Raw genomic sequence first — 279,333 nt, 5'->3', positions numbered from 1 at the left:
GAGATTTCAGTCTTTGTTAATGCCTGTAGACCACCAGGAAAGGTGGATGCAGAAGATGAGATGCTAGTGTGGAGGGCAGGGGGTGCTGGCTGCTGGAGTGCAGATGGAGTCGGGGAGTGGAGGCCCCCACCTGGGGCATGGAGGTGTCAAGGTGCAGATCCAGGGTACCCCCAGCCACAGTGTTCTGCACACAGACCTGGCTAACCAAGAAGCACTTGCCCCCCCACCTCAACCCCATGGGAAGTGCACAGCTCCTACTCTATTGTCTGGGGAAGTAGGGGGGCACTGAAGTGCTGGGCAGTTCCAGGTCCAGCTGACTGTGGCCACTTCTCTAGCACACTTAAGTTAGTTTGGTTTTTGTTTGTTTCTTTGTTTGGTTTTGTTTTTGAAGATCTATGCAGTTCTGGCTGTCCTGGAACTCACTATGTAGATCAGGCTGGCCTCGAACTCACAAAGATCCACCTGCCTCTGCCTCCCAATGATGGGATTAAAGGCATGTGCCACTGCACCCAGCTAAATCAGATTCTGAGGAGGTAATGCAGAGGCTCTGAGGCGAGCGGGCCACATCTCTTCAGGACCCATGTGGAGTAAGTCCTGGATTCTTGAGGAAGACCAACTTTACTCTCTCCTACTATTGCTAAAGCAGTGTCTTTCCTAGCATCCTTGCCCAGACACAGCATGTGGGTAAAGCTTTACTCCTCATGGCCTTGAAGTGTGGCTTGCTCAGGCGCCCTGGGAACCTGTACACTATTCGGGGTTTAATTTGCACACACATCCCTCATCACCTGACGTTTTCTTCTTCCTGGGATGCATGAATGAGTTTTTCCAGATTGGTTTCTCTCATTTGGCTCCTTGCCATGCCTGTTCCCAGCCCCGGGGAGGCTGCTTCTGCAAACGAGTCCTGCTGTAGCAGCTGGTAGCTTGTATACAATTTAGATTCCATTTCTCCCCCAAACTGCTAATTTCCCTGCAGGCAGTGACTGTTCAATGTCCATCTTTGTATCACCAGGGAAGGCCTGGCATACCACTTGGCTCAGACCAAAAGCTCAGGAGTGGCCACATGATTCTGTAGCTGCCCTTCTTGTATGAATTTTACCTACAATAAGATGGCACATTCCTCATGAGCAAGTCTCCGTTTTAATTGGCACTGGATTGACAGGATTCTGTGAGTCTGTTTCACTTACTTTAAAATTAGAAAATAAGTGTTAAATAAATAAGGGCAGTTTATAGAAGTGTTTCTAAACAGGGCCCCTGTGGACCTGTGAATAAGAGATTCGTGGTGGATAGCATTCTGGAGGCACTTTGCAGGGAGGCAGAACCCTCCACTTGGACTCAGCTTGGATTTGCTGTGGGAACCCCAGGCCGAGTGTCCAAAGGAAAGGGGTGCCCTCCAGTCCTCAGCGCTGGCTTCCCTCCATGGCACTTACATCCCTTGGGGTAGCTATGCTATCTTGAATATTGTTTTAAGCAGCTCAGCCCAGCAAATAATTGCTTCCCAAACCTCCTTCACAGAACATCTGCAAGACCTTCCTGTGGGGAGAACAGCTAATTACAGCTCTTTCTATTAACTTAATCCCATGAGTCCTCAGTGATTTCATCTGTAAAACAGGAGGGTTCGAGCCGATGATTATTTATTCACTCAAGGGCTTGCTGAGCCCTGTTGTATATCAGGAACTAGACACTATAGTGTCAAGGGTCACACTATGTGCTTACCATGTGAGGAGAGTTATATGATTGTCTGTTGCCAATGGCTGAGCAAACTATAGGGCCAAGATTGTGATAACAAAGAATGGCACCCTGCCCAGGCACGTGACCAGGGAAGGCTGCTCAGAAAATATCTGGGGCTGGGAAGTTGGCTAGGTGGACAAGAGTGATTGCCGTACAAGTAGGAAGACCTGAGTTAGAATCCCATCACCCACAGAAAAAGCTGGGCATGGCTGCACATGCCTGTAACCCCAGCTTTGGGACAGAGACTGGTGGATCTTGGAGTTTGCTGGCCGGGGAGAGACCCTAGCTCAAGGGAATAAAGCAGAGAATGATAGACAAAGTTCATCTGACATTCTTCTCTGGCCTCTGCATGTGCATGCATACTCACACCCTCACATGCATGCAACATGCACACACACACATGCACATACCACATATGAGGGAGGGAGGGAGAGAGGGGGAGAGAGAGAGAGAGAGAGAGAGAGAGAGAGAGAGAGAGAGAGAGAGAGAGAGAGAGAGAGAGAGCGCTAGCTGTGTCCAAAGGCAGGAATAAGGAACTAGGCAAAGCTGGAGAAATGATTTGGCAGTTGGGAGCACTTGCTCTTACAGAGGACCTGGATTCAGTTCCCAGCACCCACATTGAGGTTCACAATTCCAGGTCCAGGGGATCCAATGCCCTTCAGCTTGACTCCATGGGCACTATGTGTGGGTGGTACATGAGGGCACACATTCTAGGAAAATAAAAATAAATCTTTGAAAATTAGGTGGGGGAAAGATGGGAATAAATGGATATTCATGCAGAAGGCATAGCACGTATAAAGAAAGCAAAGGAGATGTAATGTTCTGGAAATCTCTAGAAACTCAGTTTAAAGCATATGGCATGAATAGGGAATGATTGTGACTGGAGAGTGGAGAAGAGGTACTAGGGTGTATCCGTTAATGGAGAGCCCCTCTGCTACATTAAAAGATCTGGCTGGGTCATCTTTGTGATGGGGCAGTAGGTACAGATTTGGCTGTCAGAAGGCTGTTCTGAGTTTTGCTATTCAAAATGTGGTCTGTGGACCAACAGCATTACTCATCCATACAGAGCCAGGAACATTGGGTGAGTCATATGTACACTTAGGCCCTGGTGGCACTCTGCTCCAGAGGATAGTGCAGCGGAGAGATGTTCGCAGTGAGCCCGTGTAGAAAACAGGAATCCTGAAATACCTAAAAGATCCATTGGGGACTGTCTCTGGAGAGAGTTGGTAGGAAGGAATCAAGGATATTCATGGGTCAGCATATTAGGAGGGTGGAGCTTGGAGAAGCCCCTCCACCTTCTCAAGATGCTAGCCTTTAAATAGACCCAAGTCCTTCCTACCAAAACTGACCTTTTGGGCTGTGAGCAGTGTGGACCTCATTCCAGTAATGTGGCCTTGACTGCTTTGTTGAAGTGTAACGTGTGGAGTGTGGGGTGTGTGTGCTCCCTTGGGGGCCGCCATTGTCCACCCTGCAGAATGAGATGAGGAGTGAGCATTCCCAGGTACTGCCCCAGCTCTGCTCCCCTCCTCCCAGCAGCACTTCTTGCCCGGTTCCCTTCCTTCTCTTGTATTCTGCTAGCACAGGCACCGTGCTGTCGTTCTGTGCGTGTGCCTTTAGGCCTCTTAGGTACCTGTCACACTATGCTTTGATGATTTGGCTTCCCCCTGGGCTCCACAGGAAACTGGCGCTTTGAAGGTCAGGGACTGTATCTTTCTGATTTCTGTATCTGCCTGACCTTTGTATAAAGCCTGGTGCAAAGCTAGCATTTATAAAAAGACTTGTTGGGTGAATGAATGAGTGAATGAATGGAGTTCAGTTGCTCACACCCTAGTCTGACATGGAAGAACCCCATTTATAACCTTTCTCAGCATACCAGCAGGCTGTGCCAAATTTGGGGCTGTGTAACAAATCACCCCCAAATTTTGTGACTTAGAACTTGTTAGGATGGCAAGATGGCTTAGTAGGTAAGGACATTTGTCACAAAGCCTGATGACCTAAATTCATTCTCCAGCCCTCATGGTAGAAGGAAAGAGCTGACTCCCTAAAGTTGTCCTTTGACATCCATGCACGTGTGCACATACACACACACACACACACACACACACACACACACACACACACACACACACACACCGGGCAGGGGGAGGAGGAATACATGTGAATTTAAAACAATAAGAAAAAAAACTCCAGAAATTCTTTTTGTTATTGTTTCATGTATATGGGTGTTTTGATTACACATGTATCTGTGCACCATGTACCACGTGGTGCTGGCAAAGGCCAGAACAGGGCATTAGGCCTACCAGACCTGGAGTTATAGATGGTTGTGAGCTACCATGTAGGTACTGGGAATTGAACCCATGCTCTTGGCAAGAACAGTCAGGACCCTTAACTACTAAGCCATCTCTCTAGCCCCAAAACCCAGAAATTCTTCATGTGATCCCCAAACTAGAATCATCAACCTGGGAACTTTCTAGAAATGTGGGTTCTTGGGGCTCATCGCAGAATAACTGGCCTCAAAGATTATCCGTGGCTTAGCTTCTCTTTAACTGACACATCCACCACCCTGTGAGTCTGTCTGTGCTGGCTCAGGTTTGAAAGGGATTGGTTTTGAACAAACTCCGTTTATTTAGCTCATGACTCTGGGCTGGCAGTGCAGGCTGGAATCTGCTGGCACTTCTGATCTCAGCCAGACTCCTTCAAGTTCCACGTCAGCTTGTCCTGGCTGGCTTTGTCCCACGGGGCTTTGGCTGGGGCACTGCTAACCCGGCTGTTTTCTACATGGGCTCTTTTTCTAGAGCAGGCTGGCCTGGGCAGGTTGGCCAGAAGTCCTAAGAGAATAAAGCTTGCATGACCCTCGAGGCTTGTCGAGAGGATATGCAGTGGTGCAGGTCTGAGGAGTGGGGAATTAGCCTCAAGGGAGGAACCACAAAGTTGAATTTCAGACGTGTGGCCCCCTGGAGGACACCCTTCCACCTCCAGAGCCTCAGAGAAGAACCTTTCACCTGGGTGGTTTCTGTGTTAGACTCAGCAAATTGACTCACTACCATCTACCCGTCATGGGGTGGATATTGCTCTTCCCCATAATATCAGGACTAGAAAAACAACAAGAGTTGTTTTAGCGTCTCCTTATGATGGGATGAGAGTCAGAAGGACTCATTGGCATCCTCTTCTGGGGGCAGAGGACACCAAGAAGATTGGTATGGCTCCCTCTGGCCTCTAGATGTCTGGAAGCCATGAGTATGCCCTGTCCTTTCCCACATGTGAGCTGGTAATGTGAACACAGGGGCACAGCTTGAGCTTCATGAAGCCCGGCTCAGCTGGCGACTTTGGACCTGGTATCTGGGACAGCTAGAGATGCTCTGGAGGAGGTGTGATGGTTCCCAGCTTCAGAGCCAGAATCTCCCCCAGCCACCAGATGTACCGAAGGTAAAGAGCATAGCAGTGTCTCTGAGTCCTACCTTCCGGCAGAACCGCACCCCCACCCCCCACCCCGCCCCAGGTATAACTTGGCCTCCTGCAGCTCAGAAGGAGGCCTGTGGATGAGCTTGTCAAGAGTGGAACGTCTCTGAGCCACAGAGTGGAAGGGACCAGCATGCCAGCCGTGGCCCTGTGGTTCTGCCTTGGTCTTCTCTGCCTCCACAGTCAGTCCCCAGTTGGCTCTGAGGCCACACGGGACATTGATGAGCCTTGCTACTAACATCAGCCTTTTCTTTCCTCCCTGCCTCCCTTCATTCCTCTCTCCCTTCCTCCCTTCTCATTTGGGTTTTTTGAGACAAGATCTTACCATGTAGCCTAAACTGGCCTCAAATTTATAATCCTCCTGCCTCAGCCTCCAGAGTGCTGCGATTACAGGTGTGAGCTCAGGCTAAATGAAGGGAAGATGCAGCCCGTTGTCTGCTCTTAGGGCTCTCTAGGTGGAGGACGTCCTGGGCCTCTGGGCTTTCTTCCGGTCCCTGTATGGCAGTGCACACAGTACCTGGAGACTCACTGGGATAGGTAGCTCTGCCCACCTGCAGTAAGTGCCTCTGGGACTGGGGGCTTGGAGTGACTGTCCATGCTCTACAGTGGACACTGCCAAGGCTGGACTGATGAATGAGCTTGGAGCCCCTCAGCTCAAGCAGGGAAGACAAACCTAAGCTTGTTTCCTTGGTACCCTGTGTGCCTCCCCTTCCGGCCCTCTTTCTCCCCACTGACCCCAGCCAGATGCTCCCTATAGGTCAGTGTGCTATTCCTGGTCCTGGGCTGACTGACAGGTGCATAATGTACCTGACATTCTCCCAGTTTCTGCTGGAACTCTGTGGTCTTTTCTCTTACTTCAGCAGCCAAGTGCTGTCCTCCTCATCAGGGGGTGAGGCGATTAAAACTCAGATACTGTTTGTAAAGCACTTTTGCACATGGCCCTGAAAATATGAGGTCTTGTTTTTATTATAAACATCACTGAAATTTTCCCTTCATTATCATCACAGCAGGTCACAGTCCACATCCAGTGCAGGGGCAAGGGTCGGGGGGCTTGAACCTGCCCTCCCCACACCACTGATGTTTTTAGTCTTAGGAAGGATGCAGAGGGCATTTCCATCAACCTCCTGGTCTGCTAGGTGAGGAGGTGACACTCAGGAGCCTTGAGCAACTTCCCAAAGCGTGCAACGAGCTAGCTGTGAAATTGGTCAATAGTATAGTTCTGCCGTTCTCAGTGGCAGAGGGAAAGAAATGGAAGATGATCCTTTTTAATTTGTAGTCTGGTCTTTGTGGTTTTGTCTTGATGAATCAGGGGGGTCCACAGTTCTAAACAAATGTACAGAATCACCTGACCCTGGTGAGCTTGCCCTGCAACCCTGCGTGGGTTATTAAACTGTGCAGAGGAGACCTGCTGTGATGCAAATCACAACACAGGCTGGAAGAGTTTCAGGCTGGGATGCAAACTTCGAGAACATTGTCACATGAGGAGCAAAGTCCTTGGCTCGAATTTGTACCTGCAGTGCCTGGCAGAGCTACTGGACTGGGACAGAGGAGCTTTCTGAGCACCCTGGGGATGAGGGAGCAGGGTCATCAAGTCCTCACTCCCTGCTGGTCCTCTTGCCACTGTCACAGGGCAGGCTGAACACACTACAAGGGCATCTCAGGTCCCCCTGAAGCCCCAGTGCTGAGAGGTGTCCATCCTTGTGGTATTTCTTGCCAGTCCTTGTCCTTACCATCCTTCCTAATGTCTGGTTTTCTGTTTGCAGGAGCTTCCCTGGGTGCCTGTGCAGCCAGCATGGATGAGCCTGGCCCCGAGGGCCTCACTTCCACCTCCCTGCTCGATCTTCTGTTGCCCACTGACTTTGAGCCACTGGACTCGGAGGAGCCCAGTGAGGCCATGGGCCTGGGCGCCGGCCTAGCTCCGGGCTCGGGCTTCCCCAGTGAGGACAGTGAGGAGTCCCAGCTCCTGCAGCCACCACAGTACTTCTGGGAAGAGGAGGAACTGAATGGCACCAGCCTGGACCTGGGTCCCACTGCAGGTAGCTCTGCTCTCTTATCTCTCTGCAGGATACCAGGAGTGGTCCATGTTGGCAGGGGCCGTGGGGCAGTTCCACTCCCATCTTTTTCCCTCTGCTGTCTTCCAGGCTGCCATCCATCTGCCATCAGGGCCACATCTCTGAGACTAAGTTTCTCCTTAATAGCAGGCACTGTTTACCGAGACCCAGGCACCACGCTGGCTACATACAGCCCAGGGGCTGGTAACGAGTGTGTGGACAAGCTGCAGTGCTTCCGGCCCTGACCTCTGCAGTGACATTCTTGGCTTGTGGGGTCCCACTTTAAAGATTAGGAAAAGAGATCTGTGGTATCGAAATTCAGCCACAAATCTTCTTCCTAAACTATGACATACTCAAGTAGGTTTATACTTTGTGATTTAAACATAAATTGGTTAAGAGCGCTGACTGCTGTCCCAGAGGACCTGGGTTTGATTCCTAGTACCTACATGGTGGCTTACAGCTGTCGTAGTTCCAGTTCCAGGGGATCTGATGCCTTCTTCTGAACTCCCAGGGCACCAGGCACCCACATAGTACACAGACAGCCATACATGCAGGTAAAACTCTCATGTGCACTAAAATAAAATATATAAATCTAAAAAAAATTACACAAATATTAGTGCTGTGTGGTGGCCATGTCTTTGATCCCAGACTCAGGAGGCAGAGACAGGAGGGTCTCTGTGAGTTCCAGGTTAGCCTGTGAGTGAGACTCTTGTCTCCAAAGGAGGAGGGGGAGATGAACACTGTAGAAAATTAAAAGATGAAACAAAGTTAATTCAAAGAAAATAAAGCCACCCACAGTCTGACAACAGAAAACTGAAAAACTAGAACCACAAGGAACATTCTATTTTCATTTGAAATATTTCTCCAATATATTTCCAAGTTATTCATTATCTTTTTACAACCTGATTTTTTTTTTTTTTTTTTTTTTTTTTACAAATTTCCTTTACTTTCATTTTATGTGTATGGGTGTTTTTCCAGCATGTATTTCTGTGCACTGTGTTGGTGCTTGTTTGGCAAGGAGACCAGAAGATGGGGATAGGATAGATTGCCCCGAGACTGGATTACGTCATCATGTAGGTGCCTGGAATCAAACCAGGTCCTCTGGAAGAGCAGCCAGTGCTCATGACCTCTGAGCCACCTCTCCGGCCCCTACCACCCGATTTTTAACAGTTTTGTAGCTGCTCACACATGGCTGTCACATGGCCCAAGATCCTCCCCTGTTGTGTCCAGGTTTAGCTGCTGCGGTAATGTTCTCATACCTTTTCCACTCTCCTGGTTATTTCTCTGGGATAAAGTCTAAAATGAAATCACTAGGTCAGGAGATGTCTTGGTCAGCATCCCACCCAGGAACGGAAGACAGGGAAGCCAGATAGCCCCAAGAGACAAAGCAGTGGATTTGCAAAAGTCTGGCAGGGTGTGAGAGGATCACTAGGGATCCAGGGCAGGCCACAGAGGCATGCCACCACCCTCAGGTACAAAGGAATGGGAAGGTGACCACCTGCGGCCTTCCTCCTGCTCCACGTTCAGGATTCCATCTGCCAGTGCCTCTTTGTCCTTACTCCCTGCCTCTCACTGAGGAGCCTGTCAGAGACAGGGCCATGGGAGCCCAGGGCCGTGACTGATGAAGTCAGCCTGGGACAATGGCAGAGGAGAGCTTTAGACAGTTGAAAGGCAAGTGGAACAGCTCTGCCGTCAAGTGTGTGGGTCTTCCAGGGGCTCTGAAAACATCCCCAAAATGACCTCTGGAAATATCACCTTTGCTCCAGCATGCACTCACCAGAGGAACTGAGTTCTGGGGCTTGAGATGCTTCCCACCCTGAGTTCAGTTAGCCAGATGTGATGACCCAAGCAGTCCCTGCACTCAGGCAGCTGATGCAGGAGGATCATGAAGTGGAGGCCAGCCTAGATTATATAGCAAGACCCAGTCTCAAAAAAGCCAAGGTCTGGAGATGAGGCTCAAAGGTAGAGTTACCCCCCACCCCATCATGCACAAGGGCCTGTCCTCCATCTCTAGAACCCCATGAGGGGAGAATTTTGCTCAATTTGATAGGAAAAATTGTAATGATCTTTGTAAATGGCCAAACAATATAAATATATTCATTAATAATATATACACCATTAAATCTCTCTATGTGTGTGTATATATTCTGAACATAGATGATGTAATATATTCTATACGATATATTTTACATATAGAAATATCAAATATCGTTTTCAGGGCTGGAGAGATGACTCAGTGGTTTAGAGCACTGGCTGTTCCCCAAGAGGACCCAGGTTTGATTCCCAGCACTCACAAGGTGGCTCACAACCAATCATCTGTAATCCCAGTTCCAGGGGATCCAACAGACATGCAAATGATGCATATACACGCATGCATACAAAACATTCATACACATAAAGTGAAAATAAATGAAATAAAGTTTTCGTTTTGGACTTGAAGCCTGGGGTTGAGAGAAGGCAGGTTCTGCCATTCCAACCCTGCCCACTAACAGCAGCCTGACATCAGTGAAGAATGCAAGGCCGAAGCTCCATTTCCTCATCCAGGACATGGGGTCTTCACCTTGAAGGGAAGTGCAGCTTAAATGAAGCGACGTGTTCTCAGTACTCAGCACATGTTTGGCGGTGGGAAGTGCTCTACAAGTGGTTACTGCTGTTATTACTTCCACAGTTTTTCCATACTAAGGCGCTCATTTTTTTCTGCCACTGTGCAATCTTCGTATAGAAGAAAGAAAATATGTCTCTATCATTTACAAACAGAAACATTTTTACAGTTTGTCAATTGCTTTTTTTTTTTTTTTTTGGTTTTTCGAGACAGGGTTTCTCTGTGTAGCTTTGCGCCTTTCCTGGGACTCACTTGGTAGCCCAGGCTGGCCTCGAACTCACAGAGATCCGCCTGGCTCTGCCTCCCGAGTGCTGGGATTAAAGGCGTGCGCCACCACCGCCCGGCCAATTGCTTTTTTTTTAAGTTTTAAAGATTTTGTTTATTTACATGCTATGAATATGCTTGTTTTTGTTTTTTAAATGTGTAACATGTGTGTGTAGCGCCCAAGGAATCCAGAAGAGGGCATCATATCCCCTGGAACTAGAGTTCCAGGACGTTGTGATCTGTCCATGTAAATGCTGGGAATGTAACAGCCAGGCTCCAGCCCCTTGAAAATGGTTTTATATTTAAATGTTTTTGTTGCTTTCTGCTGCTTTGTGTTTAGAGAAGTTTTTCCCTTCCTGAGATATATGCCTTTCTTCTGTGTTTTTGTACTTCTATATTTAACGATTTTAGCGTATGGTGGGAGGTAGAGACCCATATTAGTTACTTTTCTTGTTACTGTGACCAAATACTCCCTGAGAAGCTACTTACGGGAGGAAGGGTTTGTTTGGGCTCAGAGTTAAAGGGGATACAGCCCACCATGCCGGGAGATGTGGCAGGCGGCTCCGTGGTGGCAGTAGTGTGCATCCGGGACACCTCACCTGCTCACCTCTTGGAGGAAGAGGCAATGGAGAGTGGAAAGGAAGTGTCCAAGCCCGCCCCTAACAACCCTCTTCCTCCAGCTAGGCTCCACCACCTAAAGGTTTCACAACCTCCCCAAAATCGTGCCATCCGCTGGGGAACAAGTGTTCAGATGGGAGTTTATGGGGACATTCCCATCCACACCACCAGAGGGCCTCATCCTCTTTCTGGGTTTGTGACTCATCTTTTCAGCAGTCCCGCCCATGTTCTGTCCTGGGCAGTCTGATGCCCTGGGCCTCGAAGGCTCTTCCTGCTGTAGAGAGGCAGGCAAGTGGTGGGTAGGAGAGCGGCAGGCGTGCTTGGGGCTGACTCCTGGGGTCACAGCAGGGCCTGAGTCCAGAGGTTTGTGTCTCCTTCCTGGGCTTCTCCAGGCCTCTTGACAAGAAGTCTCACCATCATCCACTGAATTCAAGCCATGTCATGGTTTCTAAGTCTCAATATGGCTCACTTGGTGTTCCTGTCTTCTCACCTCTGCCACACCAAGTGACAGTACACAGTCCTTGCATGGCAGGAAGGGAAGACAGAGGCGGGCAGCCACACCGCTGGCCTCTTGCCTGTGGCCTTGCTGGTGGCCTTCCCTCTCCCATGGTGTCTCACCTTTCTACTCCACATGATCCCAAGGAGCAGCTGCCTTCCTGTGCATACACTGGATGAACCCTAGTAATATACAATGTAGCCTATACGTCCAGCCCACCAGAAACTGGTCTCCACAGTGCAACCTCGCCTCCTCCACTGCCCTCTCCTGCCTGGCAGAGCTGAGCTGACGGGCTATGCAAGGCTCTCCTGTGACTAGCATCAACCCTAGTATCCTATTCTAACTGCCAGTGGCCCGAGTCTGCTCCTTCCGCAGTTCTGGTTCCTCCCATCCCATTGGCTCCGGAAGCTCTTTTGCACCCTGGCTCCCTAGTTGCTAGGTAACCGTCCTTCACTACCCAACTCAATGGGGGACAGTCACTCCATCCTAGCAGATGCTAGGGGCTGTGATGCTGATAGTGCCCTGTCCTTGGTGTGTAGCCTGGCAGGTAACGTGGGGCTAGTGTCCCATGCCATCCCACTCTCCACTGCTGGGTGAAGGTACCCCACTTTCCAATCCACCTGCTGGAAAGGTATCTCTACATGCCATTAGCAGTAGCCTAAGCACAGTTTCCTTGCACTGCCTGGCCGGCATTTCTGTGAGAGGGATGAGGTGGGAAGAGAGTTAGGGTCTAGGCTGGCAGCGGGTAGGCAGGCTGATATTCAGGAGGATCCAAGGGGCAGTGTATCACTCACCACCATTGCCTTGTTCCGCTCTTGCACCTGAGGAGTCAGAGTCCTACACCCCAGGCTTGAGGAGGTGAGCTGTCTCAGAGCGGCTCTTCCGGTCGATGTCCTTCCAGAAGAGCAGACAACAAAGTGGGGTGGGACGGGGGCGTGAATGTATCCACACCCCCAGCGAGCTCGAGGTGGAGTTAAAGCTAGTGATGAACAATGGCTGTTGTTTTGTCCAGCCTTAGCTGCTTTCTGTTGTAGGATTAGAAGGTTCTGGAAGCCAGACCTCCATGGTGGAAGGCCACACCTGGGAGGGCTTTGGCTCTCATGGTCCTGTGGCAGAACAAAGCTGGAGAGGGGCAGGCTGAGCTGCTGTGTGACACTAATGTGTGCTAGTGACACTAAGCCATCCAGAAGGGGGAGCTCCAGCCCTGATCGTTCATTAAAGGCCCATTAGCGCTGTCATAACCACAATTAAACCCTCTCCCTCCCCGTAGGTAGCCCACACTGCTAGAACTCACAATCCTCCTGCCTCAGCCTCCTAAATGCTATGGTTACAGGTGCACAACACCCAGGGCTGGCTTCTGGACAACAAATTTCTTTTTTTTTTTTTTTTTTTTTAATATTTATTTATTTATTATGTATGTAGTGTTCTGTCTGCATGTTTGCCTACAGGCCAGAAGAGGGCACCAGATCTCATTACAGATGGTTGTGAGCCACCATGTGGTTGCTGGGAATTGAACTCAGGACCTCTGGAAGAGCAGCCAGTGCCCTTAACTGTTGAGCCATCTCTCCAGCCCCTGGACAACAAATTTCAAAGTGAGTTTCAGAGGGGTTATGCAGACCATGGCACATCCCAAGATTGCCCTGGCTGTCACCCTGAGTGCACTTCCTACTCTGAGACAGGACCTGCATTCTGAGATGGTCCCAGGGAAGAAGTCAGAATCCTGCCAGAGAAGGGATGGATGACCTGGAGGCCAGCAGGTCGGGGAAATCCCACTCACACAGATTCACAGGCTTCTATGGAAAAGGGACTCCGTGGGCCTATGGAACAAGAAACAGGCTCGCAGTACCAGCAGGAGACACAATGTGCCAGCCTGGGCTGTCTGGGCCACCCTGCTCCATCTTGTTCTATTGGCTTCAATCTGGGTAGACTGCCCAGAAAAGTCGCTGTCCCTTAGTGACCACCATAGAAAGTGAGCTCTGCATTCCCAGGACCAGACGAGAGTCAGGTTGGTTCAGATTGGGTCCTGAACCTTTGCCTGTCCTGTCCCAAGACCAGAATTCTCTGACTGGCAAGGGCTGGGGTAAGCTACCCCTAAAGCCAGTGGGTGGGGGTCCCTTAACTCCAAAAAGAGGGGAGGTGTGTCCCCAGAGGAGAAGTGGAATCACACTCACAGAAAGAGGGGCAGCGGAGGGGCATGAGCAGCAGTGCCTTGGGCAGACCCTTGATTCCTACGGGCTTTCCCTCTGAGCAGCTCATGGATTGCAGGAGCAGGGCAGCTCATGGACTGCAGGAGCAGGGCAGCTCATGGACTGCAGGAGCAGGGCAGCTCATGGACTGCAGGAGCAGGGCAGCCACTATCGCTGTTTCATGGCTAAGGAAACTAGGTCAGAGATTTAAAAGTGGCACTATATTACCCCGAGAAGAAGCAGCAGAGCTAAATCTCAAGTCAGCCACCCTTCCCTAGATGGAATCGCTCTTACTAGACTTCTTTAATTACGCCTGCCTGGAATGGAGCTTGTAGAAACCAGACGCCAAGGCAGCTGTCTGCTGGGGCCTGGAGGTGGTTTCCTACCGCAAATCCTTGCTGAGCCGTAGCTGCTGCTGCGTGGTCTGAGCCTGCAGCATGAGTACTGTACCCGCATGAGTCCGTTCACTGGGATGGACAGGCCCATAAGGCAGAGGCAGCTGCCAGGCACTGAAGGAACACTTGTACCCCGACCGCAGGAATAAAGCTCTTCATTTTTATGCTTGTAATGGATACTAGCATATAAATCCTTTAAAATGCAAATAAAAGAAGAAAATAGAATTGGCCTACATTCTCATCACCTACAGTTACCGAACAATATCATGTTGGTGTCCCTTCAGACTTTATTTCCCTTATAGGAAATAGATTTTTAAAAGGCTTTGGCACTAAACAGCTGTGGTACACACACCTCCGGGGTCTAATCATTAGCATCACTGTCCTGGGCCAGCAAGCACTCCTGAAACTTCGCAGTGAGGGATGATGGTGTCCCGGGGTCCAGCGAGGCGCTTCACTCTTCACCAGCACCCCGCCTTCCACTGCAGGGAGCTGGAGGGTGCGAGGCTTTGTTTTTGAGTCAGGGTCTCACTCAGTATCCCAGACTGGCCTTGAACTCTAGCAGTTCTCCTGCCTCAGTTTCCCAAGAGACCATATCCGTGGGCTCTAAGCTTTCACTGTGTGAACTGAGCTGTGGTAGACCCTGAAAACATAGGTGTGGCCCTTTGATTGGCTCTAGGGGGCTAGAGTTCCAGGTTTAGATTTCTTTTAAATTGTATTACATATTTTACATATTTATTTTGTGTACACGTATGTATTTTGCATATTCACATGTATGTGAGCATGTTTCTGTGCATGTGGAGGTCAGAAAGACAGTTTTCCGGCGTCAGTTCTCTTCCCCTACCTGGTGGTCCTGGGAATAAAACTCAGGCTTGGTGGCACGTGCCTTCACCATTGAACCATCCAGTTGCTATAGACTCTTTTCTTTTCTGTGCTGGGCTTGGAGCCCGGGACCTCCTGCATGTGAGGCCAGCGCACCACTAAGTGAAACCCCAGCCTTGGCTTCTATCTCCTCAAATACTGTTGAGGCTGGTCATTAGAAAGTCAGTTTAGTCGTACTGATGGCCTCTCTCCTTTGCCCCTATGTTCTATACACATCTCTTTTGGCTTTTGGGTGTTTCCATGTTAACACTCGCTTGAATTGCTGGCTGGCAGGTGCACTAAGGGGACAATTTTCAGGGATTTGACATTAACCAGAAAGGACATTTAAAGTGAACTTTCAAGGTCTCTGGCCCTGTTGCCTGTTTTAATTCCAGGCCTTGAATAGGGAGGTCAGCCTATTAATATTTCAGCTAACGCCAAATGTGTTTAGTGCAGACACTCAGCCCTGGGGAGAGGGACAGAAGAAGGTCCAGTGGCCATAGGACATCGAAGGAGGGACTTGTGCAAAGCTCGGATGAAGCCGAGGAGAGACATACAGCACGATATATTTAGAAAGCAAACACCAGCACAGTGGTGAGGTTAAAGGACAGAAATAGAAAGGAGCAGAGGAGCAAGCCGCTTGAGGAGAGCAGAGTTCACAGAGCACGTGCCGGCTGCCAGTGAGCCAGCCCGCAGGATCTCCCGGGAGCGGCCCGGTGGAGCCTGCTCTTCTGCTCCAGGGCTCCCCAGCTGGTGCCTCACACACGGAGGTCAGAACTCACTGGGCAGGCACTGTTGGGTCTCTGCTCTCAGACAGCGCTCTTAGATTCAACTGTGTTGAATCAGAGGAGTGGGGGGAGGAGGGTGCACGCCTTTAACCCCAGCACTCAGGAGGCAGAGACAGGTGGATCTCTTAATGAGTTCAAGGCCAACCTGGTCTACAGAGTGAGTTCTAGGACAGTCAGGGCTATACAATGAAACCCTGCCTTGAAAAAAAACAACCACAAAACAAAACAGAAAAACCCACGGGCTTTCCAAGGACAGGAATATCAACAGGGAAGCTTGAGGATAAGAATAAGTCTAGTCCCTTGGCCTCAGGATAAGGATGGTAAAATTGGAAGCAGCTTGGAGAATATGAACATTCCTCCCCGCAGGACACTTAACAGGTGGTTCTCAGTAAGTAAAAAAGAAATTGGCCTAAGCTGCAAAGCATCCCAGTTGGGGTAAGGAAGGTAGGAAGAAAGAAAGGCAGCAGGAGAGAAAGGCTTTTTAAAGGAGGCCAGGAAAGTTCCAGAAGGCAATTCATTGCAGCCAGTTACCCTGCCAGAAGGTGAGGCTTTCAGCGTTAGAGGCTCGTGTGGCTGGAACCTAGTGGTGACCGTCACAGCTGCCCCTGCTCTCTTTCAGTGGGGCACAAGGGGTGTGCAGTGTGACTCCAGGAGATTTCTGGGAAGGCGAAGGCAGGCGTTCACTACTTTTCCTGTTGCTATAAGAAAATGCCTCACAAAGGCAACATGAAGGAAGGGAGGGTTTATTGTGACCCACATTCAGAGGTTGCAGTCGGTCATGGTGGGGAGGACACGGCGTCGGGAGGCTAGAGCAGCTGGTCACATTGCCGTACACTCAGGAATGCTTCAGCTCAGTTCACTCTGTCCTTTTTATTCAGTCTGGGACTCCTGCCATGGGAGAGTTGGGCCAAATTAACGATGGGTCTTCCCACTCATTTAACCTAATCTAGAAACGCCCCCTCCCCAGACACGTGGTTTATTTCCATGGTGGTTCTAAATCCCATCAGGTTGGCGTGTAAGATGAGCCGTCCCAGACTCCCTCTCATTTGTTATGCTATGAGGTCATCTCGGGAACACTATCCCACCATGGAGGGTGGGTGTGGGGTACATAGACCCCAGGCCATTTCCTGAGGTGAGGACTCCTAGAATTACGGCTCCTGCCTGGATCTCTAACGCAGCCTCTTCTATGACAGCCCCAGCTTTCCACTGTGGCTGTGGTCAGAGACGGGGATACGGTGGACAGGAAAATGACAGTTGGTCACCCCCCTTCTCGTGTGGGTCCTGAGTCTGGGTGTTGAACGAAACAACTCTGAAGCGTCTTTAACTCCACAGAAGCTGGAGCACCACAGTGCTGCCAAGCTTCTTCACACTCAGGTCATGTTTTCCACTCCTGGGCTCTCCATCTGAGAAGCAAGTCTTCAGTCTGTAGGGTTTGGAAACCACGTTGCCTAGGACCTAAGGAACAGTTAGTTTCAAACAAAAGCCACCAGGTGGCGCTGTAATTTTACAGCATTGTTCCCTTGCCATTCCTGAAGAAAGTCGGGTAGCCTCTGTGCCGTTAGGTGTTTAGGAGGTGTCCGATCATTCTGGGCCGCTGTGTCTTGTGACCTAGCTTGATCTTGTTGGGGTGGTTCGAGTCTGAGAGATCATTCACCTCTCTTCAAGTGGCCCCCACTCTGAGGATGACTTACTTCTTGGGCACAGGCTCGCTGGGGAACGGCCCTTTGTCTCCTAGTTGTCTGGCTGTGGCTGCGTCTGGGTGCCTTGGGTACTCTGATGTGTCTCAACCTCAGGTAGGCTTTTGGATTTTGGCTTCAGGCAGAGGGGCTGCTGCAGGGACTCTAGTACCCTGAATTCAGGTGCCTGGAGCAGATGGACCAGGGCAGTCGGAGCCGGCCTGGAGCTGCTGCAGTTCACAGACGTGGTCCTAGAGGGCGACCGTGTGCTGTGTTTGCAGCTCTTCCTCTGGCTAGCCATCACAGTTGTATTTTATTTGGCTAGTTCTTTGCCGTGCTGGGATGGAAGACCCTTGTGCCTCCTAGGGAAACGTCTGCACCATCTCCACCTCTCCTTTCCACGATCCTTTCATCCTTTGCCATAGGCATCCCCTCTTGAAGCTTTAGCGTTTACAAACCCGATTTTCATCCCAGTCTAAATCTTTCAGCTCTGCCAGAGCCTCTCCTACCTCACAAGGATCTTGCTCCACCGTGGGGCGCAGCAAAGCCACTAGAGCGCCACACCAGTTCGTGAGGTCCCAACTTGTCTTGGTCTACTCTCTCTTGCAGTGATGAACACCATGGCCACAAGCAAACTGGGGAAGCAAGGGTTTAATTGGCTTACGCCTTTACATCACAGTCCATCCTTGAGGGACGTTAGGGCAGGAACCACGGAGGAAGCTGCTTACTGGCTTGCTCCCCCATGGCTTGCTCAGCCTGCTTTCTTACACAGCCCAGGACCAGCAGCCTAGGGGCGGCACTGCTCACAGTGGGCGGGGCCTCCCACATCAATCATTAATCAAGAAAATGCCCCACGGACATGACCACAGAACAATCTGGTGGAGGCATTTCCTCAATTGAGGTTCCCTCTTCCCACGTGACTCTTAATTTGTGTCAAGTTGACAGAGACTGCCCAGCATACTGCTGAATCAACTTCTTAACTCTCCTGTGACCACGGACCTATTCAGCCCTCTCATGCCATCAAACACCTTTCAGACCCAATTCCCCCAGTAAAGTCTATCTTTTCCCTCTTGTCTCTCAGTGTCTGGTATTCACAGAGACCTCAGCTAGTGATACTAAGTGTCTGCCAGGGACTGGTTAACCTTGCATTGCTTCAAGTCATCTTACTTTTGTCTGGAGGGATGCATAGTAGCTACATTATTCAGCTTCCACAGCGCCCATGCCTCCTCCCGCCACCTCACAAGCCAGGCTGTGAGGCGCTCTTTGACATAAGAGTCCTTCCTGAATCCCGCAGTCCAGAGGCAGCACACCCCATAAGCCCCATAGATTCTTGGAAGCCATTAGTAAGGCCCTGTCTGCACCCTAAGCACCCATCACACCCTCACACTACTCACCAGGATGCTTGTGAAGCGGCCCTCCAGCCACTTCACTTATGGTTTATACATCGCATTGTAGTTTTCAATAGATCTAGCAATTGTAAGTTCTTGCTTGTATCGAAGTTCTGTTTTGTTTTAAGATGGGGTCTTTCTATATAGCTTAGGCTGGCCTCAAACTAATGGCAATCCTGCCTCAATAGGCACGTTTTGTAACACTTGGCATACAGGTTTTTTTTTTTTTTTAAGCTATTTATTTGCTTATTCTCAAGGCCTAGACTGGCCTTGAACTTGCTGTTTAGCTTGTACTTCGGATCTGCCAGCTTCTAACTCTGGAGTACTGCATTACAGGAGTATCCACTGTGCCTGGCTGTAGTAAGGTGCTTTTATTCTTCCTTGTTCATGCTTTTGAGGGGTTGCTTCCTCTTGGAAACTGAATACAACCTTCTCATTGTCTCCTGTTTGCTGTGTTCGTGCCGTTCTCCAGGCCGCTGCTTTCCTCGCTCACCACTGTTTCTCGGCGCTGGTTTCCCCAAATGTCTTGTGAGTCTTCATGGTTCATTTGTGCTTTACAAAGGCAACACTAGGCTGCTTGGTTTCAGGGGTGCCATGGGTTTCCTCCGTGGGTGTGTGGTCCCTGTCTCCTGGAGGTCATAGATGCCTCCTTGTGTGGGAGCTGGCTACCTTCTCTCCAGGCTGTGTGCTGTGCAAAGCTGGAGGAGGAGGACCTTGAGGGACCAAGGCTCCACTCCTCGAAACACACGTAAGACACAGCAGCCAGGATATTCTAATTGCTCGTATGTGTCTCACGGGGCTTCCCATTGTTGCTAAGATGGCTCAGATTCTAAGCCAGACCTTCTTGGTTGCTATTTTGTTTTTTGAAACAGGGTCTAATTCTGTAGCTTAAGCTGGCCTGGAACTTACTGTGTGGCCTAGGCTGGCCTCAAATTCATGCCAGTCTTCCTGCCTCATTGCTAGCATTACAGGAGTAAGCCACCATATAAGTCATGCTTTTTACTACAAGGAAACAATTTTTTTTGGCAATTGTTCTTCTCAGCTCTCTCTAGATTCTTGTTCTATTTTTACCAACTGCTTCCTAGACCTACAGTACCACTTCTATTCTGAGATTTATTGTATTGACAGTCTTCTTGTGTTTCTTAATTTCCCATGTCTCTTTTTCCCCCGCAGAAGACACCCTTGAATAACTCTCTGAGAACTCATGGAGAGTAAAACATTTAAGTCCTTGCATGTATGAAATGCCTTTATTTGGCAACCATAATTGAAAGATAGTTTAGTTGCGCATAAAATTCCTAATCAGAACAAACTTCCTGGTCTGGGGACATAGCTCGGTGGTAGAGCTCTTGCTGAGCATGTGTGAAGTCTGGGTCCTTCCCCAAACCCATGAGAGAGAGGAGAGAAAGAAGAGAGAGAGGAGAGAGAGAGAGAATATGAATACATGTTCATATGTGTACATTTGGTACATATACATATGTGTGTGCATGTGAAGGCCAGATGTTTGATATTGGGTGTCTTCCTCAATCTTTCTCCACCTTATTATCTCATTTTTCTCTTTTGAGGTGGGGTTTCTGAATCCAGAGCTCAGTGATTTGGCTAGGTTGAATGGCTAGTGAGCGCCAAGAATCTACCTATCTCTGCCTCCCCAGCCTGGAATTACAGATGCGCATCAACAAACTTGGCCTTTAAAAAAAGATTTATTTTTATAAGTGTGTGTGTGTGTGTGTGTGTGTGCTCGATTGTATGTATATGTACCACATGTTCAGTGCCCACCACAGGGGCCAGAAGAGGGTGTTGTATCTTCAGGAACTTGACTCCCAGGCAGTTGTAAGCCCCCTGATGTGGGGGCTGGGAACTGAACTGCTGTACTCTGGAATAGCTGCCAGTGCTCTTAACTTCTGGGCCATCTCTCCAGCCCCACACCTATCTTTTTATGTGGGTGCTGTACATTCAAACACAGGTCCCATTACTACGGAGACCTTCACTGCCATGACCCCCTTGCCATGATGGTCTGTACCCCTTCAAATTATGAGTCAGAACAAATCTTCCTTTAAGTTTCTTCTGGTCTAGTTTTTGGTCACAGCAATGATGAAAGTGACTAATATGTTATTGTAACCTGTTTCCTAAAGTCTCATCTTGTTTTGTTTGGGAGATTTTATTTATTTTTATTATATATATATATATATATATATATATATATATATATATATATATATATATATATATATGTGTGTGTGTGTGTGTGTGTGTGTGTGTGTAGTGGTATTTGCTCCACCCATGACCTTGGGCTATATGGGGCCCAAAGGAGGCGGTACTTCCTGGCCTTGTAAGTAACCTATTATAAGGGGTTGGAGAAGAGTCACATGCCCTGCTCACTGCTCCTGACTGCGAGGTGGATTCACTCAAGATTGCAGAAAGGAGTAGACAGCAGAAGTCGTCCTCTGATCTGACCAGGAGCGAATCCCAGTGAATCCACCTCGCAAGCAGGAGCAGGGAGCAGGGCATGTGATTCTTCTCCAATCCCTTATAAGAGGTCACTTACAAGGCCAGGAAGTACCGCCTCCTTTGGGCCATATAGCCCAAGGTCATGGGCCGAGCACAACACTACATGTATGAGTGTTTTGCCTGCACTTATGTCTGTGCACCAGGTGGCATGCAATACCCTTGAAGGGCAGAAGAACATGTTGGATCCTCTGGAACTGGAGTTCTAGATGGTCGGAAGCTGCAATGTGAGTCTGGGTATTGAACCAGTGCTCTTAACACCAAGCCATTTCTCTGGCCCCTAAATTTATATTATTTTTTTATTACTATGAGGGGAAACGTGAACAGCCAGCTCCCTGTGTCCTGGTAGGCTGGCTTCATTTTCCTCCCCAGCTCACTTCCCATTCTTCTCCAACACTGCCCATCATCTGGCATCCCTATATCCTTCCATCCCATGGCAACACCACTCTTCTTTTACGCCTCAGTCCCACTCGGAGCCACTGTTTGTATAAAGGTCACCCCACCCATGGCCGATGAAGTCTGTGAGTTAGCTCTCCATCTTTCCTTAGACTATGTCTTCCCAGACCTGACTGAGAAGGCGGCTTCCATGGAAGATCCAGGCCAGGTTCAAGACCTGCCAAACCTCCCCTCCATCCTGCCCAAGATGGATCTTGCTGAGCCTCCCTGGCATATGCCTCTGGAGGAGGAAGAGGAAGAGGAGGAAGAAGAGGAGGAGGAGGAGGAAAAGGAAGAAGAGGAGAGGGAGAAAGAAGAAGCAGAGGAGGAGGAGGAGGAACTACTCCCCGTGAGCGGGTCCCCAGAAGGAACCACCATGCAGGCCCATGACTCTTCACCTAGTGTCAGCAGCACCAGCAGCCAGGGTCCTGGGGCCAGCAGACACAGGCAGGAGGATTCTGGGGACCGGGCCACATCAGGCATGGAGGTGAAGAGCAATGTGAAGCCTACTTCCTCAGTGCCGGCAGTTACCCCAAGTACAGTGGCCCTGGGGGATCAGAACTATAGCCAGGAGTTTGGGGGCACTGAGTGGCCAGCTGGGGGGCTGGGGGTACAGTCTGAGGTCACCCAGGGAGCTGGTGAGGAGGCCACCCTGGGAGCAGCTGGCTTAGATGGCCAGCAGGGGGCACTGCCACCCTCCTCGTTCCCACAGACAGTGGCTCCAAGTGGGACTGAGGTCCCCAGTGAGGGTCACCTTTACCCCAGGACCCCAGACTCTTTCCCACCTGGACCCCAAGACACAGAATCAACCCCTTCCTCTGCTCCCTGGGGACAAGAAGGTCTCAGTGAGAAGCCCCTGGAGGGTCAGGCAGCCGAAGCTCACTCACTAACACCGTGGGACTCTACTCAGGTAAGCCGGAGGTACAAGCTACCCTCTGTGTAAGAATATCTACTGTCCCCACGGCCCTCAGGCTGTCGGCAGCAGAGCGATGTGGTGGGGGCTGACCACACCTTTCCCACCTCAACTGTTAGCACTCACATACTCAAGTCATTGTTCATACACTCAGGCCGCAGAGGAGGGGAAGGAGTGTTCAGTCCCCAGAAGTTCAAGGACAAAAGGACATCACAAACAGTGAAGCCTCTGGACAGGCCAAGCCTCTCTTTTCTTTTATGACCCCAGTTTAGTCTTATGCACTTGGGGTGGGTTCCCTGGCAGTTCAGGAGGACATCGTTGTCTTCAGACCTCAGGCCAGAGGTCTCTCCAGAGGTCTCTCCTGAGGTCTCTCCAGAGGTCTCTCCTGAGGCCTCCGTGTCTTGCTTTCTGTTTCCTGCACAGGTGATCTGCAAGGATTGGAGCAACCTGGCTGGGAAGAACTACATCATCCTGAACATGACGGAGAACGTAGACTGTGTGAGTGCTGAGCTGGCCACATGGAAGGGCCAGAGGGGCAGAGGAGGTGCCACAGTGGGGCTGGGAGAGGCCAGCCCAGTCTTGAGCTGAGCCAGCACCTACCACTTAGGGAAAACCAAAAAGAGGTCTTTCCTACTTAAAAATTCTAGGGCTCTTTTCTTCCTTGCTTCCTAGAGTTTTGGGTTTTGTTTTTCCTTTCTAGCCCAGGCTGACCTCAAACATACTTATGTAGCCAAGGGTGAGTTTGAACTCTGATCATCCTGCCTCCACCTCCCCAGCACTGGGATTGCAAGGCCTGGTTTTATTCAGTGTTAGGGATCAGACTCAAGGTCTCATGCGTGCTAGGTAAACACTTTACCAATTGAGCTGCGTCCTTGGCCCCTCCCTCTTCTCAGTTTGAAGGGACTTTTTGTTCCTGTGTACTACATGCCTTATTCTCTAATGAGATCGAGACCTATTCTTTTGTCTGTAGGGTTTTGTCAAGACAGGATCTTGCTATATCGGCCAGGATAGCTTGGAATCTCTGGGTTCGATCAAACCTCCCACACCCACTTTCCACGTGCTGGGACTACAGCCAAGCACCACTGTTGTCCAACCATATCTTTTTTAAAGAGTTGTTTTCATGTGGGGTACAGTGCCACATGCCTGCAATACCAGCACTGTGGCCGCTGAGACAGGGGAATCAGAGGTTCAAAGCCAGTTTGGGCTGCATAGTGAGGTGCAGTCTCAGAAAGGATGTTTACCCCACCCTAGCCACTTTATTTCTTCTTACGCTTTTTCATAAACAACATCTGTCTGTGTTTGTTCATAGCTCTCTAGGGTGAGAGGGGGCGGGCAGACAGACAGACAGACAGACACAGACAGAAATGCCCTCAAAGCCTTGCATTGCTCATGTGCTAGGCCATCAGTCACTGAGCCAGCCGTTTATGGGCCCCCTGATGAGATATGGAACCTCCATGTGATCAAGATGGTGTCCTATCTTATTCTGTTGGGGTGATAAAACATTCAGACAAAAAGCAACAGTCTGTCATTGGGGGAAGTCAGGGCATGAACTAAAGCAGGAACTCAAAGCAGAACCCATGAAGAAACACTTCCTGCTGCATGCCTCCCCCCACCCCCCAGGTTCAGACTTAACAAGGTTTTTTTATACAGCCCAGGACCACCTGCCCGGGGAAGGGTGCAGCCCACAGTGGCTGGGCCCTCCTGCATCAATCAATAAGACAATCTCTCACAAACATGCCTACAGACCAACCTGATCTGGGCAATTCCTCAACTGCGGTTTGTCCTCTTATACCCAAGGCTGTATCAGGCTGACAGTGCTGGCCAGGACTGTGGCTCCTAGGCTGGTGGGCTGCCTGGGCTATTCCATTTGGAAGTCTCTAATGTCAGTGGCATTAGGTCCTTCCTCCTCAGGTGACTAGACTGTCCTACTAGAAATATGAAGAACTGTTGTCAGTGTTCCGGGAGCCAAGGCAGGCCAGAGGTTGGGCGTCTCCATAATTATATGCTTACATGAACACCAGTGCTCATTAGCTGTGGAGTACAGGACAGAAAACCCCCCATACAGTAGTGCTGGACAGCCTCATGGTCAGAGGCACTCTGTTTTACTCTCTTGAAAACATGAACTCCCAGGGCTAGGGTGTGGCTCTGTGGTGCTGCTCAGCACACTCAAGACCTGGTTTATCTCCAGCATGGGGTGGGGCTTAGAAAACAAAACAGAAAAGAGAAGATGCACTTCTCCAGGCAGTGAGACAGTTCGCTGCTGGTGTATCCATCTCCAAGCACCATGTGTAGACTGCATCTCTCTCATCCAGTATTCCAGTATTTCCTTTTGACCTGTGTTTGAAGAGAATGGGACAGTGTGTGTCAAAAGTGGTGGGCCACACTCAGCCTCTCGTCTCCAGGAAAAGATGGGGAGGAATGTACCTGCTGTCCCTCAGAGACGGTTTTACAAGATGCAGCTACAGTTTCAGAATTTTGCATTTGAGATCTGGAGGAGTGGGTGCAGACTAGCCAGTTTCTCTTATTTTCTACCTAAGACATAGGAGGCAGGAAGGGAGCCAGCAGAGATCAGTAGGCACAGGCACAGAATGGTGAAGCAGTAAATGCCAAGCTGACCTTGGCGTTCTAGAAGCCAAGAGAATCTTTGCTTTAGAGATGAGGGATCTGATCCTTTGCCTGGCACAAGACGTACTGGAAAAAGAGACGTTTGGTAGTCGTCAGGGAGGACCAGAGAGTTTGGGCTTTAGTGCAGAGGGTTGGGTTACAAGCAAGGCTGACCCAGAGGGACAGCTACTGTTCCCAGAATTTGTGATTGAGCGACTCCAGGATGTTGGGTAGCCCACATCTCAGATGGAGAAACTGAGGTTCAGAATGTTGCTGAAGGTCAGAGCTAAGAAACCATAGGATTTGAACCCTGGTGCATTTAGTTACAAAGCCAGGGCTTTCCCTTCCCTAGCTAACTCTGAGTCCGGGGGACTTTGCTACACTGTAAGGGGTGGTACATGTGTGGCAGAGCAACTGAGGGCTTCTGAGTCCCAGACAGGCAGGTAGAAGCCTGTCCTGCCCTCCCATATCAGTGAAGACACTGATCACTTACTTGACCCTGGTTTGTCTGACTGTTGTGGGACAGAACTGCTGACCAGGAAGCTAGAGAGTATCTAGACCTGAGAGGCACTGGGCATTCACTATAAAAACAAGGAACAAGCCCAGCATGAAAGTCAACCTGGTGGATTTCAGGTTGGCATGACAACCAAGGGGTAGGTCCTTATCCTAGGCAGGAACCCAAGAGTAGCAGTTCATCTCTGCCTCAGGTATCACCCAGGGTGGCTGTTGAGATCTCTTCTGACAGCCCAGCTCCCACAGCACCCTGGAGAACTGAGCATCTGGGAAAGGGGTCTCTTTCCCTTTTGGGGAAAGAAATGGGACTCTTGGAAGAAATGGAGTCGAGGTTTTCCATATACAAGAGGAAGAAGCTGCTGAGGAGGATCTGAGGACCCAAGGAGGGTCTCTTTTTACAAACAGTAGGCATGAACCCTGTGGCAGCAGCCTGGCCTCTAGTCCTGCTACACTAAGTTCCTGTGGAGGGCTGGGTTTGTCTTCATGTTACATTGTGTAATTATATTTGACACGATCATCTAAACGGTGAGGTAGACAGTCTGAGGGGAAAGAAGCCGCCTCGCCTCGCCCCACACCTTGGCCAGTTCCCAGGGTCCTCTCAGCCATCTCTACTGGCTTTCCAATCCCTGTTGTAAAAGCGCTCCCATCACTCTCTCAAGGCTCAGAGCTGGCCCGTTGTGAGATGACCAGCGGAGGAGCCCCATCCACCGTTGTCAGGCTCCCTGCTCTCTGGTGGCTGTGGGGGACTTAGTGTTGTGTCCTCTGCAGAACTGTACACTTGCCATGGACATCATGGGCACTGCTCCCAGAGGCTTGGGCACTGCAAACCCCAGTTAAAGGTTTGTCATTGTCTGTGGACAAATCCATGTCCTCTCCACCTGAGTGGCCCTGGGACAGGCTCACACCATGGCACCTACAGATGGAAGTGAACCAACAAGCTGTCTCTGCCCATACCCTGCTCTCGGGTGGTCCCAGAGCCGACCAGGCTAGCCAGAGGACCATCTAGGCCTTTGGAAGATGGGTTGAGGGCAGATGGGGTCAGGCTACCACCCTTCCTTGAGCTTGGTCCCTCTGAATCCCTAGGAAGTGTTCCGGCGGCATCGGGGACTCCAGCTCCTAGCCCTGGTGGAGGAGGTACTGCCACGCCACCGCAGTGGCCAGCGTGGGGACTGGCACATCTCTCTGAGCAAGCCCAGTGAGAAGGAGCAGCACCTGCTGATGACACTTGTGGGCGAGCAGGGTGAGGAGGAGATGGGAGAGGTGTCCCTCCACAGGCTCAAACTGGGGGCTCAGGAAAGAACAGATAGGGTGGTAAGAGCTAGGAACCCCAGAGAGCAGCATGCTAGTGTAGGACTCCGGGTGGAGTGATGCCTGGGTTCTAGTGATGAGGAGACAGGTATGGACACCACACACTGTAAGAGGGGACCCTTGGGCTGCAGATGCTTCTAGCATCACACCTGTCATATGGCGTTCCAGGGAATCAACTCGATGGGAAGTAGGTCAGCAGGGAGCATACATGGGCGTGATTAGAACCAGAAGCGTAGCAGAGGAGGCAGACAGTCTGCCCTAGGAGACACCTCAGGGGTGCTGTGGCGATGATGGCATTTCTCCTGCAGGGGTGGTACCCACTCAAGATGTCCTTTCCATGCTCAGTGGCATCCGCAGGAGTCTGGAGGAGGTAAGCATACAGGGACCTGACTCGGCAGCCGCTGCAGCAGCCTTTCCCATCCCTAACTCTCAAAAGTGCTGAAAGAATTCACAGCCTGCTCCAGGACAGGGTTGTGCCTCAGGGCCCTGGCCATCCCCAGATAGGAAGAGCACGTGCAGGCAACCAGCTGAGCAGAAGGGCTGTACACCTGCGGGCCATAGTGGGCGAGTTGCCATGGGAGAGGGGTTAAGTAGGACAGTGTCTGGAGTATCATGCAGGACCTAATGGAGGGGGAACAAGATAGGCCCTGTCCCTACCAGTGCCCCTCCAGGGGAACCTGGGGTGGTGGGGAATGTCTGGAACTGGGAAACATCCCTCCCTTGTTAGAGGTGGCTCTGATCAGGTGTGGTCTTCTGGCCCCTGCTGGCTACAGAACATATAAACTGGAGGTCCAGATATCCAAATATTCCTGATCCTCACCCCTGCCCCTGCTTTCTCTCCTGACCCATGACCTGTGCAGTCTTTGGAGGGTCTCTGCAGAGAGACAATACCCAAGATGTCACACTCTAAAGGTGCTATGTGTTTCTGGACTATACACAAGGTTTACAAGGTCCAGACTACACTGGCTTCTCCCTTGGTCCCCTCTTCCCCTCCGCGGGGTTTAAGGATTAAATGAGAGGTGAGAGCTGAAGCCCAGGGAGGTCAGGTGCCTTGCCTGAGGTCACTCAGGTAGTAAGGACCAAGCCTGCCTGATAGAAAGCTGTGCTGCCTGGATGACTCCCAAAGCTCTTGTCAGCCTTGAAAATTTGGGCTCGTGACCACAGAAGGACAATGGACACTGGCAAGGTTTCCCATAATGCAGGGGAGAGCCGAAGCCGGGCCTCCTCAGAGTTCCCCGATAACCCCCACCTTCCTTGGTCCCCTTCTCTCACCTGAAGCTGGTCTGTAGGGGGCTTTGCCCAGCCCAGCCAGAGCAGCCTGCAGCAGGAGGCACATGCCACCTGCCATCTTACCACTGGGAAAGGGAAGAAGCTGGGCACCCCCGTTGTGGGCTGTAGTTGGCATCCCCACATGGCCCCCAATGATGCTAGGCTGCCTGAATGACACCACCTACCCCTAAAGTGGAAGCTGTGCTTCGGTGCACCGACGGAAGGGTGGACTTGAGTGTCCCCCAGAGACCTTTTTGCTTTGTGTAATTGATGGGGACAGGTGTGGGGCCTCATCTATTTGGGCCACAACTCTCATCAGAACAGTCTGTGGTGAAGTCTCAGTGCTGGGCACGGCAGAAATCCGTGAGGATATGAAGGAAGTGAGATGTGGCCACTGGGAGAGCTTGGGGGCTATTCTTAGATGAACCAATAGGGACAGAATAGAATGCCCACAGCACAGGTCCAGGTCCCAGGCCTCAGGCCTGCCAGGGGTTCCAACTCCACGCCTGTAATGTTAGTAGCTCCCTGGACTTTTGCTGAGGCCCTATCCCATCCCCCCCACCCCCAGATTGGCATCCAGAACTACTCCACCACCACCAGCTGCCAGGCGCGGGCCACCCAGGTGCGCAGTGACTACGGGACACTTTTTGTGGTGCTGGTGATCATTGGTGTCATCTGCTTCATCATCATTGTGCTTGGCCTACTCTACAACTGCTGGCAGCGTCGGCTGCCCAAGCTGAAACACGTGGTGAGTAGGCCAGGTAGGGCTTGGAAAGGGTGGAGTGCTGCCAGGGTCAGCCAGTGCTACTCAGCAGCCTCACCTGGTGACCTGTACCAACTCAGTTGTGATTACTGCCAGGCTTGGGGCCTGCGTCTACCTCTCTCTGAGGCTGGTCCTGTGGCTTTCTTTGTGAGAAGGTACACAGTGAAGGGGTGCCAGTCTCACCAGGGGTCTCCTCCTCTTCTCCAGCTCTTCCTACCCCCAGTGTCCCTCGCTTCAGGACTTCAGAGCAGGTGCACATTTTGAGTCAGTGTCCTGGAGCCAAGAGCTCCTGTAATCTGCGATAGGGAAAGGGGACAGGCCCTGGTCATCCCCCCCCAGCCCAGCTCATGTGCTCTGAGTTTCAGGGAGTCTCATATCTACAATGGGCTGTTGGGAGGGATCAGGTGACACCAGGGAGGTCACAGTTTTAACAGTGCAGAGAATTAAGGCTAGAGCTGCAGGAACTTGTCTGCTGGGCCCCAGAGAGCACCCTGGGGGCGTGGCCAGCCGCCGCTTGTGCCCAGCTCGCTCTCCCGCTGCCGCAGTCGCACGGCGAGGAGCTGCGCTTTGTGGAGAACGGCTGCCACGACAACCCCACGCTGGACGTGGCCAGCGACAGCCAGTCGGAGATGCAGGAGAAGCAGCCCAGCCTGAACGGCGGTGGGGCCATCAATGGCCCGAGCAGCTGGAGCGCGCTCATGGGCAGCAAGCGCGACCCTGAGGACTCGGACATGTTCGAAGAGGACACACACCTGTGAGCGCCTGGCCACGCGCCCACCGCGCGGGACTACCCGACGCCGCGGCCCCGTGCCCCTCCCGGCCCTCCACGCAGGGCCACTTTGCTTCCCCACCGCAGCAGGCGACCGCGGCGCAGCTCCCACCCCGTCCCGCCCGGCCCCGAGCGCTGCCCGAGGGCGGCCCGCTCCCCGCGCCCGGACTCCATTAAAGCCGCCAAGACGCGCGGGCCGCTCCGCCTCCACGCCTGTTTCTTGCTTCCGGAGGGTGCTGCTCTGGGGGGCGGGGGTGATGATAGGGGCGGGGAAATGGGCGGGACACGCGGGGTCATCCGGGTGGGCGTGGCCAAGAGCGGGGGGGCTGGCGCTTCTTGGAGTTTGTGGGCGTGGCTAGGGTCGTGGGTGGAGTCTAGGGAGTGTATTGTCTTCTGGGTGGAACCCCGGTGGGCTGAGCTGAGCCTGGAGCGGTCAGGGAAACGTCCTAGTGGGCGAGGCCCCGGCCTTGTGGGCGGGGCCTGAGCAGCGCAGGTCTCAGGATGGATGGGCGTGGTTAAGGGTCAGCGTGCTAGGGCTGGGGGAGGTGTCCTCAGGGCTGAACCCCTGCAAGGTGGGCGGGGCCTGGAGCGGACTTCCCTTCGGGTGAGGCTCTTCTGTCGAAGTGGGGTTTTCGTAGTGAGCTTTCCTCTGGCGAATGGGCGGAACCTGAAGGTTTGAGTTGTCCTCTAGACGAGTGGGTGGTGTTCAGGCTAGAGGTCCCCTAAAGGCTAAGTGGGCGTGGTTAAGGCTAGTGGGTGGGGCCTTGGTGAGAAGCGTTCTGGACGCGGAAGCGGGGTTCAGGCCGGGCGGTCCTCCGGACGCCAGGCGCCGCTGCGGAGCCGCAATCGGGCATTGGGAGGCGGAGCCGCGAGGGGCGGGGCGGTGAGTGTTTACATCCGGCCCGGCACAGAGGTCTCCCGACATCGCTCGGCCGGGGGTCCAGCCTCCCTCGCCATGGACACCAGCGACCTGTTTGCCAGCTGCAGAAAGGGGGACGTGGGCCGTGTGCGGTGAGGACCTGCAGTGCAGGAGGCGGGCGGGTGTCCGCAGGGTGCGTCGGGCATGGGTGTGCGGGGCAGGCGCCGTGGGGCTCCCGAAGCTGACCGAGCCCTTTTTTCCCAAATCCCCTGACTCTCATCAGAGGAGGTCAAGCTGCAGCTCTGTCCCAAAGCCTCCTTAGGCCTGTCCCCAACACCAGATGCCACCTCGGAGCTAATGATCCCTCCCTCAATGTAACTGCAACTCTGAGAACCCAGGTCCTGCCTTGATATCCTCCTTGGGCTGCCGCGTCCCAGTGATGGCTTCCTAGTTCTTGACCTCTTCTCCTCAGCATCTTAACAATTGTTCTTTCCACTTCTTCTCTAGATCTGCCCCTGTCTCCTGCTCTCCACTCCCAGAGTGCCTGCACCAGCTTTTCTCTGGCTTCTCTGCCTTCACCTCCCCAGGCTGAAGTAGGGGCCCCATCACCTTCTCTCTCCCCAATATTGCAAGACCAAATTCTCAGCCTTCTTAACTTGGGCTTGGCCTCTGTCCCTGAAGCTACCACCCAACTCACAGTTGCTGATCCTTGCAGGCCTGTGCACTCCCAGGTCTCACCCTTCTCAGAGGGATCCCTAGCCCAGAGAAATGTGGCCTCCTTCCCTACCTGGTCTCCTCTCCCAGATCAGAAGCAGTTCTGACCCAGGCTCTGAACTTCCTGCCCAGGTACCTGCTGGAGCAACGAGACGTGGAGGTGAACGTGCGGGACAAATGGGACAGCACCCCTTTGTGAGTGTGAGCTGCGGGGTAGCTGGGTGGGTTAGGGTGGGTCTACCCTACTGACAGCTGCCCCCTTTTAAACCTAGGTACTATGCCTGCCTCTGTGGGCATGAGGAGTTGGTGCGCTACCTATTGGCTAACGGTGAGAGAGGGTCAGGGCCTGACTGTAAGCTCTGACGCCTTGCTACACATTTGCACGCACCCTTGATTTCCTGTTAACACCCCAAAGTCAACAAATGGTACCCTCTAATCCTCTGTCCACTTTCCCATGTCACCTTTGACACCCAGAGCAGTCCCAGGGCTGTGTCTGGACCATACCACCATTGGTCTACTAAACTGATCTCTTGCCCCACCTACAGCCTGATCCTCATATTGCAGGCAGGAGGATCTTTTCCACAGTAGAGCTGAACGGAGTTCAGGAGTGTTTGGGGAAAAAGAGATTGGGCATGGTTGCTCACACTTGTAGTTCAATCACTAGGCAAGAGGAGAGTTGAGTCAGGAGGACTATCTCAAGTTCAGAGCTAACCAGGGCTACCTTGTGTGACCTTGTTTAAAAGAACAAAACAAAAGGATAAAACTAGACTTGCCTGTGAAACTCCACAGGACCCACTCCTTAGGTCTCCCACCTGCTGGTTGCCCGTCAACACCTGGTCCCTTAGTACCCCACTGGAATGAGCCATCTCCTACCTCAGGTCTTTACAGTTACAGTACCTCCTGCTTAGACTGGAGTTCCTACCTAGATCTGTGCACCTCTCACTTAATTCAGGTCCCTGTACTTAGCCACCGTACTGGCCTGCACAGCCTCCCCATGTGGCAGCCACCACCAGTGCCACCCTTGATTCTGTTTTGTAATAATGGCAGCTGTCGCAGACTAAGGTGCTCATGTGCCCCACTAGTGTTCAGTCGGGGCAGAGATCTGCTATAGTCATCGAGATGGATGTATACCGGACCAGCCATCCAGTCTGTACTTAGGCTGCGAATCGTCTGATATGTACTCGTGAATATGCCTACATCTAAGTGTGCATCTAAGTGTGCCCTTGGCCTTCACCAGGACTCAAGGGTTGCCTGGGACACCTTGGGAAGGAAGGAGGGCCTCTAGGGCTTCTGGACTCTACCCGGGAGCTGGGGAGGAGGGGAGGCTAGAGATCAGTGTCCCTTAACTTTGACTGGTGAGCATTGCATCATAGGAGCCCGCTGTGAAGCCAACACTTTCGACGGAGAGCGGTGTCTCTATGGGGCGCTGAGTGACCCCATTCGCCGTGCACTGCGGGACTACAAACAGGTCACCGCATCCTGCAGGAGGCGGGATTACTACGACGATTTCCTGCAGCGGTGAGCTGGGCCAGGAGCTTGCAGCATTGGTGGGGTTGCTGCCCACTCTCAGTGGGTTCGGGTGGGCGGGGTGTGTTGAGTGGTCTTGATGCACCTGCATTTGCCTGAGTGATGCATCCCTTCCTGGCTTTCCCCAGGCTTCTGGAACAGGGCATCCACAGTGATGTGGTCTTCGTGGTACACGGAAAGCCGTTCCGAGCGCACCGCTGTGTCCTAGGTGCTCGCAGCACTTACTTCGCCAACATGCTGGACACCAAGTGGAAGGGCAAGAGCGTTGTGGTTCTCAGGCACCCGCTGGTGCGTCTGTCCGCCTTGAGGCAGAGTGTTGACTTCTGGGCGAGCAGTTAGCTCATGCTGGGTGGTGGCCTCTGATCTCTAATTTCTGCTCTGCCCACAGATCAACCCGGTGGCCTTTGGGGCTCTGCTGCAGTACCTGTACACAGGTGACTGACCCCCTGGGCTGGGACCGCAGTACACCCAGGGTGGCCCTGAGCTGACGTGCCCCTTCTAAGCTACTCACCGTCGGGGAGGAGGGTTGTGCCCGGCATGCAAGCATCCTGACTCTGGCAGGGTGCACTGACTTGCTTGCTTGGAAAGAACACGTCCCATCCACAAACTGAACAGGTCTTAGGTCCTTCTGGATGAAGAAACCCGGGCATTGAGTAGGAATCCCTCTCGGGTCCTGACCCAGGCCCCTGTACCCCCAGGCCGCCTAGACATCGGTGTGGAGCATGTTAGTGACTGTGAACGCCTGGCCAAGCAGTGCCAGCTGTGGGACCTGCTCGAGGACCTGGAGGCTAAATGTGAGAAGGTGTCCGAATTCGGTGTGTACAGGGCCTCAGGCCATGGTCTTGGGTTGCAGCCAGTAGTGCTGGTGGAGCTCTCTAAACCCCTGCTGTCCTCTCCCTCAGTGGCTTCCAAGCCTGGCACATGTGTGAAGGTGCTGACTATTGAGCCCCCTCCAGCAGATCCCCGGTTGCGGGAGGATATGGCACTGCTGGCTGGCTGCGCCCTGCCACCTGAGTTGCGGGTACTGAAGGGCATGCTGGCCTGATGGGCAGGAAGGGTGTCTAGGGATGGGGCTGTGGAGGGTACGCCCCACAGAGTTGGGTTCCCCTCCTAGGCCAGCCTGGGAAGCTGCTTCCCTTTCACGAACGGCTTCGCTCTGATGGGTGCCTTTCCTCTGCCAGGGTGACCTAGGAGAGCTGCCCTTCCCATGCCCCGATGGCTTCAGCAGCTGCCCTGATATCTGCTTCCGAGTGGCTGACTCCAGCTTCCTCTGCCACAAGGTGCCTGTCCCCCTCCTATCCCTACTCGGGTTAGCTCCCTGGGGACAGATTCCAGCCCTGGTACTTTCTGAACTCTTCTCCCTCAGGCTTTCTTCTGTGGCCGCAGCGACTACTTCCGGGCCCTGCTGGATGACCACTTTCGAGAGAGTGAGGAACCTGCAGCCTCTGGGGAGCCCCCAGTTGTCACCCTGCATGGCATCTCCCCAGAGATCTTCACTCATGTGCTGTACTATGTATACAGTGACCATACTGAGGTGTGGCACCCAGTGGGAGGGCAGTGGGGAGTGGAGCCCTGGGCTGTCCAGGTCCTAGGGGTTCTGGGCTCGTGGGTCATTCCTGCCCTTAGCTGCCTTAGAGTTCTTGACTCAGGCCCTATGAGTGGCAGTGGACAGTGCCAAGGTTCCCTGTGTCGGTGTATATGTGCACAGCACGGTAGCAGGGCAGCATGCAGGAGAGAAGTGTACTTTCCATTGTTATTGAGAGACCAGGTGGCTTGTTGGGGACCCAGGTGTCCCTCTGTCTGGCTTTTCCAGGGCATTCCTGCAGACCTTTCCTCAGAAGGTAATGTTTTGGGCCTGGTGGGCCATGTGGTATCTACAGGGCTACTCAGCTGGCCATGCTATGCTCCAGGAAAGTTCTTTGTAGGAATGGTGGCCCCGACTCTCAGGCTATGGCTCCCATCCTGTCCTGGCTTTGTCCTCTACAACTGAGATGGAGCCACAGGAGTGTGCGTACCTGCATCACTTCCTGTTGACCCCTGTCCTGGCCCTCCAGCTCCCGTCAACCTGCCCCTCTGTTAGGTTCTGCCTTCGGCCTCCCTTCTGCCTGCTCCCTCACTTCCTTTCTCATCATCTGCCACTCACTCTGTGGTTGACTCTGTCATCCTGAGTCACAAGCTCCCCCCTGAGGAAGCTTTGTTCCCCAAGAACATTCGTACTAGCTCAGAGTGGGGATTGGCTTCTGAACACAGTCCAATAGGAGATTAGTCTCTGGGAGCTCTGTGATCTTAGTTACGTACCTGCTCAGTGCTTTGGTGTATCCCCTAGGAAGGTGGGAGATAAATGCATTTCCTTGAAGCTTGTGCACATGACCATATGACCACAGGTCAATTAGATGGCAGGGTGGCATTCTGAAGTGTAGTGGCATAGTCCTTTTTTCCCTCTGCTCGATCCCTGAGCCACCCAAGGTCAGGCTGAAGCTGGACCCTTGGTCTTTCTCAGCCAAGGCCTTAGCTGTCCCCTGCTCACATCTGTGTGGTCTCTCAAGTGGAAGGAGCCATGCCCATGCTTGTGGACTAGAAACCAGAATCTCCAGCTCACTTTACTAACAGTTTTCTAAGGCAGACATGAATATCTCTACTCCACAGATGAGGAAGCAGGCACAGAGGTGGAGGGACTCACCTAGAACCCCACAGCTGGGTGTGAGGAGCTCAAGTCTAGGACTGCACCCACACTGCTTCACCTGGAAGGGCTCCAGGCCTAAGCACTGGCCTGCCTTAGGCATGGGACCCTCTCCCCCCAATCTCTTCCACGCATTGCACCCTCAAAGACCTGGGCTAGGCTCCAGAGCTGTGCACTTGTATTCCCACTAGGCCCTTGGAGCCCTTGGTGATCACTGGTGTCCCTATGTCCCTTCTTGTTCCACAGCTGCCCCCTGAGTTGGTCTATGACGTGCTCAGTGTGGCTGACATGTACCTTCTACCTGGCCTGAAGCGGCTTTGTGGCCGCAGCCTGGCCCAGCTGCTGGAGGAGGACAACGTGGTGGGTGTCTGGCACATAGCCAAGCTGTTTCGCCTGGCCCGGCTGGAGGACCAGTGTACTGAGTACATGGCCAAGGTCATTGAGAAGGTGGGCAGGGGTGCAGAGAGGGGAGGCTGTGAGGGCAGGATACAGCCTGTGCTGGGATACAGCCTGCCTTGAGCCTTGTTCTTTTGTAGCTGGTGGAGCGAGAGGACTTTGTGGAGGCGGTGCGGGAAGAGGCGGCAGCTGTGGCCGCCCGGCAAGAGACAGACTCCATTCCACTTGTTGATGACATCCGCTTCCATGTGGCCAGCACAGTCCAGACCTACAGTGCCATTGAAGAGGCGCAGCAGCGGCTGCGGGCACTTGAGGACCTGCTCGTGTCCATTGGCTTAGACTGCTGAGCCCTTGCTGTTCTGCAGCCCTGCAGCTAGGGCTCCATGCAGCAGCTGTTGCTCTTGCATGCTTGGTGGCATTACAGTGGACAGAGGGCACTCATTGGGCTCCTGGGAACCTCACAAGGTGTTCCTGGGACGAGCCTCCTCCCCTAGTGCACAAATAAGCCCCGAGACTTGGGGCTGGCACCACTCAGGGAAAGCTGGGGTATGGTAGGCTTTGAACTCAGTCCCCTCTCGCCCAGCACACCACCTACTCCCTCCTGGTCCTCACCCAGCCCTGGCTGGCTTTGACTGTTTCCATGTATAGAGTTGGATAGGAAGCAGGAAGTGTGTATGGCAATAAAGCTTGAATTCACTGTGGAGACCTGTTCCTGTGTTGGGGGACAGCTTGGGAGGACAGCTTTGGGGAGTGGAGCTGGTAAGGAGGAGAAGCTGGGGACTGTAGGTTGGGGGTTTGGGCAGTCTCAGCAGGACACTCCACAAAGGGTGACCCAGAGGCTTAGAGAACAGGTTCTGAGCCAGTAGGCCTTTACCCCTGCCGCTTAACCACAGCAGATTTGACTCCGTGACCTAACGACACAGACCAAGACGTTAGACAAATACCAATTCCCTGGATGCCCTCAGGTCTACGGACCATGACCCCCCTCACCCACATAGACCCCTGCTTTGGCTCCAGTCCTGAACAACCAGCCATGCTTGTTACCCTAAAATGTTAAAGATCGCCCTGTCTTTGTGTTTCCAGAACTTTCTAGATTTTCCCCCTTTCCTTCACCAATGTCTTTTCATATGTTTTGCTCTTGTATGTTGGTCATATGGAGGAAGATCTGAAGCGGCAAGCTGGGCCAAGTTGCCTTCAGTCAGGTTTTCAAGCAGAGTGTTGCAAAGATGGAAGGCAGGTGCTCCAGAACCCACCACAGGCAAGGGTTTGGTGGGGCGGGGCGGGGAGTAGATGGATGGCGGGGTCTCACTGGCTCTGCCTTTTGTGCCTGTCCCTACCAGGGCCTGGGTTGCTACTGAGCTCCAAGCTGGGGAGATGAGTTCAGTGTGTGCTTATCTAAGAAGGCTAGGGCCACCCCTGGACTGTGGCAGGCCTGCGTGTTTGTGAAGCATATGCAGGAGCCGTCTGCCGGGAGGTTCCAGTCGAGCAGGGGTGTGGCAGTGACTTGCATCTTTCAGCGTATACTTTGAAACCACGGACAGGGAGGACGGGGACTCAGGCCACACCAGGTCAGGATGTGTGGCCTTGATTGCACAAGGCAAAGGGAAAGCTTTAAAACAGCATGCGTTTCTTCCCGTGTGTGATTATTTATTCAATCAAGTCCGTCTTTTGAACAGATGTTATTTGAAATCAGAAAGTTTCCATTTTCCATCAGACATTAGTAACACAAGCGAAGGAATTCCAAGTGCCCTGGAATCCATATTCTCCAGGTTTATTGATGCTGCAGTCAGGTTACCAAGAGCCAGGCTGTGGGTTAGAGTGGAGATGAGTTCCCCAAACACAGCACACATACCCACTCAGAAACATGAGTGTTGCAAGTAGGAGATGTTGTGCCCTCGTTGCGAGACCTCCAAGCAAGACCACCACAGAGCCAGTATCCGATGCAAAACACACAGGGGTTTATAGATAACAAGCAAGCCCGGGCTTGGTCCACGTCCAACACTCGAATGCAACAGTGGAGGAAGACGGCCCTGAGCTCTCAGAGTGAGGGGTTTTTAAAGGGAAAAACCACAAACAGGATTGGTACAAGCCTTTGCATCATATGATTGGGTGAGGGTGTGTAGTCTTTGAATTTACTGGTTGGCGGTTACAGGCCTGGACAAGTCCCAGGCTCTGTCCTTGAGCTGCCATGGAGGCTGGCTGGCCTCGCATGTTCACATTGACCCATGCACATAACTCTTAAGTTGGTGAGGGGTCCCAGACAGTTAAACATCTGGCTGAACCTTGAGTGGTCAGAGTACGAGTATGTGCAGAAAGGGAGCTACTGCAAGGACTATGTCTTTTGTTCATGGCCCTCCCAGAAACTGCTTGCTCAAGTCTCAGGAAACTGAAATTGAGGGCTGATCTCTGAGAGAAGACTGAGCAGCCTGTTATGGCATCTGCTCGGTCCTTTCATCCCCCAATCTTGGAGATGTTTCTTTTTTGGTAAAAAGACTTTATCATCAGGGTAGTAGATTATTTTGGGGACTAATTGGACCAGGATGTAAGTGATTTCCCATTATCAACGTCAAAGTGAGCCTCCCGTTAGTTGTTGCCATCTGCAAGTGTGTCATGGGTTTGGTTCAGGGGCTGATACTGGGATTCTAGCATCCTCAGTTTAGTGGTACCCAGACAGGAATCATCATTCAGTTAAGGCATCAGTGACATAAGAGCCAACAGTGATTAGCAGAAGCAGAAGGGCCAAAAGCCCTGTGATGGCTGACAGAGTTTTTTTGTTTTTTTGTTTTTTTGTTTTTCTGCATGTAAAAGCAAAGAGCCTTTATTTCAAGCTCCGGAGCTTGGTCCCTCTGTCTGTCCAACACAGCGGTGAGAGCAGAGAGCCCTGAGTTCAGGTGGGGCAGAGTTTTTAATCATAACAGAGGTTGAGGTGAGGGGATTTCCAGGGTCCAGGACCCTGATTGGCTGACAGTTGTCTAGGGGTATCTGTAAAACAAAAAAATAGGTGTGTGCTAGACTCAAGGACATCTGGCCACCTTATCTAATGGTTGGACTGTTTGGGATGTCAGGTACTTCCTCACCCCTGGGTGGGTCCCTGGGTGGTATCTGCTTAAGGCTTTTCTTGGATCTGGGTGTTGCCTGCCAGTAAGCCTGTCACAGAAACTGTGTCTAGGCCCCTGTGTGGTCATGGCTGCTGTGTGGTCAAGCTATTTTGGGGCCCCTTCACATTCCCCACTTCACAAGTACCAGTGATAGGACTCAATCATGAGTCCTACCTGTCCAGGGATGCAAGGGTATTGGAACCTACGAACTATTAGCCAACAGGTTTTTCTAGGGTAGTGACACCTGTATCTATTGCCATTTTTTCCCCCTTAGGCATGTGCTGGACAGGCCTGGCGTCTCTTTTATCTTTTTTTTTCTCTCATTTTTATTTATTTATTTATTTTTCTATTATCAGCTTGATACAGTACAAATTCTTATCCTAATAGTGAAATGTTTCATTGAGGCTTGCCTAGTAATTGAGTAAAACCAAAACTTATTATAAGCCACAGTCATCCTAGGGTTGCATCCTAGGTTGCAGTCTGATTGTTCTTTGCTTTATATCTAGTATCCACTTAGGAGTGAGTACATACCATGTTTGTCCTTCTGGGTTTGGGTTACCTCACTCAGGATGATATTCTCTAGTTCCATCCATTTGCCTGCAAATTTCATGCTGTCATTGTTTTTCTCTGCTGAGTAGTACTCCATTGTGTATATGTACCACATTTTCTTTATCCATTCTTCAGTTGACGGGCATCTAGGTTGTTTCTAGGTTCTGGCTATTACAAATAGTGCTGCTATGAACATAGTTGAGCATGTATCTTTGTAGTATGATTGAGCATTCCTTGGGTATATGCCCAAGAGTGGTATGGCTGGGTCTTGAGGTAGATTGATTCCCAATTTTCTGAGAAACTGCCATACTGATTTCCACAATGGTTGTACAAGTTTGCATTCCCACCAACAGTGGAGGAGTGTTCCCCTTGCTCCACATCCTCTCCAACATAGACTGTCATTAGTGTTTTTTTGTTTTGTTTTGTTTTTTAGTGTTTTTGATCATAGCCATTCTGACAGGTGTAAGGTGGTATCTCAGAGTCGTTTTGATTTGTATTTCTCTAATGATTAAGGATGTTGAGCATTTCTTTAAATGTCTTTCAGCCATTTGAGATTCTTCTTTTGAGAATTCTGTTTAGCTCTTTAGCCGATTTTTAAATTGGATTGTTCAGTATTTTGATGTCTAGTTTCTTGAGTTCTTTATATACTTTGGAGATCAGTCCTCTGTCAGATGTGGGGTTGGTGAAGGTCTTTTCCCATTCTGTAGGCTGTCTTTTTGTCTTATTGACTGTGTCTTTTGCCCTATAAAAGCTTCTCAGTTTCAAGAAGTCCCATTTATTAATTGTTGTGCTCAGTGTCTGTGCTGCTGGTGTTATATGTAGGAAGTGATCTCCTGTGCCAATGCATTCAAGAGTACTTCCTACTTCCTCTTCTATCAAGTTTAGTGTAACTGGATTTATGGCTGACTGAGTTCTTTATCCTGAAGGAACTTGGAAGTGAGAATGAGGACCAGTTATTATTTTATTTCAAGTTCCCTATGACAAGAAATTCCCTTTTGATCTAACATTCGGGGGGGGGGGGCGACATTTTCGCTTCTGTAATCACTTTCCTGATGACCTTGGGACATTGTTGTCAGGGACCTGGTGTAAGGATTATGTCCTTATTATGTCACCAGCCTGTAACGGCTTCCCAGCCTAAAAAGCGGACATGCCCTCTCACGGGCCTCTTTCTGTACCCCCCCCCCATTCCCTCTGTCCTCTGTGCGGTCTCTCTCTCTCTGTCTCTCTCTCTCCCTCTCCCTCTCCCTTTCCCTCTCTTTCCTAATAAAGCCCTAGAAAGGTAAACATGGCTCGTGATTCTGCTACCACCACAGCATCCAGTGCTATCTTCTGTTGGCATGGCTGCTGCAGGCAGCCATGCCAGCCACAAGCGCTACTGCTTAACCAACACCTGGAAAGCCAGAATGTTAGTCAAAGACGAGGAGGGAACATAGAAGCGTCTGTCTAAGAGATAGCATTTATATCAGCTGGATTGGTCCACATCAGCTTTCAGCAAGTTCAGGGCTCGTCAGCAAATGATGCTTGGATGTGTCTGTCATCCAAGTGGAAACCTGTTGAGACAGATATAAACTAGGAACAGAAGTTAAAATTGATGAACTTAGGCAGTAATGGCGTTCGCCTTTAATCCCAGCACTCGGGAGACAGAGGCAGGTGGATCTCTGTGAGTTCAATGCCAGCCTAGTCTCCAAAGCGAGTTCCAGGAAAGGCGTAAAGCTACATAGAGAAACCTCCCCCCCCCAAAAAAAAAATGATGAACTTATTTGGAACTTTCAGACCCACAGTCTCAGTAATTGAGGAAGGGGAGGAGCAGAACCTGTTTCTCTCTCTCTTTTTAAAAGAGACTTAGTAGCTTTGATTAATGCCTTGATCAATGAATAAGATGACTGCGACCTTGTGGAAGACTCTGGTTGTTTGATGTTGCTAAGTTGACAAAGCTATAGCTAGCCCAGTCATCAATGCCATCAGAGATCTAAGAAGGATAAATTTTACCCGAGTGCAGACTTCCAAGTCTATTAAAAAACAACAGAGACTCTCCATTACCCAGACTGCCATATCCCAGGCTCCTGTAGTCTTCATAGCATTGGCAGGACAGGTGTCAGGACAGCATCAGTCCTGGCTGCCGGGCCTATAATATTGTCCATTCTGGGCCTGATCCCTGGCAGCAGGTGTTGAGTCTGGGCATCTTGCCCAGTGGTTGGTGTTGTCAGCAATTCAGGTGGCATCCTCATGTTGTTGTTCCATATCTTCTTTGGAGACCTTGGGAGTCATTGCTAGGAGCTGGGAGTCTCTGTTTGTTATAGTAAGCTTTTTATCAAAAAGTTTAAGTACCATAGTCATCAGATCTTTGATGGGTTTGAGGACCATTATCTATTAAATATATCTGAGCCAAACAAATCTAGGCCTAATCTTGAAAATATCTCTAAGTTTGGTAACAATAACCAGGCCAATTTGTTATCTTGTAGATATATTAGTCAAATGGACCTCTCTGGTTCTGTTTTATTTCTCCTTTAAATAGATTATAATTAAATAAGAGTTAACAGTTTATGCTTTAAACTAGTATCTGGATAGCCAGATGACTGGCATTAACTTGTATCCTTAACACAGAGGACATGCAAACTCAGACATTCAAAACCAAACACGCATGTGGCCACATTTGCATCCATACTTACAGAGTAGACAGACGTTTTTAAAACTATGAACCTTTGGAGTCTCAGTGTAACAGCAGAATAGCAAGAGAAAGAAATCTGAAACATGTTTCATTCTCTTATATATCTCAAATCATTTTCTTTTATCATTATTTAAGCCTTTTCATCCTCAGACCTTCATAACCTGCTTTTACACATCCCAATAACTTGCATTTCACACATCTTAAGTTACTTTCCTTCTTCCCGAAACTTTCATTTTATATTCCCATACCTAAAACCTTTACATCTTAGACCCCCACATAAACTTTACTTATACTCAAACCTCACAGCTTACTTAAACTTTAAAGTACTTAAACTTTAAAGTTCCACATTTTTATACCTCAAACTAATTCCTCAGATCCAAAATATCACATACTCAAATACTCACAACATACTTAAGATTTCAAAGTTAAGATTTTTACATCTTAAACTAATTCCTCAAACCAAAAAATCATTTATTCAAACTTTCATTCTCATATCTTAGGCTTTCATATTCTTATAAAAATATTACATCCTAAAATATCTTTTTTTTATTTAATTCATTGAGCTATCCTCTACTTGGAATTTGATACAGTTTTTTTTCTTATCTTAACCAACAGTAATTTGTAACCAATTCTCCTAAATGATGGTAAGTATTTGTAACACATTGAACTCAAATGACCAAAATCCATGTATTTTTCTTTTCCTGTGGAAACAAAAGCATAATTTTTCCCAAACATAATATATCTTTGGCTTGATATTCCACATTTCTTTTAAGCAGTACCGGAACAGAGAGGGGGCTGACAAGGATAGTTGCTGGCCGGCAGACGAGACCTTGAAGTTATCACAGTGAAGAACTTGGCTTAGGAAGGAAGGGAGGGGGATGTGGGCACAGAGCTTGGCTGCCAGTGTTCCTGAAAAAGAGTTTTGTTAACTCCTCTGACTAGAATCAGATTCTCTGTTCAGCATTTACACAGTTTGCCATTTGCAGACAGTCAATTCCCCATCACCCTGCCCATAGCTCCCGTCTCTACGAGCCTGTACGGAGAGCGAGCGAGCATCCTCACCCTCGGGCTGGCTGGCTGCAGGCCTGTTAGCAAGAGAGCTACGGAGGGAGGGAGGTGGCCCTTGCTATGCCTCTCTCTTCTTCTTTTCCGGGAAAATAAGGGAGGTTAGTAGACAGAAACAAATAACATTTACCCAGACAATCCAAGTACTGGTACATCAGCACTGAGACGACGGCCTCCCTCATAGCTAGTGAGCCCCGTCCAACAGATAGCCCGTCTTGCAGTACACAAGCCCCACCTGGCAGAAGCTACCTGCTTATCTCAGTTCAGTCAGGGGGACCCAGTACCCTCTATTGTGGGCAGTGGCTCGCACATCCTTCCAGTGGGCTAGAAGAGGGGGACTGTCCCATAGCGTCCGTCACAGTCAAGTCAACAATGAGAACAGTTCACACACTACATACAAGACCAAAGGTACATGAAAAAACTTTGCCCCAACAAGACAACCAACAAAGCTCCAGAACAATGACAGCCTGATGTGCTCTGGGGGGAGCGACCCTCCAGGCTCACACTAAAAATTGTCCAGACAGGGGCTTCCACATCCCCATCAATTAAACAGACCTCGGGAGCTTCCACATCCCTGTCTCCAGGGTCCAGAACATCTTCAAGGACCCTGTGATCCCGGCCCTCCAGCACATCCTCTGGCTGCATGCCATAGGCACTGACCATGACTGGACCACACCACAGGTCTAGCGCACCTTAGAAAGTGAAAATACAGTCACAGAGAGACAAGGACAAACAGACACAGGAACTAACCGGCCTGTTAGGAACCCTATGGATTGGGGTCTGGGTGCCGCGGGGGATCCTGGACAAGCCCCCAAATGTTGTGCCCGCATCACGAGACCCCCGAGCAAGACCATCACAGAGCCAATATCTGATGCAAAACAGATATTTATTTATTGATAACAAGCAAGCCTGGGCTTGATCCATGTCCAACACTCTGATGCAGCAGGTGCAGGAGGACAGCCCTGAGTTCTCAGAGTGAGGGGTTTTTAAAGGGAAAAACTGCAAGCAGGATTGGGTGAGGGTGTGTAGCCTTTGAATTTACTGGTTGAGGGTTATAGTTATCAGTTTTGGGCAGGCCTGGAAAGTCCCGGCCTTTGGCCTTGAATTGCCATGGAGGCTGACTGTGGGGGCTGACTCAGTGGCCCAGGCTCTGTCCTTGACTCATGCACATAGCTCTAAGTTGGTGAGGGGTCCCAGACAGTAAACAACTGACTGAACCTTGAGCAGTCAGAGTACGTGCAGAAAGGGAGCTACTGCAAGGACTATGTCATGGCCCTCCCAGAAACTGCTTGCTTAAGTTTCAGGAAACTGAAATTGAGGACCGATCTCTGAGAGGAGACTGAGTAGCCTATTATGGCATCTGCTTGGTCCTTTCAAGGGGAAGGAAGCCTGTGAGCTGGAAAGAGTATAGGGAATTTGAGAAGGTGAAAAAGGCTAGGAGGATGCAGAGACTTTGAAATGTGTAATAGGTACTCATGATACTAGGGGACCCTGAAGGCCAGCATGCACTTGGGTATACTAATAGGCACTACAGATAGCCATTTGTCCCTTTTGGAATTTGGGGAAATGGAGTTTCCCTTGGACCTGACAACTCACACACACAAAATAAAAATATTTAAAATAATAACCTTCCAGTGCTAGCACCCATCACTCCTGTACATGTGGAGAAAGGGTTTAGTAGAGTCAGGTTGGCAACACTAGGGTACAGGGATATGCTTGTTTTAGGAGGTTTATGGCCTGTGTCAGTCTCTGGGGTTCCAGCTAATGGTTCATCCTCCATAGGAATTTAACTACCATGCTAAGCCGGGAAATCCAGATTCCAGAAGTTCCTCCATGACCAAGAATTCCCTCAGTTGTTTTATGGCTGCGTTTCCAAGATAAGGAGCATCCTTGCAGTGACTAGAAAGGCTCCTTATGCTTGGGGTTAGCATTAAGACACAGGAACTGGCCGGGCGGTGGTGGCGCATGCCTTTAATCCCAGCACTTGGGAGGCAGAGGCAGGTGGATCTTTGTGAGTTCAAGGCCAGCCTGGTCTACAGAGCGAGATCCAGGAAAGGCACAAAGCTACACAGAGAAACCCTGTCTTGGAAAGAGGGGTGGTGGTGGTAGAAATTGGACCTTTTGAGACAGATTTGGGCCTCAGAGGGGGAAACATTACATTCACATGAGGCTAGTTTTTGAAGAGTTAGAATATGCAGTCTTTAAAAAGATCTTGAAGGACTGAATTCAATTCCTCTCTCAACCATGTGGGAAAACACAACACAGAACCACAGTAGATGGAGAAAGCGGCCCTCACTCCACCCACAGTCTGACAGTCATGGGCCAACCCTCTGAAACTGTAAGCAAGTCCCCAGTTAAATGCTTTTCTTTTACAAACTGCCTTGGTCACAGTGTCTCTTCACAGCAGTAGAACAATAACTAAGACACTGGGTGACTTAGCAGACCCAGTCTGGTGCTGGAGTCCCAGGAAGATCCTAAAGAGCTTCCAGTTTTCAGTCCACACTGGAATCCAGAAGAAGTGGGCTCTAACACTGGCTAAGGAAGGCTCAGACTGGATGAACTTACCAGTGAGAGTGAGGGCAAGCAGACAGAGAAAGTACAAGCTTCCTTCTGCCAGCTGAAGGTGTGGGCCGGATGTAGGGTGGATCTGCTGACTCATATGATCCAGAATTAGGGAGAGTCTCCACCTCAAATAATTCAACCAAGGAAAATTCCTCTCAGGTGTGCCCAACTGCCTGGGTTTCAGTTAATTCCTAATATACTCAAGGTGACAAGATTAGCCATCACAGCATCCCAACGTCAACCAGAGACCACCATCCATTTCTCAATAGTCTGAGTCTAATGAGAAGGGAATTGACTTTCTTGAGTGTGTATATGATGAGTTTTATAAGCAGACAGTTATTAAAGTGTTAGGGAACAAGTGGAAAAGGAACCATGCTGCCTGTCCACTAATAGCTGAATATCAGTGTCCACAACCCACTGAAGGACAACACTCTGGAGCCTGATGCTGGCATGACCACCATTCCCTCTATTATTATTAAAGTGGAAAGTATCCTTCTTATGGTTTTGATGGCAGATGTCCCACAAAGAATCATATGTTTGAACAGGAGTCACTGTTTGGGGAAGGTGTGGATCTTAGGAATGGGGGCCTTGCCAGAAGAAGTCGGTCACTGGCAACAGGGGAGAACTGGATGTAACCAGCTTCCTCAGGTTCCTACGGCCCTAGGTACCTGCCGTTCCTGCTACCATGCCTTCCCTGTCCTCAAGTGCAGAAACTGAGGAAATCAGCATAATTTGTGCCCATACATGGTTAGTTCATCTTTTGCTGCGAAGTCACAAGGAACCATTGTGAGGAATGATAGATACCTGGCCATATACAGAACACACTAGGGCTGGTTTCTGTCCATACAGTGTGGTAGCTGTTGGTTGGTAGATCTCCACACTGGTGAACTCCACAAGGACTCTGCACAGCTGTTGAATCTCAGCAGAGTGAGTTCCCTTCTGAGGCCATGGCTTTTGTGGCTTTCCTGTTTATTTATTCATTTATTGGTTTCAGGAACGATTGTCCTTATTTTTGTTTTTCTTTATAATCTCCCACTTTTATTTTGTATTCTTTCTTGATCTATGTCATTTTCACTTTGATTTATCCCTTTTCCACAATTGAAAAACAGGCATTAGTTTATATTAACTGCACATCATGAGTAAGTAATCTCACAGTGACATTTCCATACATATCCATGAACTTTGAACACATTCCTCTCATCTCACTAACTCCTGCCCACTGATTCCAAGTCTCCAGTGCTTCCCTTTTTATTTCAGGCCCTCCCACTCTATGTTTTATGGACTCCTAGTCCAAGGACTGAGAGGCCACACTGGATGGTCTTTCTTTTTCCTTTTTTGTTCTTTTTTTGGGGGGAAGGGAGGCGTTTTTTGTTTTTTCAAGACAAGATTTCACTGTGTAGCACTGGTGTCCTGGAACTCATTCTGTAGACCAGGTTGGCCTCAAATACAGAAATCAGAGTGACTCCGCCTCCCTAGTGCTGGATTAAAGGCATGCATCACCACTGCCTATCTAGAAGGTGTTTAAGGAAGGGCACCCATTGTGTCTGTGCTTCAGGAAAAAGTCTCCTCCTAGGTGGTTAACTTAGGCTGGCAGGTCAAAAGGCATGGCTCCAAGCAAGGCCAGAGATGAGATTCCGTTCTGTTCATGTTATGTATAAAACAAGGCAGCTGAAAAGAATTCAAGAAGAGAAAAAATGAAAGTCTAGAAAGAGCCTGTTCTTGGAGGAAGAAAAGAACTTTCCTTGGTGGGATTTACCACACCCTGTCCCTCCACCGTCTTCTGTCCTTCTGTCTGATGGAAGCTGTCCTTTCATGGGTCATTTTCATTTTCTAACTTAGGTTGGGGGGTGCGATCACAGGACTAAAGCTGTGTGCTATCACACACAGAGGGTGGGGACAATAATGATTTTGAAGCAAAGGATCAGTTCTGCTGGCCAAAGAGCTCAAAGAACATGTCCAGGAACAAAACTACCTAGTGCTGGAATCATGCCCAGCACTCCACAGACCCACCCCAAACACCTGTCCCTTTGGAAAAGGAGGGGACATTTCATTGACAAGGACAGTCTTTACCTGATTTTCCCAAACCTGGCCTTGAATAAAACTCCTAATCTTTTCTTCGTTTGTTTATCCAGACAGGGTTTCTCTGTGTGTGGCCCTGGCTGTCCTGGAATTCTCTCTGTAGACCAGGCTGGCCTTGATCTCACAGAGGTCTGTCTGCCTCTGCCTCCCAAGTACTGGCATTAAAGGCATGTGCCACCACCTCCAATCTTAATCTTTTCATCTTTGGGGAGAGGTGGTGGGTAGCAGGACCTTCATGGTCCAACACCAAAGCCCTTCAGTCTCCTTCCTGGATTTCCCAGGTGTTGATGATGAGGGAGGGCCTATCCTCTGTGGCTTTCAGAAACCTAATACCTGATAGAGAACTGGCAAGTAGGACTTCAGTGCCCATTGCTGGACGATACCCATGTCTCCCTTTCATCATGTGATGATTTAGTTTGCTAGAATTGCTAGCCAGTGCCTAAGTGTGGAATGTGTAGACACGTGATGCCTTCAGGTGGTGGGAACGTTTTCTTGACAGAAAACATCCTTCTTGACCTCTTGGAAACTTCCATCCAGTTTCTTTGGCTCATGTCACATAGCTGGTTCTGGGTGGGTCCTGTGAGGTCCATCTAATGTGTAAAACCAATGACTTCTGATGGGAGGTGACAGCAGCGTCGCTTCAAGAACATGGAAAAGGCTGCCCACCGCCCTCCCACCTCAGTTGTTGATGTCACACTCACTGTGTCCGTGCCCTGTGTCTCACAGCAAACGATATTTCTGAAGCAGTGGGAAGCTCGATCATGTACAAAACAAAAGCAGTCCTTGCTCTCCTCTTTGCTTTTGCGTTTTGGTTTGGTGAGACAGGGTTTCCTGTAGCACAGGCTAGCCTCAAGACCACTGTGGAGCCAAAGACGACTAGAACTGCTATTCCTCCTGCCTCCACTCTCCTAGCTTTAGTAATTGCATGTGCTCACCTTTATGAGACTTTGGTTGTTTCTCTGTCAGTTTATCGGCCTTGCATCAGTGCCCCGAGGCCCCAGAGGCAGCACCCCTCCATACAGCCTGAGGCCTAGCTGGATTTCTGGTCCCACTGGTACCAGCTCGGCCACAGCTGCCAAATGCAAGTTTTAACTAAGGCTGTTGTTCTATTTACCAATAAGGACTCAGGAATGAGGTGTTAGAGAGAAAACCTGCTAAATGAGAGAGGCTGAGAAGCAACCAGAAGACCTTCCTTTTTGGCCAGAGACCCAAAGAGAAAAGGGTCTCTGCACTCATCCCAAACCATAAAGACCCTCCCTCCTCCGTCCTGTACATCTCTCTATCCATATTCCTGCCTCCTCCTTCCTCTCTAGGCTAATTCCTGTCAACTAGTTGCTGGCTCCACCCCGTGACCCAAGGTTAATTTTATTACCAGTCTCTGAGTTTCTCAGTGCCATCAGAAATCCCACAACACTTTCCTGTTTTTTTTCCCATTGAGCTCCTATATAATGTACATCAGCTGCCCTGAAGGACTCCTCTCAGGCTGGACACAGCTAATTGTATCATGTCTAATTGTGAGAGAGGTGTGTGTGTGTGTGTGTGTGTGTGTGTGTGTGTGTGTAGTGTGTGTACAAGTGTGAGTCTGTGTCTGTGTCCTGCCAAGTCTCTGTTAAAACATCAGTCACAAAACAATAGTATTAAGATCTGGGGACTCACAAGCACCAAAGACTTGCCACACAGCAGAACATGTGGCCTTTAGAAAAGGGCTTGATAGACTGAGTTCATGCTTTTCCTTGACCACGTGAGAACACATACAAAGCACCAATTAGAGTTAGAAAGCAGCCCTGTTACACATTCAATCTGTTGGTATCTTGATCTTGCTTTGCCAATGTCCAGATACACAAGCAACCGATTTCTGTTTGAGAGCAGAAGGCCTAGGGTGCCAGGATATGGCTCCATCGCCTACATATGTTGTCTATAGGGTTCTGGCTGACAAGTACTTTCTTGATCATTTTGGACATATCAGGCCACTGTCTTCTGGGATCCTAGACTTTGGTGAGAAGTCTCAGGAACAATGGGGACCATGTGACAAATGAGGCAGTGGGACCGGGACCTGTCCTTAGTACATGAGCTGGCTGTTTGGAACCTGGGGCTTATGCAGGGATACTTTGCTCAGCCTGGGAGGAGGGGACTGGACCTGCCTGGACTGAATCTACCAGGTTGAACTCAATCCCCAGGGGAATCTTTGCCCTGGAGGAGATGGGAATGGGGGGGGGGGCTGGGGGGAAGGAAGGGGGGCAGAAGGGGGGCGGGAAGGGTGAGGACAGGGGAATCCAAGGCTGATATGTAAAAGGAAAAAAAAGGAAAATGAACTATATTGAAGTAAATGAAAAAAAAAAGTGATGTGAACTTTCTCTCAGCCCCACAGATGTTAATACTAGGTCCTGGGGTGCCATGGAAAACAGTATTTTCTCACAACATCCCAATGTAGTCAGGAGCTGTCATCCTATAGGACCCATCAATCTGAGTTAAAGAAAAATAAGTTGAATTCTTTGAGTGTGACATGATGAGTTATTACAAACTTGTCACCGAAGGCTAGGGTCCAAATGAAGAGCAAAACACTCTCCACCTACTAAGGGAGACTATCAGTCTGTAACCGAGGCAGGGCCAATGCTCTGGAGCCATTGTCATTCTTATGACTCCTTGTTTTATTATTAAAGTGGAAGGGTCCTTGTTAAGGTTTGGGTGTCAATGCCCCACCAAGAATCGAGTGTTTGGACACTGGTCCCACCAGGTGACACCATTTGGGGAATTTTTGGGTCTCGGGAAGTGGGCTATCAGGAAGAGGTGGGTCACTGGGCAACACTGAGGACAGCCATTTGAGTGTAACCAAGGTCCTCAGGCCCTACTGCCCCACTGGCCAGACCAGTGAGCTGTGCCGAGCCCTCTGGTGTAGATGTAACCAACCGTCTTATTAAATAAGATACACAGAGCCTATTCAGAGAAGAAAGCCAAGAGGTCAGAGCTAAGAGCCTCACCCTTCCTGATTCAGTGATCCTCTTCAGCCAAGAGAGCTCTCCGAAAAAAGACCTACTTCCTGTGTGTCTGTCTTTATATAGTCTAGCTGTTCTGCCTTCTCATTGGTTGTAAACCCAACCAACGTGACTGCCTCGTCACTGCCTGTATGTACCACCCTCCAGGTCCTTAAAGGCGTGCGCCACCACCAGCCGCCACACACTTGCTATATCTCTAATAGCTCTGACCCCCAGGCAACTTTATTTATTAACATACAATTAAAATCACATTTCAGTACAAGTAAAATACCACCACATTTCTCCTTTTCTATTTTAATAAAAAGGAAAAAAAAGAAAAAGGTTATAACTAACAAAAGAAAAACTATATACAAAAGTACAATGACTATATACAATATATAAGTAATAAATGTCTAAACAATGTCTAGTCCATTTGTATTTGACAAATTCAGAGAAAATAATTTCATTATCTATCCTATTTTGTTAAGTCCAAAATGTATCTAATTCACTTTCTATCCTAATTAATCTTCAACTATAACTAACTAACCTTCAACTATAACTAACTAATCTTCAACTCCCTCAGAGACCCAAGAAGGAAATAATATTAGCTAACAAAAATAAAAACAGAAAGTGCATGCAAGCAACTTCCAAAAAATTTGTGAGTTGACAGAAACAGCCAGCTGCCTAGACAGTCACCTGAGGTTTCTCCGCAATGCTGGGGCATCATCTTCAGCCTATAGGCTTAGCGTATCTGACAGACTCATTTGTGAAGTAGGATGTACACAAGGTCAGCAGTTCAACCTCACATTGGGTGAGAGCAGTCTATATACCAGAAACACCTGAATTCCACTAGTGTCATGCCATGATTCAGGATTTTAAATTCTGGAAATTGTGGATGGTTTTTTAATTCAGCTGTCCATTCTTCTTGGCTGTGTATATATGGCTTCATCTCAGCATCCCGTTCTTCTCCACATCCCTCTATCAAATTCCAGTCTACTATTGAGAGGCGTGAGCTTAGTTACTCTTCAAGAATAACTGTTTCAGCTGCTGTTCCACTGCACATCAGAAGCCATCGGCCCTGTTCAGCTGCCTTCGAAGAAAAGGGCACTGTACCTTTTCCGAGTTGCAAAGGCCACTTCAGGGATGGTGCCATATTGTCCTGGCCTCAGAAGATGCCTTTTGATAAAGCCATAACCACGCTTGTTTTGGCAAGAATCAGTAGTCCTTTGTTTCATGTCCTGTCTGTCCATTTTGTCAGCAGTTGATTCGAGGATACTTTGTTGTCCAGTGGCTAACTTTTGCCACAATGAAAGTTAACTCCATATGCAGTTTCTTCAATGCCCATATTTTCTCTGAAGTAGATTGGTACTGCCAGGAGCCAACATGTCTCATAGTCATAACAAAAAAGAAAAATTTTCTAAGTTATTAAAACATTTTAAATGCCATATTCTATAGATCTCTGAAGGGTTTGAAGATGACCTGTCTAAAATATATCTGCTCAATTTTAAAACATATCTAATATGACTACAAGTTCTATTGTAATGTCTAACTACTAACTTTCATTTCTTTATATCCTAATAGTTGGTAATAATAACATTCAAGGATCAGAAAATTGCATTGTTAAATGAACGGTATAAGTACAATTAGAAATATACATATAGCATTTTCTAACAATATTAATTTCAATATATATAATTTCTATACAATATAAAACAATCCAATCCAATGTAAAGTACTTAAAACTAGTAATTGTCTTTTTCTTCTTTTCTTTTCTTTCTTTCTCTCTCTTTTTTTTCTGGTCCATTTCTTGCTGTGATGTCACAATGACAGACACTTGTGCACTCACAGCTCTGGCTGAGGCTGCCTCCTGTCCTCACAGTGCAGGAGCTGTCGGTTGGTTGGAGAGGTGGTGTTCGGCACTGGTGAAAGAAAGAGTTGACTTGGACTTTCGGGAGCTGTTGGACCCCGACATTGTGAGTTTCTCTCCAAGTCTGTTGACTTTATTTGGTTTCTTGTTCTCAGTGAATTTGTCTATTGGCTTGCTTTATTTTTGCGCTTACTTTTTCATGTTCTTTATTATCTTCTATTTGACTTTCTATTCTTTTTGGTGTGTATGGGGTAATTCAAGACAGGGTTTCTCTGTGTAGCTCTAGCCTTCCTGGAACTCACTCTGTAAACCAGACTGGCCTTGAACTCAGAGATCTGCCTGCCTCTGCCTCCTGAGTGCTGGGAATAAAGGCATGTGCCACCACTGCCCACCGGTTTTTATTCATTTTTAGGCTACGTTTACTGAGGTAGAATATTTTGATATTTTTATTTTATGGGTATGAGCATTTTGTCTCCATGTATGTCTGTGCACCACGAGCCCGGTACCCGTGGAGGTCACAAGAGGGAGACAGATTAGCTGAAACTCAAGTAACAGGTGATTGTGAGCCACCGTGTGGCTGTTGGGCACCTAACCGGGCTTCTATGAAAGAGCAGGAGGTGCTCTGAAACACTAAATCATCTCTCCAGCCCCTCGGTGTTTATCTTTACCTCTTCATTTATTTTTGTCATGTTTTTCTTGATTTATTCCTCCCATTTCAAGCCTTTTCTTGGTATGGAATATGACACATAGAAGCGATTTAGTTATGACAATCACAGGAACACCTGTAACACATTTTGATCACATTAATCATGTGATTAACCTGTGCTGTTATGCTTTCTTTTCTGCTTCCTCCTCCACTTTCCTAGTAGCCCCTTTTTAAGTTGACGACCCCCTCCTGCTCCCAAATCCCACAGAGGAGAGAAAACAAGCGGCACATTTGGAGGACTGGCTTTTCCCAGGTAAAGCATCTGCTCCAGTCTGTCCTTGTTGAGAGCCCCAGTTTCATCCTGGATGGCTTCCCATGGCTTGACTGTGGCACTCTTGCCCTTCATTCCGTTTCTATATTGTGGTGTTTGTCCTCTAATCATGCAGAGCAATCCTTGCAAGGATCCTTGTGAGTGTGTTTTAACCATCAAGTATGGCCTTATTAATGTGTTGTGGAATTTGGTGAGAAGTGTTAGTACTATTATTAAGGATTTTCACATCCACATTCATCATGGAAACAACCTTTTTTTTCTTAATAGTGTCCTTCCCTGGCTTTGGCATGAATGAGTTTGGAACTGTTAAGTCCTTTCTATTTTGTACAGTTTGGAGGAGTGCTGACATTTGTTCTTTAGGGGCTGGAATGGCTCATCAGTAAGTGCCTGGTCCTGGGCTTTTCTGTGCAGAGTCGTTTTTCATAAATACTTCAATCTTGTTGTTTATCGTCTCTTCTCAAGTTGAATTTGTATCTAGAAGTTTCTCAAATTTATCCACATTTTCCAATCAATGAGAAGAACACTCTGGGTTTAACAAACAGATTAATTTGGGGTGGGGTAGGTTGGAGAGATGGCCCAGCAGGTAGGAGCATGTACTGTTCTTACAGAAGACCTAGGTTTGCCTCCCAGCACTCCTATGACCCACCATAAATGCCTGAAACTCCACTTCTAGGGGATCTGATGCCCTCTTCTGACCTTCTAGGTCATGGAAAAGAAATACAAAAAGTATCAGTATTTTAAGTTATTTGTACTACCTGTGAGTGTGCGTGTTGGCACCCTCGAGTGTGCATGTGTCTGTGCATGTGTCTGTGCGAGTCTGCCAACATGGGCACATGCATGCATTGTATGGATGCCCTCAGAGGCCAGAGGTGTAGGCTCACCCAGAGCTGGAGTTAGGGTAGTTGTGAGCCACCTGACCTGGGTCCTGAGAACCACATACAGGTCTTCTGAACTCCTGAGCCATCTCCCCACCCGGGCACTCTGGATTTGGGGGTGTCTGTTGTCATATCAACTGCTCTTGCCTCTGATTTTATTAGTGCCTTCTCTCTCAGTGAGTGTTGAGTTCAGGTAAGAGGATGATTATCCTTCCCAAGAAGCGGCTCTTAGCTTCTGTGACCCCTTGTTTTATCCTCTGTTTCTGGTTGATTCCTACCAACCCAATCTGTGTCTTATTCTGCTGTCTGCAGCTTTGGAAGGTGCTTTCTTCTCTTCCTGTGCATTGAGTCCCTATTAGGTTGTCTAAAGTACTTCTGACTTTCTTTTCATTTTGGATGTAGGAATTTGTATTGATAAACAGTCTGGGCCTGATTTGGACTGTTTGTAATTCCCCATTGAGAGTTTGGTTCTAGCCGTATCGACGAGGACCTGACCATGGAGCAGGGCAGGGAGGCCCACTGCTCTGCTGAGGAGACCTTGACCGCTGACTATAAGATGATGATGACCCTGGGCCAAGGACAGTTTTCAGAGGTTAAATTGGCCTTTCATGTGCCCACAGTATCCTGTGTGGTTGTAAAAATTCTTAGAAACAAGAAGAAGTATGCCTCATTTATCAACAGTGAAGTCAGCATCATGAAATCCCTTGCCCATGCCAACATCATTAAATTGTTTCATGTGGTCCACATTGGAGAGACCACCTACCTGGTGATGGAGCATGCATCAGAGGGAGACCTGCTGCATCACATCCTGGAACTGGGGTCCTTAGAGGAGAGCGAGGCTCGAAGGTTGTTTATCCAGATATTGCATGCAGTGCAGTACTGTCACGATAACTCTATTGCTCACAGAGACATTAAGGCCGGGAACATCCTCCTGGACTGCAGGGGTAATGCCAAGCTGGGCGATTTTGGCCTTTCGGCTAAGGTCATCCCTGAGCAGAAATTTAGTGATTTCTGTGGTACTCTATATTACTGCGCCCCAGAACTCTTTGGAGAGGAGGCCTATGATGGCCGTGCCACTGATATTTGGAATTTAGGTGTGCTCCTCTTCCTCATGGTCGTCGGGCACTTTCCCTTCAGAGATAGCTCTGTTGCAGGGGTGAAACAGCAGATCCTTGCCGCAAACTTCAAGGTGCCTCCACATGTTTCCATCGACATTTTCAATGTCATCGTCGAACTGCTGGTCATCAACCCTGGCAGGAGGCCCACCATAGGCCAAATCATGAGGCGCCCCATGGTCAGGAACAGTGAGGCTCGGTCACCACCTACTTCCACACAGTCTCTCCCAGGCACCCCAAGCCCTAGCATTGTCAAGGCCATGACAGTCATGGGGTATAAATCTGAAGAAATCATTGAGTCTCTGAGAGACCAGAAATACAACCAGGTGATGGCCACTTACCTAATTCTACAGCACCAGTCACCTGGGGGAGACTGCTACCATCACCAGGAGAAACCCGTGAGAGCCATGCAGCCAGGCCTTGTCCTCAACCTGGCAGATCTTCACACTTTCCCTGTGTCCTTAGGAAGAGCTACCGACCCTGCTCTCCCCACCTTCACCTTGCCATCGAAGACCAAGGAGAAAGATGAGAAGAATGTCAGGCAGGGTGGCACAAGGCACAGCATGCCTGCCACCCTGTTCTGCCAGCCAAAGAGGATGCACCCTCCCTATCTATCCCACCTGTTCTGTCCTGTGACTGATTCCTTCACAAGCAGCAGCCTGGAAAGCATTGAGTATTTCACACAGTCACAGATTGGGTCATTCCGTGGTCACATGGCCAGTGTCCAGCCACCTCTCTTTCTGGACACCTCCTCTCCTAGGCCACACCAGAGTGAGAGGACAGGTGACACAGACAACATCATGTCCTCCTGGAGTCCCCAAGAGGAACTCTGGAGCTCCCAGGAGGCATCTCAGTATTTAACCCCCACAGGCTCCTCTTCTTGGCATACGTTGCAGAAAGAGACCATCAGCCAGGATGAGGCCATAACTCATGAAGCTACCTTGACCCAGGATGAGGTCATCACCCATGAAGGGACCATGACCCAGGATGAGGTCATCATCCATGATGCAACATTGACCTAGGGTGAGGTCATCACCCATGATGCAATCTTGACCCAGGATGAGGCCATCTACCAGGAAACCACCTTGACTCAGAATGAGGCCATCACCCAGGAAACCACCATGACCCAGGATGAGGCCATCACCTATGATGCAACCTTGACCCAGGATGAGGTCATCACCCAGGAAACCACCTTGACCCAGGAAGGGACCATGACCCAGGATGAGGCCATCACCCATGATGCAACCTTGACCCACGATGAGGTGATCACACAGGAAACCACCTTGACCCAGGATGAGGCTAAAACCCATGATACAACCTTGACCCAGGAAGGGACCATGACCCAGGATGAGGCCATCACCAATGATGCAACCTTGACCCAGGAAATGACCATGAACCATGAAGGGACCATGATAAAGGATGAAGCCATATCACAGGAAGCAATCATGACCCAGGAAGCGACCATCATGCAGGTAGAGGCCATCATTCAGGATGCAACCATCACCCCAGAAGCCACCATGACCCAGGTTGAGACCATCATTCAGGAAGAAGCTACCACTCTGGACGTGGCCATGACCCAGGAAGTGGCCATCACCAATGGCCAGCCCCAGGATGCAGGCCCAGCTTCATCCCGAACCCGGAGGCATCACAGCTGGAAGAGGGTCAAGAAAACAATCATGAATTGCTTCAGAAACCTCTGTTGCTGCTGCCTGCTTCCTGCAGAGAGAGGCCATGCCTCTTGCAAGAACCTGGCTCCAAAAGGAAGGGATCATGGAGTCACCCCCAGAACCAGGTGGGTGCACTTACTTCATTTTATTTGTGCTTCTCCTCCTGTCCCTTGTGATAAATGATGCCTGTGCCCACTTGTGGCACACTTGTGAACCTAACAACCTGTCACTTCAGAGAGACCAATCCCAGAGAATCCCCTCAAGTGTGACCTCAGGCTTTTTGAGCTACAAGTGGACAGCAGAGATGCTGATGAGAGCAGGGAGAGCAGGAGGCGGGGCAAGGCCAAAGGAGGCAAAGATCCCATGGAGGACCAGTGAGGTGCTTAGACACTGCAGGGCCAGCACAGTAAGCCCTGTGTGTTCCAAAGCCACTAAGAGTCTCCTTCCTGTGTCTTTCTGCTTTGAAGTCCTCAAGAGGTCAAGCCCCAGCTCCATGGCTTGTGAGTCACGGGTTGGGGACCGGTCTGGCTGAGCATCGGACAGCCCCATGGGGAGCCAGGCCAGATGTCTGGGAGGCAGTGTGGACACAGGCCCCTCCTGCAGAGGAAGAGCTGTCCACCCCAACGCAGATCTCTCCAGGTAATATCCCAGGCAGGAAGGACAGGCTTTTCACAGGGTCTTGCTCAGAGGGGAGGGATGAGGTGCAAAGGGGCCCTAAGCTGTCTCATGGAACAATAGCCCTTTGCCCTCTCCCCCTGCCTGGCTAAACATCAGAGATTGCCCTTTGGGTAGTGACTGTCCTTTGCTCCCTGTTTCGGGGCAGAGAACATGGTCTTCTCCATGAGGTGAGACTTCTGTCCCCAGGGAGAGTATTTCTAGTCAGCCTGTCCCACCTGCCCCAAGATGGGTTCCCAGGTTCAGAATGTGGACAGCAAGCAGCCCTGTAGGGCTCCAATAGAGGGTAGCTGTGGCGATATTGTGTTCCCCAAAATATTGTGCACCCTAATAAACTTATCTGGGTCAGAGAACAGAACAGCCACTAGACATAGAGGCCAGAAAATGGTGGCACACACGCCTTTAATCCTTTAACTTGGGAGGCAGAGATCCATCTGGATCTCTGTGAGTTTAAAGCCACACTGGAAACAGCCAGGCATGGTGACTCACGCCTTTAATCCCAGAAAGTGAGCCTATAATCCCAGGAAGTGATGGCAGAAAGCAAAAAGGTATATAAGGCATGAGGACCAGGAACTAGGCAGGTTAAGCTTTTAGGCTTTTGAGCAACAGTTCAGCTGAGATCTATTTGGATGAGGACTCAGAGGCTTCCAGTCTGAGGAAACAGATCGGCTGAGGAATTGGCAAGGTGAGGTAGCTGTGGCTTGTTCTGCTTCTCTGATCTTCCAGCATTCACCCCAAAACCTGGCTCCGGGTTTGTTTTTATTAATAAGACTCTTTAAGATTCATGGTACAGGTAGCCTTCTGCCAACCTTTTGCAAGAACCCCCAAAAGTCATCACAGCAAGGTACATTGCTAGAGTCCTCAGACCCGACTCAGAGCAAAGCTTGGGACAATCTCTACTGGGGAGTGACTCCAGGGCCGGCTGAGTCTCCTCTCTCCACCAATTCTGCCCTCTAGTTACTCACCTGCTGCCTCTCCATGCTTGCTCCTTCAAGGCCACCATTCCCATTGGGAACTGGATTCCGCACTCACCACCACGTGCCACACTGTGAGGCAGTGATAGATGTCATGATATGGATCGAATCAGAAACCCTTATGAGGGGACGGCAACCTGCTGTGGGCCCTGCCTCGTGCCAGCCCAAGTCTGCACTCAAAGGGGCATATCCCTAAGGTCGCTTGTTCTTGCACAGGTAAGCAGCCTTTTGCACATCTGTTGGGTGAGTTTCCTGGAACCCTCCCCTGTCCATCCCACAGTCACATTCGTAAGGTCTCATCTCGTGTGTTCTTTCTCCTTAGACGGTGCCAACATGCCACAGCATGAGACACAGAAAAGTCTGTGTGACTGATGTGGATGGTACATCTGTCTATGTGTCTCCCTAATGTGACATGAAAACAAGGGTCCTGGGATGATGCTCTTGCTAGGATGGCTTCTGCGTCCAACAGTGTGTCTTGATAGTATTCCACCACTAGGAGAACACATCTGTCACATCTGTTCTGTCCTTTGAGCAACACTAAGCTCCTAGGACAGACATTTTAATGTGCTCAATCTGAAAAGAAAAGAGAATCTTATTCCACTCTGGGGTGGGAAGAGCACCCCAGAACCCCATGCTTCCAACCCACCGACAACAACTCTGGGAAAGTACATTGCACAGGATTCTTTGCTGGCCTCAGCCACTGGATCTGCTCAGACAAAACTGAGGAGGACTTCTCAGGCGACTCTGGCCAGCCTGGTAGGGAGATCTGACTTGACATTGTGATCCCCCTAAGACAACTGTGTTGTTCTCCTGCCCCCATCCCCAGGAATATAAAGCCACTGGTCAGTATCTCTCTCTGTCTCTGTCTCTCTCTGTGTCTCTCTTTCTCTCTCTCTGCCTCTCCTACATGAACAATTTCCAGGAAGGTCAGCAGTTCTGTCTTAAACTGGACCCCCAGAGAATCACCAAACACTGAAGATTGCTATAAAGAGAAAACCCAAAATGCAAACATGAAATAAAAATTGCAATTGATTGAAAGAGATACATGATATTAAAACCGACCAACCAAAAAATAACAAACATAAAACCTTGAATGACCCACCCTAATAATAACAGTCTCACAGAAGCATGCTAAGGGAACACATTGCACCTACAACCAAAGATGGAAATTGGCTTTCATTCCCTGACAGGTGTATTAAGGTGTCACACGCACACTTCCATTTTATTTTCAGACATTTGGTTCTGTCTACTTTGCTACAAACTGTTTTCATCTGCTGTTTTGTTTGTTTGTTTTTGGAGACAGGGTTTCTCTGTGTAGCTTTGGTGCCTGTCCTGGATCTCATTCTGTAGACCAGACTGGCCTTGAACTCACAGAGATCTGCCGGGCTCTACCTCCCGAGTTCGGGGATTAAAGGCATGCACCACCACCGCCCAGCTCCTCTGCTGGTTTTGGTGTTCTCACAGAGTATTGCCCTATAACCCGGGCTGGACTGAATTCAGTATGTAGTCCAGGCTGGCTTTAAATTCCTGAGGATCCTGCGGCCTCAGTTCCTCTTAGGTGCACTGGAACACTGTTAGCATTTGTGGTTTAGTCAAAGTCTCATATATTCCAGGCAGACCACTCTGTAGCCAAAGAGGACCTTGAGCAGGATCCTCATCTTCTTGTCTCTAACTCCCCAAGGCAGAAATTCCAGTTTTGAGCCACTCTGCCCTGTTAAGTATGAAAAGCTCAAGGCCAGTATAGGCAGGAGTGAGTTGCAGGCTGAGTGGAATCCCATCTCAAAAAGAACATGGAAATTCTGAACATTTTGAACTATCAGAGCTGGACATGGGCTGGGGAGATGGGGGAATGGCTAAAGCGCCACAGAGAAAGGAAGGACTGTGTGAAAACAGGATGTGGCCGTGTCCTTATGTCATCTGAGGCCTGGTGCTGAAGAGAGGCAAGTGTGGGAGCTTGCTGGCCTGAGGTCAGTGAGACACCCTGTCTCGAAAATGAAGGTGAAAGCCGGTGGTGGTGGAACACCCCTTTAATCCCAGGACTGGGAGGCAGAGGCAGGCAGTTCTCTGTGAGTTCAAGGACAGCTGGTCTAGAGAGCCAGCTCCAGGACAGCCAGGTAAACTCAGAGAAACCCTGTCTTGACAAAAACAAAAACACACACACACAAAACTAAGGTGCAACAGCATTTGATGAATATTCCTGATCTACATGTGTGCTCAAAGGATTAGAACAGACACACACACACACACACACACACACACACACACACACACACACACACACACATCTCTGTGGTCACACATCATACATGCATCATGCACAAACACATACACTCTGTGTGCAGAGTTCTCCACCCTGTCCTTACCCATACCCCTCACTACTGTCTATTCCTTATACTCATGAACTTTTCTTTTCTTTGCCAAAGCACATGACTCTTAAACCCCACGATGGCATAACTATCAGTCCTCTCTAATGAGGAATCCTCTAATTTTTTTCTCTCCTCTTGTTTTGACTCCGGTTTTCTGTCTTAGTCCAGGCTGCCAAGGACTGGCGACCCTCCTGCGCTCTGCCAACCGATTGGAGGGGATACAGGTGTGCACCTGGTCTTAGTGCATTTGAGGGGTTTTGTTTTTTAAATTATCTATGTAGTGGTGGATGACCTTGAACTTTTAATCTTCTGCCTCCTACCAAATATAGGGAGTACAGGAATTCCCCCACCAAGCCTGGTTTATTTGGTCCTGGGGACCAAACCCAGGGCCCCCTGCATGCTGGGCAAGAGCTGAGTCACACCTGTAGCTCAGGCTAGCCTGGGACTCACTATGTAGCTGAGGAAGACCTCCTGATGGAATTACAGATCTACACCATTGACCCTGAACTTTCTCTCTCTCTTTTTCTTTTAACCTTTCTAGATAATCTAGTTTTCCTATTGAGTGTCTTTTGAAGTACCACAAGCTGAGCTGTATCCAGATGCCGCTCTTCTTCTGAAGCTGGTGAGCTGTGATCTGGGCAGGAGGGAGGGAAAGGAGGCTGCCCCAGTCCCATGCCCTCTCAAGGACACTCAGGTCAGTATGTAGCAGTCCCTGGACTGTCACCTGTGTAGCCAGGCTGCTTTGAAGGATGTTCTGACTAGCGGCCCTCAAGTTGGTCTCATCTAACTCTCTATGCAGCTCCGTGGGACAGGATGGAAGGCACAAGCCTCAATCAGCCCATGTCCAGACCTGCAGATGATGACACTATGAGCTGGAGCCTCATCCCACTGCTTCAAGGTTTAGTCCCCTCACCCCTCGGGAGATCTCATACCCCTCAATTTAGCCAGTTCTAGGGAGTTTGTGCATTTTTCTTAAGACTAGATGCCAGAGCCAGGGTGAAGGTGTATACTTATAATCCCAGGACTCTGTAGGCTTAGTCAGGAGACTAGCCATAAATTCAAGGCCAGCCTGGGCTATATAAGGAGCAGTAGTCTAGCCTTGGTGGCACTGTGATATCTCTCTCTCTCTAAAACACAGAAATCGAACAACAGGACTAGTTCTCGATGTGCCTTGCATGCACACTGGTTCTTGGCCCTGTGTTCTTGCCCAGCATAAAATAAAACCAGGTGGAGCATGCTGGGAATCCCAGTATTGGAGGGTGAAGACAAGAGGATCAGGCGGTCAAGGTCATCTTCCAACATGGAGAGTTGGAGGTCCGTCTAGAAGGAATGACACTATTTTAAAAGCAAACAACCCCTAACCCCAAATCTTAATGCCCAAATCTGAGAAAACAGTGACATGGCAGCCCATAACAACCACATATTCCGTGTGAATCAGACCTTTCTGATAGAGAGAAGAAAGTTGGGCATCTGCATGTGCAGTAACTTTTTTCCCTGTGACTCACATCTGGAATTGGCCTGAGCATTGAGTTCATCCCCTGTGCACAGCACTGAAGAGCTGTTCAACAAGTACTTCCTGCTGGCCCTGTGGGAGGCGTTGGGGAGCTGTGTGAGTAGTGCTCCCTGTTGATCCTGTGGGGGGGCAGTCAGGAGGAAGGTTTGGAGAGCATGGAGACCCCCACCTGTGCCAATAGGAAAGGCAGGAAGGCTGCTGGCCCTGCAACCTGTCAGAAACTCTGGTGTTGTGCTGCCCCCTTGTGGCACTTCTATACCAGTTCCGCGTTGGTGCACCTGGTTGGCTTAGGTCCCCTTCTTCACCTGGTGCCAACCACTGGGGTGGTTGGGTGGGTTTGTGGGTGGGGTGGGGGTAGGCTTGCACCACTATACCCATCTAACATGATCTTGTCCTTCCTTCTTTCATCCCTTTTCCCCATTATCATAATAAAGGAACAAAATACCCTTCATAGCTCTGCTGACCAGGAGATGGCCTTGAAGAAATTGCATAGACACACACTGCTGCTTCTGGCTCTGTTGTTTATTAGGCTAGATGACTGGGCAGCAAGTCAAGAGTGTGAAATCGACACCCTGGGTGAGATTCAGAAGCACAAGAGGACTGGGACAGTGACTGTATGATTTTGCATTGCCTGCTTCCCTTGTGAGATGGGAATTCATTCCCCAGAATGCAAGAAAAAGGGTGAGCAGGCTTGCTGAAGCTTGTCAGCCCAGCACTTGGAGATGGAGACAGGTGCATCTCCTTTTTTGTTTTGTTTTGCTGTTGTGATTTGTGTTTTGTTTTTTTGTTTGTTTGTTTGTTGTTTGTTTGTTTCCCCCCCAAGACAGGGTTTCTCTGTTTGGCCTGGGCTCTGTAGATCAGGCTGGCCTTGAACTCACAGATATCTGCCTGCCACTGCCTCCCGAGTGCTGGAATCAAAGGCATACACCACCATCACCTCCATTTGATGCAGGTGCATCAATCTTACTGGCCTTGAGAAAGCCTGTGTCCAAAACACAATGTGAACAGCATCTGTAAATTGACATTTGAGGGAATACATGTGCTACATACCTACAAGTTTGAGCATACACGTGCATGTATTCAAGGACACACATGTATAAGCACACAAGTGAAAACATACAATGTGTGAGTGATCTGCACACACACACTTAAGTAAAAATAGTGATTAAAGAAGCACAAAGTTACTTGAAGAACCAGGTAGCTTTTTGAAAGACCTGACCTCTTGTGCAGGAGCATCCTGGTCAGCAAGACCTAGGAGAATGAGACAGGGTGATGCTGCTGAGAACACTGGGGTGGTCCTCTCTGGATGCTCTATGGTTGACAGAGCCCAGCAAGCCAAGCTTTGGGGACTCTTATTACTGCTGAGTAGATTCCAGTTGGTGGGCTGACAAGGTGATCCCAGCCTTGTTAGCACTGTGAGTCACCTGGATGTCTCACCTCTCTGCAGCACGAGATGAGGTGCCTCTCAGAAGCCAAGAAGGATGGCCCTGCACTCGGGAGCAAAGGCCACCTTGATCAATTCTACTGGCATTAACCCCCCTGCAAATCATTGCAATATGTTTACTATGTTGGAAATAAAATGGCATTGTTAAATGAGCTTTTTGTTGTTTTGAGACAGGGTCTTTGTAGCTCTGCCTGGCCTGGTACTATGTAGCACGTGGTGGCGTTAAATTTGAGGCAGTGTGCCTCGGTTTCCCGAGTGGCTGGGATCACAGGTGTGCCTCATCACTCCCTCTTCAATACACACTCCTTCCTCTTTGTTTCTGTGTGTGTGTCTCTGTCTGTCTCTTCTGTCTCAACAAGTGTATCACATACCCCAACTTATCCTTGAATTTGTTATGTAGCAAGAGGTGCCCTTGAATCCTGAGTCTCCTGACTCCAGCACTCACTCACACTAGTTTTATGTGTCACTGGGGATCAAACCAGGGTGTGTGCACACTAGATATGCACTCTTCACACTAATCCACATCTTCAGTCTATAATGCTCCCTTTTCTTCAGCTTTTGACAGTTCTCTATTTGGACTACTATCTTTTGAAAATAATATGGCTGATTAAAAATGTAAGCGTAGGAGAGTATAGCAGAACGATAATTCCAGTGTAGGTGGCGCCATTCATGTCTCCTTTATAGGCAGCTTAGTGTTGGGTAGCTGTGTGATGCTGTGCATGTCACTGTTAAGGCTCAGTGGGCCTTGTCTGTCAAGTGATAGTACCTCATCCATTATGGTGTGAGAAATCTGTAGTGGAAATTCATTCCACCAATTAGCTTTGCGGTATAAGTCTTAAGGCATGGCGTCTGATCGCTTAAAAGGAAGGAGAGTGTGTTTTGCCCTGTCTTTTTTTTCCCCCATTCTCACCTCTTACAAGGCAAGGCCTCCCATGGGGAGTCAGCAGAGCCTGACATTCAGTTGAGGCAGGTCCAAGCCCCTCCCCCTGCACCAGGGCTGTGTGAGGTGTCCCATCATAGGCACTGGGCTCCAAAGAGCCCACACATGCACCAGGGAAGGATCCTGATCCCACTGTTAAGGGGCTCCTTAAGCAGGTCAAGTTGCACACTGTCTCGCCCATGCAGAGCCGACACTTCTTGGGGTGGATTCAGATGGTTGGATCCATCTGCTCCCGGCAGAACGGATGACAGCCATTCACTTGGTTCTGTGTTTGTGACTGTATCTCCCCCCCATTATTACCTTAACAAATCCCTGTTACTCTCTTAAACAAACTCAACGCTGATTTTTCATAATAAATCTCTGCAATCTCTGCACTTTTTCCTGTCTTTAGTGCTCTGTGTTTCATGGATGATTATTGTTGGGTGCACAGGAACACCAGGCTGGTCCTTTTCCAGTGCTTGTGTAGGGCACAGCATCAGAGGCTACTTGACTTGGACTCCATTTCCATCATTTTAATGCAGAAAATGTGTCTTATGGTATTGTAGTGGTGACTCGGTGGTTAAGAGTGCTTACTGCTTTTTCACCATAACTCCAGCTCCAGGGGGTAGAAGCCCTCTTTTGCTCTTTGCAGGCACTCACATATGCACACAAGCACACATAAATACAATTCCTTTTTAGAAGGTGGGGGTGGGGAGTGGGCTGGAAAGATGTCAAGCCTGAAGACCTGAAACTGATCCTCAGGACCGGAATGGTGGGAGGTGAGAACAGACTCCTGCCAGATGTAGTCCCACCTCCCCACGCCCTTCTCCCTCATGAGAAATAAGAAAAGTAGCCAGGCAGGAGGATCTCTGTGAGAACAGCCTGGTCTACATGATGAGTTCCAGGCACTTACTCTGTAGATGTAGCTGAGGTAGTTCTGTGATCTCAATACACATTGTCTTTTAAAAGATGATGCACACAGCAAGTTACATTTAAAAAAGACAGAGGACTGGAGAGGATTACTGATTAAGAGCACTGATTGCTCTTCTAGAAGACCCAACTTCAGTTCCCAGCACCCACATGATAGTTCACTCCACCTCCAGGAGATCCAGCGGCATTTTATGGCCAAGGTCACCAGGCACCCATAACAGTTGTGTCCTTAGATGCATCCATACATACATTTTTAAAATGGTAAGTTCAGAAAAAAAGACACATTTTGGGCCGCAGATGTAGCACAGTTTGGAGAGGGCAAGCTTAGGATCCTTAAGGTACTGAATTTGATCCCCATGGTCAAATAAAACCAGTGTGGCAGCACAGGTTTGTGATATGAGTGTGAAAGAGGCAATATGAGAGGATCAGGAGTTCAGGATAGCTTCTGCTACATAGCAAGTTCAATACCAACCTAAAACACATGTGACCCTATATAAAAGCCATGAAACAAAAACATGCCCATAAGAAGCAGGCAGTGATGATCCCAGCCACTCAGGAAGCCGAGGCACACTGACTCAAATTTAAGGCCAACACGGGCTACATAGTACCAGGCCAGGCAGAACTACAAAAAGACCCTGTCTCAAAACAACAAAAAGCTCATTTAACAATGCCATTTTATTTCCAACATAGAACACATATTGCAATGATTTGGGGGGAGGGTTAATGCCAGTAGAATTGATCAAGGTGGCCTTTGCTCCTGAGTGCAAGGCCATCCTTCTTGGCTTCTGAGAGGCACCTCATCTCATGCTGCAGAGAGGTGAGACATCCAGGTGACCCACAGTGCTAACAAGGCTGGGATCACCTTGTCAGCCCACCAACTGGAATCTACTCAGCAGTAATAAGAGTCTCCAAATCTTGGCTTGTTGGGCTCTGCCAACCATAGAGCATCCAGAGAGGACCACCCCAGTGTTCTCATCAGCATCACCCTGTCTCATTCTCCTAGGTCTTGCCGACTAGGATGCTCCTGCACAGAAGGTCAGGTCTTCTAAAAGCTACCTGGTTCTTCAAGTAACTTTGTGCTTCTTTATCACTATTTTTACTTAAGTGTGTGTGCAGATCACTCACACATTGTATGTTTGCACTTGTGTGCTTATACATGTGTGTCCTTGAATACATACACGTGTATGCTCAAACTTGTATGTATGTACCACATGTATTCCCTCAAATGTCAGTTCACAGATGCTGTACACATTGTGTTTTGGACACAGGCTTTCTCAAGGCCAGTAAGATTGATGCACCTGCATCAAATGGAGGTGATGGTGGTGTATGCCTTTGATTCCAGCACTCGGGAGGCAGAGGAAGGCAGATCACTGTGAGTTCAAGGCCAGCCTGATCTACAGAGCCCTGGCCAAATAGAGAAACCCTGTCTTGGGAAACAAAACAAAACAAACCCAAAACACAAATCACAACAGCAAAACAAAACAAAAAAGGAGATGCACCTGTCTCCATCTCCAAGTGCTGGGGTGACAAGCTTCAGCAAGCCTGCTCACCCTTTTTCTTGCATTCTGGGGAATGAATTCCCATCTCACAAGGGAAGCAGGCAATGTAAAATCATACAGTCATTGTCCCGGTCCTCTTGTGCTTCTGAATCTCACCCAGAGTGTCGACTTCACACTCTTGACTCGCTGCCCAGTCGTCTAGCTTAATAAACAACAGGGCCAGGAACAGCAGTGTGTGTCTATGCAATTTCTTCAAGGCCATCTCCTGAGCATCAGAGCTATGAAAAGTATTTTGTTCTTTTATTATGATAATGGGGAAAGGGAATGAAAGAAGGAAAGACAAAATCATGTTAGATGGGTATAGCAATGCAAGCCTACCCCTCTTCCCAGATGATTCAAGCCTATGTCAAGTTCAAAACAAAACAAAAATCCTGCATGGATCCCTTCTGCCTTGACCAGGTGCTTGTGCTGGATACTCAGTGTATTCAAGGCCATACTTTTCAACTTATTAACCATACATACTCCCAACATTAAAAAAAGCCATAAACATCTACCCACAGGAATTCCAAACTGTTACATCCCTCATTCTCATTCTCGTCTGTCTACCTTTACCTCTGTCTACTCGCTATGGGATCTGCACTTTAATTCTGTCCTTCACCCAATTCCCATGGCATCTAGAAAACTTCTCCTTCTGTCATTGTGGTCCTCCACTAATCATGAGATGAGTTTGGTTAAGTCATGGCTGCAGTATTCTCTTATGTAAAATAGGATTAAAATCTACACTGATGCAATATGAACAGATATTAGCATTAAAAGGAATGTTGGAGTTAGAAGAGTGATATTGGGAACACTGGAGATGAAAAATAAAAGGGTTTGCAGCTGAGTCCTGTGGTGATATTTTGTTTGTGCTCTAACCAATCAGAGTGCGGAGCTAGACACTAGTTAACCATAGAAGCCAGGCAGTGGTGGTACACACCTTTAATCCCAGCACTGGGGAGAAGGAAACAGGAAGTGATATGACTGGACAGAGAGAAGAATATAAGGTGGACTGAGACAAGAGCTTGGCCCCCTTTCGGGCTGAGGAGTTGGCAAGGTAAGAAGTGGCTGTGGCTTGCTCTTTTTGTCCTCTGATCTTTCAGCATTTACCCCTATATCTGACTCCAGGTTTTTACTATTAAGACCAATTAGAATTCACACTACAAGTATGAGATTGTCAAGTTGACCAGAGAAGAGAAAGAATGGGGCTCCAGGGACAGAGCCAGTGTCAGCAGGCCAGCTAGCTCTCCCAAAATCTCCTTTCCTGGGGGACATATATGAGGGACCTCTGCCTTTTTACATATTCTTATTTCTGGTGTATCTAATTTCAATAGACTAAATGATAAGTAATAATAGCTTCTAACAGAACACTTCCTCCTCTTCCTGAAAGAAGACCACCCAGACTTCACTGTGGATTAGGAGCAGAAGATGAAGGGACCAAGAAAAGATTGCAGCTTGGTAGCTGTGGCAGGAGTTAGCTCCTTGGTAAACTGCAAGCTGGTCATGTAAACTCAAGAACAAAGAGAGGTTAGTCTAATTACTCTGTTGTGGGATGTCTTTCTGTATGCTGTGAATTTGTGTTACTCCCATTGGCTAATAAATAAAGCTGCATTGGCCTATGGCATGGCAGGATGGAGCCAGGTGGGAAAAATCCAAGAGAGAGACAGGAAGAAGAAAGGCAGAGGCAGAAAGAGAGTCACCAGCCAGACACAGAGGAAGCAGGATGACAAGGCAGAACTGAGAAAAGGTACCAAGCCACGTGGCTAAATATAGATAAGAATTAGGGGTTAATTTAAGTGTGAGTGTTAGTCAATAATAAGCCTGAGCTAATGGCTGAGCAGTTATAAATAATATTAAGCCTCTGAGTGATTATTTTATAAGTGGCTGCAGGTCCATGGGGGCCAGGTGGGACTCGAGAAACCTTCTGACTACGTTACTCCATCAAGGGCTAAGACCAGCAGCACCTGCCAGGTCAGAGAGTAAAACACCCACCAGAGCAGATGGTCAGCAGAAAACCAAGATGAACAAAATAAGTCAGAGAAGGGCAGGGGGGCTTCAAAGTGTGACCACCTCCCTTATTGGTTGAGCATCATGTGATCATCCCCCTGGCTGGGTCAGGAAAATATGCCCAGAGCCTTGGGCCCTTTATTGGTTAGACTTATCATAAGCCCAGAGAAATAACCAGAATCACCTGCATCTTTGTTTAATTTCTCTCATAAGCCCTGTAAAAAGGCCTTGGAAAGCAGCTCTGTGGGTTTTCCCCTCCTGGAACCCCTCCCACGGCCAGGGCTTTCACTTTTCCCTTAATGCTCCTTATAAGGCTTTGCACTCACTTTGCTTAGCTCCATGTCATGTTTTTAATCTTCTTCAGAAACGATGAGCTCAGGCGTCACTGTCTCATGTTCACCTCTGGTGACTGAATGAAAATGCAGACATGACTGCTCTCTGGTACGGTTGAGGAGAGGTTTTTATTATAGATACAAGGGAGAACAACCAGAAGCATCTGGAAGAGTCCAGACTGAATATGGCCAGCAGAGTGAACTGGGAGGGTAGGGGAGAGATGGAGAGAGGAAGAGAAGAGAGAGGGAAGAAGAAAGAAGACAAAGAGAGGAGCCAAGGACCAAGAGGGGAACCAAGAGAGTGCGTACCCAAAGTGGCTGTTACATAGGGACCAGAAAGCGGGAGGGGCAAAGCTCAGGGGCTGGAGAGGTTTAGATCGGGGTGGTGAGAAGTGCTGAGAGGAGCCAGGACTCTGTGACAGGTACTTGTGATGCTGAGACTGGTGGCCAGCTTCCACTCCGATATGTTAAATAGGCATCTCAGTTAGCCACTTGTCCCTGGTTTCTTTGAGACCTAACAGTGACCAGTGAGTGTCTAGCATCCTAAGTCTTGCACATCTGAGTTGAGAAAAGTGTCATCATTCTCAAAAACCTGCATCAATAGCTTGGGTATTAAGAATTAGCAATAGTGAGTTGTGAATTAAAATCACTGAGTTATGAAAGACATAACTCAGTGGTACAGTGCATTTAGCACACCAAGGTACTGTGTTCAATATCCAGGAGGAAGAGAGAAAATCACTCCCATGAAACAACTTGGCAGAGATGATCTTAAATTCTCCAAGTGTCTATCCAAAGCCATGTTTCCAGTCTTCATCCCCTGGAGTTGAAGTTACAGCCAGTTATGAGCCATGCAATGTGGGTGTTGGAAACCAACTTGGGTCCTCTGCAAGTGCAGTATATGTTCTTAACCACTGAGCCATCTCTCCAGACTCAGCCTCAGTTCTCGACATTGTTTTGCTACTGTTCCTTCTCTCTTCATTCTGTGAGACTCCTCTCCAGAGCCACCCTCTCCTCTGGGTGTCTTTTCCTATGATCTAGTTTTCTCTCTTGGCTCAGCCTCCTGTGTATACCCAGAAGCTCTGGTGTGACATTTTTACTGTCTCCACTCTTAGGTCAGCTCTGTCCTTTACCACAGAGGAGCTGAGAGCACAGAGGTTGGTGTCCAGCAGTCTAGATTTTGTCAAGTCTGCAAGGTCCTTGTCTTGTTTCTCAGTTGCTGTGGCAAAATATACTGACAAGAGCAACTTAAGGGAGAAAGGGATTGTTCCAGCTCACAGTTCCAGGTTAAGTCCATCACAGCAGAGAATTTGAGATGTGGAGAGGGGAGTCAAGGCAATGGGAACTTACAACGACTGGTCACGTGACACCTGCAATTAGAAGAAGAGAGCAATGAATTAGCATGTGCTTGCTTGGGCTCAACTTACCCTCTCCATTGTGTACAGTCCGGGATAAGTGGTCCCACCCACAATTAATTGGTCTTCACATATCAGTCAACCTAATCAAGACAATCCCTCACAGATATTCTCAGAGGCTAACCCTAATCTAGACAACCTTTCACAGGTATTCCCAAGGTTTACCTCTTAGGTGTCCAGTTGACAATACTAGCCGTCATGGTTCTAGTCCTGTGAGTGGGTAATTGTTAATCTCTATAGAGCTTCCTCTCCCATTTTATGAGTTGATAATGGTGTCCACCTCATAGGGGTAAACTGATCAGTAGAAGTAAAGTACTTAAGAAAAAAATGTTGATCTTAATATTATTATTCACCTGCTTGGCTCTAACACTTTAGCAAAGGGCTTTTAAGTGACTCAATAACTTGGAATAACTGAACTTAACTACAAGTCTACAAGCCCCACCCCATCGCTTCTTCATCTTTCTCTCAATTCCATTCTTGACCCTGGAGAGGGAATTACAGACAGTTGTGACATGTCCAACCTGGACACTGGAAACTGAACTTGGGTCCTCTGAAAGAGCAGTACATGCGCTTAACTGGGCCACCAGTCCAGCCCCTATTGACATTTATTTTCGACAAGGTCAAATGTAGCCCTGATGGCCTCATACTCGATGTACAGCCAAGGATGGTTTTAACAACCAACTCTATGGTCTCTACCTACAGTGCTGGGGTTATGAGAATGTTGATGTGGGAATATTGGGGTATCTTAGAGAATGATGGAGACTTTCTCTGGATTTCAGAAACTCAACAGTTATCCAAACAACCCTGAGTCAGTACTTTCAGGTTCTTGTCTCAAGAATTCAAATAATGAAATCCACAGACCACAGAGGATGGGTTTTATATAGAAGTTTGTTATAGTTTTATAGGTAGTCACTTAAATGCGGAAGATATAGGAAGAGAGGAGACAGAAAACACACCTAGAGCTACAGTACAGTAGGAGGGTCTCAGGGAACAGGGTACAATCAGTGTACTGCTTTAAGGCTTTGTAAAGGACCTCATGGCAAAAACTGGATGTGCTAGCTAGTTTTGTGTTGAAGTTGACACAAGCTAAAGTCACCTAAGAGGAGGAAGCCTCAACTGAGAAATGCCTCCCTAAGATTGGGCTGTAGGCAAGCCTGTAGGTCATTTTCTTAGTGATTGGTGTGGGAGGGTCCAGCCCATTGTGGGCATCTTGTCGACTTTCCAGTTATCTGACCTTCACAAGGCTGTCCCTGTTTCAGGCTGGAGATTCAAAGTGCTTTATGATATCGTCAAATATTTCTCTGCTCCAATCACTGCTCAGTGTCCTAGAACCTGCAGAGACGTGTCTTTTGGTTTGCTTATCAACTAACTGAGGGCCCCATTAGCTTCAGGATGGGGCTGCTCAAGGTAAATCAGAGTTAGGACTTTCAGCCGGTCCCAGGGGAGCAGGCAAAGGTCTAAGGTCAAGTTGATCTTTAGCAAATCATGATTGAGTAAATCACACCAATGTAACAAAGCTTCCATAAAAACCCAACGGGACAGGCTATTGCGGGAGCAGTCAGATGCTGAATACACGAAAATGCCTGGATAAGTGCTATGTTTGCAGCTACAGAGGGGATTAGCCATGCTTCGCCACAGCTTCTCCCATCCCTGGCTTAAGGCAACTAGAGTCATATCCTTACAATCCACCTTGTAACTTCACTAAGCAGATAAACTCCTACTTCGTGGTAGCACTAAGGTAGGGCAGTACAATCAGTTCGGCTGACAATCAGGCACAAAATAACTCTAGCTGTAACTTGATATCATATCTTGAACCATCACTAAACTGCTGAGCTCAGAGATTCCTTCCTTTAAAAGTTGGACACAGGACATTTCATCTGAAATCCATCTTAATGCTATTAAGCCTGAAAAGAACCTTTTGTATTTAAGAACAGTAAGTGGCTGGGTGCTGGGAGGCCCCAAAACTTGTGCTGAAATATCCAGTGCTATGGAACTGGGGAGATGGCTCAGCAGTTAAATACACTTGCTGTCCTTGCAGAGGACCTAGGCCCAATTCCCAGAATCCACATGATGGTTCACAATCATCTGTAACTCCAGTTCCAGGAAATCTGGTGCCCTCTTCTGGCCTTCAGAGGCACCAGGCATACACATGATACACATACATTCATGTAGGTAAAACTCTTTTTTTTTTTTTGTTTTTGTTTTTGTTTTTCGAGACAGGGTTTCTCTGTGTAGCTTTGCGCCTCTCCTGGAACTCACTTGGTAGCCCAGGCTGGCCTCGAACTCACAGAGATCCGCCTGGCTCTGCCTCCCGAGTGCTGGAATTAAAGGCGTGCGCCACCACCGCCCGGCCAAAGATTTATTTATTTATTATATATACAGCATGTATGACTTCAGGCCAGAAGAGGGCACTAGATCTCATGGTTGTGAGCCACCATGTGGTTGCTGGGATCTGAACTCAGGACCTCTGGAAGAGCAGTCAATGCTCTTAACCTCTGAGCCATCTCTCCAGCCCAGGTAAAACACTGTTATGTAAACTGACAACATATCACTCCATGGTACAGTTAAGGGGAAGGTGTTTATTGTACGAGAGAAAGAGAGAGAGAGAGAGAGAGAGAGAGAGAGAGAGAGAGAGAGAGAGAGAGAGAGAGAGGAGAGAGAGAGAACAAACAGGCATCTGGAAGAGTCCAGAGCAGAAGGAGAAAGGAGTAGATAAAACACGGCCAGCAGACAGGACCTGTCCAGAAGCAGGAGAAGAGAGAGAAAAGAAAAAACATGGAGGGAGAGTGTGAGAAAGCAGAGAGAGGAGGAAGAGGGAGACAGAGGGGGCAAAATATCAGGGTTATAAGGAGAATGAGTAGCTGAGGGTGTTGGGCCTGCATTGTGAGACCCCCGAGCAAAACCACCATAGAGCTGATATCCAGTGCAAAACACACAGGGGTTTATTGATAACAAACAAGCTCTGGCTTGGTCCACATCCAACACACTGGCTAGCCAGGTAAAGGAGGACGGCCCTGAGCTCTCAGGGTGAGGGGTTTTTTTAAAGGGAAAAACCCCAAGCAGGGTGGTATAAGCCTTGGCATCATATGATTGGGTGAGGGTGTGTAACCTTTGAATTTACTGGTTGGGGGTTACAGTTATCATTTTGGGGGCAGGCCTGAACAAGTCCCAGGCTTTGTCCTTGAGCTGCCATGGGGGCTGGCTGGCCTCGCACGTTCACATTGACCCATGCACGTAGCTCTAAGTTGGTGAGGAGTCCCAGACAGTAAACAACTGGCTGAACCTTGAACAGTCAGAGTACATGCAGAAAGGAAGCTACTGCAAGGACTATGTCTTTTGTTCATGGCCCTCCCAGAAACTGCTTGCTCAAGTCTCAGGAAACTGAAATTGAGGGCTGATCTCTGAGAGAAGACTGAATAGCCTGTTATGGCTGCTTGATCCTTTCAGAGACACCAGCCTTGCTACTGTTAGGCAATGGGATCCTTCCTGCTCTGCCCAGATAGCAATTGTGAGCAAGTGACATGTTCTCCAGTGGGCTGTCCCAAGGGGCTAGACTGGCAGAGCCAGGGGCTGCAGAGAGCTGGAGTCTGGCTGCTGCAGGCTGTAGAAACCAGAGGGTCAGGACTCCAGGTGCTTAGGCTGGGGATTCATCACTCTGGGCTTTAGCCCACAGTGGCCTGGATAGCGTGCAGGTTCTGTTAGTATTACTGTCTGTCAGCTGGCCAGGGCCCTTTTGCTGAGTCTACCCAGATGGAAACCATAGGAAAGGAGATGCTCTTCAAGCGTTGGTCTTGGTTGCTCTTCTTCCTCTGTGTTGGACAGCAGCAGGCAGCAGCAGGTGGTGTGTGCAGCCTTGGCTATCAGGACCTGTAGCCCTGTGAGTGGTACAGCTCTGTGTGCGCCTTAGAAATCCGACTCCTCCGCTGTTGGCAGCAGCCAGTGTTGCCCTCTTGTGTAGCTTGGCAAATCGAGCACTTTGTGCTTAACACAGTCTTGGCTCAAGATTTGGGACTCTTGGCCCTGAAGCCAGTTCGTGGGAACTCGTCCAGTGACCTGGGCCTGCAGTTTCTCTTCCCTGGTTCCTTCCAGCTTTTGGTGCGCCTCAGTCTCCACTCTCCAGAGTCTCTAGTCCTCCTCTTCCTGCCCTAGCAGCTCTTGAACTAACTGATCATCTGCTTCTGGTGCTGTGCCCGCTTTGCATGGTAGCCTGTTGACCACTCACTTGTCACGGATGCTGCTGTTGCCTCTGCCTTCTCTCTGCTGATTTCTCTGTTACCACCTCAGCCCACACGACTGAGCACAGACAAGACCACTTTAAAGAAGCCCTTTAAGGGGGACGAATGCTATCCCAGCAGGGGAGGGAGCACAGGAGGATGTCTCCCTGCCATTCATGAGGGAGCCTGAGCAGCCTGCTTGTGCAGCTTGAGGAGAGCCATTTGGGCCTCTTAGCACCAGGCACTGCAGTCGGTCTGCTGAGCACCAGGGCACGTGCCCCTTCCTCCTCTGGCTTAGTGGAAATGGCGACAGGGTCATCTAGAGCTCTCCCAGCCTCACACAGCCCTGGCTGAGGCCGTGCCTTCAGGAGCTGGGACACTCGTATGTGCCTGGTTGGGAGAGAACTTGTATAGTTGTCTTAAGGTGTCTGTGGAATGTTCCAGATGGCTGGTGCCAGCAGAAGGGAGTGGAGCCAACAGTTCTTTTGTTCAGAGCAGCCAGGCATACTTCAGAAGCAAACTAGCTAGTCAGGGTGTCCCATTGCTTTTCTTCGCAAAGTGTCTTTAGGTTCTGTTTATAGGAAAATGAACATGGGAACGTATCACCACTAATAGTAATTTTTTTTTTTTTTAAAGATTGGTTTCTTTTGAGTCTGGGACACATACCTAGAGTGACTTCAAAACTAGTCATGCAGCCTAGAACAGCCCTGAACTTATGATTCTCTTGCTAGGATTAGAAGCACACAGCACTGTGCCTAGCAATTTTAACAGCTACCCAGGGTTCCAGGAAGATGGGCTACACCTCCTGAGTGGGGAGCTTAGCTCCACGGCTAGTGTTACAGCTCAGGTCCAGAGTCTGAGACCTCGTAAACCCGATACCACTCCCAGCACAGTGTGCACTCCTGCTTATAGATCCAGAAAGGGACATTTGCACCAATCAGGGCCACACTTCGGCTATCCTTCCGTTTAAATTCCATTTGAGTCAATCACAGCTTCCTGTCAACCACCAGGGGGCGCACATCTGAGCACCCAGGAGGGTGAACAGGTCCCTGAGGCCCATTTGGTGTGTAACCTGCTGAGAGCAGCCGTGGAGGCCTCAGCTGATGGTGTGCCATTCAGCAGCCCCGGCCAAGGTATGGTCTCAGCTCTGACTCTGCGAACAGTGTTTCTTTTGAGGGGACCGACCTGGTTCTATAGGACAAATATTTTTGCTCCAGGGTACAGCCCTTCCCTCAAGGCTAACTGCCTTCATCTGAGGGATGGTGTGCCCTGGGAGGCTGTCCTGTCCTGAGGGTTGGCCTGACATGGAGGGGCATTCTATCCTTCTGGGCTCTGCAGTTCCTGGATTCCAAAGTCAGTACAGTTTTGGGGCAATGACTATTTCTATGCCTTTGAATTTGAAGTGGGATGTGATTAATATGCTGGGGTACAGAGGTGAGCAGCTGACCCAAAGGAACACAGTCACAAAATGAAGGCAGAGGTGCCAGACTGGTCACCCTGCTGCTTCTCTGTGGGACCAAATGAGGAGCCAGAGCCTTTTTAGGAAAGCGAGTTTCTAAAGACCTCTTTGAAGATCTGAGGGGATGGAGCTGTGTGACACCTATAATGGGGTGTTCGAATGAAGAAAACACACCTGTCTCTCACCTAACAGTTTATATTTTACATTTCAGTGTGTTGGAACCCAGGCCCTGCACTCCTCTCCCAAGCCACAGCCTAGCCCTTTGCTTATGTACTGAATAGTTTTAAGGCCTGTGCGGACTGGGGAAAGTGGCTGGTTTCTCTGGTCGGACATGAATGGGCCTCTGAAAGTTGACTGGCTGCACAGGTTGCTCCCTCTCTGCAGGGTTTGTGGGTACACTGTTAGAACACCTATGGTGGGCTTTTTTGGGTCCTTGGGGAGGGGACATCTGTCCAGTTCTCGGAGAAGGGTGGAGGTCCTCAGGCCTCAGTAGTTTTCCATGATGCTGGCCTTTAGGCCTTGCTGTAGGGGCCGAGAAGTGTATGGCTCTGCCTCAGCTGTGGTTGTAGTAAATCACTGCACCCTTGGGTTTCCAACCAACCACAGAACCCCACCACCCATGGGGCCATGACGGGGCTCAATCAGTCATTCATCATGTGAACCCTGCCTCCCTGGGAAGCAGAACCAGAACTCCAGAAAATAGACAGTGAGCATCGTGGGCTGACTGGCAGTCTCCTTCCCTCCAGTGGTCACAAAGGTGGACATTCTCTTCTCTCCTGGACCCTGATACCCCTGTCACCTACCTCTTGAGTAGCTTTGTCCCATCTGTCGGACAGTGCCAGCTAGGCCCTGCCCCACTGTTCTGTCTTCTCCCTATGCCGCCATGTCTTCTCTCTTTACAGGCCTCCATGCTGCAGGTCATCTGGCAATAGCCCACCATGTCCCGTGTCTGAGTCCCACCCTCTTCCTCTTCGCTGACTGATGCCTCATTTCCCAGCATCCCCAGCTGTGGCCATGCCACAGGCAAGTTGGTTCTAATATAAAGAAGTACTAGATGCAGTTTCTAATTTCTGTCCTGTTCTTTGAAAGGTGCACACCCACTTCTCCTTCCCGGTGGCTCATCTGTTCCCTCTCATTGCTGTGAACCAAAGTTCCTGGAAAGAAGCTGGCCCTGCCACTGAACCTTCTGCAAGACTGACGAGAACGTCAAAGGCTCTAGAGAGGCTGAAACAGGGCAGGGCCAGAACCTAATTACAATTTATCGTGGGTTGTCTCTAGCCTCTTTAATAGCCATTCCTTGCCCACCTCTGTGTCTGACCAAACAGCCTTGTGATTAATAGGAAAACCCTTTAAAATGTGTTAATCTAACAGACCAACAGCTTCCATCAACCAAAAGCTAAGAGTGTCATCAGATAGCACCTAAGGTCTATAGCATAGTGTTGTGGAATACTGTTTTGAGATATGTTACATTTGTTTATGCTGTGGAATACTTGTTTAATGATGCAAAGATGTGTTGCATTCTTTTATGTTGCATTTAACTCTGGAGCTGTGTTATTTTTGCCTGTCTAAAACACCTGATTGGTCTAATAAAGAGCTGAAAGGCCAGTAGCTAGGCAGGAAAGAGAAACAGGTGGGGCTGGCAGGCAGAGAGAATAAATGAGAGAAGAAGAGCGATAAGAAGGAGGAGCGAGAAAAGGAGGAGAAAAGGACACCAGGGGTCAGCCACCCAGCCCCACAGCCAGCCATGGAGTAAGAAGGAAAGAAAGAATATAGACTAGAGAAAGGTAAAAGCCCAGAGGCAAAGGGTAGACAGGATAATTAAGAAAAGCTAAATAGAAGCAAGCCAAGCTAAGACCTGGCATTCATAAGTAAGAATAAGTCTCCGTGCATTAATTCAGGAGCTGGGTGGCCGAGTAAGAGTGAAAAAACTGGCCGGGCAGTGGTGGCACACGCCTTTAATCCCAGCACTCGGGACGCAGAGCCAGGCGGATCTCTGTGAGTTCGAGGCCAGCCTGGGCTACCAAGTGAGTTCCAGGAGAGGCGCAAAGCTACACAGAGAAACCCTGTCTCGAAAAACCAAAAAAAAAAAAAAAAAAAAAGAGTGAAAAACTGCGGCAGACACTTCCCTGATTTGCGCTCACTTGCTATATTAGTTACTTTTTGTTGCTGTGGTAAAGCGCCGTGACCAGGGGTGACTTAGTCCATTCATAGTGACGTACTTCCTCCAGCAAGACTCCACCTCCTAAGGGTTCTGTAGCCTCTCCAAACAGCGCCACCAACGGGGACCAGGTATTCAAATACCAGAGCCTATGGGGACATTCCTTATACAAACCACTCCACCTGTGTCCCTAACATTTCCGTCAGTGTACTTGAGAAGTGCCTTGATTCATGACTTCGTTCGGTTGCTATAAAACTTTATCCTCTTTGAGGTGAGAACTGCTTTATGTTTCATTTTGTCAATCCCTCTTCCCTCCCTTGTTTTTCATTCACCCCTTTCCAGCCCTCCCCCCCCCATTAATTCTCACCTGTTCTCACTCCTGATGCTTATTTGTTTACTTCCTTTTCCTCTGCCCCTCCCCCCACCCATTCATTCCCTCTCCCCATCTGCAGCCCCAGGACACGGTATTTCCGGGGACCCTCGGGACAGGATGGAACATGCGTTTCTCACCTTATAACCCATGTAGGAGACAGAGGGCTGCCCAGAGGACAGTCATGTATCATATCCAATGACACGGGGCAGTGAGAGAGAAGGCAGGGACAGGGCTTGGGGAGGCTGTCAGTGACTGGCTTGGTGGGGACCCCTGAGGGGGCTGCTGTTCCCTAGCAGTCATAGTGATAGTTTTGGGGAAAGTCAGACAGTCCGATTTTGGTGACACTCCGAAGGCAGAGCTGTTAGGTCAGGGAGATTCTGGGGAGCAAGGGGAGGTGCCCAGGACGCCAGCGACAGACGTTCTGGACTACCCTTGGTCAGGGAGCAGACAGGAGTTGAAGACGGACTTTGGCCATGCTGGGCACCCACCATGACAGCAACAGAGCAAGCAGAAAGCCGTTACGGCTGCCTGAGCACTGGGGGTGGGGGGTGGGGGAGGTGCTTCAGCATGACCTCCCCAAGAACGGATGGGAGAAGATAAAATCCACGCATCCAGTTGGCATTGGGCCCTGGAAGGGCTGTTGAGTTGACACCAGGTGACTGGCACATGACACTTCACTGCTTCCAGCATAAGCCTGTGGTTCGCTTAGCAAAAAGGGTTGACACGTAGAACGAGAGGCAGACAGACACGGGTCTCTCCAAAAGCACATGGTTTATTATTGTGAGCTGTAGTGCACATCGGTTTCTTTAGTAGTTCTAAGCCAGTACAGGTTCCCCACTAAGAGTACACGTGGGGTGTGACGGAGCGCGGTGACGGTGACAAACCAGTGAGCCACTGTGATCCCTAGATAGTTACATTAGCAATCAGGAGAGAAAGGGAAGTGTGAGGTGGCCTGGGGGTGGGATATGAGCAGAGCCCTGTGGTATTAGAGCACCCCAACTGCTCTCATGGTGGTCCCCAGGACACCCGGAAGCTGAGGGGCCCATGGTGGAGGGAGGCTGTTCCCCTACCTGTCTCTGCGGAGGAACTGGAGCTGAGTGGTTGAGATGCCCCACTACCTGCAGGTGGCACCCTTTCCTAAAAAGCTTCTCAGGAGCTAAGTCCATCCTTGTTGGAGAAGGTGCTAAGTTCTTAAAGGTGCTTAGTTCTGGTTACCCCCTCCATCACCTGGAGAGGACTCTCATGGCCCCCTGCTGGCTTCCACCCTCTTCAGGAAAAGCCTTATGTGTCTTAGCATTCCTTCCACACCCCAGTCCCTCTGCGTCCTGGGGATGAGGTGACTACGAAGCCCGCTTGTCGGGCTTCCTGAAGTGCCAAGGGCAGAGTCTGAACAAGGCTGGCCCGCCTCTCTACAGACAGCCCTGCGCTGGCCCTGATTTTGTCATGCAGGACATGATGCATTCACGTCCCTGTCCCCTCTCTTTCAGGTTTCACAGGACAGTCCCAATTTCAGATCATCCCCCACCCCTTTAGTGTTAGAGATTCTTTAACCAGACACACATGCATTGCTGTAAATGAAGTCACGCACGAAAGCCACCAGCCCGGGTGCTGGCATGTGGTTTGGAAAATGGCATTGTCAGCATGTGCTTCTGGGAGCAGCCCTGGGTGGCTCCTGGTAAGAGTCACGGATCTGGGCCCGGGGCACAGTAGTCTAGAGTGGGGTCCTTTTTTTTTTTTTTTTTTTTCTTGATGGAGAAGAGAAATACCCCATGTTGGTCTGCTGCTATCCAGGGCTCCCTGAGCAGCCGGGAGTGCTGACTGCCCCCTCTTAGCCCACTTTTTATTTTCTGAAGGGACCCAGAGCTAAGAGGGGGCACTGGACAGCTCCTGGGCCCTGCCTTCCCTGCATGCAGGGCTCCTGCCTGCTGAGGGGGATGGTGTCCTTATGGCCTGTAGTAGGTGGCCAGATTCTGACTGCCATGCATGGTCAGGGCCACTGGCGAGGCCAGAGGGCCCTCCCTGGGTCCCAGGATAAACTCCAGAAAGGACAGGGCCTAGGTTGACAGGTGCCTCCTCCAAGACCACAGGGCCCTGGATTGCAGCTTCCTGGAGGATCAAGGGCCCACTCTCCCCTCCCTGCAGCCGAGCAGTTCTCCCTGGCAGCAGCGCCCCTTCCCAGGGTCCTCTGTGCACTAACAAGACTCCTGAGGTAACAGCAAGCCCCTCTGTAAAGACGAAAGTGCTCCAAGAGGGCAGTGAGCCCCGGTTATTGCTGGCGCTAAGTGAGGCCTGGGGCAGGCCTCTGGGCGGGCACCTGAGAGGTCAGGGGGCTTGGGCTTCACTGCTCCAGGGCAGCCTCTATGAGGCCAGGTGGGCCATCCTGCTGCGACCTGCGATGGGGTGCAGACCGCTGTGGTCCTCATCTGCGGGTGGTCACTGAGTGCTCTTGCTGCCCTGGGCAGGCAGCCAGCACCATGGCTTCATGAGAGTCTTCCAGGCCACCAGAGGTAGCTGTGCTACTGGCAGGAAACTCCTAGTGGCTCTGGACAGAGGGACAGCCCAGGCCACAGTCCTCCATCCCCTGTGTAAGAAGAGCCAGCTAGTCCTCAATTAGGGGACTGGGGCCCTCAGCAGACTGGCCCCATGTGGGGAACCAGCTCTTCCAAAGCGGCCCAAGCTCCATATAGTCTTTACTTTAGAATATATCTTATATATTAAACACCTATCTTCAAAGCCACCCTCCTCAGCATGGAGTACTTAGCGACCTGAGAGAAGGGACCTTTCTAAATACATACAACATGCTGTGGGTAACCCAACTCCCAGCAGGGGGGGAAGAGCTGTGTGGGGAGGAGAGCTTCAGGGCCACCCTCCCTCCCAACAGCCTGGCTTTCATCTGAGACGTCGCTGACCGGGTCATAGGGTGGCTGCCCATTTTGAGGAAGTGCCTTGGAGGGGCACGTAAGCCTACTAAGGAGCTCGCTCTGGGGACACAGGCCACCTCATCACATGCCAGACAACAGCCAGTCAGAGAGGGCTTGGGACAGGAGGGAAGAGACCTCTGATTATTGCAGGCTGGGACAGGGGACTGCAAGAGAGTCCCTGAACCCCACGGGAGCTGGGAGAGGTGGGCAGAGGCTGCATTTTTTTTTTTTTTTAATTCAAAGGACATCCCAACACAGTCTCTGTGTGGAAAATATACTCCCTCTTTCATAAAGTGCCTACCCCCTAGGGTGGTAGAGCCAATGGCCAGTAGCCTTATATATGACAAATTATCTTTTTTTTTTTTTCAGAGTAAATTGCACTAGGGGTCCCTCCAATTTGTGATTCTTTTTTTTTTTTTTAAAGTCAGCCGGCACTGCCCCTCCTCTGCCTGCTTCCCCCAGACCACAAGCTGGTTGCCTGGCCAGTACGTTCAGGGTGGGCACCCGGCTCCTGGTGCTGCTGTCCTGTGAGAGACCCACGTATTTATTTCATGGAGGACAGAGTTGGTCACTTCTGGAAGCTCCTTGTGGAGAACGTGGTAGGCACCTTCATACATCTGCAATCAGAAGAGCCAGGGAGTTAGACCTGGTGTGGGGGACAGGCAGAGCACAGGAGCGCACAAGGTCATACTTATGAGCTCACTCGGCAATCATTCCCAGTGTTCCCCCTAGTTCATTTTCAGGTGGGACATTGCCATGTTGTTTAGGCTAGCCCTAAATGTCTAGCCCTAAGCCATCTTCCCATCTCAGGCTCCTGGTAGCTGAGAAGGCAGGTATGGGTCGTCTCTAATCACAAATTACAATTTTGCAACAGTCTGGGCATTCCGTGCTGTTCCGGGGCTCTCCAGTACAGCTTAGATTCCCCAGAACCTTCCTGCCAGGAAGCTCTGTCCATCTTCACACCCCCATCACTTCCATCACCCCCACCCCCATCTCTACTCCCCTCCTCCCCACAACCCATAGCAGTGGCCCATGGCCAGGTCTCCAGGGATCGATCTCACTTGCCCTACCCAGAGACACTTGATGTTTGGATCACTCTGGACTTACCAGCAGCGTCCAGAGGCAGATCAGCGGCCCTCAAACACACTGTGGTTCTGTTCTGTCCTGGTTAGCTCCCTCCCTTTCTGGTGGCTCCTATAGCTCCAACAGTCTAGTAACCGCTCATGGCTTAGAAATGTGTACTACGAGGCTGACGAGGATGTCCCTCCAGTCAGCCCTCTTCGGAAGTGAGACTTATATACTTGCCATTTGCCTTAGGATTTCTCTCTGCTGTCTGCTGGGGTCACCAGTCTCAGAGGGGCACTGCAGCCTCCTTGCTCTTACAGGCCCAAACCCCAGGAGCAAGCATCCTTCAGTACTGTGTGGAGCAATCAACACAGCCATTGCCCCCGGCCCCTTACTTCTCTGTCTAAGAGCACTCAACATGCCTCTTCTATTTTCAGCTAGTCGACGGGCTACAGAACACCAGGACACAGCCACCTCATTGCATTTGCTCCTGGCCTGCCTGTCCTCCTGCCTCTCCCTCCTCACTCTCCCAGCTTCGGGAATCATAATTTGAATGTTTATAGTGCAGGCTCAGGGATTTAGTTCATGCATGTCCATAAGAGCACGCCACACTTAGCTTTCTGAGCCTGGCTCATTTTGCTTTCCAGTACATTACCATCCTCCAGAAGCCTCCATGTGGTGTGGGCACTAACTCTTGAGGTGGGATTGTGCTCAGGCATCTCGCCTCTGAAGGCGACACGCTTGCTTCCTCACCTCGGCTGTGAACACTTTATCTCATGAGCTCCTCCCCTGGGCCAGCCTTGTTCTCACAGTTCCTCCCTGTGCCAAAACCAAGAGCCTGCCATCCCCCCACTTCCCTTGCTTGGTCTGGAATGTTCCTCTGTGGCTACTCTTCCCTGTAAGTTTTTGGATTGCCTGCTTCATGGGAGGGGAGTGCCCCAGCATCCCTCTGTCTTACAGACCCTGAACCCTATCCACAGCTATTCTGAGCATCCATTTTCTCTTTGCTCACCTACTGGGGTACGGGCTCCAGAAGTGGGGGAGTCTTTGTCAGACGGTCCTTGGGACCTCCACAAAGTCAGAACTCAATGAACAGGAGTTGCAGAAGCGACAGATGACCGCTGAGTGAGTAAAAAGCAGATTCTCCTGCGAGTCTGGAGCTAGGATGGGACCCTGGGCCCCCCGACGAAGCAAGAGCTCCACCACTGAGAAGCCCTTGACAATTTGCAAAGACAATAGTCTCTGCCAGAGTGCTGCAGGGTTGGGAGGGACTGTGGACTCAAGTCCAAGGACCTCAGTTCAAATACTGACTCTACCACTTTTGAAGCATCACCTAGCTGTCTTTGTAACACAGTGAGGATATAGCCCAGATTCTGTGGCACCTTCACATCTGCCCAGGCCAGGAGCCCAACAATGTGGGCAAGGGGGTGGGTGTGCTTCAGTTTCAGGGTTCCACATTGACTAGTACCCAGCAGGGCCTCACCACCTCAGTTGGGGTGCCTCTTAGTTCAGTGGGACAAAAGGTAAGTCTATCTGGACCCAGAAAGCATCTGCCTTGAAAGCCACTGAGTGGCACTCTGTTCCCTGTGTCCAACATGCCACATCATCAAGTTGTGGCCTGTCCCCAGGGGCTCCAACCACAGAGCCAACCCCTGCAGATACCCTTGCAGACCAGACTCATCCAAGTGCCCCAGAACCTGCGCTCCCCGACCCCACGGTCCCTGCGTGTCCTGAGGCCCCAGGACCTGTGGACTCTGAGCAGTGGCAGGTGCAGAGGGCACTGGGGAGCTGCAGGGAGCCCTGCAGCTTGGATAAGACATTGTCTCCTGTGCCCAGCTGCAGCTTTCTTCTTGCCCATACCATCGGATTAGTTTCCTCCTCTGTGAGGTTCATTTTTGTGACGCCACGGGCTGGGGACCCAGGTGCTGTCACAAAGCTCATTTGCCTCTAACCTCTCACCATTACTTCGCAGCCAGGCTGGCCCCCTCAAGACCCCTTGGGACATGGCCTCCTGCCCCTTACCTTGAGTGTCTTGTCCTGACTCCTGGACGATTCCATGAGCAGGTAGGCACCTTTGCTGTCACACAGCCGGTCGGCAGAACCCTGCAGCAGCAGGAACGGCAGCGTCAGCTTGGGCATCGCACGCTCTACCCTGGAGACGGCGTTCAGCAGCTGTATGCCAAAGCACACCTTCACCCCTGCGCGGCAGATGAGTGGGTCGGAGTCATACAGGTCGACCTGAGAGGAGGAGATTCTGTCAGCTTGTGGGCTCCTGAGAGGGTGTCCTGCCTGCCCAAGGGTTGTGGAGACTGGCAATGTGTTCAGCTCCTGGAACATGGGTCTGAACTGTGCTCAGCACCTCTGTGCTCGGACCCTGAACATATTTCACACACAGCTCTGACTCAGCATACACTGGGGAGTGGGTCCAGGATCCCCAAAGTCTGAGATGCTCAGGCACCTCATGGAGCTTGATATATTGTCTGTGTAGAGCCCACACACACCCTTCCCTGTGCTTCAGTCATCTCCAGATGCTTATCAGATGTAGGCCAAGGTCGGTGCTATAGAAATTCGGGGCTGTGCAGGACAGATAAGAAACAGCTGTTCGGATTCTCCCATGTGGAGTCCAAGGGAATGGGGGGGGGGGGCTGGCTGTCCACATAGAAGTCTGTAGAAATTTTCTAATACTAAGGTGGATTTTTACAAATATAAGCAGCAACATAGCCATGCATGGTGACACATGCTTATAATCCCAGCCCTTGGGAGGCCAAAGTAGGAGGAGCTTAATTTCAAGGTCATATTGACCTTGTCTCAAAATATACATACAAAACCAAAACAAAGTACAAGAGCCCCATGCCATCTACTCAGGTTATTTGGCACAAGCAGCTCTGACGGTGCTGAGGCGTTACGGCGGTGTGTGTGTGTGTGTGTGTGTGTGTGTGTGTGTGTGTGTGTGTGTGTGTGTTTGTCCTCTTCATTCCCAGGGCTGTCCCTACGTGGAGTGATGGGCACGCAGATAGGAGGCTGGAAAGCAGGGGCTGGAGCAGGAGGCCCTTCCCCTTACAAGTCTCTTAGGCCCCCCAGAACAGGTGTGAAGCCGTGACACCCACTGCTTACTTTCTCCTTGAAGACAGACTCTGAGCAGATAGACTTTGAGACAACCAGATGGAGGGACCAAAGTGAGGAGAGCTGGAGGCTGCTGGGCCTGTTACAAGCAGGGGGTCCCTGAGCCCCGACTTAAGATCACCCACTTCTGTTGCCTGGATGGTGCTCCCACCCCTCCAAAGGCTTGGCCCCAATTCCAGACCCATGTAAGAAGGGACAGGCTGTCCTGCAATCACTCTGACATCCTGGATCTGAGCCCCTCCAAGCTGACCATTTGTGATGAGCTGCACGAGACGGATTAAACACTTCTTGCAGCTGAGCTGGCGAGAACCCCACAGAGCCAGGCCATCTGTTCGGCAGGCTAAGAGAGGACGCGAGTCTGACAGAGCAGTGCAGGGGCAGTGTGGGGACAGCTGGCCATGAACCCAGGCCACCATAGGTCTCTTTCAGGGTCTCCAGGGAAACTTGGAAGAGAGTTATGTGTAGTGGGTAGCCATTCCAGCTTTGATCTGGAAGTTCCAACCCCCATTGAGACTTCGGCTACTGTCACGCCTACAAGGCGAGGCCAAGGGAGGCACTGAGAGACCTGAGATCTGGATGGGTGGGGCACTCACTTGGTCCTGGGACCTTGGACGGTGAAGGTGGGCCAAGCAGAGCTCCAGAGAACACCGCTGGACTGCGATACACCTTCCCCAGACCCCGCGACCTACCTATCCCTTAACTTGTAAGTTACACCATTAAATAAATCTCCTTTTAACTACATGGAGTGGCCTTAATAATTTCACCAATAGTTATGGGGCCACCAGAAGAGCCCTAGGCTTGAGGTTGGCCAAGTCTTGATGTGGCAGCAAGGCTGTGCCACCTATCAAAAACACGCCTTGGGCATAACCTGGTGTTGGGGGCACCATTCAGGACCCCGTGTGTAGCAGAACAACAGTTGCCGTCTGAGTTCCTCCTACAGGTACAGCGCCTCACAATGGAATCAAGGCTCTTCTTACGATACAGGAGAGGAAACCAAGGCATGGAGAGGTCCAGAGGCCCACTGGCATTAGTACCTCAGCTCCTCTTCTCCTTATAGAGCCCTTGGTATTGGGCAGGGCATATAACCTTCCAGCTAAAGAGTACACATCTCAGCCTCTCTTGCAGCTAGGTGTGGTCATGTGACCAGATCCTGGCCAATAAGAAGCAAGTAAAGGAACTAGCCATGTGCTTTGGGTCAAGGATTTGCTTTATTCTCTAAGGAGTGAGAGGAACTACTAAGGCAAAGGTCACACCTAGAAGTGTTCACTAACAGAAAGGGTGTGTTGACTCTGAGAAGGCATGGGGCAGAGGAAGGAACCTGATCCTGTCAACCATACTGCTACTTGTGAATATGTTCATGCTGCATCTGATAATGGCCTTGGGGGCTCCAGCCTACCTGCTGTACAAAGTCCACTATTAATATCCTTCCAGAGGCTTTATCCTGCTCCCCAGAGTGTTTCAATATGCTAGGTCCCAGAGGAGTCTACTCCTGGGTTTAACTGCTTCCTGGCCCCAGCCACTTCCTGATCTTGGCTTTGTTTCTATTTCCAGGTCACACAGACATTGTTTACACAATGGCACCTTCTAGGGAAGGAGCACCAACCATGCCAAGGAAAGGAATGTCAGTTCTACCAGACAGAACTGTAGCAAGGACAGGAGGGAGGGAGGCACATGTGCCATTCAGGGAAATTGAGGGAGGCTCCAAATCCTTTGGTCTGGTCACTGCTTTTTTCTCTCTTGTGGCTCTAAGGGTGGAGGTAAGGACTTCAGGCATCTCTAGAAAGAGCTGCACTGAGTCAGCTCGGCTAGCATTTTGGAGATATTCATGGTCGTCAGGGTAAGGATGGGATGAGCATGGGCAGGGAGTGACTAGCTATGTAGCATTTATATAGGGTCAACACCTGGAAGGATACCTTCCTTCCTGTTGTGGGAAGTAGGGTCCATGAAATGTCCGTGTATCTCTCACAGCTGTATGCGGCGCACAGCGATTTTAATAAAAGAGCTCTCTCTGTGTTGTGTGTGTGTGTGCTGAGAGCTTTGTTTTTGTTCCCAGTGTGTTAGTGTCAAGTGCACTTGGCCCAGAGACGAACCTGAGCTCAAATTCTGACTTCACGAACTGCTGTTGGGTGAATGAATGATTTGCTCTCTTTTGACCCAAGCTTCCATAACTTCCAAGGTTACAGGGGGACAGAAGGGGCTATGGTGTCCAGAAGGTGTGGACATAAGGTTATTGCTTCAGGAAGCTCCACAGAGAACAAGACTCAGGATTGGCCATTGTAAAGTGGCACCAACAGTGTTGGGTGGGCCAGAGGACTGTGCCACAGCAAACCCAAGTAAACCTCTGTGGTCTTCTGGCCAAGGGAGCCGCCTGCTTCCCCCGACCCCACCTTCTGGCCTTTCCCCCTGTGCTAGCCCCTAGTGCCTGGCTGCAAAGTCCTCCCTCTAGTCCTCCACCATCCTGCACTGGCTAGTAGGGGGAGTATTGTTGTTGGGTGCTTTGAGGCTGTAGGGCACCATGGGCAACATGCCATCTCGAGGATGAGCCTCGAGACTCCCGCTGTATGCTGCTGGGTGGTGCCTCTTCTCACCATTTCCCTTGGGTGGGTGGAGCGGCTATTTTTAATGCTCAGCACAGGTTCAAAGACAGCAGGGAGGCAGAGACTCTCCTGAGGAATGAAGGTGGCTCTAGCCACTTGAAGGCTGAGATCTTCAGGCTGCCCAGCACCTCCAGTTCTATGTCCCCTGAGGGAGACATCTTAAGCTCTCTAGCTGGCCCAAAGGACGCAGGTGGCAACTGGGAGTTGTGGAACCTGAGAGCGGTCCTTCACAGTACCCTCCATTCTCCATAAGACCTCAGAAACGAGGTGCTGTTCTTCAAGGGAGGGGCTGGAATGACTTCATTTCCCTTTCTTCCTCTTTGCCCTTTGCGTAGGAAGACAGATAACCTGCTGTTCGGTGCAGATTTCCAAGGGAAGCCCCTCTTTGTCTCTCCTTGACTGGGCTCGCCAGCCAGCACCCATCCAAGCTCAACACTTGAGCAACATCCCAGCCTTTTACCTGTCTCTTACATCAGCTGGACTCATAGCCTAGGGGCTCTCCACCCTCCCGCAGGATAATGGCATTATCTGCCCCCTGGCCCTGCATGTGCCCCAGGGTAGAACCTGACCAGAAAGCCAGAGTCTGACTGCTTAGGAAAGAAGGCTAGGCCACTGGGTTGTCAGAGTCTCCACTCTGGGGGAGGGGTCCAGGGTCTTTGGGAGCCTGTGATTCAAGCTCCTAAGACAAGAAAGGAAACCGAGGCAGAAGAGTGGCAACCAATTTGCTTAGTTGTCAGGGTAATTCTGGTATCTTCCACATGCCCAGGGTTGCTCCTTCAAGCCTTCAGGTTTTCAGGCTCAATCCATCAGTGGGAACTCCCAGCAGGTTCTCAGGCTAGCTCAGCAGTGGGAACCCCAGGGCAGCTTCTCAGGCTAGCCCAGCAGTGGGAACCCCAGGCAGGTCTTCTCACGCCTATGATAGGGGTCTGTCCTTACTACCTCCACGATCCAGCACCTGCCTTCCTTTCTTTGAGCCCAGAGTCTAGATGGGGCTAGCCCTACCCATTTCCTGGACAGATCCTGCAGGTTTTACACAGCAGACAGAGTCAGCCTGGAATGTCTAAGTGAGTGGCATTGCCTTTGCACTTGGGGTGCTCGGGTAATAAGGCTAATGGTGTCTTTGCCTTAACTAGGGGACAGCCTGGATGGGGATAAAGCCGAGCAGAGGTGCTGGTCGGGGAGAGACAGAGAGAAAGGGCAGATTCTTACAGAAATTTTGATCCCTGATCTAACACTGCCTGAAGCCTTCAGTTCCTGTTACCAGTCAATGCCCTCTTGTGCTTAAATCCCTTCATTTATTTTTTATTTTTATGTGTACATCATGTGTGTGGGGGTGCCGGCGGAGGTCAGAAGAGAGTGTCAGATTCCCTGGAGTTGGAGTTATAGGCAGTTGTGAGCCACCAGTGTGGGGTTCTGGGAACCTAACTGGGGTCCTCTACAAGAGCAGGAAGCTCTCACAATCACTGAGCCATCCTCTGGCTCCTTGAATCTCTTTGACTTTGGTTTCTGTCACTTGCAACCAAGAGAGACCTAACCACCTAACCATACAGCTGTCCTCCATCAAGTTCTCCAGGTGTCCGGAGTGGCGCTCAGATTCTCCACCTTCCCCTAACCCCTAAGGCAAGGACAAAACTTCTCACTGCACTATGTCCCCATCTCCCCACCATCCAGAAATGGGAGCAGAGTGACTAGGATCCAGCCGAGGTCAGGTCTCACTGGGCACTCCCCGCCTTCACCTGCTTATTGTTCCCAACACCTCTCTGTCCAGCCGCACCCACCTCCGACTTGTTCCGAGACAGCACACTGGAGTCGATGCGCCCCAAGGACATGTTTGGCAGGACAAGGTTGAGCACTTTGGCAGCAAGGACCTGGGCAGGGAGGCAAAACGAGAGTCATGAGTGCAGGCCATCCGTACTGGAGGGCTAGGGTACCACCTGGGCAAGGAGCTGACACCCAAGCCGAGTGCGGTGGCCTTGATGCTCAGGACTCAGGGATGCAGGGTCCTGACACAGGGCTGCTTTCCTGCTGGTACGACCACCGGGTCTGCTTTCTGGCTCTGGATCCTGCGCAGATATAACCACGCATCAGATGTAATTGTGAATTACTTTTGAGAGCCACTGATGGGGCTGTGCCCTTGAATGCACCCCTTCCCCCAAGGCACCAAAACGACACAGCAGAGTCAGAATCATTGGATCAGTTGTCAGCAAGCGAAGGAAGCAAGGCAGCTTGGGTCAAAGCGAATCACTTGCATGTTACGTTCTACCACATGGAAAACAAGCCGCCACCAGCCTGAACAGGAAGTCCTGTGGCAGAGGGAAAGAGCCCCCTGTCTGGTTCCCAGCTCCGTGAGCCAGGAACACAGGCTGGGACCTCAATACTGAGCTCTGTTGGCACAGCTGCCAATGGGGGCCCTGTCATTCCCCCAAACGAACCATAGGGGAGGTTAATAACACTCTGTGTGATAAGCCTGGCATTCTATGCATGCCCAGTGAACACGATGAGCCTGCCTCTGGCCTCAGCCCAGCCCCACTTTGGATCTCAGATATTCCCAGGAAGGCAGAAGACCCAATCTTGCACGTCTGCCTTCTGAGAGAGGCTGTTTAATTTCACGTCTGCAGCAAGCGCAGACACTCAGGGCGAAAGAAGCTATTTCAAAAGTGAGCTGTGAAATGCTGAAATCAGAACCCTGGGACCCAGCTGGCAAAGGGTGAGTTCTCAGGAAGTGTGGAGGGTGCTTGGCACACAGGTTGGTCTCTTGATAGTGGGTGAACTGCTTGTGCACGGGGAGCCTCTGTGCTAGGTGGCCCTGCCTTTTGATCTTTACTACATCTTGTGAGTAGGGCTTAACCGTCATCCAGAATTTGCAAAAAAAAAAAAAAGAAAAAAAATTATTGGGACCTTAGGGTATTGGGACAATGGAGGCTTGGCCTCCCTGTGGTCAACAGGGCTGAGCGAAGACCCATCTGTCCTTTTTGTCCTGTGGCTTGGATTGTCCCTCCCTTTCTCTGCCATCTCTCTCTCCATGATAGCACCTGAGAGCTCTAATTCTTCTTTCCAATGACCACAGCAGCCACTGACGTTCTCCAGACGATGCTGTAGCCAGGCCTCCCCCAGGCTCATTCAGCCCACCTGCCTTCTCTGTACTCATAGTCAGCTACCAAGGACCAGGCAGAGCCAGGCCTGCTTTGCCCCTAACGGATACTGTTGGAATGCACTCTGAACTGACTGTCCCTAGAGGGCACTGCCCACAATTCCTAGCTCTGAGAATATCTTAGCTAACTGCACTCTGAATGTACCTTGGTATCCAAGCCAACAAAGCTCACTGGTGTTGATTGCTGCTGCTGCTACTACTGTGTCAGGGTGCCAGAGCCCTGGACTCCAATGGTGGACAGTCCAGTGTAGACACAAGAGGACTCTTATCTGAACACCATGTGGGGTGTTAACAGGTTTCACTCTGTGAAGCCACCTGGGGTGGAAGAGTTGTGTGTGTGTGTGTGTGTGTGTGTGTGTGTGTGTGTGTGTGTATTAGTGTATTTGTATGAGTGTGTGTAAGCTGGGTTTTATGCAGCAGCTCAGCACTTAAGCTGAGAGGGAAGGGCTTAGGAACTGGAAATGCTGACAAACACTTGGAGGAAACATCTGTAAAATCCAAGAAGCAGGGGCTTTCTTGGGAGCCTGAGTTCTGGAGCTGGGAGCTGTGCTTTTCAAAAGCTACAAAATCTAGGGATGAAGTGAAAACAATCAGTAAGTGCAAGGAAGCTGTGGGCTGCAGCCCTGTGGCTTTCGCTGGACTCAACAACAAGGGGTTGTTCAGGGCCACAGCCTCCTTGAGCACTGGGGACAGCAGCAGTATTGCTATGGGGAAATCTTTGCACTACCATAAAGTTTCATGGAACTGACTTCCAGACACTCTGCTGTTCTCCACAATTTCTGCCCCAGCTCCCCGAATCCAGGGCTGATGGTTGGCCCACTCTATCCCAGGTATTCTCAGAGGTTGCAGCAAGGTCCCAGGCAACAGGAAGACAGGTGTGCTGATGCCACTGTCCCAGGCACTGTCCCCTTCCGCTTGATCCAAATGACTTTTTTGCCCACCCTCAATGCCACAGCCACAAGTCAGGGACAGCTGGCTACCCACCGCAGAATCCTTCCTGCAGAATGGATGGATCAATTGACAGATCACTTGATCATCCAGCCTGCCACCGCAGGGAGCATCCGCAGTTGCAGCATGGCTGATGGTTTATGGTACAGATCAGTGCTCTTAGCCGCATTCATAGGGAGACAGGGAGAGAGGACCAGTTAAGAGGGACAGCACAATAGAGGGACGGAGACTGCCTCAGCACCGAGGAAGACCGTAGAGTGCCATTTGCCCTTCAACAGATCCACCACCAGTCCCCTCTCTTGCTGCCATGTCACCTGATTCCATGTGGCCCTGGGCACAGTCCTCTTTAGGATTGCTCAATGCACAGAGACACCCCAACCTGCTGCCGGCCCCTCCCAAACCAAAGCATCGATGCCTCGAGGTGCTGAGGCCTCCACCCCGGGGCTCTCAAGCAGACACTGAGGTTCAAGATGGAGACAAGGACTGGGATGGCTGGGGCCATTTCTAGTTCCCCAGGGGGCTGCGGAGGAGGGGCTCCGGTGCCAGGGAATCTGCCTCCAGGGGAGAATTACAGTGAAGATAATTCTTTGCCAGTCAGCAGGCTTCTTCCTCCATTAACGAGGAACATTTGGGCAGCTAAAGAAAGCTTTTAAGGAAAACTGAGGGGTTGAGGGAGAGGTCACTACTTTCTGAGATGTGTTGCTTTCAAATGGGCTGTTCCCCCACAGAGATGAACTTAGAGGCTGTGTCCTGGCGACCTCTTTATTTCCCCAGCAGCCTAAAGCCCAGTGGGGAGATGTGGTGGGAACACACCCGGCCTCGGCCGGCCTGTATTGGGGAGGTGGTGCCAGAGTAGCCACTGAAACTCAGTTGCTCCTGCCCCCTGGAGTTCCTGTGCTAGCCCTCAGGAGGGGGGGAGTGCACCGCTTAAGCACCAGCTCCTAACAATGAATGTCCAGTGCTGGCCGTGTAGATGAAGATGCTGGTGTCCTAGCAACAGGACCGGCTGCCCACTCACAGACATGGATGAGGGCCATCGCCTGCAGGGATGCAGCCTTTTGTCAGGGTCTGCCCCACGGGATGCCACCCAGAGAACAGAAGTGTCTCAGTCTATTGGTGGCTGTGGGAGACGTGGGTACAAGCCAACCCCGGGGAGAGAATGGTGATATCAACCCGGGGCAGATGCCCCATTCCTGGACGAGCATGGAAGGGAAAACTATGGAAGAGGGGTTCGCCTGTGTGGTGAGGTGACAGTGTTAGTTGTCGGTTTGACAGAATCTAGAATCACCTATGAGATGGGCCCCTGGGGGTGTCTGATAGGGACCGTCTTGGTTGTTACAACTGCAGAGGGAAGACCGGCCTGCTGTGGGCGGGGACATTCCCTTTCTAGGATCCAGGGACTGCGTAATATGGAGAAAGGGAGCTGAGTACTACTGAGCACTGGCAAGCGGGTTTCACTTGACGCTCTCTGCTCCGTGACTACAGATGCAGCGTAAGCAGCTCCCTCAGGCTCCTGCTGCTGTGTCCTTCCTCACCATAATGGACTATAACCTGGATCTGAGCGGCAGGTAAACCCCCTTCCCTTAAGCTGCTTTTGGTCAGGATGTTTTATCACAGCAACAGGAAAAGATACAAAGGGCAGTCATGTCTGAGGACCACTGTCCACAGATACCCAGGCCACCCCAAGAGCTCTGACCTGCCTGGCTCCAGGTAGGGCCCAGCAGATCCCACCTGAATCTCCTGAAATCTCCACACCGACCCCAGTGCACAGGCAGAGTAGGAGTCACAGTCCAGCCCCTCCTGCTGGGCAGGCTCCCATGCTAGCCCGGCTCTGGTCACCAGCTTTCTAACCCTGCAGAGTAAGTTCTAAGTAACGTTTCTAATAGGACCCATTCAGAGGGGAGAGCATCTTTGGACAACCACTACCGCATGGCTTTAAAGAGATGTAGGTACTATAGTAGCTGCTTCCACCAAGGACTCAAGGCAGGCAGAGGGCTGTTCCTGAGACACAGGGCATCAAGCATCTGCAAGAGGCCCTTCCCCACCTGACTAGATGAAGGACAAGAGGGCTGAGCTGCAGACAGGGACCAAATGACCAGGAGGCGCAGAGAAAGAAGACATGCCAGCAGATCCCACACCCGGAGGAGCGAGGGGTCAAGGTTCCCAGATGGCTCCTAGAAGCAACTGTGATCACATCCCTAAGCCTCGGATACAGTAGCAGGCCAGGCTCCTGATTCCCCCAGGACATGGAGGGTGGGGTCGTGCTCACCCACAGGTGGAATGTATATGGTATCCAAGTCATCACCACTTCAGTTGTCTTTTCAATAGGGCGCTTCATGATCTTCAAGATGCCCTGCAGGCGTGGACACAGCTGTGGGCCCAGCTCAGGAAGAGGAAGACTATGAGCTGCCCACCCTCCCCACAATCCCAACAGGCAAGTCAGACCCAGCTTGGTCAACTTGGGTGTAAACTCTGGGGTTGAACCTTGAGAAAATCTCTAACAACTGTTATTAGCATATATTAGCATATAGTCATTATAAGACCTGTTGGATTCTGTAGACATTCCATTCATGTTTACCATGTATTTTGCCCATATTTACCCCATTTTTCTCTCTTGCGCTCGCCCCGCCCCCCATATTCCCTTTTCTTGCTGAGCCCATTCCTTTTCCCCAATAATGCCCTTTCCACATTCACATTATATGTGTTTGCATCCACATGTGTATGTGTGGTACATGCATGCCTGTGTGTATGTATGCATGCATATGTGCATATATGTATGTGCATATGTGTTTATGTTGCATGTGTGTGTGAGATGCAGGTCTCATATATGAGAGGAAATGTGACATTTGTCTTTCTGGGTCTGGTTTATTTCATTTTACATAGTGATTTCCAGGTCCATCCACTTTCCTGTGAGTGACATAATTTTGTTCTTTGTGGCCAAGTAAAAATCCTTTGTATGAACACACCATATTTCCTTTATCCAGTCATCTGTTGACGAGCAGCTAGGCCGGTTTCATATCTTGGCCACTGGCTGACAGCAGTGGTGGACTTGGGTGTGCAGATGTCTCTGTGATAAGCTGACTTGGATTCCTTTGGGTAAGTTCCCAGGAGGGGTGATGTCTGGTTCACGTGGTAGCCTGTTTCTTCATTTGTCAAATGTGGACAGTAAAGCCCACTTTAAAGATTGCTGGGGTGTTTCTCAAGACGGACCCCTGCAGAGCTTGTCCCTTGATCCTTGCTGGTCAATTGAATGAGAAGCAAACAGCACCCCTAGTGGAGACTCTGGAGAAGTGTGGGACCTGCAACTTCTGTGCTCTTTTGAGTCAGGATCTTACACAGCAGCTCAGGCAAGCCTTGAACTCACCACCCTCTGTCTCCACTTTCAGAGAACTGGGATGGCAGGTGTACACCCCCACAACTAGCTCTGTGGCTAAGCTATGAACCCATGACACAGCCCCTACAAACAGGAACACCGCTCGCCCCCGCCACCGAGGCTGCTCTCCTGATGAACAAGGCCTGGAGGAGGGGGATGGCCTGAGTCCCTGTCACACCCAGGGGACAGTTCTGAATCAACTGCAGTGCCCATCACCGTAAACAGTAGAGATGTGCATAAACGCCTTTATTGATCCAAACGGTCTTAACAGCTCCTGCCTGTGAAGACCTTGCTGTGAGAGGTAATTACTGCCCCTTGGTTCTGACGTCGTTCCTGAAAGCTGTCCGGCGTTCAGGAGGCCATAGGATGGCCCATCTGTGATCCGGCAAGGCTCTCTAGGGTCACTTCGGATTGTTCTGGGCAGGAATACATCTCTCTAGGCAGTTGTGCAATAGAAATATAAATGTCTTGTGCTTCTCCACTGATTCGGGGCATGCTCTGATGATTCCAGGGTAGAGGGCTTGCTTTCAAGACACAGGTCTGGAAATCTGAGCTCCCAACTCTCAGAGAGCAGGTGCTCATAGGACTGAGGGGGAGTCACACCTAGAGCTTATGGTGGCTGCCCCGCTGGCCCATGCAAGGCCACTCACCTGCAACACCCCCTCCCCCTATATTCCTTCCAGTCCGCTGGAGTCCAGTGACAAAAACATGCTTGGCGTGTTCAGATGGGAAGTAGGATCCAGTCCCAGGAAGGTCATTTTAGGGTGGAAGGGCCTCCCTGGTTCAGCAGACATCCAGCTGACCTTGAGGAAGACAATGGCCTGCCTAACGGCCTGCCTCACTTCTTCACCTGTGAATTAGGAGTCATTTCCCACATTCAGGTGGTGTGGGAGAAGCAGTGCTCTGAGACAGGTCTCCTGGAGGTAGCCTCTCTCCATACTCTGGCTAGAGGCCCCGCAGAGCCAGAAAATAGGGCACCCCAAAGCCTTGGACTCCAGGGACCTCAGGCAGGGGGAGATGGTTCCCACTGATTATGGTCCTGGCAGCCCCAGCCTAGCCCTGCCTAGGAGTTTTGCCTTCCTTGAGGCTCCTAAGAGAAGAAGGGACCCTAGAAGACACTGAGACTGTTGGGGAGAGCCAGGGCAGCAGGAGCTGAAACGTGTTCTCTGCAATTTTGGTCTTTAAATTTCTGCTGCTGCCGTTTTCCCTGTGAAAGCACTTCCTCAGCAGAGAGTGCTGGGCGATGCTGTCTTTGTCCCCAGTCTCTTCCTCAGACTAAATATATCCCAGCTTGTCCGAACACAGCCTCAGTGTAAAAAGCAGATGGTGGTGACTGGGCATCCTCCCATCCCAGGGGTGAAGCTCGTCACCTTCGCACTCCCATGTGCATATGAAGGCTGATGTACTATCTGGGGACCAGCTGAGGTTAGGGTGCTGGCTGGAGGATGCAGTCTGAGGACACGTGATTTCTCTTCCTGTGTTGGGTTTCATTGTGTGGGTCCCACATTCATGCACCGGAGGCCAGTGTCCACCACCAAGCTGCATGCCAGAGCCAATAAACAAGCCTAGAGATCCATGTGGCTCGGAGACCATTCACAGGACATCGTGGGGAAGCTCCTCTCCACCTCATCCTTTAACTCTGAGTCCCCACCTCCTCCACCCCTCAGAATCCCTTTCTGTGAACCCCACACCTCACCCCCACAGGGGAGAACAAGGCGGCAAGCAGCCAGTCAGTCATTAAGGCTCACAGGAGCAAGTGACTGGAAATGGGCTGACGTTTGCTCTTCTTTTTCTTTTCTAAAGATTTATATTTACTTATTATGAATACAGTGTTCTGTCTGCATGTATCCCTGCAGGCCAGAAGAGGGCGCCAGATCTCATTACAGATGGCTGTGAGCCACCTTGTGTTTGCTGGGAATTGAACTCAGGACCTCTGGGTGAGCAGACAATGCTCTTAACATCTGAGCCACCTCTCCAGCTCCTGATGTTTGCTTTGCAGAGAGCTCTAAGCTAGGATCTGTCCCCACGGGAGACCTTGTTCAGATTTTGATGGGGAAAGACCACCAAGACATATAATAAAAATGACAAAACCAAACCAAACCCCTTCAAAGAACACGCAGACCAACCGAAGGAACACGCAATAATATTCCCCAAGATACGTGGAAGAGCAAACGGCGTGTGTGCACACTAACTGTATTGCGGAAGCTAGCTCTGACAGCCATGGCTGCTGACCCAATCCCCAAGGCAGGCTTTTCTCCATACCCTTTCCTATCTTTTAGCATTTGAACTCTATGAATTATTCTTTACTATTTAAAATTACACTGGGAAAAAAATAAAGATGTGGTGATCCTCTCTCAGGGAGCCTGTCTGAGGACAAGGCCGTGTGTAGCTGCATGCTTCAGCAGGTGAGTCACCCTTTGACTGTGTCAGGCAAAGACATCACAGGCTAAAGCCTAGAGGCAGCAACAGACTGGGACAGGGTTGGCCCTCAGCAGGCCAAGGGAAATCTAATTTGTCTTGGTTAATCAGAGGAGACCTGTGTCTCCCTAGAGACCCCGGCTCCTGATTTGACAAGGTGATCTATTAGTACCAATCCTGAAAGGTCACCAGCTCAGAGGTGAGGCCACTGCTGGTCCTAGATGGAGCCCCAGGGGACCCTGGGAAGGAACGTTGGCGGCCCACCTCTGGGCACAGCTGCTGTGGTACACTTTATTTAAAAAGCTCTGTGGATTGTCTATAAGGGAAAACGTCCATTATTTTCTCTGTGAGGGGCCGATCCCTGGGGCTCACATCCACCACTCAATGGCTAATCCTGGTAAACTACCCCTTCCCAAGTCCCAGTGTCCCTCCCTAGCCCTAGCACCCCGGTCTTGCCTCTTCCTTGGTCTGGGACTGTGTGGGTGAACACCCAGCTCCCACTTGGCAACTCCTGACACAGTTTGGAGACTTCTTGACGCACTGGCCACGGGTCTCCAGAGTGAAGCCGGTAGGACACGGTCTCCAGGGATGGAATGGAGCCCTCCCCTCTAACCTCTGTCTTGCTTACTCTCTTTGGAAAAGTGCCCTGGACTAACTTGGTCTTGCCTCACAGAATCACAGTCACCAGGGCGGATGTGGAGAAGGCCACAGCCTTTGCACCTTCCGTGATACCACTGCACTCAGTGCCTTGTGTGCTGCCTGAGACCACAGACAAGTGCCAGGTTCCACCGACTGGGTCCCGAAAGATAGGGGGACAAGAGGCGCTGCTATTTAAATGACCCCCTGTCATCATTTGGTGGTGAGAGAACAGGCTGCCTGGAGCACCTGGACCCGGGACACATCACCTCACCTTCACTCCCCTCCAAGTCTCCTGAGAGCCGGCTCAGGCCACAGCAGCCTCTGCCAGGGCTGGGGCACTCCTTGGGTGCTCCACTCTCTTTGGGGTTCTCACGCCTCCTAAGGGCAGATCGGCACTGAGGCCACATCAATAGTCCCTCAGGGCTACCGGCTTTGGCTCCTCTCTTGGGGTGGGGGTAGGTTCAGTTCTAGGTGCCCCATTGCCTCATTCATCTTGTCAAAGGGGGTCAAAGCTCTGGTGACAACAGCAGACACTGATCATACACGACACATTATATCCACAATCCAAAGTGATGCATGCATCCACCCATCTGGTCGAGGCTGGAGGAGCTCAGGGATGGAATGGAGCCGCTGGGAACGGGATCTTCAGCTGCAGCTCCATTCTGAGTTCACTTTCTGCTGAGGTTGGCAAACGATCGGTGACAGAAGCTCCCACTTGCGTGGGACTTGTCAGCAAACGTGACTCTGCTAGCTCGAGAACGCCTGTAACCTTTCCTCCTCTTAACTTTGGCCAGTACTACATGCACAAACAGGAAGCCTTTTCTTTTGTGTCTGGGGGGAAGACACACCTGACTTCAACTTAAGCCTCTGACGTCAAACCTTCACACAATGTGTCTGAAGTTCAGGAACAGCAGCAGCGGGCCCTTTGACACAGACTCCATCTGTAAAGGGATGCACCATGTTCCAGAAGCTTCTGGGTCCATAAAGACCGCAACATCCTCTTACCTTCAAAGTTGATGCCGATTCCGGATTGGCAAGAACCAGAGGCGAGATCAGGACCATGCCAGAGAAGTGGGTTGGTCTCTCTGCAGCAGCGAGGATGGAGATGGCACCGCCCTGCGAGGCAAAATGCACAGAGTGGCACCGGCTTCTAACCAGCGTGACCCCGACTCCCTCACCTGTTCCCATGCTGGCCAAGAACCCCAGCAGGGACCTGGAGCAGACTCCATCCACTGGCACGTCACTCGCTCCTTCCTTCCTTCCTTCCTTCCTTTCCTTCTTCCTTTTCCTTCCTGTTTCTCTCTTTCTCTCTTCCATTCCCTTGCTCCTTTCCTCCCTTCTCTTCCTTTTTCTCTATCCCTCCCTCCCTCCCTCCTTCCTCTCTTTTCTTCTCTCTCCCTGTCCCTTCCCCCTTCCCTATTATTATTATTATTATTATTATTATTATTATTATTATTATTTTAGACAGAGTCTTATTCTACAGCCCAGGAAAGCCAGAGATTCACTACCATCCTCCTGCCTCAGCCTCCTGAGTGCTGAGATTGCAGGAGTGAGCCACCGTGCCTGGCTCTGTGGGGTTTGTGTTGCACAGTTCTCTTCTGTGGATTTTCCAAGGGCAAAACAGTTCAGACAGACACAAAGAAGGTTCCTGCTTGTGGGTCACAAATGGAACAACACATTTCTTTCTAGTCTCAAGCCCAAAGCTAGCAGACCCACAATTCATCTATTCTGACAAACTTCAAATGAGTTGTTTCCTTTTTTTCAGCGGAGAGTCCAATTGTAGTAATGGATGTGTGTGTGTGTGTGTGTGTGTGTGTGTGTGTGTGTGTGTGTTCAGTAATGATTCCAAAATTCAAGTTCCATGAATAATATCCAGTACTGAGTGAATGTGGATGGTGCAGGAGGAGGAGGTGGCAGAGGCAGTCAGTCTTGTGTGTTTGAAGCCCAGAGGAAACTGACAGGCAGATGTGCAATCTCCAACATTTACAGGGGCCAAGCAGGCAAGAGATGGTAAAGACAGAGCCAGGCAGAGATTAGGTGCTCTGCAGAGCAGTTCCCTGGGTCTAAGCAGTTCTCAGCCCTCTGCTGCTGGCCAGCTAGCTTTCCTGCTGGAAGGAGTGGCCTGGGGGACCCTGGGAGGGGGTGTCATCTGAGATTAAACTTGGTTGGTTCTTAGAGCTAGGAGACCTCAACAGGAAAGGAACTCACACTGCTTTCAGGGATGCTTCATGAGATGTTCCCACTCACTGCAATCCCTCCAGCCCTGAGCATGAGGAGTGGACTCCAGGACCTGGTTCAACTCCTAAGTGCTGGGAGTGCAGGGGACTCCACAGATAGAGTGTGTGAAAAGGACATTCCATCCAGGCATCTGCCAGAGGCAGAGGAGCAGGAGGTCAGGGGACCTTCTGGGGACCAGGCTTGCTTTGAACTTCTCTCCCTGTGGCCTGCTTACCATGGAGTGGCCCAGGAGGAAGACAGGGACCCCAGGGTAGTCCTTCTGAATGGTGTCCACATGCTGCAGCACATCTCTGACAAAAACTTGGAAGTCCGAGACCACCATCCTCTCTCCTTCGCTCTGCCCATGGCCAACTGGAAAGAAACGGCAAGAGAGTTTTAGTGCCACCCTCGAACGTCAGATGTGCACCACATTTAACCCTGTCCAGTCACTCCTCTCCTGTAAGCACAGAAAGCTTAAGGAACTTGCCTCATAGTGCACAGCTAGCAACAGCAGCCAACACCCTTCCTTGGTGGCAGTTTTTCAAGGAAGAAGGAGGGGACAGGAGGCACACACAGAACAAACCTGAATGAGGCTCAGCTATTTTCCTGCATCCCCAGCTCCTTGGCCCTTAGAGCTGTGTCTCACTGGTGGCCTTTGGCCGGGTGTGCTCTGTCTCCTGTCTGCAGCATCAGGAGATCACACATCAAATCAAACAAGATGGTCAAGGGTGCTTGGCAAGGCCCTCAACGCAGCAGCAATAAAACTAGGCCCCATCCTCTCCCTTTTGGGTTTGTCAATCTGTCCCCTATACAGGCAGCTCATCTCCCCTTTCTCCTCTGCTTAGGGTCGCTGCACTCCCCCCTCCACACACACCCCCCGGTTGTGAAGGGCATCAGTTGCTATAGAAACGGCTGCTGGCAGCGGTGGGGAAAGTTTGGAAACTGTAAGATGGACCAGTTTACAGAGAAGGCGCCAGCGCAGGAGGCCATGGCCGCACCAGGCTGCCAGGAGCTGGCAGTATTGCTCACAGAGCCTGGGCCACCTCTTCAAAGGGACTTGGCAACTCGGGGGCAAAACCACCCTTTCCACAGCACAAGTCGGGGGAGGCTAGCAAGCCCAGAACCAACCGGCTGTCCAGACCCAAACTCAGACCCCTATTTGCCACTGAGGTCCCTGGCCTCCCAGCTACTTTTCTGTCAGTGTGCCTGGACAGCAGCCTTACCACCTTCAGAGGAAAGCCTCCACGTCTCATGCCATCTAGGGTGTCCCCTTGTAAAATGTATTACATTTGCAGTAGATGTGTGTCACAGAAATTGCACCACACCAACCATTTCTAACCAGCTCCAGGGTGTTTACGGCATTTTGAGTCCACTATCTACCACCAGGGCATTGCCACCTTCCCAGCGGCCTTTGCACGGCCTCCCTTATCCCCTCCTCCCAAGCTGAAGCTCTATGTTTGCAGATGAGGACTTTAAAAGGTGATTCAAATTAAAATGATGTGACCTGGTGTGGCTGATGTCCTCATAGGAAGAGGAAATGTGGATGTTGACACACAGAGGGACAGCCATGACAGCGAGACAGTGTCTGTAAGCTGAGGAGGAAGGCCCCGGGGAGCCCACACCTTCTTCACCTTGAATTTCTAGCAGCATGGAAAAAGGAGTGCTTGTTTTGTTTTGTTTTTTTCAAAGATTTTATTTTTAAAAATTCCCTCTCTCTCTCTCTCTCTCTCTCTCTCTCTCTCTCTCTCTGTGTGTGTGTGTGTGTGTGTGTGTGTGTGTGTGTGTGTGTGTGTGTGTGTAGGGAGTGTACACCTGCATGCAAGTGCCCTTGGAGTTCAGAAGAGGGTATCAGATCACCCCAGAGTTGGAGTTACAGGCAGTTGTGAGCCGCCCAACATGGGTGCTGGGAACTAAACCTAGGTCCTCTGCAAGAGCAGCCAGTGTTCTCAATCAATGAGCTGCCTCTCCGGCACCTTAGTTTTTATTTTGAGGCAGACTCACCAAATCGCTGGCCTTGAACCTACTCTGTAGCCTAAACAGTCCTTGAACGTGTGATTTTTGTACCTGACCTCCCAAGCAGCTGGAAACAGAGGCATGAACCTCCGAGTCAAGTCTTTGCTGTGTTTTCTATGTCCATTCCTTAAATAATGCACCACATTAATTCACATATTCATTTTTAAGGCAAACAGTTGCCCTTCAAAAGATCAGTCTCGTGATTCACAAATTAAAGCCGAGTAAAGTTGTGAACATGGAGCAGGGTTCCTCCCAGCCCCACCTTTTTCTGCCCATCCACCCATCTTCCCCTAAATTTTAGCGTTTCTGCCTCTTTGCAACCCTCTGCAGACGTGAGCCTGGTCTAAAGCCTTGTCCTACTCTGGGGCAGCATGAGAAACCCACCTGCAGCTCCCTGCAGAAAGTCAGCCTTGAGATCGAGCCCCTACCCAACCTTTTCCTCAACTTTTCTGTCAAATGTCAAAGTTCAAACGTATAAAAACTTTGGAAGAATATTTCCATAAATATCCACATTCCTACAATCTTTACCTAAAAGTCATTGCCATTTTACTTCCTGTCTGTATACTAATGTCAATTTGGCAGAATCTAGAATCACTTTGTAGATGGGCCTCCGGTGTGGCTGTCGGGGGTTGCTTTGGTTACATTCATTGAGGTGGGAAGACCCGTCTTAACTGTGGGTGAGACGTTCCCTGGGCAGCAAGCTGAGCAGCTGATGACGACATCCTCTGCTCTCAGCATCTGGCTGCAGATGGGACGCGGCAGCTGCTTCAACTTCCTGCTCCCTTGCCTTCCCCACCGTAAGGAACCGTAACCTGGAACTGTGAGCCCACAGAAAGCCTCTCTTCCTTAAGCTGACTTCCCCCCCCCCCCCCCCGACCGTTTTATCACAACAACAGGAAAAGAAGCTGAGGCAAAAACTTTAAATGAAGGACAGTTGAGTCATTCAAAAGTAAGTCACAGCTGGGAAATCTGGATAATGACATCAACACCCTTGACCTTTAGACACGGCCTCGAGCCCTGAGGTTTTCCATCTTTGACCTATTTGGGTTGGTATTCCTTTCACATGAAATCACTCAGCTCAGCAGTGTTTACACAAATGCGGTATTCTCTATGGTACAGTCAACAACTCTCAGTCCCAACACCCAGTTCTCAGTCGTTCTAGCAGAAGGTACAAGAGCAACTTCTCTCAGATCTTAGATTGTGATGCTGCCCTGGCATTACAGTTCCTGTTCCATTTGAATCCAGCCTGTTTCTCGATTTTATTTGTTTCCCCTGATGAGTTCATGAGCTACTCTGTCACTGAGTGGTATGTTACTTATCTCTGCCCTCTACCCAGCAGAGCTCACATCCCACAATCCCTCTAAATCATCCGGGTCTCCAAACGAGGCTGGCTTTAGCTTTGTGCCTCCACCCATCCCACCTTCCCCTGCCCCTTGCTTACTGGACGTCAGCCTCCACGTGACTCGCAGGGTTGGAGCACAGATGTGTTCCTTGTTCTAAGCTACCCATGCCTGTCCCCTCCGTTTCCTGACCAGCTTCAGAGTGGGGGTTCCTGTGCCCTCATCTCTCCCTTTGCTTCAGAACACAGCCCTCATGTTCCAGCCCAGCATTCCTGACTCTGCTGAAGGCTCTCGCTGGCCCTGTGGCCTGCTAGCCAGCACATTCCAAGCCACCTGGCCACAGTTCTGAGACATGCCCACACTTTCCTGCCCCTCTGGTCAGGCAGCCCATTGGTCTTGTCATCCTGGCCAGAGATTGAGCTCTTCGAGGCTGTATTTGCTGGAACCCTTCTTTTTTTTTTTTTTTTTTTTGGTTTTCCGAGACAGGGTTTCTCTGTGTAGCTTTGCGCCTTTCCTGGAACTCACTTGGTAGCCCAGGCTGGCCTCGAACTCACAGAGATCCGCCTGGCTCTGCCACCCTAGTGCTGGGATTAAAGGCGTGCGCCACCACCGCCCGGCTGCTGGAACCCTTCTTAAGAGGAAGGAACACACACTGTCCACCTACCCATTGCTCAGGGTCTGCACAGGCCTGGCAGAGGACAGGTGTGTGATGGACGTTCAAAGTACTGTAGGAAGAGTCTCCCTTGCCGGAGAGACTCGCTGGTGTGTTTTCCCTAACTGACCTGTGAACAGGATCCTCTGAGCAGCAGCCTCTGAGCTCCTGCAATGAGAACTCCGGGCTTGAGCTAGCTCTAAGCTGCAGCCATCCTCCGGGATCCCATGTGCAACCACCACACCCAGCTCAACCACGCTTGCCATTTTCATTTATCATTTCTGTATCTGCAGGCTTTGCTTATCCTGGAGGGCTTGGCCCCGCCCCTTCCAGGACTGGCTGTTACTGGCGAGGTAACCAGCTGCTTGTGAGCTAGCCTTTAAAATGCACCAGCCTGCAGGAAACCACATCCACAGCCACCACCCTTATCAGGTCCTTACGTGGGGATCTCCTTCCTGTAATCATCTGTAGGCAAAGCGTCAGTTAGGGACAGCCCCACACCTGGCAGCCTTGAAGTTATCCCACCCAGCCCATCTGAACCCTGCTCACCCTGGCCCAGCGCTTTTTGTGGAAGCCACAGTGGGAGCTCCCCATGGTGTCTCCTTGCTCCCTCTGCCTCCTGGCTTCCTGTGGGGCCCTACATGGCACACGCTGGTGTTAGGTCTGTGTGCTGGGATTCCGAACTCCTTCCCATATGCCCGTGTGCAAAAGAAGTTCACCAGCTCAGGACATAACCAGAAAGCCAATCATCCTGTGAGTGCCAGAGTAGGAAGACACATTGCCTTATCTCCATCTACTCAGCCAGTTCTACCTAGCATCCAGTTTCTCCCAGAAGGAAAACCTGGTAAAGACAGCCTCAGCATGGGAAGGAAGACCCGACCTCCACAGAAGCACCTGAGATGTGTTGGGGAGTCTAGGATTCACAGATTTCTTAAAGTCCATGCTACTCAATCCTCGTAAATTTGTATGTCAGGGATCCTTACATTTGGCAGCTGAGAAAACTGACCCTGGGAGGCTCAGTATGGAGCTCCAGCTATTGGTTGTCAGGAACCTGGGAGCAGGCCTTGGTCTCCCAAGCTAGTGTCATAGCTCAGGGCCAAACCAGGCAGGAAGTAAGAAACTGGGAGATGGGCAGCATTGAGGATGGAACAGGACCTTGCACGCACTAGGCATGGACTAGACCACTGCTTTTAATTTTTTCATTTTCATTCTCAAAATGAAAATTTACTCCATTGCCCAGGTGACCTTGAACTTTCTGTCCTCTTGCCTCAGCTCCTCCTCATCCGCTTTCTCCTCCTCCTCCTCAATAACAAAGTCTTTCTTAACAGTAAAAATCTGCCTGTGGATGCATACCGATGGCCCAGTCCCCAGTCATGGGGGGCAGTACCTGGAACTGTGCAGGCCAGAGGCTACATCACTCAAGGGAGCTGGCCAGTCACCTTGTGCAGGGCCAGCCCACTACCATGTGGTCTTGCTCTCCAGAGCCTGCAGAGTGCAGACAGGGAGGCTGTTGGGAATACCCTGTAAGCTTTAGGATATCTCTGTGGGTCACCATGAGGGCAGAGGGGATGAGTAGAGATGGCTCCTGGAATGAACTACAGCAAATGACAACAGAGACTCACTGTACACCCACTGGTGATGAGCCCTGGGGCTCTGAGCTGCTGGCCAAGTGCCCCTGGGGCATGCATTGGACCTTGAGGACAGGGTAACTGGGTATCAGAGCTTTCAGATGTCTGATTGAGCTGGAGGACCATTTGGTGGGAGGAGGGTGAGGAAGAGTATTATGGGAAAGGGTGGATGGAGGTCCTGTGGTAAGATCACTGACCTCCACCGTGAGAGGTGGAGAGATGACAGATAGGAAAGATGGGGGAGAAGGAAGACAGAGGCCAGACATACCTGAAATAACAGAAATCCCTGTGTGAGACCTCCCTGGGTTTGGCAGACTACCCAGATCTCACTCTGGAGTTGGCTGCTTGACTTGGTGGTTGCTCTGACTCTTTGCTGCTTTTCCCCAAAGCCAACCTTGACCTTGCCTTACTTATACAAGTCAGAACAGAGACAGTGTGTGTGAGTGAGTGAGTGTGAGTGTTTGTGTGTGTGTGTGTGTGTGTGTGTGTGTGTGTGTGTGTGTGTGTTTGATAGAAAATGTAGGTATTCTAGTAGGCTCTCCCACCTCCAGAGGCAAGCCTGGAGCAAGGAGAAGGGTCCCTAGGTGTCAGAATACCTTACTTAAAATCCACTATCTTCACAGTGAAGGCCTCATCCGCTCTAGGACTCTGCAGTGGACCCACCTCCTTTCCCGGACTCCAAACCCACAGCTCCTCTGCCGGGCATCTGCACAAACCAGTGTCTCCTCATCTCTCACCTCTGTTCTTCTAAAGGGTCCCACTGGACTCTGCAAAGTGGCCTGTCTCCATCTGCCACCAAAGCCAGCGCCACGGACAGATGGAAGGGCTGATGGTGGAACAGGCTCTGGGCTTGGCCTTGTCCCAACTGGACAACTCAGAATGGAGAGAGCCATGTGCCATGGGCTCCCTTACCAGGCTGTCATGTCTGCGTACTTCACCCAGGCCCAGGCCTCCTGTCTGGGTTTATTTTGATGAAGTCCACAGGGCTGGGGCAGCACTATAGCTAGCTGGCCTTGGCTTCCAGAGACCATCTGGTTGTCAAGATGACAGGCATTTCCTGCCCCTACAGTCTGCATTCCCAGACGTCCCACAAGAATAGCAGGCACCAGAGGATGGGATACTGCAGGACATAAGATCAAGCCAGCGAACTGGTCCTGAGAACCTCAAGGGGGACCTAGAAGAGATGGGTATGGGAGCCTTGACTCCTTCAACCCCAAAGGACAGTGAAGTCCTTTGTCCACGAATATTACAGTGTTTGAGGAGCACAGGGGAGACTTGAGTGTGTCCCTGCTTCTAAATCTAAGGGTTGCCACAGACTCATGAGTGTCCCAGGGATGTACCCACTCCACAAATGCATGGTGTCTCATAAGCTTGATGTCCAACCTGGCACTTCACCCCCACCCTGAGATATTCATCCAAGGGAACTTCCTGGGCACTGGCTTCTAGGACTGAGAATAAATCGCAGGCTGCAGTTGTCCCTGGGGCATTTAGACACCACAGCAAAATGATTACTAGATGATGGCCAGGAAAGATGCACGGGGAAAATCTCAGAGGCAAAGCATAAGCAGGTAAAAAGCCATCAGAGAGAACTGCAGATGTCATTCTCCATGTTAGAGAAGCTAAAGTAAAGAGCCTGTGGCTCAGACCCACGCCTCTGAGGAAGCTCGGAACAGAAGGCAAAGGAGCCAGCCGTGAACTTCCGGTCACTTCCTATATTTGTCTGTTTTCTGTTATTGTTATGAAAACCAAGGGCTTGTGTCATCTCACAGCTTAGAGTCCACTATGAAGGGAAGTCAGAGAGGGAACTCAAGGCAGGAACTGAAGCAGAGGCCATGGAGAAGCACTGCTTACTGGCTTGCTCAGCCTGCTTTCTTATACAGTCCTGGACCACCTGCCCAGGAGTGGTACCATCCACAACAGGCTGGACCGTCCCAAATCACCATCAAGAAAATGCCCCACAGACTCGCCTTATGGTTCAATCTGATAGAGGCAAGATCTCAATTGAGGTTCTCACTTCCCAGATGACCAAAGCTTGTGTCAAATTGACAAACAAACAAACAAACAAACAAAAACTATCCGGAACACTTCCTTGTCTGTAAAAGGGGAACAGGGCATGGTGGTACACACCTGTGCTCCCAGCATAGTGGGTCTGAGGCTAGCCTGGGCTCCATACAAACAGATACGGTCTGTGAAGCAGTAAGTGAAGGTGCCCAGCCTGGCTGGCATACAGCAGGTCTCCAACAGCGACAGCTTTTGGCCCCTTCACACTGCTTCCATTCATGAGTCATGTTAGTGGACAGCCTTCTCCCTGGTCAATGGTCTCCTTTCTCTGGCTTGCATTTCAAACACATCAAGTATTTTCCACTTGTTCAGCTCTCCAAACAGAAGAGAGAGACGGCCCCTATCTATGTCCTTGGTCACCCTAGCAGCCTTCTCAGATCCACCTATCAGCTCTGTTCCCTCACAAGAAAAGTGCCTGACAGATCACAGAACAGATCTTTGCGGGGTTTTCCCTTCATAAATATTACTAGATGAGCTGTATTGTCCATGAGATTGCAGAAATTCCCAATTAGTGCTAACGTGGTTCAAGCTTAGGATTGGTAAAACATGAACACACAAATGAGAAAATAAGAATACAGAAGCCGGATCAGGGCATGTTAGCACACGCCTTTACTCCCAGCACTGGGGAGGCAGAGGCAGATCTCTGTGAGTTCAAGGCCAGTCCAGTCTATTAGTTAGTTTCAAGCCAGCCCGGTCTACATAGTGAAATCCTGCTGTCTTACAACAACAACAACAACAACAACAAAAAGGATATAGTGTTGAACACCTGTAATCACAGTACTTGGGAGGTAGAGACAGGAGGATTTCTGTGAGTTCCAACCAGCCTGAGCTATAATGTGAGATCCTGTCTCAAACAAACAAGTAAATAAAAGTACAGAAACCCAAGTTTAACCCCTGTTGAAACTGCAGTCAACGTGGCATTTGAAAAAATAAGGCAGGCTTGAATGTTCCCAACACAAAGAAACTATATTTACCTGAGGTACTAGTGTCTCTGCTCCGATTATTACGCCCTGTATCCATAATCCGCACCACTATGGACAATTGCTACATGCCAATTAAGAGTATTAATAAAGGATGGAGCTGGAGAGACGGCTCAGCAGTTTCAGGTGTGTACTGCTCTTAAAGGAGACCCCAATTTGGTTCGCAGCACACACAACTGCCTGTAATTCCCGCTTCTAGGGATCTGATGGCCTCTTCTGGCCTCCACGCGCACCTGCATCCAGATGTACATATCCACACACGGTGACACACACCAATTAAACATGGAATAAACATTTAAATATATATTAACAAAGGGCTTGTATTTTGTGGTAGAGCACTTGCCTTGCAGATGTCTGGCCCTGGGTTTCATCCCCAGCATCACAAAACACTACTTCTACTAATACTATTAACCAAGTTCACTTCCAAAGAGGGCACATGACTTTTGGCTTCTGTAAAATAATTACTTAAAAGGGGCAGGGTGGGGGGCAAGGGAGATTTCACACAGCAAAGTAAATTGCTTTAGAAATGCAGATTTGATATGGCAGTCCAGATGGGAGACATCGTGGCTTTAATAGTTTAGTAGAACTTTCAGAAGGCCTAGGAGATGCTGGCAGCTACACCCAGTGAGGTCAGGGCTACCACTTTTTCAGTCATAGAGACTCAAAGGACTTTCACATGAGACCACATGTGAGACCACAGGCAAGGCATGATGGAAAACAGAGGACTGGGGTCAAGGTTAGAGGTCTCTAGGGGGCCTTGGGCAGGTGACTCACAAAGCCATGTCATGGATGCTGTGAGATTAACAAGCAAGCGAATGTGAGGTGGTCATTATGATGTATGGCTCACAGTAAATGCTCAGTACAGTCACCACCCTCCTCCTAAGGGTTCCTGTGAAGACGTGGGGCTCAGACAAGCCCTGCATGTTCTGTATTAAACTAAACTAAAAGTAAACTACTCCTGTCCTCCATAAGGCTGGGTGACATTCATGGCCTGGGCAGGTCTCCATTGTGGGAGGAAGGAGCTCAAGTTGCCTGACATCTGACTACTTATGCTTTTAAAACTCACAGGAGGAAAAAAAAAAGCATCCATTTTTAGTGGGCTCATATATATTGTATATTGCACACAACACAGAAGGCTCAAGAAGTTTGTTCTCAATGGTCATAGAGGTGACCCCCCAACCACACACACCCTCACTTTGAACTGGAGATTAAGCCTAGGACCTCGACTACTCTGGCAAGTGAGCTGCTTTTGGGTTTTATCCCAGATATAAAACAAACAACACAAACCAACTGTTTACTTTGAGACAGGGTCTCGGTTACTTGCCCAGCCTGGCCTTGAAGTCACTCTGTAGCCTAGGCAGGCCTTGAGGTTGTGACTGTCCTGTTTCAGCCTCTGGAGTGCTGGGAGTACGGTTGTGCATGGAGTCTGGTGCTCCATGCCTCCTCCTTCCCCTCTACCCCCCTTCTTCCCTGCTCTCCTTCTTGTCTGAGGTGCCTTGAATATGCTAAGCAAGTGCCCCGACTGACAGTCAGCCACAGCCCAAGGCCCACCTCTCTTTTTTTTTTTTTTAAAGGCAATCTATTTCTTTGCCATTGGTATGGCAAGAGAGCCATAGAGTAAATAAATATGACCCAAATAACGGGTCATGGAATACCCCCAGCTTTGGGCCATCTGACCTGAAGTCCTGATGCAGGCAGACCCACAGGACTGACTGCCTGAGCCACATCAAATGCCCCCAAGGGTTTTTTGACAGAAAATCCTGCCTCCGCGCCTTCCAGCTCCAGGCATGGCCCGCCCGGTGACTGTTTTGATTTCTGACGCCAGTCTTTAATCTCGGTGCTTTATAGGAACCAGGACACATCCTGTGTGTCCTTTCTTCTTTCTGTGGTGACTTAGCACTAAGCTTTCAAAATATCAGACGTCACAGTTTCCAACTAAGTTTTCCAATAACGTTTGGGGTGTCTTCTGACCTTCTGCAACATTCAAAAGCGGAGGTTCCAGGAGCACAGGGGGTTACCCACCAATATGTGAGCCACTAAAACCAGTAACAAATCAAAATGCGAGGTGTGCCATATATTCCTTTTTCTGCCACACACACACACACACACACACACACACACACACACACACACACACAAACGGCTGTCATCAGAGGACACACTCAAACAATACTACAACCAACATCCTGTCAGGGTCCGAGAGCAGGGTGTGACTCAAAGTCACAAGTCAGTGGGATAGGAGAAGGGGGCTGGTATACAGAAGGAAGAACTGCGCGCCCGTGTGTGGCAAGTCCTTCTTGCCAGGGCAAGGGATGTTGCTTAAGCAGGCAGGTTGCTTCTCTCTCTGGCTGAAAAACACGCAGATGGCAGAAAGACCAAGGCCACAGCTTGTCGGCCTGGAAAAGGATTTGTTTCCCTCAACAAAAGCCATTTCCTCCTCTCTGTCTGCTGATGGTCCAAGTTTCTGTCCTGGGGCACTCAGCACAGCCTGCTTCGGTCTCTCCATCCGCCGACTGAGGTGCCTTTGCTGGGAGAAAACCGTGTGGCCTTGGGCATCTCCCCACAGCATCCCAACACAAGCTCAGATTTACAACAGAGATCAAGGCAGAAATTAATTTCTTTACTAATTGACAACAGCTTGGGAAAGGTATAAAGATGCCAGAATTCAGCATATGGGCTATGGAAACACATCTCGACTCAGATTTTTTTTTTTAAGCTGTTACAACATGCTTTATAATGTAACCAACTAAAAGGCTGTTATCGGTGCGCATTTTCAGAGTCGTGCATTCTCAGAATTTCTTATTTAGAGGATTTATTTGAAAACATCCTACACTCCACTGTATAAATAAGAGGAAACAACATGACAAAAAGCGTCACAACTGCCATGCTTGGTGTCTAGCAGGACCAGCTCCCTTTTGTGTCGTGCTGTAGGATGGCGGTTCGGAGAACAAGGGAGACAGGATCTGTGGGTTGGGCAGTCACATCCCCACGTGCCATGCACGTCCAGGCCTCTCTCCCATTAGGCCTCTCTTTCATGGAATGGTGAGGCTCTGGGAAACTGTGTGGGCTGGCCAGAATCACCCCAGAAAGCTATCCCTTTGGCTCACATCTCTCAATGGGAGTGGCTCTGGCTTCGGAGCCAGCAGCAGCTGGGAGGTGGAGAGGCGTGTACCACTAGAAACTTCCAGGATGCGACACACCAAGGAATGAAGCCTGCAACAGAATAACAGGATGCTTGAAAATCCCAAATGGGGCTGGAGGCCAACTGCAACATTTACTGTGAGCAATCCCAGCGGCCTTTAAAAATTCAGGAATATATTTAATTATATATGTATCTATCACAAACAGAACTGAATGGGGATGTCAGAAGAACAGGCAACTTAGCATGACCCTGAGGCGACTCACATTTGCGGGGTGCTTCTTTTAAAGTGGTTTCTCGATGGCCATTATTTGTGTCAGGAGACCAGCTAAAGACTATGTTTTGAATATCTGCCCTATGCTGTGAAGCCACTGACTGGCAGTTGCTGGAAGGGCAGCAGAAAGAATATAGGGTTTGCTGTGAGATGCAGGTTCCATCCGCACGGCCGCCTTTTCGCTGTGTTAATTGACACATTTCTTTGCCGCTGAGATCCTTGATATTTCTTTCCACCAGTGACAAGTGACATCAGGGGTGACTGTATTTGTTTGACAGATTGTTCAAAGGGTTAAATGAGAAAGCGCCCTCCACAGAGCACCCTGCGAACCTACCTCAGCATTTACTTCCTGCAGGCAGGACTGAGGAAGCCTGGCTGAGCACTTCTGAGTTCCGGGTGTGGTGGACATACATAATCCCAAATGCAATCTCACTGCTTGGGCCAAACCAGGCTTTCAACGAGGTCTGGACCCAGAGCAAAGCCCAGCCTCAGGGTACCGTTTCTATGGCAACCCACCCTATGTGCAGGCACAGGCAGGGCCGGAGAGGATAAAAGGGGAGGGGTGCTCTAACCCTTACAAGATTGGATGGGAAATGTAAACTTTTTCGTATCGTGTCAATGAAATCATTTTGACTTTTCTAGAGTAAGGGACAGAGACTCAGGAGCCAGGAGCTGAGAGAAGAGGCAGCCCAAGACTGGAACAAGTACAGTAGGAAGCCAGGAGCTAGCAGCCCGCCAGGGCTGACAGAACCAGATGACATGGGGGACTCTGTATGGCAGGGGTGAAGCTGGATCCAGACGGGCGGTAGAATCCCCTTGACCTTCCTTCTGTGGAAAACACAAACCACAGCGGTAGCCATAAGCACTGTTTCTAACATGGACACTACGTACACGTCTTTCCTATTTTTCTGGAAGTTACTCCAACCACTCATCCTAACTCTGCTCTGAGCACCCTAGGCTCCAGGCACTGCCCCACTAGGCACACATGCATGGCTGTTCGGGTATTCTGCCCTGTCTGAACTTCTTCTCAACATTTTCAAACAATCTGCTCCCCCTCGTCCTCCCTCCACACTCTTCTCTGGGCACCTACAGGACACAGACCTAGTGTCATCCCACCAGAGCACGACGCTGCCTCTGGTTCATGACACCACGTCTCACTTGACTATTCCCAGTGTGTAGAAAGTACCAGGAATTAAGCCAGAGAAAATGAGGCAGCAGTCACCAGACAAGAGGTTCACTCCAGGAGGTACGGGCCTCAAGTCCAGCCCAGTTCCCCAGAGGAGACAGTCACAGAATGTTCCACCTGGTGACTGTCCAGGTCCACTCCCATGCACACCCATCTCAGCTCCATTGCGTCTCACTGAAGACTCCAGACACCACATCAGGGCTGCAGCCTTTGCCCCCTCTGTGGTCCCTGAGCAGCTGAGCCAACTGAACCCAAACAAACAAGGCTTTGGTCACAACCCTGGAGCCCAGGGACCTGATTCTGAAAACCAGCTGGAGCTCTTATCTTGTAGAGACACTTGAACTCCACAGGGGAGGGGTCCTGGGTCAACCACTTTGAGTGGAGTTAAAAGTAACCCGCAAGAGCAGGCAGGGTGTCCTCTGTGCTTTGGTTTTGTTTTCCCTCAATGCTGGAGATCAAACGCCTGGCCTCACACAGAAGCGCTGCTGTCCCTGACAAGAGTCAGGAGTAATCTGAGACAAATTCACACTGGGTGGGGGTCCCCAGGGCAGCAGAGTCCCTGCTTCAGTTTTCTCTGTCAGCAGGTGGTCTCCATACCATTCCCATCAAGATGCATTCCCATTTTCTAATCTCAGAACATTAAAAAAAAAAAACAAAACAAAACCAAAAAAACTAGAGGTAATGCAAACACAAAGGAGAATGCCCCAAACAGCAAGTGGAGGCTGGACCCCAGGGCCTCATAAGGGGCCATCTGTCCATACTGTGTTCCTCCCTCCCTCTCTCTCTCTCTCTCTCTCTCTCTCTCTCTCTCACACACACACACACACACACACACACACACACACTTACACACCGTGGCAAATTGGACGATTAAAACTATCTTATTTTTTGGTCATTCCCCCCCCCCATATTTTTCTATTCTAAAATGAAGTGGCAGTTTCTCGTTAGCGGGGGGATGTGTACGTCTAACAGGGCATGAACCTGAGGGGCCATCAGCCTGCAATCAGGGCTGCTGGGTGGCTGTCACTGGAGTCCGATCATTTGTGCGCTGCACTGAGGTGCAGGCTGTGGCGAGGTGTTGAGCATATGAAAATGAGCCAGCTAAGTGAATGTGAGGGGAGGGAGGGCAGGGGAATGGCAATCAGCGTCAAGAGCCCCTTAATAGAGGCAGGATGCTGCTGCTGGCCTGGATTGAAGCCATCAAGACAATTCCCTAACTGCCACAGAGGCATGCCTGGGACAGAAGAGGCAATTATCAGGAAGAGTTTCAAGAGACACCTCTTGTGATCTCAGCCACCCCGGCAAATGCATCATCGGGCATTTGGTGGGCTGAGTGCAGAAATGGCTCAGGCTTTGACCCCCCATACACACTTCTCTGCAATGTGCCCCAGCAAGGCTAGACTGGAGCGTGCAACTTTAGCCTAAGCCAGCGGTTCTCAACCTTCCTAACACTGTGACCCTTTAATACAGGTCTTCACGCTGTGGTGACCCCCAACCACAAATTCTTTTCGTTGCTACTCCCTAACTATAATGTTGCTACTGTTATGAATCATAATATAAGTATCTGATATTCAGGACGGTCTTAGGTGAAAGGGTCATTCGATGCCCCTAAAGGGGGACAGGACCCACAGGTTGAGAACCGCAGGGAATGTAGCACGTTCAAGCCTCGACTGAGAAGGACTTGAAACTCTCGTGTGGGCTCCCAAGACACTGTTATTTCCTTACAGCCATGAAGCATGCCAGCCCGGGACCTCTCTGGTGATCACAGGTGCCCCCACTGGCACTACTCTGCCAGCAGACCCAGGCACCCCAGAACACAGAGCTGCCCCGCCCAGCTGCAGCTGACAACACATGTGTGAGGGCCTGGCTGAGACCCCCAAATTATCCATCCAAATCCTGATACACTCGCTCACTCATGGCATCAAGGGCTAGATAACTAGTCTCCAGCTACTAAACTTCAGGGGTAGCATGTTACACAGCTAACTCATCAGCTTACTGTTGCACAAATAAACTGTGCAACATCTCATTCTGGAGAATTTCATTCTAGAATATGACAGTCTGGCCAATAGACTCTCCTCCTGTGACGGATGTCTGGGGTTTCTGATCTGCAGTGAAGCCTTTCAGAAGTCAAGTGCAAGGGAACATACATGGCAAGTGGTCAACAGGCACCAATGCCTACTGATATAAAATTGGTATGCTTTTTAAAAGACAAAACACCTGGATGGGATCTGGCTACCTCTCTGGTGACTGACCCTGTCACTTCCTCAGATGTTTCTGTATACACTCATACCCCTCTCTGACCTCCATGTAATTCTGCTAAGTGGTCTGCTGCTGCCTTCCATAAGCAGATCTATTTTTCCCCCTAGCTATATGTCTTGGACACCTTTTTATAGCCAAACCACAACTGAGCCAGACATGGTGGTGTACACCTGTAATCCCAGCCCTCGGGTGGCAGAGGCAGGGGGGCTGCTGTGAGTTTGAGGTCAGCCAGAGCTCCACAGGAAAACCCTGTCTCAACTCCTTGTTTTGAATCATGGGGAGATGTAAGCTTGCCTTGGTGTGGCTGGGTTCCTCAGCTGGTCAGCATGTGAGCCATTTCCCAAGGTTTGGTAACAGAGGGGCTCTCCAGAGCAGAAATGGAGAAGAAGCATCAGTAGCTGGGGGATGTTTTGAAGGGAGCCTGACAGACAAGCCTCCCCCAAATGCATGGATCAATGAACAGAGGCATCTACCCCAAACCCACTGAATATTCATGTTTAATGGGTTTGTCTTTTGACTCCCACTTCCCTCTGGGCTCATCCTGCCTTTCTGCACCCACCCCCACCAGCCTTGGGTAGCACGGCTTATCAAGGAGAGAATCAGCCTTGGGTAGCCTGGCTTATCAAGGAGAGAACAAGCCTTGGGTAGCACGGCTTATCAAGAAAGACTGCTCTTTCCAGCTTTAATCTAAGAGGAATACATAGCCCGTGGCTACCTTTTTTCTTGTTTGTTAAATTTTTATTATTATATATGTGTGCATAATGTGTGTGTGTGTGGGGGGGGATATGTCATGTGTGTTCAGGACAGAGGACAACTCTGTGGAACCTGTTTTTCTCTTTCCATTTTCACATGGGTCCCAGGAATTGAATTCAGACCTCCACAGCAAGCACCTTTACCTACTGCGCCAACTGACCAGCCCTGCTTCGTGTTTTGAGATTTTCTATGGAGGTCCGGAGGCTGGAGTTTCCTGTGTAGCCCAGGCTGGCCTTTGAGCTTCCTGAAGTCCTTCGGCCTCCGCCTCCTGAGTGCTGGGGTCACAGGTGTGCACCACCATGCCTGGCTCCAGCGGCTGCTCTTGGCCTTGCTCTGTCCGTGGTTGATTTTTTTTTTTTTTGACCCAAGGCTCTTGTATTGAAAAAGGATAGGAATTTCCACTGATGTGTTACACAATGAACAGCAGGTGTGCCCGTGGGAGGAAGATGAGGGAGTGATGGTAACAAACAAGGAGGCACACACTCAGAAAGAAAACCACAGAGGAGGGGATCCAGAGAGCAAATCTTGATGGCTGATCCTATAGCCAGCTTCACATATCTTGGAAGAGGAGTTGCCTCCATCAGACTGGCCGGTGGGGCATTGTGTCTGCAGGGCATCTTCTTGATTGCTAACTGGTGTGGGAGGGTCCAGCCAGTTCCATACCCTGGGCTGGTGGGTCTGAACTGTGTAAGAAAGGTAACTGAGCATAAGCCGGACAGAGCAAGCCAGTAAGCAACATTCCCTGATGGGCTCCGCTCCAGTTCCTACCTTGAGGTTCCTGCCTTTAGCGCCTGCCCTGGCTTCCCCCAATGGTAGATGCAAGCTGAAATAAACGCCCTAAGTTGATTTTGGTCTTCGCAGAAACTGAAAGGTACCTAGGACACAGATCTCCTTGTGTTTTCAGGTATCACACAGAGGACAGGTGAGTCCTCCTCTGCTCCACATCTGGATAAGGACACATGCTCAGGGCAAGCCAGGGTCTGCAGGCACTGAAGATGGAGGACGCTGTCACCTCTGGTGGTTCCGGGATAGGATGCCTTCACTTTACATTCTCTTAGAACACTCTGTGGGGCTGTGACCTCTCCGCAAAGTGACCTGGGACCCTGAGTTCTCACGCTGCACGGAATCTGCCTGTCTGTATTTATAGAAAACACAGCAGAGCAGGCTAGTGAGCCCCAGGGTCTGCCTCCTCAGTGCCAGATTTAAAGGGAGGCATCACCACTGTGCCCAGCTTTTTCATATGGCTGCTCAGACTCAGGTCCTCGGGCTCGCCAAGGTAGCAAACTTAGACCATCTGAGTCATCTCTTCTGCCCTCCCCAGCCCCACCCTGTGGCATTTTCTGCACGTTAGGCCACCCCAGGCCTCAGGGAAGAATTGGTTTACAGTTACCAGTAGTGTGCAACCTCAGAGAGAAAAACACAACAAAAGCTGATTCAAACCATCGGGGGGGGGGGGGGGCAGACCAGACCAAGACTGTGTTCACAGTGTGGTGTCTCTGAGAGGGGAGAGGGTACACAGGGAAGGTTTCAGAACTCATGCATGGCTCTCCCAAGAGCAGGACAGACACTTCTCCCTCACCAGCCCACTTGGTGGCCTCCCATGCCCAGGAGGGACAGGGAATGACAGGTAAATGCTATAGGGTTTCTTGTCTGTTGGTTTGTTTTTCAACAGGGTCTCACATGGAGCCATAGTTGGTCTGGAACGCCCTATGTAGACGAAGCTGGCGTCAAACTCACAGAGATCCATCTGCCTCTGCCTCTGCTGCTGGGACTGAAGGCGTGTGTCCCATGACCACAACAGCTGTGGGTGTCACTGGGCTTTTGAACAAGCTCTAAGCACAACAGCTGCTTTGGAATATATGTAGGTGGAGGCATGGCCACAGTGTGGAAGCCCTCCCCTGGGAGTGGGGGCTCAGCCACTAGGGTAGAGGCATGGACGAGCAAGTGGAGGCATAGCCATGCAGGGAGGGTATGTCCAAAATGGCAGCCCTCACCACCCCATACTCAAGGTCACCAAGACACTAAGTCCTACTATTGACAGAGAAAAGGAGGTCAATGGAGGAAATTTTCAGAAAGGCGTCTTAAGAAGGCGGACATCACTTCTAGTTTGAAAAGGGAAGGTGACTTATGGCTTGAACTCCTGTACTGTCTTTGGCCAAGATGGAAACACGGGGCTGGATGCTCTCAGGCGGCTGAGCAGAGGAAGAGACTATTTACGACGCTGTGGAGGCATCGTCCGAGGCCGGGTGACACGGGTCTTTTTAGTCTCTTTTGAATGTCTAGGGTCTATGAACACTGGCAAAATGCCAAGGCTTGTGTAGAAGCATTACGTCTCGTCTTCACACCAGCCAGTCACCAGCACCAAGCCAGTGTCACCGCAGGGCAGGAGCCCTGCCCCTTCAGTCCCTCTCATCAAGATCACAGACGGCCTCCTGCACAAGCGCCCTCTGTCCCTCTGACTCCTGACCCACCCAGTGCTCTCAGAGGTCCTGTGTAATACGTCCCTCGGGAACTGTGTGTACCAGACTGCCCTGCATTGTGCTCTGACCCCCCTGGCCTTGCCACACCTAAGCAATTCATGCTCCTGGATTCTCTCCAGTGACAGAAAGCAACTTTCTTCTGGTTCAACTCACAGTTACATACAAGAGCAGCTGTCTGGGCAGGAGCTACGGTCACCAGGATGCTACCTATGGCGGTCTGAGTAGGAACGTCCTCCATAGGCTCAGATGTTTGAACACTTGGTCCTTCTTGGTAGGTGATGCTGTTTGTGGAGGTCATGGAACCTTTAGAGAGTCCAGGATTTCTGGAAAAAGTCCATCACCTGGGCGGCGGTGAGTTTGCAGCAACAAGAAGTAACCAATGCACCCCCCTCGATGATGACAGAGGCTGAGATCAGCAGCAGGGCAGGCCCTCCCGTTTTCTTCATGCACACTCTCTTCCGTCACCACAGGTCCTCCCTGCCCCTCCCCCAATAATGTGGCTCGTGGCCATGTGACTCGGTTTCAGTGGGATGTGAGCAGAAACAATACAGTCTGAGCCCCAGCTCGGGGAAGCACCACTGGACTCTGTCACCCTTAGTGGCTTTTGCCATTGTCCCAGAAAGAACATGACTCAAGCCACCACTGGTCCAAGCCAAACGGGAGACACAGAGGGAGCAGGACCAGCAAAGGCTCAGCGCTGAGCCCAGGCGAGTGACTAAGTCAGCAAGACAAGGAAGACATACCTGTCGTTGCCAGAGGAATTTGTTACACAGCGTTGTCCTGCTCGTAACTGACTGAGTCAGTCAGCAGAGAGTAATCTACCAATACCGACTCATCTCTAATTGCTTCATCATCTACCCAGGGTTCTCTTATTTGTTAGAAACTGCTAGGCAGTTTCTCAGCTGTGCCTTACAGCATGCATAACCTCACTGTGCATCCGGAGCAGCAACCTAGGGCCTTCCCTGGGGGCTGCAGCTCACTCCCTCAGCCCTGCCATTTATCTGACACAAAACCCACAATCCACAATCGGAACTGTAGCTCCTATTGGGTGCACACTGCTTTCCCACCATCATCACAGAGCTGGAAAAAACAACAACAACAACAACAACAACAACAAAAACCCTCAAGGAGAACCACTGTGAGTCGGGGAGCCTCTGTGACGCAGACACAGGATGGTCACACGGACCCCTCTTCAAGCACTTTTGAGTCACTTGTTACCCAAAGCATTCTCTGACAGAGCCAGGGTAGACCTGAGTCTAAGTGCAATGTCACCTAATTAAGCTGTGTCAGCAGAGAGCTGGCTGAGTACCACCCACACACGTGTGTACCTGGCATGTGTTAGTCAATGTGTGCGACACTGGCCTGAGGTCCTCTGTTCCTATTTTATAGACAGGAAAAACGAGGTTTGTTGGGCCCAGGGTGGTTCAGTTTCCCATCACCCCATCCCATCTCCTACCACTTTCTCCTTTTCTCACCCCGTCTGCAATATCTGGATTGTTCCTTTCCTGAGTCAGGCACTCCCATCCACCCATCCCCACCTCCCCCCACCCCCTGTGAACCTCAGGACCATTGCACTGGCTGCTGGCTCCTCTCATCTCCTTCTGGGCTTTGCTCAACTGCCACCTTTTCGCAGAGGGGCCAGAATGAAGAACGGTACCCAAAAGGCTTTGTTGCCCCTTGTGCTGTTTTCCTTCCTGGCTCTTGTTTCAGTGGGAAGGACTCTGAAGTCACATCTTCCAGCTGTGGCAAGGGCTGGGCTTCGCTCCTGTCAGGAGGCAGGAGAAGCCTGCTACAGAGCCTAAGGCCGAGTGTAGCCATGGTAGGTGCCCAGTAAATTAGAGAGTGAAGGAGGCTCAGAGATGTTGCAGGAACCTGCAGAGTCACAGCGAGCCCTGTTCAGCGTGAGGTGGCGCCTGTGGGCCCAGCCTCTGGCAGCAGCCTGCCTGCACCTGTAATTAACTAGCAGCCTGGCTTCTCTCTGCTGGCGCTCTGAGCTGAAAGACACAGTGTCAATCTCATCTTAATAGCTCCGTTGTAGGGAGCGAGGAGGATGGGGGAGTCACCTACAATTTTCTCTTGCTCTTTCGAAAGACCGTCATAAAAAAAATCAGATATATATTATAGCAAAACAATGGGAGAACCAGTCAGCCTGCCATGTTAAGTCAATGACAAGCATTTGTTTGAAAAAGCGCAAAAAAACGCTCTGGCCATGAGGGCAACATCATTCTGGGGGCGCGGGGGGTGGGGGCAGTCCTCGAGGCTCTTCACAATCCCCATTGTAATGAACCAGCCCTTTTTAAGGTCCCAAGATGCAGTGTCTGGGGAGCTCAGAACCATTCCCATCTCTCATTCAGTCCCCTCACCCCTCACAGATGTGGCCACACCTCCCAGACTGTGTACCACACACTTAGTACTCTGCAGAGCTGGCGTGCCTCCTTCTAGACCACGTGTCATGAGCATCAGTGGTTGTCACTGGCACCCAGGGTCCCCTGCTGGCTGGCAGGGGTGGCACTCCCAGGAATAATGGAGGTCACAGAAGCAGCGCCTCTCCACAGAGACGCTTCACTCCAGGGGGCTGACGACCCTTGGTTCTGGGTGGGCCGGGAGCATCAATCAGTGCCGTCTGAGTACCCCACAGATGCTGTAGCCCGTCCTGCTTCTCCATTTGACTCAGGGCTGCAGAATCTCTCCCTCTGCCTCCTGAGAAAACACAGCAAAGGATTCCTCTCCTTTTTTGGTAAAGAAAAGTTTCTACTGGATAAACACCCTTAGCTTCTCCAATCTGCACAGACAAGTAATTGCTAGAATAGTGCTAAGTGGCCCTGTGTTTCTCTGATGGGGACCCAGGAGCTGATCACCCCTGTGGCTCAGCGCTGTGGGTCACCACTGTGACAGGCTTCACCCTAGACACCAGGTCATGCCTGAAAGCCACAGCCAGGCTGGGATATGGGTTTTGGAAGCAAGGCAGAGTCCCTGGCAGACGTCACATCTGCCCTGCTGGGTTTGTGTTGTGCTGTAAGAGTCTAAGGAGGAAGTGTCGGGGCCCCGTCACACAGATGGCCACTAAGGCACAGAGGCCCCGATGCCCCCATCGGCAGAATCAGATACCAGAGAGCCTGAGTGTCAATAGACAACTGGTCCCTCTGGGGCGCAGGCCATGCAACTGCCATGGGATACAAAGGCGCTGAGGATCTGGGGCGAGGACTGTCTTTTCTTTCCGGAGATGGGCCCCGCCTCTGTCTCTGCCCCCCAGCTGGGCTCAGGTGCCACCTCGGAGAGTTGGAACATCTACAGAGCCTTGGCAGAAGATGGGGAGCTGGCACCACACCTCACCAGACTGCCTGTCATGAGCTATTCCTGGAGTTCTGTCACATGGTGCAGAAACCCAAGGCCACTTGCTTGAGGACTGCACCCAAGCCAGGCTTCTCAGAGGCAAGCCCTTAGCGGGGAGCTGTGGCTTCTACACCACATAGCAGCTTCCAAAAATTAATTATAGCAAGGTGAAGCAGTGTAGAGATTTGAATCTGGATTTGCCACACTGTGGCTGTGTCTCCTGGGACAAGTTACTTAACGTCTCTGAGCGTGCTTCCTGAATAGGGATATTGAAGGAGTAAACAGGCTGATTTGTGGAAAGAGTAACGTGTACCATATGATGGAATTTCCAGTCAGGAAATAGTTGTTCGGTTTTCTTTAAACACAGGCCATCTCTGACCCCAATTTATACTCACAGGTGTCTGGTTCACAAGACTGACTTTCACCAAAGCCTGGAGAACCCTCAGCTCCCAAGGCTGTCCTGCAATTTAACAGCAGTCACTAAACAGCTATTAGCACTGGGGGCCTGGAAGGCAGAGAGCAGCAGGCCTTGGCCACTCCACTGTTCCCAGCACGGTGGTGTCGTTGGGTCCGTGAAGGAGGTGGCTCTGAGGCCCACCAACACTGAGAGAGCAGCTGCAGCATGTGGGAGGCACCCTGGAGGCCGGTGACTGACTTCCAGGCTATGCTCGGCCCGCTGGGCAGCTGGCTTCTCCCACAGGCTCTGTTTCCCAGAGCACCGACTGGGGTGCTGGCCTGCACTGGGGGTGAGGTGCTTGCAGCGGGGTGAAGGTCTCTCCAGGCTTCTGCTGTACCATCCCCTCTGGTGCCAGAGCCTACATAAGGAGCTGTGAAACCCCGAGGACACCAGCCACTCGGGTTGCTTGGGCAGCTGCCTCTAAGTTGACTGAAGCAGGCCCGAGTTAGCAAGCTGCTTCTCAAACTTTCTACAGGCTATGTCTGTATTCATACTGAGCAGGGAGAGGCAGCTCATGCCAGCCTGGACTGTGCGTGATCCCCACACGTTCTTCCCAATCACATCTCAGGCAGGGACCCCCTAGGGTCAAGCTCTCTGTAGGCCTTGAGTGAAATCCGTGCCTGTAGCTTCTCTCCCAGACGTCCAGTCAGGCACTCAGGGCTCTTGGCACCACAGAATATCACACGTGAGCCTAGGGTCCTCTTCTCACAATGGGAGCGACAGATGTGGCCCTAGGAGTGCAGCTGCACTGACAGCTGGTCCTTCTCTCCTCCTCAGGTGGCGACAAGGATCCTCCACCTGACCCCCCAATCAGCCTGAGGAACGGAAATCAGAGGGAAGCTCTGAAGACCTGCCGAGCACACGTCACAACAGTGCTACCTCCAAGTTGGTGACATTGTCACCAAGGAGGCCTAGGAAGCAACCTGCCTGCCCAGATGCCAGGCTGTTCCACTTGAGGACCAGCTGGGTACCACCCCACCCCCTCTCTCCAACCCTCCACTCGCTCCTGCTTGTCCTGAGTGTTGGCAGAGGCCCAACTATTTATTTTTAGTTGTGGATGGGCTGGCCACTTCCTGGTCACATGACGCAGTTTGAGCCTTGCCACAGAAAGGCTCAGCTCGCAAACGCCCTATCCCCCAGCGCGTCTTCAGGGTGCACCCCACACAACCATGTGGGCTCCTCAAGGGTGTGTTTAAACAGAGCCAGCCTCAGCATGTTCTTTCAAAGTTCCTTTGAGAGGCTCAGGGCCATCTGCAGCAGAATCTTGCCTAAACCTTTACTTACCAAAGGGGAAGGTAGCAGCTGTTGAGAAGCATGGAGCCTGGTGCTCATACCCAGGGCCCAACCTGTGGCTTCAGTTGTTAGGGACTTGAAGACCATCTCTCACCCCATAGGATGAGAAGTGGGGGGTGTTCCTTGTGGATCCACTCTGGGAGGGAGCTGTACACAGAACAACTCCCCCTGACCTGCCGAAAGTAGGGATACAGGGCCAGGCCTTTGCCTGGTGACAGGAACAGTGGGATTTTCTCCCAGGTTTGGCCTGGGAAGCTGCCCCCGCATCACCTCAGCAGCCCCCCCCCCCCACTCCACCCCCGCCTCCTCCTCAGCAGTGCTAGAAGATCACATTGTGCCCCACTGATTGGTGACTGAGGACAGGACACATGCAGCCACCTTCTGTGACTGTCTTTAGGAAAATATTCAGAATTTAGAAAGCAGCAGCAGAGAGTCCAGGTCCTTGTTACCTAACCAGGATGCAGGGGATTTTAAATTTAGACAGTGTGTGTGCATGGTGTGGAGCCAGCTCTATGGCGCTGCTGTGGTACACGTGTAGACACACCCAGGGGATCTTCTGAGCCATCCCAGCAGCCAGGGGACAGCAGAGTGCTGCAGGAAAGGGCTCCACGGGGCACGGGGCCTCCAGAGTACGCGTGTTTTCCCCGTTATTAATTTGTATTTTAAGATAGGGTCTCACTCTGTAGACTAGACCAGGCTGGCTTTGAACTCCTGACCACCTTGCTTTGGCCTCCTGAGTACCGGGGTTGTAGGTGTGCACCACCAGGCCACTACCAAGAAAGCTGAAGCCCAGCTCCATGCTACACCACCCCACTCCCTCAACACGAAGCAGCTGACCAGTGTCCCACTGCTAAGGCTGCCCAGCCTCCTCCAGAACAAGGTTAGCTCAGATCTGGTCAGAACTTGTAGGCCCAGAGACATACCCAAGAACGCAACCTCTGCTTCCTAAGGCTCCCTGTAGTCAGACTGTCTGATGGGTCGGGTCTCCTCTAGAGACCTATGGACTGCCAGAGTGACTCCATTTTGTTCAAGTTTCAGCTAATTTCATCTTGTACTTTGCCAAATGCTCCTCCAGTCTTCCGCCGAGCACATCCTGCTGAGCAGAGCATTCTCATACATCTGTACTTGAAGTTTTTAAGAGGTCCATTGTTTTACAACATAAATTGTTTTAGTCAACTGAACTGAAACTTTTTAAACTTCTGCCCCTGGCCTGCCTCTGGTGTGATGCAATTGTGGTTTTAGCTTTAACTAACCCTCTCCTCCCCCTCTCTGGAGTTGAGAGGCCTTTCTGGGATGAACCAGCTCTTTCCACCTAACTTTATCTAACGACATTCTCTGTGTCTCGTGTGGACACATTTGGAGGCCGAGTGAGATTTCTGCCACTCAAGGGGGTGGGCCTCACTCTGCATCTCTCTGGCTTGGTGACATGTTACAGAGGAAGGTGACCCCTGAGACATTCCAGGTCCCTGTAATGCTCATACCAGGGCCAGATACTTCCAGAATGACCACTGTGCTTCCTAACACCAAAACTGACCAAGTCCTCTGGGCCTCATAGGAAACAGGTTTTGACATTGTTATCTGGGTTAGTCTCTAGTTCGGGAGTGAGTACTGACAGGGACCCCTCCCAGCACCTTCCTCTAGGAGTCAAGACACTGAGGAAGTCCTGGCTGCAAACTTTTGCTTCAATCCTTTTCTTACATCTCTCTCCTTGGATGACTGAGTGAGTGATTACACAGTCCAGCCTGTTTATTTTCTCTCAGCTATTGTTCTGGGTCTTTCCTTTTGTCACTGTATTTTGTCAGAGTTTTCCAGAGAACAGAACTTATAGAACAAATCTCTCTCTCTCTCTCTCTCTCTCTCTCTCTCTCTCTCTCTCTAATAAATCCATCATATAAAAATATATATGCATATAGCACACACACACACACACACACACACACACACACACACACACACACACACACAGGATTTATTAGAATGGCTTACAGGCTATGGATCAACTAGTCCAACAATGGCTGCCTATGAATAAAAGGTCCAAGAATCCAGTAGTGTTCAGTCCACAAGGCTGGATGTCTCAGCTGGTCTTCATTCAGTAAATGCCAGAATCCCAAAGAAGTGGGCTCTAATGCTAATGAAGGACTTGCTAGCAATGTGAGAGTAAGCAGGCAAAGACAGCAAGCTTCCTTATCCCATGTCCTGCATACAGGCTGCCGGTAGAAGGTGTGGTCCAGATTAAAGGTGCATCTTCCCACCTCAAAAGATTTGGATTAAAGATATGTCTTCCCACTTCAAAGATCCAGTCAGATTAGAAGTGGGCCATGTGGTGACATTTTATTTGTGTTGAAATGTGGTGATTTTTTTTTTTTTTTTTTTTTTGTGCTTTGATAAATAAAGCTTGCCAGCTTGCCTGGAGATCAGAGGAATAGGAACAGCCATTATAAGTAAACAAAGAAGTCAGGCAATGGTAGCACACGCCTTTAATCCTATCACTTAGAGGGCTGGAATCTGTCTGGATCTCTGTGAGTTCAAGGTCACACTGGAAACAGAGCCAGTTGTGGTGGCATATGCCTTAAATTCCAACACTAGTTAACCACTGAGGTCTGGAGGTCTGTACAGACAGACAGGAAGTGACAGAGCTGGGCAGGTAGAGGAAGTGATGTAGCTGGACACAGAGAGCAAATCAGATGGCAGAACAGCTAGGTATACAGGTGTGGGTAGACAGGAAGGAACTCAAATTTGGAAGCTGCCAAGTTGGTGAGGTGAGGTTGGCTGGTGGCTTTCCCTATTTCCCTGATCAAAGGCTTTCACCCCTATATCTGGCTCCATGTTTTTTATTTAATAAGACCATTTAGAAATTCATCTACAGGGTCATCCTAGCCAGGTGGTGGTGGTATACACCTTTAATCCCAGCACTTGGGAGGCAGAGGCAGGCGGATCTCTGTGAGTACGAGGCCAGCCTGGTCTATATAGTGAGTTCCAGGAAAGGTGCCAAAGCTACACAGAGAAACCCTTTCTCGGGGGGGGGGGGGGGGGGGGGGGGAGTGGGTCATCCCACTTCAAATGATTTAATTAAGAAAAAAAATCCCTCACAAGTATGCTCAGCCATTTGAGTTTTAGTTAATTCCAAATGTAATCAAGTTTACAACCAATAATAGCCATCACAGTCCCTTTCCCTAATTTCCCTTGGGGACCAGAGAACCAACTCACTCTCTGAGTTCACTTTGGCTTAAAAGCAACTGGAAGCTGACCCATGGTCTCCTCTCTTTGGGAAGAGTTCCCCTGCCCTTGTGGCCTATATGCCATGAGTGGTGCCAACCTCTTTTCTGACATTGTATTAGTGAGGCTGGTAAACTCCAAGTCTCCCCCTCTGCCCGCTTCTCACTTGGCTCCTCCTCCTTTTCATTGTCCACACACTGCTCTGATCTCATCCCCTCTCTGATCTCAACCCCTCTCAACTCTGGCTTACAATCCTGCCTAGAGCCCAAACCTAGTCAACTCCTGCCCCGTTCTCCCAAGGGCTTCTCCAGCCATCTGGGAGTGGGCCATACAGTCTTGAGGCTGACCCCTGTATGGTAAGGTCCCAACCAGGGCAGGACAACCTGGTGTGCGGGGCACATGGTGGCTGTGGATGGTACTAGGGCAGGAGCTGAGGAGGGGGCAGCTGCTAAAGAGTCCTTTTCCCCTTTCTCTACCCGTGGGGAAACCCCAGACATCCAGGAAGTCCTGCCAGCTGGTGAGTACAGGGCCCCACCTCAGAGTGGCCAACGGGTGTGTGGCCAGTTTTTTTTGGGGGGGTGGGGTGGGGGAGTCCCTTGGCTGCATGGCTTTGGCAGGAGACTGGAGATAAAATCTGTGCTGGGTCCTTTCTCCTGGGTCTCCAACTGGGCTTCCTTTGAGACCGGATGTTCGTTCTGTTCTTGGCTCGCCCTTGCCCTCTGCCTGCTGCCTGCCTCTGTTTCGGCCCCATCAAGCCTGGGTACTCTTGCTTTTGTTCCCACCACTTTCCGGGGTCCTTGGATGTCTGTTTTTTAGGATTTTCTGTTTAATGGCCTAGGTTACAGGTACTTATAAGTTTAAAAGGGCCAAAGCAATATATATATACACGGTTTGACCCACTGAAGAGCCAAGATCTCACTGCTTTACAGAATCATTATGTTATCCTGCAACTTGGTATCTTTTTAAGAGGGAGAAAACTTACTAAACATCTGCAGACACACATAAAATTGGTTATGGATATAACCATCCATGATGGATGAACCATTACTGGGTTCAGGCTTATAGAGAAATAAATGCCCTTCAGGTGTGGATGATACTGAAAAACTGTCACATGCTGATTCAGATCACTGAGGAGCTGGCTCTGCAGACAGGATTGGACCTGCCTGCTTCAGACCAAGTACGTTTATCTTAGTGTCCTCCCAAGGCCCTGTCCTGCTGGCCCCGACTGACTCTGTGACAGGAAAAAGGAGAACAACAGAACAGCCCGGGGGGGGGGGGGGGGGAGCATTGTGCGTTTGGGAACAGCTACAAGGCTACTGTTGCTCATTTCATGTTACAAAGATGCCTATAACAAAACCAGCTGATGAGAGGCTCATAAAAGGATAAAAGGGGTCCCATGTCTAAAAACCTCTCAATAATAACCCCAGTGTAATAGTTAGCCAAATTCTGTGAGACGTTGTCAACATCAATGATGGCTGTGATAACCAACCACATGCTGCGTAAGTCATAAAACCTGTCTTATGTTTTCTATAAGGTTTATCCAGAAACGTACAAGGCCAATGGTTTAACAGTGCATATGTAGGTAATACTAATGTATTGCATTACCTTTTGTCCAGAATCTGGATTCAGCCTTTTATTATTAAGATGATATTGCCTAGAAATTTCTAAGCCGCACAACTGCCATCTTCCTAACTCCAGCTGTGCCTGCGCAAAATAATCACAACTGGGCTTATTAAATGTTAATGTTCCTTTAGGAAAAGAGGAGGTGGGCAAGGTCACTGGACCCTCACCTGAGTGTCCTGTCACACCTCCCAGCTAATGTGATTTGGCCCAAACCACACAAAGCCCCAAGGTTTTCTGGAGAAAGTAGGGTTTACAGGCTAGAAAAGTAAAAACAGAGGGGGTGTGTCCACCTATGCAGCTGTGGGAAAAGCTGCTAAATATACTGGGTAAAGGCCTCCAAAACAGATATTACCTACATTCCTCCCCACTTCAGGGAAAATTTATTATGTAAAGGCTAAGATGTAATTACAGATGTTTAGCTCTTTGAGTGACCCCAACCTCTTCTTGGCTCTTGCTCACAAAAATGACCTCTCATTCAAGGTCATTGATATTGCTAAATCTTACTGAGATGTAAACTTTCTCTCTCTGGATCAGTGAGACCTTAAAAAAATGTTAAATTATTTTAGATAAGATAAATTATGTAAATAAAGATAGAGACAAAACCATAAAAGCTTGAAGCCAAGTCACAAAAGGTATGAATATGTTGTACAGGGTTTATTGGAGATGAGATTTAAGGTTAAAATGCTTAATGTTTAAAATCTGTTAATGTTCCCAACGTTATAATGATATATTTATGTAATAAAAACTGACTTGCAAACGCCTGGTCATTTATGTCTTTGCTAACTTTGTTAAACTTTAGCCATTTGGAGATGCTGAGTCATAACAGCAACTGTGGTTAACTGTACACCTTTTTATTCTTAGAAACGTCTCCTTATGAAAACCCCCCTTCCTGTTCTCTCCTGTAATTACATTCTTTGTGATAAGATGAGCTACTTAATAGTAAAGATCTGTTAAACTGAATTAGATTTTGTAACAGTGCACTATGAGAGGATCAGGAAAATGAAGTTCCCTGTTTTTCCATGGACTGTATATTTGGTTTAAAGTTTGCTTTGGTACTAAAAGAGCATCAGTTCAAACTCTGTAACTTTCAAGACTCAAAATCTTAAAAAGGGTAAGTAGTGTATAAAAATTCTATCCCGTGAGAGTTACTAATTTATCATAAACCATTAAAACATTAAAATAAAAAATAAAAGTTAATTATCACTCACCCTATAAATGACTAAATGCCCTTAATATGCCTAGAATTATGTTTGTGGTCAAGCGAAGTAAAAATGTAATTCATTTACAGGGTCAAAATTAGAGAGAGACAACAATTTATATCTCCTATTATATTTCTTCTGCATATGCTATCAAAGTTAAGCCTAAAGCAGGTAACTCAAAACAAATTTAAAAATTTGTTTAATATAAAATAATATTTAAAATCCAGTGTATTTTAAGAACTGGCTATGGAAATTTTAATACGCGAGTAAAATGGGTAAATTTTATAATACACTTACATGCCAGGCCATCCCCAGGCTCAAGAAGCACCATCTTCCTAGTTTGGGACACGGCCTCAACAGAGTAAATGGCATGCTAGCCTCCTTTCAGGGCAGGGAGGCACAGGGAGCTAAGACTTGCCAGAATCTGCTGTCTCTGGCTGCGTAGGCCTGGCTAGGAAGCCTCCTCCTTATCTATGGGGAGTATAAATGACTCCCCACATCTCACACAACATGGGTAGGGTGGAGGGGAGGGGAGGGGCATGAATTCTCCCACCCAGTGGAGGGTCTGCATCCACATCCTAATGCCTCAACAGCAGAGAAGTGGAGATCACTCTTCACTATCTCCCGAACATGAGGTTGCTGTGAACAGGGGAACCTGGGTCCAAGGCTGCCGCCCAACTGCTATGGGAAATGCTATAGCCATGCCCTTGATCCTGGCTTTCAATTCTCCTCCCCTTAGCAAAGCTAAGCCCAGGGCTGAAAAGTCAACACCTGGTTTTGTAAGGAGTCCCAGGGGAGGTTTAAATAAAAGACAAGAGGTTCTGCCACAGGGCACCCCGTCAGCACAGCAGGCTGAACCTGGGCTCTCACCTAAACACTGGGTTACAGTTGTTATCCTGTGGCTCCACCACATCCCGGCAGAGCAATACCACCTGAAGGGGAGGCCTGGACTGTGAATCCACCCAGACCAGCCTCTCCAAGTCACTTTTCAAAGATAACGGGGGACCAGCTCATCAGCCCTGCTCCCCTTCAAACCTGGAAGCCAACAGGTCTACACATGGCTGAAGCTTGATAATGCTTCCTGTAGGGTTAGTCACACCGGCTCCCCAGGCCTGGACTATGACTCAAGAATTGTTACTAGCTCTGCTCTATCTGGGAATAATAGGTCTGTTTAAAAAACAAAAAACAAAACAAAAAAAACCACCTCATTTTTTTAATGAATTATGGCTGGCTATGCATCCAGATAACAGCTGGTCCTTGTAGATGACATAAATATTTTCCTAAAAATAAACAGAGCCTTATAACTCTGCAAAAGGCTCGAATCTACTAGCTGCTGAGAAGGAGAGGCCAACCATTGCTGATTCCATAGCTGGCTTGATAGGAACCATGGCTGACCACCTTAGGGCCCTCACAGGTCCTCCCCCATGTCTAATGATCGGCCCCTCCTTATTAAACTGGCTGCTAAACTCAGTCAAACAATGAACAGCATTTGTTAAACAGTGGACCTAAGGGCCCAGTGTAACCCCTTGTATAATGAGTCAACGATTTGATTCTCCCTGAGACCAGTGGAAAATGCCCGGAGTGACTCCATTTTGCCCTAGCTTTAGCCAACTCCATCTTGTGCTCCAAGCAACTGCTCCCCAGGCCCCGCTAAGCACATCCTGCAGAGGAGAACACTCTCATGCAGCCGCACCTGCAGCTTTGGGAGGCCCATTGTTTAATAACATAAAACAAATTGTTTTAATCAACTGAACTAAAACTTCTGCCCCTGGCCTGCCTCTGGTGTGTGTGATGTAATTATGCTTTTGGCTTTAGAAACCCTGTCCTCCCTCTCTCCTGGGTGGAACTCTTTCTGGGATGAGCCTGCTCTCAACTACTGACAAGGGCCTCGTCACCTGACTAATCACCTGACCCAGTGGCATCCTGTGTCTCAAGTGGATGCAGCACCTGCCTGGACATGTCCAGCTGTGTGACTCTTACTGGTCCACCCAGCCTCTGCTCTGAGCTCAGCCCCCAGAGCCCTCCCTGCCCCTTCTCCCTCATTGCTCTCCCATTCTCAAACTCATCCAGAAATGGAACCCCAGCTGTGGAAGAGTTGGAAATGAGGGTAAACTGAGGACAGTGTTCCTCACTCAGGTCACAGATGTCCTTGCCACACCTGGCCTCAGTGGCCATATCGAAGTGGTGAGGGAGGAGACAGAAAGTTAAAAAGAGAATCGGGTCCAACACCGGAGAAGCCAAGTTTAGCTGGGAAACGAACACATGGCCAGGACACTAAAAATACACCCTTTGGTAAATGCCGTCCTCAAGCAAACTATGGATGTGAGAGTCAGGAACAGGTGTGTGTGGTGGTGGCAGGGGGGTACTGAGAGAGGTGTGAGCTGAACCCCACTATGCTGGCCAGAGCACAGACATTTCAGGGTGGCCGGGCCATTGGAGAGGCTGCTGCCCAGCCACAGCCAGTGCTCAGCTCTCAAAAGTTCTGACACTTGCACAAAGCAGTGTGTTGGGAAAGAGCTGGGGCACCCTGGTCAGGCACCCCAGCCATCACCAGCAACTGCGTGAGGTGAAAATAGGAATCCACGGCGGGGACAGCAGCCAGCATTCCCCCTGACCCCGAAGCCTTTTCTCTGGGACATCCTGGTGGGCACACCAGCAGAAGTTGGCCAAGCTGCTGGCATCAGCACCATCCTCCTCCCCCTGGGCTGGTTTAGCCATCTCCCAACTTTTGCCACACCTGTGGTCAAGCCCACACTTTGGCACGTCGCCCCTGTAGTGGCCTCCATCACACATGTCCTTGGGAGAAGAACCCTGTCTAACCACGGGGCTTTGGCCTGGCCTTGTCTCTTCCAAGCTGAACTTCCCCACTTTTGAATGGGAGCACACACCCAGGGTGTTTGGCTTGCCGCACCGTCACTAGCTCTGGGCCCACTCTGGGCTGAGAGGCCTCATGCTGTCTTTCTGAGGACCCCTGTCACCGCGCTCTCTGCAGCTCCTCCTCATTCCTCACGTTTTTACCCTGTGTTGAGCTATGACTTTCAGTACTCAGCGAGCCTTCCAGACAGCACTCTTGTTGAGGTTAGTAACCCCTCCCCAGTAGGCCTCTCTCTACTCAGTGCAGAACCCACCTTTGACATGCCCTGGGGAGGGGGAAGGGAAGCAGAGGAGCTGCCCCGGCAGGGGCAAAGGGGCAGCGGAGTCGGGGTGGCTTCTCCAATCTCCTCCACCACCTGTGTGATGGCTCCCTGTGCTGCACAATTGGCCCCTGAGTGTCAGTCACAGGCCTGATATGTAGAGTACACGGACTGAAGGATGGGAAGTGCTAGAAGAGCTGGGGCCACACCAGGCCATAGTTAAGTGCTGAGCACTGCTGTGGAGCATGCAGGCCTGTATTTCATGAGTATGTGTAGGTGCCCCTCTGCCACAGTAACTGGACCTTCTCCAACGCAGTCATAAGTCACATCAAGCAAGGTTTGAAAGGCTCCTTGCCAAGATAATCAGGAGTAAAATAACCATTAATGAGAAAAATCATCGGGGGCTGGAGAGATGGCTCAGTGGTTAAGAGCACTGCCTGCTCTTCCAGAGGTCCCGGGTTCAGTTCCCGGCACCCACATGGCCGCTCACACCTGTCTGTAAGTCTATTTCCAGGGCTTTTGGTATCCTCACATAGACATACATGCAGGCAAAACACCAATGAATATAAAATAAAAATAAATTACATTAAAAAAGAAAAATCATCTGTGCTATGACAGCTCTTATTTTTAATTAAAACTCCAACTCCAGGGTTCAAGTGATTCTCCTGCCTCAGCATCCTGGGGTGGGTGGAGTACAGCACCCAGCTGAGGAATCATGTGAGGACCCACTGCGGTAGGCACCCTTGCACAGACTTGAAAGGGCACGCACCACAAGGACTACCACGCTGTCTAAACTGATGACATGGCAATGGTTCGGCTATGAGGGAGAAACAGGCAGAGGCATCTGGAAGATTCCAGAGCAGAGACTGAACATGGCCAGGAGAAGCAGGAGCAGAGCAGAAGGTAAGAGAGAGGGAGGAAGAGAGAGAGAGAGAGAGGAAGGGTGGCAGAGCATGGGGAAGACAGAGAATGTGGGCAAAGGGGAAGGTAAGAAAGAGCCTAGCTGAGAGAGCAGGGCTCTGAGGAGACTGAGAAGCGGGGAGAGCCTGTGAGCTAGTGGAGTTTGAGGCAAGAAGAGCTGGGAAAAGCAAGCAGGGAGAGCCTGGGAGCTAGGGGAGTTTGAGGCAAGAAGAGCTGGGAAAAGCAAGCATGCCAGCATGAACTCTGAAACATGTACCAGGTACTGAGGGAGCCCGGAGGCCAGCCTGCGCTCTGGTATGCTAATCAACACCGCAGGTAGCCATTGGTCCCTTCTGCCAGTAATAAGGGAAATGGCTCCTTTGGTAGAGGAGAACCTGCTTCACACAGTCCCAAGGAGTGCTGGCTTTTGTCTAACCGCCAGGATTTGGGGAAATGGACTTTCCTCTAGACCTGACACACATGGCTTCCAGAAAAGGGGTCAGACCCCTCCAATCCTCATAAGGAATCACCAGTCACAGCCAGTATCAGAAAGGTTTCCTGGGTTATGGGCATGCTCTGTGAATTAGTGAATTTAATTCCTTCCTAACCTGCTACTGACCCCGGGGGCCTGAAAGAGACTTGGAGTCCTCTGCTGCCGAGGGTGAGAAGATAGGCTAAGAGAGACCAGGTGATCTCCTCAGGGTCACAAAGCCAGCAGTTTAAGGGAACCCACCCTGAGTCTTCTAGACCTCCAAGTCTGTGTTTCTGCTCTACACCTGGATATAACCCATAATATGCACGATAATAGATATAACCCATGATATATAAAAGTATTGTGGGTATAACCCATAATAGGCAAATCTTCCTCCGTTCCAGAACCACAGAGAACATCATCTCTGGAGCAGACATCCCTCTCGACTCAATCTTTGTTTCTAACACAGGACCACGTGTAATCTGGCTTTTTTTCCCCCCTTCAACAAGTGACTCATTTAAACACTTCAGAAACTGCCTCTTCAAGAGCCCCAGAGCGATTCTGTTTTCTTTTCGCCAGGAATCCTTAAATATTTTCATCTGAGGGACCACATGAGTAATTCTGGACCAGTGACTATGCCTTCGGGGTAAATTCCGCTTGAAACACTACCAGACAGAAAAGTCACTTGGCAGCTCCCACAGCTTCCAGGGAAGATGGCCTGTGCCCCCACCTCAAGCTCCAGCTGTCAGAGCCCAAAATCGCTGCCATCAGACACACCCTGCAGGTTCCTGTCACTCCCATGTAGCTGAGCAACAGGTACCTGACTCATGTGCATCTCAAGGCTCACACTGTACCCTTCCTCAGAATCACTTGCTACGCGTGTGTACTCGAACAGAGTTGACGTGGCCAGGTTAGGTGGATACAGTGGATGAAGAAGACACTTGCCACCCAACCTGACACCCAGTGTTCGAGCCCTGGGAACTAAGTGGTGGGAGGAAAGCACTGACTCCCAAAGTTGTCCTCTGACCTCCACGTGAATGCCGTGGCATGTGTGTGCTCTGGCATGAGTGCCAGTATGCATAAGCACAAATAAATGCAGTAATAATAATAATAATAATAATAATAATAATAATAATAATGATAAAGTTTGTGCCAGGCATAGTGTCACACACCTGTAATCCTAGGACCCGGGAGAGTGAGGCACGAGGCTGTGAATATGAGGTCAGGAAGGTCTACCTAGTGAGGTCGAGGCCAACCACCACGACAAAGGGTGGAGCTGGTGACACAGGGATGACAGTGAAAGCCCGCACGAATGGTCCCCTCCTGGTGGGCCGCATCACCCTTCCGGGTCAGAAGCAGCAGGAGGCTTCAGCAGCTTTCCTGCTCCACTTTCAAAATACACAAGAAAGGTTTCCGTTTAGAACCGACAGAAACTGTCACTCCGAGAAGACTGCAAGTAGAAAAAAACAGTTCCTCTGGGTAAAGGCAGTGCCTGAAGTCTGATTAAGAGGACAAAAGGCAGAGGACAAGCCTTCTGCTGGCTGTTAACCAATCCCTTAGTCCTCACAGGTACACACAAGTACTTCAGAGGCCCAGGTAGGGAAACGGAGGCCTGGGAGGCCACCATCATCAGGACCTGTGAAGATTTCTGTAATTCCCCAGCATGGCCAAAGCCCAACACAAGCTCTGCCACTAACTACCCTCCTGAAGTCTGTCTGTCTGTCTGTCCCCTCTGTCACACTGATGCTTTGGGGGTCTCACACCCTGCCACTGGGGACACCTCCACCTCCAGTGTATCCACTCACTGCAGACCCTACACAAGGCTTCCTGTGGAGACCTGACCAGCCTCTGGGCTTCGGAACCCACCCGCCAGACCAGCCCTCTCCCAACAGTCTCCTTTCTGGATCTCCCCAGCTGCTCATCTTGGGCTCTTGGTCATCCTGACAGACAAGATGGAGCAGTGGCTCCGTGGGTTCCCTAGGGAAGGTTCTGGAAGTCAGCTGTGCCACAGTAACAATGTACGGTGGTTTTGTTGTTAATTTTTAGACAAAGTCTTACTATGTAGCTCAGGATTGCCTGGAACTTGCTATGTAGAGCAGCTGGGCCTTGAACTCACAGAGCTCCACTTATCTCAGCCTTTAGGGTGCTAGGATTACAGGTGTGCACCATCCCCTCCCAGAGCATGGCAGTCTTTGTGGTGAGACTTCTGGAAGGAGTCCCTTTCTTTCCGAGACAAAGCCTTGCTTGCTCTATTTGTTGGGCCGGGGGCTATCTGTCTCCGGGGCTTCCTCCTTCACCACTGCTGTCACGGTCATGCTGTGCACGCACTAATGTCCCATCTTATGAGATAAAGCAGGGAGGCTCTGAAATTCGGCCTGAGGTCACCCAGGCAGTAGGCAGCAAGGTCAAGGTTGCAGGGGCAGCCAGCAGTTCACATACCAAAGAGCAGTCATCCAATTCCCTATCTCAGGGCTGATGGCAAGGTTGGAACACTCAGAAACACATGGGAATGGGGATCTCAGACTGCAGGGTCCTGGAGGGCTCCAGCCTAGTCCTCACTGCCCCTCATGGAAGGCACTTCATGGGTTTCCTGTGTGGGCACATGAACCGACTACAGAGATTCAAGACCTTCCGAGTCCTCGGGGCCTCTGTTTTCTAAGACAGAAAATGGTTCCCCAAAGAAAGTTTGCAGCCACTCAGTTTAGCTGTAGAAACAGAGCAACATCAGCAATTTGTAACTTAAGAACTTCAGAGAGATGCCAGCTCAGGCAAGTCTCAGCTGTTAAGAAACAGCATCCGATGTTAGATGTGGTGGCGAATGCCTTAAATCTCTGTGCTGGGCAGGGCAAGGCAGGGAGATACTGAGTTCTGGCCAGCCTGGACTACACAGCAAGGCTCTGACTCAGAAAAATCACATACATTACAATTCAATGTTTAGTATTCGTCGGTTGCCAAGTAGCTGGACCAGGGGCCCTGAGGGTACCAATAATCGCTAATGCTGGAATACTGTGTCCCTGCGGCCAAAGGCCCCAGCTTACCAGCTTACAAAGAGGAGAGGCTTACTTGGGTTCCTGGTTATGGAGGGTTCAGTCAGTCTCTGGTTATGTGGCTTCGTTTTTTGTCCTATGGGAGGTAGCACGTCATAGTGGCAGTGTGTGATGGGGCAAAGCTATTCACCTCCTGGCTGGACAGCCAAAGAGAGGCAACCCTTATCCCCACCCATGATCTCCCACTAGGTTCCACCCTTAAAAATCCCCACCTCCCCCAAGCTGAGGACCAAGCCTTCAACACATGGGCCTTTAAAGACACCCTGGAACCAAACAATAGCAAACACTGTGCCAGAATCTCTGTTAACAACTCCATCAGCTCTAAGAATGGAGATAGAGCCTGCCACCCGCACTCAGGAGGCTGAGGCAGGAGGATTATGAATTCAAGGCCAGATGGTACTATATATGGAGAAACAAAAAACAACAGCGCCCCTTCCATTTATGTGACAAATTAATCAACACTCTAATTCAAGACCAAGACATTTCAACATTCCATTCTCTGATGGGGAAACTGAGGGTTAGCACATTCTGCTAACTTGTCTCTGTTCCCCAGCTGGTGCTGGGCATGCCGTCGGACAAGTAGTAAGTTACCACAGAATGAAAGCCTGGGGTCCCCACCTGAACCCGCCTAACCCACCTCCTCCATGAGGCATCCTTTGAAATCCAGACCCAAATTCTTCCCTGTGGCTCCTCCCTGCCCCTGCTTCCCTCAGCCAGCTTCTTCTTCTTCGGACATGTGCTGAGTCTCATAGACACAAGGTGTCCTTGTATAAGTTCATGGGCTCAATGGTTCCCACGGCGGGTCCAGGGCCAGCAGCACTGGCGTCGTGGCAGCCTATGTCCATTGGCATGCATGTGCCCAGATCATGACAGGCTGGCTGAATCTGAAAATCTGGGGGTTCTGGTGTCCCCTGAGTTGCAGAGCTGGCCTCACTCTGTTTTCTCACAGACTCAGCATTGGCAATTTTTCTTGGTTTTACCCCCGTCTTTTGGATAAGCCAACTCAGGCTGGCGAGGATTTCGTCTCAACCAGGGAAGAGGCAAATAACCGCATTTTCACACAAATTCACATCAGAGATTTACACAAAACTGAGGGTCTGGATATGTGCAACTGAATAATGCGGATGGACATGAAAGAGCGGGGCAGGAAGGCTAAGTCGCCAGGGGGCTGGATGCTCCTGATGCTCTGAGGATGGCAGGGTCAGGTTCCCTGCACCTCATCCTGTTCCCTGTCACCCCAACTTGGCTGGGCCTCTACAGCATCAGCAAGCAACGTCCTCTGTTATTCCACTCTTGTATTTACTAAGGCGCGAAACGGTGCCAACACATCCTCAAGCATTTCTGACAGCCATGTATGACTTGCAGCTGGCGGCCACCTCCTTTATTAACAGAGCACATCTCACAGAGCCCCGAATCAGCTCCGGTTCCTGCGTGGAAACCACCACAGGTCACCTTCGGGCTTGCCCCTGAATTTTCTCAGTACTGTTTATATCCACTCGGGGCCCACCCCTGAGTCATCACCAACACCCACGGTCATTCCCTCAAAACTTCCTCTTTTCTCACACCCCAGCTGAGGGCTCGGTGGTTTTGTTTTTTTAAATCTTCCTTTAGCACTTTCCCTCAAATATTTGCAGATAATTAATTCACTGTTAATTTGCTGAGGATGCTTTCTTTATATTTTGTAAATAGAAAGCTGGGCCCAGCAAACTCCCTTAAGTTTCCTTCCTTCTTTCTACCTTAAGTTTTCTTCCTTCTTCCTTTTTCCCTCCATTCCTTTCTTCTTTTCTCCTTGCCACCTCCTTCCCTTTCTTTCCCCCTCTCTGCCCCTTCTTCCCCCGCCCCTTTTTTGGGGGTGGGCTAGATGGAACCTAGGGCCTCACACACTGAGCAGGTGCTCTGACGTTGAGGACACCCTGGCAACATGTATTTATTTTTATACGCATTGCTGGGAAATGCGAAATGCTTTCAGAGTGAGACATGCTGACCATGGTCTAGGGTGCCATGGGTGGTGGATTCCTGTAGCCCCTCTACGGCAGGAGCTGCACCTCCCTCCTCCTTACGTCAGATGGCCGGGATGCCTGGGTGGAGGGCCGAGGGGTTTCTAGTGAGTCATGGGAGCAGCTGCAGACCCAGTGACTGCATGCACACCCACTAACTATGGCTTTCTTACGCTATGTTTAGAAAGTCACAGGAAACTCCCTTCTGGTGCCTCTACCTGTGCAGATGTGGCTGGAATCCCCCTACCTCTGCCTGCCTGCACTGCGTCTCTCTGGGCCTTGTCATGGATCCCCTCTCCTGGGGAGGGAGCCTGGCTTCCAGGCTCAGAGCTCTTCCCAGCAATGAGCAGTCCTCCCTGCTTACTGCTCCACAGGGATTCTTTACAGGCCTGAGCTCAGCAGTCCAGGGCTCGGCTCTTCTCTTCCCTTCCGCCTGCTCCTCTCTGCTTAGACTCGGGTCCAGCTAAATCAGGAGATGCATGATAGTGCAGATCTCAGAGACTTTGTGGCCTCCCCTGCCCTGGCTCTCAACCAGGACAGCCATAGACTCACCTAGAGTGACTAAGACATCTGGGCTGTGCTGAAGACCAAAGACAGCAGGGTCTGAGGATGAGGGAGGCAGACATCACTCTCCATCCAGGCTCCCCAGGGGTTTCAGTGGTAGCCAAGGCAGAAGCAGGGTTCCCTGTGGTCAGTATCCTTCTGTGCTGGCTAATTTTTATGTCAACTTGACACAGTCTATGGAGTCATCTGAGAGGAGGGAACCTCAGTTAAGAAAATGCCTCCACAAGATTGGGCTGTAGGGCATTTTCTTAATTAATGATTGATGGGGGAAGGCCCACCCATTATGGGTGCAGACACCCCTGGGCTGGTGGTCCTGAGTTCTATAAGAAAATAGGCTGAGCAAGCCATGAGGAGCAATCCAGTAAGCAGCACCCCTCTATGGCTTCTGCATCAGCTCCTGCTTCCAGGTTCTGCCCTGCTTGAGTTCCAGTCCTGACTTCCTTCACTGATGGACTGTGGTGTAGAAGTACAAGCCAATTAAGTTCTTTCCTCCCTAACTTGCTTTTGGTCATAGTGTTTCATCATAGCAATAGTAACCCCAACTAGGACACCTTCCTTTTCCAGTAAGATCCCACTCATGTGGTACGACCTGCTACCCTGCCAGCCCTGCAGGATCTGGGGATACCGGTGTACCTCAGAGACACTGGTCATTGCCTTGGCATCCAAATATCAGGTTCTGTGGTTCCCCCGTTCAGGACACACACTCACATCATTTACAAGCTCCCCTGGCCCCTAGCCACCAGACCCACTCCACAGTGATGGGCCCTGACAGTGATCAGTCCTGCTCCTACAGATACTCAATGTGGAAGCCCCACAACTCTGATCTAAAACATTTCTTTCTCATTTAATGTGAATTACAAATTCCTTTGGCCATTCAACAAACACCAGTGATGCTTCCAGTGCCTGGGCTATGTGTAGATGATTGGGGAGATTCTGTGGCTGAGAGAGGGACTAATGAACAGGATGATGAAATAGTCTGTGCTTGCCTCAACTGAGGGAACCCATCGCTCCCAGCATGACAAGTACCACATGCTTTTGGAGAAGGGCTGCTGGCTTGAGGGGCAGCCCGGGCTATAAGTTACTGTGCCAGTGTACCCCTCTTGGCACAACACCCTATCCAGAGCAAATGTACAGTTAGGAGCTTGAACCCATATTCCTGTTGATGTTTGCAATAGCTGTCCCCTCAGATCTTATAGAAAAGTATGTGGAGGGATAACATGGAAGATGGTCTTGTGACTTAGTAGAGCATCCAGAATGTATCCACAGTGGAAATGTAAGTGTGGCTGTGGCCCAGAGAACCTCCAGCCATGACTATTCCCTCCCTCTTTCTTTCTCAGGCTCCCTGCCTTGCTTGGATCAGCAGTTGACAATTTCATTTTCTTGCCTCCCTTGCAGCTAGCTACCACCATGGAAGCAGGTCTGGCCAGTGGGATCCAGCTGGGACCTGCTTCAGCTCTCTGAGGTAGGCCTGAGCTTAGCCCCTTCCTTTTCCTGGCTTCCTGCTCAGTACTCCTTGTGGGAGAACATGTGGCTGAAACAGGGCCCATGGGGGTGAATACTACAGACATGTAACATCTGTGGGGCAAACCTCTGTACAAAGTCTGGGGTGTTTACAATGCCTTGCCATTCTTGCCCGGCCTGACTCTGCGGCACGGGAAAAACCAGACTTCTCTTCTTTAGGCTGTGGTGGGGTTTCTGTCTTTCACAGTGGACCCATATATGGTTCCAGTGCAAAGGGAATAGCATCCTGGGTTATCCTACCTTAGTTCCTCCACATATGAGATGGAGACGGTAACCTCAATCTTTAGGAGGAGTTCGAGATAGCACAGGGAAAGTGCCTAGAGCAAGGCTGGCAGGCAGCACTCAGTGATGGACAGCATCATGGTTTTCCTTCTGGTAATCTTCCCAAACCCATGAGGCCATTTGGGAAAACTCCAAAGGCTAAAATAGAATAGCAAAGCTAAATTTCTGTCTGCAGGCAAGCTGAGAAAAATGGACAGATAGATAGCCACAGCTCAGCCGCGGGGGATGCCCCTAATGAGAAGCCAGCAAGTGGCTGAGCAGAGAACTATGCATCATTTAGAGACACCAGCACTTCTGTAACTAGCACCGTGGAAGGCAGCGTTGAAGCTGCTGTGGGTTCTCTGTCCAGCTGCTCCATCGAACGTCTCCTGTCTATGCCTTCACTTTATCTCCCCATGGCCTCTGCAGGCCTGAGATGACCCAGCTGAAGGCAGCAGGTCCAGGATAAGAACTTCTCACCCCCAGCTGAGCTGTCCCTGTTCAGAGCCTTGGGGACATGCCCATTTGGGGATGCAGTACAGCAGCTGGTCTGCCCTGCAACTTTAAGAGTCCTGGAGGAGAGGTTCGTCCCCCCCCCCACCCCCACCCCCCGCTGGGTCCTTCCTCTAGGTTATCTCAGCAGTCTGACAGTATCAGGGCCCACATGGAAGGTGAAAAGAGTGAAGGATGGGGATGGCCCAATAAGGTGGCCTGGACCGCCATCCAGAGGGGAATTGGACCCACTGTGTGCGAGGCTATGCCCCTGTGTCTGGAGAGAAAGCACATGTGTGCATACACACACATGCAGCAGTATTTCCAGTGTGTCATTCTGGGAACTTGGAACAGGTGAACACAGCCACTCCCACCCTCCATTTAGAACATCACAGAGCTCTGCCTCAACTTCAGATTTATTTATTTATTTTTGCTGGCAACATCAAAAAGTGGGCTGCTTCTTTTCTCCCTGGACTCTGAAAAAAAGAATCCTTCAAAAATGGTTTTTCTAAGCACCTCAGTCAGGCAATATAAACAAAGCCTCCCATTGACTTAATCTGGCCTAGTTTATCTGATAAGCAGGCTGCTGCTGAGCTGTAAGACAGATGCCTGAGATTCAGGGTGCTCAGTGCAACAATTCTCTCACAGTGTCCCCCAGCACATAACAACAACCACAACTGATTTTAATGGAGACGGATGCAGGAGGACAAAGCCTTCCTGTCTTGGGATTTTCTAGTGAGCAGAGTGTTGGGCTTAATAATGACAGAGTCCCCACAGCAAAGGCCTCAGGGATAACCCTGGAATATTATCTCCCAAACAACAGTCTCACCAATATAACTAGGGCTGACTGCAGAGCAGCAGAGAACATCGCAGCTGTAATAGGGAAGAATTTAGTTAATAATCTCAATTACTGGGACATGTGCATACGTCTAGCTTAAGAGGGGCTCCTGGCAAATCAAATTCGCAGATCTTTGTGGACAAAAATCACCTAGCAGCCTGTCTATCTCACGTGAGCTTCTCTGTGTGTGGCTGTAGCTCTCTCTCCAGGAGACTCAAGCCACTGCCACAGCTCCCCTGTCCCTCCTTCCAATGGCATCATTTCATTATCTACTCTCATATCAGATAGACAAAGTGGCATTTCTGGATCTGGGCAGAATGGCGGAGAAGCACACTGGACTGTGGGGAAATGACCACGCTGTCACTGGGAGCCCAGCTTCAGAGACCACATCTGGAGACTTTCCAGCCACAGGAACACCACAAAAATAACTCAAGGGCTGCATCCTGGGTTGGGGGTATAGCTCAGTCATAGAGTGCTTGCCGACTCTAGTTCAAATCCTAGTACAAGAAGGACTGGAAGTCCTTTCATACTGACCTGGGCAATGAGCCCAGCAATGTTGGCAGTACCGTTTTTGTCATGAGAAAAAAAACCCATTTATTTAGCCTGGAGGTATCTGTGCACGCCTGTATGTGTGTAAGCACATAACCTGTACATACATGTGTGCATATGTGAATGTAAATGCATGTGTGTACCCATGTATGTGTGCTTGTGCATCAACACTCCCACACACATATGGGTGGTAAGTGTGCATTGTGCTGATGTGTTTACATGTGCACACCCATTTGTGGACACTGATCCTCATTGTCAGCTCGCCTGGCTTGAAAACCGTCTAAGAGATGATCACAGTACAACTCTGGGTGTGTCTGAGGGCACTTCAGGGGAGGATGAACTAAGCGGGGAGACACCACTGGGATTGTGGGCGGTGCCATCCCCTAGGCTGGGAACCTGACAGGATAGAAGGGGAGGGGAAAAAAGGCCTCTGTGCAGACTTGTTCTCTCTAGCTTCCTGGCTGCTGTGAGCCACTCTGCTCTGTTCTATGGGCCACATGGGCCAAAATTGTTCCTCCTAATCTGTAACGGTGCTGTGTATGCACAGTTGTGCATATGTGTGTGTATGTATATACACATCTGTAACAGTGCTGCATATGCGCAGTTGTGCATACGTGCGTGTGCGTGTGTGTATGTATAGACACATCTGTAACAGTGCTGCGTATGCGCAGTTGTGCATACGCGCGTGTGTGTATGTATACACACGCATATGCAGACATATTCAAGACTTTTCCTACATGCCCAGCTTGATACTTTATAAACCTCTGCTGGTTCATATGAGATTAAGATTTGACTTAATCTGCCTTACTGCATCCACCTGAAGTCCTGTGGGAGAGAACCAGTGTCCACCTTGAGAGGAGGCACTTTATAGTCGTACCATAGGACTCCTTGGCCCAGGCGGGCTCCTGGATAAACAGGCCCAGCTTTGGTTTCTCAACCAAGCTTCCAATAAGCCTGCATGCAAACTCTGATTTGACAGTGACTCCTGGCCAGACACACTGTCCCATTCATACAACCACATGTAAATTTTAACCCAGAGAACAGACTCAGACAAGAAGACGGCAGGGGTGGGGGTGGGGTGGATAGGACAGAATAGCCAGGGGCCTTTCTACCAGCCTTTGTGGTACACCAGAGGTACTCACCATGGTCATGGGCAAACACCAGAATGTCCAGCCCCTTCAACATCTGAGCCAGCTCATCATAACGGCCGCAGTGCTCCCCAGCGCCATGGGACACAAAGATGAGGGCCCTGGAGGATAAGAAGGGAGCAGTTAGGAAAGCCACAGCTAAGACTGCTGGAGCAGCTGGGGAGCTCACACCAAGGCAGCAATGAGTCACAACTCGCAGCTCCCCGAGCCATCCAGTAAGCCAGGGCTAGTGTTAAAAGGCAGTTCCAGAGTTGATGGAAGGGAGCCCACAGCCTGGCCCTCTCTCTGGATGCGCTCTCAGCAAATGTCCCACCAGGAAAGCCAGTGCCTGAGAGGTCATGGGAGCTGACCTATGGCAGGGTCAGGCCGAGAGCTAACACCCAGGACCATTTGTTTCTAGGTCCCCTTCAGGTGAGGAGTTCCTGCCCATAACGACGACGACAGGGGAACAGCCACAGGCGTCATTTTACCCGGCCTTACTGCTTCCCTGTCCCTTTGATAACTGAGTATGAGAGGGCGGCAGGCCTCTGTTGTTATTGTCTGTGTTGTTGTCTCTACAGAGGACAGCGGAATCCAGAGAAGTTACCTGTCTAAGCTTCACAGTAGGTTAGTAAGATCCCAGTCAGAATATGTCTCCTGGCTTTCAGGTCTCCAGCGCACTGCCACAGGACTCAATACAAAACCCACCCAGCCCCTCCTGCCCAGCCCAGCCCCCACATTCACCACAGGGTGTGGCAGCATTGGCCATGTGCTTGCTTCCTGGCTTCCCTGCCAGCAGAGCTACCCCAGCCTTGCACCCTGGGCCAGCCCCTACACCCAGGCTGGACGAGCGACCAACCCACTCAAAAGCTGTGTTCTTTCCACGACCCCTCCCAGCCCAGCCACGCAGGCTGCTACCAATGTTCCACCCTGCTTCATATTTTAATCCTTGGGAAAACCACCTTTGGCGTATGCGTTTCCTGCCTCTTCCTAAAGACACAGGAGACCTGCTTCCCCGACCTGCTGTGTCCCATGGATATGCAAGCTGCTGTATTCACCTGGACATCAACGGGCAAAGACACCTGCCTGCTTGACATTCCTGGGGTAAGCAGACAAGTGTCTTCCACATTTCTCACAGCTGCTGGGCAGAGTGCCTGGGACCCCAACACCCTCCATCTTCATAGGGATTTCACTTCCCAAGGGATGGCTCAGGGGTGCCCATCCTTGGGACTGTGGGCTTCTGTGGTGACTCAGCCCATGGTTACTAACAGAAAAGTGGTCAAGCTGGGTTTTGCAAAATTGTCAGCACCTTACCAGGGGCCACAGCAGAGGACAGACTCCAGAGGGGTCGTTTGGGGTCTAAGAGAACAGTGCAGGCACTATTTCCATGCCTGTGATAGTATCTACTCCCTGGTCAATATGTGACACTTGTTCTGCACAACTTCCTGTCACTCCAGCCACTCATGACCTCAGCCCTGTCTGAGGATCACGGGGGAGCATCTGAAACCACTGGCATGTGGGCCCCCCTCCAGAGATCCTGGGTTTGATTGGTCTGGAGGTGGAAAGGCTCCTCATGGCTCATGCACAGCCAAGGCTGAGAAACACCTGCTCTAGTCAATGGTCACAATGTTGCTCAGAGGCTCTGTGAGGCTCCATAGAGGTAAAATTGCAGCCACTGTGGACACTCAACAGCTACTTCTAAGTCACAGCATTCCCGGGGTGCATGCACAGCATTTCCGGGGTGCATGCTGGTTGAGCCATGGCTTCTCGTCTGTCCACTACGGCACGAAGCCTTCAGGAGCTTACGGCTGTCACCTTTTGGGAAGAAACTGACTGCATGGCTGCCCATAATGACTTCTCTGCATCTACCAGCTCCTCCACAGTCGCAGTGGGCATGCTCAGCCTTACTCTGTTACAGGAAGTGGGCTCTTGGTAGCTCCAGGTTTCAGATCTGGCACGGACCCCATTTTGACAAGTTAGCATACACACACATACCATGCACACATGCACGCACATATGTTCTATGTTCACTGGGTCTGTCTGTCTGGCTAAGTGAAATTGAGTAAGGCTGCTCTGCTTAAAGCTCTTTAGAAATCTTCTCTGAGGCAAAACAAAGCCTCAGAAACACCATCAACGTCCTCCTCTCCTTTACTGCTCAGGAGCCTTCAGCTTCCTTCCTGTTCCCAGACATGCCAATCGGGGCATGCTACCAAATGCTTAGCTGGGGAGGGCTCATGTCTGACCCTCTCCTTGGTATGAGAACCCTCCCCATGGCTGGTGTCCAGCTATTAATGGATGTCCCTGGACACTCAGTTGGGATGATAACCCGAAGTTCCCTCTCCCAAACAGGTCTGTGCTGGCTTGAGTGTGTTCTTATGGTGTGCGTTCCCACCCACAGCTCTGCACCTGCCAAGACTCCTGTCTCTCAGCTTCCTCCATCCTGAGGTCTCTGAATTGGGAGGTCCCCTCCAGCACTTGTCACCACTGTTTGTCACTCATTTTCTTTTGTCTCCTCAGTCACCTCTGGGCACGGAGGTCCTGCCTGTCTTTCTACTGTGGTCTCCCCAATTGAGATGTCAACGCCTGAGGCAGCAAAGTCGGGACCTGACTTTGCAAGAGGACTCCTCCAACATGCCTGGCTTGGATTCCTCTGTCAGGCAGTCTCGGGTTTAGAAAGCAAGACAAAGCAGGACCTGCCAGAAGCCCCGAAGTTAGCCATCGACTGCACCTGTGGCCCCCTGCCATCTGGCTTTCTCGGGGCACTGCCCCTCTACATACACACCTGTGGGTGCACCTAGAACTCCCTCTGTATGCCCCACTAAGCCTGGTGGTTGTATGCCCCTGGCCCATGGTTCTTCTTTTTGTATGATCATTTGAAATAAAGGGCCAGCCCCCAGCTCCAGGATTGCTAGTGGCACATCCACAGTCACCCCTCGGAAGCATCTCCTTTGGGGTTTCACAGAACACTGGAATTAAACTTCTGCTTGAAGGAGTCTGTGACAGAGCTTGAGAAGCTCAGGCATACAGTTAATATCACCCTGGAGGCTGGGAGGCCGGCGTAAGAGTGGCCCAGTGCTGCGGAGCAATGCCCTCTGGGCCCACAAGACTGAGGTGGTGCTGAAATCGGAGGAGCAGTCATTACCTGAAAGATGCCCTCACAAGATCAGGCCTCTGATCATTTCCTTCAGACCCTCACCCAAGAGCCTATGTCCTTCCTGCTACATCCACATGGCTGCATATAATGCTGCCCCAGTTACACGTGGCCCCGGCAAGTGCCAGAGTACAGAGGTGGAAGGTTACCTGAAGGGGGGACACCATGATGCAGCTTCCATGAGGTCGTCATTCACAGCAGGATGGGACTCTGGGGTGATGCAGTTGTTTTAAGGTCCCCTGTACACCTTTAACTTCTCACACAAGTTCTTGTAACTCCCATAAATTCACTGGTTCTCCAAGCTGGAGTCCGCCTCTTGTGGATACCCTACTTAGATAATCTCCCCAGGAAAAGTCAGTGGTTGGTGGTAACCACTCATGATGCCGGGAAAGCCCTCTGTGACCCTCAGCATGGATAGAGAATGGAAGGGGCTCTTGCTCACAAGACAGACGTCACCATGGTACCTAATATGGCTCAGAAGTATGGCTGGGAGCTTTGAGATAAAAGCACAATGTTGCCCCAGCCTGCACACAGCTTCTTAGTCTAGCAGGAAAGATGCTCAGCAAGAGGGAACATATATATACACACAAAGAGGGAGCAGGCAGGAGAGTCCTATTTGGTCTTGATGGATTAGCCTTTGAAGGAAGGCCTAGGACAGAGTATCTGAGGAGCCAAGTCCAGGCCTGATGAGAAGAGCTCCCCGATTATGGGGACAGGTGCACCAAATCCAGGCCCAGGAAGAAGGCCCAGTAGCAGCCAGGCATTGCTTGGTGGTGGTGGTGGTGGTGGTGGTGGTGGTGGTGGTGGTGGTGGTGGTGGAGAAAAGAGGGTCTCCAAGGTGGGCAACACGGGGGAGCTGGGAAGAGAAATGGTACCAAGCAGGGTGGTGACCTGATATGACTTCTGGGCTAAACTCTCAGGGCTACTGTGCATCATGGAGCCAGGAGGATGCTTGTCAGGGAGCTGGTGCAGCCAAGCCCTGAACAGGTGCCAAGGGAAGCGGTCCAGTGCTGCCCCTCCTCCCCTGGCATCCCATATCCCCAACAAAGGACCAGAGCTGAGCATCAGCAGAGCTGTTTGTGCAGACAAGGCAGGACCCACAGCAACAAAATTTAGGTTGCAGAAGAGGCTGCACAGATCTTTTCCCTGGAACTTCCCCTATGGCTGCAGCCAGACGGGAGCCAGGCGTTCAGGGGGAAGGCAGTGGCTGTGGGAGGGGCAGCCGGCCCCAGAAGCAGATGGCCTGCCTGGCACCCAGCCCTGAGAGGAGGGGCCACCCTGGAAACCATTTGGAACCTGAGATAAAGGAGGCAGAGGCTCAAAGCTTTTCAGAATGAGTGAGCCCTCACTGGGTGGCATGGCTCTTCCTCCCAAGCAAAATGAACTCGCCCATTCCTAACGGTTCAGGTGGTCTAGTCTTGCTGAGTCTGTTTGTCTGCTTGTGAAGCAGAGATGAGCCCACCACCACACACCTCAGATGGCACTGCCGGTAAATGAGACATAGATGTGCAGCCCCTATGCAGTATGAAAGCCTACGTTCAAGTTCAGGGCTCTCCACAGCACATTCCTAGACCTCCATAGACCTTGACTTCTACACCTGTGAAATGGGAATCCCACAACTTTTGAGGCGGAAGGAGATAAGGGCCTTGTGCTGGCTAGGGTTTCTTTTGTTGTTGTTGTTGTTGTTGTTATTGTTTTTTGTCAGCTTGATACAAGCTATGGTCATCGGAGGGGAGAGAGCCTCAACTGAGAAACTGCCTCCATAAGAGCAGGATGCAGGCAAGCCTGTAGGGCATTTTCTCAGTGATGTGGTGTGGAAGGTCCCAGAGCATTGTGGGTGGAGCCACCTCAGGCTGGTGGTCCCAGGTTCATAAGAAAGCAGGCTGAGCCAGCCATGACGAGCAAGCCACTAAGCAGCCCTTCCCCTCAGTTTCTGCTTCAGCGCTTCTCTCCAGGTTCCTACCCAATCTGAGTTCCCGCCCTGGCTTCCCTACAAGGGACTGTGTGATGCTGGATGTACGTCTGTCTGTCTTTATAAACCCTTTCCTCCCCAAGTTGCTTTTGATCATGGTGTTTTCTCACAGCAGTAGTAACCCTAACTAAGACAAGCCCAGAAATGTGCCCAAAGGCTCTGAGTGCCCTCGGTCTTTGAAGTATCTCCTCTGCCTCTGCATGGTAAAAACCACCTGTGACCACAGACCTGTCACATTCTTATCTTCCCGCACCAGGCACCTGCTCCCGGAGGCTGAGCAAGACCCCTGGGAAGACAGGCAGGCAACAGGCAGCAAGCACAGCCACCCGGGGACACAGAGCCCAGGGCTGAAAGGACCGGGACTCTCCCTTCTGTTCCCACACAGGACTTTGGACTTGTGGGCCCTGCTTCATTTGCTCTGCCTATCTGCGGAGCAAGGCCTGCTGCCCTCCTAGCACTGGGTGGGGAGACTGGGCTCCATCCTGCCTGTCCATGTGCTCCAGGACATCAAGGGGAGATACAGTAGGACGGAAGAGATGCTCCGCTCACTCACCAGGACAGAGGCACAGCATCTACAGGAGGGGATGTGGAGGCAGGGGGACGCAGCACCCATTCCTACCCGAGAGCCACTCAGGCTGGGGAAGCGCAGACACCCCTGAATACCATCCATAGTGGCTTCCCCTGAGGAGGGGCGGGGTGTGCTCTTCCTTCTTGTATGTCCCTAGCACCCCACTCACTTAACTGCCTCCTTCATCGTTTGCCTCTTACCCTCAGCTGCCAAACCTTATGGCTGTAAAACATGTAAAAGATGCATCTGCTGGTCCCCGGTGGGCCTGTGAGAGTGAGCTGGACCCCTTCTGGGCTCTGTTGAAATCCAAATTTAACTCCTATCCCTCCTTGGGGATCAGGAGGCCTGGGCTCCTCCCTGCCTTCGGCAGGGCTTCCCAGTAGAAACAGGTCAGGAGATAAGGACAGGCCGGCACCTGCCAAGGGCCACACAATCTAGAGGAAATAGAAATAAACGTGTCCTTTGCCATGTGGATCAGTAATGCCAATCTCACTGAGGTGTGCGACCACTGGTTGAGGAGCTGTGGGGAAAAAGCCCAGCATGATGGCCAGAGCCGAGGGATGGGTCTGTAAAACAGCCATGCTGACAGCTGCCTCTTGTCTGGCTGCATGCTGGTCTAAGAATATCATTACAAGTTAATTCATCGAGCCCTCAAAAAACCACATGAGGTTTTGGTCTCTATTCTGCAGATGAGGGAAGTGAGGTTCAGAAGTCTAACCAGCTTGCCTGAGCTCACATAGCCAATAGGCAAGCCAGAGAGGCTTGCAAGCCTGCTCTCCTGACCACCATGCATACGAATCACGAGACGACATCATACATGTGGTCATGTCACAGTTGGTGACCAGGTGAGGCTACAACCCTCTCCCCCCTCCAGCCTGACCATTTACTCCTCTGGCCTCCTGTCCCTGCTCTCCCCTTTCCCACCCTGTCCTCCAACCACACAAGACATATATTGGTTCTTCAGTGCACCAACTCTATCTATGCCCTCCAACCTCTAACCCTACGAACACTGAAGTCCTCTGCAGCTTCCCACACTAGCTGATCACTCCCTCCAGGGGCTCTAGAACCTCTGTCTTTATTTGGTTCATTCAGCACTGTCAGGACCTGGTATAAGCAGATCCTTTGTTCCTTGAGGAGAAAGACCACACTCCACAGATTCATCTTGGTATCTCATACCCTGGAGCATGGCCTCTGAGCCATAAATGCCATGTGGGTGGATGGATAGATGGATGGGTGGACAGTTGGATGGATGACCAGATATGAGCAGAAGGACAGTTAGAAGGAAGGATGGATGGATATACAGATGAACAGATGGATAGAAGGATGGGTGATGAATGGATGATGGATGGATGATAGATGGATGGATGGATGGATGGATGGATGGATGGATATACAGATGAACAGATGGATAGAAGGATGGGTGATGAATGGATGATGGATGGATGATAGATGGATGGATGGATGGATGGATGGATATATAGATGAACAGATGGATAGAAGGATGGGTGATAGATGGATGATGGATGGACGGATAGATGGATGGACAGAACTCTCAGAGCATCCCCTAGAGTCCTGGAGGCCTCTCCTACTGCTATTTACTCAACTATGCAAAAAAGCACCCAATTCTCTTTGGCCCATCTGCCACAAATGGCTCCTGTCACCATAGATGACCCTGTTTACCACACAGACAAACACTTCTATGGAAATCTGGACAGAGAAAGTGAGCAGGTGGGACCCACAGGCATTGGGGCATTCAAGGCAAGTGTGGAGCTGTGTGGAGATGGGGGCTGGAGCAAAGAAAGGCAGAGGCCCTTAAGGGCTGGCAGGGAGGCCTGAGATTTTGCAAACACGACAGGAATTACATGAATCATCTGATTGAAACCCAACCTTCATTTCTTACTAAAAGGCAGAGGCGTTTTTCAAGAAGAAAACAACATTGCAATGATAGCAAAAACCACAGCCAGTTTTCTGAAAGCATGCCACTACTTAATCCACTTTCAAAACAGCACTTGAAACCTGCAGCAGCCTGGCCTCGAGGATTCTGCCTCTAACACTCCTGTCCACCCGAACTGCCACCAAACACTGACACAGAAAGCTGAGAGGGTCCAAGGCAGGGAAGTCAGCAAGGGTCATTAGAGAAGACACTGAACTATCACCCTGACAATGGTGTTAACAGGTGCATCCTGCTGGCCATAGATGTCACCCCTCTACCTACATCTGCATTAATAGTGACCGTAGGGTTCCCAGCAACGGCTGTGTGAGTCTCCTATTCCCCTTGTCCACTGGAGAGCGCTGCTGAGGTCCCTGCACTGGAGAGCGCAGCTGAGGTCCCTGTGTACCTCCAGCCTAGCGCCCCGTAAGTCAGCAGTGGGTGCCTCAGCATCTAGTGAGGTGCCCTTCTTCTCCCTGAGAGGTGCACACACTGTCCTCACCAAAGTGCTCCCAGAAAGGGAAGACGGGGGTGGTTGACATGCATCCTGCCTTCTGGGGTGGACAAGACACCACGAGCCTCCCTGGAATCACTGAAATTCTAGAAGAGTCTATCCATGGTGCTAGAGTGCTAGAGAATGCTTGTCTCCTCTCCGCCTCCTTTTCCTTTGGTCCCCAGGGCGACCTGCCAGCTCGCTGCAGTTCACATTCCATCTCCCTGTGATTCTACATGGCCTCAGGTGGCTGGCTTTGTATTGATACTGGAAGCTCCTGGACCTCTTTCGATTATTTCTACATTCAGCAAGGGATATTCTGACACATGGGCGCGGTGCCTTGATGGATGCTAGTATGATGAATGACATCACTATAGACTCCTCTCAAGACCAGGGAACCGGACACTCATCTACTTGGGTCAACTTGAAACTCACGAGACTAGTAGAGTCTCCCTCCTCACTTTTTAGAGAAACTCTTTATGCTTCAACTGGTTTGCTTTTGTCAAAGGAGAGCATGAGTCTCTCGCCTTTGCTATACCAGGCCCTGGAAGCCACTCACTAAAGCCCAATCTATTTCTCTCCATAGAGCTCTATACCTGTCAGTCTGGCTTTCAGACACTTATGTGGGCTGGACATGAGCCAAGCGGGACTCTGCAGAACACTAGCCCTGGTGGCTCCCATCTAAGAAACAAGGTAATCAGTGTGCCAGGTGACCTGCGCCTGACAAAGTCCAGCTGCCCTCAGTGCTACCTAAGCCTCCATCCGCACCTACAGTGTCTGGAGAGGCACAGGGCAACCAGACTAGGTAGGCATGGCAGCATCCAGGGGGTGATTAGAAAATGCAGGTGGCTTGGCTCTTAATAAACCACAATTATTAAAACACTAGAAATCCAGGTATGTGTTACAACAAATACAATTCCAATTTTAAAATGATACCGTGTCAAATGCTTAAATATCTTAAATATATACCAGCTATTGGGGTAGGGCCTCCATGGGCACAGTTCATTTCCCCATTAGGAATTCCACATGCTTGAATATGCTTTAAATAAGGGTTGTCCCCTCTGAGGCCACAGTGCCAAGGAGATGTTAGTACTATGCTCCTTGATCCCTGCAACTATGAGCTGAAATAAACCTCCTTCCATTACAAAATGTCCAGGCTTCAGTATTCTGCCGCAGCCACAGGAACCAGACTAAGGAACCATGGGGTCCTTGAGATGTCAGGTATTCTGTCCCTGCTTCCTGACAGCTTCTTCCTGTTCCATGGAAGCCAGGCCGCCTGAGCTGTGCTGGAAGTGACTGGGAAGTTTCTAAATGTCCTCAAATGAGATTATTTCATAAGCAGATGCTGCAATGCTTCAGCCCAATGCCCCTCTTTGAGGCTTTGGTGTTGAGTAAGCCTGCCTGAGGTAATCAACTTCTAAAGAAAAAAGGTTGACTTTGGCTCACGTTTTGGAGGTTTCTGTCCACCAGCTGCGGACCCCACTGCTTTCAGTCAGTGATAACACATGACAGGCAGAAGGCAAAATGGACCAAAGGCATCTACCTCATGGCCATGGAACAACAGAGGAAAAGGAAGAGCTGGAGTCCCACTATCACCCTTCAAGGGCATGCTCTCAGCTCAGAAGACCTCTCACCACCATCCCCAGCAGTTCCCACAGCAGGGGCCTGAGAAAGGCAGAGGAAACCTTCCCTTCTCTGGGAGGACATTGATTCAAACCATGGCAGGTGCCTTTGGATTTCCAGTGAGCTCTCACCTTTTGCTCACTCTTTGAGATCAAGGCTTTAGAACGGGAGGAGGCGACGGCAAAGGCTGCTGTCCAAGTCTCACAGCCCCAGACAAAGCAGCGTTCGGAGCAGCCCTTAATAGCTACTTCAAATCTAAGTCAGGAGGAGTAATTAATAACTCCTGTGAATTTATGAAGTAAAAAAAGCATGCCACCAAATCCCCAAATATGTAATATTTTTTTTAAATGCACACACCCACTCACACTTAATTTATGTATGCTTGAAAAAGGAATGTGGGTCATTGCAGAAAAATAGAGACAAACATAAAGAAAAGAAAATCTACCCACTGTGAGCATCAAGATCTATTTCCTTCCAGTTTCGTCCTTGCTATATATATTTAAATTTGTTTATAATATTTTATGATTCAATTACATAGTCATAAGTAGAAATCACCATGTAATTAATTGTAATTATGTTGTGTGTTTCATTTTTGGCTCCTGCTTTCAATTCCTTCACATCATTCCATGAACATTTTCCTGTGGAAACAGCATCATTACTTATTTCCAGAGTTGCTGCCTCTGAGGACAAAGGAGAGAACATTGGAGAAAGCCCCCCCTAACACAGCATTAAGGAGCCTGGGGGGCCTAGAAAATAGTTAGATTACTGAGATGTGACACCTGAGTCACCAGAGCAGACATCACTTACCACAGCATCTTGAACTCAGAACAGACATCACTAATCTCTCAGAGCAGACATCAATAATCACTCACAGCCTCTTAAGCTCAGAGCAGACATCAATAATCACTCACAGTCTCTTAAGCTCAGAGCAGACCTCACTAATCACTCACAGCCTCTTAAACTCAGAGTAAATATCTCTAGGCAACCACAGCTCCCTTTCCTATCCAGCTCCTATCAGACAGCCTAGGAGTCTTCTTCAGCGCTGTGCTCCAGACAGCCACACGCTGTATTCCTTCCTGCGCTGGGCCCACCTTTGAAAAGGCCCCTTTTAAGCAGCTCCACGTTACACTCTCCCCTTAGGACTAAGTTACCACTGCTCAGAACATCCACTTCTGGCACACAATGAATCCACAGTCAGGTCTTTTGTATTTTGCTTGGGCCTTCACCAAAAAGCTGCATGGAACAGTGGGTTAGGGCCGTGGAAGTCAGGGTCTTGTGGTATCCAGTGGACAAGACTCGTCCCCCCTGCATGACTGGCAGCAGGGCCCTGTTTCATTTGGGACCAGTCCCTCCCAGTTCCTAGGCCTCCGGAACATAAGAATGCCATCACATTACATTCAAACCAACCGCAGGCTGCAGGTAATGAGCCCTGTGGTGACCGTCGCAGTGTCTGGCATTGTCCATTCCTCTGAGCATGGACCTCAGTAGAGCTTCCAGCACACGGGTAATTACATTCCAAAGTAGGCCCACCCTGAAGTCGTTCAGCTAGAAAATTACAAGCCACTGCAAGGACGTGCTTCCATTTGAACGAGCAAAGGCAAATTCAGCATCCAGCAGCCTGAGGTGCCCAGCAGCTCCATGCATTTTACCACATGACCTAGCATGCTGCCAGCATCTCTCAATGAACATTTAACTCACTCCCCGCCATGGTCTGCCTGCCTAATCTAGCCTGCTGAGCCTGCAGGTTCTGCAAAGCTGATGGCCCTCCCCATCCCCCCCACCCCCTACTCTCAGCTCTCCAGAACTAGCCCCAGGAGGCCTGCAGTCAATTGGTATGCCTGTAAGCAGGGTAGCAGAGACCACACCAGACCCACAGTCCCCAGGCATGGGAGGCATACTGGGTCACACTCATTCCTACCACCATTGCCTGTGTGGTACCTATCAACATCATCTCCCTACCCACTTCAGTCTGGTCCCTGCTTCCTTGTGGAGCACCACTTTCAGGGTGGCTACCCACTAGGATCTTGGGACAGTCATTCTGATCCCTGATAAGCCCTCCTCATTGGTTGCTCCATTACTCGTGGCTGTCCTGGGGAAGAACCAGGTACAGCTTCCAGTCTGGCTTTCTGCAAGCAAAGGAAATCCTCAAGATGCCCAAGAGCACTATGTCTCCCAAGCAGTATTTTATCCCAACTGTCCCATGCTCAATCCAGGATTACTCTGCACACAGTGTGCTTCCTGTGCTGAAAAGTTGACAGTAAGTCATGGACCAGCCTGCCTCCATCTTAGGCTTGAAAGCCATCTTACAGTGAAGACAAACTAGGTTTGTTCCTACTTAGGATTAAGTCTGTTTCTCAAGGATTGGGCTATGCTGCTCCTGTAACCTTAACTACAAATGGTTCTGTACTGCCTATTCCAGATAACGGCAACCATGTCTTTGTTTCTAAAAGTTGTTATAACCATCTTGCAACCCTACCTTTGTTTCAAATGTCATTATAACCATTTGTTGTTATGACCAACTTATTATGTTGTGCTCCTGTAACCCCACTTATTTGCCTGACAGCCCCTCCACATTTGGAACCCCCTATCCCTGAGCTATAAAAACCTTGTCTTCCTCACATCCAGTGATGGCCTCTTGAACCCTGCCTTAGAGGGAGGCAGCCCATGTACACGAATACAAAAAAAGCTTGCTTTAATTAATTTGGCCATGATGGTTTGAGTCAATCATTGGATCTTTGGGATTAACACAGGGGCAAAGACCTAGGGCAAGAAGATGGAGTTTTAGGGGCTGCAGAGACAGCTCGGTGGTTAAGAGCACCTGCTGCTTGCTCTTGCAGAGGACTTTGGTTCCCAGCACCCACACGGTGGCTAACAATCATTGTAACTCCAGCTGTAGAGGATCTGATACCCTCTTCTAGCCTCTGGTACACACATACATGCAGGCAAACACTCATACACATTAAATAAAAACATTTTTTAAAGGGTGGAGATTTAGCACAATGCTTTTGTTAAAGCTGTAATTCCTTATCTACACGCCTAAAACTTTACAAATACCCTAAAGCATTTCAGATTAGGAGAAACAACATTAGGGTATCAAAATTCAGTAAAGAAGATGAATCCAGGGTCTTAGATAGGCCAGGCATGTGCTCTACCACTGAGCTACATCTCCAGCTCTCTGTTTACTTTTTGAGACTAAGTTGGCCAGGGTGGCCTTGCCCACCCACAGCCCAACCAGATCTTGACTTCATGATCCTTCTGCCTCAGCCTCCCGGGTAACTAGGCTTACAGGTTTGTACCACCAGCTCAAAATTCCTTATGTAGCCTAGGAGAGTCAATGTGTCCCCAAACCTTATCTCCAACTACACACAGGTCAATGTCCCACAGACTGGCAGGCCTGTGTGATTTCTCAATGTGAAACAGCCATGTATATCAAAAAGTACAAACAGTCCAGATATCCTGCTTGAATGAGCATGACGCAGTAAACACCACCCTCCACGTCAACTGACACAGGCCCGTGCACACAGGTGCCTCTGTCTCCAGCTGGAGCAGCTGGGTCCGTCTTCTATGACAATCATTTTCCTGCTTTTCTGTAGAGTCTCCTCTAGGTATGTAGGTAGATAATAACATGTTTAAATTTTAAACCTATATTTAAATTTTCACACCCAGAGACTTATCACAAGGACTGTTGAAGCCAGCTTCCTTTTAACATACTTTGGGATCTTGTGCATACTGTAGCACATTTTTAACATGGGGCAGTATTCACTCTGTAGGAATAGTCTACAATTTCTCTCTCCATCTTCCCCTCTCGGGACACATGAACCATGTCCAGATGGGTGTGATACAGGTCCATGGCTCTAGACATTTTTGTGTGATTTTGTGGTGGGGGCAAGGTTGGGACATGCTTACCATGGAGGAATCAGAATGAAGGTGCTTGCTTTGTTAAAAGCCAGGGTGTAAAGCTACAAAGTTATGAAAGAAGGTTTCTTAACACCTTGCTTGATAATGACCAATCCAAAGACTCTGCCAGAACCACAAGCTTGCACAGTGGACTGAGCAGCCTCATGCAAAAAGGATTTCTTCAAGGATTTCTGCCTATCAACTGTTTGTTCAACCTGGAGCTGATAACACATGGGTGTTGGTCATTGTGACCAAGGATTATTGCTTTAAAATACCTAAGGTAATCCTCATTCTTATCTTTAAAAATGTGCCCCGTCTTTGCCTCCTGAAACACACACATGGTCCCACTGCAGTGTTCTGTTCTTCCCAAATAAATGCCGGTATCCTCTCGTTGCTTTTTATTTAAGGTGAGGTATAGCAGAATGGTCTACGTGACCAGGTCCTGACAACTGCTTTCTAAAGAGCACCAATTTGCACTGCCGAGGTGAGTATGCCCTTCACTCTCAGCATCAACACCCAATGACACTAGACATTCTGCTCTGATAGTTGCCCCCCATGAGGACAGTGCCACATGTGGTCTGAAGTCCCATTTCCCTAATGCTCAGTGAGGTTGGGCATGGAGGAGTCTTCAGGGCCATGCTACCTAGCATTGCACTATCCTGTGCATCCCGGATCCTGGCCTCAGGTACCCTTTCTTTCCTGTGCCTAGTGAGCATCCACTCAAAGAGCAACACCCAGGGCTCTGGGTAACAACATTCTCTTCCATCTCTCCCAGACAGACCCAGACTCTCTTGCCTCTGGGTTCTCATGCTCCTGGGCTTGTTAGTACCCTGGCTACCCTGGCTATTTCCTTGTTCTTCTTCCTCATTCCTCACTTCCCCTGTACTGGGCCCAGAGGAGCTGCTCAGAGTGCTCCTTGATTGATTTCATCAGGTGTAGAGAAAAGTGCTTCTCCCAGCAGAGAACAGCTCAAGCAGAAGGAAGTGTAGATTAGATAGAATGTCAGGTCTGGACACCTTCCCAGGTCTGCATCAGCGTGATACCCACAATGAATTCTTGGGCTGCCCTGGAATGGACAGTATGCCTCCTTAGATCCTGTCTTGGGATTTTAGCTCTCTGCTTCACTTTGAAACCCAAGTCCCGAGCTCCCGGGTGCCCAGTCTGGACTATGCCTTCTTCTCCCCTCTGTGCCCCAGATCTGCCCTTCTACAGCCCACACGTGAGTTCAGGACTTCTTCCCCACAAAGCTCCTCCCCAGGTCCTCACAGCTCCTGGATTCAGTCTTGCAGTACCTGTGCTTACCCCCATCCCTCCTCACCAGAGCACACAGCCGCCTCCTGACTCCAACCCTTCCCTGCTTCTCCCACTCAAACTCAGACTCCCACAACTCCAGCTCTCCACTCAGCAGAGAGCCAGGCATGGCCAGCACTCAGTTCTGCTTTGGCTTCACTGTGGCCCTCCTCTACGTAGCCTGCCCTTTCCACCCTCACCTGCACAGAAGCCTCCCATCTTAGAAGGTCCTGCCACTTGCACTGAGACCCTGCAAGGGGGAGGGATGAGGCTAGTGGTCCACAACAAGCAAAGATGGTGGGCAATGTGTCCTTGTCGGATGGGGGGGGGGGCGCACCAGAGAGAAGCTCGGGACAGAGCGGGCAGGAGGCAAGATGTGAAGGACCAGGAATTCTCTTGGCGGACTGAGCACCTCAGGGCCAGGCAGGGCCTCCTGCCAGCTGCCCCCAAGTCCACACACCCAGGACTCATTCAGCAAATTCTTGGGACATCATAGAATGTATGGTGCAATTGCCAGGGACCACGAGCTCTGAAAGAGCCAGAAGGGGAGGAAAACCAGGGGGGAATCATCATCTTAAAATCAACCCATCATCCCAGAAGATGTATCCAATCCTGCCACTGTACACACTGTGGGGTACCTAACTAAGGTGACTTAGGACCCAGTAGATGTGCCCAATCCTGTCACTGTACACACTGTGGGGTGCCTGACTAAGGTGACTTAGGACCCAGTAGATGTGCCCAATCCTGTCACTGTACACACTGTGGGGTGCCTGACTAAGGTGACTCAGGAAGAAAAGGGTTTATTTACTTCACAGCTTTAGAGTCTGAAAAATCAAACGGTGTGGTGCAAGCAAGCCCTGGCAAGGGCTCCTGGGCTGCACCATATCATGGTGGCCAGTGATGGTGGGAGAGGAAAGTTTATGTCTCAAGCCAGAAAACCAAGGGCTGGTAATGACCGGGCTTGCTCTTTTTTCATCTCTCTCACAAGAAGGCTCAAGGAGTCCCGTGAGAACTACCACCCTAGAGCACACCCCACAGCCTACCTCTTCCTACCACGACCTCCCTGGGCCCCGAGCCTTCAACATGCAGACCGTTGGGGTAGGTAGAATCAACCAGAGAAGCCCTCTAACACAAGCCACTTTGGCACCAACTTCACAGATGGGGACACCAAGGCTCAAGGAATGATGAGTTGCCATTAGGCACAGGAGCTGGAACTGGAACCTGGATCCGCCTGGCCTTGACTTGGTTCTTTGATTGCTTTGCCAAATGACCTGGGAGATTTACCGGTTCTCGCCTACACCCGTGGCTCTCTGCACCTGCCCTCCCATCTGTAGGGTGAGTGAGAGTCTGAGGGATATAAATGTGTAAGTAGCATTTGTTTCAGCGGTCTGTGTCCACAGATCTGTGCCTCAAGCCCTACCTACAGTGAGGCAGGCATATGCAAATAAATGAGAGCAAAGGAATGATCAAAATCCATAAGCCAGCTCTGTCCTATCTCATGGCTGCTGACCCACCTCCCCACCATATCACACAGACTCTGCCCACCCCGAGGTACTGCAAAGGAAAGCCTTTTGGTATTTATTAAGTGAAGAAATGCCCACACGCATACAGGAGAACAGTGAATTCATAGCACTTTCCTGGTGGCAGACCTTGTCACCAAAGAGGAGAGGGCCCTTTGGGTAGCCTGCCCCAAACCTGGTTTCTCCTCTCTCCCATTTGCTAGCCTCCTTTGTAGACAGGTGTGACCTCGAGACTAAGTGCTGACAACGGACTGTGAGCCGGAGGAAAGGCAAGGTTTCCACGACCCTTGCTTCCATGCTGCCTCAGACCCGTTCATTCCTTTCGCCATGGTTAAGACCAGCTGTGGTCTTTGGGTCATACCCTAAGGAATGGTGGGCCAACACAACAGAAGGAAACTGGGTCCTGAGCGAGTACACAGGACAGAGGTATCTTTCCAACTTCAACAGTTCACCTAGTGAGATCCCTCAGGTGTGAAGGAGCTAGTGTACCCAGGACCACCGGCTTCCTGACAGAGGAAACAGCTCTCATGCTGTCACATGTGATGAGTAGCATGTCTTCCTGCACAACTGGCCTGACCATCCCTTTATCTGTTCCAGTGCAGGCCACTATCAAGTGTGGGAGGAGAGGCTACTCACAGATGGGTCTGGGAACCAGCGAGAGCTTGGCTTCATCCTGAGGGGCCTGAACACTGCAGCTAATGAGAAAGCCTCAAGAAACCAGAGCTAATCAGACCCTAGCTGGCCTCAGTGGATGAAGAGGAGAGGGGAGGAGAGGCGAGGGAAGAGGAGGGCAGGGGAAGAACCCTGGTACTATGCTTGGAACCAGGTTTGTCTCCTTGAATTCTGTGTGTAAACATTCCACCCTGCAGTAAGCTCCTTAAGCAAGAAGGCAGTAAACAACTAAAAAAAAAAAAAAAATCTTCAGGAAGTCCCTGAAACTGACCAGACTCACTAGGCTCCTCCCTGTCAGAGTAGGCAATACAAGCCAAGAGTGCCTCTCAGATGGAAGGAGGCTGAGTTATACTGCAGACTCTGAAAAGCCGCAAAGATTCCTGAGACCAGACCAGCTGCCTGGAAGAGGTTTAGGCCAACTGAGGCACCTGGGACACTCTCCGAGCTGCCTGCAGGCTGTGCAGTGCGCTCCAGGTTCCCAGCTTTGTGAGCTGTCACCATGCTGGGGTGGGCTTGGTGAGGCAGCTGTCTTTGAGTCCTTTCTGCGGCTGTAAGTGACCCCTCACCCATATTCCTGTAAGCAACCCCAAGAGAACTCATTGGTTCTCCAAACTGGGACTTCGGTGGTGTCCATACTTTGGTCTGTCATAGGATCCCCATCTGGGGTGAGCAGACGTGTGTGTTGTGTCTCCCCAGGAAAAGGTTGGTCACACAATAGTGAGGTACTGACTGGGGGGGTGGACACGGCTCGATGCTGGTGTTCAGTTAGAGGAAGGATTAGGTTAGCTAGGGCCAATGGGGTGGGATGAGCAAAGCTTAGGGACCAGAGACAGGGATGCTCCCTGGCTCTGACCCAAAGCCAGAAGCCGAGGCAGCCCTTGACCCTTGGCCTGGAGTCATTAGCCAAGACAAGTCTCCTGTTTAATAAGGTTTGCAGCACACAGTGCTGCAGGATTAGCCACAGCCACAGACTACATAGCAGTTAATTAAAAAGGGTGATGCTTCAGAGTAAAGTTCAAGTGCAGGCAAGGTTTCCTGAAGCAACAATTTCCTCTCAAAAGGATAAAAATACATACATATATAACATGTCTTAAGTGCAATATATGCTCTAATATGGCAAACACATTTTTCAATTACGTATAAGTATTTTTTTTTCTGTCAGAAACAAAGCCTCAGGCAGGTGACCAGAAGGCTGCTCTGCTCCAACTGCCACCTGACACCATGAGCGGAAGAACTCATCCATGTCACCAGCCCGAGCCCTACAGCTCTCAGCCCTTCATTTCTTTATTAATAAAAACTGGCTGAAGGGCTAGGGATGTGGCTCCGTGGTGGAGCCTTTGCCTAGCACACTCGATGCCCCGGCGTCCATTTCTATGACTGAAGGGGGAGAGAAATGAGCCACCAAGGACTTTGTCTGATCAGGAACTGGCCTAGGCTCTAAGAACGTGTTTGAATTAGATAAAGATCTTACTGTGTGGGACACCGCAGCCAGGAAGAGGAGAGCTAGCGAGCTGAGTGTGTTAGGATACAAGGACGTTGTGTCCTGTCCCTCAGGACACAGTGCTGCTTCCTAGAGTAGCAGAGACACCGGAGTTTAAATTTAAAACGACACAGTGGGTATCAAGACACAGAAATTAATTCTGTGGCAGGAAAGGACTGTCTGGTTCAAAAGCACTAGGAGAGAGGATTTAAATGCATTTCCCCACAAAGAGACTCTAAATGTTTTAGGGGAGGGTGTCCCCACCTTGAGTTGAACACTATACAACATATACATGCATCATGTGACATCTCATAGTTTAAATTTCCTTAGTACTTTAAATTTAGAAAAATAAAAACAGCAAAAAAATAAAATTTAAGAGATTCTGTCATTTGTCATTTTACAAGCAGTCTGTCTGAGACAGACCACATAACATGATGGTGTCCCACAAGGAGGCATCACTCAGTGCCATGGTAGCCATTTCTCCTTTGTGAAAGTACACATGATGAAGCCGACTAACAGGTACTTCTCAGAACACGCTCCGTTTGTTAAGCAGCACATGGCTGTACCAGGTCTGAGAGTTTAGTCCCTTCAGGGTCCACCTAGTCACTGTAGTAAAAGGCAAGGGGTGGCCCTAGAGTGCTGGGGCCCAAGAGCTGTAATACAGAGAGGAACTGACATCCGGGTCTTCTCATTAAGCTTAATTATCCTCTCCACATTTCTTTCCTCCTGTAATCTCTGAGAGGTGCAAAAACACGTCAGTTCCAGTGAAGAGAGATGGGTAATTGCCTTCCATAAATCAGAGTTAGAAACTTCTCTGGAAATTATTCATCTTCCAGTACCAGGCATCTCCTGCCTCGAGCCCATTCAGTGTGTTTTGGGGATGCCACCTCCAGAAGTGGTCTGTCTTCGTCGAAAGTGGCTGTGCAACTGACTGGGGCCAGGAGACCAGCCCCCTCATTAGCATGTGGGGTCTCTTCAGAGGGCTCACCAGGGCCCTGGCTGGTTCCAGAAAGGACCTGATGCCACAGGGCTCCTCAGAGCCGCATCCAGATCGATATCGGGAACTGGTCTTCTGGGAAATCACTAATGGGCTGTGGAAAATCACGTGGTGCATTAATGAAGAGCTTCACAGCTGTCCTAGGATCCCGAAAAAGGATAGCCAGAGGCCAAGTGTTTGTGGGACTGACGCGCTCCAATGCCCTTACAGCTCTTTCCCAAGCCAAGTGTCCTTCTTGCTGCATGGCAGGAGAGTGGCCCTTGCTTCTAACGGTAGCTGCCCATCTTCAGGCTAGGAACAAGGGGTGTCCTGGCCCAGCTGTACCTCATTTTCCCCAGACACCGGCCAACCTTGCAGCAAACCACAGCTGATGTGTGACGTATCTGAGATGCTTCAACCCGTATGAACCACACGGGAAGAGAACAACACACTCATGCAGAGGGCAGCTTTTGAGTGGAGAGAGCTTTATGAGGCAGGGCAGAAAGAAATTTGAGGCTCAATCACTTGGAGGGCCCCTGAGCTCTCCATTTGGTCTCGTCCATGTAATAAATCCATGTGGGCAGAACACCATCTCTCGGCCTATAAGATGCTCACAATGGGTTGTATATTGATATGGCATTCAATGACATTGCAACACAGCAGAAGAATGCTGTTTATGGCCAGGTTCACCCAATGCCTAGGCTCTTAGAAAGAGGGCATGGTGGCAGGTGCTAACCACCAGTCTGTCTACTTTCTGGATGAAGGGCCTCAGGCTTGGGGGAGTCTCACACAAGTCCCCGTGCAGAGCTGGAAGCCAGCTCCAGGGTTTCCTTTGTTCTTGTGGTCACCTATTTATGGCAGCCCTCTCACGTCCTGCATTAGAATACAGTTTATTTTCAAGATTTATTTTTAGTAATTTAAATTATGTGTATCTGTGGGGGTTATGGGCACACCAGTGCGCTGTCTGCAGAGGACATGAGATCCTCCAAAGCTGAAGTTACAGGTGGTTGTGCACCACCCAGTGTGGGTGCTGGGAACTGAACTCTGTTCTTCAGCAAGTGTTCCTACTACCACTAAGACATCTCTCCAGCCCCGTTATTTCTTTTAAAAATAGATTTAAGGTGGGGTGGGGGGCGGGAGACAGAATATAAAAAGCAAGCAAAGATGTTGAGCACTGAATCAAAACAGCTGCTGCAAAGATCACAAACAGGCAGGTGAGTGCTAAGGTCAGGGCAAAAGCCACGTGGAGCCATGTGACAAAATGATATGTAAGTGGCTGGATGGGAGTCAAGCCTACCAAGTGGCCTCGGTGACCTCAGTGGGCCGAGGAGTCAGAAAGCCTCATTGCCAATGGACTTCAAGGTCTTGGGACCTAGCTCAGCTCTGGCCAGCAGGTTCCTGTCCAGAGCCAGCTCAAATGTCACTTCTGCTCAAAGCCGACCTGGCTGCCGCAGTTGTCAGCTGACCCTCTCTCCCTCTGCTCGCTGACCCCTCTTCTCACAGCCACCCTCTCCTTTGCCAGCCGCCACCTCCCTGGGAACAACTCCCTTCCCCGGCCACTGTCACCTGTATGCATCTCCATGTGGACATGAGCACGCCAGGCTATCCCCACTGCACTGCTCTCCCACTAGGGATTGAACTAGTTCCATTTTAGGAGAGCTGCCCAGCTTCTCAGAGTGTGGGGCGTCGGCAGTCATTGCCGGAGCCAGTGAGTCTGCCCATTTATCAAGGCTGTGCGATGAAAATACAGAGGGGGTTTTATTTGGCCGCAGTGGAATGAAACCGCCCCAGAGAAGCAGGTGGAGGAGGAGCCTCTGGAAGAGGAAGACGGGACAGCAGTTGGGCCAAGCCATCCTCAGGAGGCCCTGGGAAGAGGTGGGTTGGAATCTCTGGATATATTGGCCCCTGGAGGCCATCCCCACCCCCAGAGAGGACAAAACATCCAACACAGCTCAGAGGAACGCTGGGGAGGGCGGGCCTGTGGGACACAACGGCAGTGCCCAGATGCTGCCTGACGGTTCTGCTGCCGGGGAGGCAGGCCCAGATCACAGAAGCAGTGCACCTCAGAAACAGGACAACAGGAAAGCAGGTAGGGCTACTGAGCCCGATCTCATCAGCAGGAGGCTCCCTGCCATCCTATAAGAAGGCGCTGGGCTTCATCTTATGTAATTTTTTTTTTTTTGTTTTCCTGGAAGGAAAACAGCATGAACTCCCCAAGGCTGCAGATGGCTCCAAGTTCTGGGTGGTGAAATGCCAAGCGGATGGCAGCGAGCAATTAGGAATTTATGGAGCATGCAGGAGAGGTGGGGAAAATGTCCCCATCTAGACATGTGATGGAGCCTCTGAGCTCAGCTGTGACCTAAATGGGCAGCTGCATTAGGCTGGCCTCAAGAGAGCAGATGCTGGATCTGGACACTCATTCAGGGTGGACAGTGTGGACAACAGGTTGTCCAAACTTGCCATCCCTAAGTGTAGCCACCGAGTGTAGCCATCACCGCAGCCACCAAGCCTTTCCAAGCCCCAGTCTTCTCTAAAAAGGGGCTGGAGGACCACAACTAGAGAAGGTGGCTTGGCAAACAAGAGCACTGGCTGCTCTCCCAGAGGACCCAGGCTCGATTCCCAGCACTCCCAAGGTGGCTTACAACCACCTGTAACTCCAGTCCCAGGAGGTCTGACACTCTCTTCTAGCCTCTGCAGGCCCTGCACACGTGTGGTGCACATACATATATGTGGGCAAAACATCCATACACATAAAAATAAAAAAAATAAGAATCTTAAATGAGACTGTAGTGCCCATTTCCCGTCTTGAGAAGAATATGACCCACAGTGGGTCACACACAGCTCTGGGAATGGTTTTAGGAGGCAGAGCCTGGTGTTGGAGAGAACGGGGCTTTTAGCCTGCATCTGAGACTTACTTCCTTCAGCAATAAAATAGAAGAATTATGTTAATCACCTGACAGGCACTGTGAGAGCCGGAGCCACAAGACCCAGGAACCAGCCAGTGGCACAGCATGCACTGGCCTCTGCGTAGCTTCTGTCACTTTGCCAAAACTAACACAGGCTTACATAAAAACTGATACAGAAGGAGCCTAAGAAAGACATGCATTCAAGGAACACATGCCTTCTGCACCTCGCTGAGGTGAACCGTGGAGGCTCTCTGAAGTTGTTATCTCAGTGCAGAGAGCTCAGTCATGCTCGCTTTTGGTGTGCAATGCACCAGATAGGCAGGCAGGGGATGAGTGAGAGGCTGCCAAGAACCCTTCCTTCTCTGTGGTACTCTCCAGCCTCTCAGGACAGATAGCTGGTCTCGACCCCAGATCCTGACAAGGGCAACAGTGGCTTCTCTATCTGCCTTTCTCCTAGCTGAGGGCTCTCGGAAGGTAGGGCTGTGGTCTTTATGGTTTCTACATTCCTAAGTCCCAGAACAAGGTTTGTCATATAGTGGATGACCAAGAAATATTTGTTAGAACCTGGTGAATTTGTTGGTGGCAAGCATATATGTCCATCCACCTCTGGCCTACATTGAAATGGCTGCTGGAGTCCACTGAGGCTGGTGATGGGGAAAATGTCGAAAACAGTCATGGCTAGGCACTGCCTTCCAAGCCAGGGTTGTACTCAGGCAGCAAGCAGCTGTGGTCGCTGAGCAGCTTCCTCAAAGTGTGAACAACAGCAGTGAGAGGGTGTCTGGAGGGTTCCAGAGAGCAGCTGGGTCAAGAACGACACAAACAGAGCCAACAACAACCAGGGACGGCAGAAACAGAGAGAGAGCAGAGAGCTGAGAAGTGCTCAGACCAGCAGGCTGCCACCACATCCATACAACTTGCTCCCCACTATCTGCTGATGGTGTTCCAGCTGAGGCGTCCGGGCATCAGATACACTCATCAATTATGGAGTCAAATTGTTCCAGCTGCCAACATCTTAGCTCACACAAAGAAAACACAAATATCAAAGGAATGCTTATCACAGAAGCTAATGATTAACATTAACAGAGTTTTGACAGTATCTAACAATGCTTTACTCCTAAGCAAATACACTTGGGGAGAGTTAAGCAGGCTTATCTGTCGCAGACAAATGGCCTGAGGGATGGAGTGGGGGGGGGTAGGTACACAGATGAATGCTGACAGCCACCTGTGCATCTCTGCCTAGGACGAGGCAGCAGGCCATCCAGGTGTTATTCATTCAGGGACCAGATGCTGGAAGCCTGTTGATACCCAACACCCTTCTTTCTTCCGAGAGGCCCTAAACCATTTGGGAAGAGTCACCCAAAGGAGTGTTGTGACGAGCCACACTAGCAAACCCACACTGCCTGCTTCGTAGCTAAGGAGAAGAGGCCACAGCTAGGCCAGCTGCTGGCCCGCGGGGTGCCATGTTTGGATAGCCCCTGGTTCCTAGTGATATTCTCTTCTGCCACTGTCCTCTCTGCCTCTTGATTTTGGTTTATCCAGCACATGCTCTGGATGTTAAATCTACTGTGGTCTCACAGTGGTATCTCTGCTCTTCTCTCCGCATTCAGTTCCCCTGGAAGTCGCCAAGGTCTTCCCAACACCGCACAAGGCACACGAAGCCACGTCCAGCCAATCACTGGCTCCAGCCCTTGCTTCTGCCCTAACCAGGGCTTCTGATGCTGCTGTCCAGTCCCCAGCGGAGCACACATCCCCTTTCACTCTGATCCTACCATCCTTCAGACCTGGTTCTCCCTTACTGGTTCTCCCTATACTGCCCTTCAAAACCTTCCCCTATAGTGGTCCTTCGGCAAAAATGTTAGAAATACAGAAAAGTCTAAAAATTAGAGTGAAAATGACCTATCAGATCTCTACACCCCAGAGCGGACCATCTTTGCATTCCCTGCCCGTCCTGCTTGTATTTAAAGCACAGCGATTGTCTTAGACGCACCAGGACAGCGGGTGAGGGGGCCACGTTCCTGAAGCAGTACTGACAAGCTGTGAGGGGTAGCCATCTCTCCTTGCTCCTCACCTCAGGGGAAAGACACGGGTAGGTTTGACATCAGCAGTGGGGTTTTGTGCTGTTTGCTCTCAGGTTGGGGCAGGTCCCTTCTTCCTCGGATTTTTGGTGTTTTAAATATTGAAAAGTTACTAGATTTTGTCAAATACCTCTTCCATATCAAGATGACTATGTAGTTTCTGTTCAGTCGATTCATCTGTTTAGTTGTACTTTTTCAGATGTTAAACCATCCTTGCATTCCCAGGACACACCCCACTTGGTGTATAGATTTTTGTCTGCTTATTGTTTTTCCGTGTTGCTGGATTCAGTTTGCTGGTTTTTTTAAATGTTTATTTTTTTATTTATTATAATTGTGCGTGCATATGTTCACACTATGGCACACGTATGAAGGTCAAAAGACTAACTCTGTAGAGTGAGTTCTCTCTGCACTTTTACGTAGGTCCCAGGGGTCAAGCTCGGGTCATCAAACTTGGATGATCTCTGGATTCATTTCATTTCATTTTTTCTTCTATCTTCACAGGAAATGTTGACCCAGGTCTTTCCAGGTGATGTCTTTGGCGGCAATACCAGCTACTGGGAATGAGTTAGGAGAATTTCCTCTCCTGTTTTTGTTGGTGGTGGCTTGATCTTCCTTTTTAGGAAGATTTGTGAAGGGCAGGCATTACTTATCTGTTGATTTCAACAGTGAAGCCATTTGGGCCTGGGCTTTTCTTTGCGGGTAGATACTTGTTACTTGTTACAAGTCTACTGGGATTTCCTGTTATTTTTGAGTCAGTTTGAGTAGTTTGCCTCTTCCTATAAATTTCTCCATTTTTGACTAAGTTATCTAGTTTACTGTTCTATTTTTTATAATTACCTTATATTTTTGAAAAATTGGTAGTAATGTCCCCTCTCTCACTCCTCATTCCGTTATTTAAGTCTTCTCTCCCTCTCTCTCTCTCTCTCTCTCTCTCTCTCTCTCTCAATTTAACTTAAATTTTGTCAGTTTTGTTGACAGTTTCAAATAGCCAACTTCGGATGTATTTTCTACCTTTTCCTTCCGGTTTATCATTCTCTGACCTAATCTTACCGTTCCCCCTCCTCTTGCTTTGGTTTGCCTTGCTCTTTGCCCGGTGTCTACGATAGAATTTCAGTCCCATGAGTCTCTGGTTAGAGACTCTGTGACAAGTGACAAGGAGAGAGAAGGAAAACACAGGAACACAGAACTGTTAGGGTGGCTCCTCCGGGGCCCCGTAGAGGCCTCAGCATTGACCTCCCCACCAAAGTCAACAGCCTCATAGCGATTCTCTCCACACCTACCGGCTCATGGAACTGTCAGCTCAGTCCTGTCAGAGGTGCGACACGACTCTGACCTGCTTTCCCTTTCCGGTCCCAGTTCTCAGACCTCAGGCTGGCAGACTCTCCTCCGGCAGAGAGCCATGGGGTTGTCTCACCAATGGCTGCCTCACACAGGAGACTTGCCCATCCCTGAACCAATTACCATGGCCAGGAAAATGAAAAATAGGAAAGGCTAATTTTGTTACATGATGAAGCTCTGAGCAGGCCGGGAGTGGAGAAGAGATGCACGCTCAATGTCCTGCACGGCTGTGGAAGAAGGCTCAATGAACAGCAAGGTCAAGCACGGCCCGCTGGAGTCTGTCCTCAGTGTCTGGCATCAACCTGGTTATCTGTGCTCAGCCTCTAACACACGCCAGCTGTGCCCTTCTCCTCCTTGCTCATGCTCCTGGGTGCGTTAGGACCCCTCTGAAACACTTCAAACCCCAGCAGTTCAAACACTCCCCTACACCTCCATCACTTGGTCCATCACTTGGCTACACCTGGCGCAAAGCATCAGAAACCAGTGGTGGCTGCGATGCACAGCTGACTTTCTCATGTCAATCAGCCTGTTCCTGGGACCTTTTCCCACTCTACATAGCACATCAGTCGTGTTCTGTTATGACTGTCACATGGCTACTGCGGCCTCAAGCGGTATGGCCCAACCCAGAGACGAGAAGGAAGGCCGTGTGTCTGGGAACCCTCCAGAAGGCTCTCCTATGTCCTGTCAGCTAGCCCAGAGCCTGAGAGCCAGCCTTGGCTGCAGACGACACTGGGAAAGAGAGGAGAGAACTATGCCTCGTTGAGAGCAACCCAGAGTCCCACTCAGCCCTGGGGCTGAAATAAGTCAGAAGGGATGGGGGAAGAACCCCCGGGAAGGCCAAGTCAGGCCCCTTACTCTCTAGAGACAGGGCTGACTTTTGGAATCTTCTGTCTGCCGCTGCCCTTGTCTTGGACTGAGACAGCACAGCCAGGGACAGCCCCACAGGCTGGGGTTTCCCCCAGGGTCCCCCAGAGAAGCACAGATGTGGGAAGGCAGACTGCTCATCCACGTCTAAAATCTCAGCCATATGGAGCTGAAAAGATCCACCCAGTTGCTTTGGATGCACAATGCCATCCACAACATCCAACCTCAAGTGCCCCGAGACTCTGATCGCTTCCACCAAGGCCCACACACCAGGCCCAAGTCACTGCACACGTTAAACAGGCTGTGAAAATTAAGCAGAACTAACCAAATGTGCAGGGCGAGGACACAGCAAGAAGGCTGCCGTCTGTACACGGGGCGGTGGCCTCGGAGAAGCCAGCCCCGCCCACACCTTGATTTTAGACTGCCAAGCTCCAAAACTGTCAGGAAATCAATTTCATTTTTTTTTTTTTTTAAGCCAACCATCGGTGGCATTTCGATAGTGGGATCCAGGCACACAAATGCATCAACTGTTCCATTCTGGGCCCCCAAATCAGCCACTCCATGCTCAGCCGCTCTGTGCTCACCTGCCCTGTAGTAGGACTTGTTCCCAAAGCCCCTTTCGGTTTCAGAGCGTCCCATGTCTTTTCCCACCTCCACGTCAGCACAAAAGTGGCTCCCTATTGACTAGAATGCTCCTTTTTACCTCTAAGACCCAGCTGAAACCTGCCTGAATTCCTCCCTCAAGACCCAACACAGAATTCCTGACTCTTCTTAGCAGACTCCCCAGGGGCCTGGCACTGCCTCCCTGACCAACATGCAGGGCATCTTCACGGCAGAGATGGCCTCTCTTGTCTGTCTCCACGGAGAAACCAGACACAGGTGAGGAGCCTGGAGGAAGCTGTGTCATAGAGAAGGATGGTCCTCTGCTGTCCTGTGAGTTACACGTGGAGTCCACCCTCATACTGAAATAGGGAACCCAAGTCCACCCCCAGGGCCTGGCATCCATATGGCTCCCAGGCTGAAATGGAAAGCAGCTTCGATCTGAGATCCACACACCCTGCATCTTCCCTGGCAGCCTCCCACACGCGTCATAGCGAGGTGGGTCAAAGTGCTGCTGCCGGGTGCGGGGCTCTTCTGGATGTTTCCGTTCCTGAAACGGCACCCACCTATGGTCTAGGCCCTTCTGGGGACAATGTCTCCTTTCCTAAGACTCCACTGGGGGCTCTGGGAGTTGCCCTCCCCAGTCTTCCCACGGAGAACACAGGGAGGTGGGGCGCGAGTTGTAACAAACACTTTGGTGTCTTATTTGTTCCAGAAGTTGGGTGGGGGAGGGGAGAACAATGGAGAAGATGGAACAAAACATCAAAGATGAATTCTTCCCTGGAGAAGCTCATAAATGATGTGCTCTGTGATCACCATGATGCTCACCCTGACACTCTGGGCTCTCACAGGCCCACAGCAGCTAGACCAAGGAACCCTACATTGAAACCAGGGTAAGCCATAGTAAATTCTTCCTCTTTTAATTTTACTTGCCTCAAATATTTGACACAGCAACAGGAAAATGGCTAACAGACCATGAAATACTGCTATTTGAGTATATCTGAGCTAGTCTGAAGGATAAGGCCAAGTGGGGAAGCACTGGGGTGACCCTACCACAGCCCCCCCCCCCCACACTGCTGGGCCTTTGGGTAAAGTCACCTGTGACCAGCAAGCACCTTCCCAGCCTGCCATACTCACACTCTAGCCGACATCACAGACCCCAGGGTCCAGCCAAGGGCAACAGAGACCTGCCAGGTGGAGCCCGCACAGACCAACACCCTCCCGAAGCATGCACTGAGTCACAGTAACAGAGCATCAGCAAAGATGCTCGCCAACACCCTGCCCACTCGAGACCCGGTGAGTGGCGCTGTAGTGACAGCCTCACCCCACGCATCCCGAGCATTTCCAAATAATGAAGGAGAGAAACTCATGCAGACTGAGAGTGCTTAACACTGGGACCACTAAAAACCAGTCTTATTAAAGCTAGAGTTGACTGCTGGGTACAGCCCTCTGGGAGCTGTCCCATTCTCCTTCAGGCAAGAAAGGCCACACTGGACCCAACAAATGGGACAAATGATAATAACAACAATGGATAAAAATCAACAAAAATACAAACACTAGCCACATGCTCTTGGTAGTAATATAAATTAGTGTGGCCAATAGAAAATGATGTGGACTTCCACAAATCACTAGAAATAGAACTACCATATCACCCATCTATAGACCACTCCTAGGTATATCCCTGAAGGAGGAGAAATCAGTACAGCAAAGAGAGACGCACAGCAAGCTCCTGGTTACTGAATAGAGTGGACAGATAAAGAAAATATGAACGTGATTCAACCATGAAAAGGAATAAAACTGTATCATTTGTGGCAATGTGGATGGAGCTGTGGGACACTGAGCCAGGCACAGACAGACAAGTTCTGAATGTTCCCACTCACATGTGGAAGCTAGGAAAAAAATGTATTTCCTAAAATCACAGACGGGGCTCACTAGAAGCAAGCAGAGGGGGCAGAGTACGGGGAGAAGTGAACACCAGGGTTCCTGAGCACCTAAAAACCACGACAATACACACAGTTTTATAAAGACCCACAAGAGAATAGTCACTACTGTGGTCTCTTTAGGTCTGTGACCAGTGCCCTGGAGGAAGCAGAGGATGATGGGGGACAAATGTCTACAGGCGGTGATGTGTGTGAACAACCCGGGAAACTGACCTGCTCTGACAGGGAGACTTTAGCCAGAAGCTACAGGTGGCCAACAACGTAGTTTCCTCATTTCCTCCACCTTCCTCGCCATAAGCTACAACCCCCAGTTCCTGCTTCACTGTCTATTGCTGTGATAAACGTCACAACCCAAAAGCTTGGGGAGGAAAGGGTTTATCTGATCTTAACTCTCAGGTTAGAATTCCTAGCCACGCCCCCAGCTACATGACCCTGTGTGCACTGTCCAGTAGCCAGGCAAGATGCTTAGTCATCCTAGGGCCTATGTCCTATGCAATCCGTGTGCTTCATGATCACATAATCTATGTGCATGCGTGGTGTAGTTACGTAAGCCCAGATGTGCATGTGCGGGGGGGGGGGGGGGGAGCTATAAAAGTAAGTTCCCCCTATTCCTTCCCTCTCTTCCTGCACGGCCATCCCATAGGCCTATGCACACCCCTTCTGTTCCCTTCCCTTAATAAACTCTTTTTTTTTTTAAAGATTTATTTATTATGTATACAGTGTTCTATCTGCACATATGCTTATAGGCCAGAAGAGGGCACCAGATCTCATTATAGATGGTTGTGAGCCACCATGTGGTTGCTGGGAATTGAACTCAGGACCTCTGGAAGAGCAGTCAGTGTTCTTAACCGATGAGCCACCTCTCCAGCCCTTAATAAACTCTTATAGTGGGTTTTGTTGTGCCTCGTGGCTTCTCTCGCACAGTAAACAGTGCCGCTTAATAAATAACACACACTCCATCACTGAGGGAAGTCAGGGCAGGAACTGAAGCAGAGGCCTTGGAGGAATGCTGCTGACTGGCTTGCTCCCCATGGCTTGCTCAGTTTGCTTTCTTATACTTTCCAGGACCACCTGCCTAGGGGATAGCACCGCCTACAGTGGGCTGGGCCCTCACCAATCATGAATCAAGAAAATGTCCCTACAGACTTGCTTAGAAGCCAATATTATGAAGGCATTTCTCAACTGTGGTTCCTTCTTCTCAGATGACCCAGTTCATGTTCAATTGACAAACTAACCAGCACACTCTATGGCTATCCAGAAGCCTCTGGAAGTCCCCAGTGATTACAGTCAGTGCTCAAATCTGTTGTTTTTCCAGCCTTTATGTTCCTTTTCCCCTTCTTCCTTCTGCATTTCCTCCCTCTCTCCCTTCCCGTCCTTCCTTGTTTCCTCCTTCCCTCCCTCTTTCTTGCCCTTCCTTACTTCCTGTATGCTGACACTGCTAAGATCAACCGAAGAACCTAGTGTGGCTCTCACTGGGGAAGGCGAGGCATGCTCTCTCATCACCGCGCCCACAAGGATCTGTTGAATGAAACTCGAACCGGGTGGCCAGCAGCACCAAGGGATTGGTTGGCGTGGCAGAAGATGCCAGCCTAGGACGGCGGCAGGTGGAGTGGCCTATGGCAGATGGCACTTTCTGAAGCCCTCAAATACACAGAGCACAGTGTCACCCCAGTTTCACCCATGACCGCCATGTCGTCCCATCCCGCCCCCCGCAGTAGCAGGGCTTTGAGAAGTGAAAGGAGCCACCTCCCAACAGGAACCTCAGAGGACTCTGAAATATGGGGCAAGGGTCATCTTGTAATCTCAGCTGTGAAAACTTGCACCACTAAAGACCATTTCCCCCCTTTACACAAAGACATCAAGAGCCTGGCTCCCGGGCACAAAGTGCTCCTGGGACTGCAATCTGAACCTAAAGGTGCCGAGGGATGATGGAGGACAAGGCTTCCATTCACAAAGGGCCTTATTTTGCTATTTGCCCTCTCAGGCTCCATCACCAAACAAAGCCAGATTTGTATCTGCAGAACATTCTTACAGCAACTGGGAGAATTTATCCCTTAACGAAGCCGTTGGGAAAACCAACCCCAGAACAGCAGCAGGCCTCTACTCTTCCCACCAGAAAAATCTCTGCCATTCAAAGAGTCTCTTAAAAAACAGCCCAGAAGGGACGGCCTACTTAAAAGCAAGATGGTTTGCTAACGCACAGGCAAACACCCCAGCAGGGAAATAACAGCTTCCTGTGAGGGAAAGAGACTTGTGGAAATTCTTAAAATAGGCCAAAGAATAGAGAGGTGCTTCTAAACGGAGGTAAGGGAATAAAAACAGCGGCGGCGCTGGTGGAATGTGCACAGTAGGGCCCAGCTTCTCAGGGCTGTGGGCAAACCACAGGTGTTAAATCAGAGGCGGCGCTAAGTCTTTGCTCCTGTGGTGAGGCGGCAGTGGGAACCATGGTGGGCGAGGGGGGCCCACGCTGTTCTCCATTTCTCCCACGGGTTCATTCCAGATCTGCTCCAGCGAGTGTCCCAACACTTTCTGAACCGGGACTGAGTGGCCGGGGGACACTTGCAGGCTCTTACTGTCAAGTGGTGAGACTCTGTGGAGGACCTTTCCTCTCTCCATGCCCTTGGTCATCAGGCAGGGACAGCCTTCGTCTCCATCTCCTCTGGGGTGGCCCTCCTCGCTTCTCACTCACATCACCACCACCACCTCCAGCCGGCCAGCAGTGAAGGCAGACCTGTGGCTCCAACTCTGCCTTGCTGCTCGGCCTTTCTGTGTGACACCTCTGCCCTGTCTTTCCCCCTGGAAGACGGACACCGCTGAGGACACCGCGTGAAAGGGCAAGAGCTGAGACCCAGCCCACACTCTGCTTACCAGCCTTTGCAATGGAAGGCCCCCACCCCCACCCCACCACCCATGGCACGTGGCCTCTCAGGGTCCCTGTCCCTAGCCTTTGCCACACGGTAGCTCTCCACACACACATACCCAGCCTCCTCTCCGTTTGAAAGCCTGCCCTGGCCCTCCCTCTCCCCACCTGCTCATATGCCTGGTGAGTGGAAACGGCCATGCTAAGTGACCTGTGAGGGGGAGCCTGGCAGGCAGAGAAGAAAAGCAGAGAAGACCCAGTGCCAGCCCGAGCAGCCGATGTACATCACAGAGCTCACGTGCCAGAGCTGAGCTATGGAAACCGGGCCATCTTGATTCTCACGGAACAGCTGGGTGAAGGCACCCCAGGTAGGTGTCAGCTAAGTAAAGAGGGTGGAGTGGGGGGTGCCTGGCCCCAGGGGTCACAAGTTCAGAGGAGTGCAGGGAGACGGAGACATTGAGACACAGTCTGCAGGCAGACGCCATGAACACAGAACAAGCAGACAAGAGAGGGGCAAGAGAGGGGTAAAGGCCTGGCCTACAACCTTCTTGGAAAGCCCAAAGGGAGAGGAGAAGGCTGACTCCTGAGAGCAAAACTCCTACAAGGCAGACGTGGTGGACATGGCGGTGCTCCCAATTCTTCATCTCCCCATCTAGCTCCAGATGGCTGGGAGGGACCCTTATCCTTGAGAGCCACATACCCAGTGTGAGGAGGGTGTTATGGGGCGGGCGGAAGGACAGTGACATCTGAATGAGCTTCCAGCAAGCGGCTTCTTCCCCAGATACATTTACATAGGTGGTAGGAAGTGTTTCAGGTTGGCACTGGCAACATCCCAGAGCGGGGAGGCAGAGAGAGGAGGAACCAAAGTGGTCCGGGAAAGGGGGCACAGAGATCCCTCAAGAGAGCCCCACCCTGGGGAGCCGGCCGGGGAAGAACAGCCAGCAAGTGAGCTCCAGCTTACCACAGAGCCAATCAAGGAACGTGGTGTGCAACACAGGCAGCGAGCAAACACCCCCCTTGTCAGTCCATCACCCGGGCCCCGCCTCCCACAGCCCCACCCTACACCCCACAGTAACATGGACAAATCTTGAGCATGGTGCAGATAGCACACGGGCGGAGTCCCTGAGAAGCACCCTGGGTGGGGGCGGGCGCGTCTGGCAAGGACACTGGAAGGCTTGGGTTCTGGAGTCTGAGTGTGGTGGACATCTAGAAATACTGATAACAATGGGAAGGGCTGGGGACGAGAGCGCTGGGGTCTGACTCAACCTTATCCACTTAGCATCTCCTCCAGACAGATGAAGAGAGGCTTTCCGGCCTGGAGCCAGCAGTCAGGGAAGAGCTGGGTAATCCTGTAATTACAGAGCACACTCCAGCCTCAGTCGCGAGAAGCAGAGGAACATTTTAGGGGCGTCTCCATCACCAAATCGGCATTGTTCTCAGAACAACAGAACCACCACCCTGTGTGCTCACTCTTCTGGAGAACAGCGAGGGGACTCTCACTCCTGATTCCAAGTTGAACTTTGTTGGGACTGAGGGCCACTTGGTGAAAGGACAAAAAGGTAACCCCGGGGGCACAGAGCAAACATGGACGCCCAGTTTGGGAGAACTTAGAACCTCCTGACCCCATCCACAAGCCAGGCAGTGTCTGTGACCCTGCCCATCAGAGGGAGCTCGCCAAAGAACCAGTAGTGGAAGTTGCCAGCATATGGAGTCTGAGTGAAGCAGCTTGTCACCTGGGGCAGTCAGTAGGAGCGCTTTGTTCTGCTCTTTCTCCAGAACAGGCGCACAATCTTTAACCAGCACGCCACTTTCGATGTGTAAATAATTGTGGTGAATTACTTTCCCTTTTCTTGTCGCCCTATAAAGTGATCTTTATCCTAAATTGTAAGAATTAAGAAAACACTACCTGGAAGGACAACGTTGGCCATGACTGGTGGTGTGTTCAGTAACTGACAAGGTTTGAAGAGTCTGAAGCAACGCAGCAGGGGCATTCTCCACACAGTGTGTGTGTGTGTGTGTGTGTGTAAATGTGGGTGTATATGCACATGTGCGTATATGTGGGCAGAGGCCAACTTCAGAAGCTGTCCATCTTCGCTTTTGAGACACGGTCTCTCACTGGGACCCGAGGTTCAGTGAACAGGGTGAGGCTGATTTGCCTGTCTCGGTCTCCCCAGCACTAGGAATGCAGGTGCATTGGCCACTACACCGCTCCCAGTTTTTCACAGGGGTTCTGGGCCTTGAACCCGGGTCTTCACTCACGCTTGCACAGCAAGCGCTTTATTATGGACTGCATCCTCTCCACAGCCTGCTGGGCGCTCTATAACCTTGGGTCTCTGCTCCCTCCTGGGAAAGCAGCCAGAGCAGCCGCCACACTGTCCCCTTCGGATTGGTGTGGACATTGCAGAGATCAGGTATGGACAGGGCCTAGTCCAATCTCTGAACCTTCCGAGGTCCTCCACAGGAATGAGATCCACGGTGAGTAACACGTATTTTCATGACTGTAACCACATCTGTTATGATGAGTTAGGCCTGCCTGGATGTGGCCAAAGGGAGCAATGATTAACTGAACCCAAGATTCCAGACTACCTACCGTATTAAAAACAGCATGTTTACACGTTCATCCTGCAACAACTATCCCAAGAATGCTCTCTCCTCCCTTAGGTTCTGGGGAGTGTACCATTTGTAAAGATATAATCACCGTCCACTGTAACAACTACCCCGAGAACAGCTAGCTCTCCGCTTCCTTGCTCCAGCGTCCAGAAGCAGGTTGGGCCGGTTTGCCAGCTTGTGGCCAGCAGACACCTGTAACTGTTGCCTGGGCACCTGTGGGAGATGGGCACCTGCAGGAGACAGGCCCAGGGCTCCAGGGGCAGTCGTCTGAGGTTCAAAGTAACCAAGACACAGGTGCACACCATGTGGCCAGCGGGACAGGCATGGAGATTCAGCCTCCTTGTTCTTCTCCTATTCTTTCTTCCCCTCTCTCCTCCGGACTGGGAGGAGGCTTGTTATGCAAGCAGAGGCCCAGATTGCATTGAGGGAGGGGAAAGGCTCTGGGGTTGGGATGGACTCGGGTACCCTCTCTTCCTATTGGCAAGCGGGCGGTGCTATGTGGGCAACGGTATTTTGGGGTCTCTCAGACCATGAGAGACAGAAGCTTGCCAAGCAGCTCCTCCTGTGATTGAGACCTCGAGACGCCCGGCTACCAGCTGGCACAGTCCCGTGCCCAAAGCCCCACTGCTATTCCACCACTCTGACTGCTCTGACACTTTCTCCGACACCATTAAGACCTCTCCAAGGTCTGTCAACGACAAGGATGTCTCTCTCTCTCCAAAGGAGCCTTCCAGGGCAGTGTTTGTCCCAATCAGTCTGAGCAGGTTGTGAAATGTTTCCAAGACTGGCTCCATCAGAGGCAGACCCCAACCCCAAAGGTAGTTTACCAACTGAATTCTCTCTCAGAGGCGGCAGCGGGCCCGGCGGACGGTGGGCTCCAGAGACAACGGCCTGGGTTATTTGTGAAGCCATGGCGGGCCCCCGGACCTGTCTATCCTCTCTTGCAACACAGAGCTAACAGTATGGGAAGGGGCCAAGCCACAAACGCTAATGGTCCTGTGGCTTTCTCTAGTTCATTCCTCCTGCCCTTGGAGTTGGTTTTTCCTGAACACACGTTTCTTCCAAATCCTTGAGCGCAGTAGCAGCTGCCCCTGTCCAGGCCTGTTCCTATGCCCATCAAATCCCTCACAAGGCAGATGCTGACTTCCAAGAGCTAGCTCGGTTGAAGCCAAGATGTTGGGTTGCTGTCTCTAACTAGAGCAAAAGCGAGTGAGCCGGGGGCCGCCCGCAGTGCAGCTTCGGTGGAGAGATTGTGAAAACCACCCACAGCCAAGGCTAGGGCAGCCAACTTGGCCATTGCTGGCCCAGTCCGCCATCTCCCCCCCCCCCCCCCCCCCGCCCCGCTTGAAGACTGCAGGCCCTCTGTGTCTTACTGTGAACTGGGGCACTGTCACTGCCCCACCAACAAAGCCTCCAGAGGCCGAGGCTGGACATTAACAACGGCTTTCATTCCCCATTTCCCCTCCTGTAGTGATTAAACCGCTCACTGTAGAAGGACTTGTTAGAAAGTAAAAAGACTGCAGTGCTGGTCTTGGTTACGTCAGAGTAAGAATTAATGATTAATGAGGGCAGCAGTGCTCCACACACCACACACCTGCACACCCCAGCGCACTCTCCTCTCCAGCACATCTCTAAGAACAGGCAGGCAGGAACACTTACCGGCCTGCACGCCGCGGCCCACTGTGGAAATACAGGAGACGGTACAACTGGTGTAGTCGCCCTGAAGTTATGATATTAAAAGTCTCTACCTCTGTATTGTTAACAGGACGCCAGCTGGATTGCACACACCTGGTTGAGAAAGCCACTCCACTAGGTAACCCCAGAGCCCCAGTGGGAGACACAACACATACCCACCAGGACCCCTAAGAGACAAGAGGCCCATGGAACAGGTAAACCCTCCTCTGAAACAGGGAACAGGAAGCAGTGACTTCACCAGGCCAAGGTTGCCACAAGCACTCTCTTCCCCGAGTAACACAAACAAGGCAGGGCTCCCCCCCACCCACCCACCCAGGAAGAACAGGGTAGCAAGAGAGCAGGCAGCTGTCTGGGTGTGCGCAGCCCCAGTTTCTGTCCTGGATGGGAAAAGTGAGGAAGGGCCAGAGTGACTGATTGGGAAGGAGCCAGAAGAAACACCAGACCCCTCTCACCCCAGCTAGCTGGGTGTCACCTCTGAAACTCAGACTTAAGCAGGAATAGACAGCAAAGGTTAAAAGGTACATACGCACACATATAATTTTAGTTTTCTTATGAATTCAGTGGCCTTTTAAAAAAATTGTTGGGTTTGCTTTTAAATTGAATGCTTCCAACAGGAAATTAATTCTGGTACCAAAAAAAAAAAAAAAAAAGTCACGTGAATCTCTGAAGACAGTGGAATCCTCTCCTAGTTGTAGTGGAAGAGAACTCTTGATTCCTCATTTTTAAGAAAATCATATGTTAAGTACTTCTCTCAGCTTCACTAACACCACCGTGCCATGGGGTGTCAATGGCATGGGAGGTAAGTCACAGAAAGGGTGGACCCCACGATGATGACCAAGGAAGAGAAGCAGGTGCCATGAAGGAGGAGGCGCAGGGAGAGGACTTACTTGGGTGTGCCACTGGGCTTCCAGTACCTACAAAAGAGGTACTGTCCGTCTGCGTTGACCAGGTGAGGCAGGTCCTGGTAGGGAACATTCTGTGGAGTTCGCCTGGGAGAATTTGCCTCAGGCATCCTGTAGAGGTCTTCTGGCCCTTGGAAAAAAGGTGGACATATTCTAAAGTCAGAAACACACTCATGTCCATTGGGGAGGAAAGGAAGCCTTGTTCAGCATCAGGACTGTGGCTTTTTTTTTTCTAAGCAGTTTTTAAAAAAAAAAAACAAAACACCTCAATTTGATATTTATTTTTAAAATTACATACATCTCTTGCACATCTCTCCAAGACTGAAAAATCCCATTTGTCCTTAAGAAAATGCACACTTTTATTTTTTTAAAGTGCCTCATTGCAGCCCCCTCCCATCTGTGTTTATTTTAAATCATCTCAGGAAACTTCATCTTAAAGACTGTTTTAGCTGTAATCAAGCGGAAATTACAGTCAGTTCCGTGGGTACAAAGCCCCAGCTGCAAGGACCCATCTCTCCTAAAATCTCCACGGAGTGGATTCTAGGGGGCATAATAAGTAGGTGACGCGCCCCGAGCGATTTCTCCTTTCTGAATGCCAAAGATGCCATGACAAACCTGTTTCCATTCCGTCCTGGCTTTCGCATTCCACTACCGCCACAGCCTCGAGTATCAGCGCCAGGCAAACGAGGGCTGTTCCCTCATCGCGGCCGCAGGGCAGCACCGCGGGGTCTGCGCCCTCCCCGCCTGGGCTGCAGGGGTGCGAGCTGCTCCCTCCTGCCGCTCCAGCGCTAGCTCATGTCACCACTTTTCCAGAACACACCCCTGAAGGGGTTCCGGGAGCGAGGGACAGCGGGTCCCCAGCCCGGAGCTGCTGCGAGACGCGCTCCGCGGCACCGCGCATTCGCGCAGATGCGGGTCCCCGAGCAAAGTCACCCCGATTCTCCGACAAACTTTGCCTCCTGCCCGCCCGCCCGCGACCGCTTGGGGAAGGAAGCCCAGCGGCTGTCATCTGCACACCACACACGGGGCGGGGACTTGGCCGGTGTGTCCCCACACCGGGCTGGGAAGATGCAGTTGACGGGCACAAGTCGGTTTGGGGGTTGGTGCGAGGGCGCGAGGGGCGCGCTCACGTGCACACGCTGACACGCGCGCACACTGGTGCGCACGCACACGCGCGCAGGGGACCCCTGGCGGCGGCTCCTATCCTGAGGCAGGGGCGGGAGGCAGTTACCCGGGCCACGAGCGCCGCTGTCACGTCCCCCGAGCACCACGCGGGTCCGGGTCTGCGGCGGGCTAGAGCCAGACTACTGCGCGCGGCCGGCTGCGCGGCGATAGGGCGCGGCGTCTGCGCCGCCACTTTATCCCCAGCCGCTCGGCGGCGGGGGCGGCCCGCTGGGTGGGGACGCGCGGGAGGCGGCGCCGGGGGCCCACGTGTGCCCGGCCCCCGGGGAGGAGCGGGGCGCCGCCCGCCGACCTGCCACGCGCCCTTCCCGGCCCTACGCGGCAGCCGCATGGGGACTGTCACGAGGCCCTGAACCGAACTAAGGGGCCCTTCCAGACCAGGCGCACAGGCGAGAGCACTGACCCACACACAGGTACCCAGAGCAGAAACATGCTCACAAGTACTGAATGCACATGTTTACAGATGCACACGTGCGAAATCCACATTCAGATATCACAGGTGCGGGCACACCCGAACGGACATAAGGAGACATCCTCAGGATCCTTCCCCCAGATGTTAGCTGCACCCAGGGGCACACATGACTGCCACAGTTACTACGTGAATACAGACACACAACAGCATGGACTCACTCCCTAGACACTATGCACACAGATAAAAACATTACACCACATGCACAGTGTAGACACAGCTCCCATTTTCAAGGAAATAAGAGATTATTCTGGAGCCATTTTGAGTGACCATGGCCTGGGAACACAGACTTAGGTTACCCCAAATTTCATGTTCCAATATGGAAGCAGTTTCAGGAAGTTTTTATAGTTTTTACAGAACAGAGAAAGTCATAAATCAAGGCTAGTTTAAAGTACATTAGAGGGTACACCAGAGAGGCAGGTACAGTGAGAAGGGCAAAGCTTTTCTGCAGGTCCCAGATGCTATCTGATGGCATTCTTAGCTTTTGGATTGGCAGAAGCCAGTTGTCCTGTTAAGTCAATAGATTCTAAAAGGTTTTTATCTATTGTCACAAGATGTTAGTTCGACAAAGAGGGGCAAGGGAGGAATGGCTATTCCGGGAGGGCCAGAATTTAGCCCAAGATACCGTAATGTGCCTCTGGACCTGCAGCATTTTATCCTCTCCACAGTCCTGAAATTCTAATCAGCCAGTCTCTGCAGACTGAGACTCCTTTTAGTTTTCCTTCACAGCCAGATGCAGCTTCTTTCCAAAAGTTGTTGTTCACAACAGAGATGAACAATACACCACACACACCAAGACAGGTAAAGACACATGGCATTTCCACACAAGTGCTTAGAACCCTGGAGAAGGAAACAGACGCATTGCACACACACAAATACTGCATGAAACCACTTCCCCTAGGTGCCTCTGGAGTCGGGTCCCACCAGCACAGCTGCCTATGTGGCTGTGGAGAGTCTGGAATCCAGCCCTAAATTTAGAGCCTGTCCACTGTGTCCTAAGCCTGACACTTCGGATGACAGGTGCAGAGGAGCAGGAGGGATGACCCTGACCCATACCCACCTCCACAGGCCTTCCAGAGCTTTCTTCTTAGCCAACCACTTTGCAAAACAGCAGTACTGAATAGTCCCACTGTCGTGGTGGCCCAGTGGTGGTGTCCACGGAAGTGAGGATGCCACAGAGCCTGCAATCTAACTTAACTTGAAAAATAAAAGGAGGCCATCTGAGAGGCCATGCTGAGGGACCTAGCCCACCTGCCGTGGCCGGTCTCCAGGGCTTAGACACAGAGGAGAGGCTAAAGGACTTCTTGGGGCTGTTTTTGTATTTTCTGGCAGGCCAGGATCGGGGGGCAGCAGGCTCAGAGGAGAGGCTGGGAGCCTGGTCTCAAAGCTGGGCTGGGCCTGCTAAGCACACACCACTGTTCACTTCAACTGCGGTTTACTGAAAGGAAAGGTGGCTGAGGAGCTGTCTCGCTCCTTGGTGCATAGCCCTGTGTGTTTACAAAAGCCAGAGCAAGCAGTTAATTATCTTACATTACAGCACTTTTAGAATTTTGGGGAGTGGGGCAAGGAGTCAGAGTTTCTGGCAACTTATCTTTTAGGAACTTAGAATGGGTGCATAGGACAAACGGAGTCTTCCTTAGCCAGCACAGTGGGACCGGGGGAAAGCAAGGGAGAAACTAAGCTAGGTGCTTCCAATGGTAACTTCTTTTTACAAAACTACAGAGCAATATCATAGTGATATTGGATTTACTTTTTTTTTTTTTAAAAAAAAAGATTTATTTATTACATATACAGAAAAGGGCGCCAGATCTGATTGTGGATGGTTGTGAGCCACCATGTGGTTGCTGGGAATTGAACTCAGGACCTTTGGAAGAGCAGCCAGTGCTCTTAACCTCTGAGCCATCTCTCCAGCCCCTGGATTTACTTTTTATTTCTTAATTTACTTATTTTTTTTGAGACAGTGTCCTACTCTCTAGCCTGGATGGCTTGGAACTCATAGACATCCACCTGCCTCTGCCTCCCAAGTGTGGGAATCAAAGATGTATGCTGCCATGCCCGCACAACACTGGATTTATACAATCAAGAAACGGTATTTCCATCCACTGAGACCCCTCACGGCCACATTTCCTTCCCTTCCCTTTCCTCTTTCCCCACAACCTCTGGCAGTCTTGCTTTGTTCTCTATTTCTAAAATTTTTGTCATGCCAGGTTGTTTTGTAAGTGGAATCATGAGGTAGATATGCAACCTTTAGTACTTTTGTCCTTTAGCACCAACTGGATTATCTGGCTTCATGTTTCATGATTAGATGCGCCACAGTACCACACAGTTCACCTGGTGAAGGACAGTTCATCTGTGTGGTTTCCAGTTTGCAGCTAGTTCTGAATAAAGCTGCTGTTGAACGCTGGCTAGGCACAGTGAAGCATGCTCTCTATCCCAGTGTACAGGATTGTTAACACATGATTATCTGTGGTTCAAGATCGGCCTGGTCTGCATAGCTAGACCTTGTCCCAAATAAACAAGAAAGGAAAAGGAAACAGCTTGCTTAGTTTTCTAAACAGCTGATAAAATGTTTTCCATAGTGGGTGTATCTGTTTACATTCCCACTGTTGTTGCAAAAAAAAAAAATAATGTTTAAAGTACCTTTTAAATTTTATGCGTAAGTATGTATGTGTGCCTGGGTGTATGTAATGTGTATCACATATATTCAGGAGCCTAAGCAGGTCAGGAAAGGGCATTAGGCCTCCTGGAACTGGAGTTATAGACGGTTGTGAACTGCCATGTGGATACTAGGATAACTGTTGAACCATCTCTCCACCCTCCCCTCCCTGATTTTTTTTAAAGCCTGACTGTTGTGCACTTTGTGTTTTTATCTGCATTTACGTGATAGCTTATGCTGCTGAATGCCTTTCCATGTGCCTGTCTTCTCTGTCTCCTAGTAAAATGCCTCATGGTGCCCTCTGACCACTGTCTTATTGTATGTTGTTTAACAGTTGAGTTCTGAGTGTTCTGGATGTATTATAGATGCCAGTCCAGTGATTGGCAAGTCGTATTCTCTCCTGGTTTGTAGTTGTCTCTTCAGCCTCTTCAGAGGGTCATTTGCAAAGCAAAAGCTTTAATTTGGGTCACAAACAAATTGTTAGTGTTTGCTTTAATGGATCATGTGTTTCGTGTTAAGAGAAGTCTTTGCCTAGTCCTGCATTTGAGGAAATTTATTCATATTCAGAGTTATATTTTTTATATTTTATGTTTAACCCATTTACAGTTAATTTTGGTTAGGATATGAGGTTTAGTTCAGAGGTTTTTGTTTTGTTTTTGGTCCACATATCAGTTGCTCCTGCACCTTTAGATGGGGGACAGTTTTTCTTCCTATGAATTGTTTTTCCACTTTTCTCAAAATTCGGTTGGTCTTTCTGTATGAGTCTATTTCTGGCTCCGCATTCTACACCGCTGGTTTGTGTCAGCTTCTCTAGCAATACCATTGGTAATACCATGGTCTTGATTGTTGAAGTTCTCTAATAAACCTATAAATTCTATATGCTGATACTCACTTCATATTTCACAATTCTAGTTCCTTCACCTATTAATATAATTTTTTGATCAGTGTTGTCTATAATTATTAAAAAATCTTGTTGAGATTTTGACAGGAAATACATTGAACATGGATATCTATTTGCCAGCCTTGATGTTTTCAAGGTTAAGTTTTACAAACCACAAACATTGGTACAGCTCTCTATCTACTTCTTTCTTTCAACACAAGGCAGGACTTTTAACAACATACAAGTCTTACACAAATACTTTAGATTTATACTTTTTTTTGTTTTTTTGAGACAGGGTTTCTCTGTGTAGCCTTGGCTGTCCTGGAACTCACTTTGTAGACCAGGATGGCCTCAAACTCAGAGATCCTGAGTGCTGGGATTAAAGGTGTGAGCCACCTCTGCCCCACTAAATTTATACTTATATTTATTTTAAGTAATTGTAAATGTCATGTGTTGCTTCTCTCAGTGTGCCTAGGTTAATTTCTAGTTTATGGTGATAAAATTGACTTTTGTTTCCTGGACTTATAATCTGTAACCTTGCTCAACCTACGTATTAGATATAATGTAGGGGGCTTGAGTCTTATTTTGTTTATAGCTTCCTTGGGGTGCTTCTACATATACCATCATTATATTTGGACTGAGTTTCTTGTAGACAACATGTAGTTGCATTTGGATTTATTTATTTTACTTTTATTTACTTGTCTGTTTATTTTTGGTGCAAGGAATCAACAGCAAAGGATTGGTCAGCTGTAGAAATTCTCTTGGAGTGTTTTTATCTCACACATCTGACAATGTCTGGGACTCTTTTCATTCCTGAAAGATGTTTTCACTGAAGCTGGGATTTTATGATGACAGTTCTTCCCCAAAATTTAATGATTAATTAATTTAATTGTTAATTTGTTTTTAAAATGTTGGTTACTTCTGGCCATGAGAGTTGATGCTGATGGTGCTCATTTCTACTTGAACTCCTCTGTTCTTACAGAGAACATCATTTCCCTCTCATTACCTTCAAGATGGTTTTGTGTTTTTAGTTTTCAGAAGTTTCACCGTGTGTCTTGGTGTGGATTCCTCAGGTTTGTTCTGTGTGGGGTTTGTTCAGCTTCTATAATCTGAGGAAGTCAAGGTTTCTGTCTCTGGACAGATTGGGACCCTTTCACATCAGCAGCATTCTTTCTTTATATACACTTTAAGTCCCACCCCCTTTGTTCTTCTCCATGTTTCTTGACTTTCCTTTCCTTAGCCTTTTGTGACTTTGGGCCAATTTTCGTGTTCTTTGGCATTTCTGGGTTACTGGATTCACTGACACCAAGGGATTTAGAAAGCAAAACCAAAGCTGAATGATGTTTGTTTTGCAGACATGGCCCAGGGTGTTCATATTTAACAGGAAGAGTGGGGCAAGCACGTCTCCCACCCCTTTGCAGAGTGCAGCAGAGAAATCACTCCCAGGTCCTTGGCTCTCTCGTGCCCACAGAAGCCTCTAGAACAGGACAGCTGCAGATACAACCAGGTCAAAAAATTTTTTTTTTTTCCTGTGGCAGGCTCCTCTGCAACTATCATGAACTGGCTAGGTGACAGTTCAAGAAGTGGCATCTTTCTACCCTCTCAAGAGCTCTTATGTGACCTGAGATACACCGAGGCTTGAGGAGAGTAGTCACGCTGGGAATCCCAGAGGAGAAGGGGAAGAACGCGTTGGAAGGCAGCTCCTCTCGTAGAAACTTTAGGCTTCCACAGTCTTGAGGGTTTTGGTTGGTGTAAACCCACACTGTAAGTCGCTTGTGCTAGGAGGAAAGAGGAGATCAGGAGTAGAAACTGCTTAAAGGAACCAACAGAAGGAATGTAAGACTCTGCACAGGTGAGGTTGGGGGAAATGAAGCTGAGTGATTTGGGCCTCCAAACCCAGCAGTGCTGGCTAGCTGGGTCACTTCCTGGCAAGTTTCTTCACCGCATAGACTTGCCTTCTCACCTGAGATGGAGATACCCTAGCCACGACTGTGACTGTGGTGCCCGTGGCTCAGCTCCATTAAAACTGGAGCTGCCAAACCCAACACAAGCAGAAGGCCTTTTGCATACAAAGTTTTCAATGTGAACTTTAGAAATTGTTGATTACACACTGCAAACCTAGATTTCCTATACTGGGCATGTGGGGCACAAGATGTTGAGGGGACAGGGGACTTCCTGCTCTAGAACAGAAAGAGGATGTGGCTCTCTGCTGAGGCAGGAGGTGCTAAAGCGGCAGCAGGTCTGGAATGGGAGTGAACTCAGGGTGGGGACTGAGACTGAATTGAGCCAGAAGCAGTCCCTGTGGCCGGGAGGGAGAGCAGTGTGCTTGATTGAAGGATAGCAGCAGAGGTGTGGCCTGGTAGCCTACATACCACACCTATCCCCAGGGGACTTGAACTGTGAGCACTTTTACAGTATTTGCATTGCTAACCAACATCTAACAATGGGGACATTTCACCCAGTAATGCTGGGCTGGGTTTCCTCTAAAGACAGAGGCCTCAGAGCAGGTCACATCTTGCCCACCCACTGCTAGTGGGAGACCACTGATTCCAAGCAGTGTGTCTCCCTCTACTTCCCATCCCTCATCCAACCCACCTCCAAAATAACCAACTCGGATTTCCGGGTCACTTGACTGGGTGGCGCTTTCCTGAGTTGCCTGCATGGAGGAAGGGAGGCGGCTTGGGAAGCAGGGTCAAGTTCAGTGTGGACTTTTGAAAAACAGTCTCTCTGGGGGAAGCCAACCCGGAAGCCCTGATGAGGGCTACAGTAGGAAGTCAGAGTGGAGGTGAAGGTTTAGGAGTTGCCATTTGTGAGCCATGATGTCAAGGGCATGCCTGACACAGGGAGTGTGATCTGGAAGGACAAAGGGTCCTGGGGAGCTTCTTGTGAGAAGGGGAAGGAAAGGGGAAAGAATTTACAAAAGTGATGGAGACAGAAGCCACGAGAGCATGATTCACATTCCAAAGTCACTGCACGCTCCCAGAAAGAGCCTGAAAGTCCCCAGAAGCTAAGCAAAAAAAAAAAAAAAAAAAAAAAAAAAAAAGAATCGAGATACATGGTGGGGTTGGTGACACTGTGAAGTTGGAGAGAACCCAGTTCATGGGTTAATGAGGAGAGACATCGATTTGCATTATTTATGAAGTGATTGCAAAGTAAATCTTCTGTGAAGAAGAGGCAGCACAGGGCAGTGTGAGGCCACTGGACCCTAGAGCCTGGTCACTTGGATTAAGATCCTAGCTCTGCTGGCCTGGAACTCTGAGATCACAAGCAGGTGAATGCTGTGGAATATTAGCTTATGTGGAATATTAGTTTAAGATGTATTACATTTGTTTATACAGTGGAATATTTGTTTAATGGTTCAAAGGTGTGTTGCACTCTTTTATGTTGCATTTCTTAACTCTGTGAAGCTGTGTTACTTTGCCTACCTAAAACATCTGATTGTAATAAAGAACTGAACAGCCAATAGCAAGGCAGGAAAGAGAAATAGGCGGGGCTGCTAGATAGAGAGAATAAAGAGAAAAGAAAAAGAAGAATGAGGAGCGAGAAAAGGAGGAGAGGAAGACACCAGGAGCCAGCCACCCAGCCACATAGCCAGCCATGGAGTAAGAAGGAAAAAAAGGTACGTAGAATAGAGAAAGGTAAAAGCCCAGAGGCAAAACAGTTAAAGAGAAATGGGGTAATTTAAGAAAAGCTGGCTAGAAACATGCCAAGCTAAGGCCAGGCATTCATAAGTAAAAATAAGTCTCCATGTACTTATTTGGGAGCTGGGTGGCAAGCCTCCAAAGAGTAAAAACAAACAAAACCAACTCCAGGTGAATGGCCCACTTCCTGTCCCTATACAATGACAACGGTGGTTTCCGTCTGTTTTGTGGACTAAATGGGACACTCAGACTGAGTACTAAGCACAGCGCCTGGTGCATGGTAGGCAGGTGGAAAAGAACTCCATTAGACTCATAGGTACAGTGGAGTGGCAGGGAAAGGCTGGCCAGCTGGTACAATCGGAAATCAACGAGAAGTCCACTGGTGAGCTGCAGTAAAGTGGGGTGATGTCAAGTAATGTGTGGGGTACGTGTCCTAAAAACACTGGACATGTTCTGTAAGTCTCACAATAAAGAACTGATAAAGGTTTGCAGTGACAGGTATGTTTAACCTGATTTAAACATTACACAATGCATACATGGATTGTAACGTTTCGTTCATGCAAATTTGGTTATTTCTGTTTTCTTTTCTTTTGCTTTTTGAAATGGTCTGTAGCCCAGGCTGGCTTTAAACCTCCTGCCTCAGCCCCCTGATTACAGGTATGTTCCACTGAACTTAGCAATATGCACAATTTTTATGTCTTTATATACTAGTTGAAATACATTGATGGCTGGGGATGTAGTTTAGTGGTAAAGCATTTACTTAGCATAAGCAAAGCTTCAGTTCCATACCCAGCACTACACATACACGGAAAAAAAAAAATCAAAAATAGAAAGGCTGTGGCTGAGGAGATGATTCAGTTGCTAAAGAGCTTGCTAGGAAGTGTGAGGACCTGAGTTTGATTCCTGCCACCTACCTAAAAAGTCAGGCACGATGGTGCCTGCTGGGGAGTGAGTGGGCAGGAGGACTGCTGGTGCTTACTAGCTGCCAGTCTAACAGCAATCAGTGAGCCCCAGGTCCCGGTGAGAAACCCTGTCTTCCCCTCTTTCCCTCCCCCAACCCCCCCCCCCAACACACACACACACAGCCCTACCACCACCAAAAGAAAACCAAGGTGAACAGCCCCCGAGGAACAACACCTAAATTAGACCTCTGACCTCCACATGTACACACACACCTGTATGTACACCATCCATTCTCAGGTGATTCCCCTTAACACCCACTCACACTCACCTATGAACACACCCACACATACATACAAAACAAAAACAAGAAATAAAAAGTCTAGAAGTTTACACATTGAACATGCAAATGAGTACCGGAAAAGTCAGTGGTGATGACCCGTGAGTCTCCATCCCACCCTGTGCTTGGCTCCTGCCCTGCCCACAGAGGAAAGAGGGGCATGCTGGGACACCCTGGAGGAATGGAGAAAAGTTGAGGTTAGAGGTCATTGAGATGACAACATGGTAGGAAGCAAGAGAGGCAGGCTTCCTGTGGAGATACAATGGTGAGGTGACCTGAGCACAGGCTGGGACAAATCTCCTCAGCAGGTACGATCTCTGTCTCTACGCCCCGTGTGCCAGTGTAGAGGCTTTTCTCTTGCAACATGGATTCTGGTTCTCACATCTTGATGCTGCACTGACCTCTGACTTACTCTTACCAACAGAATGTAGTGCAAATGGCACTGTTCCAGAGCTGAGTCCTGGCGTCCAGAGGACTTAGACGTCACACCATCACCCTTGACACCCATATTCTCACTCCTTCTACTATGAACCAGCCTGAACTCAGTGGACTCACGGATGGAGCAATGGCCTCAGCACATGGAGGGAAAAACCCTGGAGGAAACCAAGGCTCTCCAGCAGACAACAGTCAATCCCCAGAGGCAGCTCTGCCCTGTGACCTGCCAGCATTGCAAGAGACCTGGCTATGACTCAGTAACCACCCAACAGAGCCCAACCCAAGCTGCTCTTCCACAGAGCCACAGGATAAATGAGCAACAGTATGTTAAGCCAGCAAGTATGCAGCTGACTAGTTCTGCAGCAGAAACATACTCATGCAGCCAATAAACCATTCCATGTGACAACTATGCATTTGAGTTACCCTGTCTCGATAACCACTGTGAGACTGTGAGACATGGGGATAGGATCCAACAGTTTTAAGTTAAAAAAAAACAAATCAGGTCATTGAAAATTTGAGCATAGGAAGATACAGGGGAAAAAACAAACATATATAATGATAAGATATATCAATACAGATAATACTTATAAAAAGGAAATAGATTTTTAAAATGACTTAACAGTCCTGTTAATGGGCTATTCCCAAGGCTACAACTACTAAGGTTATAAATGCTCTTCATGTTGACGGAACAGGGTGATCATATGTCTTATTGGAGTATTTATACTCATTTTCCCTCAAACCGTTTTGCCTTAGTCCCTTGCTTAGTTTTTCCATACTGTCTTAAGGCTCTTTATAACTTCTTCCAGCCTGGGGGGACTCAGGCTGCTGCCACCCGTAATTAAGAAGGATCTGCTGGGTACTGGATTCGGATGTGAGCTCCTCAGAAACATCCACTCTTCTGTTGAGTGTTCCTGGACATCCGCCTGGTCTCATTTCTTCCTGAGGAGGGTGGAATCTCATTACAGGAAGCTGTGGACATGGAACCCTCATTACAGTATGGAGGTCAAAGGCGCTTTCTTGTCCTTTGTCCTTAAAAGACCATGAGGGGAAAACACGCATAAAAAATTAAATCCTTTTAGTGTGGTTCCTGCAAAAATAGCATCAAGTAGACCTGAAACAGATGAATGATTGGGGCTGGCCTGTACTGCCCAGCTCCCAGCAGTCCTCACGGGGATGCTGCCATGAAACCTGACTGCAGAAGTCCCTGTGCTTGCTCAAGTCTGCATGTCAGGAGTCGTGGCAGGGCCAGTCCTTGGTTCTCTTCTTTCCCAGAGTCCCTCCTTCCTGTACAGACATGAGGCTGCTGTGGATGAGGGCGTTAGCTGTAACCTCCAGGGAACTGAAGAACACAAGCTTCAGTCTGAGAAAGACCCCATGCAGGCCACCTCCATCGTTCGTTCTGATTAGTCAAAGGCCAAGTTTTCCTTGGCATGAGGCGTGCTCATGCAGTCTTCCTTTTAAAAGAGGCAGCCCCGTGCAGCGGGGGGTCCAATGTGGCCTTGCTTCCAGGGATTCTATTTGCAGCATTATCTTTATTTTATGGCAAGTGTTCGCTCTTAAGACACTTATGATGAACTTAAAGTGTGGGCTGAATTAAGGGACAATGAGAAAGCCCATTGCGCCAACATGTGGCAGAGGCATCCTGGCAGTGTTATAGCCATGGCACAGGTTGGGGACATCCAGGGTGGGGCCTCTGACACACAAGCTGTACTCTGGGAACAAACCTGTCCCTCACCAGCCTGATGGTTCACTTCCAGGCTCCAGTTTCCTGTCGGCCTCGATCAAGGCTAGGGGCCATTCATGCGGCTCTCCAGCTAAAAGGACAAGGCCGGCAACCTGAGCTCCGTGCTCAGAGGCCACAAGAAAGTGAAAAAGGAAGGAGGAACCAACTCCACAAAGCTAGTCTCCACCTATGTGCCCCCTGCAACATGCACACACACATAATAAACAAACAAGCAAATAAACAAAATTTAAAAATCAAGGTTGACCCAGCAGTTTTCCTGTGATCCTTCTGGGCTCCGGAATTCTATTTTTGCTATATATTTAAGGCCAAGGGCTAGGCCTCTTGGGAAAGGTCATTGAGTACAATGGAATCTCCTGAGAGGGAAATGAAGGTTCCTACCCACATGCTGCTGTCCATAAATGCATTTGGCAAGTCCAGAATGTCAGCAATTAGTAATTGGGCCCAGGCACCCTAATGAGATTCAGACTGAGCGTCAAAGAAGGAATTCTTCCACTGACTAATCGGGTTAGTGAAGCGAAGAGAAGTTGTATACACTGAAAAGTACTCCGCAAATAGAGTGCTAGCAACTAAAAGTGGTGGGGTGCACACTGCATTGTTCCACTTTATCTTTTAAAAAAAAGCCTCTGACTTAACACTAAAGTGTAGCCTTTGAAGGCAAACGAGGGTGATTATGTTTAGACAGGGAAAGTCCACTGAAGGGCTGGGTAACTGTGGAAAGAGCTGAGGCACAATCGAGCAGGGAGGGCACACTCGACTGCACCTCTGTGTGTGTGTGTGTGTGTGTGTGTGTGTGTGTGTCTGTCTCCCTCCCTCTCTATCTCTCTCTCTCTGTGTCTCTGTCTCTGTCTATCTGTCTGTCTGTCTGTCTGTCTCTCTCTGATGGGAATGGAACCTAGGGCTTTGAACATGAGGTAAGTATCATACGGCTGCCCACATGCCCAGTCCTGGATTTTTCTAATTGGCTGGTTTGGGTCAGGGAGGCCTTGTGGAATGCTGGGTAAGGGGGCACAGACCCTGGATCTGAATTGGCTCTTGGACCTACAAGTTTTGTGATATTGAGTGGGTTACTTAGCCTCTCCACGTCTCCGTTTTTCTCATCAGCAAAACATAGGTAATGAATTCTTCATAAGATTATTAGAACAAACAAATGAAGTAATAGACAGCATTGTTAGGATGATTGATGCACAGTAGATGCTGTGTGTGATTGATGGGGCTGTCATCTGCACACAGTGTCAGTTCTCCCACCAGCCGCCTCTGTCCTACACTGTGTCTCACAAAACGTCTTCCCTTCGGCAATGTCCCAGTCCCCGTCCTAAGCATCCAGCAGACCTCACGGAAGACTTTTTATACCCAAAGTTGTCCTTAGATCATTGAGGCCACAATTGTCATTTTGTAGGTGATGCAACCGAGACATAGCGAGGAGACGTACCCACACTGAGACATAGTGAGGAGACATGATCAAGACTGTGAAGCAAGTTCTAATCCCTCGGCGAATCCAGCCTAGAGCCAGGCCCAGCCGGCGCCGCCTTTCACACCTGGCTTGCCAGCCCCATTGTTTCCTTGTGTTGCCAACAGGTTCTCAGTGTTGCATGTATGAATGAGCTGGAAATCAGGAACTGGAGGGCTTAGGTTTCTTGCCCACACCCTGCCACAGGCCTGAGTCATAGCCTTCAAATACATAAGAAGTTTATGTGGATGTTTATTTTCTTCAGTTTGTCTAGCAGGCAAAGTTACTGAAAACCATACAGTTAGCCTTGTGCCCAGCCTCTCCATTCGAGAATTCAACCACCTTAGGACCAACAGTATTGGTGGGAACAGTGTCCTGCCTATGCTGAACATACACACATGGCTTCCTGTCACTGTTTCCTGTCAATGCAGCATACCAACTGGTGACTCAGCATGGGTGGTATGTTACGTGAGTGATGCAGAGGGTGAGAGGTGACTTGAAGCACACATAAAGTCTGTGAAAATGCTCTGTCATTGTGAACAAATGACCCGAGCATTCTCTGATCTGGTCATCTGAAGAGGAAGGAAGATCTTGCAGACTGTGAGGGGGCGACTCTATTTCCCCTAAAATAATGAAACATCACTATGTGTGTTCTTAGGACAACTGTCAAAGCCACCCAGAGCCCAGGAAGGTTGAAGATTCTCCCTGAGCGAGTGTGGTGCTCATCAACCCCATGCTGACCTGGCAAGGCATGGATTTCCAGGTTCTGGTCCCAATCTGTCATTTCTGAGCCTGATCTTCCGGCCTCTGGTGACTGACAGGTGGTCAACAAGCATCAGGTCCCTTTGGCTAAATTACTCAGGGCTGATGTCTGTGACTTAGACTACTTACTTGCCCTGTTAGTGCTGTTGTGAAAGTCCCTGGCAGCTACAGGTGTCAGGAAACTCCCGGGAACACAGGGGTTTAAGGTAGAGCCACCTGCAGGAAAGAAAGGCTGAGCAGATGGCAGGTGAAACCTGAGGAGTCCCTTTGGACCAGTCAGCAAGAGAAAGACTGTGAGCAGGAACTATGCCAGATCCAAGCTAGCACACTGAAGTCTCAAAGGAGGCAGGGCCACAGGGCAGCAGGACAAGAGGGTCCCCAGAAACAGGAAAATGAGAAGTAGAGAGAGAAGGGAACCTCCAGGGCCTCAGCAAAAGGGTCCCTTATGGAGTGCTCTTAAAAATAAAACCAGGGCTGCAGCTGCAATTCCATTGGTACAGAGCTGCCTAGCATACTTGAGTCCCTGGGTTCAATCCCCAGTACCTCCCTCCAAAAAACGAGGTAAAGGTGATCTAAGGACAGTGTCAGAGACCAAACATGGACCATGGAAAAGTACTAGCTAGGCCAGAGAACAAGCCCCTACCCTAAACCAGATGCCCCCAAAGATAAAGAATAGGTCAGGCAGGTCAGGTAGCATAGCAACAGAACAATGGGCCCTGACCAGTGACCTTACCACCTAGCAGCCTCACGACTTGCAAGGTAGTCCTTCACCTGCACGCCCCCCTTCAACTGCACATATGGCACGTCGTGCACCCCTTCCCTCCTTCCTGCCCCCTCTCATGCTGTATAAGACTTGCTGAGGAGAATAAAATTTGCAGCTTGATCAGAACACACTGTCTTGCTGTCTTCTCTCGTGTCTCCCGTCCCTCTCATTCTTTCCCACAGGTGGGTCGCCCCCATTGACACCCCGCTGGCTGGGGCAGGACAGCCTGGACAGCAGATGCCAGTCATTCATTCTGTCATTCATCACTCGGCATGGATATATTAGGTACCAGCCATGCAGAGTATTATGCAGAGTATTATGCCAGGTGCTGAGATGAACTCAGTCCCTCCACTCTTGTCATTGACATCTGTAGGAGGAAAGGGACAAGAAAACCAAGAGGTGGAAGGGGCACACGGGGGAGAGATCAATGGTTCCTACAGGAAATCATTGCTGGGGCGCCCATCACCAGCAGTCAGAGCAGGACTTGCAAGGCCTCCAGCAAACTGCCAGCCTGTGTACCGCAAGGGCCTGCCCTTTTGCTTGGTGCTTGGCATGCTGCAGGCTTTGGTGAAGAAAACAAGCGAGAAGCCAAGGTGTGTTTCCTTGGGTTCCCAGAGGCCTCCTGGAGACATCCACAGACCACACCCCCACTTCCTGTCTACCCAAGTGTGGTTGCTGAGCCGGCACCGGGACCTGTCTTAGTGTGTTGGCAGATCACAATTTCACATGTAGCAGTGACATCTAGGAGGATAAGGGAGGCCAGAGAACAGGAACCAAGCACCATTAGTGGGGAGCAGTAACTTCCAGTGTTCTTGGCTCCTAACACCCTGTTTTACATTCTATGGATCACTAGAAGAAGGAGCTAAAAGGCTCTCGACGGTGATGAAAGGGAGCATGGAGGGTCCACTTGAGGGTCCTTGAGGGGTCAAGCTCTGCTGGAGTGTGGTGGGACATAAATGTGTTACACTTGACCTAAACAACATCACCATCCTCTCTTTCCTCTCTCTTTTTGCCTTCCAACCACATTAAGAGTGGAAAACTCCTAGAAGATACTGACAAAGGAAATAGCCTAAGTCCCTGAATGGCTGCACAGAGCAGAGAAGCCCCTGCATGGTACACACACACACACACACACACACACCACCCCCAACAACACATGCTTCTTTCTCCGTCACTGAAGTAATGTGAAATAACCTTCCATTGGGTTCAGACACTAAAGCTGTGTTCTGTCTTTGACAGGAGCTAACGTTTCTTGTTCTGACTAATGTGGCATTTGAACTGTTGTTACTGCAGAAGAAAACCCTCCCAACGCTTTTAGCATCTTTTAGCTCCCCTGCCTCAGTCTATTTGTGATACATCAACACAAGAACATGCAAATTTTAAAGCTAAGTCGTAGATGCATGTCAACCCACATCCCAACTCCTCCCTGTCAGTGCTCTAGAGGACGTAGCAAGAGCGGGTGGGAGGACCTGGACATGTGATAAGAACAAAATGCCAGGAGAGACAGAACCTTGGCATCTAAAGAAGATCACAAAGACCAAGTTCAAAACTGTTGGAAATAGTGCGTGGTTGTACTTCTAAGTTAGAACACTCACCTGCTCGGAGCAGAACACAGGGAGCATTGTTAGAGTCACACACACTCGACTGTAAGGAAGCAATAGAACTAAGTGACGCCAAGAAAAGAGGTGCCTGGGTAGGAAGGCACCAGCCAGGCAAAGCCACCTGGGAGCAGGGGAATTTCTACCTCTTTCTTGGGGCTAAGTTGCATCCATGTAGCCACAGCCCCATCCCTGCTATTGATGGGGACCCCGAGTCATCCCTCAGACAGGGAGACATCTTGGAAGCCTTTATGATGAGAGTGACTTTGCTGACACCCCAAGCACATTCCAGAACTTCCCGGGGTAGCAGGAAAACATGGAGGCATCTGTTTCACCTGACCTCTCAACACTGGCAGACACTAAGGTCACTTGGGGCATTTGTGCCGAGTGAGGAAGACCCTGTGAGAGAAGGCGTGCTTGGGTAAGGGTGGCAAGCAGAAGGAGGAGAGGTGAAGGAGAGAAGGGTGCCTGGAGATGTGTACAGCGAGACAGGGGAGACCGTGCTGGGGAAAGGCAGCTCTCGGGGAGGCAGGCTCCAGCCCACAGTACCCACAGAAGGCTCTTGATCACAGCCTTGGGGGCGGCTACTTGTGGTCCCTGCTGTCGGGTGGCACTGTAAATGCCAACGAGTGTTCCTAGTATAGGGCCCTGAGCCCACAGCAGCAGAGATGGGCTGGGTGAGTCAGGCTTCTCCGGTTCAGAGACAGATCAAGACTCTGGAATGCCTGATCCTCAGGCAGAGGTGGTAAGAATATATGCACCCACCTATTACGCATGACCATAAGGCATGTAAAATCAATATAGCTAGGCTCGAATATCTGTGGGTCTGCATCCCGTGGTTCCACTCACCCATGGTCTCAAATATGGAAGCACACTGCATCTATACTAATGTGTGCAAACATGTTTCTTTTATTTGCTACAACACAGTAGAGAAGTCCAGACATATATTTCCATTGCTTTAGGCACTCTAAGTCACTAAAGGTGAAGAAGCATGGAGCAGATGTGTGTAGGCTCTGTGCAAATGTACCATTCTGTGCAATGGACTTGAACACCCACAGATTTGGCTATTTGTGGGAGGGTGCTAGAAACAATGCTTTTCAAATATCAAGGGCTGGCTGTGCATGCAAGGGGCATGCTAGACCCTTGAGATACCAAATGGTGGGAAAATACCTGTGAAAGTGTGCACTGGGGGTCTTGGGAGATGGCTTAGTAGGGAAAGTGTTTGCTGTGTGAGTGTGAAAACCTGAGTTCAGATCACCAACATCTGCAGAAGAAGCTGGGCATGGTGATGCATGCCTATAATTCTTACATTGATGAGGCAGAGACAAGAGGATCCCTAGAGCTCCCTAGTCAGCTAGTGTGATTAAATCAGTAAGCTATAGGTGCAATGAGAGACCATGCCTCAGAAAATAAGGTGGAATACAGTTGAGAAAGACGCTCAGCCCTGATATCTAGCCTCCACATGTGCACATGCACACACATGCACACATATGAAAAGAATGTGCCTTGATGCACAATGTCTGCTAAGCCTCTGACACACAGAAGTCACTAGAATGTAAACACCAATGGAGACATGGAAAAGACATGATAGCAAACTATATCCAAAGCACTACAATCCTTGGTGCACCAGCAAGACTTCCTCTCCTCCATTAGGAAAGAAAACAGAACATCTAAGAAACATGAACTTAAATACAAACAGAAGGCAAGTGATGGCATGAGGCCAGAGGCCTTGCCTGAACTGTGAGGCCCACGGCATGTGGCTTCTGGGTCCAAGCTCACGTCCCCACTCTCACCCTATTGCTCCAGCCACACACCATCTTGAGAACAGTGCTGGGTCCTTATGCAGACCTTTGCTTTTGCTAGGCACTCCTCCAGGGGTTCTTCCTCTCTCCAGCCTTGGCACGGCTTGCTTGCACTAGTTTCTGCTAAGTTCAGCTGCACAGAGAGTTGACTGGCCATGACCAGCCTGGCCAGTGACCCCCGTTTCCCTATCACTTGTTTTGTTGTCACTTTGCTCATGTTGCCTTTACTATTTCCAGCACTGTGCACTATCTCACGTGCTCAATATTAACATTACATTGTTTCTATTTACTTACAATAGACGGCATCTTTACTTGTTGACTGTCCAAATGAACAACTTAACATATGGCTGGTCTTCATTGAGGTATGCTGTGTCAAGTACACACTGGATTTGGAAGACAGCATAAAAAGGAGTGTAGCCGGGCGGTGGTGGCGCACGCCTTTAATCCCAGCACTCGGGAGGCAGAGCCAGGCGGATCTCTGTGAGTTCGAGGCCAGCCTGGACTACCAAGTGAGTTCCAGTAAAGGCGCAAAGCTACACAGAGAAACCCTGTCTCGAAAAACAAAAAAAAAAAAAAAAAAAAAAGGAGTGTAAAAATTGATAATCCTCATATTGAGAACATTTGGAAAGGATATCACTTTCAGGCTTTTGGTGAAATTTTATCTATATATTGGGCTAGACAGTTTCCAAAACAATTTCGTTTTTATTTATATGAAGAAGTGTTTTGCTTGCATTGCATGTATGCACCAAATACATACATGCTTGGTGCTGGAGGAGTCCAAAATAGGCATCAGAGCCCCTGGAACTAGAGTTACAGATAGTTATGAGCCACCATGTAGGTTCTGGGAATGAAACCCAGGTCCTCTGCGTAAGCAGCCAGTGATCTTAACTATCAAGCCATCTCTCCAGTCCCCACATTTTTAAAAATTAAAATTAATTGCATTTGTTTCTTTTGAATAGTGTCTCTCCTAGAATATTTTCAATCCCACCTGTGTTCTGTTTCCACTGGACAGTGGGAATCTAGGTCAGAATCAGAGCAGGGATGGTGGCTGCCTTGTCTCCCCCTCTTTCTCCCTCCTGCCCCCCCCCCACCACACACATACACACAGAGTGCCTGGTACATGGAGCCGGCTAGCACACAGAGGCTAAATGGGACTCTGCTTTATTGAAAACTTAGCAATATTCTCTCTGTGTCTGCGTCTCTTTTTCTGTCTTTCCCTCCCTCCTTCCTTCCCTTCCCAGTGACGTCACTGTTATTTAAGACTCTGCCACCCTTCCTTATCAACTTACTTCAGCCTGGTTTTACTTATATGCTTTTTCAATAGATATTAAACATGTTTGCCACTGTCATCTGAAAACCTTAATTATATTCTAAAATAGTTACAGCATTTTAAGTGGCCCATTGTGTTAGTCTGTCTTTCAAAGCTATAATGAGCTACAAGTGGTCTCGGTTCTTTAGCTCACAGTTTTGCAGTGATGCCTACATCTGCTCAGCTCCAGGGCCCTCCTGCCACAGCACACTGGCAGGCACTGGTGAGAACGTGAGTAGGAAGAAGGATCACCCCTCGAAGCAGGAAGCCAGAGCACAAGGGGAACTCACAATCTCTTCTGGGGCAGTGTCCCCAGCTGACCTAAGGACCCCCCAAGAGCAGCGCCTCTTAAAGGTTCACACCACCTCAACACCATAGTGAGGACCAGGCCTCCAACACAGGGACCCACAAGGGGCAGGTAACGTTTCTGGCCACAGCACCCATCTTGTAGACACACTGGTTAATCCAATTAATGAGAGACTGCTTGAAAAAGGACAGGAAAACAGCACGAAGATGAACACGTGAGCAAAAGCTTGAGTGCCCAGGCCTGATCTCGATTTTCTCCTGATCAGCCCAGGCCAGCCCCACCAGAGCATCAAGCTGTAACAGCACATACCTGCAAGAGAAGAAGCACCATCCGATCACTCTCCCCAGCGGTTTAGTGAGCACCAGTCTATGTGTCGGAGTCTGGGCACAGTGGAGGACTAGATGGACGAGACGAGCCACACAACACCGCTGTTCTACAGGGTTATCTTGCATTCTCAGTCCCTGCTCTCCATTAAGGTTTAAAGCCTACAGTTTGCAGGGGGCAGTGGAATTCTCCTGAGAGTAATTTTAGGATATTTATGAATTACGATTATTGAGAACAAATCTCTACAAAAATAAGACACAGGCTAGAAAGGTAATTCAAGAGACCCTCCCTAAATATGCCAAGTGGGTGAAGATTCTCCAGCAAGCAATTTCTCTGGAGGGTTGAGTCCCCTGCATGACAGGGTGTCTCCCATGTGAATCAGCTCCAAGACTCACATGTTGCACACCCCAACCTAGAAAATGGTAACACTTTATTTTCAGAGGGTGGAAGAAATAAGATTTAGTACCAGACTCCATACAGCATTAGTACAAGATACCCCTGGGGAGATACTGTAGCTGGTGTGCTATTTGGCCCAAAATAAAAGCAAAGTATGAGACCCACCAGAACAGACCGCCCTCCCCTGGAGCCCTTAAACTCTGCAGCACCACAGAGCAGGAAGCACACCGTTCCTTTGTTAGCTTTGACCATGCCTGAGCGTTCTCTAGAAACTGCTAGTTCTGCAGCCCGGATCAGCCACTTGGAGCTGGAAGGAGGCAGGCTGCCTGAGCAAAAGGTTTGCTTTAAATGCTGCAGTCAGTGCAGTACCGGGGCACGGGAGCCCACTGGCAGGACTGTGGCGCCGAGGGGACCCGACGAGGTCAGAGTGCAAGTTTCCAGGTGAATGTATAATCAGTCCCCGGTTTATAAATTATATATCATAAAGTTGTGATCAGAGGGTTTCTGTAGAAGGAATGGGTGTGCTAGACTCAAGTGGAGTCTTAGCAAAGAAAGAAACCTTTTTTTTAAAGAGTGAGGGTTTATATGGGTCCACATATAATTCTATTATCTGCACTCATCCATCCAGTTCATGAAAGTCCATTGGTGTCTTACAAAGTCGGTGTTGGGTTTACAGAAATGAGGAAAATAGGATCCCTGGCTGTAAGAAAACTAGTCTTGTCTGAGAGACGACAACACATGAGCCAATGATTAGGTTGGCACATAGTAAACACGAACAGACAGTTGGAAGCTTTACCAGCACTCCAGGAGGAAAGAATAACTAATCCTACCCAGCAAGGAGCGCGTCAGGGAAGGCTTCCTAAGCAGGGATGTTCAAGCAGGCAGTCCAAAGGTGAGTGAGTGGTTACTGGGCAGCTGAGGGCAGGGGAAAGTTATGCAGGAAAAGGAAATAGTTTGTAGCAACACAGGAGTGGAAACAAAGGCTGTGTTTACAGATTGGTAGCATAAAGGAGGAAAATGGCCACAAGAGGAAGTTGGGTGAGACCTCGGTTATTAGCCTGCGCATTGGTTTGGCTGCCCTAAAAAAGGTCACTGTTCTAGTTTGCTTCTCTGGTGCCATGATAAAACACTCACCAAAACCAACTCAGGGAAGAAAGGATTCAATTCAGCTCCTGGGTTACAATCCACCACTGAAGGAAGCCCAGGAAGGATCTCAAGGCAGGAACATGAAGGCCAGCCCTGAAGCGTGACATGCACAGGACAACACGCTGCAGACACTTTCTAGCTTGCTTATCATGGCTTGTTCAGCCTGCTTTCTTACATAACCAAGGACTACCTGGGTACCACCCACAACGGAGTGGGCCCTCCACATCAATCATTTTTTTTTTCTTTTGGTTTTTAGAAACAGGGTGTCTCTGTGTAGCCCTGGCTGTCCTGGAACTCGCTCTGTAGACCAGGCTGTCCTCGAACTCAGAGATTCGCCTGCCTCTGCCTCCCAAGTGCTGGGATTAAAGGTGTGTGTCACCCCACCCCAGCCCCCAGCATTCCACATCAATCCGTAATCAAGAAAATGAACATAGACTTGCCCACAGCCCATGTGGTAGGGGCAATTCCTCCACTGAGGTGACTTTCTTCCCAAGTGACTCTAGTTTGTGTTAAATTGACAAAAACTAACCAGCACAGTCCCCAAATCAGTGGTTTAAAAACAAGCACATGTTTCTCTCACTTAATAATGTGAACAGGACCAGTCCAGGGCTAGCAGGAGGAGTCCCAGCTAGAGACCCTGCCCACTTATATCTTGGAGCTCAGCCATCCAGTAGCATGGACCTCATTCATGGGATGGACCTGCTTAGCTCTAAGCCACCAGTACATGCTACACCCACCACCCATCTCTATATTCATGGGATGTTTTGACCATCTGCCCACCTTCTCTACTCTAGCTGGAGGGGCAGCAAGCCTCTTATCTCTATGGGAACAAGTAGAGAATCACTCAGGTTGTTCTCATGATGTGTTGGTGGCAGATCAATCTATGAGGAAGCCTGGGGATAGCATTTCTTTTCTCTGGTCACTATCTGCCAAGTGAGACATGAGAGGTCCTGTCTCCAGTAGCAGGAAGAAGTCAGATGAGGCCAGCAGCCTTAGCCTTGGTTTGCTTTGGTGTACTAGGCCGGTGATTTCTAGAATGCTCCTGAGAAAACCCAGTGTAGCCTGATGGAATCTTCTGTCTTCCATAGCCCCACAGAGTGCTTTTTAAAGATTTGAAATTTTCTCAAAATAAGAATTTTCAGGATGTAAGAGGTTACTCAATGTCAAAGAATAAGAAATGAACAAGGATCTGAGCTTGTGTACCTGGGAAGCAAGAATTCTAAGCCCTTTTAAAAGATCCTTTCCATAATTGGCCTGCACACACTTTAAGAACCCTACCACATTCCACTGCCCGAACTGGGCAAGTCATGGGCAGTTTCCACTGTCCAGACTGAAGACCCAGGACGGACTTCTTGGCAAGTTGAGACAGGGAAATGAAGTGGATGCCAACTTTACTCCTTTGCATCTGAAGCCCAGTCTGGACACCCTATGGGATGCCCAATGATCTTCCTCAGCTGCAGAGATGCCACATATAACCACAGAAGCGGCCCAACAAAGGCTCTCTTTCCTTCCAGTTTAGGAGGAATCAGAACTTCCTCCCACCAAGCCCCACACCTTTCTGAAGTGACATGGGCTAGGATCAAGCCTTTACCACACCGCTGGCTGTCACTGGGTCAGGGTGGAAGATTCCAGAAGACACTCACAGGAAGAGGAATTGATAACAGAGGTTAAGAACCTCTAATCTAGAATCCGAAATGCTTCCAAGTAGAAGATGTCACCTCCAATCACCATGGCAGGTCACAATCAAAACACAGACACACGAAAGATATGAAGCTGCCTGCAGGCTGTGTGAAAGGCACTTGTGAAATATATATGAATTTCATGTTTAGACTCTGTGCATACGCAGGGCTGGAGGGAAAATAAACAGTGAAATCCAGGACCTTTCTGACAGCAAGCGCCCCACACAGCCTGGGCTTGCCATGCCTGTGGCCCATTGTGTTGTAAAGAAATGCGGATGAAGGGCATGGGGTTTGGGATTAAGGCAACAGTCAGCACACAGACAAACAAACACATTAGAACAAAAGAATTACTAACTGCAAGAAAAAGTGCAGGAAAAGAAGAGTGGACCACAGCTTCATTTTTGCCGTTTTATAGTCACGGGTGGTATTTCCAGCAATCTAGTAACAGGAGTCTGGGTGATCAGTAGAATGAAAAATCCCCCACCAATATGCTGCAACCCCTGTAACAGCTCTCATTCCGAGGGAGGGGTGGACTGGGCTCTGGCTTCCCACAGTTTATTCAGCATGCATCCAACATATGCTGAGTACATGCACACATGAAATGATTAAAGAATAAAAGTCAAACTATACATGCTCTTAAGCATAGAATTATTATCAGTCTATAGAGGAACTTAGTCACTGATGACGGTTATCTCTAAGGAGAGGCAGAATCGGGAACTTGCCCTTGCCAAGGCACATCTTCCAGCCAGCATTGCTTTTTGCAGAGTGTTGTACCACTGTTATGAATACACACATTTAATTTTACTCATTTTTTTATTTACTTTTGAGGCACTGGTGATTGAACGTGGGGCTCTACGCATGCTAGGCAGGTGCTCAGTTATTGAGATATGCTCCCAGCATAATTCATATGCTTTTAATCTTACTGATACTTATGAAGAATTTGTATAGTCAATATCTGCTGTGCTTATTCAAAATGGTGAAAAGCGGTGCTTGTGTGACGAGGTTAAGTTGAAAGTGCAAGAGTGTACCCAGAAAATGAACCCAATCATATAAATATTCATAGAAAATGGCTGGAAAGAAATCTACTAAAATGTTAGCAGTGGGTGTTCTCGGCAGTGAAGTCATGGATAATTATTTCTTCCTTTTTAGTTTTCAATATTCTTAATTTTCTATTATAAGTGTGCATTATTTTTATAATTGAAAAAATAAGTACTATTTTTAAAGAACCTACATGTAATTGCCAAGCACACTGCTGCATTCATGCTGACGGGTTGCCAGATTTTCTCCTCAGCAGGGGAGCCTGCTTGGGAAACAGTAAAAAGCAGCAATGTTCTCGCAGGACGGAGACTCTAGAGAAACTAAAGCTGTGCAGCTGAGCCTAAGGGATAGTATCATGTCAGAGTGGAGGAGAAGAGAGGGCTGGCAGAGCTACACAGCGCTGCCCTGGGGAAGCAGCCAGGCCAGTGGGCCTTTGGAGTGAGGCCTGCTCTGGGCAGCCCTGGGGAGGGACTCTTGAGGGGCAGCACGGGGCCAGGACTCCTGGGGTGGACTTGACACATGCTAATGAGCGGCTGCTTTCCATCTAGGCCAGATTTGTGCCTCCAGTGTGTCAAATCACACCTACTCCTTCATACCCCAGGCCAAGTGGCATTCCCTGTGGAGCGCCTCACTTGCTCCTGAGGTGCTTTTCTGGAAGGTTAATCATCACATGCTTTCATATGGGATATTTTTATCTCTCAGGGAAACCCACCTGACACTCTGACATGCAACTCTCAGTCACTATCACTAGACAGGTTCCTCAAACCAGATGAACCCTCACTCTATACTCAGCTGGGACTGCTGACATGGAGGAGGCAGAGTGTGTACCTGCCTCACAGGTGCTCACTGTCAGTGAGGGCCAGAAAAGCCAACCAGGGAAGGTGTGCCCAGCAGAACCACCAGCATGACAGAGAAGTGTCTGTGGAATAGCAGGTGCCAAGACAGAGCAGGGTGACAAGGCCAGTGCCAGTAGATGCAGTGATGGCTAAGCCATAGAGGATGTGCTCATGGTGAGAGGCGGAGAAAAACGCAAAAGTATTCCATTCCACTCCCGTGGCAGAGTGAGTAAACCCATAACTCTTTCCCGCTCAGATCCAGAATGTCTCAGTGCTGTTTGCCTTCGTGTGGATGGCATCCACCCCACTGTGAGCTCTGTGCTGGCCTGGATCTCTTGCTAATGTAAAGTGCACTGCAGAGCTTTAGTAAAGAGGACCAGAGGCCCCAGGCTTGCTCATAAATGAGGGGAAAAAAGTCAGCTACACTGTGAAGACAGTCTATCTGTCTGAGACTGGTGGGAGACAAGCTCGGTCACCTGCTGCTGAAACGAACACCATCTGCTGTTGTCCCTGCAGAGGGGAACTTGGTAATGTGGATGGAGTCAAAGCACAGGGCTTACTACCAGCAATGCCAGTTCTAGAACTCTGTCCAGAAGATATGCACCAGTCTGTCCTATGCAGCTCTTTGTAAGTAATCCAAATGCTCTCGAGGGGGCAAGTTGAACAAATGAGAGCAGATCCACAAGGGCGCCATGCAACTGTAGTCGTGAAGGAGAGGTACCTCTCTCTACATGCAGCAACAGAGCAATCTTAAGGATGCATTTAGGTGAAAAGGAGGATAGGGAACTCTGTATAGCATGCCAGATACTTTTCTTTAGGAGAAAATGAGAGAGAGAGAGAGAGAGAGAGAGAGAGAGAGAGAGAGAGAGAGAGAGAGAGAGAGAGAGAGAAGATATGGTGCATATCTTCTGGACAGAGTTCTAGAACTGGCGTTGCTGGTAGTAAGCCCTGTGCTTTGACTCCAACACAGTGAAAATGCAAAGCTAATGGTGAAGTAGGGTTAGAATGAGCTGAGGAGAATGTGAGCTGAGGAGGACGGGGATGGAAACTGGACAGACCCCTCAACACACTTGGCTTTGAGATTTGACTGTGAAAAGTTGTTCATCTCTAGAGACAGACAAGAAATGAAGAAATACAGATGTGTATCTATAATCTTATACCATGACCTCTGAATGCAGACTCATTCAACCACAAAAGAGTCTTCCCTTATTTTTATCCCCTAAACAAGATGGCATAAAACTATTCATATAGCGTTTTGTTGTGTAGCCATTGCCTCTAAAATAAAACTTTCCATCTCGGTGGGAAGTTCCTTATGATGCAAGATATTAGAAAATGAGATGAAACATTCCATCCTGTGAGGACACTCATTAATATTCATAAAGTAAACAACTCAAAAGATCCAGGAAGTTCCTGAAACTGAGCAGATACACTATCCCCCCTCTTTGCCCAAGTAAATGTAAGCAGTAAGGGCTACTGAAAAACACTTTCAGACTAGATGAGTTGCCTAGAAGAGGCTCAGACTAGTTGAGCTGCCTGGAAGAGACACTCTCCAACTTGTTGAGCTGCCTGTGAGTTGTGCAGTTGTGTAGCCTTGTGAGCTGTCACCCATGCTGGGGTGGGCTTATGGGGATGCAGCTGTCTTTGAGTCATTTCAGAAGTTACCCTACATCCATACTCCTGTAAGTAACCCTAATAAATGCATTTCCACCAATTGGACTTTGATTATATCCTTACTTTGGTCTTTTGTTAGTACACATCTCACTAGTAATAGTGTCACACAGCACAAGTCTAGCTTATTAGGTGTTGCGAGCCAGGCATGTAGAGATGGTTGAAAGTAGATGGTAATTACGTGAAGGTTCTCTATATTAGAGACTTAAGCTGAGTATCTATGAGGATCCTGGAACCAGTTTCTGGATGGGTGGCAAGAAGCAACTATGTGGTCAGTAATAATACTAGTAGTGATGTATTTATATCAAATGCAATACTAAATTATAAATTAAATAAGGAAGCATTCAGCAAATATCATTAGGAACTCAGCTTTTCTACTAAGAAAGATCAAACTATAAAATCTAAGAATTCAAGAAAAAATATATCATTCTTAATTTGAATAGAAAATACAATAATAAATTCAAAGCATGTTTACTCTCAAAGGGAAGAACACGTTTCCTAAGAAAGCCCAAGAACAGAGACTGAGCCAGTCACTCTGAATACCTCTAGCTCCCAGGTGGTAGTCTTTGAAGTCAAGTCCTGTATAGACCAGTGCTCTCCTGACATCAGCTGACTCAGGTAGGGGACAGGACACAAGGAAGGTGGACCTGTGGCACTTTGTCATGATGAAGTTCATATTACAAAGACTTAACACCATCTCAGAGTCCAAAAGCAAAGTAATCTGATTATTAGAAACAATATAGCAACACATTGGTGACCATCAAATATCCTTCTCAACTCATAGACCTCAAATGAAACTCCTCAAATGAAACTAAAATCCAAGATCTCCTATTTTTCATCTTTGGGTATTTGGTGACCAGCTCATTACTTAGAAAACAGGTAAATATAAAGGGGAAGAAAACAACTCCAACTTTTCGAGAGAAACACTATATATAGGCATGGAGTCAACCAGAGGGGAGCCTTCTTCGTAGGCATCCTATAAATAAAGAAGGGTTTCTACTATCATGTAACAGCTGGGCAAAGACTGTTATCGCTACTAAAACCAGGTTACAGGCTAATGGTAAACTTGGATGTGGATAGAGCTGATTGGCAGTCACTTGGCCCTGATGCTTTGGACCTGTGGCAGTGTAGTATATCACAGAAGGAGCATGTGGCAGAGCACAACCTTTTACTCCAAAGTTAGGAAGTGGAGGAGAGGAAGGGACATGCCCCAAGGACCTACCTTCCTCCACTAAGCACCACCTTCTACAGCTTCCACCAACTTCCAGTATGGCCAAGGTCAGGGCCAATTCTTTAACGCATTGGCCTTGTATAGTGATATATTGTGTACCCTAATGAACTTACCAGAGGATCAGAGGACAGAGACAGCCACTAGGTTAGACATAGAGGTCAGGCAGTGATGGCATACACCTTTAATCCTATCACTCAGGAAGTAGAGATCCATCTGGATCTCTATGAGTTCAAGGTCACACAGGGCTACATGAAAGAAACAGAATCAGGCAGTGGTGACACACGCCTTTAATCCCAGGAAGTAATATGGCAGGACACAGAAAGGTATATTAGGCATGAGGAAACAGGAACTCACTCTTTTGAGGCTGAGGATTTCATAGAGGTAAGCTAGTGGTTGTTCTGCCTCTCTGATCTTTCAGCTTTCACCCCAATACTGCCTCTGTTTTTTTGTTTTTGTTTTTTTAATTATAAGACCTTCTAAGATTTGAACAACAGCCTTGGGGGCACATTCTAGATCCAAATCATGGCACTAGGTAAATATGACTTATTTTGAAACTCTGCATTAAGAAGTGGGTTGAGGAGATAGTTCAGTCTGTAAAGTGCTTGTTATGCAAGTCTGAGAACTGGGTTCCATTCCCAGAACCACATAGAAAGCCATCATTGTGGTATGGTATGTGCTTGTAATCCCAGTGCTGGGTACACAGAGACCGGTGGATCCCCAGGGCTCACTGGTGGGCTAGTTTAGCTCAGTGGGCAAGCCTCAGGTCTGAGTGACAGGCCTGTATCAAAAAATAAGATGGACAGTCATCCTGAAGAACACCTACAGCTGACCTCTGGTCCAAACACAGTGGCACATGTGCACATGCACTCACAACCCCCACTCACAGAAACCTAAGACACAGATTTAGAACAAAAAAAAAAAAGGAATTTGGTGTTAAATATGCATATGGTAAGATTGATAGTTGGGCACTGGGGTAGAAGGAATGCTCTGAGTTCCAGGCCAACCTGGGCTACAGAGTGAGGCCCTGTCTTAAAAGCCAAAAAGAGAAGAAAAGGGGTTGAATACAATTGTCTTCCTAAACTGAGAGAACAGATAAAAGTGGTTTTATTTTTAATGAAATTTTAATTTAAGAGAATTGCTGGTGATTATTAGTGTCCTTGTATTCAGTTCCCAATAACCACAAGATGCAGGTCACAGAGATGCATAGAACTCCACTTTCTGGGGTTCGTATGTTCTCTTCTGGCCTCCACAGGCACCTGCACTCAGGTGCACACACACACACACACACACACACACACACACACACACACTCAATTTAAAAATAATAAAATAAAATCTTTAGAAGAATTTCAATATTAATATAAATATGTCAAGGTCTTTGATATGATTCATTCATATATTTTTCATCATGTGATTCTGTTCAGAGAGGGACTTCCTGGGAACTTATCTTTGAAATAATATTTTGAAACATGAGCTAGCTACATCATGGAATGGTATCAAGATAGCCTGTACAACCTACCTCCATCAAATGAAAAAAGAAAGTTTTTAAATGAGATCACATCCCTGAGTAGCCTGTGAAAAGCTCTGTTTCCAGGCATGGTTTCGGGCAGTGATTTAGTTATCCTTAAAACAGCCTTATGAGGTATACATTTATCACCCCACACAGCCATCACCCCACACAGCCATCGCCCCACACAGCCATCGCCCCACACAGCCATCGCCCCACACAGCCATCACCCCACACAGCCATCACCCCACACAGCCATCACCCCACACAGCCATCGCCCCACAGAGCCTCCTCTATTCCACATAAAACCTGCTGTTTCCAACAGTCAGTGTGTGTGGTCTCTTTCCTTACTCTTCCTTGTTCTACAGACCGAGAGTGGATGAAGCAAGCTTCACCACCTAGAACCCCTGACTTTGGATTGAGCTGAACTTTCCCGGTAGGAGACTCTAAAGGCAAGACAAGGTGGTTCACAGCAGTGAAGGGGGCCTCAGCTGAGCGACAGTGTTGGGTCATCCGGAGACAACCACGAACACCCCAGACTTCCATCTTTACTGCATCATGATAGACATCCGCAGGGACCCCTGGTCTCCAAGTACCAAAAGCTATCCCCACACCCCACCCCACTCCCACCCCACCCCCGTGCCTTTTGTGTGTGTGTGTGTGTGTGTGTGTGTGTAGTTTTTCAGGATTTCTGTGTAGCCCTGTTTATCCTGGAAGTCACTCTGGAGACCAGGCTGGCCTCAAACTCAGAGATCTGCCTGCCTCTGCCTTTCCTGAGTGCTGGGATTACAGGCGTAAACCAGCATGGGACAGCTGAACTATCCCCTTTTATGCACCTCTGGCCCTCCCTGAAAGAATTTCTCATTCATTATCTCTTGATTGAAATAACTAGGTAGAAGGGGAAAGAGAAAGCCAGCCCAGCCCTGGAATGAGATGCATCCCTTCTCCCCTGGATACCTATGGCCTGCGGGCACAGCACCAGCTTTCTGACCCAGGCTTCACAAGTGACTCCTGATACTGATGTACACATAGCACACATCAGAGTATCCACAGCGGGGAGGACTCCGACCAGAGGTGGCTGTCACCCCCACCCACATTAACAGGTCAAGTTTCCTCAGTTGTTAGAAAAAGGACTTGCTGTGGGATGGTCTGTATGTCAAATGTGCTGCTGATTGGTCAATAAATAAATCACTGATTGGCCAGTGGCCAGGCAGGAAGTATAGGTGGGACAAGGAGGAGAATAAAGCTGGGAAGTGGAAGGCTGAGTCAGAGAGACACTGCCAGCCGCCACGATGACAAACAGCATGTGAAGATGCCGGTAAGCCATGAGCTACGTGGCAAGGTATAGATTAATGGAAATGGATTAATTTAAGCTGTAAGAACAGTTAGCAAGAAGCCTGCCACGGCCATACAGTTTGTAAGTAATACAAGTCTCTGTATTTACTTGGTTGGGTTTGAGCGGCTGTGGGACTGGCAGGTGAGAGAGATTTGTCCTGACTGTGGGCCAGGCAGGAAAACTCTAGCTACAAGGACTATCTTGCAAGATGCTTGCCAAAGCTATCACCAAGTAAGAGGAAGGCCAGGAAGCACAGGGGAGCAACTTGCCCTCCCCACCTCACTCACCCAAGTGTGTCAGGTGATGTAGGGCTTCAGATTAAAATCACAAGCCGTGCTCATGGCTTAAGTTTCACATTTGAAAACTTGTATTTGCATGACTCAGAAATCAAAGAAAAACAAAAGGATAATTCCTCAACCTCACCCTTCCCCACCCCGTATTTTGTCACATTTATTTGTGCAAATATGAGCACATGTGGATGCATGTATTTACTTCCCTTCTTGTGTCACATAAAACACAGTGTACTGCACCCACAGTTCACCTGAGGCTGCCAAAGTGAAATTGCACAGACCAAGAGGTTGAGCAACATAAATCCATAGTCTCAGACAGTTCTGGATGCTGGAAGTCCAAGAGCAGATCTGGCAGGTGGTGCCTACCAGCTCATAAAGGCTGAAGAAGCAGATCCTGGCCTCTAGTCCTTCATCCTTGGCATGAATGTACTAATCCATCAATACACTGGATGTTACAAAAGGCAAAGTGATGGTGGTTTTTACATCCTTTCATCATATGAACGTCTTTCTCCAAACTTCCCCTTATTTAAGCTAACAGGCGTACTGGCTCACTGAGTGACCTCATTTTAACATGGTTACCGATCTCAAATAAGGACTCTGAGGTACTGGGAGCCAAGATTTCTGACATGGTTGTCCAGGGAACACAGTGCAGCTATCACCATTCAGGTTTCTGCTTTGTCTGGGGAATGTGGCCCCTGAGATCCTCCCCTATCATAGTGTTTACTCTCTCCCTACTATGGTACCTGTTTCCTTAGAGGGTGAGCTGCAGTGTGCTTGACTCCCCCCGCCCGCCCGTAAATGAGACTTCTCATTCACACCACTACATGTGGGTTGCTTCGTCAATGGGAAAAATGTGTTTATAAACGTTGATAGCCTTTGTCCTCGAGGCTGTACCATGTCACACTGTGTGGGAAGTCTGGTTTTTCCCTCAGCATTGCCAGCATAGCAAGTTCCTAGTATTTCATTGTTTTTCTGATCTGGTGAGTGGGAAAAGCTTTCTTCCTATCATTTGAATTTCACTTCTCTTGTTAACAAAGTTAAGCATCAGTTCACATATTCTATTTGTACTTCTTTATTCTGAGAACTGGCAATGTTTTATTGATCACCACCCTACTTTGTTCTAGATTTCCAAGCATGCCTTACATTAATCAAATTAGCTGTGATGTGGGATGCAAACATGCTCCTGGATTTATCATCTGTCTTCCAACTTTGCGTTTTGGAAAGTTCCAACCACATACAGAAGTGGAGAGATGATTCATAAACTCCGTGTCCTCACTATTCAACCTCAGTGGCTACCAACACATGGAGAATTGATGCAGTAGAATGCCACCCTCCACCCCTCAGCATCTGTTTGTATCCCCTTTTAAAAAAGGATACAAGGCAATATTGTTATCATATACACAAAATAATGATGATCTCTTAATATCAGGAAATAAGTCAGTGTTCGAATTTTCCTGAATATACAACATGTTGTAGAATAGAATATTTGCTTAACTATGTAAAAATGTGTTGCACTTGTTTGTGTTGCAGAATTGTTTAACTATGTAAAGATGTGTTACATTTGTTTATGCTGCATTTGTTTAACTGAGTAAAGATGTGTTCCTGGTTTACCTCGCCTACCTAAAGCACCTGATTGGTCTGATAAAAAGCTGAATGGCCAATAGCTAGGCAATAGAGGGACAGGTGGGGCTGGTGGGCAGAGAGAATAAGTAGGAGGAGGAATCTAGGCTGGAGAGAGAACGAGGGAGAAAGAGACAGAGACACCTGGGGCCAGCCAGCCAGCCAGCCAGCCAGGCAGCTGCCAGCCAGCCATGGAGAAAACAGAAAAATTAGGACATACAGAATGAAAGGTAAAAAGCCCCAAGGCAAAATGTAGATCAAGAGAACCAGGTTAAATTAAGTTCTAAGAGCTAGTGGGATAAGCATAAGATAAGGCTGAGCATTCATAACTAATAATAAATCTCCTTGTCTTTATCTGGGAGCTGGTTGGCAGCCCAAAGAGAAAGCCTGCTACAACAATGATTGTGTCTTTTCAATCCATGCTAAGTCTTTTGACCTTAAAGTCTTATTTTCTAAGAGCTTGGGCTCCTGCTCTGGAAAGTTCCCAGTCTGGATTCTGCCAAATGCATCTCCACCATGTTTCCAGCACATCCTTCTGTCCTCTAAATTCTCTGTGAACTAGTGACTAGATTTACAGGCTTCATTTGCTGTAGCTGACTGGAGGAGAATACAACATCATTACAGCTGATGAGGCTGCCCCCTCCCAAAGCACACCACATCTGCCATCTCCGTCAGGAACCTGGCTGTTGCCTAAGGAGGTTTTCTTAGTTAGGGCTTCTGTTGGTGTGATGAAACACTAATTAAAGCATGAGAGGAAACACTTTATTTCAGCTTACAGCTTGCAACTCTCAGGTCATACTCCATCACTGAAGAAAATCAGGGCAGGAACCTGGAGGCAGGAACTGAAGCAGAAGCCATGGAGGAACATTGCTTATTGGCTTTCCTTCAAGGCTTGCTCTGCCTACTTTCTTACACAACTCAGGACCTACCTGCTCAGGGATAACACCACAGTGAGCAGGCCCCTTCCACATCAACCATCAATCAAGAAAATGCCTCACAGACTTGCCTATAGGCCAATCTGATGGAGGCATTTTCTCAATTAAGATTCCTTCTTCCCAGATATGTCTAAGTTTTTGTCAAGTTAACCAAAAAAAAAAAAAAAAAAAAAAAAAAAAAAAAAAAAAAAAAAAATTAACCCAGATACTTGTTTTCCAAATCTTATTTATTCTCTACTTATTTCCTAGGATATATCTCTGAAGAGAAACTTCTTATCAATTATTTGAAACACAGACATGTAAGTCACTCAGCAAAGGCATGATAGATGTTTGATTCTTTTGTTTTACAATCCTCTTTTAAAATACTGCTGGGCTTGGTGGAGCTGGAGAGATGGCTTGGCAGTGAAGAACATTTGCTGAGCTTCAGTTCCCAGCACCCACATGGCAGCTCACAACTGTCTGTAACACCAGTCCCTGGGATCCGATGCCCTCTTTGGGCCTCCATGGGTACTGCATGCATGTGGTGTATATTCATACACACCTGCAGACACTCATGCACATAAAATAAACAAGTCTTTAAAAAATGTTGCTGGTCCTTTTTAAGAAATACATATAATAAGTGGTCTTTTTAAAAGAAATTCCTTGAGGATTTCTTTTATCACACGTTGTGTATAAACTCATCTTCTTTTGCATCATTTGCGCTTTGTGCCGTCAGTCATAGTTACTGCCCTTATTGATGCTCCCATTGTCCTGTCTTTGGCCAGTGGGAGCCCCTGTCCCGTGGACTCTTCACCCTTTAGCACAGCCTCAGTCACTACTGGGAAGCCCATTGCTTTTGCTCTGGCAAACTGCTGTGGATCTCTCTTGTCCGTTTCCTGCTCAGTGAGTACCTAGAATCACCTTTCCTCCAGGGAGCCCTGCTTCTTTACTCAGGGAATGGTGTTTTGAGACAGTATAGCCATGCTTAGGAAATAATCTCTTCTAATTAGTATGCACAGCACTATCACTGCTGTATAAAATAAATAGTTCCTACTCCAAGGTTATGAAGAATTAGAAAATGCTTACTAAAGTAAAACTATCAATGGGCCACAGAATACAATGGACATGGGAGAATATCAAGTTGGGGATCCAGAAAGTAAAATCAAGAAAATACTTAAGATGCAGAACAAAACAACAAAGAGAAACACACACACACACACACACACACACACACACACACACACACACACACAATGTTTTAAGAAGTATAGGAAGTGCTGGGTGGTGGTGGTGCATGCCTTTAAATCTCAGCACTCTGGAGGCAGAGGCAGGCAGATCTCTGTGAGTTCGAGGCCAGCCTGGGCTACAGAGTGAGTTCCAGGAAAGGCGCAAAGCGACACAGAGAAACCCTGTCTCAAACCCCCCAAACAAACAAACAAACAAACAAACAAAAAACAGAAAAGAAGCATAGACAACATTTTCGAGAGTTTCAGTGTTCAACTATAGAAATTCTAGAAGGAAACAAAAAGAGATAATGACATTGAAGAAAAAGACATTTAATAATAAGCATGTGTGCAGTGGACCCTCTGTGCTTAACAGTTTGACATAACAGGTTTCATCTAACCACGGGTTAAGGTCCGGGGGAGACTGCATCTGTACTGGGGAGGCACTGCATTTCTTGACATCATCCCTTAAACAATAAGGAAAAGAAACTGTGTTGTAGTGGGTATCACAGGTAGTCTAGAGGTACTTAGAAGTATGAGAACAAATACCACACCACTATATAGAAGGCATGAACATATGTGGACTCTGCTGTCCATGGGGAGTCCCGGACCAACGCCCCTCAGACATCAAGTGTTGTGAAACGCCATCCTCTGGGCATGACACAGCATTGACAGCTTGAGATCAGAGCAGCTGTGGTCATCTGAAAGGAGGGCCCACTCACAGTCCCTGTGGAAGCCGGAAGGACTCGTGAGGTCTACGAGGAAAGACCTGCCCTTCTCTCAGTATATATAAGCGTGTGTGCGTGTGTGTGTGTGTGTGTGTGTGTGTGCATGTGTGTTAACTATTCTTTCACCGTGTAACTATCTGCTCCTGTTAGCAACCCACTTAAACTCACTAGCCACCAAGCTAGACGGGTGGATTTCTTCCTCTGGTCTACCAGTACCTTCTCTACCTGGGGTGAACAGACTTAGACTCCCCAGGAAAAGTAATGTCACATCAAGGGACAGCCTCACTGTCTGGCCTGTAGGGGACCTCCTGGAAGTAGACCGTGTGACTAGAACAGGCTCTGCAGAGACGTGCTTCTGACAGTAATGACGTAAGATCAGCATCTGAGCCGGGCGGTGGTGGCGCACGCCTTTAATCCCAGCACTCGGGAGGCAGAGCCAGGCGGATCTCTGTGAGTTCAAGGCCAGCCTGGGCTACCAAGTGAGTTCCAGGAAAGGCGCAAAGCTACACAGAGAAACCCTGTCTCGAAAAACCACAAAAAAAAAAAAAAAAAAAAAAAAAAAAAAAAAAAAAAAAAGATCAGCATCTGTGTGGATCTTTGTGTCCTTTCGTTCGGCTTAAAAAAAAAGATATCATCTTGAATTACGTGTGTTAGAAACAAAGCAACAGTCTCAAGGTCACACGGAGGAACATGTGAACAAAGGAGAGCATCAGCATGGCAAGGCAATTTCTTCTTGAAAAAAAAGGGTGTGCCATGACCCAGACTGCGTTAGCAAGCACACTGGTGTAGAAAGCTCACTTCATTTTCAGTCTAATGACTGTGTCTTTTCTCCATTGTCTGGGGATCCAACTATACAGTCCCTGACTTTGAAATCTTTTACTAGATTAGATTATGTTTGAATGGGCTGCCTCCATGTTTGACTATGCACCATGCGTGAGGTCAGAATTGGGCATCAGATCCCCTGGAGCTAGGGTTAGGGGTGGTTGTGAACCGCCATGTGGGTGCTGGGAATTGAACTTGGGTCACTAAGCCATCTCTCCAACTCTGAGGCTTTCCTGATTGGCTAGTTTTAAAAGAATCAGCACAAAGGAAAGGGAGAACGAGTTGGCTGCTCCAGGCCATCAACTTCTCAGAATGGAGACGGGACTTGTACAAACAGAAGTTTTACCAGGTGAGGGAGATTAAAAGATGTGCGTGAAAATTTTACAAGATATGGGAAAATAAAGACGGAGGAGATTTATGGAATATTTGCCCTTGGCAGGCTAGCTACCTTTGATAGAAAAAAAAAATCACATTTCTTACATATGTGTATGTGTGGGTCAATGTGTACACATGAATGCAGTGCTTATGGAGGCCATAAGAGGGTCTTAGCTCCCCTGGAGCTGGAGTTTCATGACACTGTGAGCTGCTAGATTTGGGTGCTAGGAATCGAACTGGGGTCCTCTGCAAGAGCATTATGTGCTCTAAACTGCTGAGTCATCTCTTGTGTCTCGTTTATTTTAATTGTTTATGAACACCTATGCAGGTGTCACAAGTCATGTAGGACTCCTCCTGGAAGCTACCAAAACATGCCAAAATGCAGCTTCAGCCTTTGCCTGCTTCTTTGAAAGACCATCTACTTTCTGGGAACTTATGGGCTTAAAGGTAGGAAAGAAGTTGTTACTGAGGTAAGAAAGGGCACAAGAAATACATATAATAAGTGCACTACAGAGTGGCTCTTGGTCGGAAAGAGCATGTGAGGCTTCTTGTTGGCCTGCAGTGGGGATAGCAGAGCTCAAGCTGCAGATCAACCTTGCTCTCCACCTGCTTCTGAATAGTCGGTAAAATACAAGCAGTCCTTCTATAGTTAGGAAAAACCAAAAGGAGAGTGACTGAAAAACATAAAATACATCCCGAAAACACTGGAGCTTCAAACATCAGTGCCTGTCACCGAAGTTTTACTGGGACACAGACACACTCCTCTGCTCACATCTTGTGATGGATGCTTTCAAACCACAATAGAGTATCTACAACAGACTCTCTAGGGGTCTTGAGGCAAAATCTAAGTATTCACTATCCAAAATCCTCCCCACTCCGACCATCTGCTGATCCCTGGCCTCGGCATATGGTAGTAATGTTCTCTCGGCTTAGTGATCTTATGACCAGATCTTCAATCTAAAAGAGCCCAAGGGCTAAGCAGGATTTTTTCTGAAAACTTACTTGCAGACATATATCCTGGTAAAAGTTCAGACTGTAAGATAATATTGTTTGGGTCCATGAGAGGTCCCATAAAAGCCCACCAGTCACATATGCAATCAACCAGAGCATTTAAAAAAATTCCATCATGCTGGGGTCAAACCATCTGACAAAATGTCAAATGGCAACCCTGAGAGAAGTTTACAGGCTCCTTTTAAGCAGGATTAGGGTAATTCAGCTGTCGTTAAGTGAACTTTGAAGTGATTGGGTATAGACTCTTACTGGTACAGAATCGGTTTATGATTGGCTCATTGACATCTGGTCAACAACTGTGGTTGCAGTGTCAGGGGTCTGTTTGCTGTGTTAGGGGTCTGTTTGACTGAAAATAACAAGAACAGTTCCAGCTTGTGGCTGAGTAGGACCCTGATTGGGTACCAGACTGGACATACTTCCTGAGGGTCTGATTGAAGCCAGACATGAGTCAACATAGGATGGTGAGGTAATATGTGCCAGAGGTCTTAGCAAACTGGTCCCTGGAAACAAAAGAAAACAAAAACAACCAGCCCTGTTAGATCCAGTCCTGTTGTAAGGGGCCGGGGGGTGGCTGTTTCAAAGATAATGTCCAAAGATAAAACAAAATAAACCCAAAGATGAAATTGGAACAAAAAGCAGCAGACTAAAGGAAGTAAAGGCATCAGACCACCAGATTTACTGGCTACCCCAGAACCTCTAAGACAGAAGAGCAGTTTCAAAGTCCTAGGGTTCTAGACCCAACCTCATGTCATACTATGTGACTATAAGAGGAAGACATTTCTAAAGTTACAAGGACTCAAATAATTAACCCATATTATCTACACTCAAAAAATCTGCTCTGCAATTGTAGCAAAGCAATAAGCTCAGAAAAAAAAAAGGAGGATATAGCCAAGTGTGTCAGCTGCCTATGACCCAGGAGAAACAGCCAAGGCAAGAATGAAAATAAATGAATACTGCAGAACAATGGAGCTTTGTTGGTAGTGTAGCAAGAGTTGCTTAGGCCCATCATAAATGTAAGTTCTTTGGGACACTGGGTCTGTAGGTCTAGGAGCAAGAAGCTGTGTTTTTTTTTTTTTTTCTAGTTTTATTGTGCAGGGGGCTGAACTTAGAGCCCCAACTGAGCTAAGGCCCCAGCCCTGGAAGCCACATTTCAAATAATTCCTCCCCTTCTTTAGCCTCACTTTGAGGAATACATTGGATCTAACCACATCCTAGAAACAAAGTTTTGATCACAAACATCCTATCTATGTCTCTGTGGCCCAGTGGGGTCATTGGTAGGTTCCCTTAACAGAAGTGTTCATTCCAATATCCATTCAGCATTTATTATACACCAAGGCACTGTTTCTCTTCTAGACTTCTGGTCTACACTCATGACAAAACAGAAGACCACTGCCTTGGGGGTTATTGTTTTTTTTCTTTCTAAAGGGATCACTTAGCCATCAGGAGAAAAAAATACTTGTTTGTTTTATATTTACATAAACGAGATATCAGAAGCTTGTTCACAATTACAAGTGAACAGATAAAAATAGCAGATAAACATTGACAATAGTAAAATAACAAGAGGACTCAAAAGGACAGAACTGTAATTTAGTTTGAAGATATTTGAACCAGCTTTATTTTCAATTCAGAATTGGACAATACTTCATTGCATAAGACAGACAGGTGTTGAGGGTCCAAGCAAAGGAGGTTAGTTTTACAAAGAAAGGCTAAAAAAAAGAAACAGAGAACAAAAGCACTTGATTCTGCAAAGTGACTTTCCTTATAAGGAGGGACCCAGGGGAGGACGATGGGAAAAAATAGCTGCTCAGTTAACTTGAGCTGCCTTGGGTTAAGTTAACAACTGGAACTGGCCTGTTCTGAAATTTGGCTGTCCTCTCTCTAATCTTGATTTCTGCAAGGTCAGATAAACAGCTTAGCTCCAGTTTAGTGATGAGGACCTTCAGCAAAAGTGACTACAGTTTGATTCTTAGCCTGGCCTGTGAAGGAACTTAGTCCCCACCCCCACCCCCTCAGAAAATGGCCTTCTGTCATTTTTATTTAATTCACATGAAATATACGTCAAGGAAAAAGATGTTTCTTAAAGACTGGAGAAATAGCTCGGAGGTTAAGGGCACTTGCCGCCCTTACAGAAGACCAAAGGCTTGGTTCCTAGCACTTACATGATGGCTCACAACTGTCTGTAACTCCATTTAAAATTTCAAATAGTCAATTGTTTTTAGAATTTTTTATTTTTGTGTATGTGTGCATGTGTGCTTGTCTATAGGTGCACCACGTGCACGCAGACGCTCTTGGAGGCCAGAGAGGGTGTCAGGTCTCCTGGAGCTGGACTTACAGTTGATTGTGAGCTGCTCTGGGTGCTAGGAACTGAACACAGGTCCTTTGGAAGAGTGAACAGAGCCACTGAGCTATTTCTTCAGTCCCTCAAGTAGTCAATCTTATCCATTTTTATCTTAAGTTAATATAAAGTTCTTTCCTTATCAGAAATCACTTATAATTTTTTTCTTTCCTTCTTTTAAATATCTTAAATGTTAAAGTATTAAAGATTTATGAGACAGTATTTTAGTTTACTTTTCAAATATCTAGTCTTTTTTTCTATCAGGATTTATTAAATAACCCCATGTATTTATGACACTGTATCTAACATGCCCCAGGTTCCCCCATGAACAGAGTCAGGTCATGGCTCCATTCTGTTCCTGTGAAACCATCTGTGGCCACTGTGGCTCCTATTCCTGTCTACCACAAGTCACCTCTCTTCTCTGTGATCCTCTCCAAATTACCTTGGCTGTTTCCACACTGTTTTAAAAATTATTAAAGTACTTATGAAATGAAAATTTTATATTCTCATAATGTGAAAAACAAAGCAAGGTTTGAAAAATACTTTAAATGAAAGCAAAAAGCAAACAAAACCCTAAAAACAAAATCCCATCAAGAAAGGAAAGTTTCAAATATTGAATGGGTGTTATTATATCTCTCAAGATACATACACAAGGAAACTGAAGGGTTTGTATTTAATTTTGTATTTGGTACCTAGTTTTAAGAGGAAAATAAAAACTTGTGTGAAATTGAATCGCTGAACTTATGAAAAGTGTTTTTTGATCATAAGATGGTCCTAAAAGATTTCCCTAAAAGTTCTAAGACCAAGAGTCACCTTGCTGCAGGTTTTTAATCTTCACGTCTCAATTTTGGATTGATATTACTCTCTGCTACATGCTTATTCTGTATCCTTATTACCTCTCTCCTTGACTAGAATTTGTTAGTTGTATTCTAAGTTTTCACTCTGTCAAGTATTTTAACATTTACATTTAGTTTCATAAACATTTTTCCCAGTTGCTTAGTTTTGGATCTGTGTTTACATGACTTCAACATTTCTGTTTATATTACACAACACTGGTGTTTGGACTACATTTTCTACACTGCTAAATTAAAAAAAGAGAGTTAGATCTCATCATTGCTTCTATTTATGGTTATAATTTTTTTTAATAAGAAGCACCATATGCAGGGTGTCTTGTGCTTATTCATAATCAATTTTGTTTCCTTTCTGTTTGAACTCCCTGGCCCCAAGTCTCTTGGCCCCTCACTTTCTTCCCTCAGGACGTGAGGCCATTGCTCCATTCTGATGCTGACTGGTATGCTGCCGTGGACCCCCAAGCTGGCTTTTGTCTGTTAGGAAGGCTTTGTTTAAGATAGGCCTGGTGGTACAGGCCTGTGATCCCAAGTACTCAGGTGACTAAATGCAGAAAGGGTCCTGGGTCCTAGTTCAGCAGTGAGCATGCACAAAACCGGGAGCAGTGACAACGGAAAACACTTGCTTACACATCTGGAAGCCTGGAGAACCTGCACAACCTAGCCAGGCAGAAATACCGATTCCTCTGTGTAAATCCTCCTGAGCGCAGCGTGTGCCTTCCAGACTGTTCTTTACTCTTCTACACTGAGCACTATGTAGTCCTGGCTGGCCTGGAACTCACTACTATAGACGACTGACCTCAAGCTCGCAGAGATCCATCTGCCTCGGCTACACATAAGCCACCAAACCCAGAATTTTATTGAACTACAATTTACAAACAGTGAAATTCACAGGCCTGAATTTGTGACTTAGTATATTTTGACAAATATCTACACCCACCTAAGTAGCGGTTGGTCAGACCTCTCCATTATCCCAATGTTCCCTTTTCCCGACGGGCAGGTCAACCTCGGCTGCCTGTGTTAGAGCCTTCTGAAGAGAGACTCAGGCTTGCATCATGTGCTCTTTGTATCTAGCTGCTTTTGTTCCTCTTTTGAGGTCAAGACATATCTGTGCTTTGGTTCTTTTTCATCACCTAGCAGTATACTGCTGTGTGGACATGCAATGAGCCTGTCCTCTGTCTTTCTGAGGTCAAGACATATCTGTACTTTGGTTCTTTTTCATCACCTAGCAGTATACTGTTGTGTGGATATGCCATGAGCATGTCCTGTCTTTCTGTTGTTAGACTTGCACTGCTTCCGGTTTTTACTATTTTGTGTGTATCTTTGTGTTGTTTAGCTTTGTTTATATAACCAAGAGGTAAGGTAATTTCTTATTAAGAGGGTTTTGTTGTCGTTCACAGCTGAGGAAGATTCAGTCTGTGACTGACTGGCCCTGTTGTTTTGGGCCCATGTGGTAGAGCAAAGCCACTCATCTCACGGCTGAGAGGATAGTGATGGAGAGACTGGACCCCAGTCTCCTTCAAGGGCATGCCCCAATAACCTGGAGACCTCTACTAGACCCCACTTGTTAAACACTCCATCACCTCCCTACGCCACAGGCTGGGACCCAAAACTGAAGTATAACAGTTCTCTTGAGAATGTATGCTTTTGCTTGACTTGGGTAAGAACTGGATGTGGAATTTCTGGGCAGGTATGTATTTAAGCCCGTAGGAAACCATCATTCTTCCCAAATGGTTATTTCATTTTATTCTCTCAAAGGAAAGAAAGAAGATGGCTCTGCATCACCATCCATCAGTGTTGTCCATATTCTTCTATAAGCTATTCCAATAATGACACCTCGCCATGGTTTTAAGCAGTGTTTCCCTGGTGACTGACTAATGAGGCAGGCACCTCTTACTGTGCCATTGTCCATTTTTAGTTCTTTTGAAGTGTGCAAGTCTCTTGCCTTTTAATAGATATTAGGTTCCAGTGACATTTTTTTTGAAAACTCTAATGCAGGCCAGTCATGTGCCATTTGGGGCAATAGTGAATCATATATGTGACAGTGGCTGCAACAGGACATATAACCCAATGACACTGTAGCCATCTTAGCTTTGGGGAGCTCTCCATGGTGTTTGCAAAAGTTGCCTGTTGATAACCTTCTCAGTATGTGTGAGCCTGTCTCTGCACTCTGCTCTATTCCAATTACCAGTCCCACGCCATGTTGTTTTTTGGTTACTTTAGCCTCATAGTAGTTCCTGTAATCAGACCGTGTGACTCTACAGCTCTACTTTTTCAAGGTTGTTTTGGGGACCTGTGATCTTTCCATGTCATGTAAGTTACAGAAGTCATTCAGCAATTTTTGCCACAGCAGTTTTCTGGGGGTTTTGGTGGGGTCCTAAATCTATGGCTCAATTTGAAGAGAGCAGAGTCTTTCTATTTATAATCATGGTCAATGCTCCATTTCTTTAGCTCTTTAAGTTCTTGAAGCAAATTTTTATATGCAAAGTACGTTCTACACACATGAAATGTGGAAAAGTTAAAAGTGGTCAACTATGATGATTTGATTTTCTCAAGCCTGTAGTTCTAAACAGATAGATAAGTACCTAGCACAACAGGAGGGCCTCCAGTAAATACTGTGTTGATAAAAATCATAGGATGCTCAGAGCCTTTAAGTTCTAGATCACAACTCAAGTGCAATGATAACTTAGTGAAGAAATTGGTAGCAAGACAAAGGATTAGTCAGCCTGCTGCAGTCTTACACAAACAATGTGTCCACTCTTACACCCAAAGATTTGCTTCAACTCCTGTCACTTGGGCATCTTTCCTCTCTGTCCAGTTAGAATGTCACACTACTTCAGATTTATTACCACTGCCCAGGCCAGGTGGCCTCGGCTGTCCCTGGGCCACTGAACTTTTCCTCACACTTCAGTCTTTCATCTGCCAATGCATCTAAGTAGCGTTTTAAGCACAGAGGCACTTCATGTCTTTGTCCTTTCCATTAAATAAAACAGTTTAGACACAACTACTTGGGAAAATTGTTTTTTAACTGTGGCATGCAAATATATTCTCCATCTATGGATGATTATTAAGTTAGCAATGTTTAATTCCTTATTACTTAAAATTAAAAACAAATGCTCCAAATAATTTGTCTAAATTAAAATATTTAAATCAACATTCTAATTCCTAATCTAGTTATAAACTTATTAACTTGAAACTCTATGAGATTAAATTCCTACATGAAACAGGCTCCGCCTTCTGCCTCTGTGAAGATTATCTGATACTTGCCACCAGACCACACTGTTTGCAGAAGAACAAACATCATCAGATTGAGTCTCCTTGATTAATGCTTTGAGTTGAGGCTTCTAACTACAACATGAATCATGATTTACAACATGATTAACACTGACTCAATGTAAGCAAAACCCACACCACCAGGAAGCCTCACACCTGAGGACAGAAAGCTGGCCACCATGCAGATGACCCTAGAAAAAGACCTCTATGTAATTTGCAGAATGTACTTCATCAGAAGGAAATTGTTACTCAATAGAATAAGAGCTTTTTGCTTCAAAATGGAGTATCTGCTTAGTCTTCATAATTGATGACTCTATGATCCACTCTGTAAACCTGGCATGATTATGTGGAGAGAAAATACAAAGCCAAAGGATGTGGTGTCTTGCTGCATTTCCGCTTGCCAGATTGGAAGAGAAGAAAAAGACTAATTATGCTGCCTGGTGATATTGCTGCATTCCAGCAGTTTCGATTGACAAAACAGCATCCATCATCCTTTGCATGACAAATTTTCTTTGCTAACCCCCCCACCCCCAGCTCATGATAACATAATTATGTTCCATTTTTTTCCTAGCAAGGGGCCTGTATTTTCTTTCAGACAGGACAACAGCTGCAAAGCTCAACCTTGATATCGCCTTAAAATGGTAAAATGGTGGCTTTTGTTCTAATCTTGGCAATTCTGCTTTTAAACACTCCTGCCAGAAGACCACTCCTGCCTGGCAAAGTCTCCCACTGGAAAAAAAACAATGCATTTGTCCCTGAGACTTTGGTGGAAGGAGCTCTGTGGCACTCAGTGCTTGTCCACACTGCGGTTTACCCTCGGACCACGCTGTCTGCAACTGGGTTGAGATGAGCACTGCTCTCATGCTTTTTATAGCCTTGTAATTGCTAAAGGAGAACTGTCTTTGTGTCAAACCAATCCGAACATTTTTATTCTCCTCTCTATTTATGTCTACTCATGTATCCTAGCATCAATGTTTGCTGAGAGTTGAGCACATCAGGCTAAAATCTTGTCAATAAAATCTCCATTGCTTTATGGCAAAAATTCTCAGATCCTGAATGAGCATTGGTAATAACTAATATTTTAGAAGATGTCACTGTGTGGCAAATTGTACCCTAAAGGCTCACTGGTAATACTGTCACAAAGGCCACAAGTGAGTCCGCTATTACTTTTGTTTTTCAAAGGAAGGAAAGAATCTTGAGAGGGCTGGGCAGATTTTTGTAAGGAATTATATTAAATGTGTTGAATCAGGAATTAAATTCAGACAGCCAGAAGCCGTCTTGGTGGCCATGGCATCCTACTTTCATTGTGGTCACTGCCTGTCCCCAAATCTTAGAGGGCCACAGCCCTAAGGGAGATAACACAGATAAGGGAGTAGCACACAGATACCCCAAACCTCTAATATCCCACTCTCCATCACAATCCCCAGACTCCCAAGATCAGCAGCTTACAAGAAAGCACAGTTTGCTTTGGCTCCTGGTTCCAGTCTTAATCACTGGGCCCATTACTTTTTGGCCCATGGCACTGTAGTATGGTGGGATTGTGTGTCTGTTCACTTCATGGAAACAAAGAGGGACCAAATATCCCATCAAAGGCAAGCTGCCAGTGACCTTCCTTCCTTCCTTCCTTCTGCTAGGCCCCCAATACTTCCATGGACTGGGAAACAAACCTTTGTCACATAGGCCTTTAGGAAACAACCCAGAGACTATCTGTAGCAAAACAGCAGACTTACAAAGGTTAGCTGTGCTTTGCACGCTGGATACTTCACTGATTTCAAATGGCTTTAGTCTTGGTCACAAACTACTAACCTGAGTGTGAACAGTTTCCCCTCACCCCCATGTGGTAGTACCAAAGAGCAGTGAATAGTCTCATAGGTGAATAGAAAGACACATCTGGCTGCAGTGAGATGCCAGGCTGGAGAGATCACCCGTGACAGGAATAGAACAGAGAGGTGGTGAGGCACCCAGCTGTCCCCGCTTCTCAGACAAGATGCCAGACATGTGACTCAAGAGACTCCAGCATCACAGCCCTACCACCAACTGCTTACAGCCTCTTCAGACTAAGCATAGGCTTCTCAGGTGCCCCTACAATCCTGGGCACATAGATAAAATGAATGGCTACCCCCGTCTAAATCATTCTTTTGGGTAGTCTGACACCAAAACACTAGGCAAGCTAACAGCAGAGAACACCTGGAAGAATAAATTCCATAGGCTCATATCTGAGCCAGTTGTTAGCTGAGGACTCAGGATTTCTATTGTGTGGGCACTGTGGGAGTAGATATTATCATTAACTGGGCTTGTGTTTCATAGATCAGGTCTTTCTTGGACAGTAACATAATTTGCTGCATAAGCGATGAAAATCTTGCCCCGTGAACAGGGAAAACTGTGTCAGTTCAGAAACAATCCCAGGTGGAGAGGCTTTGGCAGGAGAGGGAAGTTAGAATCATGTCTTTGGCCTGCAGCAAGCGACACAGTGCTAAGAGGCCAAGTGCACGGGCCCTTGCTGATGCTTTCCACATGGACACAGACCAGGAGAAGGAAGTAGGAACCTGTCAAGAGCCTTTCTGGTGACTCAGCTTCAGAAGACTAACAGAGACAGAGCCTGTGTTCCAAGTGTGCAATGTAGGATCTGTTATGAACCAAATGCTTTCTATGGTTTTTTTTCCGTATTTTAGGTTTTATTTTATTTTCCTTAATATTTAAAAAGGTCTTTGGAACATCCCACCCTACTTGGACCATGTGATGGGACACACTGGACCTAGGTTACTGCTTTCAATGGGTAACAACAGTGTGATGGCATGATGGCATGGTGAGAAAGAAAGACACCACTCCATACTCTTTAGGGTGGCTATTATCAAAAACAAAAGGGCAATAACTGCAATAATAAGGAATATTTAATGAGCAACTACTGTTACTGTTTCAAATGGATACACAACTTCAGTCACCATAACATTCTTACATAGAAGGTGCTAGTGTTATTCCTGGTGTGTGTGTGTGTGTGTGTGTGTGTGTGTGTGTGTGTGTGTTTGTGTGTGTAACACACACACAGAGAAACCAGTGAACAAGACACAGAGAGGTAAAGCCCCTTTCTGGTCTGCAACTTGGCACCCAGGCAACTGGTCTCCAGAGTCACTGTATTCAGAGCCTCCCACAAACAGAGACAGATGGAGGACACCCCGTGCAGGAGCTGATACAACCATCCCACACATGTGTTATGTCACTAGGGTCCTGCTGACTTGCCTGTAGATCCCTGAAAGGCCGGAATCTTCATCCTGCCCACCTCCATGTCCCCAGCAACCAGCATGACATTCAGTGCCACGAATGGATACCATGCTGCAAGGACTGGATTCAACCTAAAATGATTCTGAAGCCTCCATGAGATAGCCTCTTCAATTTATTCCAGTCCACAAAAAAGAATATTGACCATTGACCGTTTACCGTGCCGCTTGGAATAAGAAGATCTCTAGGAGATTTGTAGGCGTCTGTCTACCCTCCACTCTGATTTCCCCATAGGGAAAGGACTCGTGGTACCAACTCTGCACATGTACTCCCTCATCCCTGCCCACAGCCATGGCGTTCCTTCAGAACCTTCCCTCCACATCCAGCCTGAGGACTCCAAAGAAGACTGACCTCACACGGCCAGATCAGCTCTTAGCTCTTTGGCCCTCCGAGGAGGCCCTATGAGTGGCAGTGTACTCCTTTGGCACTCTGTACCCTCTCTCTCCTGGGGTACAATTACTGCTTCCTGACTCCTGGGCTATGACAGGCCAGTCATGGAGCACAAAAGGAAGTGCTGGCGAGTGTTTGGAAAGAGACTGTCTCTTCCTCTGATGATGAGAGATGAAGCTGGGACCTCTGGCCAGCCCCACTCTAGAGTCAGCCATTATACCAGACTTCTAATCATCCTGGTAATGTCACATCTGTTTTTAATTTAAACAATCCAAATTAGGTTTCCTGCTAGCTGCAGCCAATGGTATCTAGCCGATACATTTTTCATAGTTTTGTGCACAAAAAATAAGTCTTGCTTTATCATCCTAAGAGCAGTGGTTCTCCTCTTCTATACAGTTTTGTTCTCTTTTTCTTTCCCCTCAGTCATCTTGAGGAGCAGATAGAGTGCAATATGATACTGAGAGACAGGGAGAAGCGGAAGCAGAGATCATATCCACACACAGCATGCTGTTATAATTGTCCTGTGCTAGGTTATCATGTCACTCTCATTGTGCCTAATTTAACTTTACCATGGGTGTATAGGTGGCGAAGGAAGCATGTCTGGGTAGTTTGGTGCTGGTCATGCTTTTAGGTATCTACTGGGAGTTTTATAACAAAATGACCCGCAAATATGAAACATGCTACTGCACATACCTGTGGTGGTTTGAATGACAATGTCCAAACTCAAAGGTTTGGATATTTGGAGCCCAGTTGGTGATGCTATTTGGGGACATTGAGTGCTGTGGCCTTGTTAGAGAAAGTATATGACTAGAGATGGGGTTTTGAGAGTTAAGAGACTTGTGCCATTTGGAGTTCATGTTCTCTGCCTCCTGCTTCCTGCTTACCCCAACTGCCATCCTACCTGCTTCTAAGCTTCCCCACCATGATGGGGATGGACTCCTATCCCTCTGGAACTGTCTTCCCTTATAACCCCTTCCTTCTCTAAGTTGCCTTGGTCATGGTGTTTTATCACAGCAATGGGAAGGAACTAACACAGCACACATTCAGACTGTGGTCTCTACATGATGTGATTCAAGTAAGTTCACAGAAGGGGACACAAAAACCATGTCAGGAAGTATTTGTTATAGCTGTCAGGTGAAGAGTATTAATTACATTTTTGCCAGGTGGGGGTGGGACAAGCCAGAGTCCCTGTCACGCCAGTACTGTGACCTTTCAAGCCGGGGAGATAGAGACTATGTCCTTAACCTCTCCAAACCTCAGGTAAATGAGTCTGTTGCTTTATGTTTTACATTATCGGATGTATTTTACACATCTTTACTTCATGTAGCTGGTTCCATGGTAACATAACAAGTTCTGGACCCTGAGGACCCAAGGGGAAGATTCCTATGGCGATACAGTGAAGGTGGACATCATGGGCTGGTGCACACTTTTCTGGCAGGACTTGTGGTTCTTGACTTGAGTCTGCTTTCCAGCTGAGTGACCCTTCTACCTTGGCTTACTTTTAATGAAAAACAAAGGACAGTTTGATTCCAAATCAAAGATACCATGGTTACCCAGTAAAAAAAGCCTATGTCTTCAGGAATACATTTTCTCTTAGAAGAGAAATTATTTGTGTCACAGATAGTGTTATCTGCATCAGGCAATGAGGTTATCAAATTATAAAAACTTGAACTTACAGCCCTTTGGCTCTAAAGTTTGTGCTCTTTGTACCACCCTATACATATTCCAGAGAGGTCTACATGACAGAGTTGCTCACCCATGAGACCTTCATGAGCACCTCCTCAGCTTCCTTGTTTTGATGAATTCATCTGCCAGGCCAGATACTCTTGAAGATGCCCTTACACTTAGGTTTCCCTTGCCCACTGGGTCTCCTCTTACTGACTGCTGAGAGCTGTTCCTCTCTCATAATTTTCAGCAGCAAGTGTTGGACAGCCCTCTTTTTCTCTTGGCTCTTGGCAAAGTAGAATTTTGCTCCTGGTGCCTAGGTTGGCTTTGGGTTACTTATGCATCATTAACCTCTCCCTCACTTTCAGCTCACGGTTTCAGAAGTTTCAGACCATGGTCACTTGTCCCTTAGGACCTGTGGCAGCTCGGCCCATTGTTATGGGAGGCATGACAGGGGCCTACTCATACATAGCAGCTAGGAAGCAAGGGGTTGAGGGGATGAAGTCCAAGGATTCCTTTAAGGGTCTCTCCTTAATAACTTCACTTCCTCTACCTAGGCCCCACCTCTTAAAAGTTCAACTTCCAATGCTCCTACAGGCTGGTGAAAGCCTTCAACACAGGGACTTTGAGGGACACTCCAGTGCCAAGCTATGGCACATGTTGTCCTCTGAAATACCTGGCCCAGCTGTTACTCATCTGCATGTGCACATCACTGGTACACTGCTCTCCAGTCTTGCCTCATCTCCCTTCTGGAATATGCTGAGCTCCCTTCTTTTCCCTATGCAAAAGCCACCTCCAAGGACTTTTAGCAACTGAGTCCTTTCGAACCATAAAACTGGTAGAGAGGAGAAACCATGGGGAAATGAGGTTTGGGATGTTATATGTCTAACTCAACTCCCCAAGCAGCTAAAGCCAAGGCCACTTAAGGGATTCCATAGTCCTCAGATCAAAAGCATTAAATCTATGGACTGTAAAGAAACCGAACTACTTTTCTCATGAGAGCGAAGACGCCCTGAGGGAAGAAGTGTTAGTTCAGGATAGAAATTACACCTCAAAGGAGCAGTGCAGGCCTGGCTTGTAAAGTTTCAGAGAGAAGTTTAAGAGCTCTTCAAAGACTGTTCATGTGATGTTTTGAGTTGAACATATGTGGTTTCTGGTCAGCTGGGGTTGAAGAATCAGCTGTGATTAACAAAAAATCAGAACCACTGAAGTGAAACCTTTGCTTTACTGGGACAATTGATGCTGGTTACCTGGGGCTGAGAAATCAGCTGGAATTAAGAAAAGTCTAGTGTCACTGAGAAAATAGTCTCAGAAGTATTTCCTCAGAGTCGACACACAGAAGCTGTGGTCTGGAGGGTGCCAAGGCTGCATCTCATGCTGCTAGCCAAACTTGGTACATGTGTAAGAGTCTCTCACATGGTACTGGTTTTGAAGGCATGAAGGGATCATAAAGAGCATCCGGGGCTGGGCACCTCAAAAAGCCAGGAAGGGTCATTGGTGAAGGTGAAGTCTTGGCTGCAGCCTCAGTCCCAGGACTGAAGGGGTCATGGGGAGAAGCTGAGGCTAGACACCATAAGGCAGGGTCAGAGTCCCTGCGAGAGGCCAGGAGGCCCCTAGTGAAGGAGAAACCTGTGGAAACTCCAGCATATTAGAGATGCCATAACAATGGGATGACTGCCAGGGGCAGCAATAATTGTAGAGAAGGGCTGGTATGAGCCTATAGACAAGCTATGTGTGCTGTGAATGGCAGAACTAGAGAAACGAAGCCACCCAAGTCCTTTGGAGCCCAGAATATTGTGAGTGAATCCCAGATGCTGGACATAACAGTGTTGTTTACACTGTTGGACTTTGGTTTTGCTTTGATTTGATTGTGACTGTGCTCCAGTTCTTTCCCTGTCCAATCGGAAAGTGTATAACTTGTTGTTTATTTATAGGAGTCCACAGTAGAGAGACTTTGGACTTTTAAAAAGACATTGGGTTTTTAAAGGGAACTTGGACTTTTAAAGTGTTGAAAAATTTAAAGATCGTGAAACTTTTAATGGTATACTATGTTTAATATTGTCATATTAACATGCAAACTTGGGGATAAACAGGGAAGTAAATGTAGTGGTTCAATAGTAATATATTAGTATGTCAAGTTGACAAGGGGTCAATTGTCTTGGTTAGTTTTTGTCAACTTGACAAAGCTAGAGTTATTAGGAAGAGAAATCTCAGTTGAGAAAATGAGTAGAAAGCAAACTAAGACAGAGAGCTACCAGCCAGCCTTTAGTCCCAGCACTCAGGAGGCAGAAGCTAGCAGATCTCTGTGAGTTCAAGGCCAGCTTGGTCTACAAAGTGAGTTCCAGAACAGCCAGGGCTACACACCTTGTCTCAAAAAAACAAACAAACAAAAAAGAAAGAAGGTATCTGGGACACTGGAAATTTCATGGATAAAGTAATTCAGTGTGGCTATCAGCCTTATGAGACAGTTATTATTGTTTACTATGACACATTAACACAAGAACTGGTGACTCAAATAATTTCTCTTGTGAGAGAAAATGTATCCATGAAGACATGGGCTTCATCATGGGGCAACCATGATTTCTTTGATTTGGAACCAAACAGTCCAGTAACCCCTCTGTTTTTCATCAAGGTGAACCAAGTTAGAAGGTCATCCAGTTAATAAGTAGACTCAAGGAAAGAAGCTGCAAGTCCAGTTGGTAAAGTGTGCACCAGCCCATGCCATCTACCTTCACAGAGTTACCTCAGGAGTTTTCTACTTCCACAGTGTATTACACTATGAGCTTTATAAACTATATGAGGTGAGGATGTCCAAGCTGTGTCTGTTTAGAAAACCATGAGGCAAAAATCAAATCAACAGAAAAAAGAATCACACAATCCTATCAATATTGAAAAAGAATCTGGTAAGTCTAATTCATGATTAAAAGAAAATCTTTGTGAGATAAAAGGCACTTCTTTGTTGATAGAAAAACATTTATAAAATCCATAGCTCTGACATCACACACAATGATGGGAAACTAGATGCTTCCATATTCAGGTGTTCCTTCTCACACCACTCTCTTTAATCTTGTACTAGAACTTTTACCTAATAGAAGACAGGAAAGGCAAGTAAAATGTATACAGATTGAGAAGGTATATGTAAAGCTCCAATTTCAGGTAATTGTCTATGTAGGATATCTCACATTATTGATAGGAAAACTATTGGGAGCTTGTGTTGTTAGTGTTACTTGTCAATGTGACAGAATCTAGAATCACCTGGGGAGATGGGCCTCTGAGCACACCTCTGAGGGACTGTCTAGGTTCTGGGAATGACTGTAAAGGACTATCTTGATTATGGGGGGAAGGCCCATCTTAATTGTGGGTGGGACCATTCCTTGGGCAGGGGATCCTGGACTGTATAAAATGGAGGAAAGCAACAGGAGCTGAGCGCTAGCAGGGATGCATTGGCCTCCCTCTGCTCCCTCCCCATTGGCTGTGATGTGCAGTTGCTTCAAGCCCCTGTTGACTTGGTTTCACCACAGTGATGAACTAACTGTGAACTAGAATACACCATTCCTTCCTCAAGTTCCCTGTGTCAGAGTATTTGATCACAGTAACAGGAAAGGAAACTAAGAACTAAAAAGTGCTCAGAGTCACATATGACAAAGCCAACTGCCTTCCTACATGCATACAGTGAACGCCTGAGACTTGAAACTAAAAACACATATTAGTAGTAGTAAACCCAAGTGAAATATAAGACAAAAGTTTAAGAAAATATATCTGAAAGATCTATGTGAGGAAACTATAAAACTCTGATGGAAGACGTTAAAGGTCTAAATAAATGGAGATCTATTCCATGTTCAATGCTGGGAAAGGGAGACTTGGTACTGTCAAGATCGTGAAAATAAATTCGATTTAGCCATAATCAAAACTCCAGCTATTAATCCTACTGGTTGAGAATAAGACCACCACAGTTTAAAGTCAAATTTAAAGCAAGCCTTAATTAAATACTGGCCAGGTGAATGCGACCTAGCCAGACCTGTCCCTGGTTTACTAGAAAAATGGCCCTGAATTAAGTTTTGCAAGGGCTTAAGAAGGAAAACCCATAATTCATTGTATTTGCCATCAGGTCCAATCAGGGGCAAGCATACATCCTGACGTATTTCCTGCCTGTATACCTCCCACCCACATGTGATCAAGCACATCTGGAGCAGATGGGTCAAACAAACTTGTTTAGGGGAGTGAAAATCATGTGGCTTGTTATCTCCCATAAATAATAGTCTCCAGCATTTCAAGAACCATCTGACCTTGGGCAAGTGGCTTGTAGATCAGAGGCATTTTGGTTCAGGGATCTTTTAGGCATAGTAATTAACACTTAAAATTTAAGTTTGCCTCTCACACAGCAAGTCATTTTATAGATATTTGCAAACTGAATCTAAAGTTCATATTCAGGAACAAAAGACACCAAGGAGGCAACTGATACTGAAGGAGAAAAAGAAAGAAGTGGTGCTACTGACTCCAAGACCCACAGGAAGACACAGCGATCAAGACAGCGCAGTGTGGATCACAGAAGGAGAGAGCGCCCAGAGGTAACCTCTCAGGATTACCTAAGAACAGCCAACTAATCTTTAACAGAGACAAAGCAATATAACAGAGAAAGATAATCTGACATCTGGATAAATCCTTCACAAAAATTAATCCAAAACAGAATAGAAACAAAACCAAACTACATGGAAAATGCAAAATTAAAATTCTTAGACAATAACACAGGAGAAAATGTAAATGACTTTGAGCTTAGTGATGACTTTTTAAATACACCAAATGCTTCACAAAAGAAAGAATAGATAATCTAGGTTTTATGAAAATGAACATTTTTTTTGTGCTCTACAAAAAATACTGTAAAATAAAAAGAGAGGCCAGGCAACAGAGAGTTCAGTTCCCAGCACCCACATTGGGCAGCTCATAGCTGTCTGTTATTCCAGCTGCAGAGGACCCAAAGCACTGTGGATATCCACACACATGTGACATACGTACACACATACACATATGTAAAAAGAAATCTCTAAAAAGAAAGAGAAGCCACATACTTGGAAAAATGTTACGAAAGACATATCTGACAAATGACTGTTACCTAAAACACACCAAAATCTCTCAAAGCTCACTAATTAGAAAATAGTTTTGAAATGAACCTGTTAGTTTCTTTTCTTGTTGCGGTAATTAAATAGAAGACAAAGGAACTTATGGGAAAAGGGCACCACAGCATGAGAGCAGGAGGCTGTTCACTCCCATTTCAGCTGTCAGGAAGCAGAGAAAGGGAACACCAGTGTTCAGCTCACTGCCTCCCTCTTCCTTTTGTAGGATTCCAAGAGCCCAGCCCATGGGACGGTCCCATGCACCTTCAGAGCAGTTCTTCCTCCTTCAGGTAATCCTCTCGAGAAACACCCTCATAGACACACCCAAGGTATGCCTCACTATTGCCCAAGTGTTCTTTAATCCACTCTAACTGACCATCACTGAAATTAACCATTGTAAAGGGCATAGAACAGATCTAACTGAAGAGAATGTAAGGGGAGTGTATTAGTCAGTGTTCTATTGCTGTGAAGAGACACCATGACCATGGCAACTCTTGTAGATGAAAACATCTAATTGGGGCTGGTTTACAGTTTCAGAGGTTTAGTCCATTACTGTCATGGTAGGAAGCACGGTGGAATGCAGACAGACATGGTACTAGAGAGGTAGCTGAGAGTTCTACATCTGGATCTACAAGCAGCAGGATGGGAGAGAGACACTGGACCTGGCATGGGCTTTTGAAACTTCAAAGCCCACCCCCAGTGACATGCTTCCTCCAACAAGGCCACATCTACCCAATAATGCCACATGTGCTAATCCTTTCAAATAATGCCACTCCCTAAGCATTCAAATATATTAGCCTGGAAGGGTGGCATACTTATTCAAACAACCATGGGGAGCAAACAAAAGCACATGTATTCTCAGAGCACCACATTAAAACAACTGAAATAGCCAACACTCATAACAGAATACTGACACCACCAAGTGCTAATCAGGAATAGAGCAACAGGGTCACTCATTACTGATGACGTGGCCACAGAACCAATACACTTTTACCATGCAACCCAGTAGCCACATTTCTTGGTGCTGACACAATTCATTGAAAACTTAAATACCTACATACACACAAATCTATAGATATCTATAGTATTTATTTGTAATCACCCAAACTTGGAAGCAACTAAGATGCTCTTGAATATGTGGATAACAAAACAAACTGGTATTGCCGTTCAATAGAATATTATGCAGCACTGAAAATAAATGAGCTCTCAAGCCATGAAAAGAGATAGCAGGAAACGTATGCACGTCTCTAAGTGACTGCTTTAATCTGATCCCATGGAAATGCAATGGTGTCACCCACTTTAATGTCTATGTCTCCCATGCCTGGCTCCATGTGGACCATCACACTCAACAGATACAAACAATGTGGTTGACTGAACCAACAAATCTTCCCTAGTAGAGATATTCAAACATATAGCCACGTGTACTGCATAATCTGCTTCCCAAAGAGCTACAACTCACCTCTGGTCCCTGTGGTGGTATTGTGTTCCCCAAAATATTGTGCACCCTAATAAACTTATCTGGGGTCAGAGAACAGAAAAGCCACTAGATACTTAGGATAGGCAGTGGTAGCACACACCTTTAATCTTAGCATTCCAGAGGCAGAAATCCATGTGTTCAAGGATACAGCCAAGCATGGTGACTCACACCTTTAATCCCAGAAAGCAAGCCTTTAATCCCAGGGAGTGATGGTAGATGGCAAAAAGGTATATAAAGCGTGAGGACCAGAAACTAGAAGCATTTGGCTTGGTTAAGCATTTGGCTGGTTAAGCTTTTAGGCTTCTAGCAGCAGTTCAGCTGAGATCCATTCAGATATGAGGACTCAGAGGCTTCCAGTCTGAGGAAACAGGATCAGCTGAGGAACTGGCAAGGTGAGGAAGCTGTGGCTTGTTCTGGTTCTCTGATCTTCCAGCATTCACCCCAATAACTGGCCTCAGGTTTGATTTTATAAATAAGAACTTTTAAGATTCCTGCTACAGGTCCCAACATTGTGTTTTGTATCCCTTCCTCTCAAATGTTCCGCAAACAGCCAGTAGCTTCCTTCATGACTGCTACCCAGTGTACTGTGGGCAATACAATAATCCTCCACAAAAATGAGGAAAGACATTAGATGTCCTAGTCCCCAAGGCTGTGGACACTCTACCTTACACAGCTAAGGAACTGTATAGATGTGATGAAGGGAGGGGATCCTGGATCACCAAGGTGGCCCAGTGTCCTTAGGGGCAGGAAAAGTGACATTTTATGAACAAATCCAAGTGGAGACTGAAGTTTTGGGAAGGATTTAGAGCAACAGTCTCAGTCCACTGCTGCTGACTGAGGATGAAGGTGTTATTGGTATTTGTTATGAATCAAGGAACATGGCAGCCCTTCAAGCTGGGAATGGCCTGCAGTTGAAAGCTAGTAAGAGATAGAACCCTGAGCCCTATACTCTCAATGAACTGAATTCTCCTAGTCTCCTAAGGAGGCAGTAAATAGATCCCCCATGAAAGGTTCCAAACAGCCCTCTAAATTCCTAATGTCCTCCTGGTCAGAGCCATGCAAGTCTTGTATGCCTGAGCCTTGCAAGGCCATATACCCATGCTTTTTCTGCCACCGAATGAGTATCATTTATTGTAGCAGCAATAGAAAACTATAGCACTCACATCAACCAGGTCTGTAGTAAAATGTCATTTCCGAGGGTCTCCTCCTGTCAGATTCCCTGAAGTTCCCTCATTTTGTTTTTAAGTTTTGTGATTTATTTTCAAGTATGAGTGTTTGCCTGTTTTGTGTACTCACATACACAAAAATATAAGTCTTTCCTGGACACGTACATGCACTGTGTGTGGGCAGTGCCCTTAGAGGCCAGAAGAGGAGCTGGATACCGTGGAACTGGAGTTGCAGAGGCCTGGGAGCCATTGTGTGGGTGCTGGGGATTGAATCTGGGTCCTCTGCAAGTGCAGCCAGTGCTCCTAACTGAGTGACTGGTCTCTCTGGACCCCATTTCCTTTTCTTATAGTGCTTCTAACTCACCAATGCAACATTATGTATTTATCTGTCTTCTTGTATCTCACCTCACTCTCCTAATGCATGTGAGCTCTATGCATAGGACACTCAGCTTTGATACTTTCTAGACAGGGCCTCGAAGGACTGAATGCTGTCAATGGGTTGAGTTTTATCAGCTGCTTTCTCTATGTAGATAATCAATTGGGTTCTTCCTTATTTTGTTAATGGGGTAGATTGAGTTATAAAGATAATGACTTTTAAAATTCTTGTTTCTGGAATAAAATTCATATGGTCTTGGTGTAAAATCCTTTTTCATGTTGTTCTAGGTTTTGTTTCTTAAAATTTGTGTGTGTGTGTGTGTGTGTGTGTGTGTGTGTGTGTGTGTGGAGAGAGAGAGAGAGAGAGAGAGAGAGAGAGAGAGAGAGAGAGAGAGAGAGAGAGTGTGTTTAAGTATACTGTGAGTGTGCAAGTGCCCATGGAAGTCAGAAAGGGGCACCAGATCCCCTGGGACTGGACTTGCAGATTGTTGTGAGCCTCCATGTGGGTGCTGAGAAGCACACCTGGGTCCTCTGGAAGAGCAGTATGCACTATTAAGTGCTGAGCCAGCTCCCCAGCCACTGCTATGGTTTTGCTGCAGGTTTGTTACATTGTTTGCATCTCTTTCCTGAGACAAAAATCACTCGCCATCTTCCTTCTTGTTAGTAGGTTGCTTCCATTTTTTATTTTGTTGTTTGCTTTGTTTTGTTTTTGAAAGTTTTCATCAGGTTTTGGTGCAGGGGTAGGTACAGTGGTTGCACAAAATGCACTTGGAGCGTGTCTTCCTCTTTTATCTATGAGTTTCTGTAAACTTGGCATATGTTTCTTTTCTTTGAAAGATTGGTAGAATTCACCAAGGAAGCCATCTGTGTCTGGAGTTTTCTTTGTGGGAAGAGTCAAATAAATTTAATTTCTTTAATAAGAATTACTACTCAAATTTTTCTTTTTTACTTCTGTCAGATTCAAAAAGTTATGTTTTCTCAAAGTATTTTCATATCCAAGAAGTCCATGAGATGTCCTCAGTATTGTCCCTAGTGATACCCTTTTTTTAAGTGGTTGGTAACAATTTATATTTGTCATTCACTCTCCAGTCTTCCCCTGCACTTCCCCCTGCTCTCACACACAGTCTCCCTCTCCGCTTCTCCTCTCTCACATAGCCTTCCCTCTCCTCCTAGCGTCCTCAGCCTCATTAGGGTTGTCAGTTTTATTAATATTGTCAAAGAGCTGTTGCTTTTGTTCCTCCAGCTGTTTAATTCTTTTCCTTTTCACTGACTTTTGTCTTTTTATACTCTTTTTTTCAACATTCCTGGAGTTCCAGTCTCTTTCTCCTTGAACTGTAATCGAATCCCTGGCTCTTCTTTTCTAATGTGTTTACAATCTATAAATTCAAGAACTGTTTTTGTTGCATCTTGACATTTTTGATATATCTCATATTTTCATTATCTCTCAGCTGAAAACAAGTTCTTGTATCTTTTATAAACTCTGCTTAAACCCATAACGATAAGTATTTTTGAATCCCTGGTATTAGGTTTCTCCACCAATGCAATAAGCCAAATGAAGCCAAATTAAAAGTCCAGGGTTAATGAGCAAAGCATTCCTGGGAGATCTTGGGGGAAGGAGAAATCACAACGATGCTCCCAGGGAGGGGCCTTAAATACCCTGTAGGAGCCATCTTTGAGCAGCTCCAGGGGAGGAGCCGCCACTTGGGTTTTCTGAGGGCGGGGTCGGAGAGGGAGGACTGGGGCTGAAACAAAGTTCCCAGCTAAACACACAGATGATACAGAAGTGTATACTTTAATTCCCAAATATTGGTAAGGGTCTTATTTCTTTTCTTTTTTTTCTTTTTTCTGTTTCTTTCTTTCTTTCTCTCTCTCTCTCTCTCTCTCTTTCTTTCTTTCTTTCTTTTTTTGGGTGATTTCCAGATTAGTTTTCATGTGATCAAGAAACATATTCTGATTTTAGATTGCCAATATTTATTAAAATTATTTATGGCCTCAAATGTGATTCATTTATAATTGTATCCATTTAGAAAGAATGTAATTCTATACTTGCTGGATATAAGGTTCTTAAAGTGTCTATTTGGGCAAACTGGTTGGTACTGTGCTTTAAATCACATACACTCTTGCTCCTTTCCATTTGCTAGCTCTGCTACCGAGAGGGGAATCATGTAGTGTGGGTTTGATGCTTCTTCTTCGAGCACTGCATGTTCTTGCTTCACATATTCTTAAAGCGTTGTGGATTTATACACTCAGAACAGTAAAAACTGAAGAAGAATTACTCTTTCCTCCTTATTTTTGTCTTTGAAGATGCAGCCACATCTGCTGCCTCAATGTAGCAAGCATCTTCACACAGCAGCACAACTGTCTTCTCATTGTGGTTTTAGTGACTTTTCTTGTTGCTCAGACAAAATGCTTGACAGAAGTGTTCTCTCTCTCTCTCTCTCTCTCTCTCTCTCTCTCTCTCTCTCTTTCTCTCTCTCTCTCTCTTTCTCTCCTCCCACCCCATACCTTCCCACACACATACACAAAGGGTTTTTGGCTTGTGGTTTGCAGTCCATCATGGCTGAAAGGCAGGGAGGTGAGACCTTGAGGCAGCTGGACCACAGTCAGGATGCAGAGAAGGATAGCTGCTGCTGCTCAGCTGGCTTCCTCATTTTTTTCTCGCTTCATTCTGGGCCCCCAGCCCATGGGATGGTGTCACCCACATTCAGGCTGAGTCTTCCCTCCTCAGTGAAACCCCTCTGGAAACTCCCTCACAGACAAACCCAGAGATAAGTCGCCTGCTTACTCCAAATCCAAGTAGACAGAAAAGATTCATTAGATGTCACGGCCACACTACTTTCCATTCTTTTTCTTTAACCTCTGCATAGCCTTATAGTTAAGGAGAATCTCTTCGTGCATCATAAAGTTAGATCTCATTTTTCTATCCAAACAACTTTTACCTTTCCACTAGTGGGCTTAAATCATTTCTTTTTAACTGCTTTTTGGCTGGGTTTAAATTTATCACCCTATGGATTGTTTTCTATTGTCCCTTCTGATCATTTTATCTTTCTTGCTTTCCAGACTCCTTCTGAATGGGACATTTTAAATTTTTTCCTTTTATCTCCTCTATTGTATTTTTAGTATTAACTCCTCATATTGTGCCTGGTGATCCCTCTGAGGATCATGTCTCCTTAGCTTGTTACAGTCTGCCTTAAATGACTCCCACATAGCCTGGGTGCAGGGACTTCACAGTAGGTTTCTGTCTAATCACTCACCAACCTTCAGGACATGTTATATATTTTACTTGTATATATACAAACCCCTCAATTCTTCCTTTTTTAAATGGTCAGTCATTTTTCAAAGTAATTTTTAAAAACCAGTCTTTCTTCCCTACTAACTTATGTTTCTAGGAGTCCTCAGCTGTTTCAGAAGATAGAGAATCCCAAAGGGAATCTTTTCTCCTCATCTGTGTCTTGGTCAGCTCAGGTCCTACCACAAACTATAACAGGCTAGGTGGTGTGAAAAAGCATCGATTTGTCACAGTCCCTGAGGCAGAGAGTCCAAGGTTCATGTGCCAGCCTCATTTGGCCTCTGGTGAAGCCCTTATTCCTGTATTGTAATCTTACATGGCCTTCCTTGGGGTGTGAAGAGAGCTCTCATGTATTTTCATCTTTTATAAGAGGATTAATCACACAATGAAGGCTCCATCCACATGACCTAATCTACCTCAAGTTCCCACAGCCCCCTCCACCCAAAATACCATTACACTCGGGACTCAGGTTCAGCCAATAAATATTAGGGGACATAAACATTTAATCCACAGCAATCCTGAGGATTTTCCTTCAGTGTTTCTTGTGCATTGAAGGGTTAGCAAAAACTAATTAGGCCTGTCTTCCTTGAAAAATCTTGATAGATTTTTCTAATTTTTTTTTTTACTTAGTCCTTTAAAGATGTCATTCCTTCATCCTAAGACAGCCATTATTCCTGATGAACCTTACTTCTAATACTCCAACAGTGTTCTTCTAGCTTTCTGAAAATAATGCCTCTGTTACGACTTTGGTTTTGGGGGATGGGGATGCATGCCACAGTATGTGTGCCACTCAGTTAGCTCTCCTCTCTCCCCTATCTTATTTGAGGCAGAGTCTCTCTGCTGTTGTGCTGCTGGGCTGCTGTGCAGGCTTGCTGGCCTGAGAATTCTGGTGTTCTCCTGTCTAACTCCTTTCTCTTCATGAAAGTGCACACCACCACACCTGGGTTTTTTTATGTGGGTTCCAGGGATTTAACACAGGTCGAGCTTGAGTGCTAATGAATCTCCCAGGCCATCTGTTACTATTTGTATTGGTTTTATTACTTTTTATGGCTTCCCTGGATGTAGTATCTTCTGCCTGCATTTAAGATTTCCTCTTGGGGGTGGAGTGGTGGCTCAGTGGTTGAGAGCACTTGCTGATGATCAGCATTCAGTTCCCAGCACCCACATGGTAGATCATAACCATCCATAACTCCAATTCCAAGGGATCTGATATGCTCTTCTGACCTCTGTTGCACCAGGCACACATGTGGTGGTGCACATACATACATGCAGGCAAAACACTCATTCACATTTATTTGCTTATGTGTGTACATGAATGTGGAGTCCAGAGGCCAACATGGAGTGTCTTCCTCAATTGCTCTCCATGCATTTTTTTTTTTTTTTTTTTTTAGACAGTGACTCTTACTAACTCGAAGCTCATCAATTTGGATAGACTGGCTGGCCAGCAAGCTGCAGGAACCCTTCTATCTCAGGCACATACCTTCACACCTAGCATTGTTATGTGGATTCTGGATGAACAAAATCAGATTTCCTGTTGGCATGGCAAGCACCTTATTAGCTGAACAATCTCCCCAGGCCCATTTGTAAAGCTCCAATGCTGATCTCAATGTCTAGCTCTTTTCTGGGTCTGCCTTACAAAACAAAACAAAACAAAACAAAAAACCTGTTTTCCTTCTTTGATGATAAACATGTTTTTCTCCTTCCCATATAGAAATCATTTTGTGATGTATGCTGGCCCCTTGTGGACCCCAATACCCTAACAGATTCTGGATTTTGTCATCATTCTCTGGAGAGTGCCGAGTTCTGCTCAGCAAGCTTGCTGCATCACTTCGAATTCACTGAGGCCTGGTTTCCATACAGGTCTTCTTCAGTGTTTCTCATCACAGGGCACAACCTTAATCTATGGCATGATTCCTACTCCTACTTAACAAGTGGCCTTTCTGGGTCTTTAATTGTGTGTCATACCTGTCCTCCTAGGTTTCTGACAAAGGGCTGAGTGACTTCTGAAATCTCTGACCAACTCTGTTTCCCAGGAACCTGTGGTGTGTGGTCCTGAGCACGGTCAATGTAGGGCCTGGCTGAGGACAGGAAGGGAACTCTTATCCAGCGTCAAGGATGAGTTCTCTGCTTTCTTTCTCATGCACTGGCACACAAACTTCCCTGTCATAGCAGCCACAGACTGATTTATTTCCTCTGCCAGGAGACTATGGCTCGTTAGATAATGTTTATTATATGATGGTTTAGAGATAGTCTCAAAGTAGAAAGCAAGATAGATATGGAGGCTATGGTGAGTGTTGCCTGGGTTCAGAGGTCATGGCCTTCAGCCACTCACTACCCAGTGTCTGAAGCCCATTGCCTCATATGTTCTGTCCACTCATTAGTTACTTGTGTTGGAGGTTAAATCCAATACCAGCAGTTGCTTATGGTGACTTTCTGGAAGTCTGTTGGATGTGTGAATGCACACACAAGCAATAGGAGTTTTCAAGTCTATCTAATATAAGTCAGTCAATACTAAGAATTAAATTTCCAGGGCTGAAGAGATAACTCTGCAGTTAAGCACATTTACTACTCTTGGAGAGGGCCTGAGCTTGATTCCCAGCACCCATGTTAGATGACTCACAACTGTCTGTAATTTCAGATCCAAGGGAACTGACACCTCTTGTTTCCACAGGCACCTGCATGCCTGTGTACATACCCACATGCAGACACATGCACCTACACATAATTAGAAATAATATAAAAAATAAAATAATAAATTACTGGCCGTCTCCCTTGAGCTACTCTAAAAACAGTCGGTCCCACAACCTAGGCTCCTACTCCCTCCTTTTCCCCGTCAGCCAGGGTATGAGAGACAGTCTCATTTGAGGCCACATTTTATTCATCTTCCTCTTCTATTGATTTTGAACATCAGACATGAGAGTTACAAAATGGCCATTGGACCAAAACAAACAAACAAAAAAACCCCAAAGAACTCAAAGGAATCTCCAAATACTAAGATTATAGAATAATAAAAGTTGTTTCTATACACCCTATTATGCAGGAGGAATTAGAGACCCATGAAGAGCTGCCAGTGTGAACTGCATTGACAACATTCCCTAATGAAGGTGAAGCAATGAAAATTCCCAGCAGACAGGTTCCTTATAACTATTAGTCTCCTGCATTCAAAGTGGCAATAAATCATACAGCCCTCCCAATCTCCAGTGGAGGTTAAAAATAAAAATAAAAAGCCATAGTTCAGGTAGGCGGGCAGGCAAAGTTCCCAGGGACACTCTGGGTACCTGCTGTAGCTGGTCACATTTGGACTGAAGGTTTAACACAATAATAGCACTAACCATCCATCATATGTAATGCTGGACACAATACAGGCATTTTTAAATACATGTGTATGACTCAAGTCTTTAACCCTTCTCTACAATGGTCTTCTTCTATTCCTAGGTCACAATCAGACTCGACTCTGGCTCCCTTTGTTGACTCAGAACCTTCAGTCACCATGTTTACTGTTTGTGAAAATATGATTAACTTGGAAAACACTATTGCCTCTCTCCACATCTGGATTGGGGACCATCTGCTTGCTGAGTTCACGAATGCCTGCTAATGTTTCCCCAAGCTTTATACAAGTATTTTGGAAATGTGGTGCACTTTGGCTTTGAAACATGTGGATGGAAGATTTTTTAATATAAGAAGCGCTGCATGCATTGTTATTCTTAGATGTATGCAACTGTTAAGTTTTGCAATTTTGGTTTTGTTTTCCACAGCTGACAGAGCACATTCCCAGTGAGAAAATAAGGTCAGCAAAACAGCTGCAATTGTGAAAAAGGGACCAGTGGCTTTGAGAAAGAACAGATAAAAAGAGTCAGCAACTGTTTCAATGTGATGGTGCAGAAGTCATCATTCAGACCATGTATGTACAAGATCTTACAGGCTCCTGGTAGATAAATCTACAGATATAAAATCTATTCCATGAAATATGGCATCCTAAACTGCCCATGGACCCAAATCTAATGAAATTTGGATTGTGGAGGTAGAAGAAATTATCATTGTTCTTCCTGGAAAGCAGTAGATTGCACTATTCTAAAGGGAGATCCTGGGTAGCTGTATGGCCATGGGTGTGTGCTTTAGACAACCCCAGCTTTTATCTCTTTTATTTGAAACCAATGATTTACCAGGATTTGGTTATCTTGTCCTCCTGTTTTCCCTTTTAGAAGGATGTAATTCTCTGAGGATTGGATGAGTTTGCATCTATACTTTTATCTTGGCACCAAAGACTTAGATGTGAGAACAGTAAGGAGTATTTCTCCCATGGTGAGGCTAGTGTTGAAAGCATAAGAAAGTCTACAGATCCACGCTCCAGGGGCTGCTAAACTCTCATCACTCGGCTAATCTTTTCAAACGTAAGCCACAGGCACTGTGCTACAGTTTAGAGCTGGAGTTCTCCCAAAGGGTCTATGTTGAAGGTTTGGCTGACATTGTGGGGTGCTATTGGAAAGTGGGAGAACCTTGAAGAGGTGGAGCCTAGCAGGGTGTAGTTAGCTTATGGGGAGTTGTGTCCTAGGAGGAGATACTGAGACTTATCCTTCCCGTCCTGCCTCACAACAACCACAAGTGGAACAGATCTCTTCTCTGTGCTTCTGCCATTATGAACTGTGCCACAGTAGGCCCGCAGCCACAGAGCCAAGTCAACATGTCCTGAAACTCCGACAACAGCGAGTCAGAACAGACCTTTCCTTCTTTTAAGATGATCACTTCAGTTATTTTGTCACAGTAATGGAAAACAACACCGAGTAATCACACGGTGACACAATTCACACACGCCTACACTTCACGCTTAGACGCCCCTACATGGACCTGTTCATGGCCCAGATTACCATGGTTGTTGTGTTCTATAATGAACACACAGATTTATGTCAAGGAATTCATTGGCATCTTTTAAAAAGGGCTTACATCATCAAAATAATTTGCTAAAACCTAAAGACTAACAATTCCTTTTACTTAAACAAGTTTTTATACTTTCATGACTTTTCCAGTATTTATGTACATCTAAACACATTTTATTAATTGTTTTTCTTTTGCTGTTATAAAACACTATGACCAAGACAACTTATTTTGGCTCATGGTTCCAGAGAGAGAATCCATAAAGGCAGAAGAGTCACAGTGGAAGGGGAGTGGAGGCAGGAAGCAAAGAGATAAAAGAGATCACATCCTCATCCACCAACATGAAGCAGAGTGAACTGGAGGTGAGGCAAGGCTCTTAGCTCTCAAACCCTTTCCTCTAGCATGGCTGCTCTCCCTATAACCTCCCCAAGCACCACCAGCTGGGAAGCAAGCGTCCGAATACATGAGGATATGAGAAACTTTTCTCATTCTAAACACCACACACACCCTTGCATGGTATCACACATGTAGTCACACAATGTGATGTATTCTCCAATATAGGTTGTATGTGTTCTCCTTAGGATTATAACATCTTTATTTATAATGGCTACAGAATACTGAATGGAGACGACATGACAATTTAGTGGACTTAATACCATAACTATGTCAACTTCATCTGCTTTAGGTTGAAATGGGTGAACTAAGGTCTACTTAGTGTTTCTCGTCTACCTCCCCTTACATCTCTTTGATAGGGCTTAATGATATTACTATGTTTATGGATACATAGATATTTATAGGTGGTATATTGTCATGAATTTCATTCTTTATTAATGTAAGGTGCTGGACTTTGTTCTGTTTAATAATTTTTAATCTGAATTTTACTTTGCCTGATATTAAGGTTATGATCCCTATGCTCATACACATGCACACACAGATGTACACACACATTCAGATGCATACACATATGTACACACACAAGCACACATGCACTCACATGCTTACCAGACATGCATACACACACACAAACACAGGCATAATTACATGCATATTCATATAGATATGACATATAGGCACACATATGTGTACATGCACACAAAGGCACAGGCAACCATGCATGCATGCATATGTGCATACACATACATTCATGCACACATGTATGTACACATGTATACACATGCTCATGCAGACATGCATGTACACACACATGCTCACATGCATGCATAGACACACATACACACAGGCACACATAGGCACATATATGCACACACATAAGTATGCACGCAACATACCTGTATGCACACATTTATAAGCACATTTTTGGCTGGAGGATCTTCAACCATCCTTGTATTATCAGCTTTTCTTTTTCACTTCGTGACTCATTTGAAAATCTTTTTCTTCTAAAGAGTGATTTATTAATTTATTTTTATTGGTGTGACACATTTGATCTTGGTCCTATATTTTTTTCAGATGCAGCATTGTAAAAATTCTTGAACTTGTTCACTTTTAACATCTTTGACATCAGAATGTGTCTCACAGTAGACATCACAGATTAACTGGTAACATTTTTATGTAGCAATCATTCAAACAACCATGATTTTATCACTTGTTTCCCTTACTTTTATTGTAGTTCTCCTACCAGGAAGACCAACGTTTTGTACTGGGATCGCTTTAAATCCAGCCAGTTACTTAACACTTCTAACCTCTTCCTCTTGCCAGTCCCCACTGGTTCACAGAGCATAGACAATAGCATTACCTGTCTCTTTCCCTGATCCCCTTCTCTTTCCCTACCCACTTTGATTCGTCAACACTGCTTTTGCTTAATGCTTATCTTTTTTAATCTTAAGCATTCTTAACTTCAGATAAAATGATTGCCAGCATTAAAGACTACATAATCCACAAGTGTATTCTGCTCACTTACATTGCCAGGACACGCAGCACTAACCTTACCTGTAAAATGCAGGGTGGGGAAGCACTTACCTCCCTCTGTTCACAAAGAACCCCCGGCTTCAGTGTTTTAACAGGGTGAGCAGTTACTGTCTGTCACAGGCCCTGGGCCAGCTCAGCGGCTCCTCTGGTGTGGGTCAGATGATCACATCAAAGGTTATGGGGCCAGCAGTGTGGCTGGTCTAGAGAGGCCTCACTGAAGTCAGTTGAGGCAGAGGCCATATGTCTGGGATCAGCAGCAGGCGAGTCTGGACTTGCTCACCTGGAGGCACAAGGCTCCCCACAGCCAGAAGGGCAACCTGGCACACAGGCCTTTGTGAGTCTCTGTTTGCCTTGCATCTACCACTGTCCCCTGACCCAGCATGGCACAGAGCCAGGCCCAGAGTAGGAGAAGGGCCATTTGATAAGGAACCTTCCCTCCACTCTTTCCTATTCTTTTTTCCTGTTTTTGCCTCAGGTCTGTTATCAAATGTTTTCAACATTTAATCTTTTCCTGAAGTATCCAGTTACCTCTTGACCGGTTGTGTTTATCCTCTGACAAACTCCATCAGGAGGGGCTCAAGATGATGAGGGTGGTCAGGACACAGTCTTCTGGTATACACAGAGGCATCGCGCATCTTGTCAGCCAGTAGCTGATAGAGATGGAGCTTCAGAGGTGGAGGCACAACACAAGGCTGGGGATCACTTCCTCTGTGTATTTCTTACTTTTCTGTTGCTGTGATAAAGCACTATGACCACAAGCATCTTCCAGAAAAGCTTATTTGGGCTTATGGTTCCCTTAGGGATAAGAGTCCATCATGGCAGGAAAGCATGGCAGCAAGTGGCAGACATGGCGGCAGGAACAGGATGCTGAGAGCTCACGTTCTCAACCGCAAGCAAGAAGCAGAGAGCGCACTGGAAGCAGGTGAGGCTCTTTATTCTCAACGTCTAAGTGACAGTGACACACTTTCTCCAGCAAGGCTGAACCTCCTAAATCTCCCCAAATAGCGCTACCACCTGGGGACCAAATGTTCAAATGTTGAGCCTATGGGGGACAGTTTCATTCAATCACTACACTCTACCAAACTTCCAACCCTGCTGTTAGCCAGGGTTCACTGATAAAAGAGGTAGAGATACAGAGATAAACAGAGTCAGAGACAGGAAGAGAGAGTCAAGAGAGAGAGAGAGAGAGAGACAGAAATAGGGACAGACAGAGACACAGGATAGAGATATAAAGATAGGGACAGAGATACAGAGAGGGATAAAGACAGGAATAGAGACAAAGACAAGGATAGAGTCAAAAACAAGGACAGAGATAAAGACAGAGTCAGAGATGGAGGCAAGACCCAGAGAGTTAGAGAGACAGAGGAATGAGTAATGGGTAGTGATGGGAGTTGGCCCCCACTGAGATGGTGCTCAAGAAATCCCACAATCTGTCATCTGCAGCTGGAGATACAGGCCACTGATGGTGCAGTTCTATCCTGGTCCAAAGGCCTGAGAGTCAGAGAACCCAGTTATGTAATTCCTCATCAGCTCTGAAGACTAGGGCTGTTGTGTCCAGCCATAGAAGAAGATAGATGCTCTGCTCAGGAAGAGCAAGAGAGATATCCTTTCCTCTGCTCTTTGTTCTGTGGGCCTTTAATGGCTTGAGTGAAGAGGATCCTCTTTAACCAGTCTGCCAATTCAAATGCTGGTCCCATCTAGATGCCCCCTAGACAACAACAACAACAACAAAAAAAAAAAAAAAACCAGAAAACTAGGTTCCACCAGCTATCTGGACATCTCCACCACACTGACAATAAAATTAACCTCATCCCTGGGCTGCTAGGCATTTATTCAAAATCAGCTGCCTAGCTGGAGAGATGGCTCAGCCATTGAATAAGGCCCCCAAACGAAAAGACAAAATCAGCTGCCCACTCTCAGGTGGGCCAGAGCCAGAGTGAACTTCTTCACAGAGCTGGTGCTGAGTTATCAAACATCCCAATGAAAGGGAGGCAATACTATCATTCTGTGGCTCCTGGACAGGACCCTTCACACAAAGGGGTCAGCTGGGTCACTGGCTCCCAAGTCATGAGTGGGAGGACATCCAGAACTTTGCTGTGCACCTTGCACCCAGGTTGTTTATCTGTCCTATCCTCTGATATGCTTTAGCTAATGATAAGGTCAGCAGGGCCTGAGAGTCCTCATGTAGCCGGATCCACCACCTCTGCTTCTGCTGTTACCATAACACGCCTGGCACTCCACTGATACAAGAAGAGACATGTAGTGCAGACGTGTTCCCCACCACTGCCCTTCAACCTGCAGTGAAAGTGGAGCCTCTTCAGCCTGAAGCAGAGCCGAGGAGGAGCCCAGGTGGCATTAATGCAGCCAGCCTGCCACAGTGCATGGTGAGGGTTGAGCAGCTGAGCTCTGAGGTGGCATGCTGCAAAAGCAGTGCTGCTCCCATTGTGGACAGCCACTGCTGGATTTGGCCTGGGTTGGTGTTCCTAGCAAAATACTAAAGGTTGTCATGAAATGATGGCCTGCTTCCTGGTTGAGCCACCACAGCCTCCAGGGCCTGGGATGGAACTTGCCTTGCCTTGGCCACCTAACACTGAGACAACACCGACCAGCTATGCCCACAGAGTGTCCAGAGCCACACAGTATATATGGACTTCTCACATTCTCTCAGTTCTCTTTTCTATCGGCGCCACACTTAAATATCTCCGGCATTTTTCCACTTAGCACAGAACAGCAGACCCAAGAGTGGCCTTCTCCCTATTGTTTGAATAAATTCATCAATGGGTGCATCAGAAGGTCATTTTCAGAAATTGACAAATGGTGTGTGGGAGTTGAAAGGCATGCTATTTCTTGTATTTAATACATCTAAACACACCAATGACATTTTGAACAAATAAGCAAACTCACGGGAATTGGATTTTGATTGCATTTCTTTTAAAAGGTAGCTGCTGTGTTCAGTACTGACACACGGTCTAATGGGTTGCTGGGACTCCATGACCAAAGAAGAGGGAAAATTCCATTAAGTGTCCTGAGTCCTTTCCAAAATTGGTGTTAAGGGAAACCTGTTTGGCTTAAAAGAAATTTGTTCCTGGGACTAATAAACTTGCTTAATCAGTGGGAAGAATTGAAACTGGACTCTTTACTGCTGTACTGCTCAGAACTTTTAATATGCTAATGTACATTGTACAGCTCCGAGAGGGGGTATTAATATGCAGCATTTCCTAAGCCAACTTGGCCTGAAACCCTGAGAACTCTGTGTGCCTAGGACATCTGTATGATTCATATCAGCCCATGGAACACACTTTGAGAAACCCTGATCTTTTCCAAGGACCTACAAGGTAATGAATCATTCTGTCAGTTGCACAGTTACATTTAAATCTCAGCACCCTGGCCCTAAATGGCCTATCTCAGTGGTTGGTCACCTTTTCATGGTTATAGCTCATTGAAGGGATTGAAAGACTCCAGGCCAGGGGCAGGAGGGAGTGGGGGTAGAAAGCCACTAAACAGGTCAGAAATAATTTCAATGAAAACACTTCTTAGGCTGAACAAAGGCTCACAAGTCTATTAAAAAAATCCACAGTTGTGCCGTTATTCCCTACAACACTGGGTCTTTTCTAGAACTTAGTGATGGACCCAAGCTAGCACTGCAAAGAAACACTGGGTTTTGGCCTGCCTGCCTGCCTGCCAGGACCTCATTCCCTTTAACTCTTCTTGCTCAGAAGCCGAGCACCCCACAGCCAGATCAGCTGCAACCACATTGAGATTCACGTATAATGAAGCAAAGTCAGATATGTAAAGTTCACAGCTCACCTGCTGGCAAACTGGCAGGAACCCCAGAGCCAGTGGTGACAGGCCGTGTGGTGGTACAACAGATGATTGCCCTTTCCTCAACTGTACCAACACCGAACTTAGATGTATTTCCAAGAAAACAAAACAAAAACAAAAACAAAAACAAAAACAAAAAAAAAAAAAAAAAAAAAAAAAGGCCTCCAGCCTCCTCGGCCCTCCAGGTCACTGCAATGTGTGATGATTACTGCAGCCAATTCATCCATGCATCTGGGTGACAGTCTGCACAGAGAAGCCGTGATTTGGATACACATCCAGCAAAGGTCCTTGTGTTAAAAGCTTGGCCGCGGCCCATGGCAGTAGAGGTGGATCCTGGTGGGAGGCCTTCCATCAAGGACTGTGTTCCTAAAGCAGACAGGAGGACACTTGTAGTTAGAGTTTTCCTGCCTGGCTCACAGTCAGAACAAATCTCTCTCACCTGCCAGTCCCACAGCTGCTCAGACCCGACCAAGTAAACACAGACTTATATTGCTTACGAACTGTATGGCCGTGGCAGGCTTCTTGCTAACTGTTCTTACAGCTTAAATTAATCCATTTCTATAAATCTATACCTTGCCACGTGGTTCGTGGCTTACCGGCATCTTCACATGCTGTTTCTCATCGTGGTGGCTGGCAGTGTCTCTGACTCAGCCTTCTACTTCCCAGCTTTATTCTCCTCCTTGTCCCACCTATACCTCCTGCCTAGCCACTGGCCAATCAGTGTTTTATTTATTGACCAATCAGAGCAACACATTTGCCATACAGACCATCCCACAGCAGACACTGACTCCTCCTCTTTCTTTTTTCAATCCAGGCCAGCACACACTCCCACTGTAATGTGCTCCTCACCACAGGCCCAAATTCAATAAAATCAACTAACCATATTCTGAAACCTTCAAGACAATGGGCCAAAACAAACCTTTCTTCCTTTTTAAAACGATTGTCTCAGGTCTTTTGTTACAGTAGCATGGAGCTAACTAAAACACGGCAGTCAAGTGTGCATACATTTAACTTTCAACATAGTGTGTGATGGCATAGGGCTGTACCTGATACTTTACCACTCAGTGAACCCTCCTGCCCTGGAAAGAGAAGGCAAGGTGACTTGAACATAGAAGGCAACCTGTGACACAACATTCAAATACAAGAAATGTTTACCACACACATACAGATATGTAGCAAACTCAGATACAGAAAGGTTTTGCCCAAAAATGAGATGGTAAGGAGAGGCCATTTTACAAGAATCGATATTAACCACTGAGGAAAAAACAGCAGGAAAGAGGAGGAATTGCCGATAATAAAACAGTGTCTGAAAGATAAAGAATGGATGGCTTCTGTCTATGAAATCCCATTCCTAGGGATCTCTGAGAAGAAGAAAAATCATCCCAAGATCAACAAGCATGACCTACAAGGATAATAGCAGTAAAATAACAACTCAGAAATTAATAGCACTGGCTGATCTTTCAGAGAACCTGCATTTAGTTCTCAGTACCCACATGGCAGCTCACAACCATATGTAACTCCAGTTTTAGGGGATCTGCTGCCCTCTTTTGGCCTTTGCAGACATCAGGCACACACATGGTACAGACCAAACGCAGGCAAAACACACACACACAAAAATGAAAATAAGTTAATTAATTAAAAAATTTCAAATTGGCTATGAAAAGCAGTCCAATAAATCATTGTGCTGTCTGTATGACATGACGGAGATGCCAAAAATTATGATGTGTCTATTGACATCAAAAAACATCTATAAGTTGACATTCCATCACCTGATGGAAAACGAGGTGTGACTCCTTGTAGGAGATACTGTGCATGTTCACGAGTGAGGCCACTTGTTCTCTAAGAACACTTGCCAAGAGCTTTGTTTCCATGGCTAATGTTGTGCTTTTCGGTATGGTTAGGATTAGTCCACAGTAAACAATAAATACAGGTTTAAATACATTTTTTGTTTTGTTGGAGACGGGGTCTCACTAGGTGGCCCAGGCTGTACTGGAGCTCACTATTGGGATTGTAGAGGCATGCAAAATGCTTTTAAAGAGCACAGTAAAGGGGTCGAGCAGACAGTGGGGTACCAGTTCTACAGAAGTGCAGAGCAGGCATCTGAAAAGAAGAGCAAAGCAAGCATGGAAAATCCTGCCACATGCGGGCTTCAGTTGGTGAGCATCTCTCCAGCCCAGCATCAGTTTTTAGTAGACAGTAATGAAAACAAGTGCCGTTAGAAAAAGTGAGTGGGTGCTCTCTCACCATGGTTTATTCAGGGTTATTGAAATTTTAATGTAAGGACGGGCACGTGGTTCAGGAGTAGAGCACTGACCAACAGAAATGAGGCTCTAGGTTCAGAACCCAGTGCTGTAAAATAAAAACCTTAACACACACGCACATGCACACGCGTGTGCACTGTGATACCTTAATGAACTTTAACTGCATGTGTCGAGGGAATCACTTTCTAAGTTTGTGGACCCCAGATAATCTAAGGAAGAAAAAAGGATAAATCTGATTATGTAAGAATTTTAAATTTCTGTGTCTAAAAGTTGTATAAACAAGACTAAAATACAAATCCCATACAAGAAAAATATGGTATTTATCATACTGCGAAGTTGACTTGGAGAAGCAGAACCAGCCATTAACATCGGTTCTCTCTAGGCCATCTTTGTTTCGTATTTCCTTAACTTTTGTCCTTGAGCATAGTATTTTTATAAACTAGAATGCTTTCAAAAATTAATAACCAGAGGCTGGTGAAATGGCTGCTCAGTGGTTAAGAGCACTTGATGATCTTGTAAAGGACAAGGGTTCAGGTCCTCACACTCATATGGCACCAGGCATGCACATGGCACACAGACACACATAGGCAAAACACTCATACACATTGCTGTGGTTGATATATTGTGCACCCCAATAAACTTATCTGGGGTCAGAGAACAGAACAGCCACTAGATATAGAGGCCAGAAAGTGGTGGCACACACGCCTTTAATCCTATCACTTGGGAGGCAGAGATCCATCCGGATCTCTGTGAGTGTAAAGCCACACTGGAAACAGCCAGGCATGGTGACTCACACCTTTAATCCCAAGAAGTGAGCCTTTAATCCCAGGAAGTGAGGACAGAAAGCAGAAAGGTATATAAGGCGTGAAATCCAGGAACTAGAGCTGGTTAAGTTTTTAGACTTTTGAGCAGCACAGTTCAGCTGAGAGGCATCCAGTCTGAGGAAACAGAATCAGCTGAGGAATTGGCAAGGTGAGGTAGCTGTGGCTTGTTCTGCTTCTCTGATCTTCCAGCATTCACCCCAATACCTGGCTTCAGGTTTGTTCTTATTAATAAGAACTTTTAAGATTCATGCTACACATTGTTAGGTTTCAAACCTGGGACAAATGGCAGAGGTGCCTACTTAACACGTCAAAGTGGACCTGGTTCTTCCTGCATCCCTCAGTCCTACCTGTTAAAGGGTACTCCTGGCTGGCACACCCTGCCCCTACCCTAAACTGCTAATATAATCCAACCATTTTGGTTACTTGCTCCTTTTTGTCTACTCTCTTTCAAGCCTCCTGTCTGCTGCTCCTGGTTCCCCTCTCTCCCCTCTTCCTTCCCCTCCCCCATCTCTTCACACATCTCAGGGTCATGTCTACTCTGGACTCTCATGTCCACTCTGGACTCATATTCCTGCCTCTGGCTATGCTCTTTTTATCCACAATAAACTTTCTCCTCTACCATACCTAGGAGTAGTTATGGTCCTTTCCTTTTTCTTTCTTTCTTTTTTTATTCATCTGTTATTGAAAATCCGGCAGTGACACAAATGAGTTCTCTCCCCCAAGGAACTCATCTGCTCCAACCAAGCGGCTGATCTGACTCTCCTAAAGTACGTACAGATCGCTTGTTCCTGCCGACTTCTGCCGGCTTCTGCCACCCACAAAATTTGATCCCAAATTCTAGAGTCTGACTCTTCAGCTGCTGCTTCCCTCTACCTGCTTTCTAACCATTTGTCTCTTCTCTCTCTGGGCTCTGGCCTGCTAGGACCTCCACCTGAGCACCTCTCTGGCTCCTGTAGCCTGCTCCACCCCACGTGGACATCTCCCTTTTCTCCTCTCCCTGTCTATGCCTCTCTACTGCACTTACCGGCTCTTTTCCCTTGCACTCTCCTGGCCATCTCTCACCCAAGCCTACAGTCCTGCAGCTTACTCCCACTTTTAGCTCTCTCGGAGCTTATAGGCACACACACACACACACACACACACACACACACACACACACACACACACCACTCAGCGTTCCATTTTGCAACAGTCTCTCTCTTCCTCCATGGACTCAGATTTTACTTCTACAGCTTGGCCTCAGCACAGATCAATGGCCCGAAACTGACACACTTGATTCCCCAATTCTCACAAATTTTAACAACTATACAAACAAATGATCCCCAAATCTCTTACATCTAAATTTGCTCTGCTCTATACTTCCAAAAGTCTCATCTCTAAGGTTCTACTTCCCAGTCTAAAAAATCTTTTATCTCTATAATTTCTCTGCACTCTGACTATGCTATAAACTCTATCTCAGAATTTGTAAATTCCTTGGGCATGGTTTAAAATCTATAAAACCTATAACAAAATTTGTCTTAAAACTTTTAACTAAAGGCTTATAATTAAAATCTATACATGGGTATAAATATGATTCAACTCTGGTTTAGAATATACTGTATATGTAACTTAGATTCAATTCTTATTTAGGAAAATAGATGTTTTTAAATAGCAACCATGTGGCTCTCCTCCATCTTGGCTGATGACCTATCAAGACATAAGCAGCCACATGGCTGGCAACCATCTTTACTAAGGTTAAAGAGTACATGCCATGTGACTTCATCATCTTAAGATGACCACATGGCATAAAACAACAACTATAAAACTTCTCAGTCCTACTGAGTCCTTAGTTGATCGTTGTATCTCTTTTTGACTAAGGAAACAACAGGTCTCTAAAATTTTTTGAATTGTTATAGATTTTTGTACTAAGCAACAATTATAAAACTTCTTAGTCCTCATGAGCTCTCTGTTTATCATTGTATTGCCTATTTTAGACTAAGCAAACAACAGCAGGCCTCCAAAATATTTTGGATTGGTTTGGATTTTTGTATGTTGAAAAATTTTAAGGTTATAAAAGTCTACTCAGATTAATAAGAGCTAACTTAGAGATTGACACTTTACTTATGTCTTTGCTAACTGTTCAACGCCAGGCTTCTAGAAAATTTAGATAAATAACATGTTTGATAAATTAGGTATATTTGATAAATAAGATTCCTAAGGTCTACTCAGGTTCACAATAATATTTGTCTAGCTTCTTTGTCTTTGCTCACTTTGTTAAGCTTTAGCTATTTGAATAAACTAAGTCATACAAAAAAACTATGATGTTCTATAATGGTACATTAAAAAAAGATCAGTAAAGTTCCCAGTCTCTCTATGGACTAAAGTTTATTGCATTTATGATTTATTTTGATGCTAAAGGATCTTCAACTAAATCTTCAACTCAAATTTTTAAAGCTTGACCATAACAGGAATAAAGCTGTAAAATCCTAACTTATATAAGCTACTGACTTGTAAACTTTTCATTAAGTAATGGGCCTTCTTTAGTCTCCTGTATGTGTTTTCCAAGTTAAGACTAAAGGCAAGTAAATAAGATACACTTTATAGATAGATGGTCCTCAAACTCTTCAGAGATTTGTTGAATATGGCATTTAAAATGTTTAGTAGTTACAGAAACAAATGTCCCTTCCTAATGGGAGCCCGATGGTCTCCAAAGAAGGCAGATGGGGCATGTCCACTCTACCTGTATTGTGGTGATGCTAACCATTTAGCAAAACTGCCCCATGCCTTGCCTGCTGCCAGGACTCTGCTCAAACTGTGTACACTTTTGGGTTAAGTGCCCTACTCTACCTGGTCAAAGTAAGGTCAGATTTCCCAAGTTCCTTTACTGGAAAAATTCCTCAGACCTGGACCTGACAGCAGAGGGCTCAGTGCTCTGTGTGGCAGCTGAAGATTAAACGCTGTTAAATATTACCAACATCATATCACTGCTAATATTATCATAGTCACGGCCTGTCCAACAGCTGAAGACCTACGACTATTGCCTCAACAAAACTATGGAGACCACCAGAGCCCGAGGTAACCTCTCCAGGTTATAGGGAAGTCCGTCATTTTAATTGACACATAGGCCATCTCAATTATACTTCCAGCTATAATTTATCCTTCTCAATCTCTGAGGATATTGACTAACTGTAGCTTTAACAGCTGCAAGCATATCAGCGCCTTCTCCAAGGCTTCAGCTGTCTTCCCACTTCTCTTCATAAGTAAAATTAGGCCTCAAGCCTCACTCTCCTAGACTAGCTGAGAAAGGCAGATTACCTTGCTACCAGACTCTAAGAAGATATAAATTCACAAAACAGGTTTCAAAGTGACTTTCTATTATTCCTTTATATAAAGGAACTTGCTTTACAGTGGCTGCTTTCAATAATCAACCACCTGTGTCTCATGGTAAATAATTAGTGAAAAGCCTCCAAACCTCAATATTAAGCCTCTCTGCTGACACAGTAATCCAAATCAGACTGGATCAAACTGAACTAAGAAAAAGCTCAGGTTTAATGGGTAAAATGCTCTCAGATGATTTTCCAGCCCCCTCACAGGAAACGGAGAAGAGAGACCAAAAAAACCATGTGTCTGTTCTCTGGGGGGCAGTTTAAATACCCTGTAGGAGTGGTCTTGAGCATCCCTGGGGGAGGAGCCATGTTTGGTGGGCTTTCTGAAATGAAGCAGTGTTTGGAGAGAGGAAGATGGGGGAGGGGGGCTGAGGTGGAGCTTCCACCAGAACAATTAGATGAAAAAAAATTGAGGTTTAGCTGGGCGGTCGTGGCACATGTCTTTAATCCCAGCACTCGGGAAACAGAGGCAGGCGGATCTCTGTGAGTTCAAGGCTGGCCTGGTCTACAAAGCGAGTTCCAGGAAAGGCACAAAGCTACACAGAGAAACCCTGTCTCGAAAAACCAAGAAAAACAAACAAAAAAAATTGAGGTTTATATAAGTTCAGAGGGTCTAAGAAAATGTTCTAAGGCATATAAATACAAGTTGTAAAGATCTGAGGATATAAAAGAATAAGCAAGTTGTGATGGTCTTAAAGTGTTTTAAGGTGTATAGATGTAAAAAAAAAAAAAAAAAAAGAAATGTTGCCAGGTGGTGGTAGCACACACCTTTAATCCCACCACTCGGGAGGCAGAGGCCAGTGGATCTCTGTGAGTTCGAGGCCAGCCTGGTCTACAGAGCTAGATCCAGGACAGGCACCAAAACTACAGAGAAATCCTGTCTCGAAAAACCAAACCAAAACAAAACAAAACAAAAATATATATGAGAAATGCTTTCCCTCACTATGTATGTATAGCTATTGCTATACTAAGACTTCAAAAGTTCAGAATTTTAACAATCAACAGAGTTCTGATAAGCTGTTAATCCAGCTCTGGTAAAGCACTGCTAATATTATCATAGTCACAAGCTCAAAATTTTAAATTTCCTTTGGTTGTTTCCTAAGAATGGATTTAAAGTGCTTCTCAGTCATGCTAAGAACATCTCTGTCCAATCCATATATCTAACCCTCAGGAAAGAATGTTCATGCTTTTAACCCTAAATCATTTGTCAGGTTCCCAAGCTTTTTCTATTACTCAATGGTGTGAGTCTACTGCCTTTTCTACAATGTGGATTTCAGTACAGATTACAAACAGTGGTAATGCTAACATATCTAAAACTTTCACCTCTTTTTGTAAACTTAAAATTTTTTTTTGTAAGTTTCAGGGAATTGACTTGGATCCATTTCTCACAGGTCAAATAGATTCCAGATGAGTACTGTCAATCAACAATCTGTTTCCCCACCTGCCTATTCCTGAGGATGGAATCTCTCTGTCCCCTGGTCTTGGGACTCCCCTCCCCCAACTAAGAGGACGATGGGTCTAAAAGTTTCAGGTGTACACCCAAGATAAAAATTGTCCCTTAAACTCCTTAACTTTACCTTCTCTCCCTAGTCTATCTGTGCCAGAAGATTTCAAATCAACTACAGACTGCTCCAGGTGTTCCCTCAAAATCTGCATCCCTGGCCAGCTTCAAAACAGATAGCTCCAGGTGGTCCTGCCTTATAAATTGCTCCAAAATGTTGCCTGCACTTCCCTAGCCACAGATGGTCCTACAGAGCCTGGGCAGCAAGTGAAACAGCCTGCTCTTCCCTGATGGGGCCAGCATTCTGACTTTCATGCCCGGCCCCCCAACAACAATACCCCAATGTCAGCAGGAAGTAGTCATAGAGAAGACTGAGTTGTCCCTTATCATTTATTTATTATCAACAAAAGGCTGGGTGTTAGGTTTCAAACCTGGGACAAATGGCTGAGGTGCCTATTTAATGTATCAAATCGGACCTAGCCACCAGGTTCTCCCTGCAATCCCTCAGCCCTATCTATTAGGGGCCTTTCTGGCTGGCATACCCCTGGGCTGCCCTTCCCTATATAATCCAGCCATTTTGGTAACCTGGCCCTTTTGTCTACTCTCTTTCAGGCCTCCTGTCTGCTGCACCTGGTCCCCCTCTCTCTCCTCTCCTTTCCCCTCCTTGTCTCCTCACATGGCTCAGGGTCATGTCCACTCTGGACTATCAGAATTATCCCAGGGGCCTGCACTGAGAAGATCCCTCCCAGAGTCCTGGAGAAGATGCTACGGCCAGTGATGGGGTAATCTGAGGGAAAGGAATCTAAGTATACTGAGCTCTTTTTTCCATCCACTTTATTTCTCTAGGACAAAGTTCAGTTCCATTCTGACACTCAGTTCCTCTATTTCCCTTCTTTTTCTGTCCTCTCATAGTCCTAGTAATAACTAAGCTCTTATGCTCTCAACCTCATCCTCATCTTGCATTCCTCCTTCCTCTCCTCCTGATCTGACCCAATCCCTGCTCATCCAAAAACTCTGCCCTATTCTCCCTTCTCCAGCCACGCCACTATGCTTGGACCAGGAATTCTGCCCCAGCCTTCGCTCCACCTAGATATGCAAAAAACCCTTTTGTCATGAGTCAAAGCTCTGGAATGCCACCAGGTCTGAAGGAAAGGGATGGTCTGAGCTTCATTAGCACAAGAAACAAAGCTATGCATCTACATTCCCCCCTGTCTCTTAAACTCTGTAGGGGTGTTATCTAGTACAGATCAGTGGTAGGTCTGAGAAGCTTATACTATTTGCCTTTAAGGCCTCGTAGTATATGAGCACACAAGAAATTCATAGCAGAAGACAGCTGATACAGTAGAAGCTGAATAACAGCAAATATTCTCTGATATATGGCTTCCCTCTAGAAAGATTCCTTGATCTTTCTAGATATAGCTTTATTATATACAGATGACTCTCTATAATATATTCTTGTGGCTTGCAGCACTAGACTCTCCCAGAAGTTTCAGACTCTGGCTGTGCTCTCCAATATATCTATAATAAACTTTCTCCTCTACCATACCTAGGAGCACTCATGTCCTCTTGAATACCAAAGGAAAATTGGAAAACAGAACTGTTCATGAAAACTTCCAAGTTTAGGAGTAAGAGAAGGAAAGAAAGTCCCTTACCACACAGGACCAGACCCATATTCCAATGGCACCCTTGAACTCTCACCTTGTGCCTCATGGACATCTAAAGCTTAACCTAAGCACAGTATAATTCTTGATCATCCCAACCCCTGTATAAGAAATCTAACACCTCAACTACCCATATAGGAAGTTAATATATGACCTTTAACATGAATAAATCAAGCAATCACTTAGTTCTGCTATTTTATACTAAAAGCATTTTAGTATTGTCAACAGTGGAAAAGACAAAGGATTGTACTGTCAGTTCTGTTACTGTAACAAAATGCCCAAGGTAATCAACCTATAAAGAGTAAAGGATTATTTATAGTTTTGCTCCATGATTGGCTGGCCCTAGTGTTTTGAGCCTCCTGAAAGAGAACATGGCAAGAACATTCATCATATGGCCAGGAAACAAAGAAAAAGTTAGGGGTAGGGTCCCACAATCTTCTTCAAGGGCACATCTAGTGACAAAGACTTTTCAATAGACTTCACTTCTCAGTGGTTCTATCAACACCCCAAGTGCCACTTTGGGGAACACAACATTGCTAAGGAGAAGGCAAGTCCCTCTCTCAAGGATGTGACCCAGAAGCTGCTCACACCACATACCACTTCCTCTCACATGCCACTGACCATAACTAGGTCACACAGTCATGAATAGCTATAAGGAAGTCTTTTTTGTTTCCCTAGGCAGTCACATTTGTGAATGGATTCTATTAAGATAGGAATCAAGGACTGGCCACCTTCATTCACCACAGTTACAGTCCAGCATGTAGCATAGGATCAATCCCATCTGCATAGAAGATATCTCCACACTCACACACATACCGTTGGAAGTGTGGGAGGGTGTTTACAAAACATGAAGATTCCAAATACATTTTACTTTCCATTTTTCTGTATTAAAGATACCTTCTTTTTTAAAAAGATGAATTTTATTTTTATTTATGTGTATCTGGTGTGGTGGTGGTGGTGGTGGTGGTGTGGTGGTGGTGGTGGTGGTGTGTGCGTGAATTATCATGCTCAAGTGTGTGTGTATGCCCACCAAGGCCTAAAGAGGGTATTGGATCCCCTGAAGATGATTACAAAGTGGTTGTGGGCTGCTTGATGTGGGTTCTGAGAACCAAATTCTGCAAGAGCAGCAAGTACTGTTAATGGCTGAGCAGTCTGCCCAGGCCCAGGAAGTAGCTTCTTATAATTGGACATATTTTTCAATGTAGCTTTTACACCTAAGTGAACCACACAAACTAAACATCTGAAGGAAGACATGTGATCAAGCATCACAGGTCAGCTCCCCAGGAAACAGTCTCTGAGTCTGAGATGATAGGGCAGGTAGCCTCTTGGGTGTGTACAGGAATCAACACCTGTCATGGAAGCAGGAATAGCTGGAGAGAAGAGTTGAACTGCAACCTAGGCTCTCCTAATTGAGGGACAGCTCAACCATCAGTCATTGGATGCTCAAGGCATTCAAGAAGAAAGCAAAACCTCAGCCAAGGCCACTTTCTGCCTAGGGTCATTCAAGGCAGGGACTAGGTAAGAAACCATCAGTAGCTACTGCTCAGTTGATGGAATGTTCTTCTGTGCAGACCAGGCCTGTGTGGGTGCCACAACATTGGGTGACACCAAGGACAGGCAAGAAGGAAGGAAGGAAAAGAAAATCAGAGATAGTACAGCACATACTGTACCACAGGCCCGTCACTCTGTGTGTAATCCTAGTTGATCTCAGTAGTCTGGCAAGCTGATTGGTTAAATCCATCATATGTCAAGGTTAATGCTCTTAGAGACACTTATTCAAGAAGAGGAGGCAGATGAGTAGTAGAACTAAGATCTAAACCCAGACAGGGATGCTTTGTCTGAAGCTTTTTGCCGCCTTCAGAACTAAGTCACGAAGATGAGGCTTCCTTGGCATCAGCTGGGATGAAATCTGCTAACAGCTTGGAGGAAGACCTTTAAAGCCTCCCTGGCGCAAGAACAGGGAAGTGAAAAGCTCTGGGGCAGGACGGACCTGCTCCAGCAGGTTAACAATAGAAGGCAGAACTGCTTTATGCAGTTAGCTAGATTTATTTTGCATCCTCCTTGGGAAAGATGCTTCTGCTCCTAGCACTGAAACTCTTGGCAAAAGAGTACAAACAGAATCTCAGCAGGAGTAAATATCAGACAAACTCGAGCTAAATAGTCCTATAAAATAACCAGCCTGAACTTCAAACCACCAAACAAAACATCAAGGTCAGGCCAGGCAAAGGAATGCCAAGGAAATGTCCACCAACCAGCTCCCAAATCATGGCACGAAGGCTTACTACTAGTTATGAATGCTCGCCCTTAGCTTAGGCTCATTTCTTGCTAGCTCTTATAACTTAACCTGTTTCTCTTTATCCAGGGATTTCTACCTTTTCTTTCTGTATGTCCTACTTTTCCTGCTTCTTCCATGTCTGTCTGCCTGGCAGCTGCCTGGCTGGCCCTGGGTGTCTCCCTTTTTTTTTCTCCCTCATTCTCTTCTCCTTCTTTTCTCTCGTTCTTCTCAAGCCTAGACTTTTCCTCCTTATTTAGTCTCTCTGCCTGCCAGCCCCACCTATCTCTCTCCTGCCTAGCCATTCAGCTTTTTATTAGACCAATCAGGTGCCTTAGACAGGCAAGGTGAAACAGCAACACATCTTTACACAGTTAAATAAATGCAGCACAAACAAATGTAGCACATCTTTACATCATTAACAAAGTCAGCAGAAACAAATGTAACACAACTTTACATGGTTAAAGTAATATTCCACAGCATAAACAAATGTAATACATCTTTACATAGTTAAATATTCCACAACATGAAAGGAGACCAAATAGAACTGCCAGGTAAATGCAATGGACTGGGGAGGATTCTTAGGAGCTAGGACAATTCTTTCATAGACTGCATGTGCCTCTGTATTGATAGGGGGCTGTGCAGGTGCATGACACAATCATAGTTTTGATGACAGTGTTAAGCTTCCCCATGTCGACAATTACACCATGGATACATATAAAAGACCATTCCTGTTCCTAGGACTACATGCTTAAGCAATTTAGGGACTAGGGTGAGGGTCACATCACAGTGTCTGGTATTTGTTCCTAGTCCAGTTTCTCTGTCTTAGTTAGGGTTTCCATTGCTGTGAACAGACACCATGACCATGGCAACTCTTTTTTTTTTTATTATGTATACAGTGTTCTGTCTGCATGTATGCCTGCAGGCCAGAAGAGGGCACCAGATCTCATTACAGATAGTTGTGAGCCACTATGTGGTTGCTGGGAATTGAACTCAGGACCTCTGGAGGAACAGCCAGTGCTCTTAACCTCTGAGCCATCTCTCCAGCCTGACCATTGCAACTCTTATAAAGAAAAACACTTAATTGGGCCTGGCTTACAGTTTCAGAGGTTCAGTCCATTATCATCATGGTGGTTAGCATGGTGACGTGAAGGTAGACATGGTACTGGAGGAATAGCTGAGTGCCCTACATCTTGAAGGCAATAGGAAGTCAATGAAAACACTGGGCAGTATCCTGAGCATAGGAAACCTCAAAGCCTGTCCCCACAGTGACACACTTCCCCCAACATGGCCATACCCACTCCAACAAAGCCACACCTCCTAATAGTGCCACTCCCTATGAGATTATGGGGGCCAATTACATTCAAACTACCACACTACCTATTTTTTTTAAAAAAGAAGTTTATTTGACTCCCAGTTCTGGATGCTGGAGAGTCCAAGATCAAGTGGCTGCATTTGGGGAGAGCCATCGTATAACACAGAAGGCAAGTGGGCACCATGTGGCCTGGCTCTGTAACAAGCAGTCTTAGAAGCAGCTGATCCACCCCAAAGAGAAGAACTCTCCTGAGACAGTATTAATCTGTTCATGAGGCTCTATCCCCACAACCCAAAGCTATCCCGCTAACCCCCACCTCCCAACACTGCTGGATTTAAGAAGTGCATTTCAACATGAGTTCTTTTGTGGGGAAAAACCATGTTTAAACTACAGCAATTCTCAAATATTAGAAAACTGGAATTACATGTTACAATTTATAAAAGGTGAGTGAGGCTGGGCAGTGGTGGCACACACCTTTAATCCCAGCGCTCGGGAGGCAGAGCCAGGTGGATCTCTGTGAGTTCGAGGCCAGCCTGGTCTACAGAGCGAGATCCAGGACAGGCACCAAAACTACACAGAGAAACCCTGTCTCAAAAAATAAATAAATAAATAAATAAAGGTGAGTGAGGATTGCTTTAGATAGATCATTGAACCTAAAATTGACCCTTACAAAAAATCTAGAATGTATTTTCAAATAAATGGTTTGCATGCACATAGAAAACATTGTTAGGATCTCTATAGGCCAATAGGAACACACACACACACACACACACACACACACACACACACACACCAAATATAGACAAGTCACATCAAACTAACCTCATTATCTTTTTTAATATAAAGGAATTATTACAGGTAGAATGAACTTGGGTTTGGCAGTTTTTACTGTGCTGTTGAAAACATTCTGTGAATAAGATAATACACCTGAGGGAGTTTTCCAGCAGCTTGCATCACATCCCTCAAAGAAAATTGGCAGGTCAATGTTTACTTAAAGCTGCTGTTCAGATGTGGGGGCTTAAACAATAGGAGCTGCTGTTTCACAGTTCTGAAGTTATAGGTTCAAAATCAAGATGTCAACAGAGCTGGCTCCTGAGGGCCAAGAAGAAAGGATTATGTCCCAAGCTTCTCTTTGGTTTGTAGAGGGCCATCTTCATGTTCATGTGGCAGTCCGTGTGTGCCTTTCTCCAACTTCCCCCTTCTATACCGACATTCATTAGCCATATAAGCAGAGCCTACTCAGAAGGACTCCATGTCCGCTTGAATGCCCTTGTGCACCCCATCTCAAATAAGACCACGTTCTAAGGCACAGAAGTTAGGATTCCAGCACATAAATTTAAGAGGTCAATTCAATCCTTTAATAAGGAAAGAGAATCTAAGACAGTGTCTCAAAGTTCCTTTCTTTATTCTTTCCTCCCTACCTTCTTTCAACTCTATTGTGACAATACAATTAGGGGAAATACTGAAATTAGCGTCTAAGGATGGAGAGGAAAAATAGTAAGTACAGGCTTATGAAGGAGGAAGTACAGAAATATAAAACTGGAGGATGAGGTTTCTGTGATCAGCTCCCTGGGTGCTGAACAGTCCTGAGACACAGCAGCCTCTGGGCTGGCATGAGAATGGAGGAGAGAATGAGCAAAAGGCATTATGCAAACTGCAAGCCTCACAGAACCCTCTAATCACTGGCACTGCCACCTGCTGGGAGGCTTAATCAGAGTTGGGGAGGGGAGCAAAGCACAGAGTGAGCGAGTGGGATGCTGACCGCAGTTCAATCAGTGAGCAAGATGAGCCTGCCTTTTCTGTTACCGCTGTTTTGATCAGGTTTGGGAGATGGGGATTTACTAATTTACAAATCTAATTGTGTGCTAATCTTTGAAACCTATTCGGGAGAATTCCATCCATTTCCTATAAGAATAGAAAGGAGTTTAGACATTTAGTACTTGGAGAGATCCTACACAGTATTGTTCTAGAAACTGTCTTTTCATTAGCCCTGGCCAGTGAGCCAAGGGGGTCATTACAAAACCCTATATTTCTTCGCTCTTACACTTCCTTACAGAAAGGGGGTCCATTCCTCTGCGTCTCCCAGTAAAGATGTCTGCCCTATTAGCTGGTTGCTGTTCTTCCCGACTTCTTCAGACCTGGTTCTTCATCTCCTTTTCCTTACAGTGCTGGGAGTCTCTCCCTTTCCATCAATAACTTGCTTTTCTTTTTTAAAAAATAAACTTAAACTCCTATCCTAACATATTTTTGCCTGATCTTGAGGTACTCTCAGGCATGCTTGGTGTTTGCCAGGTGTGACCCACAGGATCATCATCTGCAAACCCATTTTCTCAAAGTCGGAAACAGCTAGGAAATGCTTTGTCTCTTAGCTGCAGGCTTTGCTAGAATCTTTAAAGTCACATTCTGATTCTCCAAAAAGGGACATACAGCTCAGAATTTCCTAAAGGCTCTAACTTGAAACATATTTTCTAGATCATCTGCAGAAACTAGCAGCCTCCGTCCACTATGGCTGGTCTGCACACAAAGTTTCCACTTTCTGTTGGTCTGTTCTCTCAATCCTTTCTTCTTGGATGTAGACCTAAACTATATTTCTCAACCTTCCTGTGGCTAGAGGGAACATGTGGCACAGTCCTTTAAAGTAGCTGATGAATAGAATAAGACTTGCCTCGTCTACATCTGACTTCTACAAGACTCTCAGTCTTTTCTAAGCACTTTCTCCTCTAAGTTCCTGACCACCATGTATAGAACAATGTAAACGGATGTTTCCTATTCCTACTGCCTGATCCCAAATAACTGACTCAGAGGCTGAATATAAATATAAATGATCAGATGATAGCTCAGGCTTGTTACTAGCTAACTCTTACACTTAAATTAACCCATATTTCTATTTATGCTTTGCCACATGGCTCATGGCTTGTTACCTTATTTTCTACATGCCCTGCTTGTTTGGCACCTGGTTGATGTCTGTCCTGACTCCGCCATCCTTCTTCCCATCATTCTCAGTTTGGCTTTCCCACCTAACTTCCTGCCCAGCTACCAGTCTGTCAGCTTTTCATTAACCAATAAGAGTAATATATATTCATAGTGTAGAAAAGGATTGTTCCACAGCATTTCCCCCTTTTTAATTAAAAAAGGTTTTAACCTTAATATAGTAAAACTATATATAATAAAAACAGTTAGTAAGAATTACAGTAATAATATCCAATCCATTTGCATTTGGCAAAATTAGAGAAAATAATTATCTATCTTATCTTGGTGAGTCTAAAGTTTTGTATCTAATTTATTTTCTATGATAACTAAGGAAAATTATAATTTAACCATTTTAATTATAGTCTTCAACTCCATCAGAGACCCCAGAAGGGTGAAATGTTACTTAATAACAGGGACATCTCACTGGCTGGACAGTCACCCAAAGTTCCTCTGTAACATTGGGGCATCCAACTCTGGTCTACAGGCCTAGCATATCTGACAGATTTCCCTGTGAAGCAGGGAACTTTGAAAGACTGTCCTACCTTGTCTTGGCAAAGTTCAGCAGTCACCTTTTTTTGTGTCCTGCTGGTCCAGTTTGGACAGTAACTATCAGCAACTGAGGCAAGGGCAATTTCTTTGCCCACATGGCTAGTCATAAAGAAAACAAATTCCATATGTAGTTTCTTCAATGTTCATCATCCTCTTTGAAGTAATTGGCACTGCCAGGAGCAGACATATCTCACTGTTGAGAAAAGTCTACGTTCTTAAAACATTTTAAATGCCATATTTTGTAGGTCTTTGAAATGTTTGAAGATTGCCTATCTGAAATATATCTCTGTATGACTCTGAGAACCTAACTAACATGACTGAAAGTTTGTTATTATAGATGACTATTAATCTGTATTTCTTAATTATATATTACATTTTTAAATGAACTGCATAAACATAATACTCTATAAAAGAGTAGAAATATATATACAGTATAACAAAATTAACTTTAAACTTGTATCAATAAACCAAAGTCTGTAATAATATAAAATGTCAGATTAATAGTTGTTTTTTGGATTAAAGTAGATTCAATAATCTACTGTTTTATCCTATCTTTCTATATCCCCCCCTTTTTCTTTTCAGAACAAGATCCCTGAATCTAATCACCTTTGTTTAATGTTTTTCCTGACCATTATCCATAACAACTTGTAATGAACCCCCCTAAGTGATAACAAACATTCATCATTTATTTTGGGGAATAGAGGCATAGTTCTCTAGACTACTTCCTATTGATTGGGGGTGCTAGTAATCTCGAGGGAGGGGGCTGAGAAAATTTAGGATTATGGTCAAGTACTGACTAGAGTATTCTGTGAAAATGTATCATCTCAGCCAGCAGCTTTAAAGCTGTTCTGGATGCAGAACTCAGACGAAACTGTAACAGAGGTGCTCTGAAACATTGGATCATCTCGGACATTTGTTCCCACCAGAGATTTTTCAGGGGGTCTTCCTCAATCAAACCTGATTTTTCTTAACCCAGAATGAATTCAGTACTTCTCATTTCCTGTGGAAATAAAAGCAGAACTTCTTTCCTAAAGTAACATATCTTTTGACTTAAATTTTGAAGTCAAGATATTTTTAAAATATATAGGTTGGTTTAATCTAGCAGATTTCATAATCAAATGTCCCTTAGCAGTTTATCATTTGTTCATTAGTAGTTAAAAAATTTAAAGACAACACAATAACATATAGTATCCAGACTTTCTGTGTATTTTTCATCTTTACATGTATTATTTTCTTTATTACTTTATTCCTTTTTAAAGGACTTTATTTTATTTTAAAACTATATTTTTAAATCTAAGACTGTATATATTTTTTTCCTCTCTCTCCCAAGCCTATGCATATTTTTTAAACACACTGTGACACATTTAGAGACTCTTTTTGTCTAAATCTGTCCTTACTATGCATCTGTAGCTTTTTCTTTCTGCATGAGCAAAAAAGAACTACTGTGTAACTTAGTTCATGGCGTGCTGGTGTTGGCTCCTCCTCCTAGGTCCCCTGAGAGTCTAGTCTCATGGTGGAGGTATGTTTACCATTAGATCTGGGAGCTATGTTTACTGCCCCAACTCTAGGAAGTTTCTAGGTCCATGCTGCCACCCAGTAGCATGCCACCAGCTGCTCATAAACACCATATAAGTGTTTGGTAGTAGGACCTCTTAAAAGAGCTGCCTGTTTTTGCTGCTAGAATCAAGCCAGAAAGCCATCTCTTAAAGGAGCCACACCTCTGCTCACCGACAGCAAACAGAGCCCACCAGAGAAAAGGCAGCTACCAAGAAGCTGTGCTTGACTCCATTCTTGCGTGTCTAGAATCTTTTTTTAAGCTTTATCAGGTTTTATGTGGAAATTTCAGCCACAAGTTGGAATGCCATATCTCTGTATGACCCTGAGAACCTAACTAACATGACTATGTTTGTTATAGAGATGACTATTAATCTGTATTTTTAATTATATATTCTTTAAATGAACTGCATAAACATAATACTCTATAAAAGAGTAGAAATATATATACACTATAACAAAATTATGGATGTTTCCTGTCCCAACTGCCTGGTCCCAAATAACCGACTCAGAGGCTGAATATGAATATAAAAGATCAGATGATAGCTCAGGCTTGTTACTAGCTAACTCTTACACTTAAATTAACCCACATTTCTATTTAAGCTTTGTCGCGTGGCTCATGACTTGTTACCTCATTTTTCACATGCCCTGCTTGTTCAGCGGCTGGCTGGCATCTCTCCCTACTCTGGCCTCCTTTTTCCCATCATTCTCAGTTGGGCTTTCCTGCCTAACTTCCTACCCAGCTACCAGCCTGTCCGCTTTTTATTAACCAATGAGAGTAATACATACTCATAGTGTAGAAAAGGACTGCTCTACAGCAAGAAAACTGCTTTAAATGGCTTGATCGTCTGAAACAACATTAAACTCATAAAGTAGGGGGTGGGGGAAGCTCTGTTCCAACCTCAACTTGCAGGTGTCTTTCACTCCCCAGCCTCTTCTCTAATACTTGGCATCTCATTTCTCCCTCTACACATTTCTTTGCTGATCATGCATCTCTCATAACATGTTTCTTTAGACTCCTCAAATATTTTTCGACTGATCTTCCTGACCTCATTCTCAGTTCCATACAGAAAGCATCTTGGTGACCTCTGTGTATTAAATTAGTAGAATGTGACAGGGCGGGACAGTGCAGGTGTTCTATCTTTTGTTTTTACTGAGGTTTAACTAGAATTTGATCTCCTTGATGGAGAATTCCATGAAGATTACCAAGCTCTATTCTCGGAACCCAAAGTGAGGATGTCCTAGCTAACTTATCTTAGCTTCTGTTAAACTATCTGTTTGTGAAGAGCCCCCTCCAACTAACCACTTATTTAGCGCCTGTTAAACTGCTTGCTTCTGCCAAGCCGCCTTGCAGCTACCAAGTGAAATGCCAAGACACGGTTTCTGCCTTTAAAAATCCCACGTCCTGGACACTCAAGGGCACACCTAGGTCCCTGAACACTTGGGTATAGTCCCAGCTAGCTGGTATAAAGACTTTCAATTGCCTATAAATTGTGTCTGAATGGTCATCTCTGGTGAACTCTCCATAACAGTATATTTCTAGAATACTGCAGAAATTTGAAATTAATGCCTGTGGGATGAAGAGCTGGGAGTGTAAGACTTGGGATACACTATCAATTATATCTGCTTTTGAATGAGAAGATTTACCAGTTGCATCTTTTTTTTTTTTTTTTTTTTTTTGGTACAACTGTTCCAGTACCTGCCTGCCTGCTGCCATGCTCCCCTTCACTATGGTCATGGACTCTAATCCTCTGAAACTGAAGTCCCCTAATAAACTCTTTCTTCTATAAGTTGCCTTGGACATGGTGCTTTGTCACAGCAGTAAAAAAGCAACTAAGACAGAAATTGGTACCATGGAGTGGGTTATTGCTGTGATAGGCCTGGCTATATACTGTTCTGGAACTTTGGACTATGAAAGCAGTTGAATGGTCTAAATGGGGGTTAATGGAAAATCCTAGTAGTAGCTTAAAAGACAGTTGTGCTGAGAGCAATGTGCACTAGGGAGGCCCAGCTCCAGAGGTTTCAGAGAACAATATTAATAACTGAGCTAGAGACCATTCTTGTGATATTTTGGCAAAAAAAAAAAAATGTGCTTTTGTCCTAAGAATCTGCCTGAGGCCAAACTGTAGAGTTTTAGACTAATTTCAGTAGCAGTGGAGATTTTAAGACAGCCTAATATCGGCTCTGTTGCATGGTTATTAGTAATCAATCTTATGCAGGTCTATAATAAAAATGAGCAAGTGGTACAAAAAGAAATCACAAATTATACAGTTTGAGGAGAAAGAACACCACATAATTTAATGTTGGAACCTTGGTTTGTGCTGAAAGAGATAAAGAGAAATGAAGGGAGTGGTGCCCTTAGAGCAGTACCTTACCTAGCTAATCCTGCAATTTATGGGGGAGGGGGGTTGGGGAGAAGGCCTAAGGAACTATCCGTTCCTAAAGAGCAACAACAAATTAAAGCTTATGCAAATTTAATTCAAAGAGGATACTAGGTTCCATTCCCAAGCAGGCAGAGGAATATGGTAGCACGGTTCTGGCTTTAGAGTTCTTCATGAGTAAAAGGGTTGTGGAATCTTCATCTATAATTAAAAGCTACTGAGGCAAGGCATGTGGGAGGGGAGTCCTTGCATGGAGGCACTATGAAGCCATTGTGTGAAGCTGTGAAGGTGAAGCCTGGATTGTGTTGGAGATGCAGAAGATGCTGGAGCTGGCAGATCCATGGGGTAGCTGCCAAGAAGAGTTGCAGACATGGAGTGGAAGCAGCAGCCTGAGAGAGGTGTTTTGCAGTCAGCAAAGGTGGAGCCTTCTAAACCCTTTGACATCAGATGTGGAGCCACATCTGATCTGGAGTTTGCTTTGGTGCAGCATTTCCTCACCATGCCCAGATTCTTCCCTTTTAGAATGGTAATATATAATCTGTGCCTTTGTATGTTTGAAGTATGTAATTTGCTTTTTTTATTTTATGAGGGGTTATAATTAAGAGATTGCTTTGAGTCTCAGAAGAGACTTTGGACTTTTAAAACTGCGTTGAGACTGTAAAAGACAATGGGAACTTTTGAAGTTGGACTTAATGAGTTTTGCATTATGAAATGGCTACAAACCTATGGGGGCCAGGGAGTGGAATGTGGTGGTTTGGATGAAAATGGCCCCCACTGTTGTAAAACAGCACATGGCGGCCTTGGCGGGTGAAGCCCAGGGGCACGGTGGGTAAGGGAGACACACCATGCAGAGCAGCAGGCAGCAGTGTGGCAAGGTGGAAATTTACTCACACCATGCAGGCACAGCATCCGTGTGGAAAGTTTTATTGGGGGGAAAGGAGAAGGGAGGGCAGGGAAGAAGAGAAAGAGAAAAGGGAAGAAAGGAGGAGAGGAAGTGTGCACTACCCCATAGCAAGAGAGAGAGGAAGAAAAAGGAGAAAGAAGAGGGAGGGTTTTTTTCTTAAAGGAGACTTTACATAAGATGACATCAGGACACTGGATGGATCCACAAGGAGTGAGTCTGAATGTTAACACCCCCCAGGCTCATATATTTGAATGCTTGGTTCCCTGTTGGTGGAACTATTTGGGAAGAATTAGGAGGTGTGGCCTTGTTGGAGAAGTGTGTTCCTGGGAGTAGGCCTTGAGATTTCAAAAGACCATGACATTCCCAGTTCCAGTTCCTATCCTATCATGCTTGCAGATGATATGTAAGTTCTTAGCTACTTCTCCAGTGCTATGCCTGTCTGCTTGCCCACTGACATGCTCCCTGATGTGATGATCATAGACTCTAAACTTCTGGAGCTGTAAGCCCCTATAAATGCATTCTTCTATAAGTTTCCTTGGTAATGGTGCTTTGTCACAGCAATAGAAAAGTAACTTAGACAAAACCAAGCCCAGGTCCTCTGCAAGAGCAGTGTGTTAGTCAGGGCTCTCTAAGGAACAGAACTAATAACAACGAACATATATATGATTTATTAGAATGGCTTACAGGCTTATATGTATAAATACATATAAGAGATTTATTAGAGTGGCTTACAGGCTGCGGTCTGAGTAGTCCAACAATGGCTGTCTCCTGAAGGAAAGGCCAAGGGTCTGTTAGTTGTTCAGTCCATGAGATTTGATGACTCAGCAGTCTCAATCTGTTGCTGGAGTCCCAGGGAGGTCCTAGAGATCTGCCAGTTTTCAGTCCACACTAGAATCCAGAGGAAGTAGGTTCTAACTCCAGCGAAGGAAGGGCTCAGGATAAATGAACTTGCCAGTGAGAGGGAGGGAAGACAGAAAGCAAAATCTTCCTTCTTCCATGTCCTTTTATGTGGGCTGCCACCAGAAGGCATGTGGCCCAGATTTATGGTGCATCTTCTGACTTCAAATGATCCAGTTAGGACGGGTCTCCCACCTCAGATACTGCTACTAAGGAAAATCTCTCTCAGGTGTGCCCAGCAGCTGGGGTTTCAGTTACTTCCAAACATAGTCAAGTCGGCAACCAAGATTAGCCATCATAAGCACCAAGTGCTCTTAACCTCTAAATCGTCTCTCCAGTCCATGGGTACAATTTTTTTTTTTGAGGGCATAATAAATCTCTTAAATCATCCAAGCAAAGCTATGACATAAAACCATCGACAATGAAGGAACATAGCATTTCCAAGGAGGAGGAAACACAGTTGGGAAAGAGCATGGAAAGCAAGTTAGCATAGAGAGGTTGACAGCA

The 279,333-nt window shown here is 48.1% G+C and overlaps 4 protein-coding genes and 2 long non-coding RNA genes across 13 annotated transcripts in view; 5 read left to right on the top strand and 1 right to left on the bottom strand.

Annotated features, from left to right (window-relative positions):
• Positions 1-29,694, top strand: part of Podxl2 (podocalyxin like 2) — a 32,602-nt gene extending 2,908 nt beyond the window's left edge. Inside the window, exons 2-8 of one of the 2 annotated variants that reach the window (XM_059258173.1) lie at positions 6,951-7,223; positions 21,560-22,356; positions 22,783-22,857; positions 26,560-26,716; positions 27,093-27,154; positions 28,622-28,801; positions 29,362-29,694. In XM_059258173.1, the coding sequence (XP_059114156.1) occupies positions 6,951-7,223; positions 21,560-22,356; positions 22,783-22,857; positions 26,560-26,716; positions 27,093-27,154; positions 28,622-28,801; positions 29,362-29,574 (1,757 nt within the window). In that variant the 3' untranslated portion in view covers positions 29,575-29,694. Of the gene's footprint in view, positions 1-6,950; positions 7,224-11,669; positions 11,766-21,559; positions 22,357-22,782; positions 22,858-26,559; positions 26,717-27,092; positions 27,155-28,621; positions 28,802-29,361 lie in introns of those variants that run through there. The other variant, XM_059258174.1, reaches the window with a different exon arrangement.
• Positions 29,695-29,951: 257 nt separating this feature from the next.
• Positions 29,952-36,138, top strand: Abtb1 (ankyrin repeat and BTB domain containing 1). 3 transcript variants are annotated; one of them, XM_059256782.1, is made up of 13 exons: positions 29,952-30,189; positions 30,497-30,596; positions 31,291-31,353; positions 31,431-31,486; positions 32,532-32,676; positions 32,814-32,973; positions 33,074-33,119; positions 33,384-33,500; positions 33,588-33,706; positions 33,867-33,965; positions 34,052-34,219; positions 35,612-35,812; positions 35,902-36,138. In XM_059256782.1, exons 2-13 carry the CDS (start codon positions 30,541-30,543, stop codon positions 36,106-36,108), a joined length of 1,437 nt encoding a protein of 478 aa, XP_059112765.1. In that variant the 5' UTR covers positions 29,952-30,189; positions 30,497-30,540; the 3' UTR covers positions 36,109-36,138. The 3 variants fall into 3 exon arrangements, with proteins under 3 accessions (XP_059112765.1, XP_059112766.1, XP_059112767.1); XM_059256783.1 differs by having other exon boundaries at positions 30,038-30,189; positions 30,497-30,637; XM_059256784.1 differs by lacking the exon at positions 30,497-30,596 and having other exon boundaries at positions 30,038-30,189.
• Positions 36,139-52,601: 16,463 nt separating this feature from the next.
• Positions 52,602-55,974, top strand: LOC131905988 (sperm motility kinase X-like). Its single transcript, XM_059256781.1, is given in 3 exon segments — positions 52,602-52,727; positions 54,876-55,809; positions 55,811-55,974. Coding segments are annotated over 2 exon segments (882 nt in total). The 5' UTR covers positions 52,602-52,727; positions 54,876-54,969; the 3' UTR covers positions 55,853-55,974.
• A 24,344-nt stretch (positions 55,975-80,318) lies between these two features.
• Positions 80,319-185,520, bottom strand: Mgll (monoglyceride lipase). 3 transcript variants are annotated; one of them, XM_059258171.1, is made up of 9 exons: positions 185,400-185,520; positions 184,154-184,298; positions 146,822-146,928; positions 102,254-102,390; positions 100,807-100,917; positions 95,641-95,724; positions 91,051-91,140; positions 85,575-85,790; positions 80,319-83,104 (listed from the first exon to the last, which is right to left on the bottom strand). In XM_059258171.1, the coding sequence occupies exons 2-9, from the start codon at positions 184,276-184,278 to the stop codon at positions 82,979-82,981; spliced, it is 996 nt and encodes a 331-aa protein (XP_059114154.1). In that variant the 5' UTR covers positions 184,279-184,298; positions 185,400-185,520; the 3' UTR covers positions 80,319-82,978. The 3 variants fall into 3 exon arrangements, with proteins under 3 accessions (XP_059114154.1, XP_059114153.1, XP_059114155.1); XM_059258170.1 differs by lacking the exon at positions 185,400-185,520 and adding an exon at positions 184,784-185,306; XM_059258172.1 differs by lacking the exons at positions 95,641-95,724; positions 185,400-185,520 and adding an exon at positions 184,784-185,304.
• LOC131907178 (uncharacterized) lies at positions 160,050-163,053 on the top strand. Its single transcript, XR_009378319.1, has 4 exons — positions 160,050-160,148; positions 160,561-160,720; positions 160,848-160,924; positions 162,889-163,053. It is a non-coding gene; the product is annotated as an uncharacterized LOC131907178 (long non-coding RNA).
• Positions 174,482-195,080, top strand: LOC131907177 (uncharacterized). Of its 3 annotated transcripts, none has more exons than XR_009378318.1 (9): positions 174,482-174,659; positions 174,877-175,054; positions 176,225-176,350; positions 177,167-178,405; positions 178,905-179,329; positions 180,323-180,520; positions 181,623-182,389; positions 183,337-183,460; positions 194,661-195,080. It is a non-coding gene; the product is annotated as an uncharacterized LOC131907177 (long non-coding RNA). The 3 variants fall into 3 exon arrangements; XR_009378316.1 differs by having other exon boundaries at positions 178,602-179,329; XR_009378317.1 differs by lacking the exon at positions 181,623-182,389 and having other exon boundaries at positions 178,602-179,329.
• Positions 195,081-279,333: the final 84,253 nt, after the last annotated feature.

Source organism: Peromyscus eremicus, chromosome 3 (assembly GCF_949786415.1).
Source record: "Peromyscus eremicus chromosome 3, PerEre_H2_v1, whole genome shotgun sequence".
NCBI lineage: Eukaryota > Metazoa > Chordata > Mammalia > Rodentia > Cricetidae > Peromyscus > Peromyscus eremicus.
This window is presented reverse-complemented; position numbering and strand designations above follow the sequence as displayed.

Coding starts and splice junctions, on each gene's coding strand:
- Abtb1 (XM_059256782.1), top strand. CDS start 30,541: ATGGACACCAGCGACCTGTTTGCCAGCTGCAGAAAGGGGGACGTGGGC. Junction 31,487..32,531: donor GCGCTACCTATTGGCTAACG/GTGAGAGAGGGT, acceptor ATTGCATCATAG/GAGCCCGCTGTGAAGCCAAC. Junction 33,966..34,051: donor CCAGCTTCCTCTGCCACAAG/GTGCCTGTCCCC, acceptor CTTCTCCCTCAG/GCTTTCTTCTGTGGCCGCAG.
- Mgll (XM_059258170.1), bottom strand. Junction 102,391..146,821: donor GGTGTTTGCCCATGACCATG/GTGAGTACCTCT, acceptor GTTTCTTTCCAG/TTGGCCATGGGCAGAGCGAA. Junction 100,918..102,253: donor TCCTCCTGGGCCACTCCATG/GTAAGCAGGCCA, acceptor TTTGCCTCGCAG/GGCGGTGCCATCTCCATCCT.